The 263,501-nt window shown below is 43.4% G+C and overlaps 2 protein-coding genes and 1 long non-coding RNA gene across 7 annotated transcripts; 2 read left to right on the top strand and 1 right to left on the bottom strand.

The window, feature by feature from the left end:
• Positions 1-26,975: 26,975 nt before the first annotated feature.
• On the bottom strand, positions 26,976-64,627 carry cerk (ceramide kinase). 2 transcript variants are annotated; one of them, XM_076111362.1, is made up of 13 exons: positions 64,338-64,624; positions 52,355-52,489; positions 50,963-51,085; positions 48,141-48,266; positions 47,494-47,560; positions 45,074-45,219; positions 41,219-41,293; positions 40,861-41,013; positions 39,562-39,667; positions 38,986-39,065; positions 35,835-36,040; positions 31,710-31,924; positions 26,976-29,181 (listed from the first exon to the last, which is right to left on the bottom strand). In XM_076111362.1, exons 1-13 carry the CDS (start codon positions 64,486-64,488, stop codon positions 29,070-29,072), a joined length of 1,695 nt encoding a protein of 564 aa, XP_075967477.1. In that variant the 5' UTR covers positions 64,489-64,624; the 3' UTR covers positions 26,976-29,069. The 2 variants fall into 2 exon arrangements, with proteins under 2 accessions (XP_075967477.1, XP_075967478.1); XM_076111363.1 differs by lacking the exons at positions 26,976-29,181; positions 31,710-31,924 and adding an exon at positions 31,925-33,578 and having other exon boundaries at positions 64,338-64,627.
• Positions 64,628-66,140: 1,513 nt separating this feature from the next.
• On the top strand, positions 66,141-161,001 carry tbc1d22a (TBC1 domain family, member 22a). 4 transcript variants are annotated; one of them, XM_076111882.1, is made up of 15 exons: positions 66,141-66,353; positions 66,827-66,883; positions 68,776-68,959; positions 69,374-69,629; positions 72,572-72,754; positions 85,560-85,630; positions 93,453-93,581; positions 95,450-95,512; positions 95,977-96,042; positions 99,752-99,866; positions 114,820-114,926; positions 124,015-124,090; positions 132,331-132,458; positions 143,058-143,153; positions 157,624-161,001. In XM_076111882.1, exons 1-15 carry the CDS (start codon positions 66,292-66,294, stop codon positions 157,750-157,752), a joined length of 1,722 nt encoding a protein of 573 aa, XP_075967997.1. In that variant the 5' UTR covers positions 66,141-66,291; the 3' UTR covers positions 157,753-161,001. The 4 variants fall into 4 exon arrangements, with proteins under 4 accessions (XP_075967997.1, XP_075967998.1, XP_075968000.1 ...); XM_076111883.1 differs by lacking the exon at positions 95,450-95,512; XM_076111885.1 differs by lacking the exon at positions 95,977-96,042.
• On the top strand, positions 99,874-103,053 carry LOC142971225 (uncharacterized). Its single transcript, XR_012959345.1, has 2 exons — positions 99,874-102,646; positions 102,801-103,053. It is a non-coding gene; the product is annotated as an uncharacterized LOC142971225 (long non-coding RNA).
• Positions 161,002-263,501: the final 102,500 nt, after the last annotated feature.

Genomic DNA, 263,501 nt, shown 5'->3' with positions numbered 1-263,501 from the left:
GATATTACTGTTCTCCATGAGACGCTCAGTTACAATATAGCTTCCCACCACCTGGTGGCGGTAATGCGTCAGTCAGTTGTTTAACAAGCTACAATAAGCAGAAGACGACACTCAGCTAGCCGCTAGCCTGTAGCGAAAGTTATGGATAAGTTTTTAAAAAGAAAAAATGAAGACGACAGTGGTGCCATACCCCCCCAAAGTCTAACTGTGTTCGCAAATACAATCCTGACTTTCTTAAGCTTTGTGAACGAAGGCAACGAGGCAGAGCCGAGGGCTCAGTGTGTGGAATGTGGGCTAATGCTATCAAACGAAGCACTGAAGCCTTCAAAAATAAAGCATCGAAAAACGAAACATCCAACACTCGTGGGAAAGCCCGTTGGGCTTCTTGTTGTGTATGCAGGTTTACATACACATGATAAATAAATGTCTTTGTGATCATCACATTGTATCATCTCATTTATTTGACAAGGGTTTTGCCTGTTCAACTTCGCGAGGACGCCGTGTTCTCGATCCCCTCCCCTTCCGTTCCGTTCCTACGGCTTGCTTGCGCAAACTACGTCACTAAAGATGGCCGTGTTTGGTATCCCAGCATGCCCAAAACCCTCATCTTTGCAACGAAATCATCGATTTTCTTTCATTTCTTACGGATTTTTCACAAAAGGAGCCCAAACACACACTGTCCAAAGTCGCCATAACCGCTGCAAGTCGGATCTTGCAGCATTTCGACGGAAAAAGACACATTACAGACCCAACAATGTGCTAGCGGATGTTACCATGGAGCTAGTAGCTTCAGAAAACGCTAGTACTTAAAGTACAAACCTTATCTTCCTCTTCTATAAGTCGTCAACCAACGTATGACCTTGCGTAACTGAGCTACCCACATACTCGATCGTGCGCTCAGTCGCAGCCATTACGCACAGTAAGTCCGCTACTTACATACGACGTCTTCGACCATATAAATATAGTTTTTGCAATTTGCAAAGGCTAAAAATAAAAGGAAAATAATATAATATCAAATATAAAGGGAGAAACACCTTTAGTGTGTCAGAATATCATTTGGTTACCATGTGTCCATTTGGGTCTCCAAATATCCTTTTAGAGCTCCGCCTGGATCTCTTCATGGAAGAAACACTGTAGAATCGTCATACTTTGTCCAATCTTCTTCAAATTTGAGCCAGTTGTTCACTGATAGTGTAGTTACAGCCCTATACTGTCATTTACCTGTACAGATACAGCCACAGGCAGTTATTTATACTGAAAGATACTTTTTTATTTTATGCGGACAAAAATCTTCAATTTTTACTGACTCCAAAGGCCCACTGCTCTGTTTCTATATGACCTACAGGTTTTCTGACACTTTTGATGCATATAGTCAGTGGTTCAGAAGCTACAGCCATTTTAATTTGCGTATGTCACTTTAGGCGGTTTTGCTCCAAAATAGGGGGGAGTTGAACAGGTAACAATATAGTTATTGAATACAAATCAAACCAAGAGTGAGATCAATTAGTTAAACTAATAGTGTTAATATTTGAATGGGCCCCGGGGCACTTTGTACTTGAAAAGTTGGGCCCCGAGGTCAAAAAGGTTAAGAACCCCTGAGCTAGAGCCCTCCAATAGAAACGGGGATACTGTAGCATGTTAACACCTTATCCAGGTGTTTGTAGTGTTATCTACTTAAAGGGACGGTTCACCCTAAAATCAAAAATACACATTTTCCCTCTTAGCTGCAGTGCTATTTTTTAATCTAGATTGTTTTGGTGTGAGTTGCTTAGTTTTGGAGATCTTGGCCGTAGAGATGTCTGCCTTCTCTCCAATATCACGGGACAATAGCACTCGGTGGCAGGAACTATACTTTCTTTCTACCGAACTAATCCCGCCAACCGTATCACCGTGCAGAAAAGCGTGCATCTACTCGTGGACGAGAGGCTCGTGACAGCACAAGATGTAAACATCGATGGTGTCCTCCTCGGCTGATCTGTAACGTTGATGATATTGGTGAACAGTTTCGAGTAAAGATGCAAGCTTTCTTCTGCGCTGTGATACGGTTGGCGGGTGTAGTTCGGTAGAAAGTAAATACAAACTGCTCGCAACAAAGTCCATGGAGTATCTTTAGTAACCGGGTCATGATTTCTAGAAAGAGACATTGCTGTTGACCTTTTTTTCATCGCTTTGGGCACCACAAGCCGAGTGCCATATAGTCCCATTATATTGGACAGCTCTACGGCTGATATCTCCAAAACTAGGCAGCTCACGCCAAATCAACCTGGATTGATAAATAGCACAACAGGTAAGAGGACAAATATGTATTTTTTGTTTTGTGGTGAACTGTTGCTTTAAGTTGTTAAAGAGGTCTTAAGTCTAAAAGGCTGTATAGTGGCACTGATGGTGGACAAATATTCTACTTTCTATGTTTTTGATTATATTGAGCTTCAGATTATAAAGTATTTTTGTTTTTGCTATTTTCAGTCATTTTATTTGAATGCGTTTCGTTTAGTTAACCGAGTCTTTTTCAGCTGATGGATCTTGTCGTCTCCCTTTCTGTCACAGGTGAATCAGTTTTCCTGCTGATTGCTCGTTAGATCATGTGCCAGACTCACTGCTGGTCTTTGATGAAGCCTTCACACTGAAATGCAGATTTGTCAGTCATTTGTCAATTTCTTGGAAACAAATTGATCAAACAAATGAAGCTGTAGGATGACCTTTTCACTACCACAAGAATCCTTTCATTTCTAAATGTCTCTCAGGGAAAACAAACCCACGGGAAATCACCTGTTTCCTCTCAAGAGCTAATTCAGCATCTCTGTTTCTATTGGCCGGTTTGAACTACCGAAGCCAGGTGATGGTTATAAAGGAACACCTGTGTGAGGAGCTCTGTTTGTTCTTTCTCTCTCACACACACACACACACACACACACAACACAGTGGAGATGTTTTTACTCTTTGTGAAACTGCCATTTGGTTTTTACAAAGTTTCTTGCGAAGCTTTCAAGTCTTTCTTCATTTTTTCTTCTTTTGATATGAAAAAACTAAATAACTTGTCGGTTTTGAGGTCTTCTATCAAAAGCTGACTGACAAATTAGTTTATTCTTTGTAATAAATGTTTCACATTCACATTACACCAGACATTCCTTTTTGTTAGAAGGCGGGCAGTTTACACACCCAAATCACAAAGCCACACCAAAGAAGAACATCTCACTCCCACTAATTGAGTCCTTTGACTATTTGCTTTAATTCACTTCAAATATTAGTTTTGGCCACAGGCAGGAAAACCACTCTGCGCACAGCAGGTGATGAAACAGAATTGGAGGGAAAAACAAATTACTGCAGATGACACAAATCTCAACGCATAATAAATCCCTTTCAATCAGGTGATAATGAGCCAAAACCGTGACAACAAACATCAATAAATGCATAAAATACAATGCTTTTATTCATATGAGAAAAGAGAACGAAAATGAATTAAGATTTTGATTTCAAAATTGAGCAGGAAAAGGATTTTCACTCATCTAAATAACTCTTAGTTGGACCGCTACATTGTGGCTCACAACCAAGAAGTTATGTCCGTAGTGTTCCACTGCAGAGAAACATACAGTAGCCTCTCTAAGTATGAGGCGAGGGCACCGGTTTCCTCCAGTTGAGGAGGATGAGCTGTCGAGAGGTTTTTTGAAACTAGCCAGTTCTTGTTAAAGATGATGAACATGGTGCCAAATTGAAGTTGTTTGTCACTGCGTTTTTGCGGTCTTTTGGGGTGAACGGCACACAGTGCATCTTTTGGTCTCCATCTAGGCGTGTCTGTCTTAGTTTTGTCTCTCTTCTCTCCCAGTAATCAAACCAGGGGCTCCTCACACCCTGCCTCCCTCCATCCTCCACCCTTCTCTCTCTCATTCTCCCCTCTTCCCTCCTGACACTCAAAGTTATTTCCCAAGCTTTTCGCTGTCTCCATTTTAATTACACAAAGTCCTTTTTTTGAGTTGGAGGGCTGTGCTGCGCCACGGAGCTGGCGGGGTAATCATAATGTGGTTATTCATTCGTGTCACATCCAAAAAAAAAGGAGAGGAAGGTGGAAGTAATTGAGTCCACGGCGGATCCGCGGCTCCTTTGCTGAGGCCAGAGGGTAATGAGCAGAAGTGTTGCGGTGCATTTGTGTGCACTGTGTTTCTGAAGTTCTCTAAATATTTGTCAAATTCCTTTTTTAATAGCTTGAATAAGACGAGATCCAACAGAGCGCAATGGTGCTGCAGTTTGAAACCTGTTTTGAGCTGTCTTTACAGTCATTTGCTAATTAAATCAGATACTATTAACAGAAACAGGCCTAACTCATATTTCATCAACATCAATAAGAACCCCGTCCACTGGCAATAGCCTTTTCTTTCACACAAGACACGTACATCGGTCTTCTGGGTGAAAGTCTTGCATGTGACCCACCCACCCGTCCTTGTGTGGACTGTCTCACTTGTTATATGGAGCTTTAATACCGCATCACTTTCAACCACTCTGTATGCTAGAGTGCAAATACGTCCACATTCAAACGTCCCTGTGGTTTGCAGAAAGGAACAATGCCAACGTTTCTTTTCCTGGCAACCGGGCTGATGATTACTGAGAGAAAATAATATGCAGCAACCATAACTCTTATTTAATACAACTGACCAACTTGAGTCTTGCTCCCCCGTGGTGTCAAATGCGGATTTGTTGCTCTACTTTCTGAAGTATACTTTCGTCTGCTAGAGAGGATTGCTGCTCGCATGCCGCAGCTTTACTGAATTGTATTTAACAAAACCTGTGTTCAGGCCTTTTCCACAAAAGAGAAAATACAGTATTTATCATTTCACTCTCAAAACTACAATGCTCTGGGTCGCATAACTGCATGACACGACACAAGGTCGTGTCATTTTGACGGCCACGTCCATGCAAGTGCTAATGAAGGATTCTGAGTGTGTTCCCAGGCAGTTCACCCAACAAGTCCTTTTGGACACGAGCCTCAATTTACATCAGCATCATAAACAACTTTTCTCGTCATGCTTCTCCACCTTTCATAGGAATACTTTCAACCAAACCAAGAGACTGGACCATGATGTGTATGAATCTCCTCACTGCTTTCTTCACCATTAGTGAAAGAAATAATAAAAGTTGTATGTGCTTGGCTCCTGAGCTCTTGCATTGTATTTCAGACGAGCCTTTTTTGATACTTCCGATCCTGACACAGGGCTGCTTCATTCATTCTGTTTCAATCCCAACTTTGTCCGTGTTTACCGCCCTTCGACTGCGAAGCACTTTGTAACTTTCATCCTAAAAGTGCCTGTAATGTCTGAAATTACAGTGATAGTCATTTATTGACGTTAAAACTCCTACGCCCAGCACCTTTTTAAGCGAGGGGTTTTGCTCTTTTGTGTCTCTTCCAAAGCCTTAGTCAGGGGTGGATTGCACACTGTGGTCAGCTATTTTTTTACATCTCTCTGCAGCCCTGTAATACACACTATACTGATGACGGTGATAAATGATCTAATCCAGAGAAGACCAACATTTCACTTCTCCCCCGGGCTGCAGATGAGACCATCAACTCCTCATATTTATGTCTGTATCATGATTTAGTGAAGAACAGGGAGATGCTTACCTTTATCATTACGGCTGCGTTCGGTAGTCAGCATTGGTCTGCGCCAATGTAAATATGTATATTAGGAGTTTAGAGTGCTTTATCGTCTGTTTTTCTTTTGCTTCTCTCTCCAGCTAAGTCCCTCCTCATCTTCCTCTCATCCATCCTCCTCCTCTCGCGCCCCCCCTCAGATGATTGTGCAGAGCTGAAGCAGGACTGTGAATTCTGCCAATCATTTTAATTCCAGTATCATTTTCATTATCTTTGATTAAGATCGTCTCTCTGCAAATTCAAAAAACAGTGCAGGAATAGTTACAATCACATTACCTCATCCCACCACTTGGTGGCAGTCTTAGAACACAGCAGGGCTAGGTCAGCATAAGACGTCCATGTGCGCACACGCCTGCATAGATGTATGTTTGCATGTACACTCATTGCAGTAGACAGAGATCGAGGGGATCTGTCGACAGGCTCATGGATTCATAGAATTATCTGAATAAAAATGGGATAAATGTGCCGTTTCTGACTGTGTAGCATGTTAGCATGCACATACGCAATGGCAGGCCTGCTGCAGCTCCCAGTTAGTTCCCTGTTTAAAAATCTCCAAATCTCTCAAATGCAACACAGTGAGTGTATAATGTAGTTGGACCTAAATGATAACCTGACATCACCGTAACAACAGGGATCAGGTCTGTTTCAAAATAAATGACTTTGACTGCATTCAGAACATGAATTGTGTCGTAAGTGTCGATTTACGTTGAGCGTTGAGTGAAGTTGAAGCAACAGTGCTGAAAGACGCTTAAGATTCAGTTGAAGTTCAAGCAATTAAAACGAGTTGAAATGTGAGTTGAGATATCTGTGATAAATGAGCTGGAAGGGTCAGTTGAAGGGGAAAATCCTAAAAGACATGAATGCCAACGTCAAGTGTTTGAATTGAACAGTAGATCACTGGAGAGTAAGCACTCAACGCAATTGTGACTGAGAGGAGCTGAGAGCTCAGAACTGAAAGCATCACTTGTAGGTTATGCCCAATTGTGCAAAGTTTTTATGGCTTTGTCGAAAAAGAGTTGATGTTCTAATTGGATTCTGGAAACGCCTTTGTCGAATAAATTCTGACAAAGCAAACATTTAGCTCAGATGACTGATCAGCTTCGGTTTCTGCTGTGGGCGTCTTCTCAGATAGGACAATAACATGCGGATGCTCGTCTCTGACTCCGGACAGAATGAAACATGGCCTTTAAAATATACTTCCGTCTTCACAAGAAGTTGAGTTTAGGCAACAAAATCACTCAGTCAGGGGTAGGAAAAGATCGTGGTTGACGTTAACTTGACTAATGGCTCACGTGAGTTGCGTGACTAATGATTGACTAACGGGTGTCATGACTGACGAGCCAAAGTAAGTCAACGTTGCATTTTTGTTTCACACGGGACATGAACATCTGTCTCCTGAGTGAAAGTCATGTGTTGGTTTTGCACCATTCCGCCCACCGTAAGTGGGCTATTGCACACTATTGCACACTTCATACCACTTCAGTTTCTCTGAGCATCTTATAATGATGCAGGTGGGTTTCTATTGGAGTTAGTTGAAAGCGTGGCCCAATTTCAACAGATTCCCTAAAGACCCCTCTCACATGACCTCTCAAGTAGATCGGCCAAGGCCGACTTGTTTTGTTTCTGGGTCGCATGTTTCTTCTTCTACTGTGTTTCCTGGCAGATTACATCCAACTTCTGTAGAAACTACACAGGCTAGTTTATTATCTCCGAACCAGTTAATGGAAATGTGCCCAATTTAGAATTTCTTTTTTGCAATATTTAAAATTCTCATCCCAATTGAATTGGAACATGAATAGTGGCGTCTCTCAAGGTAGACAACTGGGTGATTGGATAGTCACTAGCTCATCTCGGAGGATTGTTTATAGTTTAAACTAGTGATGCGACGTCTCACTGATCCAATTTGAACTCTTTCATTTCTGTATATCTCTTCCTCTGTATCCATCTGCCCTCTTTGTTTCTCTCGGCATTCTACACAAACACATCATCAGCATGTGTCCATCTCTGCCTTGACCATCAGGTCTCTTGGCTTCTTACCAGGATCCAGGTTACCATAGCGACATGACGTGGTTTGAAGGAGCGAGTGAACCAGCAAGCGTTGAAGATGAAGATGAAAGGAGGTAGAAGGCTGTAATCAGATTGTCTCCTTCGGTCACGCCTCGGATCCATCTTCTCCCCTCCGCCGGGCCACGTCCCGCACACCCAAACCCAGCGCCACATAAATCACAATCGGCCACGAGTCACCTCTCATTGCTGTGCCCAACCACAGATCCACAGAGGAGGGGGGAGAGAGGTTGGGAGAGAGAGAGGTATAGCCTTCACTCGTGGGCCTGCCCAGACTCTGGATGTTTAGTGGTCCTAGACCTCGCTCCACCCCATTTCCACAGTCAACTTCGAGAAGCTCCATGGCTTCTTTACTGATATAGTTTCTTACAGCGTGGTCAAATGAAGATGGATTGGGGGTTAACGACGTAATGATTCTGTTCTACAGGCAGCTGGCTGGCACTTTTCTCCACGGAAAACCCTGCTGAGAAGACTGTAGCTGAGGGATGGCTGTTTTTCTCCGTCTCACTGTCTTAACTCTTCCCACTCTTTTCCTTTATTTTCTCAAGGTTTTATATTGACTTTATTCACACACACACACACACACACACACACACACACACACACACACACACACACACACACACACACACACACACACACACACACACACACGCTCACACTTCCTTCATTCTCTTTCATCATTCGTTTTTGTCACCGATCTGGGCGGGCGGTAAAAGTTTCGGTGGTCGACGTAGAACGACCAAAGAGCTTCAAAATGAGAGAAAAGGCTCATAATTACAGCGCAGTCACTGGCTGTTAGCTCGCTCATTCGGCTGCCCTGCGTGGGACGGCGGCCTCCTATGATGCGTGTTTGTATGTGTGAGTGTGTTTGTGTGTCGGCTTCCCTCAGAGAGGTCAGCCTGAAGTTGAGAGGGATAGCAGATGTGCTACCCCATACCGCCTTATACACCAGCTGGGTGCTCTTTCAAAATACTATTAGTCACAATCAAGGAAGCGAGAACATGTGCATTTCACAGCAGAGAACGGTGCTGATGATACTCTGAATTCTTCTGTTTCGTTTTACTGTTAGTCTGTTTAGCCCCGTAACAATGAGAAGTCTTTTTCAAATTTTTCCAAATTCAATATTAACTAAAGGCCATTTTAATGTCTGGAGCAGTATTTGTTGCTGGGCAACATTATTTCATTATCTATAAAATGATCTATAAAATAAATAAGTGGTGGTTAAAGGCAATTAAAGACTCATAAGAGTAGATGAGTCACACAGCAGAAAAATGGAGGTCAAGAGCGGTTTAGACAGTTTAAAGAGCAGTGGGTGGATGTTCTCTGTACATGTTCAGCACGAGCACCACACAATCCGAATAAAGTGGGATTCTTATAAGTAATCAGATCATCTCTGCAGATCATCCTTGGCGTTAAGCAGGCAATTAAGTTGGACTCCTGTTTGGCCTTTCTCAAATGTGAAATATTCCCGGGTTGCCTCTGTGCGAGGTGTTTACCTGTTCACTTGCCAGGCAGATGCGTCCGGCCTCCTCTCTGTCTCCACGGCTGGACGCCAGATAGGCTGCTTTCTGTTTCTGCTATTTAGCCCCCCATCCCTTCCCTTCCCATGATACCGGAGTATGTTAGTGACAATGACCACAGGAGTGGAAAATGGACATCTGGCGCACCTGTCCGACACCGCGCCAGTCTCACACACACACACACTACAACATTTGCATCTCCCTTCCCAGAGAGTGTGCGTTCGGGTCGTGTGTGATGATCTGGCGGTCATGCGTGGTGAAGCTCATGATCACCGAGACCTGACTCCTGGCCCACCAACCAACTGGCTGACCATATGGATGGGAACTACAGCCTCTGCTCTGCATTCCCTCTCATCACGTCACCCACGCCCTTCCTCTCCCCCCCCCACCTACCCAAGTATCCCTCCTCGCCACAGCACTCCTGCTGACTTGCTCGTTCTTTTTAATGAATCATTGGGTTCACCTGCACCGAAGTGGAAATTCCACCCTCGTCATCCCCCATGTGTCACACTGGGTTTTATTTTGTGCTCCTGGTGGAGATTTGGAGGGACAGGCAGGTGCATGATGCATGGAAAGTATAAGATGAGATGAGATTTTAATCATTCCCCGGCTGAAAAGGAGTTGTTGCATTAACAAAAAGTAACAGGGGTAACAGTTGAAAACATTTTAGAAAAACCGTCATATACCACGAAAGAGGCTGCACGCAGGGTCCTAGTGTCTCTACCTTGCTCGCCGATGTTACATTAGCTTCTCTAACAACAAGCGCTTCTCTCTTTGATTTCTTTGTCCGTCTTTATGAAAAAATAAAACTTAAAAATGGAGTGAACTGCACAACATATTGATGAGCGAGTTCATGAAGCATATTTCAATATTCAAAAACATTTTTTGGCCACTTGGGAGGAGCAGAACCTTCTAAAGTTGATTTAGCATACATGCTAGGAAAAGTTTGCCTATTTACCGGCAGAAACAGATCAACACAGAATGCTGCAGTGATGGCGCATTTGTTTCAGCCAACCCGGAAGTTAGCATCACCAGGGTTCCCTCGACAAAAAGCCAATGTGATTTCTCAATGTGATTTTGAATTACTGCAGGAAATAAGCTCTGTGCAAACAAACGTTTGGTAAGTCAAAATCCACACCACGGTCGCATGAGTTCACGTCAAAACCGTTAAAAAACCCCATCTTGGTTCCCAACTCAAGAGATTTCTGCCTCTTTAACAAGATATTTTAAATCAGGTTTTTATACTTTCTGCGCTAACATGTGATTGTTTGCACCTCTTTCTGCCTCCGACACCGGATAAAACCTCCTTCCCTTCTTGTCCTTACATCTGAAAAAGACTTGGTTTATTTCTACACATAAATATCACACTGTGGTTTGAACAGACCATTCAAACTGTGTGAGTAATGGCACCTTTTTTCCTCATCTGCCTGTGCCCAAACTCCCCTGACATTGTACCTGTGAATCCACCACACCTCTCCCAGTGATTCCTCTGCCCTCTTTATGACAAAAGTAACAATTAGTGTGAGTCCCACAGCAGCGCTGGCTTCATACTTTACTATCACGTCACCCCGAGCCTATTCCCAGGCTACACACAGGCGGCTTTGGCACAATGCTATTATCCAGGCCAGCCCATAGGAAATGGACTGAGAAGAGAGCTTATTGATTGTCTCTCTGTGAGAGGTGGTTGATTTTCTCTCTCACCTGTATCGGCTCTCGCTCGCCCTCCCCTCATGTCTGTTGATCTCTCGTCTTTGTCTCCCCGAGTTGCATTACAACCCAAGACTGCATCTGAGGAGTGAAACTCACAATCACAGAGAAACACACAAACACCATACTTTGTGTCCATCTTTTCTTTCCCCTGTCTCTAGTTTCGCTGCCCATCTGCACTGAATGTCAAAGCATGGACACTTAAACACACACACACGCAAATTCATGTCCGCTCAAGGGCATCTTTCCAAGGGTGTAGCCACCGTAGACAGCATAGAAGAAGTGTGACCATAACGTCAGCCATTGGTTTGTGGACTGCCGTTTTGGAGCCCTGAGTTCGGCATTTTGGCTGTCGCCATCTTGGTTTTTCGCAACCATAAGTGACACGAGGGTGGAGCGTCGAAAAAGACATTTTAAGGCGACAAAAAAGTTACAAGTAAATTTCACGAACTGAAAACACAATGTGAAAAGGTAAAGTTGTAAGAGGCCGGGACAACGTTGCGGTAGCGACCTGTCAATCACAATGTAATGTGAGAAGTAGGGCCATTTACTCATAGACTTGTGTACAATTGGACTGTTTTTTTTGCAACAAGAGGAGTCGCCCCCTGCTGGACATTAGAAGAATGATGCGATCAAACCAGCACTTTAACCCTCCTTGCTATCATTATTACCCCTTTATTGAAAGTGTGTCTTTGTACATGTGTGTGTGAGTTTGGAAAGAGGGGGAAAAGAGAGAGGGGAGAAATCGAAGCCATTAGGCCTCTCCAACACTTTCCCGTGTACTACTCTCCTCGTATCTTCTCACGTGGGGAGAAGCTTTTTGGCATCGGCTGTAAAAATAGAGTCAGTTTATTATCTTCCCTTTCCTACCTAATTCTGTTCCAGACCCACTAACACGCCACCGTTTGAGTCACAACAGGCCATTTGATATTCATGCGTGCCTGGGAGACATCAGCCAACCTCTCCGGGGACAGCTACAGATCTATCGGCTGTGTGTGCATCTCTGTTTTTGTGTCTATCTGCGATCGAATAGCGATGCTGCAACTTGTTTCGTCTCATTCTGAAGCGTCTGTCCTCCGCGTCTCAATTATTCCACTTTTCTCATTGTCTTTCTCTGTTCGCCCTCATCTTCAGTATAGCGCCATACCGCAATACCGGTTTTCAATTATAACCCTATTTCTGAACACATGTAACGCACCGCTGATGCCGAGACGGGATCCTTCCACACCTCCACACGCCCGCTCCTTCTGGGAGATTCGGGGGGAAGAGATTAGAAAACCCAAGAACATCCAATATTTCTGAATGTCATCAGCACTAAATAGCAAAGTCCTTTAAGGAATGTATGTCAACCCCAGTGATGTGATGGAATGTGTGTGCTGTGCTAGAGGGGCATCATGTGTGCTGCTCTGTCTGCGTGTGGATTGATCAGCGTGTTGGCCCCTCATGTGTGCGTGAAACAAGCCATATGTGTGTGTTTCTCCTTAATGTGTTCACGTCTCAAAGGTGAAGTGTTTTCGAGATTGGCTGGTGGTTTGCGGCCAGATCCGGCGCCTCTTGTTTGCACTGGCATCAGGCGTAACCTTTTCCATGACGGATCCTTATCCACCCACGCATATGCATACACTCACACACACACACACACACACACACACACACACACACACACACGGGACTTAGAGGAGAAGCCAACTGTCAGCAACAAGAAATCATCAGTACCATCATCTGCACTCTCCCCTGGCCTCCTGTGTGTGTGTGTGTGTGTGTGTGTGTGTGTGTGTGTGTGTGTGTGTGTGTGTGTGTGTGTGTGTGTGTGTGTGTGTGTGTGTGTGTGTGTGTGTGTGTGTGTGTGTGTGTGTGTGTACTTCTGAATCCGTCTGCATATGTGTGTGCGAACATTTGTCTTTGAATCTGTGTGTGTGTGTGTGTGTGTGTGTGCGTGTGTGTGTGTGTAAATGCCGTCTGGCTGCGTAGAGGGGCCGAGGTGAGTGATTGCCTTGTTTCTGTGGGCGGCAAGCTGTGGAGGTTTGCTCTCACTGTAAATTTAGAAGAATTCTTAATTGAACTCCAGAGCTGTCAAACCTCAAAGTGTTGCGCTTTTATTTTTTATTTATTTATTTCTTCCCAATGATAAGAGAGACGCCTAAATCCTCCACATACAACTGTATTCTCGGTGTTATGAGAAGGAAGCCGGCAGCGGAGGTTTGCTCTGAAAAAAACGTCTCGAAAAGAAGCAATAACTTCACCATGATGATACCTTAATACCGTTAAGAATCAATAAGACACAAGATACTATGTGATCCTTTTCACACCACATCAGAGCAATAGATCTGCCTCCTCCTCTATTCTCCAAACTGCAACACTGTCCATTCCTGTCCCTCGTCTTAATGAACTCATTTCCTTCTGTTTTCTTTACCGGGGCAGTTAGATATTTAAAGTTGTTTTTAATAGAAATCAGCTCGTCTGAAGATTTTTTTTTTTTTTAGAAATCAGTGAAGCAAAGAAGAAAAGCAGGTTGCTGCATTATGCTGCATCATGCCGTTGTTACTTAAAATGAGAAAGTCTGCAAAGGGCGGGCGTTGTTTATTTGCTGTGGTGATGTTGGCCTTGTTGCATTAATTTGAACACAAACCATGATGTTTTTTCTAGTCTTAACCAAGTATTTCTGCTGCCTAAACCTAACCAATCCTTGTCCAGCATTTAGCCACGTGCCGTTGTGCGTCTCTCTGCCAGTAACACGCTTTCCCCACAGCTGCCTTGTTTGTATTACTTCATCCATTTAATGATCGGTATAGCTGCACGGTAGCTTTTCTCACTGTTCATTCGCTTTGATAGAAAGTGACGTTTGTGACGAACAGACGGTTTGCAATTAGGATGGTTTTTGTTAGATGTGCGTTCCTGACTGAGGATTTTTGAGTCTTTCTTCAACTTGCCTCATGTTGTCTTCGAAATCAAACAATCTCTAACGTCATCAGGAACTAGCCGGGAAAAAAAAACACAAGCATGCGAGGAGGTGCACATCGAACAAAGCACAACTACAGTGGCTATACCGTATGTGTATGAGGGAACCAGGAACACTACAACTTTATTGTTAAAACTCCAAACAAGGTAATATTCATTCGAAATGGTGATAAAACTGTCGCTGAACTAGCTGACACATCCCATATTTTAGAGAAATTAAGATCATGTTCATGAAACCATTCAGTGACCCCTCATGCCCTCTATGGACACATCTGCATTAGATGTTTCTCATTTATTCAAGTATTTTTTTCCTTTTAATATGCTGCCAATCAGTATGTGGCAACAGGAGCTGCAGGGTCTAATATCCCACTCCATTCACTCTGGCTAAGTCAGCTGAATAACCAAAAAGGTGGATGCAGTACCCCACCTCCCCCCAAGGTTTGTAAATCAGCCACCGAGCTGACTCGCGTGAGCCAAAGGCGATATACTTTTGAGCCGGAGCGAGGGATGATGAAGGAAGGGAGGAACAGAGACATGACAGGCGATAAAAACAGGGCAGCAGATTAGATTTTGATAGTCTGCACGGAGCAGGAAGGCGACAGCCAAAGATGGATATTTGATTGGCTAATGCGATGAGGCGGGTAGCAACAGAGGGCACCCCGTTCTGGCCCCGCTCTCTTTCTCTCCCTCTCGTTCTCTCTCAGCCTTGACGGAACAAGACCACCCATTGGGGACGTCTCTGATCAATGCAGTCATTATCCTTGCTACACACGCACGCACACACACACACACACACACACACACACACACACACACACACACACACACACACACACAGACGTAGGGGACAAATGAGGGAGAGATGTGCTATGACTAGGTCAGAGCGGCAGCAAATGTAAATGTGTCTGGTGAAATATGCTGGCGAATGTCGCACCATTAGCCAGGCTGCAGAGCGAGCCGGCTCTCTGGCCTCAGGTACAATAACAAGTGGAGATATGGGTTTGTCCTGCCTTTCTCTTAGCTTGCTGTCTTTGCTTTTTCCTCCCTTACGGCGTGTCCTCTCCCTCTCCCTCTCCCTCTCCCTCTGAACTACAGCTAAAGAAAAAGCAATAATAATCCTCAGTGACACTCACACTTCCTGCGTGTACCTGTATGCATTCAACGACATGTTTGTGTTCTTCACGCGCACCATATGTGATCGCACCTGCGAGGCCCGGTCCCAGTGGAACAGCAGCGTTCTGAGTGGAACAATGTAATGATTCCTGTCTGTTAGCTCTGCGCCACCGGTACACACACCGGTGTTTGCAAACCCGGCATGTCTGTTTGCCATTTCTTAATGCCTCCCCCCCCCCAACAACCAACGCCACCAACTACGGCAATGCTCCACGTTTTTCCTGGAGTCACACAACAGAGAGAAGGGGGGAGAGACAGACAGAGAGAGAAAAAAAGATGCTGTCGAGAAGGAGGAAACAAAAGCATATGATATTGAAGAAATGCAGAGAGGGGGGGGGGGGGGGGGGGGCTGGAGGTACAGGTAAGATCCTGGTGGGGGCACTGGAGGACCTGCTATATCTTACTTTTTTTTCCCCCCTGAGAGCTCAGCAATTGGAAGCACAGGACTCTGAGACATGGCGCCATCTCACATGCTCAAAAAGATCTATTTGTGATGGCACCATTGAATGAGTTTATGGAAAACACAAATTAAGTCTAATGCTGGTTTCCTTACATCCTGCACGGCGGCAGTTCGATGGCGTCAGCCTTATGAACACCTATCGGGGAGCACGAGGGGCTTGAATCCAGCTCAGTGATGCTCAAGTGATGCCCCCTTGAGATACACAATTTTGCTGTCAGAAGCAATGACCACTTGTATGAATAGAACGTTCAAGAAGGATAGAGTAAAGCTCTGAAGCAGCTCAGACACTGAATCTTCAAGTGGGATCTGTTTCTCGCAGTGTAGGTTTGATCTTTCACATTTCAGTCTCCCATTTAACATGATGAGCAAAGGACATGTTGACCAACCAAACTGTGTAGGCAGATACATACAGACAGTACAGAGATACAAACTGCATAAACAGAATTTGCTTTAGTTCTAGACGAGCAGAAGCAGAGGTTCTGTTCAGAATGATGATGTTTTGGGGCCTCTAAATATCTTAACTGCTTGTCCTATCTTAACTTATGTTTCAGGGATTGCTTCTGTATGAGGAAGATAGTCCTATCTTCCTTTTTACAGAAGCAATTCCTCAACTCATGGCTGTGTCCTATCCTATCGCAGACCTCCTATGTTATCTCAAAGAGGACATATCATGTTTATTTTCATGTTCATACTTGTATTTTGGGACTCTCCTAGAACATGTTTACATGCTTTCACGTTAAAAAAACCCGCTTAATTGTTCTCACGCTGTCCGTCTGAATACACCTGTATTCATCCTCTGTCTGAAACGCTCCGTTTTAGCGCCTGTCTCTTTAAGAGTTCCTTCCCAAAAAAAATCTGCTGTAATTTCTTTTGAGAAAAATAAGGTGCACCTTTGCAAAGGTAGTTCTGATGAGCCTGCATGTGACATTGGAATGGGAGTCAAATCTAAATGACTTGTTGAATCGTATGTTGCCAGCCCACAAAAAACAGACTGGATTGTCTTATTTCAGTGTTTCAGCTAACGGGGATCCAGTTAATAAACAAATAAACTATAACTGTAAATGTGATTCTTCAGTCTGCACTTGTCCTGTCATGCCTGTATCTTTGATTCGAATGTACCGATAGGCTACTCAAGATGGACAAGCCATGATATCAAAGGCTTTCAATTGTCACTGGCTAGCTAGCTTGGTCATGATGGGCGTTGAATATTGCCAAAAGGAGTTCAAAATTCAAAATGAATCGTCTTTGCAAGGTGGTTTGAGTAGCCTTTAAATATTGTATTTTGATCTTGTTTCCCCTTGTCAATGCCATACAGTCCTAACAACCCATTTTGAGCATTTTTTTTTTTTAATTTAGGACAGTCTATGACATCCTAGCTCGGAGAATCCCTAACTTACGACAGATCTCCAGCTAATTTCTGATCAAATAAGACTGAAAAAAAACGTGTCTATAATACAATCCTAAATGTCATCCTAAACTGAGATAAAATAGGACTTCAGACTGAGAATGTTTCTGGAAAAAAGGCCCTGGGTCATGTCCTCATTCCATCAATAGAGTTTATAACCCGGCTATGGCTAGACTTGGCCGGATGGATGGATGGATGGATGGATGGATGGTTGGAGTGGCATCGCTGTGGCAGGTCACCCTCTAAACCAATATACTGCCGTTGGGGAGTGAAGCCTCTGCAAAATTGCAACCGCAGTTCTAGGTACACAGCTGGAGACGTGGAACACATCACCCTGTCATTCCTCTCATGGGACTGAGGACTTAAGTTGTCAGTGCGCCTCAAACAAAGCGCCTGTCCAAAGAAAAGCAGGATTTGAATGTCTCTCCCTCTCTCTCTTCATTCTTCACACAGCAGTTTTTGTGTGTACAATTTAAAAGAAGCAACTGTCTGAAAGTGTACCCCATTATCCCCACCGTCCCTCTCTGTGACAGCTTTCAGAGAGCTTTCACCTCGTCTTCGAGGGTAGCCATTCTGACCAACTACAAACACTTTGGCTGCGTTTTGACAAGTCATGCTGCGTTCGAGACAACTTGGAGATATTTTACATGTTGAAATTTCTAACTTCCAACCTCTACAGCATTCCAGGTGCACGACGCCAAACGTAAACAAAGTTTACACATAATTGAACTCATGGCGACAAATTTTGACATAAATTTCCATGTAGAACAGGTTTTTACTTATGATAGCATGTATTATTTTGATCAAATACAGGCAAATATACAAGTTGTTGCGTTTTAGTTAATGGTTTACCATTTACAATGTGCGCTTCTGATGTTGTGTGACATCAGACAACTGCGTCTTCTTGGTAGATGGATTTGCCCTATAGTTCAAAAGTAGGAACTCTGACTTTGAGTGGCGTTCCATTGAACTCTTTCTAGTGGGATGTCTGACATTTTTGAGTTCAGAGTCACCTGGAACGCAGCATTGGAAGTGATTAAATTTGTGCAACACCATTTCAGCCTCCTCTCATTGTGAGCGTGCCAAAAGCCTGCACAATTGCTAGTAGTGTATTTGTCAAGTGTTTAATTGATGAGATTAATAAGAAACCTGCGACTTTCTTCGGAAATTCTTCGGAATTCTTCGGAAAATCTTCGGAAAAATCTTCGGAAACAACGTTGTGCCAAGCTGTAATCTTTCAAAAAGAGGAATTCCAGAAATACAAAGTCTTTCCTTCCTCCATGCCTCCCTTCTCCTCTGTCTCCACGTCTCCCACAGTTGGACAGCGTCGGCTGGTTGCACATTGAAGTAGGACGCCCTATGGTCCTGTCACTGCGGGTAAATCACAAGGTCTCGTATCCGTTCTTACCCACGGCACATCTTTGCACCGACAAATTGGCCTGTTTTTCTCCCCGGCGCCGCTGGGATAAGATGTCTACCCCCAGGGAGACGGCTGCACACACAGGCAGACACTCACACCCAATCCCCTCTCACCCCCCCCCCCCCCCCCCCACCCCCAATGTCAGTTGAACCCCTCTTAGAGAGGTGACAGTTTTTGTTTGTCCATGTCCCGCTGCGTTCTCCCCTGGAGCTGGGCTGACACTGGAGCAACGCGCCTCAATCATCCACAGTCATAAACGGAAAACAAGTCTGTGACATCAAATGGATAAGGAAGGAGGAGAGGCATCGACACAGGAGAAAATGACTTAAACAAAATACCCCTCGGGGGGTTTTGGAGACTTGGGTCGTAAGGGTGATTGGAGACTGGAGAGAAGGGGGTATCTGTTAGAATTTCCTGGAGGGCAAACTGCCTTACAGCGGCAGTCATTTCAGTCACACTGGCTGAGGTGCATTAATATTGGATTGGGCTGCACCTTGCCTCGACAGAGACCAGGACACAGAGGAAAAGGAGCATTTTTCATCCCGTGCTGTGCAAGACGGCTATACAGACATTGCTCTATGTCAAAGGCAAGGTTAAAGGTCATACGGAAGTCGGTAAAAACTGAAATAAAGCCAAAAAAAGCAGAAATCTCTCATGCCTAAAAATCTAAATATTTGACAACAACCCAGTCATTCATAATGAGAAGCTGATGAAAAGAACCTTTACATTAACTTTAGTGTACTTTTATGTAGAAAATGTATTTGAAACTTTCAGACATCTTTTGTCTTTTTTGCTCTTTTTGTACATTTGAAATAGAATCACTACCAAACTTATTTTACAACAACTGCTATTCTGAAACACCCAGACGTTCCTCTACTACTTTTTAGTTGCTTTTTGTAAACTACACTTTTCTGAACACCGTATGTAGTTGTGTTTTTACTTGCTCACCAAATGATAGGTCTAATAGGTTAAAATGTCTTTGTTAGGGCATATTCAGGCACATAAAAAACAATGAAGTATGTTTCAAACTTAAGACTTTTAACATTTACGTGAGAAAGGGTAGAGAGCAACTCTCGTGTCTCTGTGAGGCTGTGCATAGTAAAGCTGAGGTCAGTACGCCAACATGACAACAATGCTTTATTCTGGATGCACAGCTTTGTTCTGAATTGTTCAATAAAGTTTTTGTTGAATTCTTCTCTCTCTCTCTCTCTCTCTCTCACACACACACATTCTGGCATCTAACAATGCTCATTGCTAATAAATTGCCTGTGTGTTTGCTCCCACTGACCAACTTGTGTGCAGTCAGTTAGGCTCTTGGTGAAGCATGCCTCATATTCTCACGCAAGACGAAGCGAGTGCGGATGCGTTCGGTCTAATGGAGTCATTTACGGGGAGAACGGTGTCTGTGGATGGTACTTCTGAGCTGCCATGCTGAGGCTTGCTGCAGAGGACGAGACGGCGAGCAACATTACAGGGTGTAATTACTTCAAGCACCATTAGGAACACAATAACATCTGCGCTTAGCACAAAACAAAGTCCGGCATGCTCGCCGAATGTGTTTGTGCATGTGCCACTCGTTTTATGTGTGTCTGCACAAACTGGGACTCTGTTGCTGGAGCAATCTACTCATTACTTGTTAATCACTTGAATAGGAGGACCTGTTTGCTAACAAAGCGCCAGCCGAGGTAATGACTTGTCACTATACAAAGCACTCTGCAGAAGCCCGCTGGCAGAGGCCAAGGCGCCGCTGTGGATTCAGCAGCTATACTACCGCAGCAGCACTTCGGTCCCGAACCCAACTTCACAAAGAGGATGTTGAGTTGGGTGCTGTCGTCTTTGCTCTCAAAATGAATAAGTGCAATTTTGGAGTACTTTGCATTCATAACTTATTGTTGGGACATGTGCTACTTGTGTGTTTTTAAAGTGTCAGTTCACCATATTAATTAAACTAACTGACATTTTTTTCCTTTATGGTATTGAGGCATGAAGATAATTTGGGTTTTATATGCCAAGGTTTAGAGATATCCCCTCTGAAAGCTGTGTTGCCACTCCCATTAAAAAGTGAATTTAATAATGACATTGACAGGCAAACTGTATTTAAAGTGGAAGTCATGCCACGGCTGATACCAACCCAGTATAGCAGACATATCTTCTGTAAGAGGTAGTTCTAATAAAAACAGTTCCAAATCGTAATACATACACATTATAGAGGATACCGTATGATAGTATGCTGTTTGTTTTTACATTTTTCTGAAGCTGCTTCAACACTGGGGTGGTGTAGTGGCTAGCACTGTCTCCTCACAGCAAAGGGGGCCTGTGTGGGGTTTGCATGTTCTCCCACGTGTCTCTCCGGGTTCTCTGGCTTCTTCCCACAGTCCAAACGCATGCAGCTTAGGTTAATTCATTTTGCCAAATTTGCCGCTAGGTGTGAATGTGAGCGTGAATGGTTGTCTGTCTCCATGTGTCAGCCCTGTGATAGTCACCCGGTCCAGGGCCGACCCTGCCTTCGGTCTAGTGTCAGCTGGGACCGGCTCCTGACCCGCCGTGACCCTGAACAGGATAAGTGGTTAAAAATAATGTTTGGATGGATGTTTCAACACTCAGATTTCCCCTGTGCATTGCATTTATTCTATTTGCGCACTCATGGGACTTCATCAAATCCAGAAAATGAAAATAATATATAAACGGTCAGGAGAGGTCAAGAAGCCACAGGCTAATAAAATGGACCTACCGTCAACATGAGGAAAAACAAACTATGACTAAAAAGGAAAAGAAAATACATAATTCAGAAAACATTAAATAAATAAATGTCAAGGCTCACACAAAATCAGTTGACAACAATCCAATAAACACAAAAAATACCGGAAAAATAATTCAACTAATACATTATTTACTGCAGTATGGTTTGAGTATACTTGAAGTGTCGCTCTTCTGTTGTGAACACACTGTATGGATGATGCTCTTTGTAGTTGCACCCCCACTAGTGACGACTGGTTGGACACGGGAAGACAGCCACATTGAAATATTCATGAAATATATTCATGTTTCATCAGATTGGAAGGACTTCCTTATTGACTATCTATCTGCTACAGGGACTAAGCTTCTTTCCAATTGACATGTTCTACTCTGTATATTGATTATGTTATTAGAGCCCCTCCTCGCTTGCAGCGCGGCTTTATTTTTGATTCTCTATACATAACGACATATTGACACGTTTTATCATTTGCATGTGATTCCGCTGCAGCGCTGTTACACTATTCATAAATAATGGGTTGCAAAAGTCATTAGTCATTAGTTTGTAATTGCCCGGTTTTCATTGTCTATTGATGAAGCACTTTCATGCTAATTATTATGAACTAACATTTTAAGTATTTGTGTCAAATTAAATTATTTTAAACTGTAACTAACAGCACATGACAATAAATGTAAAACCAATTCTCAAGTTACTAGTTCGTACACATTCAGTCCAACATTGGTTGCATATGGCAACAGTTGAACGACTGTATTAGAATCAAAATATGTATCAATATATGGAACCTCTGTGCAGTATTCTGCTAAGATTTACACACTCTTCCTGCAGTCTTTTCAGTGAGAAAAACAGCTTTTTTTCTGCTTTATTAGAGAGAAAAACACATATTGTCATGTTATGGTGTTTAATCATGTTGTCACTTGTCCACCCTCAGCCTGTTGATGTGTCGATGGTGGCCACTTCACAGACATCCTGAGAGGCCTCCAGTGACTGGGAACACTCAGTCAGTATCATGCCAAGATGTGAGGGTGACATTAATCTTTTTCAAAGCAGAGCGTTGCAAAATGAACTGTGGCAATATGTATCTTTGAATGCATAAATAATGCAAGGGTAGGTAAACCCCAACTCATTCAAAAGGAAGTCTTCACCCCCAGTGCACATTGGAATAAACTTCCCCTGAAATTAATGCATTGTGGAGTAAATCACAAATCCGAGCACTGCTTCCAGACCATTATTACAATTTGCAAGATTAAGAAGCTGGGTGTATAGCTTTGCTAATTGCTGTACTAATGCTGATTCAAGGGCCTCTCCTTTTGAGTGTTGGCTTTTACTCAAAATTACCATAATAACTGTTATGGTACTGTATCGAACTGTTGAATTGAATGTTTTTTAAGAGACACCTCTAAAATAATCAAAATAGGAGGATAACGCCAAACGGCAAAAGGAATAGTGATGTTTTATTGCTTATAACCAGTAGACAATTTGTCCGTTTCCTTCAACATCAACTAGCGAACCGCTCAATTAATGACTCTTTTAGTAATAATAATAATAGTAATATGGTTTAAAGAATATTATAAATCGAAGACAAAATTAGAAGAAAGTGAGAAAAAGTAGCTTTTACAAATCCGTCTGCTACTTCAGCACCACGGACAGCGACATGGATTTATCAACACACAGCACAGTCGGGCTGCTGATATTTCAGACCCATGGTCGGGGCAATTGATTCTAACTCCCACAAACCTCAGTCACATGAAGGGTCAATGAGTCGGGCAGCCTCGACTGACACTATTCAACCGAAACAACCCTTCTGTCCCTGCGTTCTCTCTGGGGATAGAGAGGGGGGAGTTTCAGGTTAACAAGCGCAGCGCCCACCCTCGGGTTCCCACTCAGGTAAACACTGCTGCTAGCTGCAGGCTCAGTCGTCGCCATGTTGAGAGCTGTTAGAAATAGAAATGCTCCCAATCTCATTTATAAACACATTTAATCAGAAAATGCATTTCAGGCAGCCAAAAGTCATCTGTTCAAGTTTGTTATTGTGTCCAACTAACAGCTGAAAGATAAAAGATATCCAGTTTGCGTTCATATAATCCTATCCGCACATTTGTGAAGCTGGCATATTGCTTGTAAAATTACTCGATGAACTATGAATCAATTAAGAATTTATTTGGTGATTAGTTAACTAAGTCTCAGCTCTTTTTCCTTTACAAGTAGGGCCTTGTTAGAAAATGGGACCAAAAAGCCATCATGAGATCAGGTAACTCGAATGCAAGCGCCCATCTCTTTCTGGGTGAGATTGTAAATGCATGAAGTATGACCCGTTGACCTGAATATTCCATTAAAAAGCATGCAGAGCTCCTCCAAGAGTGGAAAATGCAGCTTTTTCAGTGTCTCCCCACACTTCCACCATGGATATCATAATAAATATTGATTAAAAAAAAAAGATTGCGTGGTTCCGGCTTTGAGGTCTGACCTCCAGCGTGTGTGAGTGCATTAGGGACTTGAAATGTGTGAGTTAAGGTGTGTGCGTGGGCGAGAGACGGAGAGTGAGCGATAAGAGGCCGGTAGTGGCTCCTGACTGAGAAGATGGACTGTTATGGCCTCATTGATCTAGATCTCTCACAGGGAGCCCATTCCAATCGATACGAGGAGAAGTAGGCAACAGCACTGCTGCTGTTTGGACCACCGCCCATGCAATGCTCTCTCTGTCCCTCTATCTCCGTTTCTCACTTCCACTGTTTTCACACCACCCACCTAATTCCCCTTAGTCTCTCAAAACAAGCAAATATTTATTTTGTTTGGCTCCTGGTAGCCGGCCTGCTGTGGGAAAACAGCGATTTTTCAGATCGGGCCGCTGTAATTGTCGGTGTCAAACAACGTGATGCTACATGCCACCGCAGCAACTTTACCCGACCTCACGTTTTTCACACTTGAAAACAAGACAAAGGTTAGGAAAGAAAAGAAATGTCGGTAAATTTATCATACTTTGCTCCCGATTAGAGGAAGTGCTTGAAAAGGCCAAATCAGGCCAATAATAATGGGAATATTTCGGATGTATAGGTCAAATACAAAGTAGGAAAATAAAAAAGAAAGGATGAAAATGTCTGTTTTATCTGTTATATTCTGAGTGTGACTCTTTATGTGGAAGAGCAAAGACCTGCATCTTCATGTGTGTGTGTGTGTGTGTGTGTGTGTGTGTGTGTGTGTGTGTGTGTGTGTGTGTGTGTGAAACAGAGACAGAGAGTCAATGAGAGCGTCGAGGGGACACAACAGCCCCGTCATCTCCAGTTAGGAGCACTTTCTTTGTGTAAAGAGACCAGGATTGGGGACAGAGGTGTGTGTGCGGTGTGTGTGCAGTAGAGGGCTGTTTGCCCCTGCTTCGTCCCACCTTGCGTCTCAGGTGGGATGTGGGAATGAGATTGCGGCTCTCAGGGGCGCTGCAGAGCGGCAGAGGGAGAAAATCAATCAATAAGGAAGTGGCAAAGCAGGAAAATGAGGCGAGGAAAGAGAGAGGGAGGGAAAAACAATTTGGTTGCCGCGGCGGACAAGAGAAGGCCGTACGATGCGCCTCGTCTTTGCGGTCACATTATGCTTCATAGCAGAGTAATGTACGGCCATTTCAAAGGACAGTCACTCCACAGTACCGGATACCTGCTCAAAGCAGCAGGGCAGCACCGTCACACGTTGGCGGCCATAAGTGGCGGGAGATAACTTTTAAATCTCTATGGATTAAAAGGAACACAAGTGACAGGGATAACCTTTATTTCATTCTTTTCTCCTTCGGAAAGTACGACACACTCACAAATTGAAGCACTGCGCTCTTCAAACGTTTATGGTACTACACGATGGCTCTTCTGGGCTTTAGCGTTGTCCCGGCTCTGACTTTCTGCTTTGTACTGACAGGGCGGAGAAGTTTCACTGTAATTTACAACTAATTTACAGGCCATGAAGTAGCGCAACAATACCTCGGGCCTTTCTATCAGATGCATTTGAAACAATAGGATTTTTCCTAGAATTACGATGAAGATGTTTATCTGGTAATTGCATAATGATTGGCTGATGAAAAGAGATAACTGTAAAACTCTACATCTTCATGTTATTAATACGACTACAAATTTGTAACAGACATTGTAAAGATTGAAATAAACAGGCAGAGAGAACAACAACTTGAATTAAGTGCGCTTTTAAACTTGACTATTATTCATGCAGGATATCTGCCTCTGCTCCATCAATTTTGATGATTTAAAAAAAAAAAATCTGTATTTCTTGTGAGTTCTTCAACTTTATCTAAGTACAATATAAAATTAATGGAGCCCTTTATGCTTTCCATATAATTATTTCATTAACTTGTGTAATGTGGATTGTGATTTAGTATTACCATTTCTATGTCTTGTTCACTTCTAATTATGTTGTTCAGCCTGAGGAGAGGCTGATACATCAGCCTGTCAGCGTTTAGGGTTTAGATAATAGACTTCGATATATTGTCTTTAACACACCACAGGCAAACATTTACATTTGCATGCATTGGTCAATTTACAGATTTTAGGCTATTTTGCTGCCATAACATATCTTCTTGACTGACTTGAGTGGAAAAACGTCCAAAATACACATGTTTATTGCACTAATTTGTCTATTTGCAATAGTAGATTTCTCCTTCACCAGAAAACAGCATGCAATAATACAGTATTTGCATATTTAATCATAAAATGACAAAAAACATAAAGGCTGTTTTTCTCAAAATTAGTTTATTTTTTCTCTGAGCCAGAAATCTCCACTTCAGTAGCACTTACATTCACCAAACTTTCCAGTTTCATTCCCGTCTATATTCTGAAGATTTCTACTGAGGTGTTTGTCCATACATCATTCATAGCCTGAATTATAAAACATCTTATTCCTAGAAATATTGCAACATTTTTTGTATGGCTGTTTTATGGAGTGATACAAAGAGATATCCAAAATTCCCTCAGTGAAAAACATTGACTCTAATTTGTCAACAGAGTACAAAACTAATTTGAAACCTACCTTTATCCAATGTTCACATTTCTGCTCTGGAAATATATGCACATTGGCAATTAATAAGATAAGGCCTCATTTTCTTTTTCAGAAAACTATTACAAAAAAATAATTGTCTAAATGTAGGTGTTCAACTTGGGCAGTTTCATGGCAATATCTATTAGTTCATATTTTTTACCTATTTACCTGAGGTGTCTCCCTGTAATTGACTTTGAATCATTTTCTTTCTTTCATACCACTCACACTATGTTCAGTCATTGTAGACCTATGAGTTCCAGTGGCACCCTATAACTGGCATCACTTTGAAATAGTGCATTAGTTACCAGTGCATTGGCTGTAAAAGGTGGTGCGGGTAAGAAATTCCTTTTTCATTACTAGCCAAAGGATATGTATTTCAAAGGAAATGAACGCTGTTGAACCAAACTGTTTGGTTCAACTCTGATGCTTGTAGGTAACTAGGACAACCCGCATTGTCTGTAACTCGAAGATTTGTGGGAAATTCAGATTACTCTTCGACACTTTCGGAACCGCCTCGCGGTATCAAATAAAGGAACAAGAACCTGTGTGCAGAATGAGCACAGTGTGAAATACCACTCCATCTCAGCAGAGACCTTTGATGTCTGATGTTCTTTAATGAAACATCTCGCTCACATCAGAGCACCCTATTAAATTCCACTCATACAGGGAGACAGAAAGAGAACGAAAGAGTGAGATTGAGAAAGCCAGAGCAAGGTAGCGCTGACCTTTTGTGTGCATCCGTGGGAGTGTGTGTGTGTGTGTGTGAGAGAGAGAGAGAGAGAGAGAGAGAGAAAGGGAGGGAGGGAGGAGCACAACATGAAGATAGAGCAAAGAACATGAAGAGAACCATATTTCAAAAGCACTTTATTGAATATTTTCAAAAACTAATCACGAATCTACTCACATCACAGTGTGTGTGTTGACTCGAACAGTAAGATTGCATAAACACTTTAAGTCGAACTGAAACTAAGAATTATTTTTGCTAACAAATCAAGTACGACTGTAGGCACTCGGCAGCTACTGAAATAGCATACAAATAAGTAATGTCCGGGAATCAGTTCTAACGTTAGCAAGCTAAGCTAACTAGCGTCAGCTTTCCAAGTGGAAGCTATGGGTGCACGCTAGTTTTCCTAGCCTGCTAGCTTCCAACAGCTGCCGTACCAATATAGTTTGTTTATGCACACAAAAGTGCGTAGGAATTCAAAATTCAGTTTGACTTTGTTTGCATCGACTGTCATACATGCTAAATTATGTAGCTTTTTCAAATGGTCGGACCTGAAAGCTTCCCAAGTTTCTCTGTGTCTACATGTACATTTGAGTGTGTGTGTGTGTGTGTGTGTGTGTGCGTGTGTGTGCGTGTGTGTAGAGTATTTAAAAGCATCCAACTCTTAACATCATACTGTTAACTGACAAAAGTGGGCAATGAAGGGAAAACATAATGGACCTCCAGAGTCAGTATTAACATAGTTGAAGAGGATTCATAGAGAGGAACAGCCTTTCATGGTATTACAAGTTAAGCTGTGTGTGTGTGTGTCTGTGTGTGTGAGAGAGAGAGAGACACAGAAAGACATTGAATATCAGAAACATCATAGAAAGACAGAACATGTGTGTGTGCCTGTCTTTGCTCCTCTATAGGCGCTTGTGTCGGCAGCGTGTTGGCTGCAGTGAGAGAGCATCTGCAAAACGGCAGTCATGAGGCTAATTGTGATAGAGCTAACTCATCACACTGGCACATTCACAACTACATTAACGCACACACACTCCAATGATTGCACGCCCCTAAAGGGATTGTGGAAAACACACTTAACCCTACACACACACACAACATACCCTCACGTATCATTATTGTGTATGTGGTTTAAAACAGTTTTCATCAATGCATTCTCTGATGGTCTGACTTTACAGAAAATGAGCTAATGGGGCTGATTTCAAAACCACACAATAGATTATCTTTAATACAGTTAACCATGTGTAATTCTGGCTAATCCCAGGTGATGAGTCAACCGTCAGTAGTTTTTGGCCAGGGAGGAGCAGAGCTTAGAGCCACAGGTGCACCGCAGCAGTGCTGAGACACACCAAATCACTTAGCAACCACTTTGCCTTATTACCCAGAATCCACCGGGGTCCTGTTAGTGTATTAGCAGGGTATTCAGTTCTTTTCATTAGTGCCCCTGACTCATATCTGCTTCCACCTGGGTCACAGATGGGGTTTTTTTTCCCAAAAAAGAGGGAAGATCAGTTTTCATGATTCTCTTTTCTTTTTTTTCTTTTGGCATTTCATGTCAGTTTATCGGTGTACTTCAGAGGCCTTTCTTCTTCGTCCCTCTCACCAAGCAGTATCTCCTCGGCTGTCTCTCTTTGCTACACAGGGAGAAATCCTATTTGTGTTCTCCTTCATGGCAGCACCGATTGTCGCGGCAGAGTCCAGCTGAGTCCAGCTCAGTCCAGTTCATCTGGCGGCTTGAGATCCTCTGGGCTTCAAAATCTTCCATTTTCAAAAACAGTACTGATATAAAAAAAAAAAAAAGAAGAAGCTGAAACCGAGGTTTGAATATGGCAGCGCTGGCATATCATATTTTGGGTTTGTAAAAGCTGCATTAGGCAATTTTGCACATAACAATCCCAAATGGCTGCAAGGAGATAACTATCTCTTCAGTAACAACAAATCATGCAGTAGCTAGTATTTCTTCACTTTGGCCTTTTTCCCTCTTAACGGCTACTAATGGGAGCCTTGTCAGCTTTTTGTACCACACCGTCTTGTGCATTGAGAGGGCGTCCTGCAAGTTTCATTTGAACAAATGCACTGAGGAGGGATGGGACGCCAGCGTTTGGGATTCACACTGATGGGATTTATGTATTTTTTCCAGGAAAGTCGTGCCAAGTGCAACTCAGTTTTTGTTTTCCAGCAGCTGAATGTTCCGTCCAGCTCTCAGTCCACTGACTAGTGTGTGCTTGGCTCCACGGCCCACAGTGTACACGGGTCTTCTAACAAACACTGCTGCTGCTGCTCCTCAATACCGCGGGCAAACAGCCTGATCAACTGGCAATGGACACTGCAGAGGGGAACAGAGTGTACACACACACACACACACATAAAAAGAAGCACACGAGGCATCATTTAGCCTGAATAACAAACCATCAACTTAATGACTCTGCTCATTTCAATGAGGCTTTACCGTCAATGTGGCAGATGTAAAAGCAATGGAACGGCACCCCTGTGTGCAGACTTGACAAGCAAACTCGGGATGAGACAATGTTTGTGGTGTGTTAAGTATGAAGATCTTTAAAGGGACACCTACAACAGATGTTAGAATACAGATGGGGCTGACGCACTATAATGAGACATCCTGATACATACAATAAAAAGTAAAAGTGCACAGGCAGAAAATGAGCTGATGTGAACGGGATAGATGGCTGTTATCGTACAGTATAGCCTCAATTACTGCCTGTGCCTTTGTCTGCTAAATGACACTTTCATTTTTACAGAAACACCTGTTGTTTACTTGCAGGCTTCACGGATAAGTTAATATGATGGAACAGCACAGTAACTTAACTTAGCATTCTCAACCCAATGTTTTCCAGAATGCCATTCACACATGAAATAAAAATACCAATTCAATAAATATATGTTTACTCTAAAATCAAGGTAGCACTATATGTTTGGGTTATAATTCCATCACTATTGTGTTTTAATTGTTTGGTTCAATCATTGTGGCAGGTCGGGTTCCTTTTCCAAATGTGTATTTCTCACATCCAATGCAAAACTCTTTCTTTCTTTCCGTTTCGCCTGGGCTACTACCATTAATTATCCGAGCAGCACTCTGGCTGGCTCACTCCAAGAGCGATTAGCGGAGAGGAAGAGGCAATAAAAGGACGGACTTCTGCTTTAATTAAAGGGGAGTAGCCTTTTAACATGGGGAGGGCCGTTAAATTAGCAACATTACAGCGCCATGCATCATTGGCAAAGTACAATGGAGCATGAAATAAATGATGCGTCCAGCAGTGCCACACCGGCTGTATAGCGATCTGATAGTGAAGGAAGCTTTAAGTGTGGACGGGGCCAGAATAATGAGGGGGGCTAATTCCGCCAAGTTGCCAAGATCGTCCAACAGGGAACAGTGAAAGAGTCTCCTGACCACAGACTGTTGGACACTAGCAGCGCTAATGGCACTGCTGCTATCATTTCTGTCTGGCCAAGTAGGAGAACTTCTTTCTCACCAGCTAACACTACTGCTGACCATCAAGATTACTTACTTTTCCCTGACCATGTTGAAACCCTCTAGCATGTGTCTAAAAGAAAAGTTCAATATTTTGGGAAATATTTGTATTTACTTTATAGCTTAGCTTAGCATTAAGACTGGAAATTGAGAAATAACTAGCCTTGTTCTGTACAAAGGTAACAAAATCCAACTACCAGCAACTCTAGAGCTAACCAATTAACATCTTGTTTGTTTAATCCAAACAAAAAAAGTGTAAAAACAAAAATTTGCTTCCTAGAGTCTCCGCTGGTTGCCCGGTCAGGCTAGATGTTTCCTCTGTATTTACGCTAACACCAGCAGCTGCAGCTAATTACAGAAACGGTGCTATCTACTGTCTACATACCGACGTTTATAATGTACTTTGAAACGTTGTATCTTCCGTTATGGTCCGTTGCCTGTTTCCAAATAGTGTTGTGCCAGCACAACATGAAGAAGAGATTACAACCATGCTAGCAGCTCTTTAAAACTGTGCTAAATGCTAAAATCAGCATGCTAAGATGTTGACAATGACAATGCTACTAAGGTGATGTCTAGCATAATGTGAACCACGTTCACCATATTAGGTAAGTGTGTTAGCATTTCCTAATTAGCATTGTGCAGTACAGCTACCGACATACCAACCAACATGGCCCTCTACGGAGCCACAACGCTAGCATGGCTAACAATTGTACGTGCGAGTGTTACTTGAGTGCACTATGAATATAGAGCTGTTTAGCATACAGAACATCATCTATTTCTACTTCGGCTTTAAGTCATGATACTCAGAGACACTTTAGAGAAATTTAAACTGGAGATTATGTCTGCAATACCCAGAAAAGGAACAGTCTTTGTCTGATGCAATTGGTATGAGTAAAGTATTTCACAGCTTTTTTCATTATACCTCTTCTACAATATTATGTGCACCAATTCAAAGCCATTTGCCAGTCCTCATCTCTGCTGAGAGAGAGATCCTGTCTGTCTTCATTGCCTCAAAAAGTTAATTTCTTCGTCACAGGCTTCATAAAACGCAAAAAAAGCTGGCACAGTGGAAAAATGATTGAACCACGCCTGTCTTCAGCAGTCACAATGATTGTTTCAGTTTTACAGCGTTAAAAAGTCATATATATGGGCAAAACATTCATCAATACTGGTAAATCACAATACATCTCATTGTTTTTGCCGGTGCTGAGTCTAAGTGATTGTTTGTTTGCACCTGAGATTTGACTTTCTTTAGTTTTGAGTTGAAAAACTTATTTCTAACAAAACGTGGAAAAGCGAGTGCTTTAAATAACTACGACAGGAAGTTGTATTGTACATTCAAAGGTGATTGTGTGATTAGTTACCTGACTTGGATGGCAGCGTCGGGCAGGATCTCCCCGTCGCAGCTCCAGCTGCTGCGGCAGGTGCTGTAGTTGCAGGTCGTTTGGGCCGAGCATATGGGACTGAAGCCTGTCTTCTTTGGACTCTCAATCGGGTCCTCTAGTGAAACCAGCTCATGGTGCCGCGGCTGGAAACGAAACTTCCTCACCCGGTGGACCTCAACAAACGAGTGGTCAAACTGGGGGAATGAGAAATAAATGAAAGAGGAGGGGAAATGAATGGAAGGATGTATGAAGGAACAGATGTGCACACAGATGGTGCAGAGGTTAAGACCGCCACTCTCCAGAAGCACTTGAAGAGTTTCATTTCAAACTGCAGGAGGCTGAGAGGGAACACAAGACTCCATCTTTGTTTTGCGCTTCACCAAGTTACATTTTGTGTAAAATTGTTTTTTGAGGAAAAAGCGCTTTAGAGTCGAATGTATTTTCAGTCTTTTTCAAGTATTTTCATGATTACTCTACTGTCGGTGTTTCCACAAGGGTGCTTCAATCAGAGGGAATTAACAAACACCATGCAGAACACAATTGCATACAAGTGATAAAGGCACACCCTGTATGCTGAAGATGGAACTTAACTTTTAAGAAAAGATCATTTTAGTACCTCAGCCTCAATCTGATGGATTAAGGTCAAACTAAAAAGTGAATCTATTATATCAATTATTTGTCTTTGGTAGATGAATCGACTAGGGTTCATCAGGCTCATTAATTTTTTATTGAGACATTTAAATGAACAAACTGTTCTAATCGTACACACAAAATAGCACTGAAAATGGACAAAGGCATCTATTCCCATTTTCAGTGCTATTCAGTGCTATTTCTCTGAAATATGAAGATCATATTGGGCAGTAAAATAATTCTTACCATGTAATTCTTCTTTAGTTTACAGGCTCCTAGTGGGTAAGGTAAAACGTTCATTTCTACTTGATTGTTTGTCATTTGAGCTGATTTTATAATAAAAAGTTAAACTACACGTAAATGTCTTCTTCTTTTCCCCAATTACGGTATAGAAAAACACCCAAGAGGAGTTTGAATGTGAAATGGAGGGAGGGAGAGAAGAGGTCAGATAAAATGGAGGTGCATGAAAACTATGTAAACAGCCGGAGTGCAGAGAAAGAAGAAAGAGAGAGATGAAAATAAATAATTTTGTCAAAGTCCCCTTTCATCTCACTCAGTGTCGCAGAAAGGTTCAGCTCTGTCCGGCGCACTTTCTTCCACTTCACGGGGTGCCACTTTCTCTCTATTCCCAACTCTTTTTTTCACCTCTTTTTTCCTTTTTCCCGTCTCTCTCTCCCTTCCTTCTCTCCCTTTCTCGCCCTCTCTCATCCCAAAAGCGGAGTGACAGCCATTTACTTCACATCAGACCCATTTTATGACTGGAGCCGCTTTGCATTCATGCTGGACTGTCTGCCTAAAAGGCTTTCTGACAAGGCCATGAATACGCTTAGTGGCTTCTCACTCCTTGTTTCTCTCCACTTGGCTGGACAGTGATGCTGATATTAAGTGAACTCTGATGCAAAGTCCCACTCACCGTACTTATATGACTACTTGTCTACCTTTCTGTGTTGCAAGTGAACTAGCAAAGACAGCCTTGATCTACAGACGCACTGCATCATGTCTTTTCAATGCAATACCACACTACGATCTGTGGTCATTAGACGGTTAATGATAATATCATTTGGTTTTCTCCATTAGAGAGATCTGACATCTCCATGAAGAAAGGCAAAAAAGGTAAAGACCCACTGGAGGCAGTACACGAGTTCATCTCAATTTATTTTATATGGGACACAAGCAAAACCCTTGGCAAGGCATTGTGGGTATACAGGCGAAGTGGGACTGACCAGGGACACAAAGAAACACAAGTTGCATAAAGTTAGATATATTTTCGTAACTGAAAGAAAGGACTACAGACACAGACAAAAACAAATAGATTCTTGGAAAAAAAACATGTACATTTTGGGAGAAAGTGCACGTGGCTTGTATACACGACGTTAGCTAATGAACAAGCTAATTGCTAGCTTGCGAGCATTGACATGCCCACCAGGACGAAGTATTGGAGGCGATGTTCGGCAATTTGGTCCCTTTCAGTGGGTCTGCGAATTAGTGTGGTCGAGCTAAATGCAAACATCAGCATGCTAACATGCTCAGATTGTCAAAGTTAGCATGCTAGTGTTTAGCACATGGCTGTATAAACAGAACTGGATTCGTTTGAGGCGGCACCCCCGTTCATTCCAATGAAAGTCGCTTGGTGGTGCATGAAGCAAACAAATGTTCGAGTTCCAAGAATAAACTTTAGGTCAAATTTTCCCTATCGTCCAGTGATCTTCCACATCCATGGGCCCATAGAGCAAGCGCAGCAGCATTTCCTCTAACCATGCCTCCCAGCCTTGGTTCTGGGGCTCATTCACATAAACGGAAGAAGCAAAATAACTCTGGATTCGGCTATTAGTGCATTTTACAGCTATTCGGACACAATGACATAAATAAGGAATATTCAAGTGTTCGAAGTGAGAAGTTGATTTACTTAAAAAAAGAAATTATCCGCAGAGTTACAGACGTGTCACACACATGCAGACGGACCATGTCCCAATGTAAGTCTATGGGGAAGAAAAGTCATTTTGGGCCCACTTTGACCTGATAATGGTGCCAGATGAAAAGTACATTTTAAAATGAAATCAGCAAAGTTATTTAAATTCATCCTGAGGGGTTTGATAATGTCTATACCAAATTCTATGGCCAATATATCCATCAAATAGTTGAGATAAAACGCACCAAGATGGTGGACTGACCAAGATTGTCATCTCTAAAATGCAAATTGTGTCTTACAGTAGATGGATACAGTTGCAGGCATTCTCTGCATTTGCGTCACTAGGCAAAGTTATTTTTTTCTAGTTTTGCAAACACATGGCTGTTGTGGTCATTTCATCTTCTATGAAAAAAAATTCTTGTTGTTAAATCCACTTGTAAAGCACTTTGTGACTAATGTCTCTGAAAAGCGCAGTATAAAAATGTTTTCCTGACTCACTTGTTGATTTGATTTTGCCGGAATACATTGGTTATTTCATTCAGTCATCTGTATGTAATGTGCTTAATTGCGACCGCGGTATTCCAAGGACACGCTTCATGTCACACAAAGCAGCAATTTCCTCAATTTGCTAAATTTCCGCTGTAATAGCAGCAGCTTGTGCTTTCTATCATTTATTTTTCTTGGTATTAAACTGTTTTCTACTGCTGAATTCTGTTCATTTTAAAGCTGCGAATACGTATCATCCCAATCTAATCATATCTTATTGATGTCCGTCCTTGTAGTCCAAACACCGGGTGCAACAGTCAAAATGTTGACCTGAGGATGTCAGTCTGAGCTCAAAACACAGTTTGCAATTGCACACTTGTACCAAGGCAGCTGTAATTACTTACAGCTTCCTTCTAGATGGGATGAACTTCCCGAGGTCCTTCCTGAGGTAATAATTACTAATCACCAGACTTCCCCTGGCAATACTTGTGCTATCCTAAAAGGGCATTAGTCTGGTATCAGCCTGTTCTCCCCTACAGCATATCCCTGATGCAGCGATAACCGGTGCCTCTCTGGACCAGGGTGGGGGTTATTTATGATACGTGGGAAGGCACCAGGGCTAAGGCATTTGAACTGAAGTGAACCATAGTTGGGAAATTGAGCCGAGTCAGCAAATGGAGGTGCTAGCACAGCAAGTGGGCAAACTCCTGCCTTCTTCTCGCTCGTTTACAGTCTTTACACACTCAATTCATCCGTGCACAGATCGAGCAACTCCTGACGATGAGAGCTGGATTCTGCAGCAAAGTGATTGATGGCAGGCTTTTTTTTTTTTTAGAAAGGATGAAATTGAAAAGTTTTGCTTTATTTTAGTGATTCCTTCACTCTCTGAAGGATCTATTTTTCTTATCCTTGCTGAATACAGATCATATAATTTAGAAATATTCTCCAGAGCATGACTCATACACCGTGTATAGACACTTACTTTAGAGGGATGAAATCATAAATTGAATAATATTCCCGGTGGGTAATACCTTAGGAAGTGCTCGTGAAGATAAATCATACACCTCCTTCACTCCTACCTGGTCTTCTTTGTTGGTGTGTCGGACAAGGTGTCTGAGGAAGGCCAGGCGGGAGCACTTCCTGACGAGGATGAGGTCTGTGGTGCCGTCAGCGAGGTGAGCGGAAGGCGAGAGGCCTTCTGGACTGCGGGGACACGCGCAGCTCATACTGGCCGCGTTAATGGCAATAAACTTTCCACGGATCACGCTCCAACCACTGCTCCCATCTGAAACAAGTCAAGAGTCAAGTTGACTTAACTGTGCATACTTCTGTTGGCCCGCTGAAGTAAAAAGTTATTCTTGTTCAATGACATTGTGATGCACCTAAAGATTGGATTTTGACCTTCGTAACCGTACACTCAACACACTTTTTAGGAGTCAAACCAATTATGGAAGCAGCCATTTTAATAAACTTGCTAATCCTGCTCATTTCAGTCCAACATACAACAGCAATTAAACACCGTCCACAAAACTCATGTTGTGTTCATGCTGGCCAAGGTTGTTTACCTACACGCTTGGCAACAAGTTTCAGTTAGTTGCAATCTGCAAACTCATTTAAATTTGACACATTGCGTCTTTTTAAGAAACATTTCAATGAAATACAGCATCCATCAAGGTTTCCAGTCTTTTATATACCTGTGGGGGCTCGGAGCTGGCAGTATCCTCCAAATAACTTAACTCACTTTAATTTAACTATACTCCACATCGGATGAAATTTGTCACGTTCACGCAATGAAATCAAGCGCTGCGGAACGACAACCCAAAGCACACAATCGCCTGCAATTGTTGTACACCTTTCTGGTCATAGTTTCTGGTTTACTTAACTCTTCTCTTTTCACTGCAGTATAAAATCCCCTCCGTCTGACATTGAAACTTTAAAATGAACAGACCTTGAGCTGCAGTGAATACACTGTACTGTAATTAATTTACAATGCAAAGCAGCGCTGCAGCATTTGCAAACCTGCCACATTAGATTTAGTTTAGAGTATTCTACCAGCTCTCTGCTATTAACTTGCACAAGCTTACTTTGTCCAGCAGTATTCGTTATTCAAATGCCAAAGCATTTATTCACAAATATGAATACAGACAAATATTGTCGTGGGGTTTCCTCTTAGATTGCCATTGAATACACGGTTGTTTCTGGTAAAGCCTTCTTCCATGGGTGGCGTTACCAAATAGAACCTGAAAAGCATCATGGTTACACGCGGTTACAAAATACAAACTCAGAACGCATCCTGAGATGTTCGACTGAAACAAATAATGTCTGCAAATTTGGTTTTGAAACGATACTGTGTGTTTTGCAAGTGCTTTACGAGTCCTTAAGCGAGAGCTCTCCGCTTGTTGCTCATCAGCAGTGATGCTGATGAGGGTCCATTAGGATCCAGATGTCTTGGCAGGAATTCTCAGAGCAGTGCTACCCTGACAATGGAGCCGAGATAGAAATATTGATGCTGAAAGTTATGTGTATTACCCTTGTCGGAGAGCTGAGCGTTGTCTGTTTTTAAAATGCAATCAAATTTAGCCAAGGAAGGGTTGACAGCATCTAAAGAGGAGGTCACATAGATAGAAGACTGATTGGATTAACCTCAAGTTTGCTTGTTATGATTGAATGCACAAGCGGCCTTTCGAATCTCAAATGACAGACGCGACGGTTGCACTTCAGAAATCACCACTCTGCTCCTCGGAGATTAGGGACTGTTTGCCGTTGATGGCGTATCAAAAGACACAGAATCACCCACGGGGCTGCCAGCGCTCGTCACCGAGGTGAGAGTCATTGGAGGAAACGGGGAGAAAAAAAAAGTGATCACAGACATCCAAACATCAGAGGGAAAATGATATGATCTCGGAAAGCAAAACGATTCATTACCCCCCCACCCTCATTTCGCATAAACAAACTTACAGAGGTGATAACGTGAACCGATGATAACAAGCCCGCAGAGTCTTCATAAAAAAAGCTGAATAAGATGAAATAAACACAATAACAAATCCAACTGTGGGTGGACTGTAGGCTCCGCACTCCAAATGAGTATTTGCTTCCTGAGGAGAAGCTGGCTCATTTGCAGAGAGAGAGAGAGAGAGAGAGAGAGAGAGAGAGAGAGAGAGAGAGAGAGAGAGAGAGAGAGAGAGAGAGAGACCCCTGCCTCATTGATTTAGCAGTTGTCTTGAGATTTCCAGCGCCAGGAAGGGAAAAACCCCAGAAAATCACAAAACAAACGGCAGCACTGGCTTGAGACAAACCACCTGTCAGAGCTGGCGAAGCCAAATTTCTTCCTGATTAGTGGGGAGTCTGTCACACATCGCACACAAACAGGTTGCGCTCTATTTTCATATTTACACAGGAACCCCCCCCCCCCCCCCCCCCCAACACACGCACACACACACACACACTCCATAAGAAGTCCCTGATAACCAGGCCAGGACAGAAAATGTTGAATTTCATATCATGACACTAATTAGAGTGGGGAGAAAAACACACACACAGCTTCTTTGCAGCTCAGATTACACACACCAGGGCGCACCAGCGCACAGGAGTCCGTATTTCATGTGTTTGTGCTGCGGCTATATCAGTGGGTTGAGAGAATTGTAGATAATGAAATGTGTGCATGTGCACCACGGTGAAGGGGGGCGCGGGAAAAACAGGAGGTGACGTTGTCCTACTCGGAGGTGAGTGGACGGACACCCGCCTCGTCCGGGGACATGTAATCTCATCAAGCAGACGCAGGGGTGGATGCGGGGAGATTTGGAAATCGATAGGCAAAAAAAATAAAAAAGGCTCCGGAGGGGCGCTGTGTCACTAAAATCAGTTTATATTTTCTTGTCGATAACTCATCAAGAATCTCATTTTCCTATGCCGCGGGAGAAAAACAACCGCAACAGACAATGGAGATATTTGAAAAAGGAGAAGTTGTTATTTACATTCAGTCCACCTCAGCTACTGCAGAATGTAAATCTCCCCTGATTTGTGTGAGAGTGACTTCAAGGGAAATGACAGCCAGCCTTGTCTTTCCTCTCAAACAGCACCCTTTAGAAATACTTATTTTCACATATCTCAGGAGTCTAGAAATGGCTTCAAAATAGGCAAACAAGCAGAGAGCGAGGCAGAGAAATGAGAAATGGGCTTTTCAGGTGTGATTAATTTGACACCTTTCGAGTATTAACCCCTAACTCCTACCTTTATCAGACTTTTCCTTCTCCTCTGACATCTCCCACTGCGTGTCTGTTGATGAGGGCTTGTGTTGACAGACGCCGCACCTGAAATATCAGCGCAACCGTGTTTTACATTCATCAACCCATCAGGGTTGCTGTGACATTCAAGGTGTTAACAAGCTTAGATGACTCATTAGGAGGGAATACATTCAGTCCACCTTAAAATAACTTGCATTGCGTTTCGCAATTTAAGGAGTCTGCAGCCAGAGAAGCCTTTCTGCTGCACAGTCATATCTCTTTTTATGGTAAAATAAGATGTCAGGAAACACGGCATATTAACGCTTTTCAGCTCCTTTCGGTTCCCATAACAAACGCAAACAATGGCTGCACAAAGCATCTAAAAAAACAAACAAAGCACTTAGTGAAGCGCTTTTTGGAAAAGACTGAATAGGCTCTCCACAATAAATCAGATGGGCTTCCTGACGACGTAAACTATCCCATTTAAGCTCTGGCAGGTGCACTGCTGCCATTGAAGTGCATCAGATAAGTTAGCACATTGTAAAAAAGCTACAGAAATGGATATCTCTGATGCTTTGTTTACCCGGATCGACACTGCAGCTTGTCCCTGGGGTCCCCTGTGTTGTTCTCAGCAGGGAGGAAAGAGATCGTGCCTTCATAGTAGTTGTGACTCAGAAAGGTTTTTACGCCTGGAACACAAACACAGTGTGGGCCACAGAATGCATGTCAATATGTTTTATTTGATGTGTTTAATTTACCCTAATCACAGCTTAAGTTCTTTAAGCGACACATCTGCATAACTAATTGGACCACTATTCCTTATCTTTCTATTCTAATTCCTCTATTCTCTGGAGGGTGTTGTAGGTTTAACTGGGTTTAAGCAAGTTTAGTGATAATGCTATAGTAAAAATAACACACAGTTGTATTTAAATGCCTTGTTGTGTTTGGTAGCCCTGGGGCCTGATTAATAATTTTTCTTTTTTTTAAAGCGTATTTAGTTCTGTGCTTGAGCCATGCTCATTTCTGCATATACAATTGAATCAAAGCTCGGTCAGGTCATGTATTATATTTGTAGAAATTCTATTTACCTCCTGACAGCACGTACTACTACTACTACTACTACTAATAATAAGCACGTCAATAATTTCATTCGGCCTGAATGATTGGGCAGGCTACCTGGTGCTAATGGTAGCCTACACTAATTAGACAAATGAGCTAATATTAGCATGCTAACATGCAACAACTAAGATGGTGTACATGGTAAAAATGAAAACTGCTTAGCATTAGGTTGTTAGCATGGTCATTGTGATGTGAGCATTCATTACAAAGCACCACTGTGCTTACATACAGCCTCACAGAGCTGCTAGCATTGCTGTTGATAATTGGTCTTGTCTTGTCGATCTCTCTTGGTTGCTACTTTTCATTAAGGATACTCAGACTTTACAATGGATATGTACTAAATATGGCATTCTGGGGACATTTTCCTTCATAAATGAGCCTGTACGTCCCAGGTTTTTGGTTAATAATTAATCTCACCATTGCAGTTGTTTGAAGCACCTTACAGTGTGCATGCGTTTAGCCTCAGTGGGAAGAAAAATCTTGGTGAGCCTTTTGGTGTTGGTGAGTCCAACTACTGAGCTACACAAACTCTTGCACTGAAACCCACAAGCTTAAGGCTGCGTGTTAGATTCATATCTTAATCCTCCAAAGTCTTGACCCGGAGCTGGACCAGCAAGCTCAGGGATGAACTCAAGGTTACCTCGCATTAAAAAGAAGCCGGTGTGAGGTCAGTGCGCCACGGGGTTTTCAGAAAAAGGTGAAAGTGTGTGGGTAGGCTTAGCCTGAAGAGTCACTCAAGTTTAGAAAATGATGGCCCTCATACCTGACAGGTCATATCTAGCAGGACCCAGCCATCGCTTCCTCTCGCTGTCTGTCAGTACATCGCTATAGAAGCCGTAGCCAAGCAACGAGACGGAGTATCTGAGAAAGATGTCATCGTGGTGAACTGAACACACGTCCATCGGCTGGGAATCCCCTGTTGAGACACACCCAGCAGAGTCATAGAAAAGCCCAAACATACACATGAACATGAAACTGAAAACCAGCTGGTGTAATAATCGCTCAAAAGGTTGTTTGTAGCTTCACACACACAACACGGATAACAGAAAATTGAATCGGCATGCCACCCCGACACATAGTGTGCTGTAAGTCTTCCGTGAGTCTTTCAATTACTAACTCACCCACAATGATGTGTAAAGCAGAAGTAACTGGATCGTTGCTTCCCACTGTGGCAAAGCAGATACAATCAGTGGACCCTGTTGGATAAGAGACACACAGGTCGATGGTCAGCCGTTACAGCCCCTGTACAGACAGGTTAAAGACACTGTGATGTGAGAAAAAAAAAAATACAGAGTCAAAATGTCATGAGTTTGGTGATAAACCAAAGAATTGGACAAATTAGATAGGTGGCCTGCAGATTATTCGGTCAATAGTTAAGACATTTCACTACAAACCATAAGAGGGAAAGTTGTATGATACATTGTGGGGGAACCATGAATCTGTAATAAAAACAGATACAGTTATGTTGAGAGGCTCTATCGGCAGGTAAAGCTGCAAAGCTGTATTTAACATGTGTACACCTCTTATTCATAGTTCAAATCTGAATATATATCGCCCTTTGGTGGAGTTACATGTCTTTCAAAGCTGCAACCTTGTACCAAGAATTCAGTGGGATGATTTTATTAAGCAGAAGTAAGAAGACGTCTCAGTTAAGTGAACTAATAGGATAGCTCCGGGCCCCGGGCTATCATCAACGCTCTTCAGCCAACAAATGAAGGATAAGACGCATTCCCCTGCCTTGAGAAAAACGTAGAGCTTGATATTAAATCTTTCAACTTGAGAGGTAATAAGGCTCCATCTCTCTTCCTGCGCCACATGGTGTAATTTCAGACCTATCTGCCCAACTTTGATCATCTTCAAGTGATGAAATGGACCCACTGCCACTGATAAAAGACAGAGAGAGGGAGGGAGGGAGGAGAGTAGCGAGTGAAATCTAACTAGTGGTGTTTTGAGAGGGCTCACAGAAGTGTGACAGAGGAGATCAGGTCTATCATTCAGTGGTGGACACACAGATGAGTATGAAGATGAGCTCCCTCTGTCGCTGCCTCTGACTTTCTCCTGCACTTTCTATGAATATCACTTATCTGGCCTTTGCTTCCTCTCCCCCCCCCCCGAGCTTCATGATCACATCCGAACACTTTCAAATTGCTCCCGGCAGCGCTACAATGCCTGCTATTTTGCAGAGCGCTAAAAACAGCGGTGACACACGACTTCTCTAAAGCTACCCAGTAAAAGCCAACTGACTTTGAATGGATATAAGTGGCGCACACAGATGTTCAATGACGTTCAGCCCTCAGATGTTCAATGTTTTATTCCCCTTAAGTTACTCAACCGCATGTAGCCTGTTGGCATATTCAGAGGAGAGAGCATAAACTGTCAGAAGGCATACCCTCAGCGGAGAAGCTCCAGTTTTTATCTGCAATTCCCCCAAAACTGTCTCGCCAGTAAGATCATCTAGGCAGTGAAATCATCTTCATCTCAGGGACAACAATGGAGTCGAGATGCTTTTTAGTGCTGCCCCCAAAAAAAGAGGATATCTTTGCTGTTTGAATCCTCAGCACATTAATATATTTATAGCTGCACATGAGACTGTGTCTTATAACGACAAGAGTGAACCCTTTGGAACTAGACAAGTGGACCTTTGAACAACTTATCATTTCAATTTTTTTTTTATCAAAATAAGCTACTTTCAATGTTTCAGGTAGTGCCGGGAGTACAGTCAGAAAACATCTGACAGAACAAGCATTTGTGGGTATGACAGCTCGATGACAAGGCCAGAAATGAGATCACGACTCTAAATTTGAACCTTGGCATCGAGGGCTTTGATATCTTACCGACACGTTAACATGACTTTGACAGCAATATTGATAAAATCATGAATGGCAGCCAGGTGGCTGATACACTCCTCCATAATGGTGTAGAAGCATAGATCTAAAAAGTACACATCTTATGGCTTTTATAGCAAAAAGCTCAACGTCAGCTATTTTTCTCTTTTTAGACACTTTACATTTTCACCATTATCTGAGATCCGCTTAAAAAAAAAAAAAAAAAAGGTTACAACTGTTTTACAATCAAGGGACATTCTTGACTGACAAAGTTGAGATCTTTTTTCTGAAGTAATTTTATATACCTTTATTAGAGCGACAGTAGAACAATGCCGAAGCACATAGAGAGATGGGGAATGACACCTGGCTGTAAATCGTGGTTTACGGTCAGTACTTTCTGACATCCCTACCTTGTCTGTAGCTCTCATCCCCCAGCCTGGGTAAACAACTTCCCATAACAGCTGGGCAATGCAGTTTTTTTTCCGCAAATGTTCCTCAAACAGGAGTAGACAGTGCATTTGTTAGGGACTACTTTCAACTGCGGATTAATACATATTTAGTGCTCTAGGACGTATTTCAGCAGAACAGTGTTCCAAGATTGCCTTGGTCACTGTAGGCTTTGCTTAACTCTTGATGCAAAGCAAACCAGAGGACAATTAGCCAATAAGGTCCTTGCATTGCATGAATGGCATCCCAATTACATTTCAAAACATCTTTTGAACTATATCTTCTTGAGAGCTTTCATCCCTTCAGCCCTGAGTTTTTACTAACAGCTTAACGTTATTGAGCTGAAGTGTCGTGACAAGATGTACTTCATACAGCTATAGTATGAAAAGATTACATTATCTAAAATTGCATTTCATTTGTAGTCGTGAAAAGGCAAAACAACCGAGTCAACACATCCCAAACTATGATTGTAATTGGCCTTAAAATAATTGACTGTGTCCCCAGCTGATTTTTAAACCCCTCTGCTATTACCATCAAGCTGTGTCTCCGTGCACTGTGTGTTTCTATCCTCATGAAAATGACAGTGATTTCAAAATGTCACACAGCACGTTTCCATTCATGGCACTTGGAAAGATTGACCCTCCGCAGGCCCCCGGCGGGACCCCCTGCCCTGTTGCCATAGAGATTCTCTTATGTAACTCAGCAACCCCCGGATCAGCAGGAACTGAAGCTCTTCAATATTGAAATCAATAACAGTTCTGTTAAGTGAGATTTTTATGTCTCTGACTCTAGAAACTCGACATCCATCATGCAACACTTATCATGACAAAACACATAAACACTATCCATTAAAGTATCTGAAGCTGTGCTCGAAAGGGGGCCCGATACTTTGGCACTTCTACATTTTAGTCTTTGGAGTACCTTGACTTTTTCACAATATGCCGGTACTCAGCCCGCTCCATATCAGGTTGTCTGGGAGATCCATAATGGTGATTAATAACGGCACAGCGCCAGCGTTTGTGCGCCGCATCTCATAGCCGTAAAGACATTACAAACCCTTGAACGAGGGGGCTGGAGTTAATCGACACAACATTCACGTCCTTTTTGTGAAATAATTAGTGAACTTTGTGAATATATATAATAAATAAAATGCTATTTTAAAGTTTTCAGAGTCTGCTAATATATTTTATTCACAATAGAGATTCAGAATGTGTCTCTTTATCCTGCTGCATAATATGTACGAGCATCTTGAGAGGGACTCTGCTCCTAAAACCGGATGAATAGCTCACGATGGAGAGAGCTTTTCAACATTTATAAACATTTTTCAACTTTTGACAGCTGAGAGTGACCTGGTGTAAAACTCTGGGCTTTCAGCTGTTGACCATGCCTCATGTGTAGGTGGAGAGAGAAGAGAGTCATGGTGAAAGTGGAGCAAGAGTTTTTCCATTTGAGAAGAAGTCAGAGTTGTTTGCTATAGGCAAATTATAAGGTGGCTTGCCAGCATTACATTATGTTCTAGGCTGGTGCTGAAGATAAGTGGTGTTTTTTTAATCCTTTTAAAGCTTTTAACAAAACTAGATAAACACCAAAGTGAAATTCCTTTAATATGACATTCAGAGATCATTATCCCCAAAACCATTCCTGACACGCTGCTGTTTCCAAACCCTGTAAATGTTTTAATGTGATATAATGACCAAAGCTCACCAGCAGGAATGATCCCTATGCGTAGAGAACACGGCACCAACTCCGCATCTGGTTGGTTCTGGTCCACGCCGTTGTCTGTTTGGATCCTGGTGACCAACCCTTGCAGGATCTCACTGAGCATCCCATCTCCACCCACACACACCACCCTGGACGGACAAATGACATCAACGATGTACACGAGTTATCTGTTGAACATTGGAATATTGTTCAAAGCCTAGGCGGACGCTGAGGAGTTCCATTACATGTGCGGATTTAAGAACACTACAACAATAGCCAGAAGAGCTTGACAACAATAACAGTGGGCAGCAGGTGTAACTGTGAAAGCATTCGCTAAATAAGAATATCACACTGTGCCATCCAGCATTCCATCTTTTGTAAAGTCTGGATATAAACCTTGCTGAAATGGACCTATGAATTATATAAACTGCAGAGGAAAAGCATAATGGACTCTAACCATGATGTGCTGGACTGAATATCTGATGAATAGAAGCTGGAGACGGCGGAGCACTCGGCAGAAAGAACCTTTCATGTTATTGATGACCTGTATGTTCGGCTATCAGCTGCATTTTACCCTTTGCTCACGGTCGTGAGCTGCATAATGTACAACTGTGGAAAACATAAACTTATGTGGCTTATGTGACTGATTTGTACATTTAGATTTATCGTAGAGTTATTTATTGTAAGTGATTCTAGAGAATAGAATCGGCTACATTTCTAAAATGATCATAAAGTGTGGAAATTCTAATGCGCGTTCTCAGTGGCATCTGTTTTATTGCCTTTAGATCTGAACTGCTGCTTTTGCTTCAGTTGACCACTTGATTTGAATTGAATGTCTAAAGCGTTGAGTAATCATACCGGGGTAAAAGATCTCTCTGAAAGGACCTTTTGTGTTGCTCCAGGCACTGTAAATCCTCCACTTCCCATTCTGCTCAAGGCGCACCACAGGGATCTGTCCTGGGTCCTTAACTATCCTCTGTTTACAAGCTACCTTTAGGTCAAATAGTTCAAGCGAGTCGTATCAAATTCCGTTTTTATGCCGATGGCGATTAAATCTGTTTTACATTGATTCAAAGCATTTCTTGGAATATAGATAACAAAGCACACTAAAACCCCTAAGTCTTAACCCCTTATTAACAGCACTTTGAAAAGGGCTGTATGAGGGTTAAGACTTGATTTTACACGAGGAAAGTAAAGTGATTTCCCTTTTCTGTTGTAAAACTGAAACTGGTCCTCACAAGGATATAATATATAATGCACACACACACACACACACACACACACACACACACACACACTCTCTCTTTGAATTACCTTTCCCGAGGTTTCTTGCTTCGAGTCCTTGTCTTTAAACATTAAATATCTTTGCAGAAATCTCTGCGTCTTATTGCCTTGACATTTTTCATAGGCAACCATGGTGCCGAGACGATAAATCCTAATCACTTAAGTGGTCCACTGACTTTTTCTCTCCATTAGCTCCTCCATTAGGTTCAAATTTGTGGTTTTGCGTGAAACAATTATCAAATGGATTACCGTGGATTTAGGTACATACATTCATATTCCCCTCGGCATGAATTATAATCACTTTCGTGATCTTTTAACTTTTTCTTTAGCGCCCTCATCAGGTCAGAATGTTAACTTGGGACACACTTAGAGGTTGAAGGAAAAAATCCTAACAGGAAGGATAAAAACAGTGTCTCTTTGTTACCCTACTAGCATGTTTATTCATGCTGTAAGGTAACCCTGATCTAATGTAGCACTGATGAAAAGTCACGCCAGGTTACAGAGATCCAACTCTGTTCAAGGTTCTCTGTACAGTATTTAGAGTATTAATATAGCATCAAACAACTATTTACTATGTAAAGACATAGTGGAGTAATGGTTACCTAAGCAGAGAATGAAGTCACACTTCCTGTGTGTGTGTGTGTTAGTGTAAGTGCATGTGAGCGTGCCTCATTGGCTAGCTCATGGGCGCCGCAGAAGGCGCAAACGTAGCGCCCACCCTCCAGTTCCCCCTCAGGCATACGCTGTTTGCTCTGTCAGCACTGTTGCCCGTTGTTTGCACTGTTAGCGCTGTTAGCGCCGTAAGCTGCTAACCACCGCCTCAGCCGTCGGCATGTCGGGAGCCGTGTGAGCGCTAGATAGGCTCTGAATTTCTTATAGAGCACCTCCAAGTGGCGAGGAACACACCGGGCTTTGCCTCAGTGATTACAATCTGACACAGCACAGATTACAGCACAACACGACCTCATAACAAGCTCCGAATGTGCGGTAATACATTGATACACATGGCGATACACAGCTCATGGCAGAGTCTCCCGAAGGCTGTGTTACAATATTAACAGACAAGAGTAAACTCCTGTCACAGTGAAGAACCGGTGTTGAAAGCCTGAAAGCAGAAGCTGCCCTGCTTGAGCACTCACCCGTCATATTTATCTAGATTGGCCTCGGTTTTCAAGTGGTCCCTGGCATGATTGGCCCGCTCTGTAACTATGGAAACAAATCAAACGGCAAGTGTTAGTGCAACTTCAATTAAAGGGAACGTACTGACAAAACAATAGAGTATTTGTGGCCTGACGAGCGTTTTGAAATACAGGACAAGGAAAAGCTTTGCACTTTTGAAAACAGTCCCTGGAAACCCGTCATGCAGATTAATGCTAAGAGTGGCTCAAAACAACCTAATTCAGCTATTTATATATTAGCCTGCAAAATGAGTCTCAATATTTCAACAGTAAAATCTGTTTTCCCGGAATAATAACGACAGCAATGCAATCCTGCCATTCACAGTTGCTGTAGGAAGCCCGGAGTGACCATCAATACCGCAAGACTATGTGTAGCCGTTGCAAACACTTATTGAATAATAGATGTGTTTTGGATACCCAAGCTTATCAACTATCACAGCTTCCATTAAGGTGGAGGCAAGATTAATGGCACTATCAGCCAAATCATATCCTTGCAAGCCTCTTCGGCCCCTCGGAGAGGCCACAGTGGCAGCGGAGATCTATATACAGCGGCCACCGAGACTCATTTTTGATTTAAATGTTGAGGAGCGCTGCTGATAGGGACCCACCAATCACGTCGGCGGAGATGCAGGCGCGGCCAAACAGTGGAGCCACCTTCTGCTCGTAAATGCGCCTCCCGCGCTGCTTTCCCCCGAAGGGATTGATGTACACCAGAAGGCTCTTCGGTCGGCTGGCTGCAAAGTGAGGGAGGGGTATGAGATAGTCATTAAAAAGGTTCAGCATATACCTTTTTTTTGTTTTTTTCTACAACTGTGTCACTGACAAACAGCTTGATGAAGTTTTCATTAACCAGAGACCTTTCTCAAAACGCTCAGTCAAACTGACTGGTGCCCGCAACACGCCTCTCAAGAAATAAATGGTGTGTCTACCGACTATGGGAGGAGTGTGAAGCAATTCAGAGGTGCTGCATCATTCGGTGATAAACCCACAGAGTGCCGCGATGGAGAATACTAAATGGCTTGTTTATGGCTGCTGTGGAAGACTGCGTTTAGGACAACAAACTGAGATACAGCAGCTGCTCCAATTGGAAATGAATGGATTGGGATCGGGAGTTAAATGAGCACTAAGAAATATAGGGCGCAATATTTGTTTGGCAATAAGACAAAAGTTCCATTAGATTACATAAATGGATTGTCAATGGGGGATGTAAAGGTGCACTGTGGAGGAGACTAACACTATTGAACACACTAGAGCTTCATCTTCACAATGGATGTAGTTAATTTTCTTGAATTGATTCATCCTGCCAGGCAAAGTGGGGCCAAGTAAGCCGCTTCAAATGGACTAAACCCATCTTACGCTCTAATTTCCACATGCTAGTTACACACTAAATCCTGAAGATCTCAAACGTAAAATCACTTTGCAATCACATTACACATGTAGAGCGCTGTATTTTGCACTCAACCAGGTCAACAATGTAATAAAGCTCAATGTGTAGTGACTGATGGTGTAATAATAACCTTTTTCCAGGTCATGTAATGTGTTAATTGATCATTGGAAAACGTGTTAAATTGCTCACATCTGTAAAGATTTTGATGGATGATGCGCTGTTGTTCCGTCATGCAGTCTTGCATGTTAACATGCAGGAGAGAGAAATAAAGATTCCCCGGAGCACATCTGGACAGTAAGCTGGATGCAAATAATACAAACGCTTCTTGTGCAAGCCAGCCAAAGATATTTTTAGTACACTCTTTTAAAGTTTGTAAAACCACCATTTATATGTTTTATCAGACTATTGGTTATTGCTGGCTCCATTCTTTACGTCTGTGCCTGTGAGGTACTATCTAGAAGAGAAATGCAGGAGGCCAACCTGTATTGTCGGTTTGCCTCTGGGCTCTCCTGAGGGGCATTGAATCTACTGTAAAGAATGAAGTGGGGGTGTTTTTTTATGAACAATAATGCACACTTTACTTACAGTCTGGTTAAGGAGCAGAAGAGCTCATTTAGCAATATGTCCAGTCTGGAATGCTTTAATGATCTACCGTTTGGTCCAAAACGTAAATATAAGCTGAATATACAGTTTCTTGGTCTTTGTGATATTAATCTGGAAAATTATTTCCGTCCTTTCCCTTTTGTTTGCCTCAAACACTATCGATATACCTCACAATAAAAGCATCCTTTAGAGAATCTCAGGGTTTCAGGGGTTTTCCTTGGGCGTTACAGTGACTTATGTTACGTACTGTATGGTGGTGTCGCGATGAAGTAGTCCATAAACCACTCAGAAAAAAAGATTGTATTCCATATCCCCTGTGGCCATTGCTGACAGCTATTGAAATAGCTTGAGAGATAAAAAAAAGCCTGGTCCTCACAGAACACCCGCTCTCTCCATGCAGAATAAACTGTGCGGCACAAAATCTTACAGTCCAATCTTAAAGCCGTTTCGCACCAAGCACGGATTTTCAAAAATATGGCACGGAAATTCATGAAAACTGGATTTGTGGGTTCTTATAAATGTTTGCAAACCCCTGCGGGTCATCAACGTATAAATAACTGTTCCAAGTTATGCCATACCTCCAGCTATAGCTCCAGGTAGCTCGCTGCCACACTGGGGTAACGTCTTATACATTTTTTTCAACACCCGACATTGCACGAGAAACACAAGATATGTTATATTGTGGTTAAGGAACAGGGCTAGTCAAGACAGCTATAGCATTAGAATCAAATTTGGGGTCCGATTAGTTTATGTATTGTGTAGCCAAACAGACAGACTCTGCCTGGATAGGTTTTTGTCGTGTGGAGTGGACATGAGCACTAAATATGGGGTATTTTTGTGATGAAAATGGAACACGGCAATACAAATAATTCCCACTGGACATTTTTGCATCAAACTCTTGAGAAACAGCTTTTAACCTGACAAACTTAAAGGAGCAGTGTGTAGGATTTTAGTGGCATCTAGTTGCAACAAACTGAATAGCTCTCTGCTCCGCCTTCCATTTCCAAGTGTGTGGGAGAACTACGGTGGCTGTAATGTAAAAAGGTTTTTGCTTTTGTTTGGTTTGTCCATTCCAGGCTACTGTAGAAACATGGCAGGCCAACATGACGGAATCCATGAAGAAGACCCGCTCCCTATGTGACACAAACGGCTCATTCTAAGTGTACGGAAACATAACGTTTCTTAGTTTCAGGTGATTATCCACGAATAAAAACTAATATTACATTCAATATCTGCTAATAAATTCGCCTAAATCCTAAACACTGTCCCTTTAAATCTAGTACTCTGCATTTATCCTAGTGCTTACTAAGCCAGATTCCTAATACGTGAAACTTTTATGGTGCATTGTCCATAAAATGATTCTGATAACATTGAGAAGCTCTGAGTGAGTTCAAAGTACATTCCTACATCTGTCAGGGAACATCATTAAACAGTACATACCGAGTAATGACAGTTGCTCATTGATAACTTGGATCCACCGCGCGCAGAGGCCCTCGCTGGCAGAGTGGAAGGTGACATCACTACACCGCCACTGGTGCCGCCTCGTTCTTCTAACGTAGGAAACTGTAGAGGAGCAAGAACAGAAGGAACAGAGCGCTTGCTGTATTATGATTGTTTATATTTGTCATAGGTAAAAATGTTAGTGTGTTCATTACCAGCTGGCTTTGCTAAGTTGCAGACATGGCCTGAGACTGAGAATGAACCCTGGCTTTATCCTTGAAGCCAATCAGATGTGTGCATGAGGAAGAAATGAGTGCATATGAGAGTTATGTAAAACTGGTCTCTGCTGATAGTCAGAGAAATAGAAGAGTCATATAATATCCTGCTCTGAACATTACTGAAATATTTACGTTAAGGAGCAAAAGAAGAAGAAGAAGAAGAAAAAAAAATCACTCGCTAAGCACTTTGACAGCCGATTCACTCACTAAGCACTTCAAAGTCAAATGATCACACTAAGCATTATTTTCATCAGATAGGGAAGTTAACTTTTCAGGCAAGTTCTTCCGACCTCGTGCTCGCGGTGGGGTAAAGCACAGAGAGACGTTTAGGAGTGCGTGTAAAGAATCATCCTTTTAATAAGTTACATAATCAGGATGGAACTGACGGGACGTGTCTTTGAAGCCAAGTTTCCACGGATCGTGGGAATGCAGTCGTGTCAGACTCGACACACTCTAACGCCAGTAAAAGCTCACATTAGCGAGGTAATTTTTAACATTTGGCTGCGATAAATAATGTAAATCCGATCTTGTTTGGATATAATCTAATGGCTCAAAATTAAGCATTAGCCCAGAAGTCACTGGCATGCTGCCATCTTAGACCCAGTCGGCTAAGCTGCGAGGGACTCTCTTGTTAATGCATTACTTTCAGACTGTGGAGCTGTCGACGGGCTTATTTCCCGTGTCAGATCACTTGTGATTGGTGGAGCTGACGACTGGCTTTTGGCACACTTACTCAAAATGTAACTGCGATGTGGCATTGACCTGCTATAGTGAAATGAAAGTGACAGGGATCAAAAACTGGCTTCAGGCAACTTTGTTGGAGGGAACAAAAGACACTATCTATTTCTTAGAGCAGCAGCTCAGCTACTAAGTGTTGCACTTGTGAGAGACAGATTGAAAATGGCTTAGATATCCTATCTAAGCCATCTATCTAAAAGCACTGGATCCTACACTTCCTATAATGCAACTGAGTCCTCCAGAGCCACAATAAAGAAATCATACAACCGTTTTCAGAGGCTGAGTAGCGTACTCACCGTGACCAGCAAATTGACGTTGACGTGTAAAATCAGTGGAATGTCCCTTTAGAGTGTGATTATGAGTGTAGGTTTGATACCTGTGAATGCATGCGGGTACAGCTGGGAGTGCTGCTTTGCCTTTTTCTGACTCCTCCTGGTCTCTGCGTTGTCTTGATCATCCTTGGTGTCGAGGACAGCCACTATTTCACACACCTGAACAGCATGGCTGTGTGCTGGAGAGACATGAATAAATGCATGTTTTACTCAACTGCATTACACAACAATAACCGGTGCATGATGCTCTTCTGATGGAACGGTTAGTCTGTGTAATACATTCTCTGATGTATATACACACATTTTTGACAAACCAAAGCAATTGTGGAAGTGACTATTTGACATATTGCCCAAACATCATTCATCATTTTTGTGAAGATCATTAAAACTGCAATAATCAATATTTTTATCAATTTGCAATGGATCACATGACCAAAGGGGTCACTTATAGAGACAACGCCACAAAGAAGTATCACCCAACTCAGTAGTTCCCCTCATTCATTCCAGATCATTGTTTTGCTTTTACGGCCCATAACTTCTACTGTTTATTGTTTCTGCTCAGTGTCGTCGAACTCATCAGCCTCATTTCCAGATGTAGCCGGCAGCTGTTTCAGGGAAGAAGCTCCCATGCAAACCCGCTACACGCTTCCTGCCCAGCACCACATGGCACACAGGCAATGTTAGCAACCAGCTGATGAAGTTGAACATTTAGCAGCTTAAGAGCCGGGCATTTCCCTCGGGAGTTGGTGGAGGTCAAAAACAGAGCTAAAAGTAGAGTGAATATTGGGTTAACATTCATCAAATGAATGCAAATGTGCATGTGTAAACAGGCAAATGTTTGCTAACAAGTAAGGAAATGAAGGTTTAAGTAAGTCTAGGTTCCCCCTTTAAAATGAAGGCAGCTTCATCCATATCTTATGACCTTAGAATGGCTTACCATTTATTTCACAAAAGGAGTAACAGCCATATCCCAAGAGAGCTGCTGTGTGTTTGGGAAGGAACTGAATCTTCTTGTTCTTTTTTCCTCCCCCCCCCGGGGGGAACGGGCTTCAGTCTGCTAGTTTGAAAATTATGTGGGATGAAAGACTTTGGCTGTGTTTGAATGGTTTACAGAATTAGTCGAGTATGGTGTGATCTGGTACCTCCTTGGCAGTGAAGAGATTAGGTTGGGTCAGTTGCCTTAAAGGGCTGCTAAGTCACATCAAAGGATTTAATGGGTATTAAATTACTGTGTTTGAAAGGCAGAGATTGGGAAAATAAAAGGGAGTTACTGGGAAATGGTTTCCTTTCGCATCCATACTGGTAAGTGTAGACAAGCTGGTCTGAGTATGAAACAGAGTGGCCAGGGGAAATCCAAATAAAAGCAAAGAAATCATGACATAGGAAGGGGCAACTCAATGCTGTTTTACTCTACATCTCACAATAATAACATATATGATTTCCCTTGGGAACCATTTCTATATTTTAACTCAGAAATTGTGAGCATTCAAGCACAAAAAATGGCGACGCTACTCACGGAAAACAAATTCAAAAGTGCACTTTTGTGCAAGGAAAAGGGCAATATTACTTTCAATGAGTTTAACTGACCTCTTCAACTGCATCACATACAGGCCTCACAGTCTCTCCTACGAATGTATTCAGCCGATATGGTGAAAATGGATGGCAGGGAGGCACGACATATTATTTCTCTCCCGGGACTCTGAGGGAATAGGATTTCATTTCTTTCTCAAATAAAGATGATGCGCCATGCAGGCATGAATAACTTTATAGCCATCGATATTCACACTTTGACAAATAGGAAGAGTTATGGCCATGTGTGTAATAGCTTTATTTTGGAAAAAAAAGAATAAAAAGAACGAGGAGGTATTCCAAATATGGCACGTATAGTGCTCTGCCGAAGGGATTGTTGGGTGTTGCGTTAACATATATTATGGATTACTGAAAGTTACTGACTAACACATTCCATCCATTTTCGAAACATGTTTTAGCATTTACCATTAATTCCCACTTTGTGGCTGCTGGTCAGAAAAAAAAGATACATAAGCTTGCTTTAAAGCTTTCCCTTGGGTACTATTTTCTCACAGCAGGTGTTCTGGTTTGTCATATTAAGAAAAGCCAACTAAAAACATTAATTGTGACGGTTCTATTGAGGTGCCCCAGGAAGCATGACAGTGGAACAGTGATCCACCGGTGCACGGTATCAAGAGCCCTGCAGCTGAAGGCTAAATGGAACGCAGCCGCTATTAGTTTAATTATGTACACTTGTGCTTTCCCTAATGTGACATTTCAAAAATGTTTTCTGGCAAGAAGGTGTCGGCCTACGATGGCTCATTATTGACAATGAGATTTGGGCTACAGTCTATTTAGATCAGTCTGTCCCACTGACACCCAGGGATGTTTGAAATGAGTCTTCAGGGAGTGTGTTACACAAACAGATCATTGAGGAAGATCATTTTTGAGCTGTTGATTTAAGCCGACATTCTGAACACTTGCATCATTATGTGGAACGTAAAAGCGTCGCAGGGAGATAGCCGAAATACATAAATCTACTTTTTCTGTTGTGCAACATGTATGTCTTGAGAAAAATAGACGTATTAAGTGTATTTAGGATGATGTTCTAACAGTCATGCAAGCGTACGCAGATGAGCAAAAGCATATCCTCTTTGGTAAACTGTTGCACGTTGAGTCACAGATACCGTAGAGTGGGAAAGAACCCAAGATTACAACAAACTGCATTAGACTTGAGATAATTCAACACAAAATCTTGCATTGGCTCTTTGTTTCATATCCGAACACCACGCTTGTATCTGATTTATGCCAAAAACATTCATTGGAATACATTAGAATATCTTATCTTGTGTCTTACACATTTACATGTTTGTTATCTGAAGCTCCATGGCTTACGGTCAAACCTGAAAAAAATGAAAAATGTATGAAATCTTTTCTCTGTGTTAGCCTGGTGGGCAAATCAACTTCTGTCAAAGGCAAAAAGCCGACATTATTCACTGAGTCAGTACAAGCGGTGTTTCTCTCCATCGCTAGCCAGGCCGCTCTTTAGAACGACTTGGTCAAATGAACCCCCAGAAAACGAGCACAAAGCCAACAATATCAATGAACTGTGTTAGGGAAGGAACTGGAAACAAACTCTTGACATTCCCACATTCCAACACTGCTCCAATAACCCTGCCACACACACACACACACACACACACTCACAGGAGGCATAAACACGCTCAAGTACACAATAATCCCATCACTACAGGCACACAGAAGACACACAAATTCCTCTACTTCTTTAGCTCAGTGCGGTCTCTAAGCTAAATGCTAAGCCCTCGGCCATACAAGGCAGAGCCTCTCTGCTCTGCTTTGACATACTTTTCTTTGTGCTTGCAAAGACTCTCAGCACCGGCAGTCAGCCAGTGTGTGCTGCCTATTCATACGACAGGGCTCAGTGTGTTACTTTGAGCCGAAGGGGTCCGCTACTTGCAAAAAGGAAAAGTCCCTTTTCAGGGACTCGGGGTTTATTTTTTCTAACGTCTGGAACTTGCTCTGCACTTGGAAGAAAGTATTCAAATGTGTGTTTTGTTGCTGCAAAGCTGAGGTGATACCTGTGAAGAAAAGTTGTGGCAACCAAGCCGGTGCTTCAGCTATCAGTTACTCCGGAAAAAGAAAAAAAAGCCCCGGATGTGACAATGAAGTGCAAGAGGACGAGCCCTAACATCTCAAAGAGACAAACCACAAGAGATCGTGTCACAAGCAGGGCAGTAAACACTAGAGGCTGCCAGGTGATATTGATATCAATGTTTTCATATAAAGCCAGAGTTTTAACTATGTGGGTCATGAAAACAAAGAAAACACTTCATCGCCTGACTTGCAAAAAGTATTGATTATGAAGGAGTAGGCTGTACATCATTTACAAGATGCATGGGTATGATTCCAACTGAAGCGTGGCCAAAACAAAGTAGTTACTACCAGTGGTGTATAAAGTACCCAAAAGCCATACTTGAGTAAAAGTAAAGATACCTTACTGGAAAATTACTCCAGTAAAAGTAAAAGTCACCTATTAGAATACTACTTGAGTAAAAGTTTTAAAGTAACTGATATTTATTGTACTTAAGTATCAAAAGTAATTTTCTGATATTAAATGTACTTAAGTATTGAAAGTAAAAGTACAAGTAAATGCTGTTAATAAAAAAGCAAAGGGTCAGAATTATGAGAATTATGAAGTTTCTTCTTTTAAGTGCTGTGGCACCATGACCAAGGACATGGAGCTGTGTTGAAAATAATTGGGTTGGCTGTGATCCATCCAGGAGCAACAATGTTCAACATAATATATTGTACATAAGTATACTTTTGCATCTACTATGAACTTATCATCATAATTCTCCGAAAAGCAATATGACACTATGAAGGAGTTGTAACAGTGCGTTTATAAGTATGCTCATTCCGACTAGAGGATGTAGAGGGCAAATGCATAATATTGTGTTCAGCAAAAAATATCCACTTGATGCATCAGGTCAGTGTTTTGAGAAAGGACCTTGTGAACTCCTATGGGCCTGATTTGAACACAATAGCAAAGGTTTTGCTCAAGCTGAATCTGCAATTGGGCGACTGCTACCATCATAACTCCATCTGATCATCCACAAAATGACTCAAATATCAAAACATGATCGATACTAAAGCAGCACCGAAAGTAACAACCCAGTCATTACTTGAAACTGAAAAATGTCCTGTTCATCTTCAAAAGACAATTCTACTACATTGTAGCTTCTTTACATTCTAATAGAATGTAAAGAAGCTACATTGTATAGAATGATTCTATTGAAGTTATTCCTTTTTTAAATGTTTTAGACGAGTCACTAATCACTTTAAAAGAGTGATTATAGCTGATTTAACTTACAGACATGAGATTGATCTTCTCATGTCACTCTCTTTATACAATGATATAAATTCATCCCCGTTTTATTGATATCTTACGAAAAGTTACTCCTCACTTTTCGTGCGTTTTTCCTGCAAAAGTCCAGCAACATGAGTCAGTTTTCGCTTGTTACATGCATACTGTCTTTTCAAAATAAACTTCCATCTTCACAGGAAACAACTAAGGTTTAGGCGATGAAACTACTTAGTTAGGTTTAGGAAAAGATCGTGGTTTGCGTTAAAATATCTACGGAAGTGGCGTTGCTTAAGTACGGAAGTCACGTCACAAATAAATCAACATTGGCTTCTCGTTTCACACACGGCACAAACTGCGGCCTCCTGGAGGAAACACCAGTGTTTGTTTGACCCATCCACCTCTCCTCATCCCACCCGTCCTGTGTGTGTTGTCGCTCGCTAGCTATAGCATGTAGCATCCTGGGCATCACTGGGAATCTAAACACCGCGGCTTTGAGAGCACTTGTTTTGCGCATTAACGTGATTAACCAATGATTTAACTTGCAAGCTAGGACCACTGATTCACCAAACCTGCTTGCTTGCAGTCTGTGTTCCACCACAGTCCCCGACGTTGGTCTCATGATTCATTTTGTTTCTAAAGATAGATTTTGATTTTGTAGCGAGTAACGAAGGTTTCAGGGGAAATGTATCGCAGTAAAAGTATCAGTTTTCTTTGCAAAATGTAGTGAAGTAAAAGTAAAAGTCAACAGAAATATAAATAGTAAAGTAAAGTACAGATATCCAAAAAAACGACTTAAGTACAGTAATGAAGTATTTCTACTTCGTTACTATACACCACTGGTTACTACTGCTTAGGCCCAATAATTATTAAATTAATATCGACTTGAATTTAACTGGAGGATTTAAGCTGATTACCTGCAGATAATAACAATACATCACTATAAAGGGATATTCAACATTTTGCAAAATACAATTATTTGCTTTCTTGCACTTGCAGAGAGTTAAAACCGATTGTCTGTATGGTAAAAATGTATGGCGCTGGTTAGCTTAGCTTAGCATAAAGACTGGAAACAGAGGAAAACAGACAGCCTTGCCCTTTTCCAAAACAAAACAATCCACCAACCAGGAAGTGCACCTGGCCAAGAAATGGTCCTGCTATATGAAAGTATTTAACTTTTAGATTTCACAGAGATTAAACAAACAAAAGGAAGTGTTATGTTATTGAGCTTTAGCAGTGCTAGTAGGTTTTGGACAGAACCAGGTTTTGCTGTTCCCCTGTTTCCAGAAATCAAATAATTGTATTTCCCAAAATGTCAACAACAGCAGCAACGTCAAACAACATGTGAAGTTTCAGGTTCCCCACGTGAGAGGTTCAAGTTGACGGCCATGGAAATAAGGACAAGTTCAAAGGCACAATCACATGGGATCCGATGAGAACAAGAGGCAGCATGGAGAATAACCCTGGCATGTGCAACTATAGGCTACCAATGTGCAAGACAGGAAATGGACCTCAAATTCTGGCAATGGCAGTGTGTTGCTTTGCCCAGAGTGTGAATGTAATCCCCAACTCTGGCATTGTTCGTGCCTTTTTTTTTCCAGCGAGCCAGAAACATCCAAGTCCTCAGGGCACGGGGTGCTACTGGTTTCCATTCCAACCACATGAGATGGATTAACACCTGCACTGTTGTAATCTGTTAAAGGGCCAGGACCAGTTTGCAGATCTTCTAGACTAGATCTGTGAATTTGTATTTCACGTGGTTGCGTGCATCAGTGGCTCCCTGGCTTTTTGTCTCGTGACTCTTTAAACAAGGGGTTAATCACGGGTGGCATATGTGACCAGTTTAACCAAGGATTTATTAATCCCACGGTAAAGTTACAGTAAATCACAAGAAAAAAAGAATACTCCATTCCATTATTCTAGCTATATTTGATAATGCAAGCAACCTGTAGTTTCCGTTCAGGTGATAGAGCAACCTTAGTGGTTTGCTTAAGCATATCATTTTAAAAGAAGAACATAAGAGAAGGCATAAGGTTTAAAATCAGTGAAGTGGCCCTTTAACTACCTGAAGGGTAAAAATCCAGCGGTACTCAATAGGATTTAGAGCCACTGGTCTTGGGAACGATTGCATCCTATAACGATGGAACAAAGAGGATCTTTCAGTTAATGTAATGGAGCTTAGGGGGTCAGTTAAATGCAGCTCTTCGATCGCGGGCAATTCCGTTGAAATAACTTTTGCCCTTTTAAAATGCTGGTGCCACCGGGCCTTTATGGGTTCAGGCAGAAAGCACCGTTGCTCGGTCTCTGTGGCGGCAGGTTAGTATCTTTCCCCTGTCACAACTGATGAGCGACCTTAACCGAGTATAGCAGTATAGCTGAAGTTCAGACTAAATTGCTGCAAACATTAAGAGACTGCTTTGTACTTTTGTGGTGGATCAACAAGTACCTGGGCCTGCCGTGGTACATCTGTGGATACATCACAATCCTGCTACCCACAAACTGTGTGGCATCGCACTAAAACAAAAGTCAGTTTCCTAGACAGTGCCCAGACATTCTCTCATCGGCCCAAAATGAGGACGTGTACGATATATTTGGGGATGATCTTGCAGGATTTGATCTTAACTCGATACATCCGATGCTTTCATGCGTGTGTGTGTGTGTGTTAACAAGAGATTTTGTGTATGTGATGTCTGTGACAGCACAGAGTCTGGCCTCACCTTCTTTTTGTCCCCCGACAACAACAACAACAAGCTGTCATCATATTCATATTCATATTCTGCTGTTGTTCTCGGGCACCCCTCCCTTTACACAGTGGATCAGTGTGTAATCCCTTTATTGTTACGGAGGTTTTGGCACCGACAATGTGCCAGCGCGAGCTTAAGGAAATGCTTGCGCTTGTAGGTGTCCCCGCACTGTTCATGTAGTTTCCATATCATTCCTGTTTTGCTTGCACATATTGCATTTCCAAGTGGCATGCAACACGGGCGCAAGAGAGGGATTTAACTGAGGGCGTGAGACTGATAATGTTGTCTGGTGATGCAACCTAACATTTAAGCATTCTTTTGGCCCCGTGCTGGATATTATCTGCAGATGTATGCAAGTGTTTTACTGCATTCTCCTAAAGAAATATGAGTTCATATCAAACAAGGTGGAGGATAGGACTCCCGTCACTCAACCGCACCAACACATCGTCTTCCAGGTCATTGATTCTTTGTGTAATTACCTTTAGAGACTCTTTGCTCCTACAGACCCAAGCCGCAGGTATATAAATACAATCAATGTAATGAAAGGGCTTGTATGGCTGCCAGTAAAGCAGTAAAGAAAAGTAATGCGGTTTACCCGATCTCCAGCTGTTGTTTTCTGGCACTGTTTATTCCTCGGTACCTCTCTCTCCCTCTGCTGCCGTCTCACAACGTACAGACAGGGCTGTGCATTGAGCACCCGCTTTAGATTACAAAGCGCAGCTTTGCCTGGGTACACATGGCAGTGAGCTGTCAAACAAGACACGTGGATTCCTCCCGGGCACAATGGGTTTGTTAAGTCAAGGCTATATAGGCAAACAGATGGAGAAGGAAGAAAGCACAGCAATGGTGGAAGGTATAACAGTCAATAAGGGGGTGCAATAGTACCGCTAGATCACTACATGTGCCAAAAGTAGCGGTCAACACAAGTCATTATTTTGAGCTGCGTTTGGATTTTCAGCATGGCTCATGGGACGGCAATGTCGGTGCGTTTGTCCAGCCCTTTGGTTCAGACTGAAATATCGTATCTGCATTATTAGCAAATATTCCATAAATTGCCATAAAATGTACTACACACATTCATGTTCCCCAGAGGACGAAGCCTAAAGACTTCGGTGATGCTCTGACTTTTCCTCCAGTGCCTCCGCGAGGTTGAAGTTGTTTGTCCTTTTCGTCAGATACCTCAGGAGCTGTTGACTGGATTTCCATGCAATTTGGTACAGACAGTCGTGGTCCCCAGAGGATGAAGCTTAATGATTTTGTTGATCTTCTGGCTTTTCAGCTGGTGCCGTCGAAAGGTCAAACCGTTCACTTAAGTTGCTCACAGAAGACACAGCGCTGCTAGCATGGCTCGAGTCTTCTTTTTCCTTCTTTCCTTCAAAACTTTTGAGACTCACTGTAGCTCCACGAGTAACTGATGCACAACATCATGCAGCTTTGTTTTGCTTCTTTACTTGTTATTTGTGGATTTTGCAAAGGGATTTTGTTACAGAGGAAATTCTGTGATTCTGATACCCTATTTCAGTCTGATTTCCAATACTTCCTGTATGGCTATAAGTGAATCCCTGACTGTAACACTTTGGATCAGCATCCAGCTCTGCCATATGGGAAAGCAAATATCTAAAATAAAAACCTGGCCACGAGAGATATCCAGGCTTAGAGGGCCTGAGGAAGTACTACTCGCAAAGCATAGTGACTTGGAGGAAAAGGGAGATGCTCTCCAAAGAATATGCCATGATTTAGTGAAGATTTTTCTTCCAAGATGGGAGCATGCATTGTATAAGAGGAGTGACTCGGGGATTATGTGGACGTAGGATTTACTCTAGGCTCAGAGGCCATGCCATCTCAGTGATTGGATTCTGTCTGTGTGTATCTGTGTGTGAACAAAACATTCCTGGCTCGGAAAAACCCTTGTCTTGTTCTCTACTCGGCACATCTGACTGACTGACTGACGCTCGTGATTCGACCCGAATCCACTTCAATGTGGAGAGGTAACATCCGCTAATGTTGTGTAAACCAGAGCACCAGGACCAGAGTGGTGTTTACCGCTCATATCAGTTACTCTTGCCATTCATGGCACTCGTGTGTCAGTTTGATGTTCGGGGGGGAAAGAGAAATTTTGGGAAGAAAAATGGAAAAATACGAGTCACCTGTCAAATTTGAGTCACGCTGCATGAATTTCTGCTATCAGCTGGCATTTTTCTGTCTTCTCAGAGCTGCGGTTCACAGATTTTTCTTGACTTCTAAATGTTATTTGATAGAAAATGTTAAATGTGTCCCAACTAATATGTCACCTTCTATCTGTTGCATTTCCCCTTATACCCCTGTTTGTTTTGTCGCCTCATTATTCCATTTTAAGTAAACTACACTGGAAAATGATGTTGTACGTGACAAAGAAAAATAATCCGTCCTGCTCCTTAATTACTCATTCATTTGCATTATTTCTGCTGTCATGGGCACTGAACCTGCGACCGTGCCCGTAAGGGTCTGGCGTCTAGAAACTAACAACCCTGCAAACTAGAACAAGTCATCTCAAGGACATTCCACCAATCAGTCTACGACAGCTGCACAAATTTACAGCTTCAAATAAACAGAGAGAGAGAGAACTGTACAAAGAGCGAAGCGTGGAGCGCTCGTGCGGCCCATGGACGCATGTCAACAACATGTGAAACACGTGGAGGGTTTCCTTCCTTGGGTCGGTGCAAAGACGGTCACCCCCGTACTGATTAACCCGACCGCACTGACTTCTAACGATAGCCACACTCCACTCAAAGAGTACATGTATAAAAAGATAAACATAATCAGCCACTTCAGCTTGCTTAAGCAGTCAGTCATTGATTTCCTCATAAAGAGTGTGGCTCTGTTTGATGTTGGACTTACTGGATATTTATCACCTGCAATGTCTCCTTGCTTGATTCCTAACTCCAGGGTAAACAGGGCCGCTCTCGTCGCAGCGATCGCTGGGGGAGATTTTGGTGAAGCCGCGTTGAACATTGACTCAATAAATGGAAGTCTTTATGGCAGGTTATTATAGGGCGCTTGATACCACTTTCAGGAAGGTCAATGGCCAGGTTTAAACTGAAGTGTGCAGTGCCAGCTGTAATAACTCCACTCGATATGGTACAGTAATTGCAGACCGGGGAACTCATCTAGATGAACAAACATTAGCCTCAGGAGGTTATGAGGACGTCTGGATTAAGTGAAAGTTGTCTGATGCAAAAGATGGAAAGTCATCGACAACATCTCTCCCAATTCATAGTCAATGGAGCAGCACTTTGTGAGCAGTTAGACTCACAAATTAGAGTTTTGGCACTCTGCTTTTGTGGATTTGGTAGAGAGCTGTTCACTTTAACTATTTTTGGACTGTTAATTAAAGAACATAGGAATAACACGTATGAATTTTGAATATGGCGGTAGTTCCCCTTCATTCTTATTATTTTTTTGTTGTTGCAGTTAGCACTGTTAGCTGGGCAACAGCAGTTAATGGGTGCGTAAACATTAAAGCTGGAGTAAGTAATGTATTCTAGAATTTGTTTTTTTGTTATATTTGTTTAAATTGTCTTTACATCCCGACAGCAATCAATTCATCAAATATTCTGACAATTTTGGCAAGTGGCTTTGGAAGAAGGCCTGAAGGGTTCGTAAATAAATATGTATGGCCGTACAGCTGTAGTGCAGAAAATCCTCACTGTTTCTGTTGAGTAAAGTTAATACCCCGTACTTTGTTTGGAGACAATTCTGCCTCCTTTTTTGCCCCCCAAAAAGGTTGAGTGGCTTCAGCTTGGCCCTAAAAAAGCTGACATTTTGCAGATTTTTCTCAAAGCCAGCCGAGGCAGAAAGCCCCTTTCACGAACGAGAGAGCACGAGCAAACTCCTTCAGCGGGACAAGTTAAATAACCCTCTTCTAGTGTTTGCTTGTAAGAAACAAGAGCCTCCTAATTATCTCTGTCTGAAAAACCCACGCGTGTGACCTGCTCTTGTCAGGCTACAGACCCCCAATCTACAGTGGCAACATGACCCGACTGTTGCTCCCTCAACATGTGCATCATCCTGATAAGGAGTGCAGAGAGTGGGAAGACAGCTGCTCCAGACTTTTTTTTTTAATTTTTTGCATGGATGACATGGTTACCAAAACCAAATTATTTCTTGGAGGGATATATCGGCTTTAAATGAAAACTGAACAACATTGGTTACTTCCTTTGATGTTTTTGACCTTTTGTGTTTATATTTCATTTCCATATTTTCTTTAAATATGTATTTCTCTGAATTTCAACAGGATTAGTTGGGGCTGTTTGGCATATACTTCTTAGGTTTTAAAGATATGAACCAAAAGGCTGTTTATTTATGTTACAAACAGTTATGACAAAGCAAACTCATTCAACTTGTTGGACTGACCTGTTTCAGCACTGTTGCTGATGACTCCAGAGCTGCGTTTTCTGCGCCTCTCCATTTCCTTCCACTCTAAGACACTGCGGTTTAGAGCAACTTCTACCTGTCTGTGCTTGTGAAAGAGCATCGAAGACAGTAGTCGGGCTTGTTCTTCCATGATATCGGTCGGACGCGCCGTTAGCGACGCTGTCGCCCGATGATTCTCATCTCTACCTATGTACGGCCCGCATGACAGAACGCTGCTCTGAGTCCGAAGCGTGTTGAGTCAGTGTTTGGCCCCGTGCTGCTGCCGGGACAAGAGGGGATTTAAAACAAAGATCGTGTATGAGAGGGATGATTCACTCTATCGTGAAAATGAAACTGGCTTACTTCCCACAGGCCACTGGGCTGTCCTACAACAATCATACATTGGAAATAACATAATAAGTAAAGTAAGTAAGTAACAAATGACATAACCCGGCCTAAAATCTGTTTGTTTTTATTTTAACCCATTTTTGACAGTTCATGCCAATTAAACAATTTATCCAGTGTAAAATGTAAGTTCTGAACTAGGTAGGCTAATTCAAATTTCAACAAATATTTGCCATTTTCATTGAGACTTTAAGTATTTTTGATATTTCTCATTAAACACAACTCACAGATGTGTAAGGGTTGATTTATTGATCAGCAGTTACCGACACAATAGCCTATTTGACTTTCCAGCACATTGTTGTTAAAATATATAAATGCCTAATGATATATATATGTGTGTGTGTGTGTGTGTGTGTGTGTGTGTGCTTTGTACTGGAACTAGCCCCCCATAACGTGTGCTAGGGCCCTTTGTAACCACCTTACGCCACTGTTTATAACTACGTGTATAACTAAGTTTTTTTTCTAGAGATCAATGAAAAATAACTAAATCTTAGATGTTTTATCTGAAAAGGTTTACAGAGGTATGACAACTTTGACCACTTTCCCACTAACATCGACACCCCAACGGGCGTCTCCAGTACCGTGAAATCGTGAAGGAGTGAGAGCTCTCGCCTTAAATCCTGCCTGCTGCAACCCCGTGGAACAAACACTGCTTCAGCGCGTTGCGTAAACACATGAGCCCTCTGGTTCATGAATCAGAGCACTGAGGTGCCTCCACACTGTCGCAGACTGAGCATTTAATAATTACCGTAACCTCGCACAACCTCCAGACAGTGACGTGGCAAACACCAGTATTAACACAAATGATGACTAAACTGTGTTTGCGTGGGTTTGACCTCCACAACAGGCTTCTGCGTTGAGAGTGAGGCAAAGTAATAAGAGGAGAATAAGAGGTGCTGTCCAGGTACAACTTTTACTAATAGTGCATTTCCATGTTCAGGCTGGATCTGGCCCTTAGATGAATATACTTGCCCCTATAGCTGAAATCATAGTGTAGGTAAAAAGGCTCACGTAATTCCCAATAAATGTGACATTGTAATAACACTGCCCCGGCATGATGAGAGGCACGCTATTTGAACTATGCTGAAATTACTTCTAATAAACTTTATAGATAATTAACACTGGTGCATAATAAAAAAAACGTATTGAACTACAAATACATCCGCCTCATACTATAAACTGCTGTGGAAATAGTAGTGGTAAATGATAAGCATTTTGCTCTCCCTGTCTCTGGTCCTGATGCTGATGGTCTCTCTTTTGATTGACACACAGCTCGTGGTTTCATTCAACAAAGCAAAGACAGATCATGACGTGGGCAGCTTGCCGTGCCACCTAACAGCAGAGCTCACTTGTGATTGGCTCACATAGCGGAAGTGTCGCTCCAGCCAATCACAGCAACGTTTGCTTGCCGATTAGGCAGTATCAACATGGCAGCTCTCTGAGTTTTGGAGGAGGGTACATGGTGTAAATAAACACAGATTTCACGTTTTAAAGATAACGACAGCGTTTGCGTGTTTGTGTTTGAGACTGGTTGGACCATAGAGGGAAAATGTCGAATGACGGAAATAAGAAACAGTTCTGGAAAAGAAACGCAGCGAAGGTTCCTGGCAGGTGAGTGACGTGTTCCCTCCTGTCGGCTAGCTTAGCCTAGCTAGCCTCACTGAACTGACGCTGCACTGTGGCGCTTCAAACGGAACTTTCACTTTCACTGACGGTTCTCCGATGTTGCACCAAGTTTGCGAGTTACACCCCCTGTAACGTGCCATTGTCTGTGGTAAATTAGCTCTCAATCACAGGTTACGCCTCTCCGCTTTTAGCTGACTTAGAGCTACGTTGCTAACAGTGGCTAACAGTTAAGCAATTTACCCACACACCGCAGTCACAGAGTTCTAACTAATTATATTATAACCATTTTATAATACGGAGTAGCCATGGGTTTACAGCAGCAGGTCGTTTTCATGTCACTTAGCCCCAAAATTGTAGCATTAACCGGCATTGTTTTTGGTATTCAGAAGCTAGCATGGCTTGACAGCCAGTTCTGAATTAGCTCATTCATTTACATTCTCTCTTCTTCACTTCCTCAGCATTCAGCATGTGTACGGCGCACAACATCCACCTTTCGACCCGCTCCTCCATGCTAAGTAAGTTAAAAGTACTTCGTCACTGTAGGTTAATGCACTATGATGTTACTGGAGTAGTTTGGTGCTAGTCTGGACTTCTGCTCACCGCAGGTTTTTAAGTTTCTTTGCTGATGCTAACCGTTTGCCTCAGTTGCTAAACGTCATGCTACCCGAGTTGAAGTTGGCATTCTCGCCTCTACGTTTGCTCCAAAATAACTTTCAAAAGCGGAAGTGATGTGTTCATTCTGCATGAAACAGTGGAGGAATATATATTTCCAAATCACGGAAGAACAGTTTTCATCACATCATGTTTTGACAAACAGACAAGCTTATCTGATGTGTTTTAGGCTAAAGGGTTCTTTCTCGTTACTTAAGAGAAACACTTCCTTGATGATCAGCAGCACCAACTTTATGGATGATTACGCAATACTTTTAGGACTTCATCTACTGGTTTGAGTTAATTTCAGTTCACCATTACCAGTAGAGGATGAGTATTTGGCAGAAGACAACAAAACAAGTCAGACATCTTGAAGGGTAGCTACCGATCCCCTCAGAAGACAGAACACTTCATACTGTAAAACATGTACTTTTAGCCACATCCCCAGGAATGTGGGAGTGTTTGTTCTGCCATTCGACAAAGACACCCAGCTGTTACACATCATTACAACATGGTTACATGTGTGAAACTGCATGCATTGGTCCTTGCAGTGTAATTCTGATAACCTTTGGTCCGCTCTGCATGGCCTGTGCTGTTCTGCAAGTGTCCGTGGAAGTGCACCGACCGGACAATCTAGTTGTTAGGTGGCTGGTTTGACAACTTAAAGGACAAAAGACATAGTTTTATTTTAAAGTTTGTAATCATGTCCAGTACAAATGGGTTATGTTACATGATTTGAAAAACTAACAATTCAAAGGGATGTTGGAAGTATCAGTATTTCAGGACTACATGGTACCTACACACGTCTTACGTGTGTAAAAATATGGGAATGAATACATTTATGATTGAAATCATTAACTAAAAGAAAAAGCCTGGACCTTTCCAGTAAATGTTTAATGTACAGCTAAAAAACGACTTTGAAAAACTGTAAAATCTTGAAATGTTAAGTTTGTACAAAACTTTTTTTTAATTTAACCATTATTTAGTCCAGCATAGGAAATATCTTTAACTTTTTATACTGTATCTATCTCATTTTACACACACACACACACACACACACACGCAAAGATAGAAAAACAGCCTATTATTTGGTAAAAATCCCTTCATTTCCTTTGACTGATGTTTAATCATGTACATTTCCACAGGGGGTTGAATTCAATTTTCTTGTTTTTTTGTCTGTGTATAGGTTCAGACTCTCTCTTTTCTTCTAAGTTATGATGAAAGTAAGCTAATATGGACAAGTCTCTCCCTTTTATTATGGTAATGCTTGTCTTTGTAAGAAATCAGAGAACCTCCCCTCCTCCCCACCTTCCCTTTTCCCGCATCGCATGATAAGGAAAGGTTGAGTTTAATTGAATTCTCTTTTTTCTGTTGCGTTTCTTGTTCCGGCTGAATGAAACGGTGTCCTTGCACCACAAAGACAGCGGCTCGGTTTCTTTTCAACAGGACCCAGAGTCGGTCTCTTTAAGTCGTGAGACCCGTTTTTGATTCTAGTGCTTTGGATGCGTGTCTTCTGTGTTGTTAGTGGTAATTCTAGCCAATGCCGGTGCGTTAAAAAGTGGATATTTTGTAGACTTTGAATCACGCCGAATGTTGAATAATTCATTAATTATTGAGGGCCTCTCTTTTTTTTTTTTTTATTCTATTTCTTTGCCCACCTGTCAGTGTCAAAATGATTCACTTCTCGTCTCCTTCTCCCCCCCCCCCTATCCTCACTCCTCTTCCCTGTTCCCTTGTCCCTGTCTCTGTCCTCCAGCCTGATTAAAGCAGGCAACAGGCCTCCTCCGGCCACGCCAGGCAAGCCCAAGAAGGCTACCACCTTCCAGGAGTTCGAGAGCATCACAAGCGACGCCTGGGACGTCGGGGACGACGACGACGAGTTGCTGGCCATGGCCGCACAGAACCTTAACATCGAGGTGGTCATGGAGACGGCCAATAAGGTGAACAGCCAGATGAAGGGGTTTTCTATACTTAAGTGTTTTTAATAAAACACGTTTCTTTTCTGCCACAGAGACTTGGTCTAGGGATAGATTACCCCCCCCCACTATCACAACATAGTTCATCTTGGCTTTTTGTCAGTCCATTAGAAAGCATTTTCATGAATGTTAGCTGCCTGTTTAACTACATTGTCCATTTAACATAAAATGTATTTTGCGTTTACATTTTTTCAGACATTTTCCATTAAAAAAAAACATGCTTCCAAATGTTATCCTGGCTGAATATCCTGAATATAATCAAGCTCCAGCTGCACACTTTTTGTCATATGCTATGTGTTATGGTATGTTCACGGAGTTGTTGCAAAACCACGAAGCTCACCAGTGCCACGCCTTGTTTTTTTTCTGTCAACCGAGCAGGTCATCGAGAATCACAGCAAGCAGCAGGAGCGACAGAGGCAGGACGACACGACAGAGCTGGAACAGAGGGGAGAGGACACGCAGGAGGAGGTGGCAGAGGACGACGAAGAGGAGGACGAGGAAGAAAACGAGGTGGACAGGGCGGGGGAAAGAGACGGGACCAGCCCAGAGGTCTCGTTCGCCTCCCAGAGCAGCCCTTACACCGAAGGCCGCCTTGTAAAGTCCCAAAGCGAAGCTCCAATTGGGTCTCCTAAAGGTTAGTGTCTCAAAAAAAATTTTTCTGGCTCATGCCACCTGCATACCAAAAGCTAGACCGCTTTTACTTTTAGTGCCCATGTGGAAAACACAAAGGAAATGTCACCATATCAAGTTTTAGTGCTATGCCATCAATAGAATATCATTTAAAAAAAGGAGTTAAGTGATGACTTTTGTGTATTTATTTACTGTGGTTTCACAACTGTTGTGGTTCACCACATTCAAATCGTATCAAGTGCCAACAGAAGCGCTCAGCATCCAAACAGCGCAGCAATGAGGGGGAAAATATTTGGCAGATTCCGCCAATGACAGACTGCCAGTGCCGTGCTTTGATTGAACGTGCTTGTGGTTTACACAGAGTGTACGTAGCTCAGTGTTGACACAGCCTCACAACGGGCAAATACAAAAGCCTTCGTAACAATAGCGCTCAGAGTGTTGTTCAAAGGTAGTAGGAAGTGGAGCAAGGGATACTGCAAAAGAAAAGCCAAGCAGTGCTGTCAGATGTCTCATTTTTCCCTACATGATTATTGTGGCCGAAAGAACTCACGGTACGGATATTATAGTGATATCCATAGAAACAAGTCTAATTGATCTTTAACTAATACTAATAGTCTGTTTCAATATTTCATTTTTTAATATCCGTAATCGCTGGTAAATTGCATCACCCCTGTGCTGTTGAGAAGCTATTCTTCATCGTAATCCCAGATTTCTTCCCCTTCCTCTTTTATATAAATACATCTTATAAATAAATATATAAAGATGACAGTAGAAAGAGACACTTTTCCCTCCAACTCCTCCTCTTCAGTCTGGCTCTGTTTCCCCGGTAGTACACAACAACTGCTCTGTGGCAGGGCTCCTGTTGGACCCATGTCACTGTTCAAGACCTCCTCCATATGTCGGGTGTTTTTTTTGTTGCTTTGACTTAAAACAGGGGCACAGCAGCACTGTGTAGCAACACCGTACCCTCGCGTGTAACCGTTTTATCCTCTTCCTCGTACTAGGAAAGGAAAGAAGAGATGTCTCTACTGCTGCTTCCTAGATTACAACATCAGCAGCACTAGCAGCAGACGCCGTACATGCTGAACTTGTGGCTGACTATGGCCTGGGTGTCTGCCATCCTTCGACGCAGATAACACAAGAAGCCTGTTTTGCCTTCAGGCAATTCCCCTTATCTCCTCAAAGAAGACGACACACAGGCGTGCATGCATCCACGTCGACACGTGGATGCATGGAGACGCGAGACGGTGCCGTTCGCGCCTCTCCGAGCATGTCGCAAAACACACCGAAGCTTATATAAAAACCTTAATACATGTACTTGGCAGGTTGGGCAAACAACTTGATATGCACAGTTCCAGTAAGGCTGACTGCTGGTTTTGCTGCGTCTCATTTCTTTGTAGATTTTGCTCTACTTCTTAGTCTTTTTCCTCTTCTCCTAGTGTGTGTGTGTGTGTGTGTGTGTGTGTGTGAGAGATGACGGCAAGGAATAGCGCGAACACACTCGCTCCCTTCTAATTAGATAGCGGCACACAGCATGGCTTTCATTAGCGAGGCCCAGACTCCCTCCGTATACTTCAACATTACCGACTCACGCACGCCCGGTGCCGCATAAGAGAGTGAAGCGACACACACACACACACACAGCAGTTGAGAACAGATTTGTAGCTTTTCATTTGTTCTTGTAAAAAACCTGAAAGGGGTATCACCACCGGCAGCGTTCCAGTTTTCTTAATTGCTGTGGAGTGTGAGTGCGACTCGATGCGCGTTTTATATGTCGCGGTTTGCTACAGCACTGAGCAATGTTGGCAGTGCTGCTCTCAGGGATCTTTATGAACTTTAGCTGAGTGTCTCGTGCGACAGCAGGAACATCCCTCTCCACAATGAAGTCCCGACAACACCAGCTTGTTCATAACTCTGCCTGCGTGGTGCCAATGTTTCGCTCTGTCCTATTTTAGCACATCTGGGGGAACATGTGGCACTCGGCAGACTGAATTAATGTGTTTGTCTACCCGTTATAAAGCCCTCACAGTTAAATCTGGATTTTTTTTTTGCCGTAACCACAACTGCTGCCTTCCTGGAGGCCTCTAACAATAACCGCATTCATCACCACCTGGACAGGATCCAAATTTAGCTTAGCTTAGCGTGACTCATCGTTTTTGCTATATTCCTGCTCTTGAGTACTTTTTTTTTTTTTAATACAGATTTCAATCATAGATCGAGAAACATCTGCTCCCTAAACCTGAAAATGCAGTTCTTCAACTTCACTTTGCTAACTGGCTAACCAGTCAGCGCGTTAACATAGAAAGTTGCTGTGCACAGCAGTTACTGTGTCGCCTTACTGCTGCTGAAATGGAAGCCTAATGTAGGCTGTGGACATTTCTCCCTCCACTAATCAAAGTTTTATACAGCAGGACAAAAAACTGCCCTCTGAACAGAATCGAGGGAACGCTCCGTTCAGAAGAAGCTGGACTCGATAATGTCGGGCCTTTCGGTGTCAAGTGCTCTGAGTGAAGTCCGCGAATTCAAAATGTTTAGCCACGCGAGCGTCATGGGTCATGGGTCATGGGTCGAGGTGTCTCGTCTGCTCAGCCGGTGCAACCGCCGCTCCGGTCCGGCCTGAAATATCTCAATAATTATTTGATGGGCTGCCATGAAATTTGTGTACACGCATTCATCTCCTCTTCGGGATGAATGTTAATAACTTTGATGACCCCCCCCCCCCCCCCTTTAACATTTCATCAAGCGCAGAGGTTTTCTAAAGCGGGAGACCGGCCTCCCCAGAGGGGGCTCCACCCAGCGTCAGGGGAGGCTCAGTGAATGGAAGTAAAAAAACAACCTATGTCGAAAGAACATTGCATAGAATAGCCTAAATATGTGTGCAGAGACTACAGTAATGTGTTTGTGTAACCCTTTCGCCCTGTCTCGAACTATTCCTCCTCCCACCAGATGCAGCAAGTGAGTACGCAGGACTCCACAGACAGCGGTCTCTGCCCCACCGGCCGCCCGTCATCCCGCTGGTGGCTCGCATGGCCGACCAGAACACATCCGGCACCCCGGCCATGACCGAGAGGGAAGCTTCCCGTCTGGACAAGTTCAAACAGTTGTTGGCCGGCCCCAACACGGATCTGGGTAAGAGATACTCATCCAAAAAGATCCCCCACTTATCTGTCAGCATGTGCTCGAGTCCTTTTTTCTCCTTTCTTGTTCTCTGAGCTCTTTCCTCGCACTCTCTTGCTCCTCACTCTTAGTTTGCTCACTCTGTCTGCCAGCTGTGCTGCATTTTTTAACGATGCTGTGAGGGGGGGGGAAGTCATCCAGCCATCTGGACATGCAGATTACAAGGGGGGAAAAAAAAAAAATACCACCAACAACAGAAGCAAATGACAGGCCTTTGTTCTAACCAAACGACAAGCCTTTATTGTTTATCCAACCCCAGAGACTTCATCCGCTCCCACTGCCGCCCCAGTGGCCGTGAAATCCTTGCAGACCTCCCTCTTTACCGCTGACTCCGTGTCCCCGAAAACTAAACTTCTGGCAACTGTGACACACCGACTTGATGCATCAATCTTACAGTTTCAGGAACTACATCAAAGAGGCAATCGGACGAGTTTGCAAAGCAATGATTTTTAAAGTCTAAAGAAATATCAAAGTCTGAGGGAGCACAGGTCAACCCCTAAACAGGAAAACATATGGATACAGATACTACCTGTGGAAGTAGTCTGATGCCGTCAAACATCCCAGTTTTTATTTAGGCAGTCACTAAACATTTCAAACATTTAAAGTGGTTCTTCTGTGTGATTCCTTGTGGAGTTTTACAGATCTGTCCATCAACTATGAGAGTTGTGTAGATTCAAACTCTGTTTAGAAGCCTATTTGAGTGAAGATCGTAAAGGATGTAGTCTTTTTTTGTGTGTTTACACAGCATTGTGTGTGTGTGTGTGTGTGTGTCTGACAGAAGGGGAGCATGAAGCGAGAAGAAGGGGAGACAATTCAAAAAGTGCAGTGCTCAGCAAGAGGATGGGTTATGTGCCTGTCTCAATACCCTAAATATGCTAAATACAAAAGAAGAGCGTGTCGGAGATATTTCAGTGTGGAGATGACACAGTTTAAATACCGTAGCCGGCATTCTCAAACATTGGCTGTGGTCCTAATCTACCACAACTGTAGAGGCTACCATGCATTGATTTGAGACCGGCTATTATTAGAAACAAGCCTTTTGTTCACATCCTCTTGTATAAGTGCACTTTAACATATTTTCACTTAGAGTCTTCTCCGTTTTTCTAATCTGCTGCGTTTCTGCTGCTTGCTGTAGCTGCATACTCGACACGTCCTCATCAGTCTCGCATCCAAAACCGCTGCCATGTTTGGGGCTCGGGTCAGACTTGGACAGAAGGTTGCGTCTGATTTATTTTGTGTCTGATCTTCGCTCTATCGTCAATACGTCAATATTTGTAACACGCTGATATTGGCTGATTTATTGGCTCTCTGTGCACTTCAACACTCAGCTATTTCTCCGTGCATTTTTGTATAATCTGAATGATTAATGATAATGGTATTTGCATTGCCACTGGTACATTACGTATACCAGTCTGTTAACCTGCATCTAGAAATCATGTTCTGTCAACAGACAACTGACTTGATTGGTTTACAATTTGAATAATAGTGTGCAAATTTGTGGCACTGCTTTAGCTGCCACATGTAGATTACTTCTTGACATACACACACACACACACACACACACACACACACACACACACACACACACACACACACACTCACAAGGAGCGTTGGCTAAGATCCTAAAATGTAAATGCTGGATTTCATTAAGCTGGAACGGCCTTAGTCAGCACAGTGCTTCACCTCTACGTGTGATCCCCTTGAAAAGTTTTTTTGCAAACAAAAGCGGTTCACAAGTCGTCAGCGTTAGTCAACATTGGTTTGCGTGCCCCCCCCCCCCCCCCCCCCCCCCCCCCCAGCTCGTGCAGAGTGTACCCTGTACATCAGCGGACTGTCTCCAGGTGTCAGCCCCCATTAGGGCCTGCCAGGCATCACAAGCCGGCTGTCTAAATTTAGTTTAGACTCCGCGCCATGATTAGATAGCCCAGAACGGGCGAGCCACGCTGCTGGCTGCTGGCAGCATGAAAGATGAACTTCATTCGCGGGACATAATTAAGTGAAGGATTGGGGGGGGGGGGGTGAGGGTTAGGGGCAGATACGATAAGATAAGATGAAACTTTAATGATCCCCGTGGGGAAATTGGGTCATTGCAGCAGCAAAGGATGAGATATAGATGAGAATACAAAAATAAAATAAAAGAATCGCCACCATCTGATGGAAGCGTACTGCACCGTAAAAATATTTCTGGGAGAAAAATAAATAATATTGTTTGTGCATGATTATATATGTCTGATTAGAAATACTGACGTCACTGCTTCCACATTTCATGTACACAGTAGTACATTTTCTTTGCAGTTTTTAGTTAAGAGGAAGGTGACAAGACGGATGAAGCTCCTTGTCCTCAAAGCAGAGGTGACACGCATAACACTCGACATCCAAATTCCCTCATGTGCCATTGGACGCCGTCAGCGGGGACGACGCCCCCTTATGTAAAGGAGAAACTCGACCGACCGTCCTTGAGCTCGGAGGAAGATGGGGGCCGGGATGATCCATCGGTCAGCTTCCTCACTTGAGCGGTGTAATTAATTGCAGGGGCAGCCATGTTTTTGGGCCAAGCCCCCCGACATGTCAGCACCGCCGCTCTCTAGAGTCCACAGGTGTGTGTGTATGTGTGTGTGTGTGCGAGCCCGTGTTGGTCAGCGTGTGATTCGTAGACCTAGTGCATAACTTTGCATTCTAGCTCCCTCCACTTTGTTTTGCAGGCTTGCTCGTGTTGTCATGTAGGCAGAGTGCAATAGGCCGCGTTAAGTTCCACTCTTCATGCTCGTGTGATATGAAACTTTGGGACTGTTTGTCAGAAGTAAACTGGATTTAATTGAGGGGGATAGATGGTGGGGAAAGGCAACAGTACGCACGCTTGCACCTGTTTTTCTCACCTTTTTCTTTTCTTTTTTGGTCTGCCTAACTCGCAGTCGTGATCTTCCTTTGTACTCGCGTCTATAACATCCTCGTCAGTCTCTCCCTCTCCCTCTCCCTCTCCCTCCCCCTCCCCCTCTCCACTGAGCCTTGCGACAGGTTGTGATAGCGGCCTGTTTAGCATGTAAGGTCGTGCAGAAGGTGACGACCTATGAGTCGGGTGATTGATGTGAGGCTGATTCCAGCTAATTATTCCTGATGCCCCGAGGCGAGCCTGTCTGTCGAGTGAACCTGATCACAGCACCCGCTGAACGCTCGGCGAGGAGGGAGTTATTGTAGCTGGGATAAAAAGTCCACTCGCCAGTTTCACTTCTTGTTAATGCGACTCTTAACCACGGCTGCAGTATTCGCAGACGGGTGCAAGTTGCCAACTGCCGGTGGGAGAAACAGACAGCCGGTTACTTGACTCTCCAGCTTGCTTAACTCGAGCCGATCCAGGACCACTCTTTTGACGAACAAACAGAATCTGTTTTGGTGGTCATGTGACCGCTGCCGTCTCTAAATGTGTGGTCTAGGAATAGGTGAAAAGGACTTTTTGAACTGCTGGTTCCACAGTTCCATGATTTAATATTCAGCTGTTCAGTTTCCAGCTTCTAAACTACAGGCATTGTTTTTCTGTGGGCTTTACGTCACAAAGCCAGGTTTTACAGACTTCCTGCATATCTTTTTCCTATTTTTAAATTGATTATAAGACCAAGAGTCGGCATGTGACATCGAGCAGTTATTGCTGGATGGCAGAAATACCGCTGTTGCTATGGCAATGGTCCTTTCCCCTTCTTCTCCGTCCCGGCAATTTATCCTTACTCTATCTTTTACAAGCCTTTTTCATTAGTTGCTTTCCTTGTTTGTCTCTCTTTCTTCCTCTTCTTCTCTCTTAAAGAAAAAAAACAGAGACTCTCTGTTTTGCTCTCTGTGGTCTTTATACGAGTCTACCTCACACATGTCCGATTTATGGTGTCGATCCGTGCGCCATCGATACTATAAATAACACAGACACGAAGAACCGGCTTCACCACCAATAAGAACCCAGAAAACACTTCCTCCCATGGCCTTGCCGTGCATCGGTGTGTCCCTGCCCTCTGTTTGGGGGGGTGCTGCAGCTCTTCGTACTACCTCCGCCACCGTCTACGGCACGCTTCTCCCCAACCGCCATCGCCCTCACTGCAGCAACTACGGTGAGGAGGCCCCGCTTCTTTCACGCTCTGTAGCGCTACAGCCCCGCAATCCTGTTACACAGCAGCCACCGTATGACAGGCTTACCATCAGCGCCGCCTGCAAAGTTAAAAGCCGACCATCAAAGTGGGAGGTGGTGATGTAATTCAATTTAACTCGGCCCTAATGCCTCATTTTGAAAGCCCAGTCCATGTGTGATAATTATAGATGTGTGTGTGTGGGGGTGGGGGGGTCACTGGCGTGGAAAGTGTAGAAGTGGAGATAATGAAGCATTGGACCGTCTCCCATCGTTAAAATCTCTGGGAAAATGTGGCAAGTTTACAGAAAAACGGATTCCACGAACATTCTCAGGAGCTTCCTCTTTCATTCGGGACGTCAACAGCACCGATTGGACGAAAGCCAGAGAGAAAAAACAAAACAATGCACCGCTGAATAAGTGTCCTCTCCTGGAAAGTGGATACTGTGAGAGAGGCTGACATCACGGCATTCTGTTATTTCCCTTTTCTTTCCGCTTTAAAATTGCACCCCGCTGTGTGTTCCAGCGGTGTGTGCATGCATCTGGGTGTGGATGCTCAGGCTGATTCCTCGCATGTCCCCGGGCAAAACACCTGACTTAATAAGGTTGGTCCAACCTCCAGCTGTCTCCCCGTGTCAGCAGCCTCGCAGCTTGTCTGGCTTAGTTTACTCCGTTGTTACACGCTGGTCTTCCATGTGAATTTATTTTTTTCATCCTTTTCTCTTCACTGAACACAAGTCAGTCCTTACAGACCGCACCTGTTCTCTTGCAGGGCAACTGGGAAGTGCTGCTTTCTGTGAGGGGAAGTGATGTTGTGTCCACTGTTAGATATCTTTAGGGATTTCGGGAAAAGAATGTGGCGACTAAAGCAAGAAAACGGCCACGCGTGGCCAGCTGGTTGACGTAGTTATGCCGTTAAATAGCACCGGAAACTGGCTAACTTCACAGAGTGAAACAAAAACATATGACATAAACGTATATCGACGACTCACGGCGTCATTGGAGCGCTTTTAAAAAAAAAAAATGTATTTGTATCGATCAAGCCCGTCACACAGAGACAAGTGTCTGCCATCGGCCTCCATTGAACACGACTTGCAGAATGTTGCTGTGTCGCTCGTGGTGTGAACGCAGCAACAGCCGAACAAAAAGTCAAAACCAACAAATCGGTGGAATCTCCATCTTTAAATGTAATTTTTGTAAAAGTTTTGTAAAATATTCAAAGTGATGTTTTTCCAAGCGGCTTGTTTTGTTCGGCCAACCGCCCAAAAATGCAACGATATTCAATTTACAAAAGAAAATCTGAAAACATTTACATTTGCCAATGTGGAACCAGTGCATTGCAGTTCAAAACATTATTTAAATCAGAAGTTGGTTATTAAATGTTTCCAGAATTGTTTTGATTGACTAATTGATGAGGCTATTTAAGTGTCGAGGATAACATGAGCAGCGCTTGGAAAGGACGTGTCGTCCTATTAGCATTACTACTTTTACTGAATACCAATTGCACTGTTTTTATCCTTTGAATCTCCACTCGTTTGAAACGCATATGAATGAGGTCATTTTTAGAATAGCGGAAATTTGGAAATTTATTCCTTACAATATAACCATTACCTGTAAAAGTGACATAACTGAAATTCAAAATGTCTCCATAATCCCCTCATAAAACTGTGTAAAAACAAAATGTGACCATGTCAGGTATTTTGCAACCTGTGTCATCTAAATCGTTTAACGGTGAGGCACGCCCCAGGAAATTGACTATGCATGTCTGTGTTATAGCACACAAAAGAACACACATATACACACACACGTTGTCACACCTGTACACTCATCTATGCTCGGTGTCCTCTCCCGGCCATCTGGGCCATCCATCAGGCCTCCTGAGCAGGTATAATCCAGAGGGGAGTATCTTTTTACAAGAGCGCCATTAGTTTATGAGCCGTCTGCTCCCTGGCGCCATCACTTTGTCCTCTAGATGAGTTAGACCGTTCAGGGCTCTCTCACTGCATTCAAGGTTTATAGGAGGGGAGCTTAACTTTTTAATGAACTGCATGAGAAAGGTGTCCGTCCCGATTGTATTGTTTTTTTTTGACCTCACTGGCAAAATAGCTTCAGATGACACTGGGACAACGTCTGCAACGGCGGCATTTAACCTACGTTTTCTTTTGCCATTGCAATGTTATCCAAGGCTTTCATGGGCATCACACAGGTGGCACACATCGTAATTATTTATTGCTGCACTTTAAAGCAGGAGACATGACCTGATTCTCGTGCTGCTTCAGGACGCAGTGGGGAAAAGTGTTTGGATTTGCTGAGGTAGCTCACCGCTATACCGAGTACAAACCCCCTTAGTTTTTTTTGGCATGTGTGTGCGCGCGCTGTTCACATGCACGCGCGTTTTGCCGAGAACCTTGTGGTGTTTTGGCCCAGTGGTCGCGCTCCGTCTGAACGATGCCTGAATAGTGCATGGCTCCGGCCCGCCAACCGGCTTCCCTCCTGCTCCCGTCAGCTCCCCGCTCAGCCAGCACTGACTGACAGACGGCGCTTCTGTTCTTCTCACTGGCACTCGTACACCACCGTGCACACGGGCAGGTAGACTGACTGACAGGTGCGGAAGACAGGCAGACATGGAGGAAGTGAAGGAGCACACACACACACACTCCGTTTGATTTTTTTTATTAGATTTTTTCGAACACAGCCACCTGGTATTGCTCGGTAGCTTATAGTCAGAGCCCTCACTTGGCCAGTGAAGCTCAGTCCACTCAGGAAAGATTTTTTTTTTTTATCAATAAAAATACAATCTTTTAATTGTTTATCACATGAATTGTGTGTGTTTATGCAAATAACCACTATGGATGACAATAACAAAGTAAAAGGATAACATTTATAATTTTTCGATGGTTTACACAGACTTCAGAGTGGTTGAAAGGACTTTTCGGGACAGAGGTGAAACAAATATAGTCTGTAGCCTTGTATAGCAGCTGGAAAACCGTGAAACAGTGTGAACCGTGAGCTCTGTGCTGCGGCGAACCCCTAACCAGCACTCGTTCAACATTTTAGCCGTCATCTCCGCTGTTAAATTGTACATCTTTACCTCCTCGCCGTCCTGTTGTCGTCACAAACATGTCTGAACTGGCGGAGTCAGTCATTTACATTATAATGTAATCGATATAATTACTTCCCAGGTTCTGCATAGTCTGTATAACCACTTGCGTTGTTGGATTTTGTTGTATGTTGCCTTGTGCTCATTACAACACTTCCCGCTGGTTGCTACTCCAAGAACTACGTCTCTTCTCTTCATTTCAGCCACAACTCAATGGTAGTGTTTCTGCCACAACATTACGTAGCTAAAATGGTAAAGAAATGGTGACGTGACCCACATGTGAGTGGCTCAAACCTCCATGTAGGCTCGGTTGAGGTGGCCTTTAGCGAGGCTGCTGTTTCAGAACCCTTTTGTTTATCTTGGACCAAACAAGTCAAAAAAAAAAAAAGCACAAACATGGCATTTAGTTATATGTTGCCCTCTGAATGTTTCAAGAGTTCGTTGAGCATTCACTACCTCTGAGGGGCCACCACGTCGGAGCAGCTGTTGCGGTGGTTGTTCAACAGAAGGTACGTGGTGTCTTAATCGGCCCCCGTGGTCCCCAGCTTAACTCCAGCCAAGACAAAGTGCACCCCTGTACGTTCATGCATAATGGAGTACAGCAGACGCAGAGGAAGGACTAGCAGCGGTCGGCCCTGAGTTGCACGCTGCTGACGTTACAGGTGTTTGTCATGCCTGTGAGGAACATGGCTTTCCTCCAGGGTGGTACCCCGTCTCCCCCAGAACCAACCCCCCCCCATCTCCAGGTGTGTGCCTGCCAGCATGATAAAACGCCCACAATACTGATGGCACTAATTCCAAAAGCAAGTGTATAATAATGTGATATTTTATTGGTCCCACAAGGGGAATTCTGTTCTCCGCCTGCCCCCGCTTGCACTTTTAAACGTACATTTTGAAGTGACAGCCTGCGGGGTGAATTGACTGTAAATTGCTTTAATGAGTTGCCTCTGCCTTGTTCCTGTAGAGACCTGTTAAAGAAATGTCTTTACAGCTTCAATTAGTGTTTTTTATCTTTTTCAAGTCGTGCAGATTACTATGTTTAAAGAGGAGTTGACAGATTCGTCAGCTAGAAATGGCTTGTTTGCATTATTAACTCGGCTCACTGAAACTGACGGGGACAGCTACTCCCTCGTCGCCCGCGGGACAGTTGGGGAAACATTTTTGCCACATTGTGACAAGTGCCCGCTGAGCAAAAAAAACAACAACAACAAACAGATTCATTTTCCAAAATGTCACGAAATGCCGTTTAATTTATTCCAGTGGAGCTCATTCATAATGCACCGGAGATGTCCCAGAGAGTCCGACGTGCTCTCTGCGAGACGAGCCGGCCTCGCGCTAATGAAAACGACATCTGCAATTTAGCCCGTACGTCAACTGCGCTCACGCTGGCCTCTCTGTCACCGGCCCACTCCGGGGAATGGAGATTAGCGGGTATAGACACCATTCCCTATGAGTGTATTTTGCATTAGAACAAAGCATCGCCACAGAGTCCATTCACAGATGGATTATGGATTACATATTGTCTTAGGCAGTGCTTCCTTTTCAAAGCAGGCTTTTAGCCCAGGACTAATTTCAAATGTGAAACCATCTTTGCGAGTAGAACCGTTGTCCTTCCATGTGCTGTAGCAGCACAGTGCATCAGTACTACCTGGGTCTACAGGGCGTCTGGGCTCTCATTGGGGTAACTGTGATCGGGAGTCTGCAGTGGTCCATCTCTCTGCTGGAGAGTGTTTGGAAGACTGCGAATTTTTCATGAGTAGGGAGCTGTGTTTGCACTTTTCTGTGTATGATGTACGGGCCTAAAGGGTCTTGTTCCGCTGGTCCACATGGTGCCGAGTAAATATTTGCCCCTTGCCCTTTCCGCACTCTTCTACGCACACGCACACACACACACACACACACACACACACACACACACACACAGAGAACAGGCTCCTTCAGTGCACGCATTTGTTCTTCCACAAGCCTTTCCTGCAAATACAAAGTGTTTGCCCAAAGGGTAACAGGGGGCTTTCTGGAGATCACTGCGGCGTCGGGATGTAAAGACTATTAGCCAACTTGCGCCTCACGTCCTCTCACCCCTCCCCTCTGTACACCCCCCCCGTGGGGAGATTAATGACATGTGGGGGGGAAATATAACATAGTTTAATTAAGCCCGAGCCCACAAGATTCATGGACTCATTTCTTCGTCCGACAGTGCAAATGGAGGGTCAAAAGGTGCGAGGCAAGAGGAGAGACACCCTCGACGAGCTGTTCGTAATGAATGTAGAGGCGCACACAGGGCAACCGTTTCACCCTTAAAGTCTTGCACTTTGTCGTTGGCGCCTTCGACGTCACTTCACTGCGGCTGTCCAGCTCTACGAGGTTGACGTCGTTGCAAGCGTTCAGACATAGGAACGCACACACACACACACAGAGGTACTGGCCGAAAGAGGTTGGAAGGGGTGAAAATGAATCGGAGCTGTGAAAGTTGATGGGAATTTGCAAAACGTGTGCACATGGACTTTGACGTGCATTAGTGGCGGTCAATTTGCCACAGGTCTGGGATTAGTCTTTCATACGCCTGCGAAGAAAAGGATGTACTCTAATGAACCACGCTGGGACGGGACCACAGTGGCAATTAACTTTAGCCCGCACCGACGTCAATATCGTATTATGCCGTGTCCGTTGCATTAGGTGTTGCTTGATGAAGAGTTTTCACCGATAAAACGGGAAAACCGGCGAAAATGATTCGTTAAAAGAGCGCCCCAATCAATTTATGTGATGGAATTTTTAGAAATGATCCAAATCGATGCAACAAAACCAATTGGTTAATTCCACGCGTTCTTCCTTGTCAAAAGCGGTTGCCTACATTACCCACAATCCAACTCCGAACTGTGGCTAATGTAGTCGCGAGCCTCCACAGAAGAGATGGGCAGCGGGCCACAGAGGTCTAGTGAGCTCACTGCTTTCAAAATCCATGGCAGCAGATTGTTTAGCGTTAGCATAGTGTTTCCCTGTTTCCAAACAGGGGGACAGGAAATGTGTCGTGCGCAAAGGATTGTGTTTTTTGTTTTAGGAGCACAGAGGCTACACACATGCATCTTTGACATTCCTCTGAACGAAGGACTCGGTCCTTAATTCACAGAGTTAGGTGACGTAGCTTCTTTGACATCCAGCGGTTGAAGGATCCCTCCTTCGACCGTTGACTCGAGTGACGTCACTTGAGGCAGCTTTGATCAGCTTTCACACGGCTCCCTCTGGAGCCACAAAGGCTTTATAACAACCTTTTTCCGCATATGCAGTGATACTCCCCAAGGCCTGTGAGCATACTTTGATGTGTAGAATTGATGGACTTCACCGTTTAAGCGTCTCGTAGTGCCAATCTCAGGAAAAGGGGCAAATTGAATTTACAGGCACAGTCCTATCTCTGCCTGAAAGCTACAGATTCAGTGAGAGGCAAACGCTTTTAATAGAAGACAGCTTTTTTCCTGTGTCTGGACTCTGTCTGTGAATGAAATGATGTCTGCACTCAACATAGCCTGGTAGCAATACACACACACACACACACACACACACACACACACACACACGTTCACACATTGCCTTCTCTAGTCCTGAGGTAAGAGACACAGAGATAATCTGTAGAAAACCTGCAGCAACTTTTCTGGTTGGTCTCATATCTGAGAGAGATTTCTTCTACTATTCATCCGTGCCTTTAAATGCGACTTGCTGCTGCTGCACAGGTAACCTTGGGGTGTTTGAAAGCCTCTCCATACTGCGGGGGCCCCGACTCGCTCTAAACCAACAGAGCCGTGCTTTGCACTGCATCACCGTATTGAATTCCTATATAATTAAAGTCACCGGGGACGAGGTAAGGGAGAAATCTTAAGTGGGAGATGCACAGGAACTATAGTGAATAAATAGCTTCTCCCATCAGCTGAACAAGCTCTAATGCGTTTCACTCAATTTAGCCGATGGACTTAGCCCATTGCTGTTTAGCTGATTGTTATTTCCTATTCCGCTATCTGTCTCTGGCCCTCCATTGCGTTTGCCTTGAAGAACAGGCAAGGCGGAGTCATTTGGCAGCGCTAATCAATATCGTTCACTCCGTGCGAAGGGCTTATCAATTCCCAGCCTGTGCCTTGAATACGAGTCGAGGAAGAATATGGCTTATTTACTAGGTACAGTTGTTTTAATTTTATTTCTTCCAACTCGGAAATGTATATTAAGGCAGTGCCCCCCCCCTCTAACCCCTGTCCTCTCTTGGAATGCAGGTAAATCAGTGGCAGCGCAATTACAAGTGAAGAGATTTCCCATTGTGTTTTATGTTTGCCTCAGCTTGGCCGTGGCAACTCGGCTTGTTGAATGCTAATGGAGGGGGGTTGTAGACCCGCAGGGCCCGGGGATAGGGAGACCTATCTGTGAATATTGGATGAGTTAATGTTCTCATCCAGGATTCTTGGTCCTTAAGAACTGCTGCTGAAAAAGAACGTAAGCAAACGGATACTGTGTGTGTTGAATACCCTGAAGCTGCCTGGTCCTGGTGGACTAGGTCGCTCAGTGATCTCACTTCCCTCTAGGATCAGTATATTCAGGGGAAAATGTGTCGCGGAGACGCAGAGTGGGTCAGAATATCATGAACACACAGCTCATTTTGGTGCAAGGAAGTGAAATCCTACACCTTTTATTCTAGTTTTCTTATTATGTTTGACTCACTGGAAGTAGGTTGAAATGGAAGAGACGGGTTATTAAATGCCACAAGACAAAAGCAACATCTCCTGTCGGATCACTGTTGATCCCGACACCCATCCTGTCTTACTGACAGTGTGTGTGTGTGTGTTACAGAGAGACGGCTGTGTGTCGGATGTCTGTGTAGCACCCTGACATTAAGCCGTATTTTCCTGGGTCTTCATGGACCCAAAGGGAACTGCTCTTTGCCAATTTAAAAGTTCAATTTCCACCTCTCCAGATTTATTTTACATTATAGCCCAGCCGGATCTCCCACCCAGGGGGGGGGGGGGGGGGGGATCTAGTTAATAATCCTCTTCTAACCCATCGGAGCATCTCAGTGCAGTGAAAGAGGGACGGGACTGGGAGCCTTGGCGGCGAGGATATGGCTGGTTTGCTAGTTTGTTGATTGATTGAAGGGTTTCCAAGAATGACTTGCTTTGAATTTCTGTGTCATGGTAGATGTATTGCTTTTATCACAGGAATGCTGCATTCACATGTAGTCAGGCAGACAGACCAACATGGCAAACCACATGTAGATATGGTGCTACGTTGATTTAATAAAACATATTAAATACAATGATTTTGTGTCTATTTCATGTAGTTATTCTAGTGATGGATGTCTCTAGTTTTGTGGTCTGTGGTCGGAGAAATTCAAGGAAGCTGTAAGTTAGAGTGAGTCAGTTTAAAGATGAATTAGTTTTACAGTGTGCTGCAACATGTACAGAAGAGGAGGACTTTATGTGGTAAAATGATGATGACTTCCCTGTACCACATTTCTATATATGTGTCCGTGGTGAATGTAAAATCAACCCTCTGGTACTTCTGTTCTTGTTTCACAGAGGAGCTACGGAAACTCAGCTGGTCTGGAATCCCGCGACAGGTCCGACCGATAACGTGGAAGCTCCTTTCAGTAAGTCTTACGTACGGCGTGCTCACTCGCACACGTGCATGTGCAATGTACATTGAAACAAACACCAAATTTGTGGAAAATATGGAAAACACATGCATACAAACACGCTTTAAGGCAAAAAAAACCTATATGACCTCATTCATAAACACGCAAGTAAATACCCAGATTCATCAAATGCACACACACACACACACACAAAGCATTACAGAGTATCTGAGGCACGCACGCACACAAACACACAAAAAGTTGCCATCATGTCCTCTCTCCCGACTCCCTCCGTTTTTTGATTTATGAAGACTGGTAACAGTCCTGCTTTTTTTTTTTTTTTTCAAACTTCAATAGGGAAAATTAATTGCGAGGCACAAATAATTTATTCATGAGACGCGCGGCGTGTTTACTCATTAAGCCATTGTTGTGGCGTACAGCTCCTAGTCTGCAGAGAGAAGACTGGCTTTTTGAACGCCATGACTCTCCCATTAATTACCGCACAATAGCTAATGTGCCGCAGAAAAGAAGTCATTAAAGATGTGTGTTTGCACGCGTGCACGCGCCTGTTTGTGGTTTTTTTGTTTCCCGGTGGTGGGAGGTTACCGACTGGGTGCTTCAACCATTAACGGCCGCTTTGTTAGCTACTCGACTGAAGTGAGGGCTCATAACGCCATGTGAAGTTAAATCTGGGGACGGGAGGGGGTGTGTGTGTGTGTGAGTGAGTGGGTGATTAACTAATGCACACCCCATTAGTGTGTTGTTGGAGTTTGTGTTCCATGTCATTGTATGTGTACAGTGTTTCCCACAGGATTGACGTTGGAGGGTGGAGCTCGGACCCTCTAATTTTGCACGTTCTAAAGTTCGATGCATCAATCCGGTGCACTTCAACAGCCAAATATCAAGCGGCTAGATCTACAGGAACTTTGTGCTCTTGTAAACAAGTTTGCGTTCTAGCAGTTGTGGAATGTAAAGATGTACATTTAGGCTACTCAAGTACTAGTTAGGATACTTTGCGTCGTCCCCAGAGGGGGATCTTAACTCAAAGTAGAAAGCAACAAATACACTATGATGTGTTATTAGTACATAGCCTAATTATTAAGTATACAGAGTAGTTAAACTTAGCTGTAACTTTACCAGCTGCAACAATGAAATAATGAAGACATTAATACATAAATAATTATAATTCAATCATGAAATTGATATGATTCTGAAATGGGTCACTTGGGAGCTTTGAAGGGAGTGAGTCCAGCTGTTTCCCCCCCCCCCCCCTGCTGACAATCTCTATGCTAACCTTTGATAATCTAATCTCATGGCCCCCTGGCTCCAGCTCCATAGTTACCCTACACACACGAGAGTGGCAAAATGTCAAACAATTTCTTCAAAGTCATACTAAACCCAACATATTTAATATTATAATTATTAAATATTCAAGTCAAGTAGAACTTTATTATACCGTAATAACACAGTATCAAACTCACTCTCCGTTAGCACCTGTCCGATTGGTTCTGCACATGTGCAACTCTCACTGATGAATTATACGATGATGTGATATCGTGGTGCACAGACTTGCATACTCGCCTCCGATCCAGCATTGTGTCTGAGGTTTTTACGATATTGGTATCAGTATTGGAAAAACTCGAAACAGCTGTTTGTTCTACAGACTTTTCTGCTGGGTACCTGCGATACTGCCACAGACCTCGATCACCTTTGTCAAGGCAAACCAACAGATGAAGGAAAAAGCAAAAATCGACTCAATAACCGGTCTATAAAACGAAGGGGACCCGTCAACCGCAGACTTAGCCAGCTTCCTTAGACAGAGACGGCGCTGCTGGCTTTTCTACGCAACACATTGGTGTTACGATCAAAGCTCAGCTCATTATTGATTACGATGCCCAAGCAATCTCAACGATACATCCTGACTGTTGACTGTAGCGTTGACAGTGTTGGAGTGATGTCGTCTGAAATCAATACACACGTCCTTGGATCTTTGTCACATTCAATGAAATCTAATCTGTGACGGGAGAGTGGGACATTTGAGCTCAACTCAAGAGAACTCAGAGAAATGTGGTGCTCTTGAACACTTTGCAGGGGGGGGGGGGGGGGGGTTCTAGCCTTGTACTGCTGCAGTAGTCCACTCATCTGTTGCGTCTACTCGAAGCTATGAAGGCACAAAGCCTTGCAGTAGTTCATTTCGAGCTTCGGTATTTGATTTACAAGCCGTTTTGTTACAAGAGCCAAGCGGGTGCTTTGCTATCCAACATCCAAGCCGGGACATTTTATCTTTTTGTTTTATTGAGGACGTGTATGTCCAAGATGACTTTGACAAACATATATGGGGGGGGGGGGGGGGGGCGTTTTGACCCTTCATAAACTCGAGATCCATTTCTGAGGTTACGTGTCAGGCTTTCGATGCATTTCTAGTGCCTCCGGGTTAAATCCAAGGTTCGGATTAAAGCGAAAAGTGGGCACAGTGTCAAAAGCAATCATATCTTCTGAAGTGTCATAACACTTGACTGCCTTCTCCGTCCTGTCTGTGGCATGATCCAGTGGAGAAATAGATAGGAGGGATCAGGCTCGGAAAATCTATTCTCCATCCCACACACACACTCACACACACACACACACACACACACACACTCTCTCTCTCAGGCCACCCTTGTATTCCATAAACTTGGCAGAGGCACCTAATAATACTTCACTCCAGTGGTGTCCCTTGTGCCCTTCTCCTGCTCCACCAGCGTGCACACTCTTCTTCTTTTTTTTTTTTTTTTACCTGCCAGAGACGAGAAACAGGCCCCCCCCCCCCCCCCCTCAGTTTAGAGCTCGGTGATGCTCCTCCAGCGCTCTGCATTCACAGAAAACGTGCTTAACTGTCTTAAACTGTTATTGGTTTGTGTGGAAATTAAAAAGCATAAAAACAAAAACAAACTTCCCCAACGACAGCGATGACTCGCCTCCCTGGATAGCTCCATCTACCCCCGTCTCCTTATTTGATGGAGAGGCTCCACAGGTTGCCCCCAGCTTTTTTTCGAAAACACACCCGGTTGAACTTTTCTATTATTTCGGAAATAATAACCGTTTTATTTCATTATTTTAAAGAGCCCTTTTGCGTCCGAGCCTGAAGGAGAACGAAGAAATGAAATGGCTTTTTCTTTTTTTTTTTCTGCTTTGTGAGAGAACGTCCGCCCCGTGGGCAGTATGTACATTTGCTAATGGAGTGTGGCTGTTAAATGTGAAGTGGGAGACGAGTAGAAAACCACTGGCTGTGGAATTATTGACAAAGCTGAAGGCTTATATGAGACGTGTTGGGGACAGATTCAGATATTGTTACGCTTAACTGTTACCTCACAACAGCGCACATCATCCTATCGCCTGAGAGAAAGGAGCAATGATTTTGAACTTTATTTTTTAAGTGAGGCAGACGAGAATGTTTGCACAGTCTTAAGAGTCTCACACCTCGGAGAGAGCGTTTAGTTCCTTTTGCCTTTTTACACTTCCACTGTAATTTAGGAGGATTGCAGATCCGCCGTCTCCGCACAACAGCCACGTCTCAGACCTGAGCAAAGTGCTTTTTGTAAACGGATGCAAAGTAATATATTGCCTTTGTGTATCTTTAGTTTGTATATGTGCAGGGGAATGCACTCCTACTCTATCTGTTAAAGGTTCTATATATGATACACTTAGAGCATTAATACAGCCGCAAAGAGAAGAAAGAGAACCTCTATGGACGTATCTGATCCTCTTCTGGATTATAAAGGAGGAATTTGTTTATTGACCATCTCTGTGAGGAATGTACCACATTAAAGCCATGTGGTCAAATTCAAACAATTCATTAAAAATGTGTTAACAGTAACTTATCTCACAGGTCAGTTGGGAACAAACCGTTGAACACAAAACCCCAAAAGACGAGCCGCTAGTCGGCCGAAGGGTCCTTTACAACCGCGGCCTGAGAACAGCCACCTGGTCCGGCCATGTATTCGTATGGTAGCCGCGTGTAGCTTAGCCTACAAACTGTGTTTTTTTTTCTGTTAATGGCGGCTTCGTCGTTCACGGTGACTTCAGGGGAGCAGGAGGATTTTCCAGTTGTGTTGCTTCAAAAGGTGCAGCTGCAGGCCACCAGGAAGTCCTTTTTGAAGAGTCGTTATTTTATTTTTTATTTCTTTTGGACATGCACAAGGTTCAAAATCGAAAGCTCATTTCGACCGAACCACCGTTTCACACTCATTCGATATGGTCGGGCAAAGTTTGAGACCGTACCCGTCGACACCTGATTGGGTGAATGCACCTCTCACTCTGCTGTTATGGTCATTTAGTTCGGAAAGCCTCGGATGCAGTCCAGGCAACATCATCGAACCAAAACCATCCGGCAAATATAAGTTTCTGAATACATTTGAGGTAAAAAAAAAAACAAGTCATGCGGTCGCAGACTCGCGCTTCGTCTCAGCCGTACAGGTTGCAGTAAGTCACGGTGTGAAGTCGCTCCTCATGTGGATGTTTCCAATCATGTGGTGAAACTCAGTTTACTAGTTGTAAGTATAAAACACGAGACGTAGAGACACGAGCGACGAGAGCGTTTTTTAGAAAGAAGTGAAGTTTTATCTGTTCAACTTTCCGCTTTCAGTTTGTTTCCAGTCTGCTTCCAGAATTATGTGCGCCTGCTAAGTACAAATCACTTTAGATTGCATGAGGACTAAAAAAACAATTTAATCTAAATCCCCCAAATGGATTTCCCAAGCATATGTTTTTCTTTTCTTTTTTTCCTGAAGTGGAGGATCCATTAGAGGGATGGAAGGGTGGAGGAGTGGATTGATGCGAGGAAGAATGGAGAGATGAGGTTTTTGGTAGACTGATTAACAGAGGCAGGAGGAAGCACTCGCGCTGCCACATTTTGTACCACTGGCAGGTCATGCGGAGACGTCTCGCATTTATGCTTCACTTTCTGCCTTCCATCAGAAAAAAAAAATCAAAAAATCTCCACTCGCCCTTTTTGACCAGTGGACCACAGAGGAAATGGAAATGAGTCACTCAGGTTCAAGCGTAATTACACTTGGATCTTCAGCACTCAATGCACTTTGCTGTGAGATATACTCACTCATTTTCTATTTTCCAAAAGAAAGGCGCACATCCTTTTTTCCTTCTCCCCAGTTATTCATTAAACACACAATTATGTTCAAAGAAGTTACAATTATCTTGCACAGTGTACAGCCTGGGTACACACACCAACACTGACACGTTGAAATATTTTCTGATTCCCGATACCCAGTTATTAGCGATAAAGAGTAGTAATAAAAACTCAAATCACAGCGGAGTGTGAGACACAGCTTGCGTCCTCTTTATGGCCTCCAAATCCCTGAGTGTGCGTCCTGTCGAGCAGTGACGCAGCTGCGGTGTGTCCATTAACCTTCAGCACGCACGTGCTCTCCTCTCCCTCGTTTGGCAGCGGAGTGCACATTGGTTTTCCTCTAAACAGTTGCCCAAAATTGATACTTTGTGTGTGTTTACACGCAAGTTTATTTCCTTGATCTGCTCGCTGGTGGCTCGCCAAAAAGTGGCGGCCAGCTTCCAAAAAAACCCAACAAACAGCAGAGTCTCAACAAAGACAAGGATGCACATAGATAACAAACACACACACACATATATATATATATATATATAAATATATATATATAAATAGCACACACACACACGGTCATTATCGACCTGATGTGCAGACGTCTTTGATGGCGCAGACGACGAGTTTAGTTTGATGGCGATTCCACTCAAACCGGTCCAAAACAGATCTGCTCTCAGATGTGACTGAGCAGCAGCCAAACGGTTTCTCAGGAAAAAAATAAATAAAAAAAGGCTCAGTTTAAATTGAAAGTCAAGACAAATAATTGTAAGAGACGGACAGAGTGGTGAAGAGACTCAGCACTGCGTCTGTCTGGCTAAACATTTACGAGGAACTCTTTGAGATCTGAGCGTGGAGGTTCACTCCTGACCTTTTTTTGGCGCTTTCAGCCGCACCGCCAGGTCTTCTTTAGCAGACGGCCTTGGATCTTTTGTCGGCTAATGTAGCTGAACTTAGAGCACTTCTACCCTTTGGTCAGCACGGGGGAAAAGAGACAATGGCCAGGGAATCGGAGAGGAGGAATTCTTCTCACATTGAATTATGCAGACAGGAAAGAAACATCTCAAATTACTGCTTTTTAGCCAAGAAGGGGTCAAACTATTTTGTGGAACCAAATGGTGGTCTTGTTTCCACCCAAAGATATTCAGTTTATTATCACTAAAGACTAGCGAGTCATCGATTATCAAAACGGTTCCAATTCATTTCCTGTCGACTCACTAATTGATTAATCGACACGCACAACCACATACACATACATTGTGGTAAATACTGTCATAAACAATCAAACAGTTTGAACTAAGATCCCTGAAAACTGAATTTAAGAACCTGTAACTCTCCTTCATCCTAATATCATTCATGTATGAACTCTTACGGTTACACAGCAACAAACAAATGCACTGACGGTAAAACACAACATGAAGAGAAAAGGGCCTTTTGTCGGTCTGACGGCGACACACACTGCTGCTTTTTTTTTTTTCATCACGGGGACAAGTTCCTTTGAGCCAGCAGTCGTGTTTTTGAGTTCTGTTTAGAAGGCTTAAGCTGTGTGAATATTTCAGAGCCCCCCCCCCCCCCCGGTCCCATCTCTCGCTTTTAATAGATTTGTTGTTCAGTTTGGAGTTGACTTTCTCCTCATTGCATAAGCCCAAGAAGGATACACACTTCCCCAAATGCGTGCATGCTCACATGAACTGTCTTGACAAACACATTCCCAGAAGCTCACACACACACACACACACACACACACACACACACACACACACACACACACAGAAAGGTACCTCCCCTCAGAGGTTTGGTCAAGCAGCAGAAAGTTTTCTCTGCAAAATGAAGTGTGTCATTTACAGACTGCGTAATCCCGGGAGTTTGGTTTGTGATTGAACTCGTAGCCGAGGTTTTTTAAGACCAAGAGGCTCATTAAACGGTGTACGCTGGCAGACAAATAATTACGGGAGAGACGCGACATGTAATGAACATTCGGTTTCAGAGAAGACGGTTTTACTGAGTATCCGCCGAGCTGAATTAATGAGTCCCATGTGGAACACGGGAGCGAGTCCGTGTCACAAATAGACAGGTGTATTAGCCCGGAGGCTATTACCAGCTACTCGCTGAAGTTTATAAGGGCCTGTACTAGAATAAGTGCGATGATTTAAGGATTAATATATGTTGATAGTTACGTTATTTAAGGGCAATTTTAAAGAACCAGATTAATGATAAAGTGTATATAAAAGAAGCAAATAATAGCTTTATTTATTTATATAACAAAATAAACCGCAAGATGCAAGGTAATGTAACAATAGACAGCCAGTGAAAATACATTATAAATTTAAACACGGATGAAACAGTACAATTGATAAAAACAATAAAAAAACATATCAATACAAAGAAAATGTAATAAAAGCAACAAATGGTTTCTTGCAGACAATTTCATTTTTCCACGTCTCAATTTCGCAGTATGAAGAGTTTTTCCGCAGCTCTACATGAATCACATTGTGAGACATTTGACATGAGGAACAACTTCTATACGTTCTCACTGAGAGTTCTATGAGAGAAGCCATGCGGCTCTCACTAAAGCCGGTGAAATAGCTCACAGACGACGGCTAGCTTAGCGTAAAGACTGGACACAAGGAGACGCGCAGCGAGAACTGATTGACTGATGATTTATAGTAACAACAATCTTTCTTTTTTTTTTATTGACTCTTTCTCTCTCTCACCCTCCTCCAGGGTTACCTACCAGCTAATGCAGAGAGAAGAGAGAGCGTCCTGCAGAGGAAGAGACAAGAATATTTCGGCTTCATCCAGCAATACTATGACTCCCGCAACGACGAGCACCATCAGGACACATACAGACAGGTATATATATATATATATATATATATATTTATCTATGTATGTATGCGCATACACTCGCATGCTCTCAGGTCCTGTTTACTCGTTCTGTGTTTAAAATAATTGATGAAACACACGTCTGAATCCCAGAACCTGAAGGACTGAATGAAAGAAACTAGAAAAAGTTCCATTTTCAATTACAGGAACAGCTTCTCGTCACTAATGTATTCCCTCAGTACAGATGGGACGTGTGTGTGTGTGTGTGTGTGTGTGTGTGTGTGTGTGTGTGTGTGTGTGTGTGTGTGTGTGTGTGTGTGTGTGTGTGTGTGTGTGTGTGTGTGTGTGTGTGTGTGTGTGTGTGTGTGTGTGTGTGTGTGTGTGTGTGTGTGTGTGTGTGTGTGTGTGTGTGTGTGTGTGTGTGTGGACAGGATCCGCAGACAGGATTACTGGAACCAGGCCCGTGCTCTTCCTCTTCCTCCTTTATGTACACGCAGAGCTGCTGTCCATTTGTCCGCCCGTGTTGACACGGCGGGAACGTGGTCGAGCTTTGCAGAGACAGCCAGCCGCCAGCTTCAGAGAGCGGCTTAAATGAACACTTTTCTTTGGCTTTGAAAATAATATCTAATTTTTTTTTTTGTCTCTCTCTCTCTCTCTCTCTCTCTCTCTCTCTCTCTCTCTCTCTCTCTCTCTCACCACCTCACACAAGCTTTCATTTTAACACTCGACTACTTCCCATTCATTTCAAGCCGATAAGAAACATCAAACTGGGCTGTCAATAGCAAAAAAAAACAACAACCCCACACATTTCTCATATTCCGTCCAATTTCCCATTGATCTGCTGCGCCCTGTGCCAGAAAGCTGGCATACTTTGTTTTGATGGCTGTTTGGATCGCGTCTTGATGTGTCTTTTTCTGCCAAATTCTGCCTGTTCCAGCACTGTTTGTGTTGACGGACTGTGCAGTGATTTTCCCCCCCCCCCCCCCCCCCCCCCCGCGTGTGTGTGTGTGAGAGAGAGAGATTACGTGTGTTTGCACATATGTCGGTTTGGCACTCATATTGCACACGGCGGTGGGTTTGTATATGTTTTGTGTCGTGTATATGATTAAGTGGCTGGAGATGTATTTGCACACATTACATGTATTACATGTATTACATGTATATGTCTTATGTTTGTCTGCGTGTGTGTGCTCATATTAGCTGGTCCGTCAGCTGGTGCAAATCTCCCCATCTGTCCCCGTAGCTAGTGTCTCTTCTTGTGTCTCTCCATCTGTCTCTTTTATATATATATCTGTTTATGTCGTTGGGAAGTTGCCCAAACAGCTTGTGTGTGTGTGTGTGTGTGTTTTATGCATATGGATGTAGCCATTGTAGAAGTCCCAGCCTGCACGGCAAGCTTTTTGAAGTACTGCTGCTGTTTAGTTCCATCCCAAGAGAAAGTGTTGAAAAACAGATTCTAGCTTTATTTCGGCTAACAGAGGAAGTCGACTGGAGTTGATTGAGTTGTGATGTTAAGACGGCATCAAACAGTCTTTGTGTCCCCACTAGGGGGCAAAGAGACTTCAGTAATCCTCCTTAAACACACTCACGGTGGCAGAGCCTTGTTATGTTACAGGCTTATTCGATTCACCCTCTAATTACCCATCGTGGCTAACTGCATGGGTCTATACATTAGTGAGAAGGGCCACGGTCATGAGATTATGACCCATGTCTCATTTTGGGTTCAAACCCCTGCCTGGGAACATCTGGAGAGGTCTTACAGCTGACCAAAAACAGGTTTAAATGTTGAACATTGAGGACAAGTACATGTAGGGGGACGACTACGTTGCTACTCTTAAGTATAAATGTGTGTGTGTGTGTGTGCGTCTCTCTAACACCCTTCTCTCCAATGTCAGATCCACATAGACATTCCCAGGATGAGTCCTGAGTCTTTGGTGCTCCAGCCAAAGGTGACAGAGGTAAGGCTGACCGAGCAGACAGCATCAAGCCGCGCACACTCTCACTAAACGGCCCGCCCCCCCCGTCCGGTCCTGGCCGGCTTGGCTCCGGCCGGCTTGGCCCCGGCCACCGCCGCCCTGCAACCCGCCTGGCTCCCTTCTGATGAATCTGTCCGCCTGTCCTATCGTCCGTCTGCGGGGCAGACACTCTGAAATGGTGTGAACGCGGTCCGGCACGCACAAAATGTATCCCGTGCGCATGATGTCGCAAGAGGCGTCTCCAAATCTGCCCACTTGCATTCAAGACCACCGCTGCTATCCATTTCAGATCACAGGAAGCCCCGTCGGCATTCAGTCAAGGACACCAATCCACTAACTGATGCTCTCTCTCTCTCTCCCTCCGTCTCTGTGATGCCCAGATCTGTGCTAACCTGCCCGTTGCTTCAGTGTTTGTCTTTTTGTTTTCTCTCTTTCTCTCTCTGCAGATTCACATTGACATACCGAGAACTAATCCTCTTATTCCTCTCTTTCAACAAGCTTCTGTCCAAGAGGTGAGACCTGCTGCACCACACACACCACTTCACCTAGCAGGGTTCCCCCCCCCCTCCCATCTGCTTTTGGGCAGAGATGGGCGCTAACGCCATCAAATTGTTGGGACGAGTGTCCGTTAAAAATGAAATCGCAGTGGCTTGAAAGACAAGTTCAGAGTTAAAGAAAGTTTGAAACGGGGGAAACCCTCGCAACAGCACACTGCATGGTCTGGCATGGCACACACACACACACTCTCACACACACACACACACACACACACACACACACACTCGTTGCTCCGCTCTGCTAGTGCTACTGAACGAAGCATTTCCTGTTACAGTCGAGCGTTTTAGGGGATATACGAAATAATTATCTAAAAACCCTGCTAAGCAGTATGTTTGATAGAACAACAACAACCGGGCGGTAGTTAGGGCACATTAGGAAAACCATACGGCGAGGCGTACATTACTGGAGTCCTTAACTACTAAATCGCTGTGAGCTGCTTCGGATAACGGTTACTTAATAAATACTTAAAATGTAAATGCGGTGCAAGTCACTTTTGTCTCTGCAGCGGTGCGAGGAGTCGCCTCGGCCGGCCTGAAGGAGACGATCGGTGCGGCTTCCCAATGCAACTTAACACGGAAATTAACTTGATTTCCCTCCATTTATACGAGGTTAGGTTTATCTTATTATTCCGATGCTTCTGGGAGGTCCTGTCACACGCAGAACCAGCGGCCTGAGAAGCAGAGAGACAAAAAAAATCCCGTAATGAGGCTCAGGCTAATGAGGAGGCCGCGGCTCCGGACCCCCTCTGTGTATACACCTACACAGAGGTGTGTGTGTGTGAGCGAAAACACACACACACTTTGTATACACACACAGGGGACAGCGAGGAGACATGCTAGCATTCATCAGTGCACATTAACTCACACACACACACACACAGCGCCACAGGCGACGCCACCTTTCTGTTGCACCCGTATTGTACGGGATACAACTCGGGGCTGTGACCGGGAAGGGAGATGAGATGAGAGGGATGTACGGTGTGTGTTACTACTGTACATGTCCTTTTCCCCTCTCACAGAACTCTTTCTCCCTCTCATCTCTTTGAGTGCAAAAAGAAAAGCCAGCATTATATCCAAGCAGCGTGCACCTCATATATCCAACCATATTTTTTTTAAATATGATTATGCCTGCAGCGTCGCCACCTGAAAATCACCTCTGCTTCATTTTATTCACTTGTTTGTGGGGCCTGGAGAGATTTAGTCGAGACGGAAGGCAGTCAACAGTGTTTTCCATTGTCGGGGGGGAAGAAGAGAGGGATATTGAAGCAATGCTGCGGTGATTTCATAAGTGGTATCTAAGTGTTTGACTTTCTCGTTCTGGAGAACAATGCGGCCTTCGCATAGAAGTTGATAATCAGCAATTACGAGTTCCCAGCGTGAAAAGAAAACATTATTTTTATCGCCTCCGGATTGTGATCAGAGGCTGAAAGAGCTTGATTCATCAGCGTCTGCCTTTATTGAGGAAGCTTCTTCAATGAATAACTCCGCAGTTTAAAGTGGCTGTTGATGAACGCATGGGATACTTGAGTCCATGATATTTTGACAGAGGAATCATGTTCAAAGCCTCTAAAGCTACGTTTTATTTTTTCATTTTTTACGTGTCGGATTCATTATTTCCCTTGGCGCCATTTTGTTGCGTCCATTTTTCTCGCTCCCTGTCGAGAATACCCTTGTCGCGTCTCCCACACGCAAACATTCCTTGCCCCGTAGTAAACCCGGCTGCGGGTTTCGGTGCGTAGGTGCTGGCGTGACACATGCATGGCAGCATTTGAGGCCGCACAAAAAAAAGAAAAGAGAAAGAGAGAGTCCCATTACCCACTCGCCCTGAAAGCAGCAGCACCTCTCCGTGTTTGATGGATGGGGCTTTGATCAGGAAAGAGGAGGTGTGGAGGCTGCTGAAAGGGATTCGAGGAGAAAGGTGTAGGGGGGGAGGAAGCCAGGGAGACACTTGCATCTTACCAATCTCTCTCAGGCCGTCTCAACATTGATTGAATTACTTAAAATAGAAAATGAGAAGTTTTGCACGCACAGCTTCCAAAGTAACCCAACATTACCATGTTTTTTTTTGTTCTCCCTCTCCGTAAAACAATGAGCTATGAGGCTATTTAGAAAGTGACAGGGACATGACATATCTCCAACACGATGGGTGTGGTACAGCAAGGTGCGTGTTCTGAGCTGAACATCAAGCCTCCCTTTAATTCACTGGGCCTGGCAGCATTAAGCAGACGCCCATAACGAAGATGGAAGTGTTGGTCGTGCCAGAAATATAGAGAGAGAGAGAGAGAGAGAGAGAAATATAGAGAGAGAGAAATATAGAGAGAGAGAGAGAGAGAGAGAGAGAGAGAGAGAGAATATAGAGAGAGAGAAATATAGAGAGAGAGAGAGAGAGAGAGAGAGAGAGAAATATAGAGAGAGAGAGAGAGAGAGAGAGAGAGAGAGAGAGAGAGAGAGAGAGAGAGAGAGAGAGAGAGCGAGCAACACCAGAGCAGAGAATAAAGTTCAAAGAGAGAGCAGCTGAAAAAGAGGCAAAGACTGAGGTGTTGCTCTGTGCTGAAAGAGAAAATGGCAAATTTGAACTGGCCTCACCCGATTCCACCTAATTGCAGCACAACAGAAGAAGTTTTTGGCTTGCATTTTGTGTGACAGACATAAAGACAATGAATGCCAGGATAAATACAAGCAAGGTCCAGTTAGCAAGGAGGGTAGAGGTGGAATAAAACAAACACAGAAAACAGCACATACAGCACATTAAACGCTTCACTAGAGGTTCAAACTCGAATCATTGCTCGCAATTATGTGATATTTAACTCAACCAATATCATCTTTAGGAAAGTGCATTTGATGCAATTTTTTTCTTCTTGAAAGTCAATATTATAAACTATTATTAGAACGTATGCCATTGAAGGCACCATGTGGAGCTGTCTTGTAAACAAACAACAGTTCTATGCACAGTCAGTGTTTCTAACAGTGTCTCCTTCGGGTCTAACGGACAATTTAAATGCATTTCCTTCCTCATAAAACATTTAGTTTTAATTATGTAAATCCTGAATTGTTTAATCTATATTTCCTAGCTTGCGGCCCTTTTCCTGCGTGTCGTTGTTAGCGCTTTGCTACGTTATTTTGCGTGTTACCGCCACTCCATAAAAGTCTGAGTGCGTCCTCGGGCGCCGATTCTAGAGCGATGCTAGTAATTAATTTAGGTCTCACACATCCACAAATACATATGCTCATGCGTTCTAATTCTGTGATCATGAAGGTGATTGCTCTGGTGAAGTCGGAGTTTAAACCAAGTTAATGTCCGCTCAAAGATCAATACCCACATCCACGGTGTTCCTGCCGGACTCCCACAGAAAGCATTCAGCCGCTTTCCTCCTCACCAGCTCGTCATTCAAAAGGCCTAATGTTCGTCTGTCAGACAATAACTATCGACGGCGTCAGTGAACGCGCTTCATTATTAACATAACAGTTAATGAATTCGTCTGTCGAGCGAAAATTTGACAAAATTGACAAATCCACCGGACATTTTCCTGACTTTTAGCTTCTCCGTCGCTGTTGTTTTTCTCTCGTGTCGTTATCAATCAGCTGCCTTTTGTGCTTTAGTTCCTGTAATGCAGATGTGCTTTTTTGACACCGTGTCTCTCTTGTGTACCGTTTTGTGTGCAAGATCTTTGAGCGGATCCTCTTCATCTGGGCCATCCGCCATCCAGCCAGCGGGTACGTGCAAGGCATCAACGACCTGGTCACGCCATTCTTTGTCGTCTACGTCTTTGAGTACATCGGTAAGTGTCATCCCCCCACCCCCCTCTTCTTCCATCTACCTCATCGTCTTTTGAGTTACCAGGCGCTCGAGTCTCTGTTTGTTGTCTCAATGTGCTCGTGAGTCCCTTTCATCCAAGCAAATGCAGTACGTGTGCGAGACGGAGCATTAACCTGTGGGCGTGCCTGCGTGCGCTCGTTGCACCACATTTATTTTAATCCCACAACTTCATTTCTTTCCCAGTACAAACGTACTGTGTCGGGTACAAAACACGGTCGTGAAAAGTCATCATTGTACGGTTTTAATACGACTGTTAATGTAGTATGAACAGCTACAAATCAACATAATACAGTTTCTCTAGTAATCTTCTGTTATTAGATAGGCACAAGAGAAAAGACACCTTTTTCAATCACCTATTGGGAGTTCTTATGGGGCTTTTCCAGAATATACTGTAGAAAGCGTCCAAACGGTAAGCGATTGGGAATTGCCCCCATGCGCTTTATAAAGTTTTTAAGTGGCCATACAGCTCTTTACGTTTCTGCATGCTTCCCCTGTGATGTGAGCTTCCATTCCATATACATATATATACATTCCACATGTACGCTGTGTTTCTTTTGTGCTGTGACTCGGCCCATGGAGCTCTCTCTGAAGCCGTTCAAAACAGAGCCGCCAAGTGGAAACCGCAATGCTCTGCGGACTAAACCTCGCACACTCGGGTCACTCTGTGTGGTCGCAGCGATACAATTAGGGATCCACAAGTTGAAGTGGTGGCAAGCGTGCAACCGGCTGGACTCCCAGACTCCTCTGCTTCTCTGCACTGCTTCAGGCACGCAGCCTTTCACTCCGGCCTAATGAGTGCTCCTTTTTAAAGGGTTTTCTCTACTTTTATTGTAGCTTCTACTTTCGTTCACTTCCTGTGGCATAATGCAATCCGTGCAGCCTCCAAAATGAAGTTGGAACAAACCTATTTTAAGGTAGCGTTCATGAACGGGGCTGTTCGTTGTGTTAGCTCGTTCGTTTTAGCTAGGTGAACCTAACAAACGGCCGTTTCTTGTGACTCTGTTCCTCTTTATTTAGCTTCTCCTGTCCTTCACTCTTCTCCTTTACCATCGCCGTCATTCTCTCCATTCTCCATCCCTGCATTTGTTTCTCCTCTCTCTCTCTCTTTGCTTTTCTCTGTGGGCGAATCCCACGTCTCGTCAGATCTTCAAGGCGCCACGCCGCTCTTTGTTCCCCTGCATCTCCAATGCGCCGATGAGCCTCCAATAACGTACGCAGCCAGCAAAACCTTCAAACGTGCGCAGGCTGACATCTTACACGCCGGGGTTGACGTGCTGCCTTGTTGTTGTTAGGTGTTCCTGCTTTCTGACGCAGAGAGAGAGAGAGAGAGCGTTGGCTCTTTCATGAGGTAGGACTAATTCCGCTCCTTTTTGTGGAGGGTTAGGAAGTGTGAGACGCACTCTCTCTGGTGCCGTGGTGCTCTCCCTCGCTCGCTCTTCTTCTCCTGCCGTCTATTTTTCCTTCTTCTACCGCATTGCCCTCCCTTTCACTTCTCTCTTTCCCTCCCTCCCTTTTGTACGCGAGCTCGCGAGTGGATGGTGACGGTAGTCCATTCTCTCGAGTCAGAATTCATTCCTTAGAGAATGATTACAAAAGGATACTATTTTACACACACACACACACACACACACACACACACACACACACACCGTGGGCGATGTAGACATGCTGTCTGAATACCTCTCGCACAAACGCGTATAAAAATAGTAACATTTGAAGACGTTTGTAGGTCAAACACCAGAACTGTCCACCTGTCTTACCTTTCTTTTCCTTAAGAAACACAGCCCCGGGCCCTCGACGGAGAGAATCACAAGCAAAGAAATGTATTTAATAATTCAGTGTTCTTTTTAAACTGCTACATCTAGTCTTTCCTTTAGAATAGGAGGAATGTTTGTAGCTCAATTGTCTCCTAACGCCAGGAGATCATCAGTGACACTATTGACCATCGTTGATTACATCTGCATTGGCGGAACACCGACATATCAGCTTGAGCATTTCAAGACACACGGAGAGCGGATAGGGAGCGACATCGGCACTCATTCGGAGTCAACGTTGACCCTGTTTAGCTCTGTTTTGGTCTCCACCAGCTCCTGAGGGAAAGATCTGGCTCTTTAGCTGCTCAATGCTCCACCGAGTTGCTTATTTTGTCGGTCTTGCCGTTTGTTGCTGAGCAGTTAGCTTACAGTGCTTTTTTTTTTTTTTAATAAGAGCTTTTTCAATGCCGGCTGCCGCTGATGAGACCGGCAGACGCCACAGTAACCACATTATCCTGTGTATATTTGGGGGGGGTCTACTCTGCAGATGTCTGTTTAATGGACTCAACATTGGCTGTTGTTGGAAGTGGGCCCTGATAGTGCACATTATGGTACAGTGACCCGATCAGTAGCCATTAAAGCTGTAAAACCAAACGAGGAGCGCTTAGATCAGCGCGCCACAGAACAAAGACCCATACAGGCTCATGTCCTGCGGAGCTGAATCGATGTGACAAAGCAGCCAAACGCAGAGCAGAAGTGTCTTTAGAAATGTACTTGTTATTCACACTAATGTTTAATTCTAACCAGTCTTGTCTGTCTATTCTCTTTTCCGTGTTGTGTGTCGTCTTTTATTTTTTTGCCATTTTCTTTCCCCTCTTCCTGTCTCTTCTGAATGTCTCCGTCTAGTTCGTCTTTTTGTGATTCTCCATTGATTGATTCCCGTCGTATTTTCACTTGATATTCTATAAAGGCTGCCCCCTAAAAGCAGGTAGGGTTAGGGCAGGAAAAAGAAACCCAATCACACACACACACACTCTGCTGCCCACAACATTTGTTTGGTTACTTTCTTGTCTTCCTTTTGTTCCACTATTCATATCTGTCACTTTGTCGTTGCCTTTTAGTGTTTTTTTCTTTCCGTTTAGCTCTCTTGCTTCGTTTCTCCGGCTTTCTCTTACCGAGTCAGAAAACAGCCTTGGTCTGGCGCTGCAGTGCTCGTTCAGCCGCCATGCACTCCATTTACCTTTTGATGATGCAACGCGGAGTGATGGCCCGACCACATCACCACTCCATCCACACAGCACTCGCCTGCCACCGGCTTTCATTAACACCTGACTGTTAATCCACAGTGAAAAGTTCCCATTGGTGGATTATCGATAAAAAAAGAAGAAGAAGAAATCCCACTAAAGTTGCTGTGTATCCACCTGGACTGTTAAGCAATCTAGCAGGCCTCCTTTGTGTCAAAGGAGGAATTGATTCGGAGAGTCCATCGTTCTCGTTCTCCACCTGTGAGGCTTCGCTTTGCTTTTTTTTTGGTCTTCCACAGCGCAGCGCCTCTCCCATTAGCCGACAATAAAAGTCATCTAATTAAGGGCCAGGATGGGCCATGACGGGCCAATGAGCGGTGGGGGGGGTCGGTCCTCCTTTTAATGTGGAGCGGCCATTGATCGGCCAGCGGATCCATAATGTAATCTGCATGCCCGTGTCTGAGTATGGATCCACTCCCAGAAAGAAAGATCAAGACAAGGGAGCGGGTTAGAGAGACAGAGGGGGGGGGGGGGGTTAGTGCCTTTTGGAACTAGATTCAGAGAGGTGAGGGTTTGACGGAGAAGCACAGCTGGAATGAAGACAGAGGAGTGGAGTATAAGTGTGTCTCCTGGCAGCGAGACATTGTGGCTTAAGAGAGAGCAAGAGCGAAGGCATGGGGAATGACAGAGCGGGACAAACAACAAAAAAAGGGGGGGGGGGGGGGAATGACCGACTTAGAAAGTGCCCCCATGCTGTCAAGAAGCGGCCGAGCCAGGCAGTCCTTCCTCCCATCAACTAAGAGAAGAATGGCCCGGTGCACCCGGTCACCATCCCTCCGCTGAGGAACTGTACTTGTCATAGCGGGTGGAAAAGTGTCGAGCATCAGCCTCCCTGCTGCACGGATTTTCTTTGAAGAATTCAGCAATTACCTCTTGAGAGAGTCGTCCGCCGCTGCGGGGAAAGCAGTGCTTCCTATAGAATGTATATTTGTCTTGAAAGTTTCACATATTTACTCAGGTTCAAAGATTAACAGCGCGTCTCACTTTTGTTCTCTCTGCTGTCGGCGTCTGACAGCTTCTGCTATTTATTTAAACGTGGGGGGGAAAAAAAGAGTTGTGAACGTTGTGAATTTAACAAAATATACTGTAGCATAAGGTCCAACATTTAAACTGCTGTAGTTGTATGTAATATATAATAAATATAGTGAATATTTGGCCAGAAACACTACCACAGATGAATATATCTGGGTATGAAAGCAGCTGCAGTTTCTTAGGAAAACAAACAAACCACCACTCTGTCTGGTTTTGATATTTGAGAAGTGAAGTCTTTTTTAGCATTTGACAAAAGTGCTCTCAGTTCCTAAAACGTCTTTCTACCATTTTGTCGACATATGTTGTTGTCCCCGTAGAAGCGAGGTAATTTGCTTACTGAGCAGCAACCCTTGAGGAGGGAAGCTTCAGGACAAGCATAAAATGTTCTGGGTTAAGTACCTTTTAAAATTTAAATGCCTTTTATTGCAACAGAAGCGAAGAGGCTCATTTCCAAATGGCAACGGGGAAGTACTGAAGAAGGGAAGTCTTCGGTGGAGGGCATGAGCAGCGGAAAGAGCAATATGCCGGTGTGATGGAGGTCCTGATAGCGCTGTGTGTGTGTGTGAGAGAAACATAAAGACCCCTCAGATCCCTGGACACACGCCTTTTCTCCACAGGCTTCTCTGAAGCTTTCACCAGCCAAAAGTCGAGTTCCTTTTATGCTCTTTATCACTTGCTTATGCGAAGCAACTTCTGTCTCCTTAGGGCACATTTGTGAATTATACATGCAGCTTTTAGCAAGTAAGAGCTTTAGGTCACTCTGTGTTTCTCATTAATTACCTAGACTGGCAGCCCACCACGGTCTCTGTTTGTCCCACCACTGTTTCGTAATGAACCAAAAAAAGTCTTTTTACTCCTCCCATCGAGGCTGGCTGACCCTCCGCAGCGGCTACTTCAATGTAGCCGCTGGCAAAGTAGAAGCTAATCTTAACTCCTTTATATAATTACATAATTAATAATACATCCTAGTTTATCGGTTATCACAAAGTTCTTCGTAGATCCAGACTCTTAAAGCGCTCCAGATTGATGCATTTAACCTAACAGTGTTCACACTTGTGGATTTTTATTACTGCATTTGCTCACTGCCGCTTTTGCCGGACACAAATTCTGGTTACTCATTTAAAAAAAGCTGGTTGAACAGTGTAAGTATATATTTTGCATGGACTTCTTCTCTGTCATGCAACTCGTATGTTGCCAATATTTGTTATTTTATTCGCCACATTTGTCGTATTTTGAACAGGCTACGATCCGTTGCGATTCTTTCAGTACGCGTAGGTCACATACCTGTTGCTACGCTCCGGGGCGGGAGAATTTGTCGGAGGTACAAAAGTAGGCCCTTACACATCATTTTCAATATTTAAATACGCATTTATTTTGTCATTTATTTACACAAATAAGAAGAAGCAGGGTATGGTCTGGTGCTGCAACACTGGCCCCAGCATCACGATATTTTATGCCAAAGATCGATTGCAGGTAGATGTGTAATTGTACCTCGGTTTAGCGGCCACGGTTTCGGCACAGCGAGGAAAAACAAAGAAAACGCATTTATTTCGAAAAATTATAAAACATTCAACAGTTGCTCATTTGCCATAATTCTTACTTTAACAGTTAAGGCACTCAGATCCTGGCATACTGTGAATAAATAATTCACAAAAATTACTAACACTCTTTAATGTAAATGTGACCGAATTTTCCCCAGGGGATCAATTAGTTTCTGATTCTGTAATGCTCCGTAAAAAATGGCTCGGCTAGAAGTCTCTTTGAGACAGTCAAGGTGCGACGGGTACCTCTTATATACACACACACACACACACACACACACAGCCCCTGCGTTGTTACTGTGTGTGAGCGTGGAGAGAGGAGGGGTGTACCATTGCAGACAGACTGGCTTGGTGGGGCAGCCAGGGACAAAGCTTGGAAGATGGAAGCGTACCGTCAGTCAGCTGTGATGAAATGCCTGCAGGAGCGTGACACCACACACACACACACACACACACACACACACACACACACACACATACACGGGGCTCAGACTGGCGAGGTGAGCTATTACGAATACAGACTCGCACAGAGAACACAGACTGAAGCCGATGCCTCCTATAAGAGGAGAGTCTCATCAGACTGGATGACACTAGAAACCGTGTCTGTGAATTCAGATTTCTATCCTCCTGCAACTGAAATGTCACCGTCATATTCCGCCCCAATGGTACGTCCTGGTGTTGGCAGCGGTTTGCTTTACTTCAGGCTTTCACCGTTTGCTCTTTCGGCGCCGTGTTGCATCTCTCCCCCCCCCCCCCGTCTTGTCCTCACATCTCCCCTTCTGTCGTCTGTCTTACCCCTCATATCTCCTCTCTGATCTGTTGTTTGTCTGCTGGCACGGAGCTTCAGCTGTGGCACAGTGAGCCCTGCCACGCTGCGCTGTGCCACACTCATTTGTATTTCAATTGCGTCCTCGCACCGGGGAGGGGGGGGGGGATTTACGGTGCTGAACCGCCGTGTGATGATTGGCCCAACACGTGTGGTCACAGAGAGAAAGTGCCAAGCCTTGAAGACTCTGTGTGTTCTGGTGTAGGTGTAGCATGGGAGTCGCTGTCATTCGGTGTGTTTTTAAGTGACTCCAGTGTTGCTGTTTCTAACATCACCCAACAGATGGGAGCCGTAATGAAGTTTTACTCTGTTGTTAATGCAACTAATAGGGCTGAACCTGATCTCCTTTTTGCTTTTCTTTAATTTAACGCTTCTGTTGAGGGTTTTTTGAATGAAGATTTGATTGTCTGTCGTCATATTTCTTGGCGTCAGAGCCCTAAAAAAAGCCCTATTTTGTATGTTTTACATACAAAATAAACTAGTGATTCTTCTAGAAGACATTTATTGTGAACGTGATTCCTCTCCTTTGTGTTTTTCATCTGCCCCGTCGGTCCATCTATAGATTGAGCAATCCGCGGAGTGGGTCTTGGCTGATATCGGCTTCTTTCCTCCCGACGGTCTGACCGCTGTTGGTCGAGGCTTCTACTCCAAGTCTCCCTCTGATTAACGGCTGGAATGAGCTCTAATGAGCTGCTTAGCGATTGCCCGCTCACAGCTGCCGTCTTCCAGCAGGAACACTGTCTGTTCTACTTTGTTCCTTATCAACTTTTGCTTTCTCTAATTTCTCCAGCTTTAATCATTGGATGAGATTATTGACTCGGCGTTAGGCCTCATTCTCCCCCCAGGCAGATTTGTTTGAGATTTGTTCTTCAATTCTCTTTGAGAGCCGCCTCTCTCTCCCTCTCTCTCTCCCCCTCTCTCTCCCTCTCTCTCTCTCTCACCCTCTCTCTCCCTCTCTCTCTCCCCCCCGCCGGAGCTTTGTCTCATACTCCACTGCTCTATTTGGTTTCAGAACGCAATCACCATGTTTCTGGGGTTAAGTAATAGCATTTGGACTGGCAGGAATTGAATCAGATGTGTGGTTCTGACCCTCAGTCGCTGTCTATCTCCACCTTTCTCTCTATAAACGTCTCTCTTTCATTCCCCTGAAGTGCGTTCTTTTCTTTCAGACTTCTGAGGGTTGACACTTTGCATTCAGTGTCTACTTCTTTCTCCTTAAAGAGGCTGCATTCAGTGTTCTCATAGAGAGGGCGATATGGCAAAACGTATAAAATTGTTATTTCTTTTCATGCAGGATCACAATCCTAATTCATGTTGGTTTTTAAGACTATTTTGTCACGGAACTAATTTCCAGATTTAGGAAAATATCATCCTACAAGGTAACAAGACACCCCACCGAATGAACTTTAAAGTTACCAGTTAGATAAAACAGCACCACAACGTTTTACAGCGGTTTAAAAATGTCTGCAGATGATGCCTAACAACCTTTTCCATAAAAGTAATTTCTATTTCCATAGTTTAACCATAACAGGTTAGTTTACAGATCGTACAAAATAATGAATCCTCATTTTCTATTAGAATAAAAAAAAGAACCTAATTAAAGTCAAGTTATATGATGAAAATGGTTAAATATTGATAATCGGTTTTCACATCTGGATCCGCTGAACAGACGACTTCTGATCCAGATCTCTTGAAAGGAGGTGGACAACCTTTTTATTGAAGGACATGGGAAGCGGAGAGTCGGGTGAATGTTCTTAGTATTAGAGTGAACATTTTGTAATATGAAATATGAATAATATCTACTGTAATTAAAGTCTGTAATGTTGCAGAGCCACAGCAATCTTTGCTGTAATGACTTAAAGTGACTGTAAAAGCCAGGACCATTATGTAAATAAGTTGTATTAACTTTAAGTCTTCATATGCCTCAATTCTATGAATAACACTTTGTTTTTGCCGTATTCATATTTAAAGCCCGTTTAATTCTAGTTTCATTTTTGTGAATATTTAGTCAAGTGTGTTGTTGTTTCGGTTGTTTTTGACAGAATCAAACCAACCAAACTGCACCCGGCAGTAGGACGTGTTTTAGCCATTTAAAAGGAACAGATTCTTTTTTTTGGGAGCATGCTGTTGTTAACTAAAATCAAAACATGTGGCAGAGAACAGGACACAAATATGGTAATTATTTTCAGTCGTACAAGAGATTTGCAGAGCGTGGACACGGTTACAGAAATGGGAAATCTCTTCGAGCCGTGTGATAACCATTTGCAAAGGGATTGCGCTGCGTTTTGTCATCGTTTTTTTAAATTGCGTGTCGAGAACCGTCCGTGTTTTTGCGGAGATGACCGTTGAAACCACGGAGTCCGTTGTCAGCCCTTCACAGTAGCAGATATTAAGCTGCGAATCAATAGCTGTGCTTTCATCTGGGCCTGATCTTATTTCCCCCCGTCTAACCAGAGATCCTCCTTCATTGCTCCTGATAAAAAGCAATAGAGCTCCGAAATGATCCGGAGAAATAGTTCTGTCAAAAAATGATTTATCTTCTGTGAATAATCGCAATGGGGTTATTGAATATTTTTAGATTAAGTTAATTACTTGACTATAAAAAGCCATAAATTGAAGCTCTCCTCACCGCAGAGCTTCAGATCTCTCCAAGTCTCTATTTCTCGTTCTCTCTGTCAGCCCTTTTATTTAGAAAAAAAAAAAAAAATCTGTTTTATCATTCTGTCACCAGCGAGACGCGTTCCGATTGACCTGATGCAATTGGAGGCAATTGAAACAGTCATCTTTTACCGTGCTGGCGGCGTGCAGCGTTTGGGCGTTGCATCATCACGCTCGCGCACAAAGACTCGTACGCGTCTGAAACAAAGCCGTCGCGCACGGAGACGCACTCACCCATGCCCTCACACACACAGAGAGGATCCGGACGCTTGCGCCACGTGTCCTCGCACATGTTCACACAAACACCACAGGGCTGCTGCTTAAAATGTCTCTCTCGCTCTCCACTCCGCACATGTGTGTGTGTCAGCTGCCAGTCATAATGTCTGCCTATTACTCTTCCCCCTAATGTTTTCTTTTTCCTAACTAAGCCTGCAGATTACACACACACACACTAATGACGTAATGGACTGATCCTTCACTTCCATCTCGGGGAAACTTTCCCGCCGCTCCCAAATGTGTCTTAAACATTATCAGAATTACTGGGCCTTGAGTGGATCGGGCGTGATTTAAAAACATGTTTACGTGAGTCTGTAAAAGGAGGCGGCTCATAAAAAGGTGACCTGCTCACACATATACTCCACTGGTTATAGAGGTAGAAGGACTTTCTCAATCTTTTGGGACATAATGATAGCAGTGATTTCCAGCGGTTATGTTGGATCAAAGTAGGGGTTCAACGAATCATTATTTATCAAATGAATCACTTTTTTTTCTGCTACTTTTTGAACTGTCTATCGTAAGTCCCCGGAACCCAGATCATGTCTTTAAATTGCTTCTTTTGTCCGACAAACTCCCCCCAAAAAATACTAATATCTGCCACGCCCTTAAAGGCCTGGATCCTACACAACTTTTAGAGCAACTTTGGATGGAGTAACCCTTTAATACAATCAATTGATTCATGTAAAACAATCCACTGCCGTTGGGTTAAAAAGACCAATTGGTGTCTCCTGTTTTTATGTCCCCACTTTTCCTATTGCGCGCCATGATGTTTTGGCAAATCGACCTTAACGTCTCTTAGCTGGAAAGAAAGTCTTCCTCCCGCGGGCAGGCCTGCAGCGCAGCTGATCGGTCACCAATGCCCACTCCGCCCCGCATGTGTTAGCGCCGTTAGCCGCGGAGGAACGCACAAACACACATCATCATCATCCCGGGGCAATGTTGCGTCTCCCTGGTACGTCGCCAGCTGCGCGCATGTTGAAATCGCACTTTAGAAACGTGGGAAAAGAGATATTGGCAGCAGCAGCAACAGTTAATGCGTGGCCTTACTACAACATTACGCACTCAAAGCTTCCTCGTACGAGACCACATCTTACCTCGAGGGGCCAAGTGGATCATTATACGTCTGCACATAGGCAGATATGGTATTAATGGCCGTATTCCACTTGATGTCGAGGGCTCGCATTATCTCGCCGGCAGCTGTGGGGGCCCCCCGCTGTTTGATGTATGGACACATGGCTTACAGTGCAGATAGTGGGAGATGAGAACATTGTTGGAGTGATTGTGTCGATTTTCCGGCCCAAAGCGTATCCTTATCACCGGGGCGAGGCTGAAGTTCAGTGCTTTCAATGAGTGAGCTTCGTGGTGCACTTTGAAGAAAGGGAAAAGAAAAACCTTGTAACTTCTAAGAAGTATGAAATGAAGACGCTGGATAACGTCCCATTGATGAGATTTCTCTTTTTTGGGGAACTAGACGGGAGACTTTGGATAAGTTACTTAGTCTCATGAACTCAAAGGGGGAAAAAACACAATTATTCCTACTTTCACCTCTACTCGTATCACTTCCACCTCCCGTTCTCTCTCTCTGGTCCCTTCCTTCCTTCACATCCTGCCGTCTATTTTCATATCTTCACATCTTGCTTCGCACACAGCCATAACTCTGTCCTCGTACCGCTCCTGTGTTCCCGATGCGTGAACGACACCAGGTTTGCCAGGTCGACTCTCTTCTTAGTTATCCAGCAGTAGGACTGCTATGTTCAGCTCTCATTACCAAAGGTGTTATCACACTAACGTGTGCGACGGTGGATACATTTGTGTCGTGGCAGAAGCCCGAGTGAGAGGTGCGGTGGGGTGGAAGTATTGCATGTCTAGCAGCGACACGCGTCCCTCATTTTTAAACTGTCGAGCCTTTTTTCGGCTGTGTCACCGGGGTGTCATTCTGAAGGTGGGAAGTGGATTGCGACATGTTTGGAATTCGGCAAACCCAATTGTAAGTCGTTAGGTTCATTGGATTTAACCCGAAACCGCCGCTGTAAATTATAAGTAATGACTGCACCACTTCATGTGATCTTATGAGCTGTGGATGAGGAAATCTTGTTAAAACTCTCTCTCTCTCTCTCTCTCTCTCTAAAACTCAGGTTTGCTTGTGATTAATCTGAACCAACAGAAGGTTGTCAAATGGGACTGTTTTTTCTTTATTGCCAATTGCTGTCTGCAAAGACACGCACTCGCACACACTCGGGACGCACGCACGCTTTATGATTACATCAGGCTAAACTAGCTCGTTTATCATCTTACATCACATTACCTTGTGGCCCATAGTTGTAGGGGGCAGATGGCGGCACTGGCGCGAGCGCGCCCGTGTTGTGTACACTCGCGAGCGCGCGTGTGCGTGCAGGCGCCCGGGCACTCGGTCTCCGGAGGTGTAACCCCGGCTCTGCATGCCAAGCCGTGCCAAGTGCTCACAGCTGGCAGCGACCAAGCAGTTGGTCTCCCTGGACAAGTTGCCCCCTGCGCCAGGACAAACAGGAAATAAGCCCCGAGGCCTGGCAGGAAACTGGCTCTGCAGCCAATGGGAAGAGGGAGGTGAGGCAGAGGGGGAGAGGGGAGAACAGCTTGGAGAGGCAGGGTTGCAATAGCAACAGAAGAGATGTCAAATTGGTGTGTAGGAGAAGCGGAGGGGAGGAGGGAGAATAGAGGGGCAAAGCGTTGGTGTAGAAGGAGAGAGATCAAGAGACTATCAGAGGAAAATCCAGGTGCGAGCGGCAGACTGATGGGGGGGAGGAGAGAGCTGTAACTATGTCAAGAAGAGAATAATAGGTCACCTTAAATCCGGGTTGTCGGAGGAAGTTTGGATTCCTAAATTAAACGCTCCCGTTTTGTAAATAAAGGATTTCAAAGAAAATCATGTGATGTTTCTCACTTTCGAGCGAACAGTTGCCGCTTTGCAGTCACTTCGAATGCACGCGTGTGTTTTTATTAGAGTTGCGTCTGCATGGACCCGATGCCTCCTTTACTTTGCCTCCAAGTCGTGTCTGCGTGTCTGCGTGTCCTGGGCTTCTCTGCCAATTTGATCACAAGACGCCCACCTTCAGAGGCCCGCGCGTCTGTTTGTGCTCAGCTTCCGCCGCAAAGGTGATTGTGCGCATCAGACCGGCTTTCTCTTCCTCTGAAGAACCTCCGACTGTCATCCGGCGAGAGGTTATTTTGGGAGGCAGAACGAAAGCCGCTCAGATTCCCAATTCTGTGAGGCGAGGCCCACCGAAGCTTGAACCTCCAGAAACTCCCCGTGTTCTTATTCTTGGAGCATTTCCTCCTGAGAGACACGGATCATGTCCCGGACATGTCTCGTCAGCTGGTCCACAATGCTCCTAGTCTGAAGGCGGATCAAGTGGTTCATGAAAATGAAACCCAGCCACAGGTTGTGATATCATCAAGCATTCAGCACACAGATTTTATTCTTTTGTCCTCTTAAACAGAGAACAGAATGAGCTGTCTGGACTCCCTGGCCACAGAAGTGACTAATGACCGGAGCTCCGGCTGTTTTTTAAGCATTCATCAGTGTCGAGCCGGTGTGTGTGCGGGTCAGCAGCGGTTCCGCCAGCAACCACAGGGGGCACTGTTGCCTAATGTGATCTGGCTGCACTGATCAGGCGCTCCCACCGCATGGCCCCTGAGCCCTTCCTCCAGTGTGTCCTTGTTATTGTGATGAGCTACGCCCCAATTCCAGCGCGACCACTGGACTCCTGGAAGCCGTCCCTTCTCATCTGCTCCGGAGTCGAGGTCTGGGTTTGGAACCGAGCCCGACAGCGAGGCTTCAGCCGGGCGACAAGTCTGATTTGAGACTTTGGGATGCCCAAAGTCCCCCCAGAACGCCGGAGCGGCGGCACTCTCACCGCCTTGTTAATCAGCAACGACACCACGCGGATTGCCAGTCAGCCTATTTACAATCAATCTTTTCTACTACAAATGTAATGGCACCACTGTTACCCAAAGAGAGAGAGCGAGAGAGAGAGAGAGAGAGACACAGGGCCGCATTCATGTGTTGTCATTGTCTCCTGCATCGCTTTAGAGAAGCCATCAAACCGAATACTGACTTCAAATTGGTCAGATGGCGGCCGCTGTTGTCTCTGTGCTGTTCCAACAGCTGCGCTGGCGCTGCATTTATCTTTAGCTGATTGTAGTTGACTTCATCTGTAGCCTTAATTTAAGCAGGGCAGAAATATTGCTTTCATCCCATCAGCTGTCTGGTTTTCTTTTGTCATTTAGATGTCGCTCCAAAAATGGGGTTTTTCATACCGTGCATGTTTGCACTAATAATGTCGGTTGTGTGCGCGGCCTTGCGTTCGTATTGTGGTCAGAATGAACTGCGCCGGCGACTGATCACAATCCGGCCCCCTGACCACACGTCCGCATCCGGTATTAGAGATCTGGTAGCTGTGTGAACGCAGTGTGTGCGGACCTCCTTGATCTGTCCGGATGTGATGGGATGAAAGGGTCTCGCTGAAACGAAGGAACCGCGGCCTCTCTCCGTCCGCCGCCCGTCCATCCTTACCTGACTTCAAGCAGACGAGACAATGATGTGAGCGCGTGCATGGCGGGGTGTTGGACGAGCGCACACGCAGCCTAGTTGTAACTGGCTTTGTAGTCCTGGCCCGCCGTCTGTCTGTCTGTCTGAGCATGCTCATTACAACCTTGACAACATTCCACTGGGGTTGCCAAGGATACCAAGCAGAGCTGCCAGGTCGTGTGTGTGTGTGTGTGTGTGTGTGTGTGTGCGCGTGCGCGAGCGAGCGAGCGAGTGGGTATTAGGAATGCAAGAACTCACACAAATGCATAACTCCAATTTTTTATTTTTTTTGTTTGCAGCCAGCACGTCCCTTTTCCTCCGTCTCTCTGTAGATCATTGTTAATCAGTCTCGTCCCGTCTCCTGTCCACTGGCTGTCAGCAGCCCGTCAAAAGCCCCTGCAGTCCGTCACACACTGCTGCCGTTAATGACATCTGATGACACCCGTCATTGAAGTCACCCCCGCTGGAGACAACCGGGGACTCGGGGGCGCTCGCCCGCTTGGATGTTGTTTTCCTCTGCAGCGGTGGAGATGCCCTCGTCCTAATCCGTACTTCCTTCTTTACCGCGCTCTTCGCAAAAATGCCGTTGTGCCTATTTTTCGACAGACGTTTACGAACGGCGTCCACAGAATATCAACAAAAATAATGCATGAAATGATGATGACATTTTTGTGACATCATTCGGAGTGGTAGTTTTACATCCAACAAGTTGGAAGCAAAGCAGATAGAATAGAAAATAATTCAAACCGTCTTCAGTGGTGAGCTTATGAGGGAGCCCCCCCCCCCCCCCCCGGCTGTGCCGGTTGACCTGAAGTGTTCTCTGTTTCTTTCGCTCCTTCCACCTTTCTTACATTTTCCCTTCCAGTTTCATTTGACCTGTCTCTTTCCCCATGCACTGCTTATTTCTCACACTCTCTCTCTCTCTCTCTCTGTGTCCCCCTTTTTTGTCTTCTCCAGAGGAGGAAGTGGAAAACTTTGACGTGTCCAGTCTCCAGGAAGAGGCCCTGAGGAACATCGAGGCTGACAGCTTCTGGTGCATGAGCAAACTGCTGGACGGCATCCAGGTAAGCACGCGGACGTGTCGACAAGATGTCGAATGTCTTGGAATAAAACGCCACAAATGCCACGTATGGTTCTGTATCAGCCTCTCTTCTCCCTCTACTTTTCTTCTACTCGCTTCTCTGATCTGCTCGTCATAAAGAGAAGTGTTCCTCCAACTGCCACTTGTTTACCTCAGCTCCCCGCCCGTTTGCACCAGTCAGGAGCCGCGATCGGCTCGCAGCACAGCAGGCGCGGCGTCTGCAGGTTAACACGAGGTGGGTCGGATGATAACCCGAGGGCGAGACCTCCCGACCGCACAGACCGTCAAGCCGAAACGGCGAGCTGAGAGTGGCTGGAAGCTGTATTCAGCTGCACGCTGAGGTGTTGATTCTCTGGCGGTGTTAGCGGCTTCTAAGCAACCGCTTCACATCACAGGAGCTCATGTGCTTCACTGGTTGGCATACCGGTCCGGATTTTGCCTGATCGAGAAGTTTCTTTCTGACTGGAGCTTTTACATATTTCTCAGGGACAGTATAGTCGGGTATACACACTCGTCGAGGTCACGCTGCACAATGTGCGAAAAAGGAATGAAAAGATATCTTAAAAAAAAAAAAAAAGACTCCCTGCTAATGTCCGATCTCTGTTTGGCTCCAATAGCCGTGGCCTGGGTGTCACCGTTCTGTCTCTGCGGCCATGTTTTAGCACGGCTACTCTTATCATTGTACATCCTGGCACAGTTAAAGAAGCATCCGCCAAGTCCCCCCCCCCCCCCCAGTGACCCTAATCTAAAGTAACACTTAAGAGGATGGCCACGGCAGTTAGTCCTTAAGTGTATTGATTTGGCGATATGCTTATTGTTGTATGGAAATAAGTGTTTCAGGGGTGAAAGAAAGACCCTGAACCTCGATGACGAGGTTACGTTTTGGTTGAGGCAAGATGGTTTTTAATCGGTCATTTCTTAATAGTTCATGTTGTTTAATACACTCGTGCATTAAAGATATACTCCATGTCGTGACAGTCAATATATATCTCGCCCAGGCCCCCCCCCCCCACACACTAAAGGTAATTAATAGCGAGGAGCATGTGGTGTGCATAAAGCGTGATCATCCATAAATAACTATCAATTGGTCGGCTATTCATTTAGGAAATGAATAGAGGCTGTGCCTTGTTGGCCCTGAGAGAGCGAGACAGAGCGACACACAGAGAGCAGAGGAGGTAAGAAGAGAAGAATGGAGTGTGCGGATGCTGTTTGTCTCCCACCCCCCCGCTTGTGTTTGTTCGTGACCTTGACTCCAAACTAATTACGTGCAATGCACCAGGGAAGCCCATGTCCCCCCCCCCCTAATGCTTTCTAAACAATGTGCGGAGGCTGAGTGCCTCCGCACCATAATTAGTTGGTGATCCTTGTTCTGACCTCGGCTCCAGCCCTCTCACATCCACTATACACTATTACACTTAACTGAGGGGCCTGAAGGCGGGAGGGGGGGGGGGGGGTTAGGGAGTTCGAGAGTTCGAGAGGAGGAGAGTCTGCATCTGCTCACTGCCTTTTAAGCACCGTATATGTATATAAATATATATCCAGTACTTCCTCGATAACCGCTGCCACGCCGGTGTCCACTTGTTTTCGGACCAATTTGTGTAAAATATTTAACAGATTTTAATTGCGTCACAATGCGGAACAAACTCATAAGTGGGGAGGTTTGGAAAACAGGGTTGGGGAAAAAAAAAGAAGATTCACCCATGAAACAGCTGGTGTGGTTTTCTATCGTTACGGTACCTGGTGTACAGTGGAAATACTTTTGAAAGTTTTCCTCATTTATAATGCGGCAAATTGGCCATTAAGCTGTGGTTTCACTGTCTTCACTGCCAGGCCTCTTTCCCACCTAAGAGAAGAAGAACGGGCTATTTTGACTGTCAATTCGCTTAAGCAGCCTCGCTAATGAGCCGCTGCTTTAATTGGCAACACTGCAGCCCCCCCCCCCCCACACACACACACACTTCCTTCAGGAGCAGGCCCTGGGTATGAGGTGTGTAGGTGTCCCAGCTGTACAAATGAGTTGTTTAGGAGGATGTTTTATTTCCCGTTAATCTTCACACTTCAAGAAGCACTAAAATGTGGAGAATTGCTCCATCTTTGGATGACCCCTTTTAACGGCTGGGGACTGACTGGAGAGCTACATGTGTGTGTGTGTGTGTGTGTGTGTGTGTGTGTGTGTGTGTGTGTGTGTGTGTTATTGATGAAATTAAAGCTGTGTCGTCAGGCTGACATCCAGGACCACACACACACCAGTGAACCACATGTCGCACACTTCCCCACATCGCGTTAGCAGACAGTGAGCGACAGTTTCAGGGCTAAATGAGTGAAGACAGCCATTCTTCTGTCCTGACACGACCTTTAAGGCACTGTTAAATGGACAAGCATTTAACCCCCCCGCCCCCCCGCAGACCATTTACACGTCAAACAGGCTGCACATGTTGGCCACATCTACTTCTGACAAGATAAAAAAAAAAAAAAAAAAAAGCACGGCACTGAACTGGAAATGATCATCCTGCCATGTGATCCACTAAAGGGCTTTTATCCATGACTCTGCCTCTAAACCGATACATAAACTATCATCATTCCCTTAGAATAACGGTGCATTCAAATGGCAGCTTAACCTAAAATACATGAAATGCCTACCAATTTGAGACGCACCTCAACGGTAAGTCGACCTCGACGTTGCCCCGGTCTCTCCAGCAGCCCATTAGGCTCGTACTCGTGCTAAATTGGACGGCGCCTCTGGCTAACCTGGCTAATTTAACTTGATAAAACGGTTCCATAGCTGCCATTTGGGATGAATTTAAATGGAACCGTCATCTCTGCCTAATACCGTGTTGTTGATTTAAACATGTCCCTTTAACCCCCAAACCCGTAATACATCAGTAAACTCAGCAGTAGAAACAGGAAGTCTTCGTAAGGTAGCTGGGAGTGCTCACGACTCTCTCATTCTCAGTATGTAGCAGCTCCAGTCTGTGCTGTGAGCCAGTGTCTTCACCTGCCATGCCCAGAGGGGGAAATGAAGTCAAGAAGTTAAAAAAAAAAGTCCATTATTCCTGCAGCACATCCCCAAGGGCTCTCCGTTTTTTAAAACCAGCCGATGAAAACCTGCCTTTTATGTTAATTCTGCAGATACGCCTTTTTACGGCGGGGGGCTCTTAAATGTATTTTTTGAGAAATGTAATTTCACCTCAGGATCTGAACTTATTATATTTTCGGCGGCGGTCTCGACAAATGCGGAGTTCAACAGGAAAACTTTTCTGACCCGACGCAAAGTTGTGAGGAGATGTTGATTCATCAGACTCTCAGCTGTAGCCTTTAATTCCACTTCAGAGCCGTTCTTATTTATAGCCACAGAGTGCAGAACATCAAGGATGTCTTTATTCACGACTTTTTGACTGGAACGCTATCAGAGATGGTTTTCATTCCGTTTCATGTCTTGAGTCAGGCGCCAACAAGATAAATAATCAACGTTAACTTCATGTAAAACACAGATTCAATGCTCTGCAGCTCCCTCTCCTCCTGCCTCCAGCCCCTCCCTTGGACTGTGCCCGCTCATTGTCAAGGTAACCATCTGTTTCCACAGCGCCAGCTAGAGATGGGGTCTCCCTCGAATGGGAACAGGGGTCCAAGGACCGACGTCTAGCAGACGGTAGCCTGACCGAACCAGACGCCGTGTCCTGTTCTGGTTCCCTCAAGGGTCCCCACTGTCACACGGGGCTGTCACTCAATCCGACGCACACACACACACACACAGGAGGAGTGATCTGCCAGCTGGTGTGTGTGTGCGAGATGCTTGACAGCTTGTTTGTACATGTGCATGTGTTTGTATTGTCTGTCTTCCAAGTCTCACTGGTGTGCGTGTAAGTGTGTAACGACTCGCCGTTGACCTGAAAGTCCCGGTGTGTACCGGAAGTTAGAGCGTCTTTAGCTCCCGCGCCGTGACGTATTCCCTCGTGAAGCGGAATATTTGAGCGGCGTACGCGCACAGGAGGGATTTAAATCCCTAAAAGAAAAGTGGGCGGCAGAGCTGCGGAGGACTGTGGCTACCACCCACACGCACCTCTGTCATCGCTAAAAGTTTCAGTCTGATGGATGGAAGTCATGATGTCATTGGTTGGCACTATAGCTCACATGAGCAGACTTAATATTTTGTTTCATAGGAAGAAAAGATAATTGGATTTCCATGTAAATATATTAAGTAATTGATTTGTTTTTATTTATTGTTTAATTGGTGCACAATATGACATTTTGTCCTTTCACCTCCACTTGAACCACTGCGCCTCCCTCTTCATCTTTCTTACATGTTTGCTAAAGTAGTTCACATGCAGTTCAGTGGTCATGGTGGCAGTAACGGCTGCTTTTTTGCATTTATGCAATAAGAATGGCCTAAAGGAAAGCGTGTGCAGCCTTCTGCTGGGTGAAAACATCGTCAGCAGAGGGACAAGTGGTGCTGATCGCATCAGGGGTCATGAAAGGCACGGCAAGGTTTCTTTATGCTCCACAACTCATCCACCGAGGCAGTCTCAAAGTGCAGGTTAATCTCTCTGCAACTCTCACTTCCTTGTACTTCCTTGCGGATATAACAAGAAAGCTTTTACATTTGATCTTCTGAGTAGTCGGCATTGGTTCGCTCTCGGGTAAACGGGCCACTTCACGGCGTAAATGCTTTGAATACGGCGACTGAAAGGCGTGGGAGATGTTTTCTTGTCTTTAGAAAATGATGTCTCGCATTTAATTGTCCAAGAGACGCTTGAGGCTGAGGTCGGGGTTTTGCATTCGCATGAGGCAGGTTTTACTGCCTTCAGCACTGACCTGATTTCTTAAATGTCACATAAATGAGAAACACGGTTTCTGTAATTGGGGAGGGGAATTGGAGAAACCCGGTGACCGGCTTTTTACATCTGCCCCTCACCTCATCTTATTTAGTTTTTGTTGTTTTTCCCGTCAGTAGTCCGGGCCTTTCTTGTGAATGTGAAATCTTTGTGAACGCCCGGAGGGAGTTTCTTCAAAGGTGGAACAAACGTCCGCGTTGGACTCGAGGATGAACTGATTCGATTTTGGTGGTCAAAGGTTGACCTCGCAAAACATCAAAACAAAAACCTACAGATTCCATATGCTTATTATAACAACAGACTGTTTTTTCATGTCTCATTAATGTCCCCCTCAGAATAAATTGTAGCCTCTCAGTGTTGTTGACTCTGTGCTGTAGACACCCCCCCCCCGTACCTTTATACCTCTGTCTCAAACATATGGACTAGCTCCCCTCCTGTGCTGCCATTACACATTCCAGTTCAGCGACCCTGGAACTGGACACAAACGCGCACTAAAGCAACAGAATGAAATCTGGCCGCTCCTCCTGTAGCTCTGAACAACTGTAATTGTCCACACCTTTGTCTACACCTTATCACAACCTGTCATCTCTCTCACACAATCACTTTCAGCTTCTCTTTCTTACACACACACACACACACAGACAGACGTACCAGAGGATGACAGATCATTGCCCTGTCCTTCAGTTTATTGTCTGCCCTTTATCTTGACCTGTCATCTCTCTCTCGCTCCTCACGTCTCTCTCTCTCTCTCTCACACTCCCTCACAGCGTTGTTGTGTTGATTCCGTCCAACTTGCTGATAGACATCCTGTGCCACAATAGGAAGGCAATCTTAGTCTGGCATGGAGCCATTGTTGTCTCTAATAGAATGGACTGAGAGGTGAAGAGCTATTGATTCAGCGGACTGAGAGAGAGAGCGACAGAGCGAGTGGACAAAAGGAGGAGAGAACGAGAGGCTGTTGACACCTGGCCGAGAAAGCGAGACGGTGAATTCATGTTCGTGACGCGTGAAACGGGGGCGAGCTCGACGCAGTCGCCCGGTCAGATGTGGCGGCCGGACAGATGTTCGGGAGAAGAGGAGAACGTATGAATAATGAAGGCGTACGAGTTGATTTCCTCCTGTTGCCTCAGCTGATCAAAGATCCAACATAATGGATTTGAGAGGAAGTGAGTGAGGACGGGCGTAAGTGGGGAGAAAATGGGACAAAGGAGGAGAGAGAGTGAAAAGGTGGAGAGAGGAAATAGGAGAAGCAGTTGAGACAGAAAGGGAAAAGGAATAAATGTGAATGCAGAAGAAGAAGGAAAATGAGAGTTAAGGCTCACTTCCTTTTAGCGTCTTAACCTTGTCACAAATGTGTCTAAAGTTAAAAAAAGAGATCTAACTAAACAACAATCAGTCACCAAAATAAAATGCAGTGAAGCATGGAAGAAAATGAAACACTAGGGACCAAAACAAAGCAGAGGACACATAATAGCATGTTCACAACACTTAGTCAAGTCTAGTCTCATTAGCACCACCAAAGTGATGGAAATAGACAAAGAAACGGAGAGCAGAAGGTGGGAGAGGAGACGAGCCATTGAGGAAGGGAAGAAATGAGCGGAGGGAGGGATTCTAAATGAAGAAAGTGGAGGGGAGCAGAGCGAGATTTAGAGGGAAATGAATGGGTGTGGAAAGAGAGAAAATATGCACATTCACAGAAGAAAGAGGAGAGGAAAAGAAAGGAAGAAGAGAGAGAGTGAGAGATGAACGAAAGTAAGAACCTTAAAGCACCGACAAACACGAGTCTGGAAAACCTCCTGACCCTCAAATGCATTACTGTCTTTTCCTTTTTTTGTTGTGATTCTGTGGAGAAAGGAAATGTACGAATCCTCTCCTAAAAGTAGATGTGGATGAAGATACAGAAGCTAAAAGAAGAAACCGGCTGTATCGAATCACCAACGTACAAAAATAATGATGAGTCATACCTTTTAAAAACATTTGTGTTCCGTACGAGCAGTGCTTTTACAAGTTGATAGATGCAAAGAGAGCTGCCAGACAGAGAATATGAATTAAAGAAAGTGCGAGGCACACGTATAATAAAACAGAGAGGGAGAATAAGTGTGAGAATAAGATGGATTCAAAAGCAATAAAGACGCTGACGGGGAGGAAAAAGAAGAGAATGTGAGCAGAGGTATAGAGACCATTTGAATTGTAGGGAGAGAGAGAGAGAGAGAGAGAGAGAGATGATTAATGCCAGCAGCTTCAATAATGCAAATGTAATTACTTGTACTGGGCCTCACACTCGCTTAGCTCCTAACCACATGAACACGGGGTGGTGGGAAAAGAAGGGAGACAAGAAAGACGATGTATACATATAGGATTAACAACAACAAGAAGGATGATGGGAGTTGGAGTAGGATTAGTGTGTTGAGGCCAATCAATATTGGCCTCAACAATCCTTTTTGGGCAATCATTTTCAAATCCATACTTGGTAATAAAAAAAAAAAAAAAAAAAAAAGGGATGACACATAGTGATGCTATAGATGGAGTAATAATACAAAAAGAGAGAATGCGGTTTCTACCCCGCCAGCCTCTGATGGACTCAGGAGGACATGTGGGCCTTGGTTCTGCTGAGCCTGAAGGACAACTGGAGCTGTTTAGTGCTAAATGACCCCCCCCCCCCTCTCTCTCTCTCTCTCTCTCTCTCTCTCTCTCTCTCTCTCTCTCTCTCTCTCTCTCTCTCTCTCTTTCTTTCTCATTTTCTCTCTCCATCTCTCCATCTGTTGGATAGTTTGCCACATCAGCTGTTCTCCAGCCACACTGAAATGACCCCTCAAGGAAACGTAATCTGTGTGTGTGTGTGTGTGTGTGTGTGTGTGTGTGTGTGTGTGTGTGTGTGTGTGTGTGTGTGTTTCACACACGCGATACTTACGTGCATGTTCTCACATGTATTCTGCAAGTCCAGCCCACAGCCCCCCCCCCCCCCCCCATCTTCATTGTGCGCTCCAGGTTCAGTTATTGTCTCCATATCCCAATATAGTCCTAAAATAATTCTGTTGAGTCATGTTCTGTGCTGAAATGTCAACATGTGTGTTCACCACAGCGCCACTCATCACTCAGTCGCCTCTTCTTGCTTTCGAAGCCAAAGGAGTAAAGTTTCCCGTCTCGGTCGGCGGTGCGGAGCCTCCCCCTGGTCTTGCACGTTTTCAATATGTCCGCTCCACACAACGTCAGAGGCTGATGCCTTTTTATTTGTGGTGCGAAAGCTCAGAACATCGTGAAATATTCATTCTCTTTGTGAGAGTATTCATGAGGAAAACAACAGTTCAAAGAAACAAATTGACTTGCATAATAATACACACACACAAAAAGAATGTCCCCGGTGTGTGAAAGCCTTCATAGTCACAGTGTTAATAAATACGTAATATAATATCTAATCATGATATCTTCTATCTGTTGTGCACACAATGGAGGGAGTTATTACGAGCACTCTTTATCCACCAGCTGGTCTCATGCCGTCCACATGAGGCACACCAACCACTTGAAGGGGACAATAGTGAAATGAAGGGCTTCAGCTCTTTGGGATATTTTACGATTCCTCCACTTCAGACCAACAATCTGAGGTCGGGACCCATTCACGGCTCGGCCTGCTCTGTTCTTCAGCCACAATCACAGCCAGCCATCTCCTTTTGTCTTCAAGGCCGCCGCCGCGCTGTCACGCCGGTGTTCGTTAGGTGGCCTATTTTCTCTGTTTGCTGTTTTTAAAAGGCGCCTCCGGGCTTTTGTGCGAGGTGTGAAATGAGCCCTGGCAAACACTTCAAACCTTTTAAAGGGCTCCTGCACTCTTCTGAAAATGAGTCTCTCTCTCTCCCCCCCCCCCCCCCCCCCCCCCCCCTTCAAAGTAAAAATGGGAGATCTCGAACCATCGGCTGCAAAAACGTCAAATGGGAAACTAATCCGTGTCAGCCACAGATTATCTGAGAAGTTATGGAGGAATGTGACAAATATTCCTGTCATACAAATTTCTACTTGATGTCATTAGCTCTTGTTTTTAATGCTTGCTCTTGCACCTTTTTGTTTATCTGGTCATTTCAGGCTGTAGTGGGACCTTCGTCCTCCTTGTTGTTGCTCATACTGATTTAACTCCTGCATTCATTCACTTTGGGAATCAGCTAAAATGCTTCAAAGTCTGAACATTAGATATTACACAGACCCACCGTTCTGTCCATATTGACTCGGTCTGGTTTTTCTTCTCCTCAGGATAACTACACCTTTGCCCAGCCAGGCATCCAGAGGAAAGTCAAGGCCCTGGAGGAGCTCGTCAGCAGGATTGACGGTGAGTGATCTGCTTTCTGTCCGTCTGTCCGTCCAACCACTCACCCACCCATCCGCCAGTCAATCAAATCATCCTTTTTCCTTGTGTCAGTTGTCTTTTCAGTGTTCGGGCACACTTGTTTTTAAAGGTCTTAGTTATGTTTCCTCTGCCAGGCAACAGTCAGAGTCTTTGGTCTGCACCCACAGCGCGGTGACACAGAGCCGGATGAAAATCTGCAACGTTTCCCTTTAATGAGGAGACAGTTTTCTTAACACTCTCAAGTTTCTGTGATCGTTTGAGTTCACGTGTCAGAACTAGATAACACAACAGGAAGCAACGTTCGGTTTTCACCGCTTGATTCTTCCGTGACACCGCCATTACCGATTGTCATTCCACTCGGCTGTCGGGCGGGGGGGATGTGAACGTGTTGGTGATTGTTAGCGTACTCAAACACACAACCGTGGTGTTAATTAGCAGTGCTGCTTTCCCACCACCTCTTTTTCATGTTGTCAAAAACAATAAATGTATTAATATCGTTTAAAATAGATTTTTCATACAAACGTACCGTTGTCGCTCGTGCGGCCCACGAGTGCAGTGTGCAGAGCGAGGTCTTATCGAAGCACGCCTTTTGTACAATGGCCGTGTTCTTGGCTAACCTTGGTGCTGTCCGACCATCCCGTCACCCGCTCCGTCAGCCAGAGGGAGGGGAGGACTCACCCGCTGCATCCAAATGGATGGAGAGAGAGAGAGAGAGAGAGAGAGTGTGTGTGTGCGGGGGTGTGAATGTCAGGGAAAGTTAGCGTGTGATCATGACAGTGCAAACTTGCCGATAGAGAGGGCGAGTGTGTGAGTGTGTCGGTGCCTGTTGTTGTATTCTGCGTGAGAAAAAGAAACGGATATACTGTAAGTTTGTGCACATCGTGTGTGTGTGTGTGTGTGTGTGTGTGTGTGTCTTTTCTCTGTTTAGAGAAAATAAATTGACAAAATGAAGAGGCAAAGTCCTCCCAAGCCGCCGCCACACCCCGGCACAGACATAAAGAAATGACTTGACATTTTTACTGTATCTTGTTCCATAAGTGGCCCGTCATCATAGTTTGGGCACAGCCATTTTATACCTCGCTAGCTTGACATTACCACCTCTAATGAGATCACAGATAGCTTTTATCTTGTGTTACGGGATTGTTTTTCGCCCCGCTGTCGACACCGCATCTGTTTTGGGAACAATGGCCTCACGTCTCTTCCAAAATTACCTATCAGCGCTTATCAGATGCAGGGTTATCCACAGTGTTGTGCAGTTGGATAAAGGTCGGGCTCTTTTCACAACAGGCCAGATGTTGCAGCGACCGGTACAGATTTACCAATATTACCGTTTCACTCCTGATACAAATCCCATGTTGGAGAACCCTATTTTACGATCATTTTTTATTGTTTCTTTATTGTTTTCCTCTCTTGTGTTAATGTGTTTTGTATGTTTCTTTTGAGATCACCAATTCATTACATTACCGGCACTAATTGTACTTAATTAATTTCGTGCAAAATGAACAAATCTATTTGTAACCTTCCCAAAAAGGGGAAAGAAAACACTTAAGCTGTTGCTCTGGGTATCCGATACAGGGACGTGAGTAGTTGATAGGGCTGGGTATCGTTTACTAAATAACGTTGCCGGTACCAATCATGGATGCAATAATCCGACTAATTTAAGTCCTGACAGCGATACCTGGGCTTTGGTTATCGGCCGGTACCAGTGTTCAATGAATCAGCTGTTTGCATGTTGCATTGAATCGAATAACGCTTGTGCTGATTGGCTGCAAGCAAAAACAATGCAAATACTATTTTTTGCTCTAGATCTGGGCACAAAAATGATCGTTTGACTGGAGAAGTTTCGATACGACTTGATAATGAGTAGTGACATCCAGCCCTAGTAGCTGACGGGGTATTTGTTAAGCCAATGGGAGGAGAGATAAGGGAAGCAGGGAGGTTTTTTTTTTTTTTCACCTCAGCGCAGTATTTCTAACAGAATGATTGTTTGCAGTACAGGGTCAGTAGTGTTCAGACAGAGCTGATCCGTCTGTCTCGCACCACTGTCTCTTGTCACCTTCTCGCTGCTTCTTTAAAACGACTGCTATAGCTCCTCCTATATCTGTCATCTAGACAGATGACAGATATTTCAAGAGTCTCCGACAGATTCCAAAGTCTCCAGGACAAGATGTGGTAACCGTGTTACCACCGGTTTAAATCCTGAAATGGCTGAATATAAAAACCCTTCCCCCTCGAGTGTAGCTCAGTCACCTTCCCCCGCATGACTCAGCTAAAAGATACTTTTATGATCAAACATGTTCTACCAGTGGGCATTCATTCTGTGGATTCAGTCCTCTAGTGTAAGCTCTAATTGAACTTGAAGTAAGGAAGACAACAATTTGTTCAAAATTCAAATGAATCAAAGCTCTTTGTGGCTTTACTTTAATTCTTTCAGTTGAAAACAGTGGATGACATGGTTGGGAGGCTTTTACTTTGAAATCTCTTTGTTTCTCTCTTACAGCCCCCCCCTCTGTGTAATCACCCCCACTTGTGTAATAAGTGACGCTAACTCCCATTAGCCTTGCTTGACGTTAGCATGTGCACCTCCTCAAAAAGACAAGCCCCTTTGTCGGCGTGCCTGCTCCGTTCCTCTGATCTCTTTATCGCTCCCTTATCTCTTTCTGTGAATCTCTTGCAGGCGAGTGCATTAGCACGAGTTCATCAACATGCAAATTGCCCGAAGGTGAATGTATTTATGCAAATGAGGGGACGTGCTGGCGGCGCACGCTCTCTCAGCCTGAATCGTTTAAAAAAAAAAATAATTAAAAAAAAATGTGTGTGACGGTCTCTGTGTATTTACAGTTCTATCTGTTTAATGTGGTTTTATTGGGGGGGCCGGATTTGTATATTTTGGGGGGATCTGTGGAGCCACTTTTTAAAGCCGCGTTGACTTCAGCAGACCTGTTCTGGGGCCCGGTTTTTTAACCGGGCCCCGGGGTCCATCACACCATCTTTCCCCGTCTTCCCACACCGTCCTCCACAAACTCCAGACATCACCACTACAATGTGCACGCGCTCTGCTCCCTCTGCCTCACAGCAGTTTGACTTTTTCACATTCTTGAAATAATGCATGTTTTTTTTCTCCAAGCATTTATTAAAAGAAATCCACAGCTGTCTAACAATACAGTATGTCTCTCAAATATTCTCTACCAAAGCCTGACTTTAGCTCTTGGCTGCTGCACTTCTTGGATAAAATAGATTGTGTTTCCTCACGTTACATGTCACTTCTCATGTGTTAATTATGCTAACTACCGTATTTTCCGCACTATAAGGCGCACTTAAAAGCCTTTAATTTTCTCAAAAAACGACAGTGCGCCTTGTAATCCGGAGCGCCTTATATATGGATCAATTGGTTAATTGGTTGATCCATACTGGTTGTACACGGCGCTCTGTCAAAATGTTTCAGTACGACTGGTAAACTACAAAGCCGCACCGCGGTAAACACCGGTACTGTGCTTACTCCTAGTCCAACACCACTTGTGTGTATAAAGACCCCAAAATGGCACCTTTCAAGAGACACGCTTACGACGCTATTCTATTCTATGCGCCTTATAATCCGGTGCGCCCTATATATAAAAACAGTTCTAAAATAGGCCATTCATTGAAGGTGCGCCTTATAATCCGGTGCGCTTTATAGTGCGGAAAATACGGTAATTATTGTTACGAACACACGCTCGTTGACATGTACTATGTTGGACCCGTGTCGTTTACAGGTTTCTGAACTTCGTCTGAGGACGTGAATGCATGGCGATAGGCCTGCCGTTGCTCGTGATGCCGTTGCACCGCGTTGCACGACATCCTTGCTCTCTCGCATGTTTAGGGCGGAGAGAAGCCCCGTTGATGTTTGACATTGCACGCTCATACAGTATGTGTACATCGCAACACATCAGATCCGCAATCGCCGCAGTCTCCCACGGGCAATCAGTGAGGAAATTAAAAAACCGTGTGACCTTCTGCTTGTTTATTCTGTGAGAGGAATAAGTAAGCATCACCCAGCGAACTCCATCTCCTCCACTTGACTTGCTTATTAAAGATTGTTTTTACCTGGTTTTGCTGCGTCTTTGCCAGAGGGAAGAGAAAAACATTCATAGTGCGACCAGGGACACGCAAATATATGTACAAACAATACACTATGCACACGTGTATTATTATTTAAATACAGTAACACAAAGGTGACAAATACATGTTAACAAGTACAACAGGTCGATATGAGGACGATGTGCGATAATATGGTTCAATATCGCGATGACACTTGAGATAAATAAAACAGATATTGAAGCGTGCATATCCTATGAAAGCCTATTTGTCTTTAAATACCGAACCGGATTAGAATTAGGGGTGTACTTTATGATGAACTATATCCAAAGGAAAAGACCGGAGACGGGCACATTCGGCGTGTACGTACACTGGTGACTGACTGAGCGTGCGAGAGTCTTGTTCCAGAAAAGCCAGCGCTGGAGAACAAACAGGACCCCGCTGCCTGTGTCGTATCCACAGGAGGATTTGGTTAAATCTGTGCTAAAGCTGGCAAGAGTAAAATAAAAAGAAAGAATGGCTGAAAGGGTTACAGTGAGATGACTACATTCTCTTTTATATATTTACAGAGACAGGAAGCAATGTGAATAGTTCACAGTAAAAGAGTCGGCAAATGACAGAGAAAAGATTCAAAACGAACAGACTGAGCGAAAGTTAAATGGTGAGAGAAACAAACAGCCAGTAGGAGAGTTGGACGAGTGTAACTGTAATGACGTTTGGCACCAAGAAGAGCATGAAGTCGGGCAGAATTGGCCTCATCAGCAGAATCCTGGGAGCCGCTCACTAGTCACTGCACGACCTCTGACCTCCAGCTGTCCACCCACACTTCACCGGCCACGGGCTGTGGTGAGCAGACGAGCCGGCGTCGTGGCCTCCGTCCTCAACTTTAACTGGCAGTGGGAGGGAAGACGAGACTCATCAGTCAATCATTGTCTGTGAGAAAGCTCATCCTCGACCTCCCTCGGCCCCCACAACTACGCTACCCAGCATGCCGAGTCCCGGCGCCAGCTGGTTTACAAGTCACAAGTTTTAGCGCCTTAGTTCATCTCATTGTTTCATCCTTCATGTGTTTTTTTTCCTGTTCTTTTTTTGTTTTCATGATTGTTAATTTATCTCCTCCTCTCCTTCCCTTTGCTCTCTCCTCTCCTTCCCTTTGCTAACTCCTCTTCTTCCCTTTTCTCTCTGCTCTCCTCTCCTTCCCTTTACTTTCCCCTCTTTTCCTTTCCTTCCCTCCCCACCTCCCCTTTCCTACCCTCCCCTGAACTCCCGTCTCCTCTCCTCTCCTTCCCTTTGCTCTCTCCTCTCCTTTCCTCCCCTCCCCTGAACTCCCGTCTCCTCTCCTCCCCTTTGCTAACTTCTCTCCTCTCCTTCCCTTTGCTCTCTCCTCTCCTCTCCTCCCCTCCCTTGAACCCCCGTCTCCTCTCCTCTCCTGCCGCGATAACTCCTCGTGACAAACGACTCTCCCTTCCACCACTCCCCCATGGTGCACCTCTCCCTCTCCGTGTTTGGTGGAGTCGCTAATATTAGGCAGAGCAAGTTCATTAGTGTAATTTAACATTGTCTAAAGTTGTTCCACTCTCTCCCCCTCCGTTTGGCAGCGAGCTGAGATCTGCCACCGTGATGCATTTGCCGTTAATGAGCTCGCCTTGTTTATGCTTTTACAGCAGCGTGTGATAATTAAACTGCAGAGACGAGCGTGAAATAATCGCTTTGCGTTTGCTTCGCGCCCTGCTCATGTGGTGGAGTGTGTGCATGATTGTTAAAACATGCATGTGTGAGCAATGGAAGACAGCTGCCATTCAAGGGGGCCGCTGCGTGTGTGTTTGAGGGCACTAATGTGTATGTTCTTGGCTTGAAATACCCTCCATGTGTCTCCAATTAAGGCTTTATTAAAGCTGTATATGTGTGTGCGAGTGTTTGTCAGTCAGCCCTGATTAAGAGTGTGAGAGAAGAGGATGCTGTATGTAGCCCCCCCAACTGGCTTTTCTCATAGATTCTCTGACAGCTCTTTAATTACAGCTCTTTTGTGAAGTGTGTGTGTGTGTGTGTGTGTGTGTGTGTGTGTGTGTGTGTGTGTGTGTGTGTGTGTGTGTGTGTGTGTGTGTGTGTGTGTGTGTGTGTGTGTGTGTGTGTGTGTGTGTGTGTGTGTGTGTGTGTGTGTGTGTGTGTGTGTGTGTGTGAGGAGAGAGAGAGAATGAGTGTCACTGGTGTGATGACAATGAAATAGGGAGTCGCTGAATACCGAGTGGTATTTTTATTCTTTTGTCATGTAAAGAAGCATGAAACAAACATTTATCAAGAACAGAGGAAGGAAACAAAAGGCAGCCGTTCCCCGCCGCGTCACAGCCCCACACACGAATCTTTTGGCCGGCGCTTCTGCTTGTCGTCGGCGAGCGTTCGTGCCAGCCCGCTGCGCCACCACCCTGACATTGCCGCCGTCTTTTGAACTCCACATTGAGAGCAAATTGAGATCGCCGGATGCAACGAATGTGTGTGTGTGTCTGTCTCTCTGTCTCTCTCTCTCTCTCTCTCTCTCTCTCTCTCTCTCTCTCTCTCTGTCTCTGTCTCTGTCTCTCTCTCTCTCTCTCTCTCTCTCTCTCTCTCTCTCTCTCTCTCTCTCTCTCTCTCTCTCTCTCTCTCTCTCTCTGTGTGTGTGATTCTCAATATTTCTGGCAGACCAACGAGACATACTGAGTAGAAACAGCAGCCTCGGCTGGTTAGTTATATCTCCGCTATTAATGGTGCAAGAGACGTTTAACTACAGTAATGTGCAAAGCTTAACATCTCAGGGTATTCTATATTTCTCCCAAAACAACAATCAGTACTTACAAGTATTGACTGTGAAGCTTAAGTCTAAAGTAGCTTATTCTCCATTGTTTGCCAAAAGCTACTGAAAGCACATCAATGAGCCAGTTACACAAGGAGACATGGACCCACATTACACGAATCATGGGCATTGTAGTTTAGTCGAGTCGTTCTGCTGCCAGAAATGTATCAAATCAAACCAAGTGTGTATGAATCCGCCGTGAAAATAGTTCCCAACAAATGCATTTACTCCTGTTTGAGTAACGTTTGCCAAAACAACAGTGCCCAGCTGTTTTGGAAGTTCTTTTTTTTTTTTTTTAAAATGAAAGCTTTTAAAGATGTATACTTTTCTTGTATCCTGTCATATTGAGTGATTGACAAACACATTTTCTGGTCCTGTTTTTTCACTGGTTATCCTCCTCCTTCTGCCAACGTCTCGGTGGTGACCGGCTACTGATTCTCTGTCCAATAAACCAACACTTCTTTGTCTTAATGTGACTTGTTTATCAGCCCTTTGGCCTGAGATTCAGCCTAAATAAACTAAACACAAACTGACAGTAAAGGCCCATGTGGACATGATTAATATTCCAGATCATCAAATATTTGCCATTCTCCAACTACAAGCATTGTTACCATTTCCAAATCACTGTTTTTTTGTTTTGTTTTTAACTATTCCCGCAGGAAGACTCAATTGTAACCTTTGTTAAACAGGCTGAACAGGAAATGCAGCCTGACTCGCAGAAAACTGAAGAGATACATTTTTTTTAAATACAAAGCTTCAGTTTTGACAGAGTTTGACTGACGGGAGGTCCAGTGAGTGTGTTTTAGGGTTCAAATCAGTGCTGAGCTGGTGCAATATTAAAATCACTCCACTTCCCCACAAAAAGATAAATAGTCACAATTTAATTAAAAGCCCCCGTAGGGGTTCAAACAGGTTTTGCACAGATTGACCTTGCATGACAAAGATAAACACAAATACAGAAATAATAAACCCGCGCTGTACCTGACATAAACATGCTGCCTGTCCTCACCTCTGGGTGCTTCTGACTTACGGTGTGTGCACCCCGTTCCTCACTGCGCTGACATGCTGTTGGAGTTTCATTTAATAACAAATACACTTTTTTTTTTTTTCTCGTCTCAGCTCGGTGTGTAGCTTTTCTCCGACAGTTCTGATCGCTCGGTAATTACATCTCTATTATGAGGAAGGGGAGGTCACGCGTGCGCGTGACACCGGAGCAACGAAAGGAATCTGTCGACACACTTGTCACTGTTTCTATTGACGTCTGTATCTCTACTATTTTTTTATTTTTATTTTTAATAGTGATTTATTATTATTTTGACAGAGTCCGTGCACCTCCACATGCAGCAGTACGAGGTGGAGTACCTGCAGTTTGCCTTCCGCTGGATGAACAACCTCCTGATGAGGGAGCTGCCACTACGCTGCACCATCAGACTGTGGGACACATACCAGGTAAAAACACACACACACACACACAGCAAAAGCTGCTCTTATTGAGCGTTTTGTTATGTCCATTTCTATCTATCTGGCTTTGCCTTGGATCTCAGAAACGGGGATATTCTCTGATAATGACGTCTATGATTGCCCTTCTGTTAATTCCTACCAACCCAGGAGGCACGATGAAACATAACACAGATTTCTTTTATTGAAGGTATTCAATCATGACAGCCTTTCGCCGCGTGGTCTTAATTATACAGAGCTTATAATACGGCCTTAACTATGCTGCTTCGGCCCCCTTCACGCAGCCATGCTGCAGAAAAATTCACACTTTTTACTTGTTAGTTTAACAGAAGCGGTTGATTTGTTTCGGAAAGTTAAAAAATAAATAAATATGCGAATAAGACTGTGCGAATAAGGGATTGCAAAGGATTAGTTGATTCAGTAATGAAACAAAAGATGTCAGAGGCCCCTTTCGTGCATGAAACTAGATTTTTTTATTTTTTTTTTGTGCAATTTAAAATGTGGTTTGATTTTATGGCTGCCCGGTTGAAAGTAGATTCTATTACTGTGTTGACCTAGATGTGTACATGTGTGAGAGAGAGAGCAGGATCTTAATCCCATTCAAACACACCTGGACCTGCTCATTCCGCCGCCCTTTCACATCTACACACGGCTTAATAGGCGGCGCCTACAGTTACACCAGATTGTTAACCTCGGTCGGCGCTGTCAATATCACATAATGTCTGCCATTGATTCAGCGGGGGGGGGGGGGGGGGGGGGGGTGTGTGTGTGTGTGTGTGTGTGTGTGCACAAGGCTGGAACGTGTGTGGGTAGTCCGGGACTTGAGCTAAGTACATATAATGGATTTTCCAGCTGATGCAGAGGTTGAGTGTAAGACACGCGATCGCACTTGTTTGATCGGATGAGGAGAGAGAGACGCAGCCCCGGAGACACACACGAGGGATCATTTCTCCGCCGGTGTTTGCACAAACATGTGTCTGTAACTTTTCTGCTGTCGTCTTCACAACGGTATCTGCAGCTGTCTGCCGCCATTGTTCTTTCTGCCACCGCTTCTCGGCATCAATCAAGAGTTTAATCGTTTTCCCCCGCATATTCTCGTTAAGATGGGAAAGCATAAACTGCGGATGTTCTTTTCATATTTGCCCGTTATAGTCCGCTTATAGCGCAAAAGTCTGACATTTGCAACTGTAAAAAGGCCTTTGCGTGACGAGCAAACGACAGGTTAAATGCAGAATACTCGCATGTGAATATTTTGCGTCAAAACTATTCATACGAGCAGTGATGCAAATTTGTGACTTTTGTACTTTTTTCAACTAAAGGTTTGAATAGATTTGCGCAGGGCTTTTATTGTGAAAGGTAGCGACGGAAGGAGTGGATCCGGTCTTTACATGTTGAGTTTATAAGATTGTCCGTTACACACGATGTGATTGGTTGGTGCCTTTTTTTTTATGCGAAAGATCAGAAAAATCCTCCCGGGTCCCGGGAAACAAATTACGGCGTTTTTTTTTTTTTCATGCAATATTTGTGTTCGGCGTGAAAGGCACATAAAGGCCTTAAGCCTCAAGTCAGACATTTCCACAGCTCTGAAGTCAGCGTGTGATAAGTGCAATGTAGTGCAGTCGCTTCCCGTTAACACAAACGCAACCACGTCTATCAAGTAACGGCACCTCGTTGTGTGCGTGCCTTTTTTGGGGTTGCAGGGAAAAGCTCCAGCAGAAGCAGAGACGTTAGTGGATGGGAAGCACATTGAGATTTAGAGAGATCAGGGAGTAAAGTGGGAGTGTTGAAGAAAATCGAGGATGAAAGGGGAGAGAAAGGTGTGACGGTGTGAAGTAAAAATAGACGAGAGCGAAAAGAGAGGAAACTTGGAGATGGAAAGACTTAGTGCTTAGTCCACAGCCTTCAACAAACCATAGCTTGGATGAATGAACACGGCATACATCTCGTCTGAATCTTTCTGAACTTTAACTGACTGAACTTTGGGGCGGCATGAAGTAGATTGCAGCTGACAGGTGAAAGCCACGTAACGTTTTCTTGGCTTCCTTGAATTAAGAACCCTCACGGCCATTTTTGTGTCAGGTTTGGTTTGCGTTAGCACCCTCGGATGCTGATGGAACACCACTGCTGGCTTGTAAGAAAAATATATATATTTGACTAATTACACATCAGGTTTTCCTTTACCGCAAGCTCAGGGTGGAGCCAAATATATTCTTTCTCATCATCTAATGAAACGTTGAGTCCTTGTGCTTTTGAATTGTAATAATGCAAACTGTCATATGAGCACTTTAACTATTTTAAATCCATTGCTTCCAAATATTGATACGACCATAAACCTACTCGGGCTGCAACTGACTTAATCTGAGAGTTTGGTTTCGCTTTGATCGACAAACGATTGCGGGTCGATTTAAAAACTCTCGGTTCCGTCCGTCCCGTTTGTTTCTAGAGCCTGTAATCATGCATTTTTTTTCTTTTCTCCATTGACTCCCACACTTTTCAAACGCTCACTCCGGAGACCAAGGAGAGACCAAGGACACCGCGTCATTTCCTGTAATTCGTCACCTGAGCTCCAAAAGCCTCGCCATTGGCTGCCCCCCCCCCCCCCCCCCCCCCCCCCACCCCTTATGGAGACGTTGTTACAGCGTGTGTCGTGCATCATAACAAAAGCAAGCTAATCGATGATCAAATTTGTTGCCAACAATTAGTTGTTGCGGACCCAAAATCCCACTCACGGTAATTGATCCCCGTCGGCATAGATCCTCCTCACTCTCTCACTCTCTCTGCTCTCGATGGCACGAAGCTGCCGGGTCGTGAACCCGAGAGTCAAAAACACTCCCGAGTCCTCCGGTTTTGAGTGCAGCCTCTCCACTCACATGACTCATGTGGACATCGGCGATTAGGAAGCCGAAGAATCCCATTTGTCTCAGAAGGAACACTTTTAACTGACCCGACAGCAGCGCTTATGTTTTCATGGACCCGCTTCCTGGTCAGCCCATGCCTTAAAGATACCGTCGTGTGTCTACTATTGATACTAAATCATTACATCTCCCATTTAAGATGAGTTTTTTTTCCGGTGCATTTGTTTTTTACTGAACCACAGCCAGCTTGGCAGCAAAGACAGACGTACCTAGCAGCGTACAGCCTACCTTTAGAGTCCTCCGGATTACTCCCATAAAGTAAATGGAACACAAGCTCGTGGTTATTGAGACGTACTAGCTGGCCCCGCTTGTGCCTCAGCCAGCTCTGTTATAAGGTGAAGTCTGCATGGTGTCCATAGTAACAAGCAGTTATTTTTCATCATGTGTCAACAGTTTTAAGAGCTCAGCGACAAATCTAATCACCACCCTGTTGAAAGAGTGAAAGAAAGGAAGCCAATGAGACGAATGCAGCAACAACACGCAGAGAAACAGACGAGTGCTGCTTTCAAAGTGGATTTACAGCATCGTAAAACATAATACCTTGTCCCGACATTTAATTACAACTCGCATGTCATTTTGTGACTATGATTTACACCTTGTTGTCAGAGCAGTGGGAACACTGATGGATGACTTAAAGCCACTTGGACGCCTCACTTTAAGCTGTATTCATTGGGACTTTGAATTATTTGGTTTACGCAATTGATTTACACACCAGGTTTGTTTAAGCAGCAGAGAGCAGCAGGTTGGTATCGGACCAGCTGCTGCAACGTGTGGATGGCTTCAGTGTGGTTGGAAGTAAGTCAGTTCAAGAGTTCAAGTACCGTAGTTCACCAGGATCGATGGAGCTGGACCGGGTTTGGACGTGTGGATGGAGTGTGTTGACATGATAGTCTGTAAATAAGAAATATGAAAGATACAGTGTTCATAAGCGTCCATGGGTGGAGGAAGCATTGAAAATGTGGGCGGGACAATCTGTTAAGATGACGTTAACACCCTTTACTCGTGGCGTGGATCAGTCCCGAGCGGTCGACACCATCTCAGAATCTGATAACCGCTGGTTCAAACCAGTATAGATGTCGTTTTGAGCCGTTTTCAACTATGAAATGCAGATTTTTGTGATACATTTTATAAAATGAACGTCAATATTAACACATTTTGATGCATTGATGTGTGTTTCACCACAGTGCAGTCCTCTCACGTAGTTTAGAGCTCACGAAAACCTGTTGAAGTGTGCAGTACACTCTGTACTGAAGTGGTTCACAGACGAGACGCCCGTGTCGGCGCACAACACGTGCCGCTGTCTACTCCGAGCCTAAGAAAGAGAAGCGGGAATGAATGATTAAGCAGTGTTGTTTCTTTGTCGTGACTTGACGGCAGCCCGAGTACACGTTGTACCTGTAATCCATCCTCTGAATATTTGATGGTTGACAATGTCGTTTGCCCCCCTCCCCCCCTCTTCAACACTCCCTTTCAGAAACACACACATGCACCTTTTTTTTTTTTTTTTTTGGACGGGCTCTGTCGCGGCCCCTCACCTCCACTCCCCCCCTCCCCCCCCGCTAGGTATAATAGGCCACTTTTCCACTCATGAAACTTTCAGTGGAGGCTGTCGGCGAGGTCTGTCCCGTTCTGCCATCGTTTATTGTTCTTTTTATAGAACTCTTTTCCTCATTCTTCCGCACTCCTACGATGTCCTCCTCTATCCTATCTCTTCTCCTCCTGAATGACGCTTGAATGCCGCTTTTTGAGAGACGGTCGACAACAACATGCAACCAGGTGGAGATTTGAAGTGCTTCAATTAATTGGATATGCTGTGCAAAAAAAACAAAAAGAGCCGGCGGCATGTGATTTCATCCTTTTTGACGAAGTCGGTTCTTTGGCAAACTTCCGCTCAGGGGACAATGCTCTTGAAGCTGTTAAAATCTTTGTGTTCCTTCCCTCGTCAGAAGGCTTCCCTGTGTTGCTCTTGTCATGCTTTACCGACTTTACCTCGGAGGCAAGAACTTCTCTCTCTCTCTCTCTCTTCTCTGTTTGGGAGATGATTTGGTTGTTGTACGCGACGAAATATGCATTATTCATTGTCGTCTAAACAACCTGGATTTCCAAACTAGATTAAAGCAGCTTTTTTTTTGACAAACGTCCTTAACGCACGTCCGTGAAACACCGCGAGTTGGGGGAAGATGTTGGAGAAAACAAAGGCAAAAGAACCTAGAGTGGGTCTCTCACAAACGCAGATAATACACAGAAAGACCTTGCCCTTTGCCTGTGTGTGTGTGTGTGTGTGTGTGTGTGTGTGTGTGTGTGTGTGTGTGTGTGTGTGTGTGTGTGTGTGTGTGTGTGTGTGTGTGTGTGTGTGTGTGTGTGTGTGTGTGTGTGTGTGTGTGTGTGTGTTCCAGTGGAGATTTTAACCTGAGCGTTGTAATGTCTCCGCTGTGGTCCTCTCTCTGCGGTGCGGCCATCTGTTCGGTTGCCCGATCCAGCACAACACAGGCTTCCTTCGTCATCTTCTCTTTCTGTCTCTTCTCCATATTTGTCTTTTTGTTTTTTACCTCTATATTTCTTTTTGTCTGATTCCCATTTCTCCCCCCCCCCCCCCTCTTTGTCCCTTTTTCTCCATTTGTCACTATTGATCTCACGACGAGGAGGAGATGGAGAAACATGAAGGATGTGGAGAGAAACGCACTCGCACATGGAGAGACACACGTTTTCTCCCTGGCACAGACACACACAGACAGAAGGACAGACAGACAGGGACCAAATTATCCCTGTTGCGTGGAGCATGAAATTAGCAAGTAGCTCAGTGTGGCAGCATTAGCATGGCTGTTAAAAGGATACGCTGACACTTCTCAGGTTCTGAAATATGGTCTTTTTCCATATGGACGCTTGTATTTACCAGGCTGGGAGCTGTTCAGCGTCTGTAAGTGGCCCCGTTTAAAAGCATTCTGCAAGATGTGATTAAATGTGCCCATTCTTGGTGCAAAAAAACAGCAACACACGTGGTAATTTACTGCAACAAGAGCCAGAAGATTAGCTCAGATTGAGATTAAACAGCCAAACTAAATCAAATGTGCACAATGGTCCTTGTGTGTCGCTTTGATTCCATTTTCAGGCTACTTTAAAATTCTACTCTACTACATTTGTACTGTTCAATGCTCCAGCTTCTCATTTTTTACATTTTAGGCTGTTGGTCAGACAAAGTGAGCAGTTTGATCACAGGACATAGGAAATTGTGAAGGGTACTTTTCACCCTTTGCTGATATTTCAAATACAAATTCACAAAATAACCAGCAGATTATTCCACACTGAGGGTTATCATTAGTTGCAGCTTTAGAACGTATATGATGAGGTTACTGTGAAATATATTGTGTGGTTTTATGGTGGATGAAAACATATGTTTTTGGATAAATGATTGTAAATAAAACCATTTTCTGCCCCCCTTTGATATTCACGTGCCACAATAATGTGATGTTTTTGAGTTGAAATATCTTCATTTTGGGGGCTTTTTCCCCTCTCGCTATTCATAAATAAAGCTCTACACATATTTAAGAGTGGTATGCATATGCAATCCGCTACCACAAGAAGAAACGCATTACATTGTTTCATGGCCTTCTTCAGACAGATTCATTCAGTGTTAGTGCCACGGGGAAGAAAGAACTAAATGCTCCCATTGAGCTTGAATTTCTTTTGAGGGCATTATTTAATCACAAGCATATATTTTTCTCTCTCAAGTGCAACCAAGAGGAGTAACCCTTCTAAAGGCCGTGCTTTATCTTTATCAGACCACACCAGGGTTCTCTTGAATATGAATAAAACACCTGCCTGCCGACGGAATAAGAGGGAGATTGTGCGAGCGTCCCAGAAGGGAAGTGGCCCTCCTCACTTTTCCTTCCTATCTGTAGTAAGGGTCGGCCTCGCAGGTCTCGGTCAACAATGAGACCAGGCCTCTGCAGACAGGACCCCGATCTCACACACACACACACACACACCGAGCCTTACTCTCCTCCGTCACAATGCGTCTGACATGAGCATCAGTACTTCTCCCTGTTTCTCTCTTATTGTCTGACTCTGAAGGTCTCAGCGCACAATATGTGTTTCAACAAAGGTAGCATTTACCGCAGTTATGTGAGTTAATGTGCCGGCGTTGCGTCGCAATGTTTCTAGTTTTCTCATCAAGTACGACATAAACAAAGGGAGGTTGGAGGGATGGGAAATCTGATATTATTAGTTGATGTTGCTTTTTACCCGCCCTTTGATTAACCTTAGCGGTTGGCAATTTAAAATGTAGCCTTAAGCAAGACGCGGAATAGGAGACGGAAGCACACACGGGGACAGAAACTATGAAAGTTAATTTTGAATGTATTTAGAGCCGTTCCTCTGGCATTCATTCCCTCAACAAGCCCCCCCCCCCCCCCCCCCCCTTTCCTGCTTTTTAAATGGATTTCATCATGACCAGCCACCTGTCATCCTCCTATTTGTTTTCTCTGAGATCTCTCACTGTAATTTACCTTTCACTCTTTGCCTTCGTTTAGTATTTTTTTTTTTTTTAAACGTGTGCTGCGGTCGTGCACACACCCCACAGCGTGCGCAGCGTCCTGGCCCTTAGAGAGCGGTCGCACGCAGGAGTCCTTGTACAGCTTGTAGCGGTTAATGTCATCCGTCGGCAAATCGCTGCCGTCGCCTTGTTCGTCTGAAACGGGGAGGAGGAAAAAAAATCAGATCAAATCTGCTCGTTCATCGCCTCGCGTCACTCCCCCAGCTACGCCACCTTTTCACCTTGTCTGGAGTCGGCCCGTCAGGGTATCGAGTTAGTCCCACGTCAGGATGCTTTGTTTTGGAGCGATGAGACTAGTCAGACAGCCAGCGCAGCAGTTTGAAGACACCGTGACATTGCAACACTCTCATCTCCTCCCCCCCCGTGCACCTTTTGCCTCCTATCCTCTCCGTACTCTCGTGCACTCCCTCTTACCCCTCTCCCTATCGACTCTTCTCCCCTCCCTGTACCCCCCACCCCCCTCTCACCCCCACCTTCTCCCCACTTTGATCAGCAGCACTTGTCAGTCAGAGTCTCGCGTGTCTCAGCTAATATGGCTGCCCTGACACAAGGGGGGAGACCAGGCATAACAATGGGGGAGGAGAAGAGGGAGAGGCGAGTTTGACAGAGTTACCTTGACTCCCATCACAAACTTTATTTAGCAGATCGTAATGATGCGAAAGCCTTCAGCTGATGCAGCAGCAGTGGATGGATAGGGCAGGAGGGGCTGTCAGAAAGAGGAATGAGGACGAGAGCGATGTGTGGTCAGACAGAGGAAGACGGTTTCAGGCTGTGCATTGTATTGTCTTTTGTTTCAGTTATACGTTGCAGTGTTGGACTGCCGCTAACAATGATTGCCATCGTGCTATCATCATCATCTCTGGTGTCGTGCATAACACGCAAGACATGAAAGTGGTATCAAGTTTCTCTAACTCAGCAAGAAGACTGATACGTGCGTTTCCCAAAATGTTGAACTGTCCCTTTAAATGATTTGACCTGTTGGTCTGGAAGCCTTTTAGTCCTGAGTGCATCCTCGTGAGCACTATAAAGTGTTCACAGTGACATGGTTTATCATAAATTGTGCTTTCCATGGTCCATCATTTGTTGATGGACCAATGGAGGCAAACGGTTTCAAATGATTGGTGGAGCGCCGTGGAAATGAGCGGCGACCAATCAAAACATCGAGGGGGGGGAGAGAGGGGGACAGAGAGGGGGAGAGAGAGAGATATTCGTAGAATGAGACTGAAGCAGGCGAGAGATTGTGAGAGCCGAGGATAGATGGAGAGGTGATTGAAAATGAGGGAGAGCGGGCAGACGGAGAGAGACTGGAATTCAGAGTTTCACAGTGCATGAGAGTTCATCGGTGCCCTCAACCATGAACTCTCTCACACACACACACACACACACACAGACAGAAGAAAGGAAATTAAAAGTGCGCAAAGCTTGTGTGGGCCGATAAACATTGCACCGCCGTACGCCACTCGTATACTAACTCATCTGTTTGTGCGCGGGAGTGTTTGCTTGTTTCTGTTTTGTTTGGATTGTAGATGCAAGGTTAGACCAACAAGCCAATCACCTGCCAGTTTACAACTCACATCACGCTTCACTGTTCACAAACACACCTATTTTTTCTCTCCCTCACCACACATTTTCTATTTCTACTACTCACTTTCTCTTTCCCCCACAAACACAAACACTCTCAGTTGGGAAATTCTGAAAATTGGTTTAACTAAGTGGGTGAAGTAAGAGGAAACCCAAACGACGGGAGACACGAAGGCGTAGGGAGGATCCAATCCGTCTAGAAAAACCCAAAACACAAGAACGGCAACAGCGCAGTGCGGAAGGAGAGCTGACATACAGCTGCTTTATGACCGCTTCTGCATCGCGCCTCTCGTTTAAATCCATCCATCCACTATTATTTCTTGCCTCGTTCCTGGAGGGAAATTCAATTATCACAGCAGAAAGGCACTTCCTGTTAATTCCTGCAGAGTTATGGCTCGCTGTTCTACACAAATGAGTACGGTGGTTAAAGAGCAGCGCTCGGTTACTCTGAGAAAAGTGGAAATGAGTTAATGCTGCAACCGCCTCCGTCTAATTGCAGTCCTGTAAATTAGATGTAAAAATGCGATAAACGTGTGCTGAGTTATTGGAACATGTGTGCCGCCCCGGGCTCTTCTATGCACTCACCTGTGCCAAAGAGTCTGCAGAGCATACTATTGGATTAAAGAGTGTGTGAGGGGTCAGCTTCCTAAAACTCAAAATGATGCCGGGTTGTAAAAAAAACGTGGGCGTCGTATATATTAATACAGCATCGCTTCTAAAACTATCGAAGTAGACGCATCGGAGAGCACGCATGAATAAATTCATGATTTCATGCTATTTACTAAGAGTGCAATTTGTGATTTGTGTGTTACTTCCACTCAAGTTCGTCTGTGCGTTGGCACAGACGGCAGAGACACAGATTCATGAGTGCAATTCCACATTTTAATCCCATGAATTTTTAAGCTGGACTAACGCACAGCATGTGGTTAAACTAAAGCCCCGGACGAGCGTGCCAAGAACGCATTGAGGAAAAGCTCACACATTAAAATGCTCTTTTGATATTCTATCCCACCTTTAATGGGGGGCATACGTTCCCTATTCACTTACATTTAAAGGGCCCCGGTAATTATCCTCCCTCTGATAGGGCTCCGGAGGGAAAAAAATAAATGAATAGAACAAGGAACATCTCATCCTTTGTCTCTCTCGCACTTTAATTCCCCCGCTCATTGCCGAGTCATGAAAAAAAGATAATTCGCCAAACATAACGAGGGGCTGAAATAAAAAAAAAGATGAGAAAAGAAGAGGGGATTTGTATCCTTCTTTGTCTCTGTCGCCCTGCGAATGTAAAATTTCGGGATTTGTGAGCGATAAATGTTTTATCTCTCTTCTTCTTCTCCTTCTTTTGGTGTAGAGGGCAGACTAAATACATCATGTAAAAATGCTTCTTAATCTTAAAATGAAATGTGATAAAAGAAGGCGAGAGCTATTTGAAGTATCCCGAGCTTCTGTTTTAACAATGTAACATCGCTGTGTGTGTGAAATGTTAAACTTGTTGTAAATGAACATTTGAATATCTCTCGCTCTCTCTCTCTCTCTCACCAGGCTGAACCAGAGGGCTTCTCCCATTTCCACCTCTACGTGTGCGCCGCCTTCCTGGTGAGGTGGAGGAAAGAGATCCTAGAGGAGAGGGACTTTCAGGTAACGTGCACACACAAGACACAAAAGCTCTGTGTTCAGGACTGAGGTCGCGCGCGCACGTACATTAATCCATACCTGCTCTCACATCCAGCTGGTGACGCCGATGGTGATACGCCGGGCGTGGCTTCATATCGATATTGCAAATGAGCCTCGGTTGTCCCGGTTGTGTGCAAAAAAAAAACCTAAAAATCCAGAGCGTAGAGCCGTCCGTGGCCTACATCCCACTCCATTACCTCCTTGGTCATTAACTGGGAGGTTCAGAAGTCGTTGTGAGTGCATTAGTAGATGACAGTAGACAGCTGCCAGAAGGTGACTTTGGTTGCCAGCTCACTGGGGGGGGGGGGGGCCTGGGGCCTGGCTTCTTAACAGTAGCAACACGGTCTAATATCATCGCATACAAAACATCAGCTCCGCTCTCTGGCTGCCCTCTCTTCTTCTCTTCTTTCGCCTCATTAGTGCGTCACGTTTCCTCCACTCCCGCTGTTCTCGTGTTCCGTGTCGTTCCGTGTCGTTCCTTAGCGTTCTTCGTCGTTGATTCACTTCGTTTCAACTTCGTTTCAAAAAAGCAGCGAAAGAAGAAGAAGAAAAGAGTTGGAGGAAATACCGGGAATCAGTTTTTAGTGCAAGCTAATACCTGATTGCAGACAACTGAGTCTGGTTGATCATTACCGATCTTTAAGTTAACTTTACAGACCGCTTCAAGAGAACAACATAGTGTCTTTAATGTTTCATAACGAAAAGGCTAAAAACATATTCAGGTAAAGTGATTCTACCCTGCGCTGCCACTTGTTAACAAAGCTTCTTTTTTTTTTTGACAAATGTGAAAAATACCCATTTCCCCACAGTGTGAGCAATTTGCTCTGAATGACACCTTGGATCAGAGTAGCATTCCCTGCGACGATTGCCTTCCTGCTGGTTTTCATTTATTGGAATCACAGTATCGTGACATAATTCAGTACTCCAATGAGAAATGACTCTCAGCACTTCCGATGTCCTGCACATCTGATTTCTACCGTGGCACCCCGCAGGTGGTTATAAAACAATTACAGCTTATACAAGGGGGGGGGAGCCACTCCGTCTTTTCTGTCACTCCCACCATGTAATACATCAGAAGACGTCTTCAAAGACGATAGCAGTCGGAGGGGTTACAGTTCTAAAGAACCTGTGTTTCAGATGGACGCCGGTAGATTAAAGCCGATTCACCCACTGAGTGAGACTCCGGAGGCTGTCGGGAGTTTGAAGATGAGGCATCAACTGACTCATCTGTTCTTACTTTCATGCTCGTCTTAACGCCCTCTCTATCGCCTTTTTTCCCTAAACCAAGTTCAAATAAGATTGCTGCTTTTTGTTGGATCCCATTTCAGATTGAACTTAAGATGGTTATAGTTTTTTTTTTTAATGGATTGCTGCGGCATATTTGAGCTATGCACAGAGTAAAAAGCCTCGCTAACCCTTGTGTGGTTAAAGTGTCTCCGCAATAATTATGGAAATGTTCACAATTTGAACAGGACTTGTCAGGCGTACTGAGAGCAGACAGAGCCTGTGGGGGAGTCAACAATGGCAGACTTGAGAAACATTATGAATTCAGGAAGTTCCTAAACGCCATCAGCTTGAAGACACATAGGTCAGCTTCATTCTTTGCACTCGCAAGTACGATAGAGGCTGGTGACTAAACATCACGTTATAATGTTAGTCATGCTTACAGTATGACTCTCTGCGTGGCGATGTCAGTCAGTCCGTCACTTTGGTCCAGAACACATTGTCTAAACAACTACTGGTTGGATTGCCACGGACATTTCTGCAGACGTTCATGGTCACAAGAAGATTGATCGCAATCGTCACTTTTTGTGAAATGCCGATTGGTATAGTCGTACAGATCCGTTGTCCTAAATGTTCTTCTAGTGCAGCAGGTCATTCAATGAAATGTCCCATCTGCTAGATAGATTGCACAGACATTCATGGTCCCCAGATGATGAATTCTAATGACTCACCATCAGCCTCATGGCACATTGTGTTTCGTGCTAATTAGCAAAACTAACATTACATTATAAAAAGGTTAATTTCCACAAATTGATCAACCAAAAATAATACATTTTACCAAGAACTTCTTTTTTTTTTACACAGATTAGCGTCGGTGAGGAAAGAGAAAGATTTCTTCTCTTGTCGGCTTTAGTAGTTTAATTTCAAGAGATTTCTGCCTGGGATCCACTGAGCCTCAGAGTTCAAACGTGGGCCTGCCAGGTTCTTAAGGGCCCGTTGAACAGCTCTTATCTCAACATGCTTCATCCAAGAGCCCTCACGGCATCACTTTCCTCTCATGTTTGCCTTTCTTTCTCCTCCTGTCTTTCTCTGCATCTCTGTTTCTCTCTCCGTTATTAATTCCCAGCCGCTCTGTTTTTGGCGCTCTCTATGTCTTTGCTGTTTCATCTTTTGCTTTGTCTTACTGTTTTTTATCGTGACTTATCTCCACAACTGTTGGACAAATTGCTCTAAAATTTCTTATACATATTCATAGTCCCCAGAATATCTGACATTGGTAATCCTCTGAGTTTTTGTGTGTGTGTTTTTAGTGAAAGGTCTCGACAACTATTAAAATGATTGCCATGGAATTTTATAAATGAGACATCCTAAACTTGTCTGCTTAAAGTTTGTGAGAGCGCATCCAATAGTATAGAGCCCCGAAACTGTCCAAAGGCAACAACATGTTGACAGACAATCCAACACACGCATTAACCATTTACCCAACTCGGTCGTGCCTTTTCAGCCGACAACATGCATTCACAGAAACAACATGCCCTTGCAGCAATATAATAAAGGTTTCCAACCTGTTCTCATCAATCTACGCATTATTACACTGAATTGCGACACCAATTTCCCCAGGCCTGGAGGCTAACTAGATGTGTTGCAGCTAGTTAGCACAGCACAATATTAACAACTTGTTGTTTTGTGTAATAGATGGAAATTACGGTTTTGATTGATTTGTGCTTTGCTCAGTTGGGAACCTGTGTTCGCTCTGCTGCAATACATTAATTACCTGCATATTGGTTTGAAATCTAAATACTCTGTCATAGATTCCACCACCTTTTCTAATTTGTGGAGACACTAGATTGGAAAGTTACAGGTTAAAACTCTCAGATGCAAAAGTTGTTCTTTTGAGGTCATTCTGTTTGATACATAATAACCCTCTAAAGCTGCTCAACCACTGCAGTGTAGTCACTCACTGTACACAAGTGTGAGCTAACTGTCTTTAATGTGAAATATAGGAATCGGGGAGCGGCAACGTATGACAAACTGCTGGCGAGTTACATGCCTGGGGTCCTGAGAGGGATTAATCCACTTTTTAATAGTTTTAATTAAAAAACCCATGCAGAAAGTAATTTCAAAAGGCTAATTCGTGCATTGTTATCGAACACAGTAAGGAGAGCGAGTGTGAATCTCCTCTCCTGGTTGTGGGATTGGATTGGTTAAGCTGCTAAATGAAAAGCAGGAGGAAGTGTGGCACTCCCCAAGCAATCTGCCTTCCACCGTTCCACCTCAGCTAGCACACCACTGCTAACTGCAGGCCTGGACTGCTTGGATAAGTTTTGGCGTCCACCAACACACACACACACACATTTTCATTTATTTTCTCTGTCACTCAAAGCCACGCGCTCACAGACACGACAACATAAACATGCTCGTACACAATTCTCTCTCACGCCGTACAATTGTATTCACTTTTCAGCACACCGTAACGGGCCGAGTTATTATGCAGGTTTGCTGTTTTTTAGTCGGGCCAGCACTGTCGCCGCCATTTCCCATTAGTCCTTGCCACCTGCAGACACCAGCAAAGGGCCACTGCAGAGAGCTGCATTTAAATGACGATGAAAAACATCCGCACTCTGGCCCGTAACCCTGCGTTTGTGGAGCTGTACCTCATCCCGGGGAAAATGAGACAATGGAGCCGTCTGCCTTCGAAAAACCGCCTCGAGGTTCAGATGCAGCAAATAACCTTGTTTTTCAGCGATATTTTGAAATGGAGTAATAAGACACAACCCGACAGCCCGAAATTCAGCGAGACGAGGGTTCTTGTCAGGCTTTAGCACAAATGTCAACTTGTTATGCATGCCAGAGCGAAAGGGAATCATTGCTCTGTTTGCAATTTAGCTATTTTCTCGCAATTTGTTTCCCAAGATGACGGCCTCAGAAGTAGTCGTTCAATTTACTATTTTCACAATTGCAATATTTCCTGGCACTTGCTGCTGCCCGTGTAAACTACTATTTGCTTATATAATATATATATATATATATCTGTTTAAATGATGCCTCTTCATTATTCTCAAAGTATTCGGCGTACGATTCAACTGGAGCTCATATACTTTGAAGTGATGTGCAGCAAAGGGTGCTACATTGCATTTTAGTTTAAAAACAAGGCACATACACTATATCCTCTATATGCTCTCTGTCTCCATCTCGAATATTTATTGACGTGTATAACTCCTATTGGCATGCTTTTTTATTTATTTATCAGAGCACCTTTACATACATTATATAACCCGCTCTGCACATGGTAATGTAAAACTAAACTCCATTCCTCAGCAGCAAAACATATATTTTATGTTTAACACGCATGCCTGTTGCTTTCCGTCCCTTGTTTTATACCATACATGTTTCCTACTCTTGCACCATAACAATTATTAAGGTGATTAAAGAACCAGCTGGCTGTTAATTATGCGCCCTAAGACCGACCCAATTAGTTTTTTAATAAATGTAACTTGATTTTGATTCAGCATGTTTAAGGATATGACACTATACTATCTGTTTCATCGGTCAAGCAGCACTTAAATGAACCTGCAGACTCACATCTGTGTCCATCCACGAACGAAAGCAAAGCTCGCCTTCGTCAGCGTTGATTTCACGGCCATCAGTGGAACTTCTTGATCTCGGGCCACCTCTCGGTCTCCCTGAGATTTCATTAGTAAGCGTTGCTGAATAGTCCCCGTCGTGATCATTAATGCGAGGCCAAGCGTTTATGTGAAAGCAAACCTATTAGTTCGGTGTAAACGGAATCTGACTGTCGCTCCAGTTTCTCCCGCAGACATGCAGGAGGAGCTGAAGCGAGGACAAGAAGGCGACGGGTGGAAGAGTGAAGGAAGGGAGGCCAAGATTTGTTTTCACTTTAATTAATGGTGTGTGAAAAGCTGTGGACCTTTTGTAAATGTCAGCGTCTGTCCTCAGATCAGTTACGTGTGGAGAACGCCTTGGGTTCGGCTGCCTCGCCAATAAAGGAAAGGAGGGCACTCCAGAGGAGCTGGAGTGTTCTGGAAATGTCAGCACTATTTCAATGGGAACGCTTTGTTGAAGATTCATTCTTATATTCTACAGAAGATGAAAAACTCAAATTCTGTCTAGAATTCAATTTGGGAAATGTTTGTTTGTTAGTTGATGGTTTTCTGTGGCGATGGGGCAGTGATTATCTATATTTAATTTGAAGCCTCAGTTAGTAACTGCAGCATCTGCACATACGATGTACCCAAATGACACGGGTTTGCAAAACTGAAAGCCTTGTTGGAGAATAAAACCCAATACATTCATACGGAGACACAGAGATATGTGAATTGGGCCGTTGTCTATGTTCTGTTGGGAGAAAATGGGACGCAATTAACTTATTTCCAACATGAAAAATCCTAATGTTATGCACATTTAATAAAGATGTGTGCTTTCCCTGCCACTGTATACTGGTAAAAAGGACATTCGAGCGTCGATTCGCACCAACCATTGTCCTAATAAAACCATTGTTGTGCCTGGCAACACATTGCACAAAGACCTCTTTTAATGTTTATTTTGGGAGAAACTAAATTCACTCAGTCTAATTATGAGAACTAAGTGTGTCCCTGTCAGGACGCCAGGACAAATGCTTGAAAACTGGAGCTCGCGCGGTTTGATCGGGACATCTGGTCGCTCTAGATGTTTCACTTTGCCAACACCAATGCTGCAGTGTGTCAAACAACCCATAGGGCCCTCTACTGCTTTTACTGGAATGTATTCTACATGCGAAATTGTATTTCTGTCCATTTTATGATGCGATATGTTGAATATCAATCATCCCGTAGAATCTAGCCACCAATGCCTTGGTCAGTAACTGTATTACATATGTGTCTATATTACTATTATTTGTCGCAAGTCAAATTACTTAATAAGTTCCGTGCAGCTCGGAGGATCACTTATGGAGGGTAATATTCATTGTTTCCTTGCAGCTAATTTGAGTTTTAGTCGACATCACCACGGGCCTGCATTGCAGCTCGATCCTGCCTCTGATTAATTCCACATTCTTCCCGCCCCATTCATCACGACAAGACCTCCTCATTTTCTCCCCCATAACTTTCTCCCCGAAAACTTGGCTAGTGTGGAGCCGACCCGCTCAGGGGGTTTGCAGCGTCTCTGATGGATGGCAGCACCGTAGTCAATAGCGTGGAAAGTGAGACAAGGCCACCCCTGGTAAACAACTTTTAATAATCACCCTGCAGATTGAGTGCTGCGCCGATGTGGCATATGAATCTATTTGTGCCAAAACAATAGGAGGAGAGAGAGAAGAAAAAAAAAAGAAAATGAGAGGGGACTTAATATGTTGGAAGTTAATTATGCCGCCCTGCCTTTTACTCTGTGACATCCCCTCTGTCATTGCTCTCCCTCCACCTACACGCTCTCCATCACTCATCATCCACGGCCAAAGTTTCACCGTCAAGCTAACTCGCGCGGGCACGTACGCCGAGTCATCGTTGCGTACGGTTTTGATGACCAAAGCTGTCTGGAAAGTCTGTAGCGATCAGTCACGGCGTTGCAATCGAGGTAGGAAGAAAAGAAAAAATATATATGTGCACAAGCGCAGTTGTTTATTAGCAGCGAGGCAGAGACGCGTTGTTCTGTTGATCGGCACAAGTTTGCCAGGAGCCTCGTAGAAGCATTTATCAGCTCAGGACAATCGGGTGTGGGATGATTAGCTTTCGGTCTGAGTTTCTCATCACCGGCTGAGGTTTATCCACAAAAGAGCGGGAAATAGAGATAGGAAGAGTCTGCGGTTTATAGATTTGTTTTTTCCCTAAGATAACGGAATAACAGTTGATGTTCTGTCAGCCCATAAGCCAACTGCATGCTCCCCTGCTCAACTCAGTTAAGACACAAAAATGCCAAATAAACAGCAATATCGACCCGCTTGTGAGGAATAAACAGACAGGAGGAGGAGGAGGGAGGAATCGATTTTTTTTTAAGAAAAAGAGAGAAAAAAAAGGAGGTTTGAGGAATGGGCTGGGGCATGAACTGAGACATAAATATTGAATTTTAGATTTAAATGCTCTTATGTGCAGTCAAACAGGAACTGAGGCGTTTCTGCTCCTGGTTGGGTTTGTTTTCAGGGATCATGAACTGTTGATTAGGGTGGCATTAAACTTTCTCAACTCGGCAGTGGGTGGACGGCTGGAGTAATACTGTTGAGGCACTATTTTTTCTTTTGAAGAATCTAGTATTCCAAAATGCATATGGCCTCTGCGCGGTCAAGCTCCCGTTGCGCGTTCGAATTGCCTGATTTTGCTGGCGCGGCAGTCAGCATGATATTCAGCAAGCAAGAGCAACCGGCTCACACATTTCTAAAGTCGTGTTTGCGTGTTTTAAACGGTGTGGAAACTGGAATGTTTGGGCGGTAACGGTGCGAGCAGAAGGGGCCAAACGGCTAAATATCGACCGCTCCTGAACTTTGAAGTCGGTGCGTGCCGAAAAAAGTGAAACTAGTCGAGCTGAGTGAAATATCACCATGAATGCTTCAATGCACGGAGGAAAGCACAGACAACTGTTTTAGTACTCGGATTGCTTCCAGCTGCATTCTCTCCAGAGGTGGTGAACCTGCCATTGATCTGCCATTGACTGGTACAGCAATGGGTGCGAGGCAGCAGCGTGGACCGCTGAGAGCAAAGAAATCCCAGTTATTATCCCTCCCAGAGGAATATCTGTTTACTCTTTTATTTTTCTGTTTTAATTAAGACCATTAAAAGGCATTATACTACGAGGCGTCAGTGGGAGTTGGAGTATCAAAACGATAAGCTCAACTCTGAACGCCCACGCTGTTGGTTTCACGCGTACTCCCGAGCTTTCAACCAATCTGCCATCCATTCTCATTCGCACTCCCACAGTATTTACATGACCAAAGGTTGTGCCCACATCCCACATGTCCCCTTATCTTTTCCCTTTTGTAAAGAAACGGTGCAGGACGTAATGAATTTGTTTGTGATGCACAATCGTGGACTGATGTTAAAACGCACATTAAGCACGTCGAAATGGCGGTTGTCTTTTTTTTCTCTCTCTAGTACTTCTCAGGGCTGCATGAAATATACAAAAATGACTAAAACATGTTCTGTTAACGCACAAGTCATTATATTTCATTACTAATTGGGCTTTCTCCCATCAATCTATTCAAGTGGGGATGCGACGGGCTTATAAAATGCTTGTTTTGCATCTATTTCGGCAACACTTTTGCCTCCGTTGCTTGAAAAATGTACGTGAACTCGGGTCTTTTTGTTCATGTTGAAGTTGAAGATCTAATATACAAAATGCTATATATATATATCATATAGAATGTATGTGTGAATCACTTGTAGCTAAGTGGATGATTTACATATGAATGCAGGGCCTTTTAATGGAACAATGGCGTACAGTTGTACTGCGTGACGGGTTCGCCAGCTTCTGCTTCGATGTGGCTCAGAGCTATAAAAAAAAGGCGAGAAGCTGCACAGTCTCCTCTTAACGTTCTTTAAACAGCTTAAACCACCTCCCTTGCCCCAGGCACTTAAAAAAAAAAAAAAGTAGCTCCCCCCCAGAGAGACCGCCGGTTGACACTGCCAAGACAAAAGACAGGCAAGGTGTGAATGTGTGTCTCTGTTTTCCGCCCGCTCTAAACTGAACCTGACACGCCTGCACAGCACAGTTACCTCGAATGGGCCATTACTACAACGTCAGAACGGGTTTTTACTGCATGAATAATTTGGTACTGCTGATTAAACTGGTAAAAAGTAATGCCACACAAAAGGAAAATGAAGGAATAGGCATGAATGTGTATCTTGTGTGCTTTTTATCAAATTGCAGAAGCTTTGGAACGACTCTTGGTAAACACACTATTTCATACCGATTCCGTTATCTGACGACCGAAACACAACAATATGTTAATTGGAGCCGCTACATAGAGATTATTTTCTCTGCATAGGTGTCTACAGAGAGCAGGAGAGGACTAAGCGGAGGTCTACCAGGCTGCCACTCGGCAGAGTAACAGGTGGCTGTGTGGCAGCGAAGTTAATAACACAACTTCCTCTTATCTTCTGCGTCAGTCGACATTTAAAATGACCTGTGTACAGCCGTGTGCAAGCTGGCAGCCACTCTGCGGCTCAAGGTGCGGCGCGTCGCCGCGTGGCAGGCTGCCACTGTACCCGCCGTCCTTTTTACTTGACAACTTGGCCTTGCCAGCCTACGTCAGCTCCTACCTCCGCACGCCGCAGTGCCCCGCTCCTACATTAGCACCCACTGTTTGCCAGAGTGCCCATTTTGTGTAATTATACGAACTACAGCAAGCTAATGGCCCTGACTGAGCCGTGCCTAGGCCCATTACACCTCGGGGTGCTGCAAAACACCATTACCGCCATCCGGCAGCCCGCCGTGTTTGTGCGCGCGTAGGTGACGGCCCGCGTGCGCGAGGCAGCCTCATCTCCAATGCGTGCGCTCATGTAGATGTGTCGGTTGAAGGAGGTCGGAGGTGGAATAGTACATGTCAACGGCCCCAAAAGTGTGTCTGTTGGTGAGCTCAAAAGCCACACCTGTCATGCCCCCCCCCCCCCCCCCTTTTTGGCGCTCGCTGTGGGGAGCCGTAGTTGATGCCGCAGGAACGGCGAAGCGCCTCTCAGGACTTTGGTCAGACATTGTACTCACTTCACTTAGCACCATCTCACTCTGCCAGCAAATAGGCTATTTGGTTCACAGGAAGAGTGGGCTTTAATTGTGTGTGTGTGTGTGTGTGTGTGTGTGTGTGTGTGTGTGTGTGTGTGTGTGTGTGTGTGTGTGTGTGTGTGTGTGTGTGTGTGTGTGTGTGTGTGTGTGTGTGTGTGTGTGTGTGTGTGTGTGTGTGTGTGTGTGTGTGTGTGTGTGTGTGTGTTCAGCAGAACTGCCGACGGGCCTCAGCCACCGCGTTAATGGTACTTGGAGTAACATTTCTCTCAGACTCCATTTAAAGCTTCAGCTATTGTCACTAATGGTCGTCTGTAACTCAAATTGCGTGCACTACACACACTCATCCGACCCAGTGCTGCACAAATAAACCGGGGCAGAGCGCGTTTTCAGACTGCGGCGTCTTCGTGTCCGTCGAGGCTCTGCTCTGCCTCGGTGTTATTGCGCGGCTTTCCGCTTTACTTCCTCCGCTCCCACGCCACGTTCCCACAGAGTGAATCAGCAGCTTCTTCTCATTAACCGAAGTGGAGGATTTGCCACCGAACATGTTGCGGCTTCACAAATGTGAAGCGGAGACGAGGACGGAGCGCATTAACTCAGCCCACCACCGGTCAGATGGAGGTTAAAACAGTGACTATACACACGGCAAGTGCATTTCAGTCGACAGCGGTCTCTGTGTATTCATTACGTTATCCCATTCACTTTTTCTTTTTTTTTGAAGAAGAAAGAGCATTAGCACTGACTCTATTGACAATCTGCTTTCCCCTCACTATCAATAGCCATTAACCACTTTAAGCCTTGCCAAGCTTAGGAGATGGAGAGCTAATTGCCTTCCTTTTGTAGCCTACTGTATACAGTGATGGTGGATCAATGTGTTTGTTAGTTCTGTGGGATAAATGGGTATTCATGCCCGAATAACCACAAGCTCCCCACACACACACACACACACAGCACATAACAAGCTACCTACATAAACGCCTTACACACCTATACTGCACATACACGCACAGCTCCGTCTCCTTTTTTTGTTGCGCCTGTACCTTTAATTAACTGTATCATCTCTTTCTCTCTTTGATTTATTCCTAATACCCAGAGACACACACACACACACTCCGTTACTACTCACAAACCATACATCGACTGTAATGCATTGCACAGACACACTCATTCATACAGTGTTGCCACCTGTGTGGAGTGGAGTGAGTGTGCGCCCCCCCCCCCCCCCCCCCCTCCCCCGACAGCGAGATGTATGCAATTAAACCGTGTTAAAGTCATTAGCCCAACAGACGTGATAGCCAGCAGATGGTTGCCGCACGAAAAATACGCTCCTAATGAAGCTCCTCAGTCACTGAGGGTGTGTGTGTGCTTGTGCGGCGGACGATCGCACGAGTGCGCTCGCGTGCGTACTTGACGTGCCTTCGTTTGTTCAGGTGCGTTGCCCAGCGGCTGAAGCACTCGAAGCGGGACTTGATTAGACTCCCGTGGTGGTTGGTCCTTCGTCTGTAGCAAAAGAAATGAGTGCCTGTTGTTGATTTATGGAAATCAACAGAAAAGGATGGGGGGGGGGGTGTTGAGAGGCATAAGCACACAAAGTACCGGTTCTAAAACATGATCACTCACCAGTGACATGACAGAAGGGTTCCTAAAATCTATGGCTACGTCATGGTAACACATGGTAGATTTCCCTCCTACAACTTATCCATCTCTCTTTGCTGTGGAGGCTAAAACAGGACGTCTGATACATGAGGTCTGGCTGTCAGCTGTCAGTATTTATATCAGACAAGGGCTGAGCTGTTGCTCTTATACAGATGACACATAGTAATGTACAATAAGAAGGTATCTGCCTTTTTCTTCATTTTAGCAGTAGGCACTTAACTTTGATTTCAGCGAGACTTTAAGTGAATTACAATACTGTTGCGGTCTAAAATGTAAACGCCGACACTTCCCATCCCTCAATTCAAAGGTTGGCTTTAAAATAACATCAACAAGCATCTTAATTGTCTCGTTCGGCTATTAAATCTCCGCAGAATTCGAGCCTTCACAATGAATTTTAACTCTTTCAGTGTAGCGATGCTCCTCGGCATATATTATTCTCACTCCTCATGTCATGTGTATCCAGGATGCAGTGTTGTTATTCCATAGGGAAACTTTCTGGAGTTTTTTTTTTGTGTGTTTTTTTGCCCCTGAAGAGCCTGCGGCACTGAAGTACAGTAAGGGAGGTACACGGTGTCTAGCCCCGGGCATCCAGGACCCACCGGGCGCGATGCACAGAGCACTTACCATAACGCATTCACATACTGTAAACACCACACATCCACACGGACCGCTCTCTTTAAGTGGGACTGACAGTTATAGTAGGAGCGTTCTTCTTCTTTTGAACCTGCTCCCTCTTTGTTCTCTTTAAATGAAATAATTGTTATCTGTATTCAGCTCAGTGTGCCTGACAGATGTTCAGCGGGGGCCCTTTTTTTTGGATTTGTTTTCTCGAGCATCTGATTGTCGTCACGTGGAGCCGACATCACACACTCATAAATACGCAACACGTGAACCCACCCGTGTTGACACGCAGTCCTTTAGCTGTGAGCAGCATTGTTGCATTTCCATTGCGTGTGTGTGTGTGAGAACGGGAGAGAGCGTGAGTGATGAAAGGGTGGGAGGGGAGGGGGGGCTGATAGTGATACTCTATTGAATACAGATGAGAGGAAGGCGAGCTGAATTCTGATCAGGCTGCCTCCTCTCTTTCCTCCGCTCTCCATCACTCACAGCGGGGAGAAAAAAAAACCTACTTCAGAGAAGTGCGTCTTTCTGAACCAAAAGGTGGGATGTTATAAGTCCAGCCCTTTCAAAGTCAAGGTCCAGGCCTCCTTCTCTAAGGGGCATCTATTACAGCGTGCAGAATTAACAAGCAGATGGATTTTGATGGTCGTGATAAGGAGCGGTAGAGGGAATCTGATCTGTTTTAAGTTTGCGCAGCGCTCGCTCACCGCCCGTGACTTGTCAGCCAACAAAATAATCACGAGTTACTCTTTCACTGAAGACAAAGAACACAATTTCAACACCAAGTATGTGTCAAAACTGCAGATCCACCTTCTCAGTTATCCAGAGTGCCGAGATGAAACGCGGCGGCGGCCTAATCTGAAAAAGAAATCCGGCCAGGTCGGCAGAATTGAGCTTAATTAGTTGAAGAACACTTGTACTGTCCCAGCCTCCCTCGGTATACAATCGCTTTGTGTTGAGAAGTCGTCGGGGTCGTCTCACCGGCTCATTAAAAAACGTGCGAGGAAGCGAAAAACATTAATGGAGCCGAACACCATCAATTTATTACGTAGAAGGGGGTAAGAAAGGACCTCGCCGTAGCGGATCTAAAGTTTTCTGTCGTTTGACTTTCGCAGCAGTCGTAGAAAGACGAGGGTGGAATATGCATCGGAATTGACTTTGACGCTCTGACGCCGAGGGAAGGAAGATCCTTTTCACATTCAAAATCGTCAACCAGCGCTGAAATACAGCTCTGGAGTCGGTTGAGTGCCGACACCAGAAGACCCGACGCGACTTGAACTTTCGATGTGATTATCAGCACCGTGATTGGTTGTAAACCCTGTTGTCACGGCAATGATTTCAGCCATGATGATGAAAGCTCCCGGTACACTGATCCGTAGCACACACACACACACACACACAGAATCAGAATCAATCTGTCTCCCAGCTAACCAGTCTCATTCCCCTTTGAGAGAGAGGCATTAGATGGTGAGATTAAACTTGTGTGTGTTGTCTGTCTTCTTACTAACATAGTAATGTACAGAACAAGAATCTGGGGAAAGGCTTGAGCTCCACTGAATTGTACTTGACACTTTGTTCTGTCTTTCCTGATTCCTTGTTTTTCCCCTTCCCCGCCTCTTTATCGTCTCTCTCTTTCTCTCACAGCTGTTATTAAACCACTTTGACTGAGTTAATAACATCTGTGTCACACTCTCACACCCAGGAAGAGGCAGAAAGCAAGTGGAACTGTGCTTGTCTGCCACACTAGCATTACCCCCAAAGGGTGTACTTTGTGGGATCCCAAATCCGACTGCAGCTTGTAATAATACTGTAGATGCATTCCGGTAGTTTAGCATAGTTTTGGGCTCTGTAGTTTTCAAATAAAGGAGAGAGATTCAGTGGGGAAAACAGTGTGTAAGGCTGGCACATTTTCAAATCTCACTCCATTAGTTTCTCTATTTATGTTTTAGTCGTTTGATCATCAAACGTAAGAAGATGGTGGGAAATGGCCGTCGCAATTCACCAGAACCCGTGGTGACATCTTCAGCCGTCTTGTTTTGGCTGCCCAACAATCCAAAACCCAGTGATATTCCATCTACAGTGAGATAAAACAAAAAACAACATCACATAAGAGAGAAGCTGGAATCAGAGAATATTTGGCAATCCTGTTTAAAATAAAGTCTCACACGATTAATCGATTATCACAATAATCGACTGAGCTCTAATTGTCATTTTTTTCTTCTTCCCCCAACAGGGTCTGATGATCCTCCTGCAGAACCTTCCCACAATGCACTGGGGCAACGAGGAAGTGAGCGTACTGCTGGCTGAAGCCTACAGGTTGAAGTTTGCCTTCGCGGACGCGCCCAACCACTACAAGAGATGATAAGCGTGGCTCTCTGCAGCTGCTGCTCCTCCTCCTCCTCCTCCTCTTGTCCCTCCTCTCCTGCCCCTGCAGTCGTCTGCTGAACTGCGAGGCCTCTCTTCCTACAGGGAAGGACCTCCCCTTTTTTTTCTTAACCTCCCTTTTCAGCTACTAAGAGATTTGAATCAACCAATGAGCGGGAGGACGTGCGGCGTAGCATTTTAACATGACGACGTTGAGCCTTTTCTTTTTTTAAATTATTTTTCTCTCTGATGTGCACTCCTTCAGTCCCGGGGGGCAGAACTCTCTCCATCACTGACGACCACGACTTCCTTTTTTTTTTTTTTTTTGGTCCGCTCAAGCTGACTCCTCAGAGTACGAGCTCAGGCCTGATGCAGGACCGTGAAGCTCAGCACCGCCGGGAGTTTAGTCCAGTACCACGGCAATACATTGTGTTTTGTTTCCAGAGGCCAAAGTGTGACCTTTATTTTTTATTTTTTTTGCAAAGACAAAGAAAGATGGCCAAAGGGCACTGCACTAGATGGTTTACATATCTGAGCCCCGCTCTCCTGGTCACAACACCACCTGGAGGAACATGACCTCTCCTGTTTTTCTTCTTCTTCTTCTTCTTTTTTCCCCTCCTCCTGCTGTGTGACAGGAGCGACACAGTTTGTTGACAAACTACCACACTAGGACTTTACACAGAGAGAGAGAGAGAGATTGTCAGTCTGTGAGGGGAAACATGACTCCCTCCTTCTACAAACCACCAAACACCAACTCAATCGGCCCGGCGCTGCGACAGCACGCTGTAAGACCAGCCGTGGTGAGCCATGTCTTATGACTACCCCTCCTCCCGAACCCAGGACTACCTCAGAACACATTTGTCGTGTAAACGTGCACACACACCAGTACGGGGTCCCGTCACACTCGCGGAAGCTAAATTTTGAATTTGCAAGAAGAAGAAAAAAGTGCTTCTTCTTAACGTGGGTTGTTTTTGTAGTCAAGTTCCGATTGAACAATTTTGCCTTAATTAAGAAACATCCTGTCTTTGTTTACTCTCCCCTTCTCTCCATCTGTCTTTTGGGCCGCATCAACCTTCCAACACGCGCGACGAGTCTTTGATATTTATTTAGAGTTTGTTTCAGGAGTCGCTCCATCGGAGAGGTTTGGGGGATTCCAACAGCAAGCCCAGATGCAATGTGTGAAGTGTTTGTGCAACAGTTACAGAAATGAGTCCAAATACAACACTTTCATTGCACAGCCTCCAAAAAGTAGTTCCAATTTTAAAAAAACACAACTGTAATCTTTAACCCAAAATGTGGCCGTCGCTGCTGAGCCCGATACATCATGTGTAGCGGAGTGTCGCCATTGCCTTTTTTTGCCCTCCAACTGGCAAAATTAGTTCTATTTTTAAATATTCAAAAATTCCAATTTGCTTTGCTGTTAATATAACTAATTGGCGTCAGTGGCAGAAACATAACTCAACAGATAAGTTATTAAACCCTTCAATGTAAACTACTTCTGCGTATAGCGAGCTGCACATAAATGAACAAAAGCAGCAGCACTGAACCAGAACCTTCTTGCACCCCCACCACACACACACACACACACACACACACACACACACACTTAACACAGTCTCACCGTTTTTTGCAATACCTGTCCCTGCTGCTCCGTTCATATAGAGCAGCTAACCCAAAGTCAGTAGCACCATATTGGTGTAATCTTGGGAGGAGGGTGTGGGGGATGGGGGGGGGGGGGGGGGGGGGGGGGTTGTGAATCAGACATTCATGACATAACACAGAGCTGTTACCGTCTGGAGTCTCCTGTCGCGTCTCCGCCAGGATCCATTATTGTCACCCCGGCCTGCAAAGGCGGTGTGCGTAGGTGTGTGAAGGAGAGAGGGGACGGTGGGGCTCTGTATCTTTTTGAAGTTTCAGCGCTTTTTTCTGTGAGAGCTGTCAGTCTTTGATCACACTTGGGATACAATTTTATTATTTTTACCCAATCTGCACCGGTTTCACCAGCCCCTCATCTCCCATGCTCTCTCTCTCTCTGTCTCTCTCTCTCTCTCCCTCTTTTTGTATGAGATTTATTCTTTCAATCAGCTTTTTAAAAGATTTGTCTTTTTTTGGTTTCTTTGGTTTTTATTTTTTTATGCTGTTTACGTGACGAGCCTATTAAGTTGTGCCTAACTGGAGACATGAGCGAGCGTCTTAGTTATATTCTTGATCTCAAATGAACTTGGGAGGATTTACATTTATTTGGCAGCAATATTATGACATTTTGCATTTGCTGTGAAAAGACAGACCTCTTTTTTTTTTGGGTGGGGGGGGGGGGGGGGTCACCAACATGAACTGTTTAATAACTCTCTGGGCATTTGAGTGGCTCAAACCTGATGGTACCCCCCCCCCCCCCCCCCCCCCCTCTCAATGAACAGCAGGCCTGTCAACCTTTGGATTCCTCCACTTGTTGAAGCAGTGTGCATCGGGCTGTAGTGAGGTTTTTTTTTTGTTTTTTGCCTTTCCAAAACCAAAAACACAAAAAGGTAGTCATTGGCTAACTACATTAGTTTGTGCGGTTACAGGTTATGTAGATACAGAAAAAGTTACGCCTTTGCGTGTGTTTGTGTGTGAGTCGCGGGCCAACAGGGTAGGCTCACCCCCCCCCCCCCCCCCCCGTCTTAGAGAGTCATATCGCAGTAATTCCCCCTTAACAAGACGTAGCTGCTTACTTTGTGAAAAAAGATGGTTTAATAAACAAGCACACATTCACACGATCTCAAATTAGCTGGCCCTTAACCCACTGTCTCCTCACACACACACATCTCCATGGTGATGAAGGCCTGGGTGGTATCTGGCTGGAGCCCATTTTTCTGTTAGCCCACACACACACACACACACACACACACACACACACACACAGGCAAGCTTCAAACATTCTTTGGAGCATCTTCAGGAGGGTATCATTAAGCAACATTTTCAGCTGCTTTCATTTCTTCAGTTTTTTATTTTTAACGTTTTTTCTCTTTTCGCTCTTCTCCAGACATGAGAAATATGTTTATGAAAACCAAACTGAAAAAAAAAAGAAAAAGAAAAGTCCCTCCTCCATGTCTCTTGCCTCTTGAGTACTCAGAAAACAAAATCTAATAATACGGGAGCGCGTGGGCGACCAGAGTCGTGGTTCTCGAATTTAAAAATGTGTACAGAGAAGATTTTGAAACAAAAATCTGTAAATAGAAAGTGTAAATAAATCCTATATATGACAAAATTGCTTTGAATAAGGCGTCATGCTGTGTCTACGTGTTTTCTTGGTGTGTGTGTGTGTGTGTGTGTGTGTGTGTGTGTGTGTGTGCGCGCATTTCGAGGTGTGATATATTTCAATGCTCCCAGAATGCCATTCTTTAATACACTGAAAATTAAGAAACAATGCAGTCGCGTGTCTGCGCATGCATTAGCCGGGCCGCGGCTAAAAGCTCCGCTCATGTGCCACATGTAGCTAATTGTGTCCGTTGTATTCACACACACACACACACACACACACACACACACACACACACCATTCCCATATACACGGTGTAACAGGTAAACACTTCTGGCCTGAACCCCCTGGAGGAAATGGCAGCACTAGCTTGCTTAATGAGATCCCTCTCTTCCCCCTCTCCCTCTCTCTCTCTCCCCCTCTCCCTCAGTGCATGTGTGATTCGGGAGAGACAAAAACCAGAGCCAGGCTGCATTCACTTGCAAATGACAATACATACCTGTGTGAGTGCGTGTGTGTGCACGTGCAGCAACCCACAGGAGAAGCTGCTGCGCTCTCGTTAGGCTGACTGATGTTTACACAGGCAGCCAATTATGGAGTGCCGGTCACTGAGGACTCCAGTCACTTTGTGGGAAATTAAAAATACATTAAATGGTCGCAGGAAGGCTCGCGCATGTGTGTGTACGCACACACACACACTAATGTGTGAAGAAAGATGAAACAGTTGCCAACAAAAGACCAGCTGGAGCAAAAAAAAAAGATATAGTGCAAATATTAGCAAAATCAACTGTTTTCCTCTCGGCCATTTTCCTCTACATGCTGTCGAAGCTGTTTATTTGTACAGTATGTCTGCTGTTTTACCTCCCAGTGCCCTCCTAACTCCCCCAATGTGCGGGCCTGTAAACCACCAAATGCCAGCGTGAGTCCTTCTCGTCGAGGGGTCACACACTGGCAACATGTTGGATCATTCTGGGATCACCATACGGCACAAATGTCGCGGCAGACGTCGCAGCACTTTTGTGGATTTTCAAGCCCGCAGCCCCGAAATCAATTTCCTGATTCAATTTCTGAAGAGTTGGAGCTGCACGGGCGACGGCGCTATATTGTCACAGTGAAGGATAACACGCAGATTGAGGATGTCTCCGGAGAGGATTTCAGATGCACTGCGGAGGCGCTGGCAACTGTGATGCAAATCAGTTTCAATTTCAAGTTTGTGCCGAGGCAACGGAGGGGAAGCAGGCGCGCCGGGGCGGTGAATGGAAAATGACTCCTGGCTGCTTATTTATTGTTTTTACAGTTGGCACAAAATATACACACATCCGCTCCAACGCCGTCTTTATACCGGTTCCATCTCCTTCCAGTCATTCTGCACCTTTTTCTCAAGGCGTAAAAATGTGTTGCGTCTCCATTATATCCACAGAAGTGCGTCCGCCTGTTAGAAAGCTACAGCTCCTCACTGCTTCGCCTGCAGGTCGGCCCTGAGAGGCGCCAAAGTCCTCGGGTCAACGCACATGTAGGGTCGCTGCCAGAAGATGGTATTTAGACAGAGACGCATGCTTCCACTCTGTCGGAGGAGTGATGGGAATTGAATGGATTCTTTTGGGGGCCAAAATAATTTTTTTATTTGTTACAGGCCTTGTGTGGGATGCAGACGAGAGCACATACTCATTCTGGGTCTGTGACGAGCAACACTTTCGGCAGCAATAAATCAAACTTCTCCTGCTCCTGAGATATCGCATTGCAACGGTGGGATTGAACTGAATCAGATTACCCTACAATACTAAAGTACAGCTGTGGACATGCGTTGTTTAAGCTCAGGTTTATAGTTAGGGCTGGCTCAGGTTTATAGTTAGGGCTGGCTCAGGTTTATAGTTAGGGCTGGTTCAGGTTTATAGTTAGGGCTGGCTCAGGTTTATAGTTGGGGCTGGCTCAGGTTTATAGTTGGGGCTGGCTCAGGTTTATAGTTGGGGCTGGCTCAGGTTTATAGTTGGGGCTGGCTCAGGTTTATAGTTAGGGCTGGCTCAGGTTTATAGTTGGGGCTGGCTCAGGTTTATAGTTGGGGCTGGCTCAGGTTTATAGTTGGGGCTGGCTCAGGTTTATAGTTAGGGCTGGCTCAGGTTTATAGTTGGGGCTGGCTCAGGTTTATAGTTGGGGCTGGCTCAGGTTTATAGTTGGTGCTGGCTCAGGTTTATAGTTGGGGCTGGTTCAGGTTTATAGTTAGGGCTGACTCAGGTTTATAGTTAGGGCTGGCTCAGGTTTATAGTTAGGGCTGACTCAGGTTTATAGTTGGGGCTGGCTCAAGTTTATAGTTGGGGCTGGTTCAGGTTTATAGTTGGGGCTGGCTCAGGTTTATAGTTGGGGCTGGTTCAGGTTTATAGTTGGGGCTGGCTCAGGTTTATAGTTGGGGCTGGTTCAGGTTTATAGTTGGGGCTGGCTCAGGTTTATAGTTAGGGCTGGCTCAGGTTTATAGTTGGGGCTGGCTCAGGTTTATAGTTGGGGCTGGTTCAGGTTTATAGTTGGGGCTGGTTCAGGTTTATAGTTGGGGCTGGCTCAGGTTTATAGTTGGGGCTGGCTCAGGTTTATAGTTGGGGCTGGCTCAGGTTGGGTTTGGACCCGCCCTTAGATATGCTGCTATAGGCCTAGACTGCCAGGGGACTTCCTAGGATACACTGAGCTCCTATCTCCTCTTCTCTCTCTCCTTCTGTATGAATTATTGTACCATTCACGCACATTACTAACTTTGCTTCTTCCCCGGAGTCTTTGTGCTTTCTCGCCTCGCAGGTTTCCGTGGATCGTGGTTATATCTGAACCCTGGTCTTGCCTCCTACCGTGATCCTGCCTGACACACACTGCTACTATTTTCCCCCCCATTAAAGGTTTTTTTTGGGGGGGTTTCCTGTACCGATTCGAGGGTCCCGGGACAGAGGGTGTCGCATGTGTACAGATTATAAAGCCCTCTGAGGCAAATTTGTGATTTTGGGCTGTACAAAATATATTGAATTGAATGGATAGCATTATGTGATTTTCAGCCTGAGATATTAATTTGTTTTAATTTTTTTCACGGTGTTTTAATACTTTAAGAGACGTGTTTTATTTGAGTCCGTCGGTACAACAGTAAAAGTAGCTTTGTACTACTGAGACACTGACACTTGGCTGGTGAAAAAAGTCCCCTGCTGCTAAGATGTGGAGCAGCATGTTCCTGGGAGATTAAACTGGAGGGCTATTTAAAGAATGCACTCCATCTGAACTCCTGCAACAAAGAGCTGATCTGTCCTTTAATTTCTTCCGTCACATTTTCAAATCGGAGCGCCGGACGACTCGAATCAAGAACTATGTGCAGACGATTATGGAGCTGAGCAGCTATGAACTTGGACATGGCATCTGTTTTACCTTAAGTGGGTGAGAGCTGCTCACTGCCAGTAACTAGGATTTACACAGGAAGTGAATATTTACACTTCACACAATTAGAGCATGACTAGAGGGCTCGGGAGACCTGTGAGGAATACATTCACCAAATTAACTTTGACCCATCAGATCCACTGTATGTCTCCTCCTCAACACTGACGGCATCGTGTTGACCGAGATCGACAAGACTTTTTTTTATACGCATGTCACTCTGAATCCGTCTCCAGAGTCGGACCGCGTTCAGACGGACATCAGCGCTGCATCGGCTCAGCATGCAGGCGCAAGCGCACATCCCCCTGGTACATTACTTTGTAACGTGATCAGGGTAATTATGCTCTTTATATCACAAGAGGATAAAGTGACTGCTATAAAAGATGTGGAGTTATGTCATGCTGAGCGGAGAATTAAGTCACATTCCCTTTGTGTGTGTGTATCACGCTTCTCTGTGCTTTATTTACGTAGCTAGTTCGATATGCTAGCGCGTGTGAGTCCCAGTGAGCGTGAGCAGGCTAGCTAATGGCCGCCACTCTGCGCTGCGCTCATACGGCGCTTACCGCTGACAACAGAGTCCCGTCTCATGACGTCATCACAGAAGCGTAGCCCCCCCCCACCCCACCACCCTCCGGTTCCCCTTCAAGCTAACACTGTTTGCTGCACTGTTGCCGTTGTCTGCACCGTTAGCTGCTAGCCACCGAAATTCAGCACAGTTAAGCGCTGCATTGTGCTTTGATTCGCCAGGCTCGTTTGACAGTGCGGTGCTTCTCTTAGCTAATCTCTGAGTGAATCACACAAATCGCTGCATTTCCAGTTGCCATGCTCCAGAGTCCACTGCACAGACCTGGTTACCAATTTGTAATTGATTCTAAATTGCCAGAACTGGTGTTAAAGTGTTCACGAGTGCCATCCAAGAGGTGACTCTTTGTCTATTTACATCAGTACAGATGTTCACTTCAGTCTTGATAAATCATTTTTATCCTCTGTTACAACCACAGGAAGCTCCACCGTGGGTTATTTGTCAGCTACAGTTGATGATATAGCCAGAGCTGTATTCTCAGGGGCTTTAGGTCTGTGATGCATGTGTGTGTGTGTGTGTTTTTTTTTTCTTCTTTTTTTTTTCCCAGAAAATTCAGCAAGCGGTAAACTGACTGATGCTGTGTCGCACCTTGACACCTCTGGAAGCTGAAGAGAAAAAAGGTCTAACCCATACTGCCAACATGCTGAGGCGTGCGCCTGTCTAACGCGCCTCTTTCAGGCTGCAAATGTATTTCACAGAGGAGACTGACAGCAAAGGAGACTGAGAGGTTTTACAGATGAACCGAGGTGTCGGGTCTCATTTGTTGAATACGGATTACGCTGCATCACCTTCCAAAAATGAGTCTCAGTGTTTTAGTGCAATTGTAGATGAAACAAAAATAATAACGGAGTAGGGGAGTATTTCGGAAAAAAAAATGTTGTTACTCACTACGGTGGTGTTATTATGGTAAGGATGGCCTCTGGGGGAAGCGACGGTTCTGAAAGATGCATATACGCGGTTTCTTTCATGTTCTTTTTGTGTTCTTTTAGCACATTATATGTATAAATATTAATATTGTAGAAGTTACAGGGAAGTAGAGACAAACAACTTCTGTCATTGACGACATGAAGGTGTGTGTCTTTCTGTTGCAGCACAGCAAAGACCTCCGTTGAGAGGAAGTTACTATGACACACTGCGTTTCTATAGTTTCACACTGGCGCTTTTAAGGGGCCGTGTGAATGTTAAGGGGAAAGAAACAGAGAAAAGGCGCATGACATCACTGCTTATGTTGAACCATGTGGTGAATTTAGTTCTTGTAGTTTGCTGGCGAGAGGGAAGGTCTGTAACGAGCTGCTTAGCCTGCTGCTCCTGCGCCCCTGCCTCGTATAAGATGATGAGGATGGACAGACACAGAGCCGGTAGTTCAGAGAGTGTTACCTGTTTTCAGTCAGAAATCAACACACAAGTTTGCAATCTTCCCAAAATAGATACAGCTTTTTTTCTTTTTTTGCAATGAAGCCTTTCCATCAGATAAGCCAGCGGGATTTACAGCACCTACAGTAGAAGTCGCTCTCATCCCTTCAGTGCTGCGGTGGCTGTTTTTTTGGAGGTGATTGGGTAAGAGTGGCTTCGAGCAGGAATACCTAGCATTTGAGGCCCACATCAATTTAAAAACTGCAATACGAATGTCTTAACCCTCCCACGCTGTGGATTCTGTGTGTGTGTGTGTGTGTGTGTGTGTGTGTGTGTAGTGTGCATGCGTGTGTCTGTGTGAATGTGTGCACACCCTCTATCACAGACCACTGAGCTGCTGTGTTAGCGGAAATAGCAGCCGACCCCGCCGGCCTAAGCCTAAGTGACTCTGTGGCGATAAAGACAGAGTGGTTAGCAACGACACACTACGATATGTAATTAACTGCTGTGTGTGTGTGTGTGCTACTGTTACGCCTGCTCTTCAGCTTAAATAATTCAATCCTGGACAGTAGATTCAGTAACACACACACACACACACACACACACACTAATGGGAAATACTCTTATTGGTCTTTGTTGAATTAGATTTAGGTTAAACTGATAAATTAAAGGATATTCACAGATGGAAATGTATTTGAAAAAGACACGACGCATTTAACGAGCGTCTATTGACAAGCTGTCACTGACGCTAGAGGGGTACGTAGAGCGTCGTAGTTTGAATCTGAGGAGCACTGGCCGAGCTGCATCATTTGACGTCTCGATGTGAGAATGTGTTGGGATGCGCGTGTGTGTGTGTGTGCGTGTGCGTGTGCGTGTGTCTGTGTGTGTGTGTTTGTCTGAGGGAGTGAAAGATCTTCCTTGTTTTAATCCACTCTTGACATGTCTTCTGCCAAATGACAGTTTACAGTCCGCCGTGCTGCATCGCCTTTAGCACCACAAAACCTCCCGCTGTGACAATGTGCCACCTGGCATGTTGCCATTGTGTGTGTGTGTGTGTGTGTGTGGTTGTTAAAAGGAAAGAGAGGGACAAAGGGTTTAACTGTAATTTCCTCATGTTGTTAATGCGTATGGCAAACATTTTGGCATGGTTGTGATGTTTTATTTTTTATTATTACTTATTTTTTTATTTTGGTTCAACCTCAGCTTCTCCAATAATTCTAAAATAACCTTTGTAGCCAAAATACAGACCCTTAAGGACAAAAATGTCCCCATTGAATCCCACTGAAAAACAGTATAGGGAAGCAAACTGGCATTGAAAGGGTTAAAAGAAATCCTGAATATGGATACATTTTTTGGTTGTTATGTTCTGGACTGTTGGTTAAACATTTAATGAAGTGAAAGTAGAAAATAATGCTTATATAAGATTTTATCGAAGTTTTTTCATGCAGGAATTTTTGTCTTCTGATGTCATCAGAGCATATTTCTTTAAGTGAAGCACAAGCGTCACGCTGAAGGCATGCTGCACTGTGATACATATTTGTTCAAGATGTGTTTACCTACGTGTTACAAAGCACTATATTGTGTTTTTAACTTTCAAAAATGTTCATTGAGTATGAATTGAGGTTCCTCGTAAGTATTTCTATTGTGTAACAATGCAACTTAAAATGAAGGTTAGAGTTTTTTGGTCACATTCAGTTTGGCAGAATGATTGATCTCGTCTTCAGAGTTGTCTGTGTTACCCGACTGCAGTGCATTCTGGTTCCACTGTGACTCAGATGTCCACTGGAAGTGCTTCAGAGGTGGAGCGACTTCAAACAGTCGGTCTTCAACATAATACCACAATATTTAACAAGTATAAATGTGAAGTATTAATGGAAGTAATGCAACATTCAATTATTGCACGAGAAAACTTAAACATAAACAAAATGACAACCTTCAACCCAAAAATGTAACCAAAAAGAAGTAACGGACTAAACGAAGAACAAATAGATCAACATGTTTTATTTGACCGCTTTGAGATCAACCAGCTGCTGCTGCTGCTGAAAGGCAAACATGAAGCAGAGTCCGGTTCTCAGCGGTGCGGCCATCTTCCTTGATAACACCGCTGGAAGTCATTTTTAATGAAATGTCCTCTGTGCAGCCGAACCACGAGGTGAGTCTCAGATCCTTTCGCTGTCATCCGTTAATGACATGTTCTCCCTCAGTTGCCTGACGAGTCAGGCCGAAGCCGACCAAAGCAGCCAGCGGGTGAGGAGGGGCTGTGAGCTGCGTTAAGAAGGCCTTCTTTAGTTTAGTCACAGGGGTTCGACTGCACCCAGGGACGTTTGCACGGGGACAAACATGCAAGCAGGAATACTACCGGGGCTAGTGGAGCCATCGGAGGGCAGTGAGCAGCTTCCTGAGACAGTTTGTGATCATCAAGTTAACCCCACACTCCCACTGAGCCACTGGAAAGAAAAGATGGACTAAAGAGGATTAATCTACAGCGGCCTTCAAAAGGCCGAGCTCCTGTAAATGTTCTCTGGGTACTTTGGGAGGATTGTTGAGTCTTTATAGACCACCTTGAGTGTGAAGTACCACACAGGTCTAGCGAGTATAGCTGCAACCCTTTTGTCTTGTAAAAAAGTAAAAGAAAACGTGGGAAACAGCACTCTGACAACAAGAGGAAATAACTCATGAAAAGGCAACACCACTCAGATGTTTCCTCAACAAGGCCGGAACAGAGTTGAAAATAATAAGGCAGTTAATATAACGGCATTAACCTTTTCTTTAGTCCTTCAAACAGCAGACGCAGAGCGCCACCAAGGCTGCAAGCAAGCGCAAGCATCGCAAACAGAAGACTGAGGAAGGATAAGTGGGGAACAAGGGTTTCAATCGCTTCCTGGAGCTGCTAAAAAAAAAAGATTTAAAATATGACAGAAATTGTGTACAGCTTATTGTGACGTAGGGGAAATATGATCTACATGTACTCATCCTTTTTGCAGTCAAAAATAGTGTCAATATTTTCTAAATGTAGCCTATTGTTGGTAATATTTTTAATCATTATTAAAAGTAAAAAACAATTCAAGAACATATTTGTTTTTCGTCTCAGAGGCATGGATGTATAAAGAGGGAATCTGTGTTTGATTGACAGCAGCTGGCAGGATGACATACTGCCTGGACATGAAGTAAACAAACGTGTGTGTGTGTGTGTGTGTGTGTGTGTGTGTGTGTGTGTGTGTGTGTGTGTGTGTGTGTGTGTGTGTGTGTGTGTGTGTGTGTGTGTGTGTGTGTGTGTGTGTGTGTGTGTGTGTGTGTGTGTGTGTGTGTGTGTGTGCAGACACCTTGTTCTTGGCGCTGTTGAAGAGTGAGGACCACGACAGCATCCAGCAGGACCCAAAGTGACATTAGCAGTTTAACGAGCTTTCTGGCCTGCAAACTGACGTTAGTGCCGCACTTCTGTTCGGTGGTGCGTTCAGGTGCAGGAGGAGACGCGTGTTGCTCTTTGTAAGTTATAAGAAAGGAGTCTTTGGCAGGAGTGTGGTTGTTGTTCTGAGTCTGTGTCTCTTGTGTTGTGTTGCAGCATCTAACAAGATGTTTTCCTCATCAGAGTAGCTGCTGTTTAAACATCTGGTCAAGGCATGAGACAATATGAAAATTAAATATAATGAACTATAATAAAACGTATGAAATGACTTCACCTTACATTCTGGTAAGAAACTAATATTTGTATTGCATCACACATAGGACACACCCTTTTTTTGTGAAGATACTTTTTCGTGAAAAACAATGAGGAAAAAAATAATAATCATTAGTTCCTTCTGCATAAATGACGGATATATTAAATGAATGAATAGCGACACTGTTCTGTCTTCAATTCAAAATCCTGTTATCTTAAAATCACGTCTCTACCATGAAAGCAAGCTAGACGGCTTTTTACTCGTGTGACAATATTCCTGATTATCCTGATAATGGAAATTCACCACCAATTTAGTGTTTGATTTTCATCGCAATCTGTGATAAAATCCTATAATAAATCATCATAATCTGGACACACATTATATATATATATATATATATGAAATAATCTTGTGCTCTACTCACTTTCAAACACTCAATCCTTGTCTCATTGTACAGTGACCTGGCCTATTAGACTTGCTGGGTGCCACCATCTCATCTCCATCTATTTATGCGGCTTTCTCACCTTACTTCTTTCTCTCCCCTCTTTTTTTCTTCTTGTCCTCCTCCTCTTCTCTCTCTTTTGAACCACACAACCGTTGCAGAGCTTGGAACTCAAGCTGGCTTTTCTCTTTTTTTTTCGAGCAGTGTTGATTAATCTTTATTTGAATTACAGAGCAGGCCTGCTTTTTTTTTTTTGGAGATCTTGGTTTTAGGGATTAGCAAGGATTTGTTCGGACCTACGTGACGGAGTGAGAGAAGAAGGCTCGAGCTTGGAGATGATTGAACACCGCTGTAAAGAGTAGAGGCAAAGAGACTTGTACGATTAAGATATCGGAATGTGTACAGTACAGAGTATAGATAAGACTTTCGTTAAATGCAGTGGCCAGACGTAGAATAGACGTGAACTGACCATTTGTGTTTTCTGCAAACTGTAGACCTTGAATTCAGATCCGTCCCAGTTTCCCTGATCTAATGCTAAAAGGGGTTCTCTTTCCTGGGGTTCTTATAGCTGCCTATATACTAGGTGAGCTCGTAAGACTCGCTTCTGCTCTCTTTGTCATAGCGTCTGTAACATTAGTGTTGATTGATGGTAATTCCCTCGTCTATCAAAGGGGAGGTGTGTGAGGGGACAATGACAGCCCTCGTATCTTCCACTTGGCAAACAGAATGACTATCGTGGCAAAATACCTGCAAAGCCAGAATTGCCTCTAAATAAAACTAGAATGAGTTTAGCTCAATAAGGAGCTAAATGCTGTTTGATTTTGTTTCTTGCGTTTGTTTTAGATAAGCAAGCTCTATTTTGATGCTTCTTTGTTTTTATGCACTCTGGCACTTTATATGCGTCCACAAAGTCGCCTACATGTCTTTTAATCATTGAAAAACTGAAATGTGTTGTTTACCTTCTAGAATAATTGTGAATTGTGAGGTAGAAAATATGCACGCTTTGCCATTTTCTTCTCTACTGTAAGTTGTCACTCAGCGCTGTCAGGACCATGGACAGCGCCGTTGACGGTGCTTATTTAATGGCGGCGCTGTCCAGAGGACTGAAGGAAAGAGGGGGGGGGGAGGGGGGGTGGAGATCGATTGACAGACTGACACGGTTTTCTGAGCCTGCTCGCTTTTCATGGTTGTAAATTAAACTTTCTGTATTAGAAGGGGAACGACAGGGAAGTGAAGGGACAGTCGACGAAGGAGATTTTAAACCTGCTGATTTTGGCCCCCTGGGCCCCGCCCACAACGCAGGGACTGCTACTAATATGTCACGTGATACAAAAAAACAAATACCTGTTTTATGCCGTGTGACTTTAAGGCTAGCAATTGGGGGGAAACCACATTAGAAAAAACAGGACGAAAGTCAAATAAATGAGAGCTTCTCCTGTTCTTCCCATTCTGCTGACATTGCGTAAATGCAGCCACCGCTCCGACTTCTTCTTTAATCAGCAACCAAAATGTGGGCAACAATTCAGCCGTCTGAAAGCACACTCGGTGAAAATGTCAGCGACGGTCCGTCTGTAATTGCCTTCAGCATCCATACCTCTGGAGCCATATTTTCTGTTGCCCAATTTGTTGAATTTGTTCCACATCAGTTATTTCTTTAGTATGAAGGGAGATGCCCTGTGGCGCGGGCTCACTTGAAGTGAAAATGAAAAAAAAGATATATATATCTCCTATAAATATATAAAAAAAAGAGAAAACATGGCTGAATATTTGTGACGATGTTTTATTGCTTTTGCTTCTTAAACACTCGCTTGTCAATTTTGGACTAAACCCCGGAGCAAAAAGGAAATCTGTCCTCCAGCGCGTTGACGGGTGTACCGCTTTAACTGGCGGGGGAGTGCATTCACTTCGATACACAGCCGCACTCATTTGGATTGAGAAGGAGGCTGCAATGTCAAAATAAATCCTCTGTGATACCTTGTTGGTACGGTACGTCTCCGCCACTTTATTACGGTGGAACGAGCTTTGCTCAGAAAAGTCTGGCATCAGAGGGATAAAACCTCAAGACTCGTTGTGAGTGCGAGGAGGCAGCAGCTGCTCCGACTGCTCTGTAGAGCAATTATTCTGGAGCTGCTGAGCTAATTGAAGTGATGCATCCACTTTGGCGCTTGATTTCTCAACAGATTGCTTACATTTCCAAATGCTAGGCTCGTTTTCTGACAGCTACACTGGGGCCTTGACGGATTTTAGTTTGAAGGTATTACTGTTTGAGTCTGTTTTAATCCTTCATTGTCTGTCAGTTTGCCCAAATTATGTTTATTGATCTTCCCAGAGATGCCTTTTTAGCTAGCGGCCTGGCTCTGAGGGGTGGCAGCGCTGGTCCGTTGGTATGTTGATCTATGGCTTTGGTTCAGACTGAAATATCTCAACAACTACTAGATGCATTACCGTAACAATGTGTCCAATACTTTGGTTTTAGGACCGAATACCAAATTACATTCCCATCAGCCTCAGCTTTATGTTGTGTTTGCATGCTAACGTGCTGAGGATGGGAGATATGGAGGAAATACCTTGATATTGCTATTGTAACTATATTGTTGGGTTGACTATTGGGGCTTTCAAGAACTATTTTACACAATGAGATTTTTGATATCTAGTCTCATGTCACAATATCAATATAAAATGGATGTATGGTCCACCTCCTCTCGTCCTACAAGAAGCATATCTTTATCTTTTTTATTTTTTTAAAAGATAAAGAAAGTGGAGTAGCAAAACTACGACTTTGCTCTCCATAATTGCATAACGGGGATGCATTTGCGCGTTAGCATTTAGCTCGACGCATCGCTGTGCCTCACACGGCTGTAGACTTAGTGTCGTTTCTCAGTTATTCTTTTTGTTCTCACCCACCTTTTTTTCAGTCTTTTCCAGTCTTCCCCCCTTTTCTTAAGTTCAACACAGACCAGATATCAGCAGTAGCACGGTGGCACTGAAACACCTTCGCACATCTACATTTACTCCTCTTTCCAGGTACATTTCCCACTAGACCATTAACAAGCAGATGCTTAAGTTAGAAGCCAACTGTGCGCGCATTGTTTTGAGGCAGAGAGCCTTGTTAGCTGTGACAAAGGAGCACTAATTCAAACGTGCACTTCTATGTTTCAATGGTGTTTTTTTTTTTTTTTAATGAAATGGAATGTTGGGTTCATACAACGACTTGATTGCTTTCTCGAGCGTAAAAGCCTGGTGTTTGAACGCCGTCACTAATTAGAGAGGACTAATGTGTTTTTTCCCCCATCTCTCTCGCCTCTCTGCTTGGCGCACCACTTCTAAATGAAAACAAGTATGGAGTTGTTGAGGTCATGTCTCGCTCCCGACTGGCTGTGAGCGGAGACGCTGGGCAGCAGCTGTTAAGAGTTACGTAAGAATAACCTGTAAAAAAAAAAACACGCGATAATAAAGACGAGATGAGCCAAAGCACATTGTTGCCAGAAACGCTGCAGATGCACTTGTCTGCATCCTTGTGGTGTACTGACCTCACACGCGCTATAATACACTACCTACCAGTTCCACACACTTCACCTTCCTGCCACGGGCGCACTCCACCTTCTCCATTGAGGAGGCTTGAGCCACTTCTATAGCCTCTTCATCTGTCTGTCCCTGAGCAGTGGGTGAGGGTTTCTTTGTTCGTCATTCACTTCACATTCAATCTGAGTAAATGTTATATTGTCATCGTTTTGGTTTGATACACGATTATGGTTTTATGGCTTTTTCGATACTCTCCAGATTTTTTATAATGCCCATGAATTTATATCCTTCCACTCACGGGGCACGTGCAATATTTAACATTTCTATTTTTGTCTTCGGTGTACCACTGTGCTGTTCTTGTTGGCTCCGTATTTAGATTGCAGCTGTGCGGAGCACTATTCCCCGAGCCAAGTCTCAACTTGGGAAGTGCATCTTTTCTTATTAAAAACATTATTTGGGGTTATGTTTATTCATTGTTTTGGGCATCACTGTGTTGTGCGACTTCATGCGTTTTAGACCTTTACCAAGAACCAAGGCACATTTAGAACATCTACCATTTATAATCTAAAATACTACAACAAACTCTTCACGCCGTGTTTTCTGTATAACACCACTGGTTATGTGGTCCCTACTGTACTCATTACCCGTCTCTTCACCGCTTTAGAAATGTCAGCAAGTGTAGTGCACTAATGAAAACTTTCTTGCCTTCTTTTTTTCTTGTCTTTATCTGAGCAGCAGCGATGTCCGACAGTCAGCAGTCTGGCTGTCTGGCTTTGATGAGACTTGCTGGGTAATCCTCAGAGGGGTCCTCCCTTCATGTCAGGGTGCTGCAGGAGGGAGACGGTGAGAACAGGGGCTGGTGTGGGCAAATGCAAAAAGATGGACATGGCATGAGACCAGACTTCAGATTTGCCCACTGGGGAGTCGTCTCACAAGCCACATGGAGGAGCGGTTTGCTCGCAGTTTTTTTTTTTTTTTTTTTTTTGACAGGACAGAAAAATACACGTTTTGCAACTTTTGCACATCAACCAAAGTAAAGATGAGAGAAGTGTCCATTTATTTATGCAGGAGGCTTGAGTCCACCAGTTCAGTGGATGAGAGTTTAATGATCCGGCAGCTGAGTGGGAAAAACTGCCAGTGCAGATTACAAGACTTTTGCCACGATGTGCCATGGCTCAGACATTTTTCTTTTCTGATGAGAGATAAAAAAAAAAACGAACACACCTTTTTTTTAATGAGACGTTAGGGATTGCAATTCGAAAAAAAAAAATGCAATCTTTATTGTGATGGATTTTATTTTACTTCAGCATTATAGAGTGTAGTTCTCTTGTCTCGCCACAAATTCCCACTTTTGCATTGTCTCACCTCATATTTCCACCAAGAGCGTGACATTAATGCATCGATGTACCTGCACTAGAAACATTTCTTATAAAACAGAAGAGAAAATTCTGAAGAAAAAAAGGATTCTGTCCAGAAAAACGATTTTAAATTAAAAAATAAAAAGTTCAAACTGAATAAAATGACATTAATAATGAAGTGTGTTTGTAATGTAACAAACTGGAATACTTTATGTAATATAGAACAGTACAAATGAGGCCACGTGGGTGAACGCAAAGAGACACGTTGTTAGCAGCAGGAGTCAATCTGCTCCAGGATGAGAGGAACATCCAACAGCAGAGCTGAACGTACAGTATTCTATGAAGTCACGAGGAAGCCTCTGTTCTCGGTAGGGGGTCCCATGAATGTTGCATGCGGAATCACTTCGATGGATTAACATTTCAGTGAGCTGTGTAAATTGTGGATGACTGGAGGGAGGAGAAGGAGGGAGCAGGGAGGAGATTGTGGGAGGGAAGTAAGGCAGATTCCAACACCACCGGCAGCCTCCCCGCCGAGACGCTGCCTGTTTCGTTTCAGGCTCGAGCTGGAGGAAGAAAAATAAATAAATACAAAGTTGAGCGGCGAAGAGAAAGAAGGTAGTGAGAGTGTGTGTGGGAGAAATCAGAAGGAATGCGGGGCTGGAAGAGACGATAACGTCGAGTGAGGACGGTGTTAGAGAAAGGTGCGTTCAGTAAGAGAGCGCAAAGGGTAACGAACAAGATTTCACAGCACTTCCTCTGCGCAAGTGTGCAGCACTCAACCCTCCAGATTACCTCTATTCATTTGTGCCGTGGATTTCCACACTCCAGAGGCTGATTTGTTCAGGTACCCCGCTGGGTTTGCACACGAGTTTGGGCAATCCATTTCCACATATTTAACAACTGTGACTTCATCCACTGCCTCAGTTTACCATTCACACAAAAAAGGAACATTTTCTTTTATTGAGATTTCTTTTTTTTTTTTGTTGCCTTGACTGTGTTTTCCTCGTGATTTTTTACGTCACATGTGCGGAGGTGTTGACGAAGAGCGTGCTTCGTGGTGCCTCTCGGATCATTTTTTGAGACCAGTGATGCAATAAGTCTGAGTTAGAGCCACGTTTATATGGAGCTCACATACAGCCACACACACACAAAACATGAGTCAGGCATACATGACTTCACAGATCATAGCAAATAACACACCCGGCTCCAGAAAGGAAAGGAACTCAAGCCGATATATGAGAAGGGCAACCACATAGAAGTATAGAAGTATGAAGCATTGCCATGAATAGTGGTGTTTTTATTCACATGGGATTAATAATATTGGAGACCAGGTGTTGTAGTTTCTTGATAAGATAGAAATGACATGTGGATGTCTTAAAAACCCAGTTTATGACATTGTTGGTGTAGTTTGGTCAGAGTCCATATCCAACACCACATCATTGTCAACAGATTCTGTTGCTAAATCCTGACCGCTGTGACATCACTCTTCCCCAACAGAGTCCCATCCATTTAAAAACCAGCAAGAAGAACACAAAAAAAAAAAAATACACAAAATCCATAAGAAAAAGTATAAAAATAAACATTGGCAGATAAATGTTCCGTTTGTGTCGGAGTCCTTTGCTTACAGCAAGGCTTACAACATTTCCAGGGCCTTTTTATTAACTGAAGCTCGAACAATCAATTACAGTACCTACAAAGGTTATTGTTTTTTTAGTAATTGTTCTCTACTGCAGAATTCGTGGTTAAGAAGTATGGCATTTACTTTAGTTATTTTCATCAAAGTAGCCTTCTAGTCTCTTGACCTCTCTCTAAACTCCAGCACTAATTGCGTGAGCGTCTCTGCTGCCGGGCTTCAGAGTGACTGCGGCCCCTCACTGAGAGGGGTTTAGGAGTGGAACATAACAGCAGCTTGACCCTCTGTCTGCAGCGCGCACACCGCTCTGCTCCTCTTGTTGCCTCTTTTTTTTTTTTTTTTTCTCTGCCAGGTTTCCGGCTCCCCGCCGAGTCCCCCCCCCCCGTCTCACCACTGAAATTGAAATGAGGTATTAAACTCTTATTCCGGCCTCGAACCCCGCTTTCTTGAATAAACCCGCCTCTTATGCGCTCACTCATCTCTTCCTTTCTGTTGTACTTGTGCTCCTGGCTGGCAGGACTCAAGCTGTGCTGCAGTGGCTTGCGTGTACCAATGTGAATGTGCGTGCCATACCTGTGGTTTAATGTGTTCCATTTATGGAAAAAGAAATGTATGGAGAAAGTACTGGGGGGGAAAAAAACTAACTCAAAGCAGCTTGAATATAAAACACCAGTTGCCAAGGCAATACAGTCAAGCTAGCACTTAATTCTTCAGTCCATTATTATGGAGATCGGCAGTGATGTTGGACAAAAGTGACATGTACAGGTATGAACCTGGTGTTTGCTGAGGCCTCCTTGCTGTCGGAGGGCTGCCGTGGACACAAGTGTATTTGTGTCCACTTGTTTTTTCTCTGTGACTAATTATTTATTACATTTATGTACACAGAGACACAATTATTTGCCTCTTTGGTCCAGACTGAAATGTCTCAAGAAATATTTGATGCACTGCCTGCACGGACATTCATGGTTGCCAGAGGATGAGTCCTAATGACTCTGGTGATCCCTTGACTTGTCCTTGAATGAAAGTAACAGCTTGGTGTCCCTTTTTTGCTCTTTGTATCTTTTAGAAAGCCAGATGCGATTCCATTAGTGTCTCCGTCTTCGCCGTACCTAACCTCTCTCCCCCCTTTCCTTTCTTGCCTTCCATCTCTCTCCACATTGTCCTCTTTTCTGCCGAGCATCTGCACCGAAGCAACTTGGTCCACGGGCGAGTTTGAAAAGGCATCTTGAAAAGGCTTGGCTTGGCAGCCCCTGGACGGAACACAAATTAGGAGTTCACAACTTCAAACGGAGCCTCACCGAGGCAACCCCTATACTCTTCTGCCGTTTGCCTCGCTCGGCTCTACGACAGCCCGTGAGAAGAGTTTGAATAAGCACGAGCTCCATCTGAAGGCTTTTGGCGCTATTAAGAAGGGCAGCATGGCCATATTTATAATCTCCCTTTCATTTGACTATGGATTTGCTGCCGTCTCAGACACTGTGCACTTAAAACCACAGTTAAGTCTGAGCTATAAGTCTAAGATTGTGCGACACAACCGACAGCCAATTAAAGTTCTGTGACTTTTTTTTTCTTTTAAATCACACCTTTGTCCAATTTGTACAGCACAACAAATGAGCAGGACAAGTTTGCCGACTGGTCTGGGCGTTAGATTCTGGAGCAGACGGAGAGCAAAAAGAGACGCTCCAAGTTCCTTATATAAGTCTCTACTGTATTCTGAAGCCAAGAGCTTTACCGACTGAAGATAATCTGCCTGAGAAATGTCAGCAATTACTCCCGTCAGCCGTCTTCCTATTCCATTTGCTTACCTCGGAGACCGTACCTCGCTATCATTGATCTGCAGTGTGTAAAAGGTCACAGGATTGAAGATGACAGCAGCCGCAGTAACCATGGAGACTCTCCCCGTCTCTCTGTGGCCGAGCACAGTTTCAGTCCGAGGGTGAAACTTTGAATGCTCGCTGCTTTTTTGTTGCAGCACTGGTGAGAGCGAGTTCTAATCTCCTTGCTGTTAGTGATATGCGCCTTCGCCCCGTCTTTAGTACAAAACGTCTGACTCAGGGCAAAAAAAACCTGCTCGAGACACATAACACGCAACCCGGCTTCACCTCCCAAACCCCTACGCACATCATTCAAGGATTGATTTAAGCCATTTGCGAACACTGATGTTTGTTCGGGAGATTATTCCGCTGTTCCTTCAGCTCTATAGTGTTCTTTAGGGTTTGATAAGTGTACTCTCTACGGGACAGATTCTAGATACATTTGGCAGATGAGATGTATGGCACTCAAAACCACTGGGCTAGGTTTAGAGACAGATAATGCAATATAAAGGGCCAACACTCCCAATATCATTCACTTAATTAGAGAGTTTTTAATAGCAGGAGGAGATTGATATGCCCCATTTACACCTGTTATTTCAAGCGTCCCATATCTGGATGGAATCCAGATGGAATACACTTTCATCTACATAAAGTATATAGGTCTGTCAGTCAGTTCACAAGGGCCAAGGGGCCCATAAAAGCACATCCTACTTTTTTTTTAAACCACTACTGTATTCTGCACGGCAGGAAATATATTTAAAATATGTTTTATCAGGGAGTGGGCTTTGCATTGCGTCTTATACCGTTGTCTCCTTCGTACCATGTTGTCGTTCTGGTACCCCTTGAAGGGTCCCCTGACCTTCATTTTGCTTTGTGGTTTTGACAGATTATGTTAATTTAGTCTTTTAAATTCATTTCTAAAACACACAGAAAAAGAAAAAGAATAAAGAAATGGCTGATTTTACAATTACTTGAATTACAAGTAATGCTTTTGACAGAGATCTGAGTGTCCCTTTGAATAAGTGCCGGATGGGATTTTCCAGGGATAGTTGGTTCCACTGTGCAGACAGTCTACAAGGGCAAATCTGCAAATCTGGTGCCAAGCGTGAAGGCAAGCGAAGCTTCTTTTTTTTTTTTTGCAAATCATCGTGTGCTCGTCTGTTTTCCGGCTCAAGCTACACTCGCACAGAAGCGAAGACGTCTGGAGGATTTACAGTGTGTTGACTGGATATCCAACGTTTTTTCTGTGACATTTTTCTTTCGGGGGTTTTGAGTGTTATTTACTTTTGCAGCGTTTCTGTATTTGCAGCGAGTTTGTTATTAATGTAAATATATGTCAAAAATATCGTCCTCACTGTCACCAACTTGAAGATTAGCAGAACAGTTTGAAGACGTTGTAAACGTCTCCTCCTTGCTGTCACACAAATATATATATATTTAAAAATCGTGTTTATTGATTGGTACTGAACTGAGGTTGGTTTCCGTAGCGTTTGGTAGATTACTGTGTGGATTACTGCCTTGCATGGCCTCTTGTTTCTCAGTGGTTTACTAGTTAAAAAGGCCGGTAACACCGGGCTGGGTGTGCATGGTGATCCTGATGTGGGTGCTTTATGAATACACATCAGCACCTGTGACTGGCAGACAAATATCTTCCTCTTATCTGGAGAGGCAGTCCCCCCATCATATAATATTAAACTGATATCATATGAAAAAAGCATCATAAACTCACTTTGAGTAGCTACAAAAGAACATATTTCATTATATGATGATGAGTCAAAGATAACGTTGGCTACACCACAAGGTATATAGGAGCTGTAAATACAACAAAGCAAAATCATATGGTCAGTTACTACATGAATACGTGCAGAAATGACGTATTTTCAGCTCGTTGTAAGATACTAAACTGTTCCACGTTTGTCCAGACAGAGAAAGACATGATAGGAATATTGTTGTAATATTATAGAGGGCTTGAAATGATAAACTCTGCAATAGTAGGCTTGTCCAGCCACTGACATCCACAGTGTGACCGGAAGTGTTGAAGTTTGCTTGATTTAGCTGCCTGTCGTGCTGTCACTTTACAGGAAGAAAGCTGCTAATTTCAGTTTAATTACAGTGTGACATCAGCTGACACGATCACAGGGGACAGGCCCTGCAGAGCCCATTTCCACAGACAGACGTAGATACACACGGGAGAAGTAAAGGTGACGTGTGCAAAGCTGCAGCTTTTCTTTTTTTTTTAACGGCGTAATAAAACCGTCAAAGGTGTCTGCTGTGAGATGGGATACAAACCCAATGTCACAGGTGATAAAGGTAACATTTGTTTTATTATTACCAAGTACATCCTCGTATCTGCCACACCCTTACTTTTTGTAAATGCCATTATAAATGTCACACTTTGTCCTTATGGGCATAATTCAAAAAGTGGCTTTCTAAGACGCAGCAAAATGCTGATTTCCTTGGATTATTTTTTTTATTCTATTTCATTTGACTTGCAAGTAGAAGAGCCTTTTAGTTTCTTCGTGCAGGGAACCATCTCATTTCCCAATATTAGATTATTTGATGTCGGTTTGGCTTGTTGTTCCGTGAACTTCTTCATTCCATGTGGGCATAATCTTTGCCGAGTCAGTAAGGTATGTAACCGGAAGCATCCAGCGGGAGCGAGCGCCCCCCCCAGAAAGAGGCCTCTGCACTCTGGCCCACTCGGCACGAGCTCGACAGCTGGAAGTTGTGCTGCTGTGAGGTTTTTGGAAGGAAGGCTTTTTCCCTGCTGTCTGAGTGCTGTTGCTATAGAACATGTACATGTACACGCATGACACTCCTGGCACCGATCCAAGCTCCCTCCATTTCTGCTTTCGTCAACGCGGCGGAGCCGGTGTGGGAGTGGCATAAAGGCTCCAAAACTGTGAAGACCCCACTGCCTCTGTAGACACCGAGACTATAATAGTGGACACTCCAACCTGGTAAAAGCTGAAGACTGGATTCTACGGGCGGCAGAAAGAGACCAGCTCTTGGGGAGATAGGTCTAATATAAGACAGTATGATTCATAAGTGAATCAGGTTTTCTAACCTGCCTGTACACGCACGGCAACTACAACTTGCTGTTTGTACACTTTAGCCTTTGCATAGGTCAGAGGAACGATATTAGTAGTGCGGATAGACTTTTGACAGAGCCAGGCTTGTTTTCTTTCCCAATCTTTGCAGTCCTTATGCTAAGCTAAGCTAACTGGCTGCTCACTGTAGCCTTATATTTAATGTAATATCTCATCTAAGCCTCAACAAAAAGGTGAATATTTGTATTTTACTTTAATTCAGTAGCAAACGGAACACAAAACAACAGTCAATCTTTGCTTTAGCAGGTACAGTTAATCTGACACTATAAAGGAGACACGTTGCCTGCTAATGCTGTAAAGTTAACGTTTTACTTTTTCCTACATTTTCTGCAGTTTCCTCTGCAAATGAAGACTTTGAAACCAATGACTTATATCTCTGTGTGGTAATACAGCATGGAGGCCTCTGGCTAAGTTCAAGTCAAGCCATCGGACAAGTCGAAGCAAGATGCCGATGCTATAGTCCAGCAATTTACTTGGAAAATAAAGCTTCATTTCATACATCCATATCTTACAGTTTATTTGTGCCCTGTGTGGTGTGATCAACAAATGGTGGAACCACAGTCCTCAATTCCAGATGTAATATTTTAAAACGGGTATTTTATACAAAATTAAAAGCGAGATGTAATTTCATTTTATGTTTTTCTTTATTTCTACAATTCAAATTTGATATGTCAGCCATTCAAAGAGTGACCGGAGATGGCCTGTGCACCATTAAGCGTCATAAATCCAACCATTACTAAAGCAACATGTCTGTTTTGGAGCAATTTGCAGCTTCTCATTGCTCCCTTTCATGCATAATGTAGTGGTTTTAGTCTGGGAGATCAGAGTAGAGAAGAAGTGAGTGGGGAGATCTCGGCTAACAGCTCGTTATGCCACGCGTTCCAGTAGCTCATCAGTGAGCAGCCAAGTCAGCCATTAAGCGTAATATGTTATGAAATATTGATTTGGTCCAAGGCCACTGCTGTGCCACATTATAACTACATGTTTGTCATTAGAGGAAATCAGCTGCATTATGAACGCAGCATGTGAAGCACAGAGGGCATGTTGGAGTTGAAGTTAGAAAGGGCAGAGAAAACCCAAACACCTGCTGGTTCACCCTCAGTCACTGGTAATCGCATTGTTCCTGTAAGATGACAGGTGACTGGTAAGGTTCCTCATCATCGAGTTGTATTGACCTGAGACCAGAACTGCTCTGGTGTGCTCTGCTTCCACTTGTTATTGCATGTGCGACGTTGTAGTTTTTAGCCATGCTAATGGTGGTCGACCACTTTTGTTCAGATGGGAATACCTCAACAACTTCAAATATTTTGTTCAGACATTCATGGTTCCCAGAGGATGCATCACAGTGGCTTTGATGATCACCTGACTTTTCCTCCAGTGCCACATGTGAGGTTGACAGATTTGGTTTTAATTTCGTTGACGTGTGGCTTCATCGTGGGCCAAACAAGAACGCATGGTTGCAAACCACTTTTTCCAAACATTCTCAAACATGAGGCATCCCATAGGATGATCAATTACATCATTGGTAATCAAGGAATCAAATGTCATGATCATTCATGTAGATTGCAGATCTCAGTTCTTGAGCCACGACAAAGGCCAAAATGTGGCCTGCAACAGACTAGGTAAGGCTTGTTTATAGCCTAGCCCAGGGGTCGGCAACCTGCGGCTCGAGTCCCAGGTGAACCGAGTTCCACCCTGCTTCCACGCTTGAGCGAGTTCACGGGGTTCTCACTGAACTTTCCTGCTGTCAAAGATTTTGTGGATCCATTGTCACTTCTCTCTTTTTTCTGCCGATACACAGGTCCACACAGAGAATTCCTGGCACCAGACTCATTGTTTTCTGATAAAGGATTAATGTTAGCTGATGAACAACAAGTTTCCCTGCAAAACAATTACCCCCCCAAAGGGCTTTGTGTAAGTTGGCAACTCACAGCTGGTATTTCAGAGCGCTGTATTGATAAAGTTTGCTGCACTGCACTTGCCCTCAACATGTGTAACCACTGCAGCATTATATAGGTCTCCAAATACATAAAGCGCTCTTCCAAAGCTCACCACCATCTCTCGTGATTCTTGTATCGCAAGTTCCAGTTTTAGACCTGGAGACTTAATCAAAGGAGCACTAATACAGGCCATTAGCCCTACAGTACTTTAGCTTGTGTATTGCATGAAAATATCGCTTTATACGGTAATTATATTTATTTACTGCTGCTAGCCTCCAGCAGCGAAAGCAATGTTCTTTCAACTTTACGGGTAACCCCTCAAATAATAAAAGGCCCAAGAACATTGTGTGCGTGTACTGCTAAGTGTGTGTCGTTTTGCATGTGTGTGTTTTGTATATGTTTTTTTTTATGGACACAAAGAGGCACAGGAGGAGTGCTAAAAAGAGGGCCTCTTACTATACAAACACATACCACAGTGAGGTGCTGGGTGACTCAACATGGTTTAGACTACACCTCACTGCAGGACGCATTAAGACACACACACACACACACACACACACACAGCAGGTTCCAGCCTGATGTTCATTACTGCCGGTTGAAATGGAGCGCGGCGCACACACACTGGGATTAAATGGGTAAATAGCTCCAATAGAGCAGTGTGAGCTGGTCACTTTGTCATCGGCCCACGTTTGTGTAGATTTGGAAGGCGTACAGTACATACATGTCACGGTCTGGCTTCACTGTACACACACAAACCTCGCTCGCCCCTGTATGTCAAAGCCGATGGTGGGATATCTATATCCACAGTGCCACAGAGCATTTCTCACACACCACTGAGCAATGGCCACATTATACAGTGCAGAAAGAAATCCTGTTCCAGCTTTATCAATATCCGGCCCTGCAGCCAAAAACCCTGCCACAGCCAACCGAAAAATATGACGGCGTGCTGGAGACGGAGAATATTCATCATCGCCCGGGAGGAAAGGTTGGCTCTGGGGAAACTGCAGGTTGTTTGCTCAAGCCAGACAACGTTGTGTTTGTTTATTGTTGAGGGCTCAAGCCAGCTGGCTTCCCCTTCATTGCCAAAGGATAGGAATAATGGACAGCCTGGCAGTTTGGGGGAAAATCAACTACTTTTTCTGGTGTTTTTTTTCCTCCCTAATATCAGTTTGTTTGAGCACAATTTCTCTTTTGCAGCAGCACAGTGCTCAATGCTGTTAATGCACAGCTACGAGCCGCCCCAAACGACATCAGTGTCGTGCTGCTGGCCAGAGTGCAGCTCCACTGGTGCCGCTGAGGGAGTTTGGTGCCTTCCTCACCTTGATAGAAGCTGCTGAGAGACTGGCGGGAGGATGCTTTTCATGTTCTTCCCTGCATTCTAGCTGGCTAGTTTTCACAGGTGGAATGGGACTTTCAAGAGTGATTTTTCTATTGTTATTTGTGGGCAAAAGAATACATTTGGAATATCTGTATGTCGTGCCCTGTAGGCTTCGTCTTTACAAGGCCATCAATGAAATGCTCAGGTAACTATTTTAGCATAAAGACTGCAAGCAGGGGGTAACAGCGAGCCTGGCTTTTTCCAAAGTAAAAAACAAAACAATAAAGAAAACTCATGCTTAAAGCTACTACAATTAACTTTTATTTCGTGTTGATTTTGGCGGTCCCTTTGGACAAAGGCGGTAGGGTTTCCGAGCACCAGAATCTCTTTAGAAAACAATTTTTCAGCACGGTCTGACAGTTTGGTCCTGGTTCTGGTTCTCCTGTTCCCCCCCCTTCCCTCCAGCGGACCCAGTAATGTTCCCAGGGCCTCCAGCAGCCACGCTTATTCGCTTTCTTGCCGGGAGTTAGATGAGAGGATGAATACCTCTCAGGTGTGTCCTTTGTAAATGTGAAGCCTTACAGCCAGGAAACCATTAGCTTAGCTTAGCACAAAGACTGGAAGCAGGGGGAAAAGGCTAGCCTCGCTATCTCCAAAGTTAAAAAAGCTGGCTAAAGCTCACTAATGAACGCATTTCCTGCTTGTTTAATCAGTACAAAAAAAGCCAGGCTAACCACATCCCCTCAACTACAAGTTGTTATGCTAAGCTAGATGTATTCTTGTTACAGGCTAAATGGATACACCCCCTTTCATATGCGTATGTAGTCAAACTATTAATGTCTTTATAAATCATACTACCTGCAGGACCATGAAAATATCACTGGAAAGAAGTGAATTCAAAAACATAGAATAGAGAGCAATAAAATATGATGGGTCCGTTGGGGTTATATGTCAACTACGCTACATAGTGCAAAATAAAAAATGTTTCTGCTAACAAATGCAGATGAGTATTGACTGTGCAGCTCTTACTGGCGGAACTGCGAAACTTTCACCTCCAGAGAAGCCAGGAGGAAAAGAGTTGAACTTATGTTGACATCAGAGACGAGGCTCGAGAGCCAGACCGTGGCCTCTTCAAGCTTCCTGTGCTCCCGCACTGACAGCTTCTGCTGCCCTGCCAGTGAACTCATGTTTTTCCACTTAGATACTCTGACTGTGCTGTAATACAACACAATTCTGCAGTCTTTAATTGTATATTTAAAGACTGAAGGAGGAGGTTCTCTTGCTCCTCTCAATGTGTCTCATTATTTGTTGCTCTCTTTCTCTCTCTCTCTCTCTCATGCTGTTTGTATATTTGAGGAAGTGGATGATGTTGGAAGAAGTGTAATCACTAATTGCACATTGCTGTTCCCTTTAACTCTTATCTTGTCTCCCGCCCGATTGGGGAATCGTGCAGGGGTTCTTGTCACTCAGTGTTGTCTTGTTGTACGTTGAACGGAGCTTGCTCCTGTTGCCGCACTCTGCGGTTGATGAAACGCTGTGATCGTGGCAGAAAGCAAGGATCGCTGGAGTCCTGAAGTGTTCATCTTGCGTTGCAGTATTCTGCCCCCGTGACGGGGAGTGAGTTTGGTCATCCGAGATGTCGTGTATCTTAGCTAAAGTGATAAAGGGATGATACGAATGTCTGTTCGAGTCTGATGAACTGTCTTCACAAGGTTTCACTGTCTTCACAAGGTTCATCGATTTGTCATTTTACAACGCACAATGTAATGCTCTTACCATTTCCGAACAGAAATGACGCTCTGTAATATAGATTGAGGAGGTAATGATCCAGTCTCGACACAATAAAAACATTTGATGGAGTTTTTTTTGCCTTTAAACAAAAGCCGCATCCTGTGGTTTTGAATTCCAATCAAAAAAATGTTAAAAAGCAGTTTATAAACTTGTTAAACAACTGTTTGAAATTGCTGCAGGTATAGCGCTCTCATTTCCATCTATTGAGCTGCGGTTCTTGGTATCATGGCTAATCCTATCCACTTCACTTTCTATTTGTTTCTAGTTCTAATTTCCACTGTTGGGATCTGGCCCTAGTCTAGAAGCACCCATGCTCCTTCCTGTCATACAACGTCTGATGGAAACTCCAAGATGAATGACTACACCTCCCAGCACAGCCAAAACTTGATCCTGGCCCCTCATTGGCCATGAAGTGGCCCCCCACTGGGTTCGAGACCTGGTTTATAAGCGAGCAGGAAACGCCATTCGCTCTCTTCCCTCCGGACCTCGTCCTGGCAACAAGAAGATTCACGAGGAGCCGCGGCCTCATCAAACCCTATCAGGTCACATGTCACCTTCGCTGGTCGAACCTACAGACTGTGTTTTATTTTGAGTTTTGGATCCCGTAGTGCGAGAACGGATAACTCCTATGCCCCGTTCTCCCACCCTTTAGCGCACACCTTGCCGGCAAAAGAGGGCAACTGAGCCCCTACAGAGCCGAAGATTTCCGGCCTAAGACGAGCGACTCCCGCACGCCTCCGACGTTAAGAAGATCCCTCTCTGCAGCGAGGTGATCGAGTCTGCGCTAGCTCCGATAGCCGCGCCACCGGGAGCCCTCATCTCCCGAGGACTGAATGATTCCCACCACGGGAAAAGGACCCTGCCGAACGAAGCTTCTCAAAGTAAGAGTTACTGGTATCTGGGCCTAGCTTAGCTTAGCTTAGCATTAGCTTAATTTAGACTATTCGTTTATGTCGTTGTTATTCCTGTATCTTGTTGTGTTAAGTTACTGTCGTGTTATAACGTGTTATTACGCCAGCATCGCGGACCACGGAGTCCCGTTATATTGAGTATTTTCTGCTGTAACCGTTCGCATTTGATCCGTCGCTGTTAGTGGATGTGGAGCTTGTGATTCTATCACTTTAAAAACTAAAACTACGGTGGCCGGCTCTCGTCTGGCCGACCGAGTTTCGGGGTGATAGGGAGACAAACTCGCGTTTCACCGCAGTGACAAAGATCTGTTTGTTTTGGGGATTCTTTTATTTTGTTTTTGGTTTTATTCTCTCCTCTTTAAATCGGCTCTGCGAGTGAGATCTAGAACCGCAACTATCACCGCAAAAGCGTGCTGTTCCTCACTGCCTCACTACTGCGCAGAGCATCGCGCTCAGAGCTCGATTTTCTCTCTCTCTCTCTCTCTCTCTACTAACCCGCACACACGTAGTTAGAGCTACTGATTTTGGGTGAACCTCTCAGACTCGTGATTACTTAATCTCTGACCCCTACCCACATGGTACACCGTCCCACGTGGTTCTAGCAGCCACCTCTCCGCCATTTTGGTCGCCGGTCTCTAGACTCACCATCTTGGCCTGTAGGCTCACCCCTCCCCCTTTCTTTACACACACACACACACACACACACACACACACACACACACACACACACACCTACATGTGCATATATTGATACACATATCCTTACCCCACTTTATTCATTTGACTTTAAGTATTAGATATATAATTGTATGATAGTGTTTGTTGATTTTGATAGTACTTGATTTGATCATTTATTGTTTTGATTTAATAAACTCTGTTATATTTTAAAGAGCAGTCGTCTGTGATTACTTGTGCATATGTGTGTAATAATAACTGGATGTAGTGGCCTGTGCTCGAACTTAAACCTTCACTTTCACTCTGAATGTGTAATAGTACTCAGACTGTTGACATTATGAGTGAACGCTAATTATGAGACTTAGTTTTATTGTTTGGTTATTGGTCCCTGTTCACAGGGTGGTGCCCCGTTGTTATTAATAATCATTAATAATTGTTACTGACATTAATATTTCTATTGATGTCAAGAATTTAATTTCTTAGATGCTGATAAACCAAACACGCTCCTCTACGTTCCCAACACCACATAAAACTGCTGTTACTGCTGCCTGCGAGTACTTTTCATTATTCTAACAGGTTTCCTCTATTCCTTTGCTCGCCTCCTCTCCTAATGCCTTACTCACACACCCAGGGGGAGATGTGAGCAGAGGAGGAGAAGCGAGGACAACAGGAGTCTAGGCAACAGGCATTTAACAAATGAGACGTCCTTTCCTCGGAACAGTCATTTCAAAGAAACGTCTATTAAATATGACCTGGCACCGTGTGACAAGCAGGTATGGACGTCATACATTTCATCAAGAGAAGCTAACATTTATTCACATGGAAATCTTGCGGATGAAGCACAGATTGTTCATTTTGTTGTTGCTGCTGATTGTGTATGCCGTTTCCCATTTAGGACACATTTGAGTTCAAGGCTCTTCAGTAATCCATCACCGCATTTCTAGCTTGGGTCATCGTGCCTTTTGAACTTTATGAAATCTCATGTCACCGCAGTGTAATAGTGAGCAATACATTTTTCTTTCAAGGAGTATTTCTGGGGCAGATCCTCCTTTTTTTTATGAAGCAGCATTGGCCTATTTAGTGTCTATGCGGCGAGTGGTCAGACCCGGAGGGTCCTCTCGCTGGTCGATAGAGCTTATAGCAATCAGGGAGCAGGACAGCGAGAGGGGAGAGTGCTTGATAATGAAAAGACCTTCACCGAATAGTCTTTACTGTTCTATTGTAAGTCCTCGGGGGGTACTGGTTCCAAACATGTGAGGCAACATACATCCATATAATGTCCTCAATTGGTTTCAATTTGAAAGAACTAGACATGTTTTTCTCCTCCCCCGAAAATAAGGTTCAAGTTCTAATCCCTGTTCATTTTCTTTTATATTTTTGTCTCATATCAAGCTGTGTGAACACATCTTTGATTACCATTTCAGAATTACCCTAGAATCACATGCTTTTGATTCTGCACTCAAACCGTACAACCTCCTTACAACACAGCCGGAATCATAAACAATGCACTCAGTGCATGTTCATCTCAGGTGGCTACTCCCCGCTGCACCTCAAATGGCCGGTCCATCTCATGGCCATGATGCTGGCTGTGAGAGAACTGATTGTTTTGAAGTGCAAAGAATCAATCAGTCTCAACATCTCTTATTAAAAATCAAATAGTAATACCGTAATTATATTATGGAGTTTAAAGGTCTTAAAGTAATTCCTTTTTAAGGTGCGTTGAGCTAAATGGAATGCTACCATGCTCACGATCAGAGGCAGAATGTTTAGTGTGTTTAGTCCCAATCCATCCAGTAGATGTTGAGGTATTTCAGTATTTATGTTTCTGTATAAGTCTGTATAATTCATCCTCTATTTATTTAACCTGACCAGCCAGATGGTATGTTTTGCACAGAGCCATCTGAGAACCAGTCATTGGAAATCACTGTTGGAAAAGGGCAGGCACTTTCAAATAAAATACTTGGAAGGTGACTGAATGAACCATTTATCAATCAAACTCTTGCCGAGTCTACAAAAGCTCTTCTTTCAATGACACAATACTCTCCATATAACTGATGCCATTGCAGCATCAAGCTAACTCTTCGGGAGCCGCCATTGTTGTTTTGAATGAACAGTCGGCTCAGTGTCTTGCATACCCTAAACCATGACTGTAGCTCCTGGATCACAAACGCATTACTTGAAGCCTGACAAGATGCATTTTCGTGATATATGGGATCCCCGCATTATCTCATGACACCACAATCATCCAGCAGCTGTGCAAGCGGAACCATGGGTTAACTGTACCACATTTTGTGGAGATCCATTCAATAGTTATTGAGATATTTGAGTCTAGATCAAAAAGGTGAAGTGAACAATGGATAGCCCATTGAGCACATGTAAAAAAAGTAAAAAAAATGTCTTTGCTTGGATAACTTTAAGATGTCATTTTCTTTTAAGGAAAAACAGGAATGCTTCGTCATATTAACAAACCAATGTGTTATTATCTTAAAGACGTAGCCCTCGGCAATGTGTCTTTGCTTCGGGCAACTTGTTCCTTCATCCAGATAAAAGTAGATTTTCTTCTGTGGGTTAGGGTTTTGAAAGGAAACCTCAAGTTTGAGATATGAACTAATAACTGATCAAGCTATGAAGTAAGTACAACACAAATGCCAGCATCAGCAACTTTTCAGAAGCCTCCTGCAGTATCACTTTGATGACCCTTGTTAATATGGTGCACCCTATTCCCTTCAGCACAGACACACAATTCACATAGTTTTTCTATGGTCTTCACACCAGGACATAAATTGCACGCACACACACATTTTCATACATACTGTATACTCTAGACGGACATTAACTTCAGATCAGACAACGCACAGGCACAGACAGAGAGCTGCTTCATTACTGGTGGCATTTAGGAGGAGGACCCCTGCACCTTACCCAAGACAAATGCCAGTGCGCGGCACACAGTACCACCTATTATACACTGACATCTATGGAAAGGTTAATACAGTCCTTAAGTGGAGGAGATGCCCGGCTGCTCGGGAACGCTTTCTCCACTTTCATTGGTCCATATGGTGGAAATAATGACACGTTCACGGCCAGTTGTGTTTATGGCTGTTTATGCTTGTTTGTAGATGTGTGTTAATGTTGTGTGTTTGTCCCCCCCCCCCCCACATATAAAATAGATTAAGCATGAAAAGAAAAGTTCTCAATTGTTTCGGTGAGATTGAAAAAAGAAAAGCACCTCAAAGGAAGAAAAAGGAAAAATAGATGACAAGCAATAGTGCGGCTTAATTGGATAACAGATTCTAAGCTTAGTAAGGAAGAATGGGGTGTCAACGAGTGAGAAGTTAACAAAACTAAACAAAGCACCAAAGAAATGGATGCGCACTAAAGTGATACTTTGTGTGAGTCTAATGAGAGAAAGGGAGAAGGTCGGATGAAAAAGTTCAAATGCATCCAAGGCTTTGAAAATACTGGATTAACCCCGCATGCCCTCATTCATCAGTCACTTAATTAGAGGTTCACACCTGGGAGTGTGTAATTGAAGTGCTCTCTATCAATACACTTAATTTACATTAATCACATATTGACATGTGCCACAGTCCTGCCCATTTGTGTAAGTCAGTCTCATTCAGCCATGTGTGCTTGTACAAAAAAGAAAGAAGCATTATTGGGTTGAATTTTTAACATTTCCATTGAGTTTTTTTGGGGGGGGGGGGGGGGTGGTATTTGTGAGAGAGGATCTATAGGATGATGTTTGGTTTTGGGTGCTTTGCTTAAATGATGCGATGTGTCAGTGATTCTGTGTTATTATGGTACATTTGGTATAACTTTGGTATAAACAATGCAGATTTCAGAAGTAAAAAAAAAAAAATCGGCTTTACAAGTGTACCTAAGTAAAGGACCTCACTACTTCTTCCACCACTGATTTACACAGTAAGTGGCCTGATGTCACTTGGATCTCCACTGAAGTCCATGCTGTAAGATCACCATCAAGTGAGTTATTTCCTGTAGTTCCATTGCAGCCATTTCCCAAGCTAATGAAGTCATCAGGGACCATTTTTTTCCCCACAGCATTAAATGTCAAATGCAAATTTGTTCAAAACCGGCTTGTACAGTGTAATAACTCTGTGAAAACTCCAGCACTGTAGGTGTAGAACTGTTGGAATATGCTGCACAAGGCAATGCCAATTGTAGGAATTCTTGGAAGTTCCACTGTGACGGGTCTAGATATTTGCTGGAATTTGAAGTGAATTCTTCCTCACGGTCCTCTTCAGCCACCCTCCTCGCTTATTTTGCTCCTGTGGCTTGGTGTCACTAGAAATCAACTGTAACAGCGCAGCACGACATCCCCAGGGATATCAACACACACACACACACACACACACACACACACTGTACTAACAGAGCCATGCCTGTTGTTTCATCTTTTCTCTCAAACAAAAAACTGTGTCTTTTGGTGTGCAGGGAGGACAGGGAATCAAAGAAAACATGTCTGTAGGTGAAAGATTAAAAAGGGGATTTTCAGTTTACCGCCTGAGGGTAAGGTAAGCCTCTGGAGATGGTTTTAAAAAAAATGTCATGACGCTATTTTTGAAATTTCATCCATGGCTTCAGCTAGCTTCAGTTAGCACTGCTTCGAAAGGGCTGTGTGATGGAGGAGAGTCATTCATAAGAGTGGATTGAGACAGAGAAAACATCATTCTTAAAGCAGTGGAATATGAATCTTTAATGAAAGATGAAGAAAACGACATGTGTGGCTATAATGATCTGGATGGGGGCAAGAGACAGTGTTCTACAGGTGCGGCTAATCAGGTTAACGAGGGGATGCTAACTAGTGATTGGCTACTGAGTGTGCAGTGAGGAGTCGAAAGGATCCAGTAGCTGGAGGACACTTGGGGGGACACGTTAGACTTCAAACTGATAGGATGGAAAGAAGCAAGAAAACACAGTGAATGAGGGACGTGTGTGTGTCAAAATTAAGATGAAAATTATAAGGCAATTTGACTGTTTCTGAATGAGTGAGTGAGTTAAACGCATGCCTAAATAAAGCTGTGATCTTCTTTCTTGCTTCGAAACCGTTTGCTAAAAATGGTTTGACTGTAATTAATGAATGATTTCTAAAAAAATGTTACAATCTTCGTCATTCTTGAAAACGATGACTTGTGCGGTAAAAGGTGGGCCAAAATTGCAACACCTCGCAATATTTGCATGGAAACTGTTTATCTGGCATTAAAAAAAAAAGGAAAGAAAGTCCTCCGTTGCAGCATTCTGGAGTTTTTCCTGGAGGGGCTGATTAATGTTGGATGGAGTCGTGTCTCACTTGTTTGTGTCAACGGGTCGGAAGAACTTAAAGCTGCATGATTCTGCTGCGATGTTTGAACGGAGAGTCTGATTCAGCGTCTTACTCGCGCTTCCTCGGGCAAGCCCCCCCCCCGATACAGAAATAACCATCCTCTTCTTCGTACCTTCTGTTGACTCTCAAGCTGACAGTCACACTAACAGACGCATGAACAAACATGGGTGTGACAACACACAAAACATGCGGACAGACACAAAGGCAGACACACACACACACACGCACACACACAGGCCTTGTAACACATCCACAAAAAGGCTGCTTCACACACACACACACACACACACCCTCCCTCGTTTTGTCTGTAAATGATTTATCTGCTCTGATTTGGGAGAAATGATTCTCCGTAATGAAACAGACAGAGAAGATGATTTTTTCATTCATCTCGGGACAAAGCGGGCCGTGGCCCTTCCCTTCATGGTAGACAGCTCGTATAAACACCGCCAATGAGCTTGGAGTTTTCCCATTACCCCCCTCACACCCTCTCATCGTCTCCACTCTGGATTCAGCACGCTCGGACGGACAGTCCATCTAATGAAGGCTTGCAAATTCGCCTCGCCGAACCTCGCAGAGAATCCTTTCTGTCACCATCCTCTCCTTAATCAATTTACAGGTCGTGAGCCCGCGGGCTTAGCTATATGATTATTGTTATGGCGAGGCGGGCGTGCTCGTCGCTCGCTTGTCCAACCTCGCTAACACCTCCAGAGCAGGCGACCAGATTGAACGATAAAGTCGTCTCTGCAAACCCATCCTGATTTAGAGCCCCTCGTAAAATTGATACTTATTTTTCCTCTTCTCCGGTGCTCACTGAAGTGTGATATCATAAACTGCTCCTCTCTTCTTCTCTCCCCCCCCCCCCCACCTTCTTCTCGTTGGAAGATTTAAGGCTCTGGGTCACAGGGATCACTGAGCAGGTTTCTCTCAATACCAGCGACCATCAAGCGACTGCTTTTCGAAGTTTTGAATTCTATTTGGTTGAGGAAAAAAAAAATCCATCCAAGTCTGAGGCCACAGAACGGTGGAGGATGCGTGACGTGGGTTCTTTGAGTGCTTGGAACAATTTTCATTTTCACAAGACTTAAGTGGATATTCGGGGCCTTGTGACCCCACCTTCCAATCTTTTTTTCCGCTCACATATGGAGGCACACTAACACATAGAAGATAGGCTTTGTTCTTCATTGTCATTATCTCCCCGTTAGTAAGCTGGTATATGAGCTGCAATTCCACAGTGGGTCAAAAGCTGTCATACCTCTCCAACGTGATTGACAGGGGGACTGCAGAATATCGCTGCATTGTGACCGAACAAGAAAGCGTTTGCACATGTGAAAGATATGTACATATGTCTCCTTAATGAAGACAGCATGCTGTGCTACATTTAGATGAGGCGAGGGAGTCCGTGTTTCTAAGGACTAGCAAAATTCTGAATACGAAGAAACCTAACATGAAGCTCTTCAGCCAAACCGTAATGTTTTACATGAACATAGAAAAAAAAAAAAAGAAGCCGATTCTTCCTTGCACTAGCCACACTCCCACCGGGCCGCGTGTTTCAGTGTTATGCTGAGGACGTGTGCATGTGTAATGCAGTGGAGGGGACATGACCTGGGCTCGTACACTAGAGATGAGGAGGGTTTGGAAGAGGCCAGGGACATCTCAGTCTATTTTTCACCTAACGTGACCACTTCTAATTGCATTGGGGCATAAAGTACTCAGCATATCCGTACGGCCATAACTCTTCATTTGTATATACAGTAACAGCTGGGAATCATAGTTTTGCATATAGACTGTAAAAGGTTAATAATATTCTAACTTATTTGTGTTTTTGTCTATTCATGGTCGAGCAGAAAAATCTACTACTTTGAGCTTTCTTTTCTTTTTTTTAAGCTAATGTTGCGTTAAATTGTTTTGGGTAATGTGAGGTTTTAAATATGGTTATTTTTTGATTTGTTTTCAAAGCATCACTTCATGTCCATATCAGACCATTTATTTTTTTACATTAATTCAATCAAAGTAAGAGCCAATTTCACATGAGATCAGGATGAGCTGTCCATCAGCTGAGCCACTGCCAATTTGCATGTGACTAAATATTGCCAGTAAAATCCAGGCATGATCATTTCTTATATATCTTTTCTTCTCCCTGTATCTTGCCTGCAGTTGCATGTGGGCGCTGTGTGTGTGTGTGGGCGGTCAGGACCGGGATGTTGGAAAGGTTTAGGCTTGGAAAGAAAACCCCCAGGAGCCCCAGATTTGAGTGACCGCACAATACAGAGCCGACCTAAATCCTGCAAAGGCCTGTGCTGTGCCCAGCTGGAAATCTACGGGGTGGTATATAGATGATGAAATGACTTGCTGCCTCTCAAAACCCCAAAACCCCATTAACAACTATCTCAATTAAAGGAATAGTTTGACATTTTGGGAAACACACTAAATTGCTTCTTGCCAAGAATTGGATGAAAATACCGCTACCACTCCCATGTTTTCCTGCTACATGGAAGGCTACAGCTAAGAGACGGTTAGCTTAGCTAAAGATTGTTCCTGGTCAAGAAATAGTCTGGCTGTCATTTCCACTTTTTGGTTTGTGTAAAGATTAAATAATCAAGATATAACATGTCATTTAGTGATCTTTATAAATGCTGATGTGATTTTGTTACAGAGCCAGCCTAGCTGTTTCCACCTTTTTCCGGTCTTTGTGCTAAGCTAAGCTAAGCTAACCAGCAGCTGGCTGTAGCATCGTAGAGACCCAACAGTGGTCAATCTTCTCACCGAACTAATCAAATAGATGGATCGATTTCCTGAAATGCCGACCTATTCCTGCAAGTGTTATGGGTGCAACAATATGTTGCACGTCACACATTTTTCAGATTTTGGTGGGTCATTTCTGCCACAATCAACATCTCTCCAATGAGGCGTATGAAGGGCCCGTGTTCATGTCTCAGTCAGATGTCTCACATCACTCGTCGATCGTCTATTCTACCAGCTGCTTGAAATGCCGACCTAAGTAAGCGAAAGCAAACACTTGGCTGTCTTTGTGACGCTTTAAGACTTATGTCAATCGAAATGTTAGTCACAGAGAGAAGCCGTGCTTTGTAGAATATATGTTTACTGAAGGTTTGACAATTACCAATGCAAAAATGTCCTGCTGTTGGCACTTTAGTTATGTTGGAATGAATATGATTGGAAAAACTGCTTATGCAATGAAAACATACACAAAAACTGCAAATTGTCTCTTTTTATGTCTTTCTTCTCTCTGTTCTGTTTTTCTTTATCTTTCCCCTTTCTTTTTGTCTTTCCTCTCCATGATTCCCCTCGTCACTGCGTGTGGATTTTCAATATTTAATTGGCGGACTTTTTACATAATTCAGGCAGCGCATCGGCAAGGTGTGTGCATTCTTGTATTTCTATCTTTTTTTGGGGGGGGGGGGGGGGGGCAATTAGAGTTGTAGATCTGGAGTGAGGACATTTGTAATGACCTTCTTTCAATGAGGGTCCTCGCAAGTATAAACGTACAAATGCATGGGTGGAGGGTGACATGCCAGCTTCCAGGGGTGAGAAAGAGAGCACACACCAGATGTTTATTGACTTTCAGTTAAAATCAGTCCACTCTGTTTGCATTAACATTATTTTGCATCTTTTGCCCCCTTTCTCTCCTTCTGTTCCTCTTGTGCTTTGCTTCAGTCGCCTTCCTCCTCTGTCTGGATCTCATCTGTTTCTTTGGGGCTGGGTATTTCAAAGCGCTTGTTGCAGGGAGAAGAAAGGCAGATTCTGCCCACTAAGCAGCGAGAGCCCTGCGCCGGTGTGAAATCGTGTGGGCTCACTGAGCAGCTTTGTGTCTTAACAGGTAGGAGGAGCTGTGCTTTGCTGAGGCGCTCGGCCTGGGCAGGTCGGCAGATAGGGGAGACATGGGGGACAGTTTGTTTTGTTTTGCCTTAAGTTTCATGCAGGGATCCTTTACCCCTTTTTCAGCCTTTTCTTGCTAAAATATATACCTATTTTATTGCAGGCTTTTTGCACAAGCTACTGGCATTGGAGGGGAATTCTAACCTTTCTTTAAAAAGTCAAAAACATGTCTTGTGTTCCATTTCACAGTTTTAGTCTTCAGGCCTTATGGAAGGAATAGTTTGACATTTTCGGACACACAATCTTATCCGTTTATTCATTATTAAACTGGCACCAGGCGACAGTTAGCTGCTAATCTGCCTGCTAGCACCTAAAGCTCATTAATTACTATGTTATATGTTTTATCTTGGCTGGGTGCATTCATTTACTTGTTTATCTCCTGCAGCCATTCAAGAAATAGTTCGGCACACGTTAAACCACAATGTGTCCTTGTACCCTTCCCACTAGTAAACACATGCATTAATTAGTGAGCTTTAGAGGTGCTGGTAGGCATATTTGTTGCTTTTTGCAGAATTATGAGGCTAAATAAGCCACATAATTCTGAGGCATTGACTCATTTACAAAAACCTGCCAATATTTTCCGTTTTTTGGAAATTCCCAAAGCACAAATCGACCAAAAAAAACGTTCATGCATTTGTTTGCGAGCCATGTCTTCCAGGCAAAGACATATTTAAAAATATGCAACATAATACTGACCCTGATGACCTTTGGGTGTGACTTGTAAAGACGAAATCGATACAGAGGTGCTAAATTATAGGCAAAAACAAAACAGCTACATATATTGTCACTCATGAAATGCTTATAAATAGGCCACACACATTAAGTGTTCTGAACTCTATGAATGTAAATCATAACATACAGCACTGAGGCACATAGCTTTTCAAAATCCACAAATAGAATATATTATTTTTGTCAGAACAGAATAATCTCCAGCTGTGAGAGAGAGAGATGTGCAGAACTATATACAGAAAATAGGAGGAGTTGATAGAGGCGTTCAAACGCTGGGAGAAAGTGCAAAACAAGTGAATTAAAGAGGCGTGGAGCGGGAAGGAAGCGGTGAGAAAGACACAATGATGGAGAGATGTTGGTGCTCTGCGAGGTGGATGCTTGTAGTCTTCATGCAATGTAAGGTCTCTGTAACAGAGCAGTAATAAAGGGCCTGCAGACAGTGTAGGAAATTGGATTTTTATGGCAGCACATCAAACATAATTAAAAGTTAGGGATACAGAGAGTGGCACCGGTAAGAGTTTAGACAGGAGAGGTGGCTTTGTGAACACCTTTTTATTAAGAGGCAGGACCACACATCGTGAATGTTCCCGTCTGGGTCAGCGGACATAATCACTCTTATTAAGATTATATTAAACGCTCAGCTCGAAGGTTCATTATTGACCTTGACAAAAATAATTATAAGCATACGGTAACTTATTTGGATTTTTTTTCCAGCTTGTGCCCTGCATCAGTAGATGGAGTTTGCTTAGACCTGATCTTCCTCCATATAGTATCACAATATAGAGGAATATAATTATCACACGTCTGACATTCAACACTATTGTCAACTGCACAATCTTCACGACAACTGAACAAGCAGTGGATTGCATCTTCAAAGACTATTTGTGTGATCCCACAGGTGTCTACCGTCCTGCCCGGAATGATAAAATGTCTGCCTGGTTTGACAATTAAATATAATATTTTGTATTGTTAAGCTCGGCTCTTCTTCTCTGCCAGATGCATGTTATGTCCGTTGCATTAACGTTCCAACATGCATCTAGCAGTCTGTGGAAATATTGGATTCAAACATTCGTTTTGCTCTCCCTGTGGCCTGAAAACTAATTTGTCAGTCAGCTCATTATCCTGAAAACAGTCACCAATTGTGCCAAAGGCCAATTACTATGAAAACACACACCCTCCCTCCAACAAACAGAAGCACATGGTGAATTAGTATGCAGAATGATGTCATCTGAGGTTCTGAAGACTTGACCCCTCTGCCTCTAATTACCTGATATTCTAACCCTAACAAATCCCACTCATCATGCCTGAACCCAACCAACCCAACCGACAAAGGCAATACGTTCTGGCCAATCAGAGGCAGTGTAGGGCGGCCATGACCTCCCCATAGAAGGAAAGAAAATTGGAAAGGTGCAAATATCTCGTCTGTACCTAAATTATTTCATATTCGTTTATCAATTCAGAAATGACACTCGTCGTTATTTAACTGCTTTCTATTCAACAAGCTACATGGCAGACGAAAGTGAATTCACAACGCCTGCATTGAATTATGAAGCAAACAAATTGACAGTAGATATCAACTTTGAAGCTTTAAAACATATAAAATATTCATGCATTCAGCTAGCTTTGGCATTAGCAGCCAATGTTTTGATGTTTGAAGCTGACACAGTAGGTGGTTCACATTTGGAATGAGGATCAGAAAAGTAGAATCAGTCTCACAAAAAAATAAAAAATCATATCTAATATCCTGAAACAAAAATAGGCCCTGGTAGTGTTTCATCATGAGCCCAACATCCCCAAAAAACTAGTTTGTATTAATACTGGCCTGCACTCAAGTAAAACAAGAATAATGGGGGACGCAATCACAACTGGATAAGAGAAGTGGAGTGGTCTGGTGTCATGAAATGAGGAAATGCTTGGGTGAGAAAAAGCAAGAGGAGAAAAGATCTAAGAAAGAGACTTCACAACAAGAGAGACTTCACAGGGAGAGAGCGCATCTCAGACACAACAGAGAGACGAGAGAGCGTGTGACAAGGATCTGGAAGGAGAGAGATGATATTTTTCCCTATCGGATGACACTCAGATCTAATTCAGTCATTCGTCAGCCACACAGGCAGTATGGCTGGCTAATGGACTGGGAAGGCATGAGAGACACAAGCTCAGGGAATCTCTCCGTTGTTATCTGCAGCAGACATTATCAGACCTACTTACTGAGAGAGCTGGCTGACAACAGAGCTGACACCAGAAATGGCAGCACCGCCAGAACTGATGGGGAACATGCCATTAACTCGAGGGTTAGAGGGAATAAAAGATGACTGTAATCGCATAGCAGTACTGTGTGATCTGATAAACCAAAAATTGCATTTGCCTTGGAACCTGGTGCTTAACCCAACTGCTGGTTCAATGGAACTGCTTTTGCAGTCGCCAACAGAAGTCTGTGGTTGGACCGGGCAGCTTCCATATTTCAACGTGTGACACTTGGGGAAAGATGTGTTGGAAAACAAAGATGTGGGTGCATCACAGAACCAGATGTGATCCTGATTCTGTCTAAAATAAGAGAAAAAGAAGAACATCAGGGGGAAAAATGTCTTAACTCAGTATGCGAGGGATGCATAGGGGAACATACATCTCAAGCATATTCTTTGGATATGTATGCAAAGTTTTTTCCAACTGAAATTCAAACACCTTCTCTGATATTGTACCACAGTCGAGCGCAGTTGGTGTATGGTGGTTAGCTTGCTCCTCCAAATCACATTTGTTTGAATAGATTTACACTCCCGAGTTCAACATGGGTCATCAAAAACATTTGGTACCACTTTCTACGACAGCCATGTCTATAATGCATTATAAAGATGGTTGTAATGAGTTGTAATCTATTTAAGGCGCTGCAGCGATGTAATTATAATCACTCGGAAAGAAATTCATGCTTTGCCTCCATTTCTCTCGCATCTCCTCCTCGCCCCCCCCCCCCTCTGCTCGCATCTCCCGTGCGGGACTAAGACGCGAGACGAGGAGGGCAGGAAAGGAATCGAGGAGGCAGAAAACCGGGTAATGAGAAATACCCTCTGAATGTGTAAAATGCAAATCTGCAAGTGTTTGAATTGAGATCCACAAATGCATTTGTGATTCACAAATAAAAACTGGGTTCAGAGATGCCTGCTCAAAAGTTCAATTCAATGTAGATATTTTACACAAGGACTTCCCGTTTTCAGAATTTGGGTATTGACTTGATATCGAAGTATCCATTCGTGTGACACCCCTAACCTCTACAGCGTTCTCCTGTTGCATGACTGTTCCTTAGTTACATCATCAGTTCACGGATCGAGGGCGTGTTCACCTCACCCCCGTATCTCTGCCGTGCCTATAATCAAAGCAAAGACTGTCTTCACTTCTATAATCGCTATAATACTCTAGTGTCTGGTTGGATAACACTGATGTAGGACGACAGAACCTTATTGTATTGAAGTTCTAGAATTCAGACTCGTATGATGAATGTGTTATTTAGTTTCACACAGCTAAAGTGCAGGCATGGCTGCTCAGTAGATATGCTTAAATGCTACTATTCGTGGCACAGTAATGGCTGAGTGCTGCACTGTTTCTTTTCAAGCATGATGTAGTTAAATTTGAAAACCTCAAGCCGCTTAAATCTCTGCGGAATTAATTTCTGAGGAATGTCTTTTCCCCCCGTGGCATAGCAGCGAGCGTGAAAAGCCGTGCAGAGTGCCATCACTGCAGGCCGCTGCTCTGAGTGCCATCGACACGGTGAAGAGCAACGGGAGCTCCGTCTCACACACAGACAAACAGCACTTGTGGGTTTGTCATACCTTTTGACTCGGCGGCTTTTCTCTCTCTCCACGGGGACACGGGAAGCGCTGATGCACAAAAGGGCCTGGTATATATCATATATAATGCATACAGTGAAGATGCAACACAGGTGAGGCGAGGGGACGATAGCGTCCACTGAAGGTAGGTAATGGTCGCTGTGCTGCTGACCTCAGAGTCAATTATTCAATACAATCTCTGTTGTGGGAGCAGGCGCCGTCCATTCATACTGTTCAGGGGCTGATGACCATGACCATACCAACAAATCAAGACATTTTCAGGTTCACCCTCAGTGTAAGTGTAAATGTAAAATGTTTTATGCCGTCAAAACTGCTAAATTCTCATGCTGAGTAAGCTGATGATACCAGCTTTGGGCAAAGAGGACTGCACTTCCTGACTGCGTGTAAAATGAGAGACAGCCTTTTCAACACGGTGTGTGGTCTTAGGTCTATAGATGAGAAGGAAGCTTGCATTGGATTATATTGTCCTCTAAAGTGGGACACGGCGAGAGACCGACACACTACACAGTCAAACTCACACAGGTATTGAACACTATTTCAACATGAGCTACTAGGTCCTTGTGGACACGGAGCATCAGACTGACAAGTAAACAAGAAGGCAAAGTGGCATGGAAGCAGTCTATGTGAGCCACATGAAACCACAGTACACACTGTGATGCTGCGAAATTATGGATTTCTATTTATTGTCCGTCTATTATTGAGTTCAGAGGTAGGAAGTTGTTTTTCATTGTGAAAAGGATGAATGGCAAAAGATGACTGTGTGCAAGAATAATGAGGTATTGACTGGCTTTAAAGACACGCTTAATGCTTTCAACTGCAGGACCAGAGGGACGTGTGTCTGACTGTTACTGCCTGGTGAGCACCAGTGTTAATTATTTTGTTAAAACGAAGACTATGACTAAATACGTTTGTCAACGACCTCTTTTTCCATCACTAAGACGAGATGACGCCGACGTCATCAAACACAAACTGTGACTAAATTAACATGCAACATTGTTGACGACAAAAGACGAGACTTTAGTGTAGTTTAAAAACTCAAAAATTGCATTTTCATTGACAAAAAAAGAAAAAGGAAACAAAATGTCATCGACTACTAACAAGGACAGTTGACACAAGACCAAATAAAATATAGCTGACAAAACTAACACTAGTGGGCACACAGTGTAAATTTGTTCAATTTACAGTGTAGAACTCCTAACTGAATATTAATGGTATTAATAATAAATCAGACGTACTGCTTTACGTGCTTTCCCTCAATGTCATTCTCAAGTGTGCATCTCTTTCCAAGTCTGTAAATAACTCTGATTCTGCCGCTGCTCAGTTTCAGCCTTGTTCAGTCGAGGATTGTATACCTTTGATGCTGCGGTGTAGCCGACATGTGTCATGGAGGTTTCATTTTCTAACAAAAGGAAAATTTAAGGTTCACATATTCACAATCTCCAATGTGCTGAAAGGAGTAAAACACAGCAATGTAATACCTATTCAAGCCGCCCTTGAGAAAGATGCTAAATAAATACTCGCTAGTTCAAGGAGTGCTCTTCTCCTCAGATTATAGTGTTTAATAGAAGAGGGAAAAAAACACATTTATAACTTTAGCACATATTTTAGTTACATATCTTTTTCAGTCAAAAAAAAGTAGAGAAACCATGTTTGCTCAGTTGTCCTGGATTTGCACCCTTGCACCGCAGCAGGGGGCAACACATCTGTCCTCATTTCACAACGTGTCCACTGGGGGCGCTGTGCAGCACATCTGGACCAGTTGACCATTGCCAAGAAGCTTCAAAGAACCTGACATCCTTTGATGCTAGATCCTATTGCCTGTACCCGCCAAGAAGCATCCTGTTTTTGGCTTCAGTTGGCACGCCAGACACGCCAGACAATGCATCCGTAGCTGGGAGCATGAGGTGGTCCCAGAAGCAGGAGGTGGGTGTCATTGTGCTTGTTAGCTGACATTATTTAATGTATTCACATGTATGACTGTAGATGTTCCAAATAAGGTCAAACAGCATCCTCCTGCTCTCCGTACTCCTTTAAATTCCTTTAAAATACTACAATTCTAAAACATATACGAGTTGGATTTGAAGTAGTTTCAGCTGATAAATGGCTTTTTTTTACAATTAGTCTCACATCATCTTGGAATTACTTCACAGAAATACTTTTTATTGACAGATGTACGTGTTCATAACATTTATGAATGCGAACTTGCCTCAAAGATTTAAATGAATGCAAAGCCTGCCCTCTGTTTGTGCAAGGCATTTTAAACAGGATTTTAATTCGAGCTCTTAGCTATATCTGGTGTAATACATCTATTGGTGCATTGGCCCAATTAAATAAACAATGGAATTTAAAAAACGGTGGTGGAACAATCTACTGTTGTTGAACAGTTGCCACTGTGGCCACAAGTGGTAATAACAGGATGTTGGTACATTGTACTACATTTCCCACGATTCTCGTCACACAGTCCCTTTTAAAGATGTCATCATTAAGGGACCTGACTGAGAGCTCAGAGAGCATGGTTTGAAAGAAAAGTTCAAACAATTGAATGTGGGTGCATGGGAGCAATAGCAGTTTAATTGGTTACTTTAGAGAAACTGTGTCGTTACTGTGGCCCAGTGTGTAGTCCGTACTGAAATATAGTTGCTATACTGTTGAGGCAACTTAATACTGAAGAAAAAGGAGGAACAACACCTCACTGAGAGTGACTGGAACAGGACTAAACGCATGTCACCAAGACAAGGTACAGTGTGTTTACTAATTATTTTAGTCTTGTGATATGGAAATGTTTATTTTCAACATATGATGATTATCTAGGTGACATTGGCCGACTATCCCCACTTGGTAACTATGTAAAAACTCTAGCAGTACAACACCTGTACTGAATTTAGAATGGATCCATCTTATTGCTTATGAAGTTAACTTCTCACTGTTTTTTTCAAAGGTTATTCTTTAATTTAATAAAGAAACAGTTTATTTATTTTGTATCTATCATTCCTTTTAAATATGGCACATGGCAAGCTAAACCCAGCAGCCACTTAGCTTAGCTTAGCTCAAAGACTGGGAACAGGGAAACATCTCGTCTGGCTCCGTCTAAAGGTGACAAAAGCGACTCTAAAGTTCACTGTGTGGTTTCAAATTGCAACCAACTGAATGCTACTGTAGAGACATGGAGGCGCAACACGCCCTACTCGTTGGAGAGGACCCTCTGTTTTTGCCTCTGTTGTGTTTTCTTCTGGCCACAGGCTGAGTGAATTCATCATTACTTGCAGGTTAAAGTTTGTGAAAACAAGTTACAGAGCGATCTATCATTACCTCATCAGATGCATGTGACCTCAACACTGCAGAGGGAGCTCTGGCTGGCGGCTGCTGTTGTTCCCCAATCATCTCTTTGCTGCTTTTTATGCTCTACAGCATGCGACAGGCTACCCCTCACATTGTTCCGGTCAAGTGAATCTCTGAGAAGAGCATCATAATCCATTTTCCAGCTCTCTTATTCCGTTGTGCGCGCATGTCGTTACGTGCTGTCGTGGATCGTAGTGGCAGGTATTCTATGAACCCCAGAGGAGCCTTACCGCAGAGTGTTTCAGATGAATCACCTGGAAGGTGGCAGGGGGTTATTACAGAGAGAAAAAACACGATGATATAAAAAATCTCAAGGAGATAAAGAAGATTGATGCCTCTCCAGCGCACACACACACGTGTGAAAACATGCCAATGACTCTATCACCTCTTTGGTCCTCTCTTTCTCGCTCTCCTCGCTCTCTATTTTCTTCTCTGTGCTTCTTCCAATCTCGCAGTCAGCCCACTGCTTTTGCACTTCTCCTCTCCTCTTACCCCTGGCATCTAATTTAATAAATCCCATTTAAGATCTCGTTGCGACCCCTCAATCATCGCCCGCGACCAGCTTAAAATAACACTGTGGGAAGCGAGAGAATGGGGGCTAGTGTGTAGGAGCCCCCATGCCGATGTTATTAATTGTTTCAGAGATGAATATCCCATTACAGTCCGACTGAGGAATGGAGACGGAGCGGGGGTTACAGCGTGATTAATGCGGAGTTCATGCGATGCATGATTAATTCTGAAGTGCGAGTGGGTGTTTAATCAAGGCCACATGTGATATGATCAATGATGGGGTGAAGAAAAAGAGCTGGATGATTAGACTACCTTTCAGAGTGTGGAACATATGTCACCCGAGGTTTAGTGGGCTCAGTCGTAATGTAGGATTACACTGGTGGCAAAAGTGGGGAACATAACCAGAGAGGCTGGATTACACAGTTGCTTTGAAGAGATGGGAGGGTTAGGCTATATTGAGCTCATCCAAGTGTGAGCTTGAACGTGTTCCTTACTTTGTCATTGCAGTACGAGTGCAGCACATGCGAAAAAGCGCACCTCGGGTATTGTATCAATCCGCTTTCAGCGTGGAGTGTGTCGCCTGCCTTGCTCTTTATTCCAGTGCCTTTTCACATTAAACAATGAATGTTCCTTTTTAGGCGCGCAACACAAAGGGCCACTGCGACATGGATAGAGATGAATGGCTTGGGCGGCAATAAGTCGTTGCACGTCATTCCCTCTTTCTCTCTCATAGGGCTAATTAAGGGAAATATCAAATTTCCTGTCCAGAACATACATGTGCACAATTTTAAATAGGATATTACATCAATGGCATGCTTGAAATCAATCAATACTCTCTTTAATATCTGATTTAAGAATACATAATTGTCACAGTTTCTGTTCAAGTGCTTGTGGACGCATTATATTGTTGTAGTTCAACTGAGAAAATCTTCAACTAAAAGTTTAAAGGCGCTGCTGAACATAACTGGCTGTAGTAAAATAATGGGGCAGCATTTTTCTTTACTCTAAATAGTCAAAACCCTACGTTTAAATAGGCTATATGGAATATATGTAAGGTGTATATACGTTCCTGTTCAAAAGTGGTGTTTTAGGTGTTGATAGCAGCTGCATAATAAATCAGATATGGTAATAATGACAAATGGATGGGTGGATAGTAAGTCATGTCATTTTCGACCCTTAGTAGTATTAGAACTTTCACAATGATATAATGCACATGAAGTTTTACTAAGCGAGTGATCGAACTTTGTTTACCAGCTGTCTACACTTGACACCTATGCTATCTTGTATGTGGTCCAGATCTTCAAACGCAGTAAAATTAATATTTCAAACACAATGAAAAACATGTTACATTATTGACTTAAACATATTCAATTTGTAGACCTTGTTTATTGAATCCCACCTTGTGCGAGTGAAAGTGAATGCTTTGATATGCACAAAAAAAAAGAGGTATAAGAGTATAAGGCAGAAGGTAGAACAGGGATGCATGGGGAGAATCGCTCATGTGAACACGCCCTTAATCTGGCCTCTGTAAATGGTTCTGTTGTACTGTGCCAGCATTTATAAGAGAGCCGCAGAGACGGGGCAACATAGCCCAGAGCAGGACGTCATAATTCAGGAGAATAATTGGGGCATTTAAACCAAACCTGGGACTCATCCATGCCAGACAGATACAGGTCAGATCGGCCTGTCCGCAGGGGAGGGAGGAAGGGACGGATGGATGGAGGGAGGATGGGAGGATGTGACAAGGGAGGAGATGGATGGCAGTAGGTGGAGGAGGAAATATTGTGGCCAGACAGAGAGGAGAAAATGAAAAAATAAATAGTATAGGTTCAACATGGAATGAATAAAGAAAATAAACACGGATGTATAAGGAAAGGAAAAGCAACTTATTTCCCCGCTCCATGCGACGTAACGTAATCCGTGATCTCTTCCAATATCAACAACAATACTTTATTTTTGAAACTAACTTAACAAACTTAACTTTGACATTACATTTTCTTTCTTTACGAAATTAATTCAGCATTAAGCATTCATGAAGCACTCTCTGTAGGACTTGTAATGTTAAGGTTTTATCAATACAACTACTCTCATCGATCCTGCTTAACAGTCTGGTGCTTGATCAATACGGCTTTTTAGTTTCTTTAATTACTGTGCAAGAAGAAAGGACTAAATTAACATGAATGTGTGGGGATTGCCTGCTTGGAGAGGGAGGAAGGGTTGCTCGGTCTCAGCCCCAAAGTCACGAGATCCTTCCAAATTTTAAGCTTTTGCTTTTTGCTTGTTCACAAGAATTCACTATTGGCCTAGCCATTGTTTCTGCATGCTTTGTAAAGGGTAAATATTGCATAACTTTGAAAATGTAATCTAATATTCTATTTTTAGGTTGACTTTTCTAACATCTGTTCTGGGACTACAGATAATAAAAAAATGGCCTCTTGGCTAACTCTGGCGCATTAACAGCAAAGTTTTCCTAATGTGCACTGTCCCTGACCAAATAAGCCAATAAATGGTAAACCTTACTGGCGGAGGTCAACGCTTTTTTGATCATGTGCTATGCTGGTTCAAAAGGCCTTTGCTAAATTGCTAGCACTGTCTCCCTTATGGCAACGAGCATTTTTTGTTTTCTGCTCAAGCGCTGTCTAATCTATTGATAAAGCATGAGTCAGCAACTACATTGTGTATTTATTGCCTCAATTTGATCAAAATGCTAAATCACGTAATAAAAGCTGTGACAATTTGTTCCTGTTTAAAATAGGGGCTCAGAGTGTCACTTACAGTAACACACACAAATTCTTGCTGGAGTCCTTCGCACACTAGACTTTGTTTTGGTTGCAAATCTGTCCTATTGCCTAAAAGCATGGTTGTATCAGTTTCTCTGCCAGCCTTAGTGTGTGTGTGTGTGTGTGTGTGTGTGTGTGTGTGTGTGTGTGTGTGTGTGTGTGTGTGTGTGTGTGTGTGTGTGTGTGTGTGTGTGTGTGTGTGTGTGTGTGTGTGTGTGTGTTAGTTAGCTCAGTGAGCTTGACATCAATCATTCCACTTACATCTAAAATATGAAACTATAAATATTTATTGATTCCACAGAAAGTGTTGCATAAATCCAGGTATAATTGGAAGGCTGAGACTCCTGTGGATCCAATGAGCTCAATCGTGTTCATGTGTAATGTTAGTCCCCCAAAGTAGCAATTTTCACATAGTTGGACCATTATTGTCTGTATAAAATGACCTGTTGTGAACTCCAGGATAATCACAGCCTCATGAAACTTTACAATCACAAACTGGGGACCTATGGCATTCAGAGGATGTGTGGTTTACCAAGTATATAGACAATACGGGGGATTCTGGGCAGGTTCCACAGTAATATTTAGCACCTAATCCGTGTTAATGCATGTTATTAAACCATCACAATGTTCTAAGCCCTTATACACTTTAAACTTTCAACATTTGAATAGCCACCTAACCAAAACACAATATTTATGACTTGACACACAGTGCTGAGATGTATCTCAAATTAATCTTCAGGTTCCCCAACTTTCAGATGTATCTTTTACCTCTTCTGTGTGGCATATAGTGTTGAGCAGCTATCTCCCCTTAAAGAGCACCTGCCATCTCTTAAATGAACATGAAAATGGGTCTTTGTGGGTCATTGAGTTGACGTTGTGTTCTACTGTGTTCAGAAATCTTGTAGCACTGAGGGAGAGGGATGGCGCTTGGGACAGTCCAACATATAAACATGAATGATCTTGTTTCACTGATGCAAAAATGAAATATTAATTTCATTAATAGAATCAATAACCCCGAACCCGCCACCAGCAGCCAGCCCTTGTTGATTATCTTATCTATAATTCAGGCAGTGAGACAGCAGAGTCTGTTAAAGACAATGAGAATTTGCAGAAGACAAAGAAAAACAACTCCACACATGGGGTTTCTTACATGGGTTTGAGAGACGGCTGCCTTATGGACTGTGCCTCAACAGTCCCAGACCACAATCCATGGCCATCTGGAAAGTAAGGCAGGCTAAGGCAAAGAGTCAAACTTTCCAAAATAGATTTCAATCGCATGCACAGAAGCTCCACCCCCTCTCTTTCTATCGCGAACACCCACGCACGCACAGAAACCCAGGCCAGCCAGCATTACTCCATATCCTTGGGCTTTGTGCTCGCAATGCTAGCTATTCCTGGCTCTATACTAGGGCATGTAGCCCTGTTTATTTCTGCTCTGTAATCGAAAACATATTAAGTCCAATAAACCAGTTCTTTAAGAAGAATTCAATTCAAACACCAAGTTGTCTGACTGTATTCCCAGCACGCTCATCCCCGCAAGTTTCATTCTCGCGTTGTTCTAAGCCTGCCTCATTTTCGTGACTCATATTTTGCTTCTTGCTTTGTTAAGATTTTTAACTCCCGCTGAGTTATTTCCACCTGCTGTTTGTACCTACATGTGGCTGCCAACGCATTTACCTCACTCAGTCGAAGCAGTTTGAATTTCAAGGAACACACAAAGCAACAAAAAAGAAAATATCAATGTTATGTGTTTTAATCAAGACTTTAATCACAACTTCAATGGCAAATTAAAAAGCGTATTGTAATGTAATTTGCCTTCAGGGTATAATTTAGGATTCTTATCGGGACCTTGAATCATTCTCAACTCTCACTGCATAGTTCACAAAAAGTAGGATGGAGAATGAAGTGATGAAACTATTTATAGTAGAGTGGAAAAACAACGCCATCGCCAATGCAAACCCTCTGCCTGCCATTATCACTGCTCTGTAACAGTAAATGAAAAAACACTGTCTCAAAAAGTGTTATGGTCTAATAATTGAATCATCAGTGTGTGGTGAAAAGGTCAAGGCCTTGTTGCTTTGCCACATATCGCCTTAAGAGGAGTGACGATGCTCTCTGTGTCTGTGATTTCTTCATCACAGCCCTTTTCATTTTTAGTGACCTTCTTTTCTGTTATTGCACGGTGACTGATTATCAGGTCAGTTATGGGTTATTTCATGCATTTACCAACCCATATTACCTGTAAAATGTAATTATACCGAAGCATATAGAAGGGCTGAGGTTAATGGTTTATATGGGCATGGACCTGTCTGTGTGTGTGTGTGTGGTGCTTTGTCTATTCTATGGCCACAGACTATGAACAGTGAGTGACAGTCTCTATTCAACCCACAATCTAGAGTGCTCACCCTGAGGCATAGCCTTTGGCGTTGGTCTATTAGTAACCATTATCAGCAATTACACAACACATTTCAGCTTTTATCGATAGAAAATCTTGCTGTAGCATTTTTTTATTTCCATAGCAGGACCTAACAACAAGATTTTCTGCAACATTTAGCATGCCCTTGAGCATGTAACCTCCTCCCTACTCCAATGATGCTAGTAATTGAGAATTCCATCTTTCAGAAACACATTTGTTGACATTTTTGTTATTTTGAAGCCTGGTGTTGACATTGAGTAAATGCAGGGTTCTAGGTAATGAAGCAATCGTGTGGAATGTGGGTGGAAAACTGGAGAAAATGTATAATTGTATACGTACTGGCCTTCTGAAATATCTCATCAAGTATTGGAAAGATTGCCGTGGCATTTGTAGAGCATATTGGCACTGACCTTTATACAAACAAAATGAACTGTGAGGAATCAAAAAGACAACGAGTGTAACCCATAGATGTCCCCGTAGACTGTCGGTGTAACCGGCTAAAGCCATAAACCAACCTCCACAATGCCAAAGGAGTCAAGTATTACATGGATTATAAAGAAACATAGATTGACTATCCTGTAAACAATTTGATTTGCATAGCAAAATATATGCTCAAATTAAAACCACCTGTTTCTAAAGCATTTAAAATGTAACTGGTGTTCTTTTCTAATCCCTAGACATGTAAATAATGCTTTTCTCAGTGAACTATTGGTCTCAGTCACGTGATCGTGCACACCGGCTTCACTACCGCGAGTATAAACTAAGCTTTAGATAGCTGAAGTTAGCATTTGTGTCAAAGCACCACTGTGCCTACAACTTCACAATCACGTGGCTGTAGACGTGTTTCTCTATGACTCAGAAAATTGAATTATGACAGTTCTGCAAAATTGAAAGGAAGTATGACAGAGGAATATAAAATGACCAAAGAAAGCAGCAGATAAATGCACAGGCAGTGACAGAAACAAGACTGATGGAGGTAGAGCAATACAAATAAATGGATATATTTGCAAGACGGACAGAACTGGAGATATAAATTAAGGTAAAAGTTGTAGCCTCTAAACTCTCTGTCGAGATGTTGTGACAGAAAGATAGATTCAGGCCATGTCCACACTACTCCGTTTTTACTCCGTATTTGCTACGTTTACACTGAGCAGCCACACTACGCCGGAGTTTTGGAGCACCCTAAACGGAGGGATCTGAAAACTCCGGCGAGGTTGGAGGTGTTTGAGAACTCCGGGGTTGCGTTTGCGTGTGGACGGTCGGATACGGATGTGCTTAGAAAAAATTACGCCCACACCCGTGTTCGCTACTGGATTGGTTCTTGGCAACCATGACGTCTCCGTCCCTGATTCGTCACACTCACTATCACATGACCCGTACCCGGAAGAAAACAAACTGGGCTACCAGCGATTCATTTCAACATGGATAACTAATTGCAAGCGTTGCTGCTAGCACAACAGTTAGCAGCAGCTATGCAGTAAAAGTCTGCATTTCTGTGGAGGAAGCAGCTGTTATTGGAGTGATTAGCGAGCGGCGTGACCTGCATCAGCCCTATGGAGCAGCTCGTTGTTTTTAGATTCTAATGAGAAGACACGCTGCTCTAACGTTTTACTTCTTCCGTTTGGTAGCCTTGAGAGACCTTAGTCTGTAAGTATGTATTTATGAAAATATGTACGTAGATATATTCTATTCGCGTGTTTAGTATAACATTTGTGTTGTATTAAATGCTAATCGCGGTTAGCATTTCTCCATTGGCGGTAATGTTAAAATTAGCTTAGAAGCTAGCTAGGCGGACATGTTACATGCTGGCTATATCATGGATTGTTGTTTTGTATTCGTGTAATGTGTATAGGGACAGTTCGTAAAGCCATATTTCATATTGTGCTTCCACAGTTTTACAAATAAAGATTCACACTGAAGTCTTGAAACTCTTCTATGGATTCCATGGTCTTTATTTCACGGATCTACTGTTAGCGATCTGCTAAGCTTTCCTGCACGAAGGAAGAGCAGAATAGAGTGAGAGACGTGTGTTGACCACATGTATGGACCTATATTCTAGTAAACGTTTACGTGTAAGTGTTGATTTTAAAGTAAATTTGATGTGAGAGAGAGAGATAGACCCGCAGCGCTGTAATGCTAATCGCGGTTAGCATTTCTCCATTGGCGGTAATGTTAAAATTAGCTTAGAAGCTAGCTAGGCGGACATGACGTTCAGAGCTACTAGTGAGAACAGACATCAACAACACGGAGGAAACGAGTGAGAGACCACATTGATGGACCCATAATCTAGTAAACGTTTATGTGTAAGTGTTGATGTTAAAGTAAATTTGGAGAGAGAGAGAGCGAGTATTTTTTTTTTTTTAAACTAAGCAAGCAATTCACTTCCTGTTTACACCGTCACGAGCATTCCCAGTGTAGTTAATGGTCACGTGCTGTCCGCCTTCGACGGCTGCCGTGTGGACGCAGATCAACTCGAGAATGATGCTGAAACTCCCGTGTGGACGGAGATCGTTTCTATTTGACAAATCTGCATCCAAGGAGAAACGGAGTAGTGTGGACAGGGCATCAGAGACAGCTTTGTGTCTCTGTTTGGGTGCAGGGGCTCAGCAAAGACAATCAGAGCAACAAAGTCAATATTTTGTGGAGTGGTGGAATTGCTTAATTAGGTTTTCACTATTTTTACATCCCTCTGAGGTGTAATATATGCATCTCTGCTTTGCTAAAACTCACAATCACAAATCTGTTGTACTGCCTTTAAAAAGGGATAATTAGATCCCTCCGATGTACTGTACCGTAACACTTAACATGTAGTGACACTAATTTCAGATGGTATTTTTCACTTAAATCAATATTGCGAGGGATATTTCTTTAAGTGGAGGTTAGACAAGAGGCATCAAAAAAAATCGTTTTGAATGGTTGACTCATTGAGTTTGCCTGAAGCCATTCTGTACTACTCGGATAAATGAACCAAAGGGGGAAATTCACCAGACGAGACAAGTGCCTCTTTCCCACTGTTACAACCAACCTTAAGGCTATTAATGTCAGTCAGCGGATGGCAAATCCATGTGAAATGACTCCGTGGGTGAGAAAATATAAAAAAAATAAGATATGGTGGAAATGAGCTCTAAGCACTGACTTGTTGATCGTAAAAGTAAAGTGTATTGCACTGTATAATTTAGATAATCATGAACATTTTTTGGTGTTTTGTAAGGATGGAAATGAATGAACATGATGTATAAGTATTGGCATTCTGTCACTTGGACTGTACTAGTTGTGTACAAGTGACACACCGTGTATATATACATACTTGCATACATACAAGATGACCTCTGCCACATTGTTGATGATCTAAAGCCAATGATTTGTTGATAATAGAATAATCTTTATGGGCATAATTTCACATGCAAATGATGCCTCTTTTTTTCCGCCCTAAGCCATCTTGCCTGAGTTTATGTATTCCTGTTTAGCTTTTGCAATAATAATGATTCTGACTTGCAAAACAACAAGCGAGTACACGTGTTTGTTCCCTAGCTTACAGATAATGCACTCAAGTATGGAGCGCCAGCTGTTGCCTGCAGTACAGTATGCTAATTGCCACCGCTTTGAAAGAATAGTTCTGCATAAAAGCATACAGTATTGCCCCAGCCTGTAAGATGGGAATGTGAGTGTGGAGCGCATGTAAAAAGCACATTAAAGGTATTGTTTGAAGTCATGCTGAAATTATAATGTGTCTCTTCTGCTAAATCGACTTAGCTTTTTATATCTTACACTTCATTTCAACAGCTTGCTCATTTTGAATACCACATGCAGGTGACACCATCTGATGGTAAAATTGTACAAGAAAGGACGCTATCATCCATGTAAGATAGTTCAGAAGTCCGCTGCACCAGTTTGGATTGCTTAAAGACTTGCCAACAAATGTCAAAAGCTGTGCCGAGTGCTGTCGTTACACCGTCTAGAGTCCCGTAACTCCACTTCTCTGATGCCACTGCTTTGTAATCTCCAGTTTTTTTTTTTCTGTGACTTCTGCTCTTACAACAGAGCGAGTTTGTCTCGCTGCAGGCTCCCTTGTGGCTCACCTCCAAAAAATGTAACATTGAATATTAATAAGACACTGGGCTCTGTCCCATGACATGAACACTTTACAATATCATCCAATCCTTGACAAATATGTCGCAAAAAACTATGACTTCAAAAGTTACCGGTGTTGCATCAACACCACTCCTGACACAACAGCGTAACCGCTCTGTCTGGTGGGATATTGGATTACCCCAACTGTCTTGATTGCCATCTATGCATCTTTAAGATATTGAGTTTATATTTTATGCCTTTTGATGCTTTAAATCTGCTGTAGTTTCAGTTCCACACTGAATGTGGAGAAGTTCGGATGTACAGCAGGCCAACTCGCACATGCTCTTCATCCTAAAGTAGATAATATTCATTGGATCCTCCGACTCCAAGCCGATACTTATGTTTACCTAAATATTGATTAAATATGTATATGAACAGCTTTTGCACTCTAAATTTGGCACACTATTTTTTCAAGAGCTACTTGATCCCAATACTGCAGGTCCTGTCTCAAAACTATAAAGTAGATGAGCTTGAATCTTACGAAAAAGTTTGCCTTGTAGAGCGCAACTCCTGAAGCTAAAGTGATGTGATCAGCTAGAAGGAAGACATCAATTACAGGAACACTCACGGTTACACTGTGGTGTTACAGAGTGATGGTGCTTCTTCACCTCATTAGTCTTTGACTGAGGACAGACAGTTGTCTTGCAGGGAGCGCAAAGTTTAAATTCGACCTAAATCAAGTTACACACAGTTACTGTTAATTAGCCAGTGAAAGTGACGGTCAGCAGCACCAGCAAAAATGTAGAAGCCGTCTGGTTTTACATCAAACATTTAGATTATAGTTGAGGCTGGACTGATAAATTGGCCTGATATATGATATATCAGCCGATATTGGTTTATTGCTGATATGTAGTTACTGGTTGATATGACATTGATATTGTAACAATAAATTGAACGAGAGAAATGTTTGAGGTCATTTAGAAACACATGCTGTATAATCTCCTGAGACATCGGCTGATATACAGTTTCTATCAGCTTTTATAAAGTCATATATCACTATTGTTATATGCCTCAAAAAAATCCAACACAAGTCCGGCTCTAATTATATGAAGTGTTGTCTTTACTTTTGATTTAGTGATATTTTGTATATTTATATCAGGAAAAAAATAATAATATTATGAAAATTATTCCAGCCATATGACCCAAACCCACATTGTTTAATTACGATCTAATTACATGATCTCACATCAGATATTACGAAAAAATATCATCCAGTAAAGCATCAGCCTTACATCAGCCTCAGGCACTTTTTACTGCAGCATTCATTTACCTCCACCGCTCCCATAACAACCCACTTGTTTGCACAATTTTCTCACCCAACACTTCACCTGGCCCTCTCTGTCAATGGATGTTGGGCTTGTGGGCAGATAGCCCACACAGCCACACACACACACACACACAGACAAAATGCAGGACTATTGATTTGTTGAGCGCTGTGGTCGAGCAGCCCTGACTGGCCTTGCCTCTTGGGTGAGACACACAATCGGCAGCGGATGTGCTGCTCCTAAACTGTCCCTGGGCACCATTTCGAATCCCTGTAGATTCATGATATTGATTTGAACCATTTCTCCCTCCGCCAGCGTCTGCTCTCTCGTCCATCATGTCCCCTTTTGCTTCTTTATCATCGGACCTTTGTTGTTTTTTTTCTCTTGTTCCCAGAGGAAATTCAGTAATACATAAAAACAGGCATCCAGTTCTTTTAAAAAAAAACAAAAGAAAGCAGCCATGGAGGAGGAAGGAGGAGTGGAAAATCATGAGAAGAGTCAAATCTGGTTACTTGTGTTGCGGAGGCAGTGGGAAAGCACTGTCATGCAAAAGGGAGAGAGGAGGGAGATAAAGAAAATATTAGACTGGTATGATTGCATCAGGGCCGCCTTGCAAAAAATACCCACTTCCATGCGTCGCTATCGCTCCAGTCATTGTGAGGTGTCAATGTGGATTCAATCAAACCTGGATATGTGTTGAATATGAATTAATATGCTTTTTTTAAACGGAACTGGAGGATCGAATTCAGTGCTGTGGAGGAATTGGTTTTGTGTACAGTAGCTGTTTTACATTTCCTTGACAGGTGAATAAAAACGGGTTACAATTTCGCTGCTGAGCTCCTTCATTTCTGCCGAGTGAAACCTCTCTTCCTCCTTTCCTGTCTCCTGTCAATCCCCCCCTCCTCTCCCTCCCTAACTCACTCACCTCTGCCCTCCCTCCTTTCACTCCCTCTCCATCTCTCTCCGCTAGTTCTCATTGTCAGACTGTGTAATTGAGGTAATGCTGTTAATGATGTGTGAGTGGTCTCTCTCTCCTCTGTTACGCACGCACACACACACACACACACACGAGCATTGATGGCAGCAGATAGGGCCCTTTCATTAGAGCTGGCACGGCAAAGACAAGGCAGCGGTGGCTTACGGGCACAGACAACCTCGCCGCGGGGGAGCAGGAGCTTTAAACACTAATTAGGATGACTTTGGGAGACAAAACAGGTAGGGAGGGAGGGAGGGAGGGAGGGGAGAAAAACTGGAGATTTGAAAAATACAGGAGGGAGGGATGGCATAGGTGAAGCATTCAAGTAAAAATGACAGGGGGAGATACAGACATGAGAAATGACGATGACAGAAAATGTCACAATAGACAGCAGAAGAAGAAGACAAATGTTTAAAATAAAAAAATAATACAATCTTCAAACATAATTTCGACAAAGAGTGACATTTTAGAGAGTGAAATTGGCAGCTTTACTGCAATCAGACAGGTCTTGCCAGAGATAGGAGGCGTGTGAGGCTTCTAAAAATACCCAAGTACCTGATGCGTCCACACTGCTATTACATGGGAGCTGTTCACTTTCAGGGTGCTTGAAGTATAACCAAAAATCCTTTTTCTGACATTGATAGATTACAGTTATTATGTGAGGGTTTGAGGGTTTGAGCAGATAAGAATAGTACTTTTCTTTGCGTTTGATGTGTAAATGCCATGACTGCACTCTGAAATCCATAAGTTAAAAGGACAATTTTTTTTTTATATGAAGCATTAATAGCAGTAGCTGGTCAACCGAAATAAATAATGAGAATCATAATCACCTTTATTGGCCATGTATGTCTGCACATACAAGGAATTTGGCTCCACTTTCTTTGCAGCTCTGTCAATTTACTTACACAGAAATGGAAATAACAGCTCGGGACAAGGACAGCACAGTAGCATTTAGGTACGTTTTCACAATTACCAACTGTAAGCTGAGGTTACTGGTTCAGTAACACGACTTCGACTCATCAAAAGTGTCATGTTCCCACTCATGGGACAGAAATCAAAGGCCTACTGACTCCTTACACACCCACACATGTTCACAACAACCTCCATGCACGCCCCAACCTGCCCCCTCACAAAAACCAACATCTTCAGTCTAACCGCTGAATCAATAAAGAGAGTGCTGTGCCGTGGTTGCTATGTGTGCGTGTGCATGCTGACCGGCTGGCAGTCTGCTATCTGTCAACCTGAACAGTGCAGAAAACGGAGCTAAACTGCTCTACTGTCCGACTCTGTGTGCTCCACGTCTGTTGCGATGTTAGACAACACCTGCTCAGGGGCTCTGCTGCGTTACTACTGTCAGCCCGAAGCCAAAAAAACTAGCTGGAACACACGCACGACTGCTGCAGCATGCATATGTAGAAATGGACACTCGTAGTACATCCAATTGTAAACAGGCATACGCAAAGGCATACTGAACTCCAAGTTGACCATTGCAGCTTCGCTCATTACCACACCTGCATCTAACTGTATGCAATTTAACTTTGTTATGTCATAGCTAGTGTCAGTGTGGCACATGTGTGCGTACGCCATAAAGTGTAGCGTAGGCGTGGCACAGGAGATCATGTCGAGGCGTTAACGCAACACCAAAATGAAACACGCATTGGACTATACGCCACATGTGCATTGACGCCTGTGTCACCATTGTTTGGAAATTGTAGGTGTAGAAGGTTGGTCAGATTGCAGAGGTCTTTTCAGACGCTAGTAAAACGTTTGAGGTACTGGTGCGCATCGTTTCTTATATGCTTCACCCTTTATACACTTAATGCACATGACAATGGGGGCCCTCACACACACACGCACACCTAGATGCAACATACACACACACTTTGCCTTGTTGCTGCTGTCAGTTTAGCCAAATCACTGCTGGAACCGCTCATCACTACAGCACCTCATGGGCTGCTTTAGCCAGCAGAGGACAGATGCTGCGTAGGAGTGTGATTGTGTGTTTGCAATTGCATGTGCCTGGGAGGTGTTAGGTCGAGGAGTTCTCTCTGTGTGTGTGTGTGTGTGTGTGTGTGTGTGGTGTGTGTGTGTGTGTGTGTTAGAGGGTGCCTGCCTAGCAGAAGCAGGACAGGCTAGATTACCTCAGGGCAACTGTTCTACACACACACACACACACACACATGCACACACATCTGCCTCCCTCCCAGCCATCTCCTCTCTCTCTCACTGCTCCACAGTGGCCTCCCTTCAGCAAATAACACCATTCATTATCTGCATGAAGCCCTGAAATCAACTCCATGGACTAGATTTGTGTGTTGGTGAATACAAACCGATTCCTTGTATCTACCGAATACGACCAACAGCTGCTGCTGGCAAATCCTTGTAACTGTTCTCCTCAGTGCTGCTAAGTGAACTTCAGGTTTTTGGAGTGTAATTGGATGTTATGTTCTCAGTGTGATACACACAACATCAAAGTGATTTTAACAAACTGAAAGTGCTTTAAAAATGACGTTTTTTTTTTCACAAAGCCTTACCGGCTTTGTGAGGCTGTACTTGGAAACAGCAGTGCTCTGAGCTAAAACTGACATTAGCATACTCGGCAATACTAACATGCTGATGTTTAGCATGTGTTCACCATCTTATTGCAGCATGCAATAATACATTTAAATGATTAAATGTATTATTAGTTCTGCAGGTATTTCGCCATAAACAGAAGTATTCCACAAAGTGAAAATGTGACCAGAGGATAGAGCTAGATGAATCATCAGGGGATCACCAAAGTGAATACAGTTAGGGGAGGGGGACAGTGTCAATCTCATAGTGGCCCAAGAAGAAATATTTCAACAAAGTCACTCGGGTTTATCCTCCGGGGAACATGAATGTCGATACAAAATTCCAAGGCAATCCATCCAATACTTGCTGAGAAATTTTATCTAAGTTTATATGTAATTTCATAACCCAACAGGCATGGACACATAGCATGATGCAGTATTATACATTTTTGGGAAATTCAATTGTCAAACTATTCATAGATTAAAAAAAAACAGACTGTAGCCCTGTGTGGACATTTACATATTTTTAGGCATGTTTTAAATATTGCATTAGAAAAGCTGTAAGGAAACGAGAAAATTCAATGAAACCTCCTCCATTGGCTAAAAAAATAAATAGATTATGGAAAAGCATTTGCAGAATAAGTTTTGACGCAGAAAAATGTAACCGCTGTGTTCTTGGATATTCCCCTTACCGCATGAATGCTTGTCTTATTTCGAATATACACGAAAAGCCTCATCATGACTTGCTGACTGTGTATCTTCCAAGAAGGTCTGCATTGTGTCACGTATTTCTCTACTATTTCTTTCAGATTTAGCGAACATCTGCAGCAGCTATTTCAATACATCGCACAGACTCCCGACCACATTCAAGTCTGGAGTTTTTTTGGGGCAGTAAAATCTTTACATTCTCAGTTCTGAAGACAACCACTGTTTGTTGTGTTGTATGCGTATGGTGTTGTAAACACAGTATCTTTACCTTTAAAATGTGCATCTTTAAAATCTCCTCTACAATGTATTCCCCGTTATGAATGTGCCTGCATCTGTCTCAGTTTATCCTCCCTTCAATCATCACAAGTCTCAGAGTCCCTGCTACTGAAAAGCCCCCCCGCCTCAGCCTGATTCTTCTACCTGCATGCATCACAGTAGGATGGTGGTAGATGACTGATGAGCTGTGCTGTGCCGGGGCTTCTGTCAGACACAACACTGGCTGAAGGTCAATTTTTGTTTCATCAGACCACATATTTTGTGTCGCGCTCTGAGAGCCTTAACTTAACTTGACTTATTTTTTCAAACATTTGCTCTGCTGCTTCCGGTCCTTGGTCATCGTCACCGATCGAGGTACTTCACACTCGATTACTTCATAAAGCAGGAAGTCGTGGGTATGAGTGAAGATACTTACTACTATAGCTTTTCCATGCTTTTATACTGATGGAATGTATCTGTGGGGCATTATATAGATGTATACATTTTTGTTTTGTCATGCTAGTGGCGTTGCTCTATGGGTGGCAATGTCAGTGTGCATGGTCAGGCGGTTGGTCGGTCCACCACTTTGTTCTCGACTGAAATATCTCATCAAGTGTGAGATAGATTGCCTTGACATTTTGACCAGCTATTCATGGTCCCCAGATGATGTATACCAATTACTGTGGTGCCCCCTGGCTTTTCCTTTATTGCCACCATGAGGTTCACATTTGTGGTTTTGAGTGAATGATTATGGTTACTCAGTGTTGGTCACTGACCCATAAAACAATGCTGCTTCAATTTGGGGTTGTGACCTCTTTCCCCCTGTAGTCCGCTCTTTCTCCTCTACGGAAAACACTTGGCTACCGGACAAATAAATATTCAATCAAGCTGGATCTGGATTTTTCGCTAGTGTTCCTTATGAATTTTTTTAACCACGTCAAGACTGCTGAAGCGCTTTTGCAGCCGTTCAGGCATCTTTCCGGACCTAATGGCAGGAGGTGCTGTGGGGCCGCTGTTCCAGTACAACTCCAGTGATACTAATGCTGCAGGAAAAACATGTCGGAAGATTTAATTACATACATTGTAGAGTTAACGTGAAGGGGGTGAATGCTCTTTTGAACTGACACCTGTGTGTCCAGTTGTAATGCTTGAGAGCTTTTCTTCAGCTGGATTTGCGCAGGTTTTATGCACTCTCCTCTTCACCGCTTCTCCTCGGTTCCATCATTAGAGGTCAGAGGTGACACTACAGGGTGAGAGGTCGGACAATCAGAAAGACATCAGTGTGCAGGGAAGCACAATCTGTTGATGTCTCAGAAAGCCAAGTGGCCAACAGAGGTCTTGGATCATGACAGAGGTTACTACCGCACTACACTTGTGGCTATGTATGGAATCTGTGTGTGTGTGTGTGTGTGTGTGTGTGTCCTGTTTACAAGGGGTCAGGCTCATTTGTAGGCTGTCAAACAGAGATGCTCGGACAGAGATCAAGAGCAGCTCACAGGGGCTAGTCCTGCTCTCCAGGGGAAATGGATTCTGTTTGATGTTCAGTACGAGCAGGAGGGAGTGATGGTGGGTGGCAGGGAGGGGAGATTGGGGGGGGGGAGTAAAGCAGTTAGGGAATGTAGAAAGAGAGAGAGAAAAAAATAGTCTATATGGTACTCTATGCTCCTACAATGCTTAAGATTGGTTAAATGCAGAAGTCAAATTTCATGCATGTAGCTGTATGTATACGACGATTGTAATAACGATAAATCAGAAAGAGAAGCATAAAGACAGACAGAGCTTGAATTGAAGAGGAGAGAAAGAAAGAAAGAAAGAAAGAAAGAAAGAAAGAAAGAGGGTGATTGTGAAATTAGGCAGATTAAAGGTGGATAAAAACAGGCATATCAACTGTTTGTGATGAGGTAAGAAAACAGGAGCTTGACTAATGGCTGCCAAGCATGTAATACCTCGAACTAAAGGGGAACTGAGAAGAGAGGAGGGAAATGCTGCTAATGCTTATCTGAGTGTTACTGAATGCTCTTATATGCAAGTTAAAGTGTCATTGTCTCTTTTAAATGTTAGACCATACCGCTCATCTCTAATATGTAGCATTCAATCTGAAAACCATGTTTTTAAACTGTTAGGTTCAGGATTATTAACTCCACAATGTATACAATGCATAATACAATAATGGCTCATAATGGGAATATATTCCCATTATACTCGACTATAATCAAATACAAAAATAACACCCAGGAGGTTGCAGGCAGATGATGCATTATAAAGGCGGCCATATCTTTTTTTTTCCCCCCTGGTGGCTGCGAGGGTGAGATCCTGGCCATCAGCATTTTGTAATAACACTTCGACACTTTGAGCAGAGATGGAGCAAGAGGTAGAGACGTCTACGTCGAGAAGAAGTGTGGAGGTGGAGGAGACTATCTCTCTGTATTTAATACCCTGTAACATATCTCCATGTGTCTGCTCATCATCACCTCTGTCAGCACCTCTCCCTCATTTCTACTCCCCACTCCTCTCACTCCCTGATTTTTCTATCAGACTTTCTTTGCTACACCGCCTTGCCTTCTACATCCATCGCTCCGTCGCCGTCTGAATCCCATTCCATCTCATTCTCACCTCTCATACTCTAACCCTCCACCATTCATCTCCTCCCCCCCCCCCTATCCATCCTATTCTACTTCTGTTGGCATGACTGATTGCTCAAACTGGGGGACGATTCTCCGCCGAGCCGCCTGCAAAGTATCCCTTACGACCACAAATATGTCACCCCTGATACCCGGCCTCTGCGTGCGTTGATTACGCCACATTGCACAGAGATAATCAGTGGGCGTGACCAGATTGTGAAACATGATGGGTCCGTGCTTGTGTTTAAATGAAGCCGATCTTGCTGGTTTTTTAATCAGGGGGTCGTAGAGGATGCTTAATCAAGCAGTATTTTGATGGATTCACGGAATGGGAAACCCATTCATCAAGTCAATTACACATTAATCATGAGCTCACTCGCAGATTTGGGAGTGAGACATGAGGAGGGGCTCCACTTTGTTCTTGGAGTGAATTGCAAGCGGCATTATGTAAAACCCTCTTATCCATGGCAATGAGTCTGTGCATTGTTGTACAATACAATGCGACCTGTTGAAGGGCGTTGATCAGCCAACCGCTTGGGTGCTCTACAAAGACGGATTGTTGAAGTGGCTCCGTTTGATCAATACTACCTATGTGAGAATATTGGTCCACATCAAATAGATCATGTATAATATTGGAAAGAGTAAAGAAATGCATTGATTGCGTCGTCTGTTCAGTAATGCAGAGCTCTGAACGCTTAACGCGAGATTGGATGCAAATTAAAGTTCGTTCTCTTCCAAGTGTAGACGCAGTGTATTTAATATTTAGATATTGATTATCATATTCCCTCGCCTTTTTGGAGTGCACTTTGCAGACCGTTCAATTTGCATAACTCCCAGTGCCCTTTGGTATTGAGGTTCCCAACAGGTGAGCTTATTCCCACAAACGTCCCATCAATAAATCATTCAGACTGACGAGCTCTCAAGGCTCATCAGGAAATCAAAGCATAAAATATAAATTATGAAAGCTACAGCAGAGACACTACATAGTGTGCGTAGCTACAATGACACTCGTTGGCTCTAAAACACATCTCGGCAGCAACCCGAGGTAAATGAGACGAAAAAGCACAGCATGTTTTTTCTGTAAATTATGTACATCTCTTTCTATAAGCTCCACATCCGTCATTGAACTGTAAATTCACAGCTTGTGCATATTCATAAAGGAGCATATTCATTTTTCTCTCAACAATGTTGATACTCTGACAAGAGCAAGGCTAAAAACACTTTCTTAAAGGGACATATCAAAGGAGTATTTATTTGGAGTGTGTGTATACATACAGATACAAAGTCCACGTCTGATCCATTTGTAACGATGAAATGTGATGAACACATTTGATTCAAAGACGATTTGAAAAGAGCTCCGCTCTGATTTCCGACTCATTTGCGAGTTTTAGGTCTCATTCCACCTGTTATTTAATCAGCATTGAGGTGAATCACAGCAGCATTTTAGATATTCTCTGTTAAATTTCACAGTGAAAATGCATGTCATATGTCTGATTCTTTGATTTTCCTGTATTAGCTAAACAATATGAATTTTTTCGAGTCTCTCTTGGCACAATACTCGCATGCCCATATCTACATTTAGATTAGATTACATTTGGTCGCTGTAATTGCTCATCCTGTCCATGCCAGCATGCGATTCCAATATAAGAGATTGGGATCAAAATCTCCTCATTCTGTCTCTATTATGATGCTTTAGCTGTTCATAGCTGTTCCAAGATCTTACTCTTTTCAGTTCAAAATTCCCTCCTCTGTGTTTCCATATTTCCATGCTGGAGGGATAATAACACAAAGAGGGAATTTTGTACCAATACAACTGATTTAGGATTATTCCCTCTTGATTAATCAAACTCAAGCACTCAAGCTTCATCTTCGTATCAGCTGAGTTCTTTGTGTCCCTCATCCCTTCCATCGGAATCACAGTATGAAGGGATCTCATCACATGGACATATGGTCATGTGAGCATTGTGATAAAATGGACTTGAATGAATATAAGCCATACTTTAATATTTAATATAGTATCTCAGCATGCGGGCTACACGTTATCTCACGGTGGCTTACATTCAGACGGGTTGTGAGAGGGAGCTGCAGCAGGTGTGAGTCCTTATCTTCTTCTAAATTGCAATGAACCTGAAAATCAGGTGAACAAGCTCGATTCACAGCATCAGGACTGAATGAATGTACAATTAAAGTAATGAGTGGAATTAAAGCAAAGTCGATGACTTCTCAAGGGTACAGTAGAGCCCCGTGTTAGTCATTCGGTTGCTTCAGGGGGGGTTAGACAATACTTTTTTTAACAACGGAGTTGTGTAGTACGAGGTGTAACGCTGAACAATATTGCCGGCCTCCTTTGGTTGATGGGGCATTTCCCCCCCCACTTGATTAAAGACAACATCTACTTCTCTTTAAGAAGCCAATGGTACATATTATCATACTGTGCGCATGACTGTGTGCAGTGTTGAGGTCCGTCTGCTTGAGCACACATAAAAGCAAAGAGGAACTAGGGTTTTAAGTGGTTACCAAGAAGAGTCGTGTATTCAAAATGTGTCCGAAACGCTGCTGAATGCACTAACTCAGCGGCCGACATGTTGGGCAACCACATTTGTCAGAACTACTTTTGCATCACAAATGATTTGCACAGTGATGGAGCATCATTTTTTTTTAATCGCGGAAAACCAATTCATCATCCTTTGATGCCCTTAATTTCACATGAGTGCAGTCAATTATGGCGGTTACATTTGGGAAAGTGGACATTGCTGCAAATGGTGTTTTAATAGCTGCCTGTTCACCTGAAGAGTGACGGAACCTAATGTACTCAATTCAATGATATCAAATGTACACGAACGTCCTAAACACCAGCAGATATAGCCGTGTGTGTGTGTGTGTGTGTGTGTGTGTGTGTGTGTGTGTGTGTGTGTGTGTGTGTGTGTGTGTGTGTGTGTGTGTGTGTGTGTGTGTGTGTGTGTGTGTGTGTGTGTGTGTGTGTGTGTGTGTGTGTGTGTGTGTGTGTGTGTGTGTGTGTGTGTGTGTGTAACAGTCAAATAGAAGACTGGTGCAATGCGGCAACAGATTAAAGCACACAAATATTGCATCCGTTATGAACTGTATACCATAATCCATATGCACACTTTTATAATTATTTGCACGATCTAGTCAACTTCATTATTTCTTTCAGTTATTGAACATGGCAACAACTTTTAGCCTCTTTTAATGTCAAGGGAAGACATTAAATATGGCAGCGCCTTTATCACGCAACAATACTGTTGACAACATGGGTTAATAGTCAGTTCAGTAAAGCTAGAAATGTATTGAAATATAGTTGCAGTTTGTGTTTTCTCTTTGTACCTGATATGTTGTGATTAATCACTTGTGATTACTGTTCTGTTTCAACAAGACACTTAAAATCTGTATTATTATAACAGAAAATCACCAGAATATCTTCTCCTATTGTCGTTTATTTTGGGCCTCTGCCTGGTCAGCTTGGTGCGTTCACCCTTTCCTAGATTTTTAGCCATGAACGATTGAGTGTTGTTGGCCAAACCTGGCGAATAGATATTTTCTCCCAGAACCCCTTTCTCCTCTGGCAGTCCCCAAGACCATATTTCTCCTGTCAGTTCACGTCCAGACCTGGAGTAAGCCAGCTGGCCTTTTTCAATCATCGTCCCCGGCCAGAAAGCCATAGGGCTCTCTATCTGCTGGACAATTTCAGCCAGGGAAAGTCACAATTGTCTCCCCGTGCCAAAACAGCAACGAGCCATGTGCACATTAAGTTCTCCGTGGCGTGGAAGAGCTACATGAAACAAAAAGACCAGCAGACTAAGCTGTCATTTTCAGTTTTAATATCAAGTGGAGCTCTGTAGGGTCCAACCAAGCTTCAGCCATGAAAACTTATTGGCTAACGGTGAAAGCGCTGATGGCTTAGTTCGGCGGAACTGCAGCCACACTCAGGAAGGTTTATCCGTCTTTGCATTCACTCTCTTGTATAGATTTATTTTTTTTGCCTGCAAATCCTCATTGACGTGTCTATCCACACAGCCTCTGAAGTGAGATAACCTCAGCAAAGTTGGATCGCATGAGTCAGATAACTTCACCCAAAAACCGCAGAGAAACCCGCCGGTATCAGATACAAACCCACTTCTATGTTTGTGCACCAGATGACAAATTACTTCCCAGTCACGATGGACCATATATATTCTGTAAGGAATGAAATCGGCTTTGAGGAACACTGAGCCAAAAAAAACTAACAGAAAATGGCACCATTGGAGCATATTCAATTGCACACACAATTTTGTTTCACCCTTACAGCTGAAGAATTAATTTTATTTTGGTACAGTTTTGATATTTTCTTCCTGGAAAACACATCTTCCTTATATATGAATTTACTTATTTTTGTACTTCTCACTTGAAACTATATAATCTATTCATTTGGAGCATAATCTATAATCTTCTGTCAGATAACCAGCCAACAGAGTGCCGAGCAACATGCCTTTGATCAGGGGCGCTCGGTCCACGGACCCGACTTTGAATAATGGTCCTCTCAAGCTCCATGTAGATAAGACAGGCTAGAAACATACTGTAGGGATCTATCTGACCAGCCACATGGGACACCCTAGTTTGCTCAGTCACTGACCTGAAGCCAGTATGAAAAATGTGTATCTTTCTGCAGCCTCCACTCGCCAGAGAGACTCTCACATGGCGTCTCTATTATTAAGTCCTGCTCAACAATGTCCCAAACCCGCATTCACATGCAAATGAAGGCTCCCGTATAATATCTAGTGCCTCAGAAAAACAAAGGCCTTAAATGTGGCAAATAAAATGTGGTTTAGTTAAACTGAATTAGTTAAATTCAAATGAAGATTAAGCCAAGTCCTCACAGGCAGTCACAACAAAGCCCCCTGATTGGCAGAAAAGCCCATCTCCTCTAACTCAATGTACTAAACCTGCTGAGAGGTTTTTCAGTCAGTGTGTCAGTTTAGATGCTGCAAACTGGCCTGATTACTCTGGCAATTCTTACATGAGAGAATTACAGGATTCGGCCGACTATTAACTTTTCACAAGTCACAATCCTTAGAAGGTTCATATCATGCTCATGTTCAGGTTCATACTTGTGTTATGGATTTTAAATAGAATATGTTCAAAAAACACATTATTATTCTCGTGCTGTCCGTCTGAATATACCCGTATTCTCCCTCTGTCTGAAAGGCTGCGTTTTAGCACCTGTCTTTTTTTAGCACCTTACCTGGAAAAGAACAGTCCGCGTTAAAAAAAAATGCACCTCACCTGCACGAAAAAATAAAATCCAAATCAGCCTGGACTGAAATCTTAAGGATTACAACTTTAAGACAAGTGTGTTACTCAAACGACTAGGGGATTTATCGATTTGATCAAGAGCAACATTTATTTGCAACTGTTTTAAACTATTTTATTTGAGTTATTAAAAAACAAAATGATTAACAAATGTGTTTGAAATGTAAGTATTTAAGAGTATTTTCTTGGTAATGAATTACAAATATTTGCGGTTTGGACAAGCTACCACAACACAGTGTGCTCTTGTGTATTATAATGGTCACTTTCTATTTTTTTCTGACCTTTTACAAGATGATTAATAAGTGAATCAAGAAAACCAATAATTTGCCTCACAATTTGATGAAGTCTTCTTACTCCTCGTTGCTTTTTTTTGTAGTGAAACTCGGATAATAAATATGGCTATGTGTCAGGTAACACAACTTTAAGAAGAATCTTTTTGACCCATAGCAGGCTATACACATACTGATTCAATTTTCCTTCACAGCCAAAAGGGATCACAGGGATGCCACACAGTAAAACAGCATGGCAGTTCTGGTCTCCCTTGAATCATAGACACAACCAACAGTAATCAGTAGTTACTCTCCAAAAACCGCCAGCGAGCAAGTGGAAATTGACACCATCTGTCATTAATTGCCGAGCGATGACGGATTACTTTAACTGTGTCATTGTCCACATCGGTGCCTGCCGTGTATTAACTGGTGAAGATACATGGGGCCAAACAGATGTAAATGTTTGGAAGGGCCCCGGGGGTTTAAAATGCCAGGGCAGATTAATTCACCTCCTGCCATGACGGCTGCCCGCTGTTTAGATCCACAGCCCCGACATCTGTCCTCACTGGCTTTGATATGAGAGGGCTGGGGAGGCTGAGACAAGACGGGACGGAGGGGGACGGAAAGGATGAAGGGAACTGAAAAGGAACGAAGAGACGGTGGAGAGAGAGAGAGAGAGAGAGAGGACGATTGCTTTCTCTAACCAAGGACAAAGTCCAGATTGGAGGGGCGTTTGTATGATTGACAGTGCTTTGCTTTTCATCAGCCAGGGGAGAAATGTGATGGGACAAGTGTGTGCGTTGCTGTGTGTATGTAGCTAGGAGACAGTCCCCATGGAGACAGCTAGACTAAGCACTCAGTCGAGAGAGTGAAAGTGAGCACAGAGGGCAGTGTGTGTGTGTGTGTGTGTGTGACTGTGCACATATGTGTGGATGCGCTGTGCACAAGTGTGACGGTGATGTGATGAGACTGATGTCCAGCGTTTGATCCTTTAGTTCTGGACTGTGGGAGCATGTTTCTACTGCCAATAGAAATCTAGCACTACAATGGATCTAATGGTTATGTACTGTACATATGGCCTGCTGGTGATTGAATACGTTAACCGGATGCTTGCTTTGCTTCAGGCTGGTCATGAAACCCTTGCAGACCAATTGTGCAGACTGCATATATATGTATATTGTGCACTTGCCAAAGCCCAACCATGTTCCACCCCATTTAACAACCTGCACAAACCAGTGAAATTGTTAAAACAAGTCTGTCTATTAGAGCTTAATTACATTGTTTCACTTCCTCAGAAGCACTGGCCAATACAATTATAACATCTTTTTAAATCCATCTTCATACAGTACTCGCATGTTCATATGTACATTAGAAGGGCTCTTGGTTACTGTAGTCGTTCCTCCTGCCCATTTTGGCTGTGAAGAGATCTCTTACTGAAGCACTAATGCTCTGTAAGATGTATGACAAAATCCACAGTTAGTTATACAAATCAAGTGATTTAGCTTCCTCCTCTTCATGTTTTCCCCCTGGACAGTGTTTCCACGCTGAGCCACGGAAGATGGAGAGTAAGACACTTGAAGGTACCCACTTTATTTATCTAACTCAGACGGCTGAAGCCGCAAATACAGATTAGCAAAAATGTGAACGCATCACGCGTGCTCAAAACGAATAGGTCAATCCACATTGAAAATTCAGTCATGATTTATTCACTTTGATGTCGGTGAAAGATCATTTGATGATCAAATAGTGTCTGTAACTAATTAGTTCTCATATATGTCATTCCTCTCCCAAACCACAGACTATAGGATGGTCCAAATATCTTCAGCAGTCCAATCCAAGAAATTTGAAGCCAAACAATTTCACTGTGAATCCAAAAGGTCGATGTTTATGTGTATTATCTTCTAACATGGGTGAGATAAAATGAATATTGTTATCCTCACTGATTTAGATCATCACCACTATTAAAAGAGTATACCACCGATTTAGCATTCATGTAACAAAATGGAAAATTGCAGCAGAACCAGAGATATCATTTTTGTTTTATTCCACGGATTCTTCTTTCTCGTCAAAACCTATAGGGTTTACTTTACCCACAATGCAACTCGACCATTTACAGTTAAACCTGAGATTTGAATGTGTTACGCTCCTAACAGCTAACATAGCCTCGAGCAACTATAGCCTCAAGCAGCCTGCTAAGGAGTTCTGCTGAGCTCGCTTCTTTCTGACTCCACACCGAAATTGTATTTCATTTTTTTTCATTTTCAAATTTGTACAGTAGTTTTCAGCCCCAACCGACCAACCCACTGAAGGCTTTATACAACTCGTTTCTTCGTATGCAGGAGTGCTCCCCAAGACCTAAAGCCAAAGCCTGACAGACGGTGGGATAAGATTTAAATTAGTGGTGAAAAAATAAATTGGCTCTACAATCACCATATATGTGATAATCGTGTTAACTGGTAAACATCTGGGTCAAAATGCCAAATATTCTCTGGCCGACCTTCTCAAATGTGAGGCTCTGCTAATTCAAAATCTTAATAAATTCAATAACTTTGGATTTCAGACTTTTGATCGATGTCACCTCAGATTCTGAAAAATTGTAATGTACATTTTTTCACTGTTTTCATTTGATCTACTCAATGACTGGTTAATGATGCTAAAATGTTTTCAAACCGTAACTGATAAGTGAGTCTCTCACAAGCATCGCTCTGTATAAGCCTGCAGATCAATCAATCGGCAATCAAAAGCCTTCATACATGAAAAAGAATTTCCCATCATGCCCTGTCTCATTGTCGATGCTGCTAAATGGACGATTTGTTCTCAGGTCGTCTCAATCAAAGAGCTACAGAACATGACAGTGAGTCATGGAAAACAGCAAAAAGACTTACAAATGCGTCTGGGCTCAGATAGCTATATACAGTACATGTACATCCAAAGAACTTCATTACAGCAATCGATATGTCCCGTATCAGAGATGAATATATCTTAAAAAGACACCAATCAGTGAAGTCGTTGGATGAATCTAATGTCCTTTATGATACAACAGCAAAAGGACATTTTTATTAAACTCAAATTGGTGCTATGGATGGATGGGCAGATACGTTATTTAATCTTAAAATATATTATTCATGCAGGTTAATGAATAAAATGGCCACATACCACTTAATATGTAGTGTTTTTTGCACTGTTTGGTTTGATCTGCGCATACCGGTCACTGCAACAGGATCCTGATGTATACAGTAATATGAATAAATAGAGCAGCACTGATTCAAATTGATTTTTAAAAGATAAGGTCTAGGAATAATTTCACATTGTGACTCAACAAATGGGCCGTGTTTGTTACGCGTGCCATGCTGTTTGATTGATGGAGAATAATGAGCTGGACCGTTCCATAATTGTTTATGAAGCCGCCTTTTGGGCATGGTTTTCTGCGTTACCAGGAGGCTGGGAAAGAAATTAATTATATTTTAGCTTCCCATTTCTTAGCAGGGGGCAATAAAAGGAAAAACTATAATTCAAGCTGCAATGCTACCCCCAAGTTCTCAAGACAACAAGCCACGGCAACTGCCTTCCCCCAAAGAACATCTCCTCATAACAGGTCTTCTATGTATCCTGTTCGAAACACCCCCTTTAGTCACATACATCAAACCTAACTGCCATTTGGCAAAGTTTAATGTTGCATCAGCAAGTCAGATTTAGCAAAGGGAGCCAATTAAAAGCAAACTGCATGGGTCTAAGGATAGAAGGTGTCGTATGGCTGTACAAGTTGTGAAGCCCCCTTAGGCAAATTTGTATATTGGGCTATTTAAATAAATAAAACTGGCATGACTGGACTATTTGAATAATAAAAAAACAAAATCCCATTTCAAGCAAAGTGCTCGTCATCAACTTTAGCCCTTCACAGCGATTTCAGAAGTTATACTTGATAGTAGGTATAGTTCATTCTGTGCTGCAGAGGAATGGTAATCAAGCAGTGTCGCTAAACTACGACTTCTCTTTAACACACTCCGCAAGCTCACACAGCAACACACACCAACAGTGTGTACCATGCATACTAAACAGGACTGAGCATGTTGAGGCTGAACGGTTGGCGGGAAAAAAAATTCCTCAATATCTGTGATCCAGTAGTGAAAAGTAACTATGTGTACATTTACTTAAGTGCTGTACTTAAACGCACTGGAGATAGAGCACTTTAAAACATTAAAGTTTGACTGACTGTGAACCAGAAAACCCAAAGCTTTAATTAACACAGGGCTAAATACTGTGTACTATATGGATTATTTGGTCACAAGGTTCGTTGCATAACATTTTAAATCCAAAGATTTATTGTCACCTTAACTTCAGTAATGATTAATGACACAATATATTATTTGTACACCTGCACACAACCCTTCTTGACAATAAAAATAAGTTATATTACAATTAGATGTGAATAAACACGTTCATGGCTTCTGTTATCACATTTCCATCTGCCGGATTGTTTTATAGAGTGATAGTATTTGAGTATTATGGGTGACATTACTTTTCTCTCGCATGTATAACAGACAGCTGGGTCTCCGACGACCTGCTTCATGCTCCAGACTGTGCACATGGCAGACTGCTTTTACAGCTCCGGGGTGAAGTTGCGGTTAACTCCAGAGTCAACAACCTCAGCTGCTAAACAAAACTCAGGAGCTTTGCTCGGCTCTCGAGGAGCTATTTGTTTTCTGACCGACCGTAGCCTTATGAACATTGACTGACTTCCCTCCGACATACCGTCTCTCTCTCACTCATCACCACACACACACACGCAGACACAGAAATGTGGTTAGTTTCAGTTTCAGCCACTGATACAAATTTGACACAAATTCATTGCCCACAACGTTACCTAGAGTTAGCAATGGCTAAATTGGCATTAGCAGTAGCAACATAAGCTGTGGCTAACATAACTAACGCTACATTTTCATATCAGAGCATTTCATTTTTATAATTGAATTTGAAATTAACTTGGCGACACAGAATGGCAGTTTTAAAACCTGGTTTTCTCATTACCTAAACTCCTTTTACGCAGACATTGTCTAACGTACATCGTGAGGAAGAACCACCTCCACCTCAGGTTGAACGAGGCCCCGCCCCGAACACTGTATCCAGTTCTCTTTATACATGGTGGATCGCTCTCCGTCATGCGCATGTGTTTCATACCTGTCTAGAGAGGAGTAGTGGTGCAAGAAAGAGTGAGGGGTAATAGAGTTTCTTGAAATTCCCTGGTTAAAGTTCATTTTTAGTTTCATGCAATACTGTTTTTTTTGCTTTTAAATCTTCGAACGGACGTCGGGTCCGACATCGTCAGTCTATTCACCAGAATCTGACTCGGTTCAGTAGATGACAATTGATGACGAAATGAAATTTCATCTTCAAAATTCACACTTTAGTCAAATCATTATCAAGGTGCTGGAAAAGGAAAATATTCTCGAAGCAAATGCAGCTTCATCTTTTATTACCTTCATTTAATTTATTCCCCGAGACGGTCGGAGGAAAGGCTGAGCACAGCGAATAGCTCTGGCTTCATAACGTTTTGTTCTCAAGATGCCCTAAAAACTTAATGAACAAGGTACCAAATGTTTTACATTTACAATATTTGGTGAAAAATGTCCTCAACTGTCTCCTGCAATTTACCCTTTTACAATCCACATCCTTTGGGGAAGTTCCAAATGTCATATACTATACATGCCCACATTCAGTACAAAAAATATTAACATTTTAGACAAATGCCAGGCTCGCGGCACATTTTTGAGCATATGCTTAAAGGATTTCCAGCTCACCTCAGATCCTTAGGGAGGATCTGTGGCCATGGGAACATTGGATCTCTGCTGCCTCATCAAAGGTTTTTGTTCTACACTTTGGGACAGTTCAAAGTCTGCTCCCATTGGACCCAACAGACTTCGCTGGTTCAGACAGCAACTGCTTGTAGACATGTATCTCAAGACTATGTGGTACCTTGTATTAGATTTGTCCATACTGAATATTTGCACTAATAGCTTTTAGTGTTTTAAGCCTGGTTTGGTCCACTGTTATTCAAAATGTTGGTGAACAAGTACAATTACTCTGTATTGGTGAGCGTTGGGTCCAATTCAAGCACTGCTGTCAAGGGTGTTTCCCTGCCTGCTGCCCATTATTATTTGGCTCAAGTCCTGTGATCCTTAACAGAAATAAATGGGTAAAGATGATAAAAGAACAGTGAGTCGTTTCCTCTTCTGTAGGTGTGACAACATAATACAATATACATAGAATCACTACGATGGGTATATATGTATTAAAACCTGGCAAGCAGTGAAAAGGGTTATACATTAAGTTTCAAACCACACTTTGAGGTGAACTGGTTGGATTTGTGCCTTTTATTTATTTTTTTTTTTTAGGAAGATACTGGGAAAACGGTCTTGCCTGATTTGGTATCTTTGAAAGAGCTTCTGTGAGAGATAACCAGCACTTAAACGCGTTCAACCTTCAATTTCTGCATTCTTAAGCCAGTTTGTTTTCATCCTACGCAAAGTCTCTGTGAGCAAAGACTGTCTGTCAAACACGCAAGCCTATTTCAGGTGTGTCCCTACAACAGACAGCGAGAAAAAAAAAACGCCAAAAAAGCTGGGATTTGAATTCGCTCCACTTTTTGTGTGGGCAAATATTAAGTATAGTAATATTGCAGCTGTTGCATATATTTTATATATATTCTAAGTAAGAGATTTGTAGTGCAATAATAATGCCTTGCTCCTTTTGTAAGCCGCTGCAGTTTTAACGTGTTACTGAGAAGATGTATCCTCATCTCTAATGTTATGCAAGACGAGATGGAAAGGTCTGATTTCACACTTTATTGATATCCTCAATAAACATTCACCATCTCCACTCTTTGACTCTGACACCTTTCATCTCAGTCCGCAGTGCAGTATTTCTTTGTCTCTTCTTCACTCTCTCCCACTCAGCTGATCTCCAGCTCACTTGTGTGTGCGCACACACACACACACACACACACACACACACACACACACACACACACACACACACACACACACACACACACACACACACACACACACACACACACACACACACACACACACACACACACACACACACACACACACACACACACACACACACACACACACACACACACAATCTTGCCATCCTACTTCTTTCGGTGAACCAAACCCTCCTGTGAAGCTAACCCAGTTGCTTTCTTCGTCAAAAAAAAAGACACATTCCCTTCCCTACAATTCGCCAGCTGCCATTTAAAACAAGTTTGAACAGAACATAAAAAGAGTATCAACAGAACACCTGTCACCATTTACTAACTTACAACTTGAAACGGTAGGCAGACTGGCCCGGATTCCAATCATTTCTGCTTTAGGAGCTAAAGGGACAGATGCTGCATTACGTCTTTAATTGCAGCCTTCTGCTCGTTAATTTGCAATATATGTTTTCTAATGTAAATGAGAATGAGGCTTGTAGGAGGAGGGAGTGTATGGAAACAAAACACACCTCTGGGAATAATATGTTCAGTAGGTTGTTTACTGGATCAGAAAACACGGTACAATTCACTCTTACAGCCACACTTTACCTGGCACCTGTGTTTTTAGTGTTTATTCTCTCCTGTTACACAGTGTTGAATAATAAGGACAAAACAGCAAGCAGAAGAAGAAAAAAAACACCTGTTAAGGAATAACTTCCTATTGTCTTTGCTGCAGAGAACCACGAAGTGATGCTAAAGGATCTACTACACAAAGAGAATCTCAGCATTCAAAGGCTGCTGTAAGTGACATCGAACCTGCTTCACTTGCTGCATCATGGTCCTCGACATCCTCGACACGGGTTTGTTGGATGCGTTTTGTACCGTGTTCGAAGCAAGAAGCCAGCATGAAAACGTATGTCACCACCCACATGGCTACTTTTCACAGTGACTCAGTTTGTTGTCACGGAGTTGAGGTCGCAACGCTTCCGCAGCAATAACAGTATGCAGTCTGTGGTGGGTTTGGTAATGTATAAAAGCCATGAGTGGGCAGGGGAGGAAGCTGAAAAGAGCTGTTGGTTCGACTCAGAGTAGCAGTACTGGAAGCTGTACATCGCTCATCTCACATCTTGGTGAAGAAAGCTCATCAACGGCTGTATTTCTTAAGGAAACTTAAGAAGGCAAAATTCCCTTTTTTGACAAATTATGCCAAATTATTGTTAACTATAGGAGCAATAGAAAGCATCCTGGCTGAAAACATTACAAACTGGCATTACATGTGCCCGGCCCAGGACAGGAGGGCTCTACAGCGGGTGATTAAAACAGCCCAGAACATAATTGGTATCTATTTACTGAGCAACAGTGATATTGGTGACGAGAGTTTCCTGAGAAGAGCTAATGAAGACACTACTTACCCCAGCCACAACCTGTTCACCCTGATGCTGTCTGGAAATAGATACAGAAGTATCAGCTGCCGCACCGCCACACTTTAAAACAGCTTCTTTCCTCTGGTGGCGAGATTACTTAATTCATCCTCCACCCTCCACTTATGATATAGTTTTAGTTAAGTTTTGTTGTGTAGCAAAATGTGACCGCAATCTGCATTTCGTAGTGCAATCCTGTTGTACAATGACAATAAAATAACCTTGTAACCTTGCACTGTAACACTGAAGATTCAGAAATTGGGCATACGATTTGGTTGCGCTATTAAGCTATAGGCAGCTGCTGTAAGTGCTATCGCCTTGGGCGTGCATGCAGCTTTATAGAAAGAAATAGGGTCGATAATCTCTTTCATGATATGATTATACCAATTTCAAGCAGGTTTAGTTGAGGTTGATATCAGGTTATTTTCATGCCAGGCACAGCATGAAAAACAAAGATGTGATAGAAATATATATGATGGCTTATTTCCATTCAGTGAGTGCAGTTCCAGGGCCCTGGTATTGTGCACACTAGCTCACTGGCATCGAGTGTTTATGGAACAGAGCCACTATACACACCAGTGCATTTCCTACTGTGAACTGTATTCAAATGTCTGCAGTGAAAAAACGTCTTTATTCGTGAAAAAGCCTATTGGAGCACAGATTAACACACTTTTAAGTCTGCATCGTGACTGCCATTGTGTCATTCTTAAGAAATAATGATATTAATAATAATTGTATTTAAATATTTAAAAATATTAAAAACAAACAGTTGAGTTTTCTATTTCCAATGACCAATAAAATAAAGACAATATTGGAAATAAGGCACAGGAAGGGTCTTGAAAGACCCTTGAAAGACCCTTCCCTAAGTCCCGCCCCCTGCTGCTTCTCTGTCAAGCTGTCAGAGCTACAAGGAGCCATACTGTCACTAACTGCACTCCCTGAATAACTATTTTCTAAAAAGCGATTTCAGAGCATATAGAGTGTATATAAGTGTAACGACGCACCGCCGTTACTTAGACCACGGATAGTGTACAAGTGGCGGTAGTGGATGTCTGTGTGGCGGAACATTATCGGGTGTATATATTGCAACAACTTACCTCTGCCTGTTTCCTCTTCCCAGGGTGTTCGGGCAAAATACTTCCCCGGGGGCTCGAGCACCCATTTATAGTTCCGGGAAATACCAACTACAGGAAGCGGATAGGGGGAAGTGAAAATAGGTGTTGCTGTATTTAGTTAGATAAATGATGGTGTTTATCATTTACTTTATTTATAGGCATTCTAATTCGTTGTTCATTATTATAGATACTTGTGGTGTGGGTAAAATCTGGTAAATATTTATTATACATATATGTTAGCAATATACTTACCCGTAGATGGCAGGGCTGGTCCAATTAGCTGGACCAGGTGTGTATATAAGGGCCTCATTTTGGTAGTGTGGCCGGGTGGTAAAGGCAACTAGATACTGGTGTCAACGTTGGTGCGATGGTCGACCTTTTAAAAATAAAAAGAAGCATCTTCTGAACTACTCTGGCCTCCTGAACTCTTCATTTGCCTCCATGGCCACTCGGGCAGGTTTACAATAAGTAATGGATGTAGTTACTGTGAGACGTCACCTATTGTTTTGTGGACTCATTGCCATTGCCATCTTGGTCTTTGGACGTCGCTATCTTGGCTATTTGCAACCAGAAGTGACACGAGGAGGATGAAGCTAAGTACAACCGAACAGTGGATAAGACATTCTCGGGCCACCAAAAAGGTTACAATTAACTTTCATGAACTGTAAATACACTGTAAAAAAAACTTGAAGTTGTGAGATGAACACATGGCCAAATTACCAACACTGTGGTAGCAACCTGTCAATCACAAGGTAGCCACTCCCTAAAGCATACCCTGCTCTATTCCGAAAGGGACCATCATTTACTAAATGAACATCATGCTGTATTGGAGAAGACTTGAAACTAGCGATTGAGATCAAAAACTCATGTTTACAATCTTTACCGATGTAATAAATCAAATGCGAAGTAGGGTAAGTTTATCATAGACTTCGATACAACCAGAGGAGCTGCCCCCCTGCTGGCTATTAGAAAGAAGGCAAGTTTCAGACACTTTTTCACGAGCTTCACTTTTAAGACACGAAGGTTGCCCCCTGTTTCAGACAGAAGCAGACCGAAGGGTATCCAATATGCGTTTGAAGGATATATCCAGGATGATTCAGGGGCGAAAAAAGCTTAAAGATAAAGATGGAAGCAGATCACAGTGTAAAAGTGAACAACCACCCACCTGGCGATCATTTATCATTAAGACTAGTGGGTGGAGGGGGGCGTCCCACTTCTGCAATGACAACAAATCACAGTAAAATGGGCTATTTATTCATATTTAAATTAGTTGATTCTATAACCTGTGACTAGTAAATTTGAAATGCATATTTACTGTACGTCATCATTCAAATGTGATGTATATGAGGCATCTTCACTCAATCCAGTAGATGTTGTTTTCTCCAGTTGAACTTTCATCACCTTTTCAGCTAGAAAAAGAGACAAAAATGTGTGTTTTTGCCTCCCTTGGTGCATTATGTTTAGCACAAGGCCTTGGTGCCGACATATGGTCTCGGAGAGCTCCATTAAAATCAACAGATGGGGCTGGGCCTTTACTCCCACAGCTTTTCCTCTTGCTTGCCACCTCAAAACACATCTCCACATAAAGAGTCCTTTTTGAAAGGTTTTTTGTCCAAGGTTAGACTGACCCCTCATTCTTCAAGGGCCAAGTCATTTTTCTCCCACCGATCGCTGTAGCAGTGGAATTCTTGAGGGCGATGTCGTTGGCTTTCACTCAAATTTGCCTGAAAAGGTCTGTCATTCCCCCCCCCCCCCCCCCCCCCCCCCCCGGTGAACAATCGCGGTTCAAAAAGTTGTAATAAAATAGAGAGAGAAAAGGATGATGGAGAAGAAGGCTGACAAAAAAAGATGCCGGTGGGCAACAAACCAATTAGAGATGACAGACAGAGATTGTGTGCCTGTCATTGTGTAGTTTATCAACATAGATTTTGTTGGATTTTGTGGACAGTGTTGTATTGTTTGTGTCGACAGACAGGTCAAAACAAATGTCTTCGTTCAAAAGAAAATTTTCTATGAAATAGGAAGTGACAGAAATGTACATTTTTTTTTTCTGACTTCCAACATGGCAGATTTTAGCCGACTGCGCAGGGTGTCTTCTACTCGTGTGTCTACTTTTCTGATGCCGTATTTGTGTGACTACATGACTGAGTGAGCATGTGCATGTGTGTGTGTGTGTGTGTGTGTCTCCGTGTGCAAAAGCTCATCTCCTTAATGGGACCCATCCTTTGTCTACCACCGACAACCGTGACCACTGTCCCAATCCCCCTCAATGTAGTTTCATGCATGGTTGGAACTAATCATCATGCATGTGGATACAGTGACAGTTTCTCAGGGAAAGATGGAGTGTGTCGCAGTGGCGTGAAAAGAGAGAGCCAGTCACTATTCTCTATGTAAATAACACGTTTAAAAAAAAGGAGCTTAGATTATAGACACTTTCAGCTTCAAGGAAATATTTAGTATATTGTACTTGAGAAGTTTAACTTCTGCACTTAAAGCTTTATAATGTGTGAGAATATGACTTCTGTGATAATACTTTATTCCAGCGCCGTTCTCTAAAATGTTATTGCCACAAGTTAAAATTTGATTAAAGGAGATGGCTTTGCTCATCCCCAATGAAAACAAATCAGATTAAAGATTGTTGATTGTGAAAAAAAACAGCAACATATTATATAAATAATGTTCGCCAATTTTCAGACTCATTTTAGTTTTTAATACGTACGATTACTACTGATTGGAATTTCGAACACTTGCCATTGCTCTCTGAATCCTTCCAGCTGCCATTGCTTCCACTGTCCGCTGATGTATTCTGACGTTAACAGGGGAATTTGGCTGAGTTGCATTTTGCTTTCATCTCTCTGCATGCCCTGGCAGTGTCACCACAGCTCATTTTGCTATTTGAGTTTCAATTCAAAAAGACCTCCCAGTGGGACCTTATGAATAACCTCACATTTTAGAAGCTAGAGCTGGGGCCGATAGTGCTGCTGTTTGGAAAATACTGAGCCTCCACTGGCAGAGCAGCTACGGTAGCTGGCCAATAAAGAGAGATGCTTGGAGCCAACAGGTAGACTCCACTGGTTATATTTATTTTGTTCCAGCTGGCCACCAAAGCTGTAGAACTTTTTCACGGTTGACCACCCCAACCCCGGACCAAAAGGGTAGTTGAGTAACATCCATTGTCTATGTCCTCTACTGCCATTGGCTGACAGCATTGTGAGGGGTACAGCTACTAACAACCGAGGACAGATCAACCCCAACTCGTACACCGATGCTTGGTCAGTGCCCCCCAGTGTCTGTCTATGTGTCTTGTATTGCGAGAATGAATTTAAGAATTACATTTGCAGAAATTGCTAAAAGTTGAAGCGGAGTGTCAAGAACACACATTATCACTGAAACACGCTTTGTTTTCTTTGTTAATGTGATCTGTGAGAGTTTCACTCCATGGCTGTGGAATACCGGCACAAATCTGAGATCCACAGGTAAATGTGACACCTGATATGATATGTCATTTTGTGTTTGTGTTCAGTGTCCAATACTCTAGTGTCCTCGAGCGTGTTTCACATGAGAAAGTTAAATGGCAGCAGGAGAAATGCCATGGGACCAATGTGACTGCAGTTTCTGACAGCAAGGGGAATGATTGATGTGGCTTAGCTTGTCGGAAAAGATTGTGTTAGACATAATCAGATAATTACTATAATATGGATGACTGCATATAAATGGGAAGATTAATGGGATATTCTTTTCCCGGGAATCAAAACACAATAATGAAATAATGAATGCATTTAAACAAAAGTCATTGCTGATTTACCAAAAGCATCGCACTCGAAATTAATTGTTTCCTCTTGAAATGTTGCAAAGGGAACAGACGAGTTTCAACTAAAAACCAAATCAGTGTTTGATAACACTATACAACCATAAATGTGTCTGTTTATGATGTGCACGTATCCCTGAATGATTGCTCATTTCCATTTCTAGCGTCTTCATTAGGCCTGATGGAACATTCAGCAACATATAGCACACACACACACAATGGAGCACAATAACTTGGCACAGTACTATAAGCTCTTCGAGCGCTGTGTTATCTTGATCAGCTAATTAAACAGCCAGTGTCGGTGTCAATACTTAGCAGGTTTGCATGGCTAATGATAATGAATTCTGCTGTTGGCGTACGACTTAATTGTTGTCACTTTGAGGCACAGTCAAACTTACCATTATTTCTGTGTTCTGCGGCGAAAAGATGATATTTACACCCTAATTTATTTGTGCAACATATTTGACCCATCTAATGGCCTTCGGCTGCACATCAGCTCCACAACATGGAAATTAATGTTTTTACATTTAATTACAGCGCTCTTAAATTATAACTGCGCGTTATGCAAAGCTCAAGAAGTACATCACCACGAGCTAATGATTTTGCCATTAAGTCTTTTTTAAAATATATATAACATAGCCTGTGTATATTGACTGCAAGTACGTTATGAGAAAGCAAAAGCACATTTGCTGTTCTCTACTTGGACAGTTCTGAAGTGTAAGGATTGGCCGAGCTGGAATAATCTTCACCTGATGTATGTTTTATTTGTAGTTTACAGAACAACCTAAACGTTAGGGCTAAGGCCATGGCTATTGTGCAGCTAGCAGGAAGCTTCCAGCAGGTCTTCAACTGAACTGAACAAACTGCATCAATGAATTCCCCCAGAGGTGATTCTACCCCTTCTTTTCAAACAGCAAGCTCCTCCTTCAGATAAACCAAAGTTGGCGCATAACCAATAAAAAACAATTTCTAGTCATTATTGTCGGTATACTGTCCTAACACAGCAGTATTGACACTATAGATTGTTTAGGGTAGGCAACTTGAAATGCCCCTCCCCCGTCTCTATACTCTACCTAAGGATATAGACTGAGTTCTGTCTACTATGAAGCCCTTTTGGAAGTTCTCACTTCCTGTTTGGTTGTTTGAACCAATGACCAGCAGGTAGTATGGATGGGAGATGGGACATCATTTACAAACATTTTTGATGATGGAAATTGCACATAACCAATAAAGTAATTTTAATTGAATGTATAAATACGTGAATTGAGTGGTTGTGTAATTAACTCTGTGAATAAAAACAGCATGCAATGCTGAAAGAAGACCAGAATAATGACCAGAAAACCGCATCTGCTTACTATGCTAACATCGCTTAGGGCTACACAACTCACTAACTCACCTGGAACAACTATCTTTTTTGTATGCAGGATGGAACAAACAATAGAACTGCATGAACTAGAATATGCTTGGCCAGTGTGCAACCTACTCTATAGGGCATTGTAACATGCGTTAAACATTGGTAGCCTTTAGAAAAGGAGGTTTATTGCTGGAGAGCAGCTTAGTCTATTTTCTCAATGCCCAACTGGTTACAACTGTGCAAGAAAATAATAAATAAGTAAAACTTAATTTTCCAGTGCACTGCAAGGCATTTAATCCATACAATTGCACTACACAGATATGTTGTTCTTCAGGACACACATCCCTTTAGCTGTCATTATTGTCGTGCCTTTGTTATTCATGCTGTTTCTTCAGCTGCTTGTTAGGCTGAACTAACAGCAGTATGTCGTCAGTTGCAATGTAATGTGAAATGAGCTCCCCGACTGAATACTTTAATTCGTCACTTGCTCAGTGGGCTTTTGTTATAGATAACTGCAGGTAATCACCCCCCTGAATACATAGAGCTAAAGCTCTTTCATTAATTTCCTGTTTCTTTCATTTGAACTGCTCTTGGCTATTTGATTCTTTGCCACATCTCCTTGACACTTTAAATTCTTTCTCACAAACATGTCTCTATGAGTGCACATTCTCAGCAAGTATGCATTGCTGCTCCTTGTGTACAACACGTGCTACCCAAGAAACATGACTGAGGCAGCCTCGTCCAACCTGCGCCGCTGGCCTGCATTCAAAGACACTGCAGAAGACGTTTGGACCTGCAGATGAAGACGAGCTCTGGTCAAGGTTTGGTTAGGTTTAGGCACAAACATGACTTGGTTAGGTTCAGGGAAAGATCTCGCTCTGGATTGAACGTATTTAGTCAAAGTTAGGAAGCTTTTTCGTCATGACGATAATAAAAGGTTATGAAATGATCGTGGTCTGAGATAGCTTCACCTGTAATTCAAATATTGTTGTTTATACAATACATGTTCATGTTTATATGTAGTCACACTGGGAGACTGTGTTGTCTTATTTGAATGAGTCTGTGTGTGTTGGCAGCTGTATTCTCTTTTACTGTTTGAGTAAGTCCGTGCTCACAAGTGTATGGCCGTCCGTGTGTCATCGTTGTTGATGACCTCTTGCATCTATATTTCACGATGCCGCACACTGACACCGATGATGCTTCCACATCAATATCTCATGACTGTGCAGGAAGGTTACTTACCAGGAAAAGAAACGCACACACACACACACACACACACACACACACACACACACACACACGCATTCAGACCTAGGCTGCCCTATCCAAACATCCTCTTCCGACCACGGTAAACAAGATATGTGTGGGCAGGCTTTGACCTGTTCTGTGTTAATCTACTCAAAACACACACACATACACACACTATTCTTTTGATTCAGACCCCATTCATCTAATCTATTGCAGCAGACTTGATGTGCTTGCAGAACAGACAAAGAAGGTAGAGAGAGACACGAGCAAATAAGTGCCTCTGCTGTGTTTGTACGGTCATCAGGTTCCCTTCGCTACCTCACTCATTAACGCTGAATCTTAGCTCGCAAAGCCTTTCAAACCAGGTGTGTGTGTGTGTGTTCGTGTATCTCATTAAGCAAGAGAGAGACTGAAAGAGAGAGAGAGAATGTTTTATGTGATTCTCCAATTCATCCTAATTGATGATGAAAAACTACCTTTCTAACTACCAGGACCCACCTCTGCTATTAAGACAGTGACCATTTTCTAATGACAATCACTCGAGAGAGGCTTTTATTTGTGTGTGTGTGTGATGGTTTGATGGTTAATATAGAACATTTTGGAATGACAGGAATCATTCTACAATATATAATAATAAGCAAGACAATAAAGAAATGATCATCACATAATGTGTTTCAGAATTGCACATTCCATATATGAGATATTTTTATATGATATACTTTGGTCGGGCACATTTGTGATGCTTGAATACAGATACAGTGATTTTTCTGCTGAACTACTGATGTCTGAGAGTCCATTTAACAATTGCAAATTTGTATTTATTAGGATTAGTGCGATACATTGGTTAGTTTTTATATTAATTCAATGCGTCCTGTCTTCCACTTCCTCGCACTACACTTCCAAACACAGACATTTCGTATGAATGAATCAGCTAACAAAAACGGCATCGCTGAATCTTTTTTTTTGTGTGGAAATTGTCAGGTCAACTAACAGCATCTATCCTTTGCAGTTTTGCAGCTTTGATTTTGTTTAACTGTGCAGACAAGATCTGTATTTGACAGAAAGGTGGGGCAGATGGCTCTGTATGATGTATTAAATCCGGACCAATTGACAGTTGCATCCTTCAAAAACGATCAAGCTGCCGGCTGATCTAAAATTGTCTCTGTCTGGTTACAGACAAACCCTTGAAAACTTGTTTGAAGGGCTGTGTTTTTCATAGTTTAAACGTTTCCAAACAAAAATAATTAAAGCACATCAGATCTAGACATTACCTACGCTAACCCACTATACCATCACTTAATCATCGAGTCCAATTACATTCTTTTAAGTATTGCCAGCAATACTGGTATCACCAAATAGATAGACACCCTGCAGTTTCTTGTATTTATTCATGGACTGAAACTCAGATCTTTCAAATGGAAAACAAAACATTTGTATAGAAGATCAAATGGGAACTTTTGGCAGCGGGAGGTATAATAGTCTTAGACAAGACGACTCTGCTGTGGTGGGATGAACTGGGTCATGTCTTGGTTTGAACCAAAGCTTGTTTTATTGTGCATTCAGTAGAATAGTTTTCAGGATATGAATAGACCTCTGGAGCTGACATCTCACAGTATAAGATGTGCATGGCTCAACCCAATGTGTGGGGGTGGGAAACAGACCTTTGGATGGGTCAGGAGAAATTGGCATTGGCTTACACATGGATGTTAACACATTGCATGTCAATTAGTGTACTTGCAAGGGAGAAATGAAGAGCAAATTGAAGTAGATTTAATAGGATTTATGACATCTGTAAAGTACAGGGGCGTAAATATACAGTATAGACAGTGTGGTTACACGGGGGCCCATGGGTGCCCACGGGGTGGCGAGAGAAGAGAGCAGATCCGCCAACAATGAGCAAAGAACAGCCCCTTGTGGATAATATGTATGCTTCATAACTTGTAACTAGCTTGCACTGGGGCATGTCATAAAATGATGCACTGGGGCCCATTGTAACTACCTTATGTCACTGGTGAAGTTCATGAGGGAATGTTGGTTTGTAATCATGTGAGTGGAGAAATCTATTTGATGTGTCTTCGGAGGATTAAGTGCAGTTTTTCCCATTGGGCCCACTCAAAAGAAACCTGCTTTAAGTCGATAAAAAGTGGAATAACTTGCCTTACACAGCTTGCATGACATCCATACACAGTCACTGTTGGCACAGATGCTTCAAACTGTCTGTCAAAATGGTAACAAGGGATCCTTTGGTTCCAAATGGTTAGAATATGGTGCAGAAAATTCCAGGTTGAGTGGTTTGATTATAACTCCGGGTACTCGCACTAAAAATAAACATGTGGCAATTTCACTAAAATTGTCCTCTAAAATTCATAGAATTGCACCTCAGAGCCATTTTCACACAGCAAGAAGATTGCCTATTCATACATCTTTGAAGAATGACTTGTTCCTGTGATTACTCACATTTCCAGGAGCGAAGCCATCTTAAAGTGGTTTGATTATCATGTACGAACACTGAGATTGGAGGCTTTTAGCAAAATCACGTGGAACATGCAGACATCACTAAAATGTCATACACGTGTTTGTACACTTGAATTGTGTCTCGCTTTGTGAGAGGACATGCACATATGTGTTTATCAGGAGAAAGTGGTTTGAAAAACGGCACCCCAACCCACGGGATGAAATATCAGTGGTCATGTGCGAAGGCAATCAAGTGTTATTACTTCTGTATAATGGACCGTGTGTGATCTCAGATCTAACCACGAACTCCAGGCCTTTCTGGAGGAACATGTCTGTGCACTTACCAGAAAAGAAGATGATGACATTTGACCTGTTCCCCTCTTTTTTTAAATGGCAAACTGCAACCGAACGGAGCATTACCGCCATTTGATCGCGACTGTCACCCGCCAAAGTATGTGCCAGCTTGTTCGATCACTTGACAATTGTATTAAAACTGAATAAAGAGGAACTTGATTTTACTTTTCCTTGCTTGTTTTTGCCCCCTGTTTCACGTGAAGTTTAAAATGCGCTGCCATCTCCCCCATTTTCACGAATTTGGTGGTCCCTCCCATTTTGAGTGTCCAGTGTACCACACTCAACTTTGAGTACACCATCCGAGTACTCATGGTGCACTGCACTTTGCCATACATGTAAGTGTGACGGCACTTATCCACTCAAAATAGCAAGTGTATTTATGGCAAAATGCAGATCCAATAGTAAGTTAGCATGCCTACAGACCAAGTATTGCTGAGGCTGTCATTGTTTTCATGCATTTGGTCCTAAACCAAAGTAGGAAACCATCCAATAGTTGTCATTTCAGTGAAAAATGTATCTCATGGTGGTGCGAGAGAGAGAGTTTTTAAGATCCATCCCAACTTTTTCTATCTCTTTTTTTTGGGCAGGGTTCACAGTCTTCCAGTTTTCCAGAAAATCCTGGTGCATCCACTCAAGCCATCCCCTGCATCTTTACCAGCTAGGTGTATGTGAGCTCCACTTCATGCTGCTGTGCAGAATATGTGCACACATGAGGCCAGTTACACACCCAGTGGTTTAGAAACACCTCAGTGATGCTTTTCACCCCCATACAGAAAATAGTTTCTTACTCACCCAGTGGAAGGGGAGAAAGAAATATATATTTTGATACTTTTCAAACGCTATTACAAAGTCGAAGCAGTGGCACAATATCCTGGCAAGTCGATCTTGAGAAAGACCTAGAGCAGAGTGTATCCACCACGTGCAGCAGTTTTAAACTAGATGGAGGCAGCTACCAGTGCCTTCCTTCCTCCACTGCAATCGACTCAAATTCAGAGTTCAGATGAGTTTGTGCCTGTTGGATTGTCAGTGCACAAGAATCTGTGAAAATATTGTCCTTCTCCCTGTCTGCATGTGTTTATTTGTGTGTGCATGCACAACATTTGCATCTGTATATATGAGTCCCGAGACTGCGGCCCATTTTATTATCTTAATGGGCCCAGGCAGCGCTGGGCTGGAACCAATCACACCAACCTGCTCTGATAGGAATCCTGGGGGACGGCATCAACTAAATTCCTTCACTTTTCCATCTCAAATGTGGCTCTTCTTTACTTTATATGCACATGAATCAGCCAAATATGACCATTTAAGATAACGGCAGTCATGAAATTGTCAAACTGACGAACACCACCTGCATGCTCATTGTAGCTGAATACAGAGAAATCACAAATAAAGTTTTACCTTGCATCTGCATCCACACAGTCAGTGTCGCCATGCTTTTTATTGCTTTACAGTTCGAAATTTATAACAAAGAACAACCTCTTGTGTCACAACTACAAATAAAAATCATAATAATAGCACAGAACAAATCTTTGATTGTCATAAACTGACATTTTATGCTGGAATTTTCTCATACAGTCTGCGATGATAAGGAATGGGACATTTCATTTGTTGTTTCTAAATGAATCATGAAAGTTCACTTTAACATAACGATTTGTTCATTTGCTACTGCTGTCTTTTTGTCATTTATGCACACAAAAAAACCCATCAGGAACAGTCTACAGCCATGCTAGCAGCTACAGTATGTGAGGTTGCACTTGGGCACAGCTGTGCGTTGTGCTAAATGCTAATGTCAGCACGCTCATGGTGACAGTTCTAGCATGCTGATGCTAAGCAGGTGTAATGTTTACCGTAATCACCATTTTGGTTTAATGTGTGGCATGCTAACAATTGATAATTAGCACAGAATACAAGTTCAGTCGAGGCTGATGGGAATGCTATTCGTTTGTTGATATATTGGAATTTTGATCTAATGACGGCACTAGATGAAAAGTTTAAAAAAGAACAAATCTGGCAACACTGCGCTGGGTTTTCTTTAGTAGGATATATTTTTTTTTAATCTAGCCTACTCTTGCTGGTTTATCCAGTGTTACCTACCAGAACTTTAAGAGTACTCCATCAATCTAGCATGGCACTCCCATATCATTGTTGGAGTTGCAATATACCATTTTGTTTTAAGTATCAAAATCGATGCAGCAAAACCAGAGAAAATGTCTTTTTATGCCATGCATTCTTCTTCCTAGTCAAACATTGGTGCCTACATTTCCTAAAATTCAATGCAACTTGACTGCCAACAGTTTTGAAAAGTCACAGATTTGGTACGTTAAGCTACACTGTAACCAATTGCTGTTAATTTACAGCCAATTTCTAACAGTAATCAACTGTATTAATGTAATACGGTTTTGTACTGTAGTCTGCAATGCATTGTGGGCTGGCCCATTTGAAGCAACTGCACAAAGGCCCTAAACAGTATCCTAATGTTTTAAATTACAGTACACTACAGTATTTTTTGGAAATCTGCAGTTTTTCCAGAGGAGGACTGACTTCAGAGGACATGTGCTACACATCAACAAGACGTCCTGCTTCATCTGCATCAATCCAGTTGTGTTTCTACAAATTAGACGGTAATTAAAAACAATATTATTTTCCTCTCAGTATGTTATTCATACAGGTAACGTAGCATTACCGAAAATAAGGTTTGAAATCAAACTGATGCTCTGCAAGCTGTCTAGCTAGCCAGTCTATGATTCTAAAATGTCACTTATCAATGAGGTTGAGATTTGAATAGCTCAAACATTTGTATTCACATGCATTTTAGAGTCACCGTTTAATCAAATGCTAACCGTTTAATTTCTTAAGACTGGTAGCAGTTGTTGCTAGCTAGCTAGCTGATAGCCTTTTGTCCCTTGTTAATAGCTTCAAATGCCACAAAGAAACAAAGAAACTTGAAGGTGGGAATGGTTAGGGGATCATTTAAAGTAGAAAGGTGGTTTATTTTCCTCCTTAAAAACCATATGGTATTCATAATATGGGTGTCTTTGTCTGTTCCCTACAGGTGTCTGCCACCACAGCTGATGTTGAGACAACCCTCACTCTACCTGCAAGTCCTCGCCTGATACTGCCTGGTATGCATGTCATTGGTAGACATATTACACATTAGATTGGCCATTGTTTTTTGAATTTACAGATGTTTACTGAAGGTGAGAGGCATTCTGATGTTGCTATTACTTGAAGTTTCAGGTGGAACAGGGCAAGTCACTACTGGACGCTGGATGATCACCCTTGAGGGCCGTGTTATAGCTGAGAGCATCACACCAACTTTCTTGACGGGACTTGCTGCTGTGTTTGTGATTTACTATACATTCAACCTTCAATACCAAGAAGAGGCGGCCTGTCCTCTAGAATTCATTCAGAGGTAAGACTCATTTAATTTCCTTGTCGTCATTATAGTATTTTTTTGGACAATTACTATTCTTGAAACCTTAATAGCCACAAATCATTACTTTGCACAGTTAAAAAGATAGTTTGGATTCTTTAGCAGAAGATGGTATTAGTTACTTACCGGTATTTACACAGACATTAACTCAGCAGAAGATTGGTCAGGTACCAAAAACATTTCAAGCCACAACACACACAAAAAAAACATGAAGCATTCATACATATATTAAGATAATTCTGCTGCTTGATGCTCCTGTCCGATCTCTCTGTATCTTAAAAATATTTTCTTTGTTGAATTACGTCAGATTATTACTATGCAGTGGAGCCAATTCTCATATCACGCTGCCTATGAGCTTTATTAGAGGCATAATATGTGAACTGGCTCCAGTGCGAAGTAATACTGCCAGTCACTGGCAATTTTCAACAAATAATATAGTTCCAAGATATAGAAAGGTCTAATACGAAAATCCAGCACCGGAATTACACAAAATACCTCATGACATCAGAACTGGTTAGTAACTCATACCACCTTATGTTAGAAAATTGAAACTACCCCTTTAAGACTACAAAGTGTTCCTAATAGTTTTTCATTCCGTCTCTGATTTTACACTATTGTGATTTTAGGCGCTTCATTGGTATTAATCCAGAGAGAGGAACAAAGGCCATTCGGGGCAAGGTTGTCTCCAAGAAGACGGGTGTGATCGTCCAGAAGAAGTCTACCACCGTCAATACACACGTCTCCTCACTACTGAAGAACCTCCTGGACTTTGAATGGGACTTCATATAGGTCAGTAAACTCTCTCTCGTCTCTCACTCTCTCACTCCATATGTTGTTTTGACATACTGACACTTTGGTATTATCAGCTACATAAGCGTTGATTGGACGTTGTTATTGTACATTCCTGACTCTAGAGTTATTTTGATTAATTATTTTGTTTGTTGTTGTTTTACAGTGGCAACACTGGAATGTATCTATGGAGACGAACAACCACCAGCAAGGTGATGGCCATTTCTACCTGACCCAGAAGATTCCTCTATAAATAAGGACTGTCCACAACCACCCAGACTTTTCTTCATGCACCTACCTCACAGGACTCTTAAGAGGTAAAGCACAAGCCTACCTTCACTTTATTTTTTTCAAGATGTTGATATTGATGTATATTTTCTAAATGGTCTTAATGCTAATTTTCAAAATGTCCTGACTGATTAACTTTTAAAATGTTGTTCATAGTATAGTTAGTATAGTTTACAAATGTTGCTGATTATGCATATCTTCGAAATGTTCTTACTGATGTATATTTTACAGACAGTAGAGAATGCATTGCAGTACATTTAGATATTGTCACTATTTGAAACTACTTTTTGAGAGAACATCAACGTATCTCAAATTATTCTTTATAGGTTATTTCTTTTGTATTAGTTACCTTGGTATTCAACTATTTCATTTAAAACTTATGTCTCAATTGTTTTCAAGTCGTTGACATGCAATTTAGGAATTCAAATGTATTGCCATTGTTTCAGGCAGACATGGCAGTTTTTAATTTGCTGCTAAAAAATCTCTTTGGCTTGTTTCGCTGCCAAACAAGCTGGGTCGTCCAAGTGTTTTATTTTGGTTGTTATTATTTTTTACACCAGCGATATTTATGTTGACACTGTCCTGTTAAATAAAAGTTTGTTTGATTTATATCCTTTCTAAGTCGTTTATTGCTTATGTTGCATAATTTACATGATAATGCAGATGTCTGTTGCCCACAGAAAAATAAAGTTGTAATGTTAATTGCATTGCAGATTGATATTTTAGATATTCTAAGCTGTTAAATTGAGTTATTGTATTATCAATGTTGCCAGTATACAGTAAACACTGAGAATTTAAAGTAATATAACTCCTTAATCAGAATGTTACTTCAAATAATCACTGAAAAATACTGCATTTTTACTGTAATAGACTGAAATATTTCAACAGTATGACTACTGTAGAATTACAGTATGTTACTGGCGTCTCTGCTGCCAGCATTTTACTGTAAATTGAAAAAAATACAGAAACACACTGTATTATAATTTTACAGTAATAGGCTGTTAAGTATTTCACGGTATGAATACTGTGGAATTACAGTACATTGCTGGCGTCTCTGCTGCCAGTATTATACTGTAGATTGAAAAAATACAGAAATATACTGTATTCTACTTTTACAGTACTATGCTGTTATGCCATTTCACGGTATGAGTACTGTAGAATAACAGTAAAGAGCTGGCATCTCTGCTGCCAGCACTTTACTGTTATTTAACAGAGAAATTTGTTACAGTGTAGTATCAACTAATGCAGCTTCAAGCAGCTAGTTTCAAGCAGAGATGAGCAGCGGCCTACAGAGATCTGGCAAGCTCATTTCGATTCAACTCCACACCCCCAGACTCTTTTAATCTTTAAACATAGTCTTCATCCCCAACTGATGTTGACTCAAGTGCTTTATCAGATTTAACACAGCCTTCTCTTTTTTCACATTATGCAGTAGTACTCCCCAAGACCTGTAACGAGACTTTGATGTGTACAATTAGTGTTCCCATGTTAAGAGATCACCAACGGGATGACAATGCATAGAGAAGGGGACTTGAAAGTGTACAACAACAATTCACTCAGTTGTTGAGTAATTTCACTTCACAATTGTCAGCCTCTGGGTGGTGCTCGAAGAAAAGTGAGGGGATCGCCAACATCGTTAGGATTCATCATCTGGGAAGCAGGAATGGGACCTTTCATGGGGATCTACCCAATAGTTGTTGAGATATGTTAGTCTGAACCAAAGTGGTGGACTGACCAACAGGGATTCAGAACTCATCATCCCTTCTTCAACGCCGATAAATAAGTAATTACCCCACACAAAATGTATCCACAGCCTTTGTTTATTGCATTTATAATTTTAAAAAAAGAGTACAATTATGAAATACAGCAGCCTTATTACTCATTCCAATTTCAAAGTGGTTGGAAGGCATTAGAAGTATGAAAGCTGATTTCTAATCTCAATAAACACCTGCGAAGCTACTTAGCTTCAAGGGACTTCCACAATTATTCCATATTAGTAGTGTTGTCGTGACCGTGGCTTTGTCTCAGGGTATGATAAGCCGGATCGGCGGAGGAAGTTATTCGTGAATCGTGTTTTGCTTGCTTTTCTTCCCCGCATCGATTAAGGATGGAAACTGCATCGAGCAGTTGTGCTCGGTGCTGCTAAATGTTGCATAGGGCATGAATTAAGAATGTGAGGATCCCGAAGGGAAGACGAAAGAAGGCAGGTGGAGAGTGATAGGGAAACGGTATTGAACACCAAGGGGGTCTACTGGCAGAGGTGTTTGTGTGCTTGTGCATGTACCTCGTAGGTTGAACATGCCATGAACACACTGAAGGCACACACACATCCCTGCACACATACAAATTAATTCATGCACACTTAGCAGAAGTCTACTATGCATATCAGTAAAGGTCTCAAAGTGTAATCCATCCTGAACGGCAGCCTTGCTGATTGTATTCAAACCCATTTCAAAATATGACATTCTCTCAAATTTAGTCTGAGATTAAAATCCATTCAACCATGTTTTGAAGCTCCTTAATTCAAGTCAATAACAAAAGACTCTTGCAGAATCTCCTAAGGCTATTTTAGAGAGGGGGAGAGAGAGAGATCGAAAAAAGAATGGGATGGGAATACTGCAAAAACAAGGAAAACAAGTGACTGGATCAAACTTAATCACACAATGACGCACTAGCACATTTATCGAAGGAAATGTCTTTGATCATCGGAGACATTTTCCTTTTATCTGAGTCATTTAAACTAAGGTTCAGTCCTGTAGTAAGCCTCTAACTACACATTTAAAAGCTTTTTTGTACCAGTTTCACAAAGTAACATTCAGTATTTTCTAGTGGTAATTTAGGAACATTTTGCACCCACAATCTTAGCCAAAGCAGTAAAAACTACAGCCTGATTTAAAGCCAATGGGTCTTTTCATCAGCCTCGCACCTTCCTTGTTTATAGACGATTGAACTACCACTGGGCCGAGGAGAGAAAATATACTTGATCTATATGAGTGCTGAGAGAGAGAGAGAGAGGGGGGATTTGGCTTTCCAGAAAGGTGGGCTTTCTTTGAATTTAGTCTGAGAAATGACTGTTGGCTTTAATGGGTTCATTAAGGAGTTTGCCAGCATCCTGCACACTGGCATGGCTCCTCAAATTGTCCTCCTTTCAGTGAATTCCAGAGCTTTCCATTTGGGAGGAGAGGTGAGCACACTTAGTACGTTTGAGAAGACTACCAGGTGGCATGAACAGGTCTGTGGAAGTGCAGAGACAAACAGAATCTGCTGCATGTTTGAATTGATTAGACAGTCTTTGTGATGACAAAGGTGAATAAATCAGTAAAAAATTTAACAGGAAACACAGAATTGGGTGGGAAGAAAAAGTTACAACATGTTTTATCGGGCCTACAGAAGGGTCCGTAGTCAATGTGTTTGTTAGAGAGAGTGGGGAGAGAAGGGGTTGTGCACATCTCTACAATTAAATGCGATTTTACACATTTTCAAACCAGCTGTAAAGCAAGGAATCTGTCTCTGTGTGCGTGTGTTCTTTGCATATCTCGAGAACCGTTCATACAATCTATTTAACGCTTGGTGGGTATATTGCTGCGGACCCAAGGACGTGCAGTGTCAAGGTTGACACGTTCAATATTAATACACTTCGAACAAACTAGCAACCAGTGCTCTGCAGCGGTGAGGCAGGGCTTTTAGGGCTCTGTGGCCAAAGTGGAGCATGTTGTCCCGGCTCGTTGACTGCAGTTCACCGTTGTTGCTGGATGCTGGATATATTAATGTAACAACCGAGTTGTTCTATACCATGGGCCGATTAATTGGCCCGCTCCAATCTGGTTAAGATCTGGTTATGTTTAGGCACTGAAATGACTTGGTTAGCGTAAGGGAAATAGCATGGTTCAGATTAGAATTACTACTTTGTCCTTGTTGTTAAAAAAAAATCAATGCTCGCTGTTGATAGTTAACTGTCACACATTTTAAATTTGGGCATGTAACAACTCAATGCGGTTTTTATACTTTTCTTGGGATGACATTCTCTTGTAGAGATACACAACAAGCATTGGACTAATTGCCTAAACTTTGCCTTACACAGTAGCTTGATTGGGTGACCACGGCCCAGCATCTTTGCAAAAGAACATCGTGACATTTTAGGGGGCCTTGCAGTCATTCACTCATCCCCGACTCCCTCTGTAAACCAATACTGATCCCAAGCCAGCACAGTGGCTGACTGAGTGCCTGTCTAGTAGACATGCCGACTGTGCCCAGTGGTGGATTAATGTGGTTACTATTGAATACCCAGGTTAGGAATCGATCTGTCCGTCCGTGGCATGAATGAGTAAGGAGGTAAGATCGGTGTGCAAGGGCTGTTTTTGTTGCGTGTGTGTGTGTGTGTGTGTGTGTAACTCTCTGCAAGTATGTGCTAGTACGTTTTATCGAATTTGTCACGACCTTTAAACCGCGCTCGGCTGTCTAGTTGTGATGTGTGTAGTACATTGATTTCAATTCACTGCTCTTTCTAGTTTCAAATGCACTTCTTCTGCGCTTTCGTTTTCTTTTTTCCAAGTCTGTCTCTGTGTTTTGTAGCTTTGCCATTTGATTCTTTGTTAATTGTATCTGCGAGCCATGTCTTTGCTGATCACCTGCCTCCATTTGGACGATGGATGGAGGGCTGATTCCAGAACAGGCTTCTTGATTGCCCGATACAGCTCTATTAAATCTCCTCTAATTTCATTTTCCTTGGTGATTTGGCCACATGTCTCCAGCAACACAGGTCTTAAATGAGCTCCAGATTGAATTTGATCGAGGCATATAAGCTTCTGAAGAGATCAGACTTTAGTTCCATGGCAGCAGGTGTGTGTTTTTGATTTGATTGCTGTGTGTCGCGTGTTTAATCAGAATATAAAACTCTCCACACACACTGACAAAATGGGAGTATTTTAGTAAAAAACAGATGAGTTGAAGTGGAATTAAACCAACAATAAGCATTAACGTCAACTGATTGTACTAGCTGACACAACGCTTTTTGTAAATCCATTCATTACTGTGTTTTCCTCTGTACTACAGGATAACTTTCTTGTGCGGTACCTGCTGCTGCCCTAACACAGTCATCTCAGAGTGACTTTATTAAGGTTTCATGTTTTGTCTTATCAGGTGAACTAGAAATACGGGTCACACTTTGTGGTTATATTTAATATTTTAGCTTGTAGATGAAATCAGTCTAAATTAAATGGGCCTTTCGAAAGTTTTGAAACCAAGAAGAAAAAAAGTCCCACCTGTTCTATTGAAGTATTATCACTAGTTATTATGCATTTCTTTTCATTTATTGTTCAAGACTGTGTTCATTATTTCATATGGGTCCTTTGTTACTGCTGCTCTCAAGACTTTCATTCATGTATTACAACCTTTATACAGTAATCAGTGATATTGAGGAGAAGGTTTCATTTGGACTGGCGTCATGTGGCGTAAATAATTGACAGAGCACAACAAAAACATACTTTATAACATATTTTTAATACTTGTAATAAATCATTTAAAAAGCAATATATATATATATATGCAGTTTAACTAATCCCACACAAAGATGCACTAAAGATACAGAAAACACACAAACACACCCTCACACTGATCACTCATGAATTTTGGCAAAACTACCACTACCTCCTCCTACTATCCACTTATCACCTCTGGTCTCTAAATCGGTACCTTGTGGTTGCTTCCTTCCAGCCTGCTGCCTCAGTGTCTCCATGGGTGGGTTCCTTTGACTAAGACCAAGCAGCAGCATGCAGCCGCTGGTGATGGATTGTCCCATTACTCAGCGACTTCCCTGCTGTTTGCGTGTGGTCTAACACAGTGTGTTGGATTGGAATGTGGAGTGTTTATATGTGTGTGTGTGTGTGTGTGTGTGTGTGTGTGTGCGTGTGCGTGTGTGCGTGTGTGTTGTAGGACCTTTTGTATTCTTGTAGTTGGACAGTATAGAAGCGTAACAAATGTCCCCTGTTTTGTGTGAATTAACGAGATTCCTCAAAGTCTTGTGAGAAGCTCTCATTTGCTTGAGAGCTCAATCTTATGGAAGCAAACATGTCCCGCCTGTTTATTTTGATCTAGCATTCAAAAACTATATGAAGAATGACGCGAGTGCAATTCAGTCGCTATGGTGTCTCTTGAGAGCCAGGCTGAATGCATTTCAGATACATCATCCTATAAATCATCAGTTCAACTAAAGCCTAAGAAACATGAAACAATGTCCAGCAGATCAAAGGAGAAGAATAATGATTATCCATGTTGTAGACTGTAGTGAGGATCGGAATATTCAGAATGAATGCAAAGTAAAGGGTCGCACAAGTATAATAAGACGAATGTGTGTGTTTGACTATGCATTCTATAGACGTATGTGCGTGCATTAAAAAAAATCCCCCTGCAGATGTATGTATGCATGTGCGCTCCAGAGCTCCTAACCCTATAGGATGACAGAAAGTGATCATTCAATTAAAGGGACATTTGTGGCCATCAAGCATGTGCTCCTGGTCCATTAAAGTCATAAACACTTTTGCAGAATTCACATTGATATATATGCATGTGCAGTACCAGAATATTGCAACTACGGGAGCACCAATAAGCAATCATTAGCGCCGTTAATGATGTGTTATTACATTGAAAGACATTTACAAACAGATGGATCTTCTGCGTCGTTGTATTTTTTGTTTTGTTTTTGCTGTACTGTATCTTCTAGTTTGTGTTTGAGGAAGGATTCCAGTTACCCTCTCTTTGTTTTTTTCACCAAAACAGCCCACACGCACAGGATGCTCTCCTACACCCACTCGCCTCCACAGCTCCTTGTATCAAGTCCTCCCACCGAACAGTATCCTGCAACAATTCCCATCACATTTCATGTTAGTTTTCAGCTCTTATCGAAGAGCTCTAACAGACATCCCAAATGCTGTTTAGGTTCCTGCTATTTTCCAGCTTTTACCGGCACCATGACTGTGCATTATGATCTGCACACCTGTGGGCTAGCACACCCCACACAGAGCGCTTTTTCAAGCACCAAGGCCCTGAGGCGATTATTCTCTTTGTTGCTCTTCCTCAGCATTAAAATCATATTGGGCTCATACAAGCTCTGACAGCATGTTGTAAATGTGAGATATATTACCTGATATGGAGCCTGATATACTGTACTTCATTCATCTTATCCTTCATTCATCACCCTCTCAGCCGCCTGGCTCCTTTCCATTCAAATATTTTCCTGCTTCCCATTATTATCTTACGAGCTTAAATCTAAGAGGCAACTCACTGATGATTAATTCTATCCAATCAAGCAAGCCTAGATCTACCATTCATCTCACATACCCACCCAGTAACCAATCACTAATCACCATCTTCTTTATCAATCCAATTAGCTGCACCTGTAGAACATGCTTCTCATTTCTCCTAGCGAGGGTGCAAACATCCAGCTGTGTTTGGATTCCTACTGCTGCCCTTTCTTCATACGTGCGGCACATTGCTGTTGCTGTTAAGTGCTGTTTGCTGTGCTCTGTCATCTTGTGTGAAGCAGGGGAATGAATCTCCAGGGGCACCACATTCACAGTCTCCATGTAAACCTGCTGCTGGATCCCGTTGGAATGTAAGAAAGTGTGTTGATTCTACCTCAAGATGTCACGTTAGAGAAAATTAAGTGTCTGCACCACCCATCCTGCTGTTGTTGTTGGAGGTAATACTTGTTGCTGATGATGCTCAGAGATATCCAGCATGAATTGTATGCCATCAAATTTAAACCTGATAAACAGAAGAAAACATTGTCAAAGTTACAGTGGAGAAATAAGATAACAAATAGTGTTGCAAACTATTTCTTTAATGTCATTTTCCAAATTTTTGTGATGATGCTAACTCAAGCTAGACCCCCTACCTTTTATGGTGAAGAACAAACTCTACACCGTGTGTGGGAGCTGCCGATGACTCAGCAGGTGTTGGAATATCATGAACAAAAGGAACGTCTGGTGAGAATCAGTGATAACTTTAGCAAGCTAAGCTAACTAGCTTCCACTTTCTGAGATGAAGCTAGTTAGCCTAGCTTGCTAGCTTCCACTTAACGGGTGCCATACAAACTCAGCAGAAAGATGGGTCTTCCCAAATGTTGAATGTTGTAAGAGGACATGTCTTTTATCACTAAATTGCTAATTTCACAAATGTTTTGGAAAAGATTGTTTCCTTTTTGAAAACAGAAACATTTAGTCAGTTTAGTATATATTCCCTCAGAAAAAGTGATCGGAATTCATATTTAAAGCTACTACAAGGACCTTTAATTTTGTATTGATTTTGGTAGTCCCTGTGGACAAAAGCTGTAGTGTTTCCGAGCACCACATTCTCTTTAGAGAACCCCTAATTTTACTGCAGCAGGATCTGACAGTCTGCCGTACACAGTCCTGGTTCAGATCTCCAGTGCCTCCCTTCCTTCCTGCAGGCAATACGGCCTGGGCCTCCAGCAGCGTGGTGTCTGTGTTGGCTCCCGGTGGGGAACGGCAGAGCAGTGAAGCAAAGCTCATCTCAATGCTGTTTAAGTTTGACAAATGCCATCATTTACCAGCACCACGACTGTGCCAGGCCATGGTGTGTTTCGAAACGAGGATGGTGGGAGGTTGAAGAAAACCATCATTTGACTCATATAAAGATTGAGACTGCGATTGGTGACTGTGGAGTAATGATTAGGGAGCTTTTCTACCCATAAGCTCTGCCCAGGAGAATAATGACATTAAAATATAGGCTTTTGTTTTTGCTTCCCACTGTGGGATCCTGGCTCGGGAAAGGCTTTACAGAGTAAGCTCCTCAAGTATTTGGACAGTGACACACTTTCTTATTATTCTGGCTGTGAAATGATAGCGTCGCTGCAGACTGCCAGCTTTAATTTCAGGCTATTTTTCTATCATACTGGTTGAGAGGAGAGCTACAGTCCTTATTTTCACATCACCCCTTATTACACTGTGCTTAAACCATTTCAACAGGATTGCAATGAATTATCAGGTCTCCTTTTTTTTTTTCTTTTTTTTACTTGTCAGAAATTCTTCATTTTAAAGTTACTTATGGGAGAGAAGAGACATAATTTGAGAGCCAGCAATCATTGCTTATTTAAGACGAGATGAGATATGGAGATACAATTAGAGAGGGAGCAGTGAGGGGCAGAAAAAGACAGACAGACAAAAAGAGAAACACCCGACAGCTCCAGCCCTTCACTCCACTTTGCCAGCGTGAAGCTTTTACACCTCGGCAATATTTGCCCCCCAAACAGCTCCCTCCGTGGGCTGCCAGCCTGGAGTCGGTCCCTCTTCACACCCAGAAGCTATTCACAGTCTGACAGGCATGCACAAAGCCAAGCTAACACACAGTGGTACACAGCCACAAATCTAATACACAGGTATGCTGTCAGGTACACGTACACATCCCCTGATGGGTGCACACATGCATAAAAACCCACGCAGACACACTCACAAGGCCAATTGAGGTGGAAGAAGAATCCTATCCGCTGTCCACCTACAGATTGACAAAGGCTGGAGTTTCACCTGGAGACACAAACACACACACACACACACACACATACACACACATGCAGGCTTGTCACTTTAACTCGAATGGAGAAATGTGGATGACAGTCTTCACCCCAAGTCCTCTGCATCACTATATAAACAAACAAGTGAGGTGAAGTAAGTGACAGTGTTGCATTACAGATAGCCAAGATGGAGTCCTGCCTTTAGGAATCAGTATTGCAATGCCAGCAACATTAAAAATAAATGCTTTTTTTCCTGCTTAATTGCCTGAGAGGCATGAAACAATGGATCATTGTAAATGTCTTGTTCTGATATTAATCTGATGTTCTCTCTCTGGCATCATGCTTTCCAGGTGTCCCCCGCATGAAAACAATGACTCAGCAGGAAGCATGATCATTTGTTTTTCTGACTCTGTTTGAGTATTAAGCCCACTCTAGGTGGTTTTGACATTTAAAATAAATAATGAACACCACGCCTAATCGATAGCAATACATTTCTCAGTGTAGTCAAATCATGTGACGCACAGGGTGTTGTTGACGCAATTATGTCCTTTCATGCGCAGGTTGTGATTTTGTGTAGTTTCCCCACTCACGATGAAATTTGAAATGTGGACAGGAATAGTGAATTATACAAATTCTAGATGTATGATTGACTGTCTGCTTCCCACTTCTCTTATCTTGCAAAAAGAAATTAAGAGATTAATTAATTATGCTCATAATGCAGTAAAATGTTTCCTGACAGTATTTTTATTTGTACTATTACCTATTAGCTATAGTATTTTTTTATTGTACTATGACGTTGTTGGAGTAAAGTTACAGGTGCATTACTGTGCATGTTGCATTTCACTGCTGTAGACGTCTCAATGTTGTATTAATGTTAACTTGTTTATATGCTGTTGGGTAGTTTAATCTGCAGCAATGCGAAAGGATATATGTGCCGGAACTCTTTCATTACCTTTGGACAGTCTTAATGCTAAGCTTCGATAACAGCTTTAATAAGGCTTCCTGTTTTCAGTTCTTTGACAATAGATAACATGTACAGGAGAGAGATGGCCATGAGCACAATTCGAATGGACTACATACAGTCAAGTTCAGCTCAATGACTCACCACAATACTCCATTTAACCAATTTTGCAGGAAGCAAACAGACTGGACTGGCAATGTGGAGACAAACCGTAGCATCCGACCTGTTCCCACACACAAAAAGTAGCCCATTTAAAAACCTACCCCTCTGTGTCGATCTCTATAACACTGAGCTATTATGCACAGACTCAGCACTTCCTCCCGTCCCCAGTCATAAGGT

The sequence above is a fragment of the Anarhichas minor genome, unplaced genomic scaffold (genome assembly GCF_050575085.1).
Source record: "Anarhichas minor isolate MPS153535 unplaced genomic scaffold, ASM5057508v1 ptg000045l, whole genome shotgun sequence".
NCBI classification, from domain to species: Eukaryota; Metazoa; Chordata; class Actinopteri; order Perciformes; family Anarhichadidae; genus Anarhichas; species Anarhichas minor.
The sequence above is the reverse complement of the archived record's forward strand: the minus strand, read 5'-3'. Positions and strand labels throughout refer to the sequence as shown.

What these genes read in the sequence shown, in the direction of transcription:
- cerk (XM_076111362.1), bottom strand. Translation starts at nt 64,488, where the DNA reads ATGGAAGAACAAGCCCGACTACTGTCTTCGATGCTCTTTCACAAGCAC. An exon ending in CATCTCCGCCGACGTGATTG is followed by an intron (nt 47,561 to 48,140) that starts GTGGGTCCCTAT and finishes TTGTTTCCATAG; the next exon opens with TTACAGAGCGGGCCAATCAT. An exon ending in CATAGGGATCATTCCTGCTG is followed by an intron (nt 41,294 to 45,073) that starts GTGAGCTTTGGT and finishes CTTATCCAACAG; the next exon opens with GGTCCACTGATTGTATCTGC.
- tbc1d22a (XM_076111882.1), top strand. Translation starts at nt 66,292, where the DNA reads ATGTCGAATGACGGAAATAAGAAACAGTTCTGGAAAAGAAACGCAGCG. An exon ending in AACTGCTGGACGGCATCCAG is followed by an intron (nt 114,927 to 124,014) that starts GTAAGCACGCGG and finishes TCTTCTCCTCAG; the next exon opens with GATAACTACACCTTTGCCCA. An exon ending in TAGAGGAGAGGGACTTTCAG is followed by an intron (nt 143,154 to 157,623) that starts GTAACGTGCACA and finishes TTCCCCCAACAG; the next exon opens with GGTCTGATGATCCTCCTGCA.